The sequence below is a fragment of the Balaenoptera ricei genome, chromosome 13 (assembly GCF_028023285.1).
Source record: "Balaenoptera ricei isolate mBalRic1 chromosome 13, mBalRic1.hap2, whole genome shotgun sequence".
Classification (NCBI taxonomy): domain Eukaryota; kingdom Metazoa; phylum Chordata; class Mammalia; order Artiodactyla; family Balaenopteridae; genus Balaenoptera; species Balaenoptera ricei.
The window spans coordinates 50,026,600-50,304,037 of NC_082651.1; the positions used below are offsets into that span (position 1 = coordinate 50,026,600).

Consider the following 277,438-nt stretch of genomic DNA (forward strand, 5'->3'; position numbering starts at 1 on the left):
CATTCCTTCCTGCAAAGTGCTTGCGGGGCATGAACGTGAATCTCATGGGCTAAGACAAAGGTTGTTTTTTATGTTCTCCTTGCTTTCCCTTCCCTTTCCAGAATCTAGGCCCTGGGGATTCTCTGCAGGAGGCAGGTAAGTGACCCTTGAAAGAACAACAGACTTCACCTTCCTTCTCAATCGAGCCAGAATGGGCCCAGAGTTCCACCAGGGATGCTACAGAAACTGCTTGTGGCCTCACCTCCTCAGGGAGGGAGTAAGCCTTGGGGTTTGTTTAGTTGCACAGTCCTACATCTGTTAGCAGTCACAGATTCTCTGACTCCAGCTATGTTTAGCTTTGTTCGTCTTCCACGGGAACACAACTGCATTAGTCTCCCTTTTCTCAGCTCTCCATTTACGACAACTCATCACCTAGAACCTGAGCCCCAGATTGTGAGCCGGATAAGATTCGGAATTGTAAACGTCCACCAAGAGAAAAGGCAGGCCCCTTCCATGAAGAGGAGTGACCCTACCCATTCCTGGAAACGTGTTCCCTTTCCACCTCCAGATCCAAAAACATACCCCTCTATCTTCACAAGTTCACCTGATTTTAAAAAGCTTTGGCTTACAAACCTTTCCGGATGACTCCAGCCCCCTCTGACCTTTTTCTTTGCTGAAACTCTCATAGCAATTGTGTTTGTACCATTCAATTTAGCACTTAATTGGCCACTGACCTGAAATGCTTGTAAACTGCTTCATGGTTACTGGTTTTAGCTTCCTAAGAAGACAGTTCCTAACAGTAGTAATAATGATAATAAAAATAGCAACAGCAAACATTTATATGTGCCAACTCTGTGCAGATATTATCCCAGGTGCTTTCTACATATTAACTCATTTTATTCTCCCAGTATGCCAACTGAGGTAGGTATTATTGTATTATCATCCTATTTTTACAAATGAAGAAACTGAGGCAAAGAGATGTTAAATAAGTTGCCCTAGTTTGCACAACTTGTAAATAAAAGAGCCAGGATTTGACCCTGGCAAAGAGCCCTTAGGTCTCTAAAAGATGTCTTTTCGACTATCTCCTAAATCTTATTTATCCTATAGTATCTAATCCTGTGAATTCGATTTATCATCCGTTAAAAAAAAAAAAATCAGCCCTATTTTTCAGATGAACTAAACTCACCTGAGGTCCCACAGTCAGGCCTATGCAGAGCTGTGATTGAAACCTACATCTCTCTGACTCCAATGCTTTCTTTTTCCCTACTAAATGGAACCACTGGATTTGATTAATACTCAACTCAATTATCACACCTCTGATGCTCATTCATCTCATGCACAATTGTGGAGACTTTTGTAGGCAGGGGGAAGGGGAAGCATACAAAGATGATGAGATAAGGTCCCTCTCCTTAAGGAGCTCACAGCCATGGGGTGGGTAGGGGTGGGGGGAGACAGATATGCAGACAAAGAGATGTACTAAAATGCTTAGGCGCTGTGATGGCAGTTGTGAAAGTTCAGCAGGCACAAAGGGATGAGAATGGAGTATTGAGGGATGCTTGTCTGTCACAGAGGGGAGTGAACTGAGACTTTTTATAACGTTTTTAATTCAAAGTTTTGTAATTAAAAAAAATTTTGTGATAAACTCTGTTGACCAGAAAATTCAACTAAGAGCACCCTTGAGTATACGGATTCATTAGGTTTCTACTGTAAATAATAATCCTCTCCAAATCCACTACAAATTGTTGCTATTTTCTTGGTTGCCCCTGGCTCCATAAACCTTAGGGGATTGGTAGAGGTGGTGGCAGATTGCTTTCTGGGAATTCATGAAACTCCTGACACTGAATGAAAAATTCAGTGAATATGTGCATGTCTTTTTTCTGGGAAAGAGAAACCATAGCTTTCATTGGATTCTTTAAGACATAAAGTATCATCTAAAAGTTAAGAACCACTAAAATGATGCTTTGAAGGTATACTTGAACATATAACTATATCAACATATATATGGATATATAGTGTATGTGTGTGTATGTATGTATGTATATACCCCCTGACTTTGATGTGCCTAGAAAGTGTCTGGAAGGAAACACACCTTCCAGACTGTTAACAGCAACTACTTCAGGGGAGAGAGACTTTTTTTTTAAAAGCAAAAGGCAAGGAAGACTGATTCTATACAATTCTATACTGATTTAAAAATTAAATAATCTTTAATAATTTTTAATGAGCACGTGTTTTACTTTTTTTTTGGCTGCACCATGAGGCTTATGGGATCTTAGTTTCCTGACCAGGGATTGAACCTGTGCCCCTTGCAGTGGAAGCGTGGAGTCCTAACCACAGGACAGCCAGGGAATTCCCAACATGTGTTACTTTTATAATTAAAATGTAAAAAAAAAAAAAATCTGACTTCTGTTCTACTGCACTGTGGGTAGACCATGTTGAGAAAACCGTAACAGTGAGGAAGTGACTGCTACAGAATTCACTATAGACATTGTTATAATGAATTAATGAACAAGAGTTATGCTGTATTTAGTAAGCTTGGGTCATGGTTGTCCAGCAAGGATAAGGATAATCTGCTGCCTGTCTGGGTACTGTGGACAGCCAGGAAGCCCCATGTGACAGCAGACTCATCTTGCACATTGTCCTAGAGATGGGTGGCACTGAGTGAGGCCAAGGTAATAAGAAACAGCATCAGGCTCTACAAAGGACATTAGCAGCCTCAGCACAGAGACAGGTCTAATGTGGATGCAGGTTGCAAGTGACACAGGACCTCACAGCCCTCAAGGTCATATCTCCATACAAAAATCATCACTGGAAAAATTATCATCATCTAAACACAATGAGCTAGGACATAGGTATTTTTTACAAGCACATTTTATTCTTTTGGTGAGTCTGGCAGGTAGAACATAGAGATGGAAGACAGTACCCTAAGGTCTCTTCCTGATGACGGCCTTGTACAAGTCCTCTGCCCTGTCTGTCCAGATGTTTCCCCATTTTGACAAGATGATAAAATAGCTTCTACAAAAGCCTCCAAATCAGTCATTCTGAGATCAGTGCCAAATTTTAGCCATGGTTCTAAAAATAGCCAGAATATGAATCATATAAAATTCCCAAATTTATTTTTATTTCTTTAATGTAAAAACAGTATAATAGCAGCATTAAGGATTTTAACTATTTTCATTATTCAGCCTAAATTCCTTTTAAACTAGTAGTTTAATCTCTTATTCCACTTGTGCAATCAAACCCATATTTCCCCCCTTCCCATTTCTCCCCCACCTCCATCCTGTAAATCAACAGAACTTGAAACCCTAACACTAGCAGGAAACAGAAAACTAGCCAAGAGCAGGTAAGAGAGAAACAAAAGGCCTACTTACAGTGCTTGGTGAGTAAAAGATGTAAATACCCATATTTTACTATCTTCTCATGTACAGGCTTAGTATTTTATTCTGAAAATATATGTACTAAACTTGTAAGTTATGTCAGTTGGCACCATTTATCTGACAGGAAGCAGGCCGAGGCAGGTTCCTCTGCAACAAAAGCTAGTGAGCACGGCATGTAGTTGTGATGTGGTAAGAGACGTTTATGGCTGTCCCCAGATAAGGGAGAACTGACTGCACTTAGATAAAAATTGCTATTTCTCAATTTTGAGGTAAAAAACTGTACACTTTGCAACTAGAGTTAAATGCAAACTAATTATGTTCTATTTACGTTTTCCCTTCTGCTGGCTAAATTACCATCTAAAATATTTGAAAACCGTGGCTGGGAAGTTGGACAGTTAAGAATTATAAGGTGGCAACTGTCTCACAAAGGCCCATCTTTTCCAGCATCCTGTTCTTTTTAGAAAAATATCAAATCATTTCTGAGCTGACTCCAGAAGGCCTCCTTCTATATCCTTGTCCCTTCACTGGTCTGGATATTTATTGTGTACTTCAGAAAACAATATTTTCTAACATCTGTTTAACATTTATTTTCCTTTAATTTCTATTATATTCTGTTTTCCACATTTTCACTCAGGTCTAAAAAAAGAACTTCAGTAACTACTAGCTTGACATAATGTCAGCTATTTAAGATTTCAGATACTCAATGTGATCGTTTGCTTTTCACCACCTGCTTGCATTTGGGAAAGACTAAGTTAAACTAAACTTTAAAATGCTGTAATTCCTTTTGAATCATGGTTAAAGTAAGACTGGGGGAAGAGAGGTTATACAAAGGAAAGAGGAGGCTATAATAGTCGAATTTAAGCCTCCACTGATGAAGCTGATAGGAACCAGAGCTTCCAAGAAAAGGCAGTCCTGAGAATAAGGCCAAATCCTTTGCTCCCTATCAGCATGAAACTGCTAAAGTCTGGAGATTCTTTCTGACTTTATTTTGAAAGCAACGTTTGGCTTGTCTGTCCTGTTTCTAAACAGACTGAAGTTACAGTGCTTATGGTTGAAGCAGGGATAATTTCTACAAGGCCCAATTCAGGCTGAGGATTATTTTTATTTTGCTCCACATTTCCTGAACTCAAAATAATGTGGTTTCAACCTAGGATTATAGAGGTAGGAAACCTAGTGGGGTCTGCTGGGACCCTTATGCCAGTTTTCTCCTTTCCTGGTCCTTTCTCCATGCTTGCACTATCCCCAGGAAGATGTCCTAGTAGTAAGTCCCCCTTGCAAAAATTTACAAAAACAGGTCAGTACAAGAAAATACAAAAACCAGATAATATCCAATAGGCACGAAAGGGAATGATTTAGTCACATACTTTCTTAGAGGTAATACAAACTGATATTAACCTTTTTGGAGAGCAATTTGTAATGTTTATCAAAGTCTTAAAAACTGTGTGCTCTGTACATCAACTATACCTCAATAAAAAAAAAAAATAAAACCCCAAAAAACCCATGTGCTCTACTTCCAGGAATTTATGCAGGGAAAGTCAACTCTTCTTCTAGTCCTAGCCTTCTTTTTGTTATCTCTGTATATTAGGTTGATGGGTCATTTAACTCTTCTTAGTGAGTGCTATATTTTCACAATAGACTATAATAAACATAATACTCCTTTGGCAATCAGAAAGTAAAAAATCACCAGTAAACATAAAACACACGCAAACATACCTTGTCTGAAACCACTTGCATTCAAAAGTGTTTAGTGTTAAATGTGGGGCCCACCTTCAGCAACCATTTCATTATTATTATTATTATTCTGAAAAATTCAGTATACATTAACAGTTTTACTAATGACCTAGGGTTTGGGGATATAATAAAAAAGCCCATGTCCACTTTTGTGGCTATTACTTTCACAGAATGATCTAAATAAAGCTTCAAACCACAACGATGGCCTCGCCCTGTGGGCCCATGGACTGTTCCTTAAGGCTTCCATAGACTTTCATTGGAAATGTGACTCAATACTAACATGGTAGCTACAGTTCTTACTTTCAGTGACATCTGGAATCCCATTATCTGATGAGATATTCTTTTCCTCCATTTTACAGCAGGAGACATTATCTAAATTCTCCTGGATCACGTGACAGTAGCCCTGAGAACAGAAAGCAAGTTTTAATAGTTCTTTCGCCAAACCACGCGCCTTTTCTGAATCTATTTACCATACTGTTTCAAGATGTTTTCTGAAGGGTCCACAGGGGCTACATTTAAAACTTTCTGGTCATTGTCTGCTAACTGCTGGGATGGTTTTAATCAGGGAGGAAGCCAAATTTTCTGCTTGGGTTTTGGAAAAACTCCTAAAATGTCTTTAAACTGATTTAGGAGAAAATGCTTAACAGAAGAGGAATTATTACTGCCCTGAATAAACTCATTAGAACTGACATATGCTGTAACCACAGACCAAGAGCACTACATTTTTGGGACACATTACATCCCAAAGGCAACTGAAGTTTCTAAATGTTATCAGTGTCAGATGACAAAACCTGTTCAACAAGGACCATAGCCTCAATGTACTTAGTTGACAGTTCCTCCTCTTAGAATATTCTTGGTGTTTGGTATAACTTCTCTACCAGGACCTAGTTTGTTTGTTTGTTTGTCTGTTTATTTATTTATTGGCTATGTTGGGTCTTCGTTGCTGCACGCGGGCTTTCTCTAGTTACGGCAAGCGGGGGCTACTCTTTGTTCCGGTGCGCAGGCTGCTCATTGCGGTGGCTTCTCTTTGTTGCAGAACAAGGGCTCTAGGGGCGCGGGCTTCAGTAGTTGTGGCTCGAGGGCTCTAGAGCACAGGCTCAGTAGTTGTGGCGCACAGGCTTAGTTGCTCTGCGGCATGTGGGATCTTCCTGGACCAGGGCTTGTACCCGTGTTCCCTGCGTTGGCAGGTGGATCCTTAACCACCGCGCCACCAGGGAAGTCCCAGGACCTAGTTTTTATGTTAGTTTTCTTGAAGAAATTGTCTTGAAGAAGGTTTATTTGATGACTTCAGTAAAATTTTCTGAGGTAAAGAACTCCCATCACTTCAAGAGACATTTTCCCTTCCCACAATCCTGACTTGAGATAAGTGAAGGGAGACCCTTTATGATGAGGCCAATTTAGTTCTAGGTTCCAGAAAAGCCCAAGTTTCTCAGTAGCTCAGATCAAACCAGCCCCCCCCCCCGCCCAGATTTAGGCAGAACTAATACAAATACCTCAATCAGTTCTAGAAGCATCTCATATCTTACTAAGGTCAGTAAACCTCTTCTAGGTTAGGCAGGCTCCTCTAGGCCTCAGCTCAGGCCATATTTGGTCAGCCTTGTATTTGCATGAGTAAAATGTTTTCTCCCCCTTTTCTAATTCTTGCATGATTTATCATGTATAAAGTCCTATAATCCTACCCAGGAATAAGCCACCATAGCAAGGGTTTCTAAAGCTGATCCCACCCCAGTCCTACTGAATCCAAGTCTCTGCGGATAGGGTCCTTAAGGTCTTTTTTTAAAAAAAATGCTTTTATGAGTGCCTTTGTAAGCTGAAGTATAAGAACGTCTGCAGTAGATCAACTATAAGAGTAAATGAAAGGAAGAGAGAAAGAAATCGCCGCAAGCTGAGGCAGGCAAGATTTGAACTTGAGGATTTAATACTATTGGGGGAATAAGATTTTTTTTAAAAAAAGCAGATCCCTGGGGAGGGATCATGAACACCTTTGTCTCAACAGCTCCATCTTCAGCTAGGCTGGCTGCATCAGTGTGCTGATACTTTCTTCTACCTCCGAGAGCTTCTTCAGGACTTGGGTGACCTTGACCTCATCAAACTCCAAACACAGAAATTCAGATTCCTGGAAAATATAAAAGGATATTTTAGACAAGACCCTCAAGATAGCCAAGGCTCTGGATCTGGTGTGATCTAGCTCCAAAGCCCAGGGCCCCTACCCAGCAAGCCTGACTCAGGCCTCAATACCTAAATGATATTTTTACCCACACAACGCCCTAAATGAAACTACTTCTATGAGGTGTTTCATAAATGCTAAAGAGGTATACAAATGTCTGCTGTTCTCTTTAAGAGGCACATGAGAAGCTTTTCTTGTCTGTCATCACATTTAATCCCATAATAATTTTTAAGGTAAGTACTTAAGTATTGCTGTTTTATAGATGATGACTCTGAGACACAGGGAGGTTAACCTGTATCACAAAATCAGAAAAAGGCAGAGTCAGATTGTGAACTGCCAGCTCTGGCTGACTCCAAAGTCCATGCTGTCTCCATAGCACCCTGTAATAAAAACAATGGAAGGAGGATTTAGATTGGCTCTGTGTTTGCCTGGGAATTGGGCTACCTTGGATTTAGTGGTTATACTAGAAACTGTGACAAGCTGTGAACAAGTTGCTTGGGAAACATCAACCAGATAATTGAAAGATAACCAGATCTTGAAACAGCCTTAAACATTTCTGAGGCCCTTCCACTTGCTACAAGCCAACTCTCCCAAGATTTCCCTCAAATACATTCCTCTCAATAACTGTTAGGATCAATCAACCCCAAATTAGGTAGAAATCAAAGAAAAAGGCCTTTGAAGTGTGGTGACAGAAATTTCATGTACACTGGACAAATCCTAGGTCCACACTGTCTTGAGACAAGGGAAAAGTATACGATTTTAAGAGTGACCATATTCAAGATCCCAAAGAACAATAACCATGTAATTTTAGAGCAGTATGAATTCTTAGAGACCATATAACCCAACTACCTTGTTTTTCAGGTTATGAAATTGAGGTCCCAGGCATGTTAAATGACATGCCTATTATCCCTGTTTGTCGATGGCACAGCCACCAGATCAATGTTCTTTTCTCTATATTTTCCTTTCTAAATACATGGCATTTCCCACCCCCATTCAAAGTGGCAGGCAAAGGAAGACCAATAAGCCTCTTCAGAGGGAGGGAGTCACTCTGTCATCAGCTAGAAGAACCTTCAGGATCTGATTTTGTAAAAGTACCTTTGCTGTTGGTGAGCTGCTGTGCTGTGTCTGAACATCACCCAGGAGAAACAAGTACAGAGGGGAAGAAGGGGCCTCTCAGATGAGAGTCTTTCAAAGGGAGGAAAGGCAGCTTTCCCTGGCTACAAGGAACTTTTTCCTCAAACATGTATTTAAATAGGAAAATAGGAATAAATAGGAAATAGGAAATAGTCTCATATGTGAGCTTAGAAACTGCCAGGTTTTCATTTAGTCGAAAGCAAGAACCAATTTAAAAAAAAGAAAGCTGCTCCTGTGTTTGAGCTACAGGCAGGGTTATCTCCTTTTGGAAATAAGAGCAAATGTATGGCAAATTAGGTACTTCACTTGGCTAAATTAAGAACAGGTCTCAGATTTGAAAGCCTCTTATTCTTCATTCAGTTTTATTGAGCTCTTTAGCCTGACTTTAAAACATTTAAAAATATTTGGCCTTTGGAACAATGGTCTAGAAACTAAGAATTACCAGAGTCTAACATATATATTTAGGAAACTGGCAGAAAAGATGATGTAATCCATGTTTCACCTCAGTGAGATAAAGTCAGTTACAATAATAAATCACCTCATTTTCCATTTATATGGGAAGAGCCTATTAAGGACAATGTTCATAGAGATAGGAAAATCTGAGCAAAGTTTATTAATAAATAGCCAGGATCTTTTTTGACTGAAAGTCATTAATTTGTTATAAGTTTCAGTATTCAAATTATCTTTGATTGGACCTCTAAGTATTAATGAAGCTTGGTTTACTTTTAAGGGTAATCGAATACTAGAGAGAAAAAGCAGGCTAAACAGAGTCCAAAGTTAAACAAATATTTTCCACACACTCCCAACCTTCAACTCCCTCCCCTGGAAACAATGCACACTAACAGCCTTAGAAAGACACATGTAACCATACATGACTCTTGAAGAAACAGTTTACCTCAAACTGTATTATCAAGGCCTAGCTTCATCTAGTTATGTCATCAAAATATTTTATCAGGAATTCAGGGGCCTTTAAACTGGGGTTTAACACATGGAGCTTTGTTCAAATTTTGCATTTGGTTGGGGCACCCTACAGAAAATACATCTAAAACACTTGAAAATATCTTTAGAAATGCAGGTGATGCTTTTCAAGCCAGATGCAGAAGGTACAAGAGCAATCTGAAACACTTGATTTTTTTCTCAAAGTCATCCATCTTGATCTGGTCATAATGAGCGACGATAAGACTAAATTTCTGTATTTAAATATCTGAGTCAAGAGTTAGAACCTGCTTCTTAGCAGAGTGTAGATACATCATGGGATAGAGCCAGAAAATGGTTAGCAGGTGAATAAGCAGGTGCATCATTATTAAGAATATGTACTTTGTGATCACAGTGAGTATGGCAGTGTACTAAATTCAAGAGTTTAAGTAACTATTCCAAATTAGAAAAGAAAGCAAAGGTAAAATATTCAAATATTCTTTCCAAGTACAAAAGCTAAAAATTCATAAAATACTAAGAAGAGATCTTTGAGAGGCCACCCTCTCCAAACTAACAACAAAAAAACCAAGCTAGCTTTTAATGACTTCTAGAGAAGGACATCTTACATGTTTCTAAGGAACTCCTTTCCCAGGTAACCACTCTGACATTCTTCAGGAAACTCTTACTTGTCAAACCTAAATCTTTAATGTTTTAGCTTAAACTCGTTTCCCAACAGGGTCAGAGAGTATAACTGATTATTTTATATAAAAATTGAAGGCAGTTATTAAGCAAGTGTTTGGTTTCTCCATCTACATACTATTAAATAACCTCTCTGTGTGTACTGTCCATTTAAATGACTTCCTTATCTAGGTCCAGAAGCATACCCTGACCAATTCTTTGGCAAAACAATACTACAGTGACAAAATGCTAAAAATAGAAAATAAAAAGGACTATGACTTAATAAATACCTAAATAGAACCATTTAGAATAACTTGAACATAAGAAAAAATAGAAATCTTATAGCCTATCTTCTGTATTATTTCCCATGCAAAGTTTCCACAAAGCTTTATCCCCAAATTATTGGTCATATTTAGCATTAGAATACAACTTTGGCAAATTCTAACATGTTGTGGTCTCTTAAAAATTCTAAAGTTGTGGGATGGAGGATGAGAGTGGGAAAGGATGCCTTAGGATCCTGCTAACCAATACTGATTCAGAAGGCCACATACAGGTGACCAGCTTTCATAAGGCTATTCCAATTTTTCTTTTGGCTTCATTTATTGACACAAAGGGACTCTTGGCTGAGCACAAACTTTTAGCCACGAAGCCTATCCCTCTGTTTGGGCTGTCCTTTCCTAAACTTAAATTAACCCTCTGAGCTGCAGCTCTGCCACTTTGTGTCTTCTGGAGAGAGAAAGAGAACATATGGCAAAGGTCAAAATTGGCAATAGTGTCCTGAAGAGCAATTACATAATAAATAAGATACCCAAAGGCTTTGAATATTGCCCACCAGAAAAGTTTAAAACAGCTTCATAAGTAAATCTATGTTCGCCACTCAATCCCATACTTTCTGCAGCTTTCTCAGAATTATACCAATACTGCTCCCTACCTCTTTCAGGAGACCTCAAAATAGCTTCTCTGTGGCAAAGAATCCTCCAAGTTACTTCATAAGGGACCACTTATCCAAAATTAAAATTTTATAGTTCCCTGAAAACTGTGCTGATTATTCTCCACTTGTCTTTTCATAGCCATTCTCCACCTTTCTCTGCCTTGTTCCAGGTCCTATAAGATTGTGTCATTCCTTTGTTCTCTGGCTTACAGTTGGGTTCTGACAAGAGAAGAGAGAGGTCAGGATATTTATTCTCTTACCCCCAACTCCTTCTCCTCTGCCATTTCCAGTATTTTCTATGTGAGGGTATCATTTCTTTATTTCCTACTTTACTTCTGGCCTCAATCACTACTTCAGTATAAACATGAGTTTCTTCAGACTGTGAAAGTACATAATCACCAAATACAAACTCCAAAGATGAGCACAGCAAGAATTTTTATCATGCCTAAGTTGGCAGAAAGGCTGCCCTCTAAGTGATAAACATGATAGTATGAACCAGAACCAGTATTTAATTTTTTCTATTATCATTTGACATTAAAATTATAACAGCATTTTGATATTAAAAAAGAAGAAAAAGAACAACAGTAACAACAACCGTGCGAGATGACATTTCATAAAGAATTTGCATCAAGGGTCTTGATACCAGACACATGGCCTCATCTCTACAACCTGTTCTTATACCCTATATCTAAAGCAATGGATAGCTTATGCTGTAGCTTAAAACAATACTTTCCAAAAGAAAACTTGTGATTTATAATGTTTTTTTTAATCTTTCGACAAACATTTTTAGCAATACATAATTACAACCAATGGTCCTTACTCAGGCCATTTTTGATCCTGAGGAAATCCTCATTTCAAATATAATAGCTGACAAGTCCTACATCTACTGTGTAAAAAGCATGATAAAGCAATTTTCCAAAAGGAAAAAAAAATTATACTGTAAATCACAAAGCAAATTATGCTACTGAAGATCAGAAAATACTAAAATCAGACTCTTTTGGAAGCTATGACTGAAACTTAATGACCAAGCAACTAAATTAAAATGATTCACCCCAAAACTCAACAGATGTCCATAATGTACTAAGACCATATGTGGGACTAAGACATGGTACTTCCAGAGCTGCAGCAACTTCTAGAGGAAGTATTTATCCATATTCCTGCAATCTCCTAGAAGAAGAGAGAGTATTACCAGTGTAGTATAAAAGCATTAACCATAACTGGATAACAAATACTGAGTTTTCTGGTGATGTCATTCAGGCATTTCAAAACACTTTTGTGAGGACAACCTGACAATAGGAGTTTAAAGTGCTTAAAAAAATTAAAAAGTCCCCACTCTCACAAATTCTTATTACATTAAAAGATAAACTTTATGAGAAAACATGAATTTTTAATCAGTTAACTAGAAACTCAAGGGAGAAAACAGACATTAGGTATCCAGGGAATTTCAGATCTACCACAGATATAAGTTACTGCTAAACAAATCTAAGGCACCTAACTTCAACTTTCCAAGTGGCACACACAGGGTTTATATAAAGTGGCAAAATTTTTAAATAAAATAACATCAGATCTTCATTATTCAGAAACCTATTATCTGGGTCTCTGCTGCTTGACTTCCTCCTCCCTTTTGGTCCATCTTTTAAGTATTTCTACAAGATGGGAAAAGGAAGTGAAATTTAAACTGGTTAGTATGACTAAATCACAGCAGCTCTGCAAAAAGTTTTATAGAAAAGGAACTTAGAGGAACTTTAACTGTGACTTCACATAACTACTTTCGGAAATCATACCCATATGGTGGCAATTTAAGCCAGAAAGGTCTTCTTATTCCAAATATTTCCCTTCCTCTAGTAACCAGGACTACTGTTCTCAGCCTAGATAATGTCTTTAAAACAGAAATACTCCCAGGAGAGGTAATACAAAAAAGTCATTAACAGCTTTCTACAACTTAAATCAAGAGATTTATTTTCCTCCAGAAAGGATGAACCCAAGTAGCCTGCCCTAAAACATAGGGTACCTACTATTAAGAGGGACTGGGGGAAGTGGGATGAATAGGTAGGGCACAAAACATAAAAGCAGGAAAGTACCAAAGGCAATCCTTCTCCTTATCACATAAACCATATCAGATGCACAGATCCACAGATGAAGTATCTGAAGCTAGTCAGATCCCAGATCCATACTCACCCGTACCTTTCTAATCACCTGATCACCAAGGTCACTAGGCACCAGGAAAACCTAGTGAACCTTATAAAGGGGCATTGGCAAGATAATCTCAATGAAATCCAAAGGCTGAATTTACACACACACAAACACACACACATCCTTCTGCTGGGGTGCTTTCATTTTCATCTGCAGGCTCAGGGCCTGTGACCCAACAAGGCAATGAGATCCTAAGAACACTGTCCACTCAAAGCTGTTTGAATTTCTAAGAAGAGAGAAAGTGGGAATAGGCCAAGAACAGGACCCTGAGATTCTTTTGGTTGAATATTTCTTAGCTGGAAAAAATCTAGAGCTATGACCTAGAAGAAAACTGGACATGCCTGTCCTGCCAATGTGTGATCAAAAGGAAAACGTATTTTGGCCCAGGCAACCTGACTTGTTTCTGAAAGGCAGAAAATAGTTTTGACCTTGCAAGAAGGAGTGGTTCTTTCATTGGCCAAATTCTGTACTGCTAAACCAAGACTATCACTATTCTTCTTCCCCCAAAGATTTCAAAGCAGCCTGACACATATCTGCTCCTCCTCAGTGTAGAGTGAAAGGTAAAGGTACTATCAATCTTCATTTTACCACTCAAACCAAAAGAAACCCAGAGACTAGCCCCACTTACATGAAGCCCAGAATTCCCAGCTCTTTGATTCAATCCATTGCCCACTAACACCTACATCCGACCCTCAGTATGGACACTTTCAAACCTGATTAGTGTAGATTTAACAGAGTAGAATGGGAACTAATTAGAAATACCCGATTTTGTACTGATTTACATAAGCATCAAGACTTAGACGCATTTAGTATTTTAGAAATACCCAAAAAGGAAGATAAAATGGAGCCAAGTTATGTAAACACTAAAAGCTCAATACAATTAGATCATTGGCTGATTCCTACAAAATATTGTGCTCTACTTCATTTTACAACTTTTCATTTTCAGCAGGATTTAATATTTAGCTGTTAAGATTTTCTGTATTTTGAAAAACTGTGGCTGAAAAATATTTGGGTAAAAAACTAGTTTTAGGTGCTCTGGTTTGATCTTTAGGAAATAATACAGAATTTTGGCTAAGTAGAACTAGTTTCCATGTGACAACGGACAAAGAACCAGAGCAACAACTGCTAAACAGCTGAAAAGGCAAATCACGCTGAAGGAAGGAGAAATTTTCACTTAAATTTTAGAGAAACCAAATGACAAAACTCTTTAGCACATGAGAAAGAGAGTGTTGCTAATTTTAGTTTGAAGTTCACATTGGGGCCCTTCATCATTCCTGATGAGGTGCATTCCAGAGCAAACTCATTTGCAAACAACTCTGACAAACAAACTAAAATATATTTACATGAAAGGAATAGAGAAGATTAAAAAACAAAAACAAACAAAAAACCCCACCTCATCCAGAGTAGTTCATTTAGGCAATACCATTAGTTAGGCAGGAACAAAGTATGCAATGGCACTTGCTTTCTAAGGGGTTCTTGATAACCTAGAGATTAAGATGGGGGAAACACCTTAATACGTCCAATAAAAAGACAAGAGTGTGGCAATGAATGACAAACTCCTTGGCAGGGGAAGAAGACAACTAGAGGACAACTAGAGGACGTCTAATTAGAGGCCAATGCCATTGCTCTGCCAATAGCACCATCTATCTATTCCCAGCTTTCTCAATGTGGTTTCTTTTAAGTCATTCATGATAGCACAATTAAGCAGCAATAGGCATAGTTATAAAGCAGCATTTCCCTTGGCCCTTCTTTATGTAAGGAGGGCAAAGGCTGAAATGACTAAGGATAAGAAGACTTTTGAATTCAGAAAACGCTGATTTGGGGAGAAGAAGTTTTGGATGAATATATATATATATATATATATATATATATATATATATATATATATATATATTTGGCAATGTTGTGGAGAATGGGGATTAATTTTGTCAGATTTCCAACTAACTCCAAATACAGTAACACTCTGAGGCACTGGAGGTTGGAACCTTCATTTTAACATTTGAATTTGTGGGGGACACAATTCAGTCCATAATAATGCCCAGTGCTTGTAGTGTACTGTGTTATCAGGCATCCCCTAAGTGCTGTTATGATGATCTCACACGAGTCTAGGCTTGCTGTTCATATTGTACAGAAAAGAATTTCTAATAGTCCAGAAACAAGAAACACACACACACACACACAAAAGCTATCTGCTGACTGCTCAGATCTGCCAGCCCAGTTTGGCAGAAGCCATATCTGGCCTCATCCTTACTGAACTCGACTTTGAAATGTCATTTAATCAATAGGGGCTGCCAGGAAGGGGGCTGGAAAACGGCACAAAAGAAATCTTTCCTAATCCTCACTCCCAGATCCTATTAAGTACCTTGCTTGCCACGCTGTATCCCAAAGTCCAGCTCTGAAGACTGACTCAGAATCTGGCATAACATTCTGTAAGAGAATATGGGGATGAGGGAAGAAGAAAGGATTTGTAGTCACTGCATGAAGTTAGTCACTAGCCTCTCTAGCTCAAATAGTTTACTGCAAACTTCTGAAGGTGGCAGAAAGAGAGGAGATTGCATCTTTATTGTCCAGGGTTGAATTCTGGCATCACTTAGGTTGCTGGGGCCTTTGTTTATACACAATAATCATCCCTCATATTAACATGGTGTTTTACAGTTTAAGAAAGCCCTTTCACATGCATGACCTACCTCATCTGATCCTTAGAACAACCCTGTAACTAAGTAGAGACCAAGCCAGAGGTAAGGTACTTTGAACAACTGTAGAAGTGACAGACCTTGTCCATCTGACACCAAATCACATCTTTTTAGCTATATTCAGCAGGAAGACTTCATCAGATAATGCAATGGATTTTATGGGTTTTGATATACTTCTGATCCAATTTATGGAGGAAAAGAAAGTAAGGCCTCATTTGCTTAATATTGCCCACAGTTCTAGAAACTAGGATTAAAAGTTCAGCCCTTTGCAAAAGACAGAACAGGTAGTCAGGTCCTAACTGGCGAAGAAAGAGAATTTTCTTACTTTGTCACCATTCATTCAGCAGGCTTTGGAAGCAGTGGAGGGAATAGAAGAGATTGAGGGGGATACAAGGATCATCTCTGAACCCTGGGGGAAAATGAAACGCCTAAAAAATGAAACGCCTCAATTAACAGGAAGTCAGCCTGGAAGGCAGGAGTAGGAGAGATTATGGGAAAAGTGTGATAAATCTGAAGACATCAGCAAATGTAAGCAGATACTGATATTACACTAATGATAATAATATTGATAGCAATGATAACTAACAATGGCTAACATTTATCAAAGATATAAAAATGCCAGGCATAACACTAAGTGCTTTACATGTATTATTTCACATTGGTGAGGAGAATTTTATCCCATTTTACAGATAAGGAAAGATGAGCAACTTGTTTAAGGCCACACAGGTAATAAGTGACAGAGCCAGTTTTAAACCCAGGTCTGTCTGGCTTCAGAGTCCAAGCACTTACCCATTTCACAATCCTGACTCACATTCATATATAATAACATAAACACCATTATTTATAGTCACTAAGTACCCACATGTGAAAGTTAGTCTATGATTAAGTTAACTTTAACAGACTCAAAGGAAAGCTGAGTGTTGATAGTACGATAACCCAAAGTTACTATGTAGAGACATATTATAAAGAGACTGAGTTCTTATTCTGAAGCAAGATGGCCTTTTAGTCCCTCTCTCTTTCTGCGTGCGTGTGGCGGCAGGGGGAGGGAGGGAGGATTCAACAGTATATACAGCTACTTGTCCCCATCACCAGCAGTGGGAGGTGACATTTGCTTTTGTTGTTCTATTGACTAACGTGTGGACCTCCTTGACTGAGACTCCTTCTCCCAGATCACAGTCAGTAGAACCAAAATACCTGCTTAACCCTGGGGTTCTTTCCATCTATAATCAGAAGGAATTCCCAGTTCTGCCTTGTTATCTAATCCAGGAACACCAAATTATTCATCTTGAAAAAAATCACATCAGCATTTAAAAGCACTTTCGGAATACAAAAAGATAAATATGATCATTTTGCAACATATACAAATAACAAATCATTATGTTGTACATCTGAAACTGATATAATGTTATATGTCATATCTCAATTTTTTTAAAAAGGAAAGAGAATGAAAAGGTATTGGGAAAAAGAGAAAAATATATTGAATTATGAGCTTAAACCTTTAACATCCTTCATATTTGGCCCACATCTGTTCTCTGGCCAAGGCACGGGTAAACAGGGCTCGGTGGACTGAAGGAAAAGAGTGCCCTTGATAATGCCCGAAAAAGCACAGTTCATTCATATGTAATCAAGGCTGACTGAAAACCACCTAAAACTGAGAGAATGTAGGCGGCATATACACTGTTAAAAATAAAAATAAACAAACATAAATAATTAGTAAAAATAGTGTTTACTCTACTTTATAGTTTATTCTTTTGTTAAAAAGAACATATTTAGCACTCTATCCAAGATTATGTCAGTAAGTCAGAAATATGAACTATCTAAGAGGGGCCAAAGAAATGGGACAAAAATATCAGCGAAAACAATGAACTATTTTGAAGAAAAGAGAGGTATGTCCCCAAAGGAGATATAAGAAAAACATCTTGACAGTATGACTTATGTTTCCTCTTCAGAATAACAGTCTATGTTTACCTCCTCAACTTGGTCTGGCAAGTTCTTTGCCAATGGAGGAAGCATGAATAGAATATGGTCCTCATCTCCTGGCCCCAGTTGTGTTTTGAAGGTTTCTGAAGAATTTTAGCCATATTTATAGAATATAAGGCATTTAAAAATTTTCATTACATCATTTCAAGTATACAAAAAAATGACAAAAGTATGACTCTCCTATACTCTTTCCCCAGATTCACCATTTATTCAATTATTTATACTTTGCCACATTTGCTTTGTCATTCTCTCTCTCTCACAACCACGTGAGAGTAAATAGGGAATGTCATGCTCTTTATCCTAAAAATTTTAGTGTATATTTCCTAAAGACAAGAAATTTTCGTATATAGTCACGGTTATATAATATTGATAAACACTACTATCTAACCCAGTCTACATTCAAATTTTATCAAATACCTCAGTGATGTCCTTTATGAAGTTTTTTTTTTCCTGCTTCCAAATCAAACCCACAATCAATCACACATTGATTGCATTTAGATGTCATGCATCTTTAGTCTCCTTTAATCTAGAATAGTTTCTCAGTCAACCTGTCTTGTGTTTCTTGATCTTCACATTTTTGAAGAATATGTTAGTTATTTTATAGAATGTTAGTTTGGGTTTGTCTGCTGTTTCCTCATAATGAGATTCTACGTACGTGCAAATGCCTATCTATTCCCTCGTTCCTACCCCCAGTGATTAGTGAACATGGGTTCTGAAGTCATACAAGCCTAAATCCAAACCTAAATTAAAACCTCACTACTTTCTAGCTGTGTGGCTGGCTAAGTTTTAAACTCCTAATCTGTAAAATGATGATTGGATAGGGTTGCTGTGAAGAATTAATGAGATAATGCATCCAAGGCAACTTAACACAGATGGGGTGGGGTAAACTGTATCTTACATTCTCTGATTTTACCACAGTATCTCATACCCCAGCAACATTAAAATAATATTGGTTGATTAAGCAGCATCTCTACTGACTCCAGGTTAGAGCTGCCAAGAACATGAACTTGTTTAGGGGAGTGCTGATGAATACCATGACTAAAAGCAGGGTCAGGAGCTCAGGTGCAAAGCCTATCTCTTCCTGTCAACTCATCACTGTCAGTTCTAAGAAAAAAGAGAACAGCCAAATCAAGCAATTTTCTTACAGTCAAATTTTAATCTTCAACAATAACACTGAAAAATCAGGAAGCCCACAGTTAAGATGCCATCCTTACTTCATTTCCATAATTCCCTTGCCCATAGCAAGAGGGCAAGGGAGCTTGTGTGCAGAGCATTTCCAATCTATTGTTTTAGTACGATAATCTCATTCTCCCCACCTTCTCTTAGAAGACACCAATAAAACTATTCTATTTATGTTAAATCACCCTATGTCAGAGATTAAAACAAAACAACAAAAAAAGGATTATAGTAGCTGAACCAATTCTTCAAAGTACAGAAATACAAATCCACTTTTGAGATTTGGAATCGAATTTAATTGGTATTTTTCTATGTTACTATCTCAAATATTTCATCATTTTTCTGTTTTTTCCCCCTCTGTCAATTAGAACTTCAAATGAAAGTCAAATGATCCCTAGGGGGAAGAAAAATAAAATGAAACAAACAAGTAAATTTCTGTGTCCCACATTTCAACCTGTGAGGAGGGGCCTCTAGCAAAGCAAACGGAAAATTAGGTTCTCATCACTGTGCCAAAATTAGGGTTTACATCTGTAGTCTGAAAAGATAAAAGAAAATTTTATTTTATTTATTTATTTTCTTTTGACGGTACCGCATGGCATGCGGGATCTTAGCTCCCCTACCAGGGATCAAATCCACGGCCCCTGCAGTGGAAGCATGAAGTCTAACCGCTGGACCGCCAGGGAAGTCTCAAAAGAAAATTTTAATGCGAAGTCTTTATTTTCATCAGTGAAGAGTAAAAATATATAGTATGAACATTAAGACAGAACTTCCAGTAATTCTGTCATTTATAGGACAGAGGCCCTAAGTCTGAGTCTGCCTTCAAGAAATACTTAGATTAAAATGAACTGTTTTAGAAATGGGAATTCTCAACCGGAGGTTAAGTCTAAACATATGACAATGATGATGTTATACCCTGAAGGTCACTATTAACCTCTGTTCTTTAGGACATAATGGCTCATAATTGGAAATTTCCAGAAAGTAATATATACTTTTGCAAACATTTTTAAATTTAGGGAGAAAAGTACTTCTCAGCCACTCCACTGCATCACCCATTAAGATCTTACTCAGTATTATGTTTAAAAGTTCAGTATATTTAAAACATTTTGAAAGTTAAGTTTAGAAAGGAGTATGTAAATGCATGTAAACTCCGCCATTTTATACTGTTTCCCTCTCCCTCTATAGGAGGATCAAGAAATGAGACTCCTCCATCATTACACATGGAATCCAAAGCAATATCATGAAGGGAAAAAAATCATTGGTTTGAGAGTTAAGACAATTTAGATTTAGATATGGCTCCACTATTAAAAGCTGTGTAACGTTGGGAAAGTCATCTAATTTTCTTAAGTTTTGGTTTCCAAATCTAGAAAATGGAAAAATTGTATTTATCTTATCGGACTGTTACGAAGATTAAAAAAGATAGCACATATGCAAGTACCCAGCACTGTCTTGTGTGAAACAGACTCTCAATAAATGTTAGTCTCTCTTCCTACCCTGTTACACACATCCTGTCCCCTGACACTTCAAAAGGAGTTCTCCTGAACACTTTAACTACAGCTCTGTTTCCTTCAGAACAGGCACTTGGCTCTTATTAGTGACAAACAGTCACGTGAAAGACTCCTGGGACCTAACATTGTCCTGGTGAAACAAAAAAGAGCTCACATGGGGAAACAGCACCAACTGCTTCAGGCTATGACAAGCCCCAAACAGTAAATCAACTCCTGCATGTTTTTACAGTGTTACTTAACATCCTGAGAGCTCTGTGCTCTTTCAACACACTTTTTTTCTCCCTGCAAGGATCAGGCACACTATTTGCCCTCTCTTCCCTTCTTAATAGAAGTCTTTATTCAACAAGACCACCCAATGGATTCAAATATTAGGAATTAGAAAAGGCTACGCTCAACCATGAAGAAACTGGCAAAGTCTCAGGACTAAACAGTAATCCCTTCTTAACCTTTCAGAATCTGGATTTTTGTGCTTTCTGTTCTTGGAAATAGCAGACTTGCTGATACACTGGTACAAACATGTCTGTTTATTTCCCTCGCCTGCATTATCACAAAACTCTTACCATGTAGAAGACCTCTTGCTGAAGTCCAGAACCTTAGACTCTGCCTGTAATCCAATAAAGCAATGCTTCCCAACCTCTCCCACTTCATGGTATAGACAGACAACACAGGACACTTCTGAACTGAAGGGGCTTGAAAGTATTGATGGCTACAAAGGATCAAATACAAGCAGCATTGAGAGAAAAGGTATACAAAGATAAACCTATTTGCCATGTGACTCAGAGACTTTTATCACATAAACATAATTGTTTCAGCTCCAAGCTGCTCTAGGCCAATGTCCACACTCCTTCACAGGGCTGACCACCCATGTCAGACCTAAAGGAAAAAGTGGATTTCAGAAAAACAATCAACATTTTTTTTTTTCACACACACACACACACACTGTATTTTATTTTTACAAGAGATAAATAGACTGACACCAAGCATTGTACATGGATGACCACAACAAAAGCAACAATGAAACAATCAACATTTGACTGGAGGCAGCAGGTTCTCAATGTAAAGACATTAAAACACTAAGTCAGTGAATTAGGCATGAGATACTTATTGACTGTCTTATATCTGCTAGGTATAGTTCTAAACACTGAGGATTCAGTGGTAAGCAAGATGGAGTCTCTGCCCTTGAGGAGCTAACATTCTAACAGGAAAAAAAGGCAATAAATTAAAACAATTTAAAAGGCAATTTCACTAGATCATGTAGATCAATATTTTTGATCTACAGTAGACATGTAGATCAAGACTTCTGACATTCAGGAATTCCCTGGAGGTCTAGTGGTTAGGACTCTGTGCTTTCACTAACGAGGGCCCGGGTTCAATCCCTGGTCAGGGAACTAAGATCCTATGAGCCGCGCGGTATGGTAAAAAAAAAAAAAAAAAAAAAAAAAAAGACTTTTGACGTTCTGAGAAAACCGTTAGCCACTTTCCAGGTAGTTTACTCAAGGAGGTAAAGAAGACTGAATAAATTATAAGAGGCTGTCTCAGTTCTAAAATTCATTTCTCACATCATTGTCTCCTTGCTATGGACTTAGCGTCATTGCCCCGTCCTTTGGTAACACATACAAAAGCAGGATGAGATCATTCATAGGAAGACAATGAAGACCCAGACAGTATAAAATTACAGAGCACAAGACCAGAAATCTCAAGATCTAGGATCTACTTCCAATTCTATCACTTAATACTCGTGTGAACTTAGGTAATTCAGTTAAACTCCCGGAGCCTGACTTCTTCATCCATTGTATCCCACTTTGTAGGGGTTTTAGGAAATATAAATGAGGCAACATAATAAAAGAACTTATTTAAAACATTGGACAAATACCAACTATTATTGCCTAATCAAAATGTTTATAGGAAGGCAGATGAGAAAAGGGGCAGTAACTACATTTAAGGCCAAAATGAATCCCTACTCCTGTATATTAGCTGTTTTGAAAGCTTTGCTTCCATTCTATTGTCCCAAAGGGCTCACCCTTTGGAGCAAATGGATCCTAAAAGTGATGTCAAGTCTCAGACAGCCTTCTTAGTGATTACTCCCTATTCTGAGCTAAGGTCAGAACATTACTTTCTGAAAGGTATTTCATTTCTTGGTAACTTTCCCATGATTAAATATCCTTACTTTCTGAGTTATTTTCGCTGATTATTGTCAATTAGGAGGTAGGAAGTAAATATGAAGTGACCTTCCTAGCTGTTAAGACAGAGACGATCAAAGACCTTGATAATCTCTCCTTTCTTCTTGGAAGACTATCCTTTCATTTTCCTTGGGTATCTCCATAGCCATCATCTTAAATTCAATTGCCTATGGGGCAGAAGGCCAAGTAGAGACCCAAAGCAGGCTGGGGCAATAAGGCGAGAGAGTGAGGGGTGGTGGGATTAAAGTGGTGAATACAAGTATCATTTAAAGGGATAATAATTTCTCAGCTCCAACCTCTTATTTGTAGAAAAGTGGACCCGGTGTTAACCAATATTTGTTATTTCAAAAAATTCTAGAAACTTCATTTTTGTGTGACACTCCTGAAATTTTTATTTGCAAAATGCTCAGTCACCTAGGATAACTATAAATTCACAGTGCATATGCCTTCTGTCAGTGAAAAGAGGAGTCATTTATTTTTAAAGCATTTATTGATGCTGATATATAATTTACATTATTTTGATTTGAGGAAGTAACTATTATGCTGGGCCTTGCAAGCTAGAGACAGGAGAGAGGATATTTAAGGCTAGGCAAACGTTATGCGCAAAGACATTGAGGGAGAAATATGCCTGGCATGTTGCAGGGAGGAAGGAGAATGGATAGACTTGCTTAGCTAAAAAAGAGAATTCCTTTAGAGAAGGAATGGGATGCAGATGGGAAAAAATTGTGAAAGACCTTGAATTCTAGAGTAAAGGTTAAGATTTTAATAGATAACCTTTAAAAGATAAAGGCCATGATAAGGAGGGGAAATCATTGCATTTCGTATCTTGCCAAGGGTTATATGTTGCTATTCTTCACATCTTTTTCAAAATACAGGATAAGGCTGAATGTTGACCCATAAAACCTGGAGTTCTGAAAAATTCCCAAATGAATGCCAGTTTAACCAACCACACTATAAGTCAATTCTGTTGGCACTGTGGTGGTCAAGGCTTTCAAAGCAAAAATTAAATGATCTCTAAAGGGCTATTTCTTTCTGATCAATAAAAACATTTAGAATTTAAAACTCAAAGAAGGGGTTACTGGACAGTTTGGCAACATTGTCAGGTTAAGCATCAGACAGACTGCCTGTCAGTTGGCAAGAAGCTGGATAGGGAAGGCTGGACTCATAAAATTCTTCCACCAGGGGCATTAGCCCCTGAATGCACCACTATTCACCTACATTCAAAACGTAGAGACACGCCTCTGGCAGCTCATGTTTCAACCCGAGAGCCATTTCTCTTTTCTTCTGCAACAAATGACGATGGGGCTCCCAGTCCAACTGATATTCTCAGTAAAGTTCCTAGAGACAAATGACCAAAAGAATAGAGCTATGGACTTTCACCATGACCTGTTATACTAAAATACCAAACTAAATGGGCTTTGTTCTTTTAGACAAAACATCTTAGAAAGCAGAGTTAAAAAGATCATATATACATTACTAAGGAACTTAAACTTTCTCACAAAGGTAATGCAGAAACCATTAATGATTTTTGGCCCGATAAATATCATTATCAGGAGATTTTAAGGAACACTAACCTGGTAGTACTATTCAAGGTGGCCTTAAGTAGGGAGAAAGACCAAAAATAGGGAGACTAACTCAGGCAAATGCACAGAGTTGGGAATGAGCATGGTAGGTCTGTCGGACAGTGAGGAGGCCAGGTTGGGCCTTTCAGGGCTTATGAAACCATCAGGAACTGTTATTATTCTCGCTCACATACATGCAAACTCACACACAGACACATGTGCACCCCCCCAACCCCCCCCCACCAACACCTTAGTTCTAGTCTCTTCTTCCCAGAAAACCAATTCTGCAATATACACGATACACATAATTACTACTCTAATGCAAGCTCTATGTGACCTCTCAGCTACAATGCTCATCACCATCTGGCAGCTTCCCTACATCAATAAGTTGAAAATCCTGAAAAGAATCTATCTCAACCCTAAACCATAGGCTCTGCCTGAGCAGAGCCTGTTACACCAAACCATGTCACAAATACCTGTTTAGCCTATGGATGGGCAATCATTGTTCAGGGTTCCCTCTGATCTAATTAACTGGGGATCAGTGGGTAGGGATAAAAAGCTGGCATGGTTTACTACTCACGTAGCAAGGACTATAGGGAAAGGAGTTTCTCTTAGGTCAGTTGGCAGGGTAGCACAGGCAATGATAGACATTTTTTGCTATAGCTTGGGAAGAGCAGAAAATAAGCTACTCTAGGGAGAGCACAGAGAACTTTTAAAGCCAAGTGGATGTGATAGTCATTTAAGATTAGCAAACATGTAAGATTAATTGGTACCCGATGGAAACAAATCATTCATTTGACTAAATATGATGCCTGTGTATGTGTGCACCCTGATTTAAGCAAACTACCATATATGTAAAAAAAACCTTAGTTTCACACAAGTGAAAAATGATGGTTCATTTTCTAAAGTTTTTTAAATTAGCATTTAAATATAATCCCCTAATGCTGAAAAATTATTAAAATTTAAAAAATTTGATGTTTATGATTTCCTAAGAACTTATATATTATTTAGCATGAGTAACATTTACTTCAAAAATTATATCTAAGTTTAATAAGTTCTATTTAGGTTTAATATTTATATATTACTATGTAATTTGGAACCTAATATGTTCAATACAAACCCTAAACAAAATTAGCATAGGCAAGGAATGTGATAGACAAGCAAGGATTTAAATAGATATTTAAACTCAAAGCAAGCAATTTAGCCCAGACTCCAACAATCATATAGAATAGATTTTCTGTATTTCTTAGTATTTTGTACAATTCTTAATCTGCTATACTGTATATATTTGCTTTCTTAACATGACTGTTTCCTGAAACTAGAAAACAAACTACGTTTGTTTACAGTTGTATCTCTAGCACCTAGAATTGTGCCTGACACAGAGCAGGCACTTTTAAATTACGAAGAGCAGCTGGTGGGAAGGCTAGAAGAATGGAACAAACTAAGGGAAGTTTTGAATTCTGTCAGCCTTTATTAATGTCCTACAACAGTTTCATAGGAAATAATACAGGTAGAACACATACTTTAAAATTTTAAATGTTTAGAATAGTTTACTATGGACAATAGAAGAATCCATTTCTAACTACATTGCTGATGTCAGGAAACACGTCCAAAGATAGCAACTTTTTCCTGAGTTTTTACCACCTGTGAAACAAAATTATTCTTTCTAGTCATTTTTTTAGTTGTAGTAGGAAGATGAATCAATTTATGAAACTGACTTGCTCAATGAATTATAAAATTCCAGTAAAAGTTGAAAGCTAAGACTACTACATGCAAAGTTATTAAGGTGTGACTGTGTTCTATATACAGTCTCCACTGACAACAAGTCATGATCGTATGAAAGAAATGTATATACACAATGAACTACAATTCAAAATAAAATGTCAAGGATGTAAAAGAAAAAGGTTTAGCCCAGGTATCATGAATGTATATACAAGAGGGATATTAAGTCTGACTGGAAGAATTAAAGAGATTCATGAAGAAAATGGCATGTGTATTAGGATTTCTACAGGAAGAAACAGGGATATTTTGAAGTAGAGGGAACAGCAAAAGTACAAAAATAGTGCAGAGTTTCTGTATAAAGTTTTAAAGTCTAGTCTGATGGAAGAAGAGTCAGGATGGGATACAACCATGATGAGATTTCATCGTAAGGCACTAGGAGTTAATGCCTAATTCATTAGGAATGAAAGCCATTCAAGAGGAGTTAAATGGTCAGGTGTATATTTCAGGAAGCAGTGTGAAAGACTAGAGATGCAAAAGATTAGAGATCAGGTGAAGAGGGCCTGATCTCAGGCAGTGCCCATGGGAATAAATGGATAGATGGGTACACAAAAAACTGCAGACATACAGGACTAGGTAACCAAATGGATTGGAGGTAAGGGAGAGAAAAGTAATGAAAATCACTAACACTTCCAGCCTGGTTTGTAAGGAGGATGGTGATGCCATTAACTGAAACAGGAAATGAGTGACAGAAATATGTTTAAAGTAAGAATAACACACATTCATATGTAGAAATTTCTTTATTCAAAAGTTAATAATATTAATAATCACCCCAAATAGGTTTTGGATGCTAGATATACTATCTAGCCCTGGAGAACATTTAAGAACAAAATGTTATTCACACTGAAAACATTTAGGTGATAAATAATAAATGATAGTGTGTCCATTGTTCTTTGTAATGTCTTAAATATTTTTGATAAGAGGGACCATCCTTAACTATTTATTAAGCATCCCAGAAATGTTTGGTTGAGTATGAAGTGCACTAACCAGACCAGACTAAAATTTTCATTTCAGCCTTTTATTTTTTGACTAGAAAAAATTTCAAACTACATTATAATAATCTTTATACCTCTGAAAAGAACAATTGTGGACTCAGAGTGGTCTAGAAAGATTAAGAAACAGTTTTTACAATTCATCCTTACTTTTGCCTTTAGCTCCACGTGGAACAGCTCTCTAACCTTTTAAAGACCACAAACTACATCTGTAAATTAGGGTAATAGTAATTGCCTTCCTACTTCAGAGAACATTTGAGAATTATGAGATAATGTTCTTGTAGTTCTCTGAACTGCACAGATCAAAGGCCTTAATTATCAATGATCAGTGGGATTATTCTGATGTCATTTTTCCTACTTCAGGTTTGCCTAAAGTCTGTGCTTGGATAAGGCTATAAAATTTTAAAAAATACTTTAGATATAAGTCTTGGCTTATCTGATCTATTACAGATTTAGGCCAGTTACAACAATTATAGAGCCTATGTAGAACAATTAAAAGAATACTAGTCAGACAAGATATGCATATAAAAATAATGGCTGCCATCTAAAGAAAAGAAAACCATTTAGAAAACAACTGATAGTGGTATATTTTCAACTAGTTACAAAAAAGATAAAATGAGCCTTTTTGAGATGTCATAAAACTGAATATTTTAATAATGAATTAGGAAGTCACTGCATAAGCTACCTGCTCTCCTGACTTATGACAATGGAAGCTGTGTTTAGATCTGATCCTATAAAGAAAAACAAAACAAAACCAACCCAGAAACCATTCAAAGTTTTAAATTTTCCTTTATTTAGGAAAGAATAAAGAGATATTTAATTAAATTTTAAAAGTCAGAATTTCAGTAGCCAATCAAACTGAATACTTTGAGGGCAATGTGTCCGCTAATGAATGATCAACAGATAGGAATGGCTTCATGAAAACTAAAAACCTCTTTGCCTCCAGTACCTGGGACTATTCTGTCACTCCCTCCTTTCTGGCCGTATCTTTCCCTCCACAACACTCTACACCCTAAAAATCATCTCTCATTCCTCCCTATAAGAAAAATTTCTGTTTAAAAACTCACCTATGAACTTGACAAAAATGTCCAGTCTAAATCTAATCAAATCTCTAGACTTAATTATCATTTTACAGCAACACAGGAACAAAAAGAACAAGGTAAATGACACATGAGGAAGTATCAACAGTAAGATATCTAGAAAGTGAGACATTCTACAAGAGCACTGGCTTAGGAAGGAAAAGGAAAGCGAAGGGAAGGGAAGGGAAGGGAAAGGAAGGGAAGGGAAGGGAAGGGGAGAGGAGAGGAAATAGAAAACAATACTGTATTATAATCATCAAGCTTACTAAGAGACTAAATCTCAATTATTCCAACTACTGAAAAGAAATGATAATTATGTGATGTGATAGAGGTGTTAATTAGCACTACAATGGTAATCATATTACAATATATAAACGTAACAAATCAACATGTTATACCTGTAAATTTACATGTTATATGTCAATTATATGTCAATTTTTAAAATTCACTATTTCTTTTATAATATTAACTCTAACAAGTATACCTAACAAAGTTAAAAAATTTTGTAATTTTATTACAAAATTGGAACAATGGATATTTTTCCCATCTTAAACCAAATTAAATATGTATGGCTAGCTAGTGTTTAAACAACATGAAACTGAACCTGCCTCATAAGAATTATTCTTAGCAAACAGTACACGCAAAATTATTTTTATTCTCCAAAGGTAAAAAAGATCTTAACTCTTCTTCTCACCCAGTAAACAGATGTTTCTCTATTTTCTGGCTTTTGATTTCTTATCTCCTTACTCCCTCTCTGGGTAAATGTGAACCAACTCATCGCCATGACAATCAACTCTCTGCAGATTACTTTCAGATTAATAATTTTGCCCTGAAACATCTCCTGAGCACAGTTCCTATATTTCCAACTACATGCTAGGCATTGCCACAAAGCCTTCGTGCTAGTGCCTTAAATCTAGTATGTGCCCCAAAATGAATTCTGATGTCACAGAATCCTGGTTTGAAATCCTAATTCTACCACTTACTAGCTATGAGACCATGGGTAAATTACTTAAATTCTCCAAGCCTGTTTTCTCCCCTGTAATATGCAGATATGAGTAGTTCCTTCAGCAAAGGCTTGTTACTATGTCTAAATAAGATAATGCATGTAAAGACATAAACACAATGCCTGACACACAGAAATTACTCAAAATACACTAGTCATTTTCTCTCTCAAATTTGCTCTTCACCCTGTTTTCTTTTATTTCTCCAAATAGCATCATTACCCTTCCAGTCCCAACCTCAAATTCCCATGGTCTCCTTTGACAACTTCCTTTTTCTTGTGGCTAACATCCAATTAGTTGTCAAATATTTCAATTCTGCCCAAAAAAATCCAATTGAAATCAACAAACATTTATGGAATGCCCACTATGTTTACAGGCAAATGTGTATGAGGTAAGAGTAAGACATAGAACCTGGGCTTCCCTGGTGGCGCAGTGGTTAAGAATCCGCCTGCCAATGCAGGAGACATGGGTTCGAGTCCTGGTCCGGGAAGATCCCACATGCCACAGAGCAACTAAGCCCGTGTGCCACAGCTACTGAGCCTGCACTCTAGAGCCCGTGAGCCACAACTACTGAGCCCACGTGCCACAACTACTGAAGCCCGTGCACCTAGAGCCCATGCTCCACAACAAGAGAAGCCACCACAATGAAAAGCCTGTGCACTACAAGGAAGAGTAGCCCCCGCTCGCCGCAACTAGAGAAAAGTCTGCATGCAGCAACGAAAACCCAATGCAGCCATAAATAAATAAATAAATTTAAAAAGAAGACATAGAACCTGCCTTTAAGAATGGGCTAGGAGTCACAAGAATGAGGCCAGGTGAGCAGAACTATAACCAATAAAGAATGGGATATGAATTCTAGCTCTTCCATGTATTATGAAGCCTTGGGAAATTTATGTGGAAAATTCATTTAGCCAGTTTCATTTTGTTCAACTACAAAATGGGAGTTACAATGCTTACCTCACCTGATTATATCCAGAATTAACTGAGATGGCATAAACAAAGGGCTCTGGACTTTTTTTTCTTTTTAACTCAGAGATCCCTTAAAGATCAAGTTGCACAATGGAGGTAAGGGGATTGGGGAAGGGGGTAAGGATTGTGTTAAATTGTTGAGATTTCTAAACTGCTTTTTAAAGGGGACTGTAGCCAAATATTGCTATGTAGGAACACAGGCCAGTGATATGTACTTTTTAATTTTAAGGTGAGTCAGAAAGTTCACATTAATGTGAACTCTCCAGTTTTTTTTAAAAAAAACATTGGCATGTAATTAAAAAAAAATTTAAAGGGTGCACCAATATAATATCTGCTAAAAACTGTAAGTCACCAATTTGCAATCTGTGCCTTAATGGCTCAGAGGGAAGGGAGAAGCTGCATATTAGTTCCTTTGCTAGAAGATTCAAAGACTTGGTGAGAGTGGAATGTAATGCTTTTGGTTTCATTACTTGGTTCTTAGTTTTCCCTGTGCTGAGAAAATGATGAGACAAAACAGAGAAGACAAATTAGATACTATTGTTGATAGAAAATACCAGAAATAGACAGCAAAGGCCTTGAATACCATTTAACTCTCTGGATCAAGAGTGTTGTATAATACAGATTTGCCTGGTCTTTGTGCCTGGTTCCTGAGAGAGCATCTAGACCCTTGGGATTTCCCCACTGATAGGAATGTCTTGTTATTCAGGGTGGGCTCTGATAGTTTACACTGAAGAGGTGACTCATTGTGGGCCCCTAGATAGCTTATACTAAAAAGATGACTCAGGATGGGGTCAGACCAAGCAGGAAAGACCAACCATGTGATCAGAGGGTTGACTCTGAGCCACTTAATATCAACCCAACATCTGGTGAGGGCAGGAGGGCTGGAGATTGAGTTCAATTATGTGACCAGTGATACAATCAATCATGGCTCAGTAATGTCACCCCAACAAAAACTCTGGACACAGAAGCTCAGTTGAGATTCTTGGTTGATGAACGTATCAGTGTGCTAGGAGGGAGATGAATTCAGATTCCAAGGGGAGAGGGCATGAAAGTTTTGTGTTTGGAACCCTCTTAGAGTTTATCCTATGTATCTCTTCATTTGGCTGGTCCTGATTTGTATCCTTTATAATTAAATTGAGATCATAACTTTCCTGAGTTCTGTGAGTTGTTCTAGCTAATTATCAAACCTGAGGGGGGGTTGCAGGAAGCTTCTATATTTGCATCCAGTTGGTCAAAAGTGTGGGTGTTCTGGGACACCCAAACTTGCAACCAGAGTCTGAAGTGAGGGCAGTCTGTTGGAGGACTGTGCCTTTAACTCGGAGATCTGCACTAACTTTGGGTGGTTAACATCAGAATTGAATACTTCAGTATTGTAAGAATATATCCTTTAATTGTAAGATTTAACACTATTAACACATTTTGATAGATCTAAATTGTTGGTGCCAGAGAGAATTCTAGTCTCAGGAATAATCAGGAGCCTAAACTCAATTATAGCCTAAATTCAAGAGTTTATATTTCAGCCACAAGTGATAATGTTAGCAAAGCAAGTACCAAATGTTACGTTAAGAAGACAAACTCAAATTGGAAATTATCCCTTTCTTAAAACAAAATAGAAAACTGCCATTTATTCCCCCTTGAAAACTTGTCACAAGTCTGCCAGAAAGAAATACAACCAGTGAGAGTTCGTCTTTCAGGCCCCAGCAATATGTATGATTATTTATTTTCATTCAACTTTAAATCTCTGCCTTTCCCACCTCTCTGACCAGCCTCCTTCCCCTTCACAGGCAGGCCTCCCACCTGAGTTTCTACTCCTAACAAACACAACCTGAGCTCTAATTATTTTCTAAAGCCAAATAAGCTCCTTGGCCTTAATTGATGAAGGCTCACCTTCTATCGTATATCATTTACTATCAGATTGTTAAATTATTTTGCCTGTCTTGCTGAAAACCTTCCAATCTCCCATATCTGCCTCTGTTCTTGTTCTGCAGAGTCCAAAAATACACAGAGTTAATATCATGTTAATACCAGAAAAAGTAAAAATAAAGCCAGAATATAAAATATCTGTCCTGTGTTATGCAAAGCCATTTTTTCCCTAAATCCCAAGTATTACAGCTCTAAACAAAAACTGTTTAATGAAGTGGGACTGACTGATTTTGACAGTGGTTGTCCTATTTTCCAAAAAGGTCTTTAGTATCCTTTCAAAGTTAATTAAATTTCATTTCTTAATGATTTAGTCATGTACTAAAGAATTTATATAACATGTATGTAGGGCTCTAAGAATAATAAAAACACATGGTACCCAATGATGCAGCTGAAAAATTAACACAATGTCAACATCTTTGAAACCGCTGTATCCCCCCTTCCCTATTGCATTCTCTAATCTTCCCCTTGGAGCTAACCACTATACTTGCACTAACTTCTGGGAGTCACTTTTAATTCCAAATGTTTCTTTGCTTCTATTTCTTAAAAAGACTACCCTTTCCCCATTAAATACCTTTGCATTTTTGCTGAAATCAATTGACCATGTATATGGGAGTCTACTTCTGGTCTTTCTAATTGAGGACCACAAACCAAATGACTTCAATTTGATGTCTACATTATGATCAGTGTGTTTCTTCATTAACTGGGACTTGAGACAGTAAGCAGCAAACTATAAATAGAATACGGGACTAAGAATCAATAGAAATTAATTCTAGTACAAGTCCTATCAACAATGAACTGAAGACTCCATGTGGCTTGGGGATAATGATGCCTATTACATGGGATCAGTGAAGGTCAAGTGAGAAAACATACAGAAAAATGCCTTAAGTGGGCCACACAACTAAAATATTTTTTTCTGATTTTTCATTTAGGAGTCTAATTTTAAGTACTCATGAATTTCCATCCTTTTCTCCACAACTGAATATTAAAACTTGAACCTAGGACTTTAGCAATAACAAACAGCCTATCAAAACTGTATAAATTTAGTCTTGATTTGCATCCCTGATCAGTCACTATAGGAGTGAAGCAGCTGTAGTCAGAATTTCCCCTCATTGTCCTCTGGGAATTTAGGCATTTTCATAATCACTTTCATATAGATATTTTGCCCTCTTCTCCTCCCTCAAACTATAGTATAAGTATTGAAACGCTAAACAAAGATCATCTTAAGAGTTTTAGAGCACAACAGTAAAGAAAAAAGAGAGGGTGGGGTGGTGAGTTTTTTTCTACTCGTAGTTTCAGGAAGTAATTGTGAGATTAGAAATAATAATTCAATGAATCCAGTTGTCCTCCCTCCAACTTTATCTTTCAAAAAAAAATAGGGACAAGCCTTAGTAAATTCAAATTAAGTCTGAATAATATCAGTTTCACTGCCTATAACCAGATAAAATTGAGTGGGAAATATCCCTGTTAATTCTTTTTTTTTTTTAATTAATTAATTAATTTATTTTGGCTGTGTTGGGTCTTCGTTTCTGTGCGAGGGCTTTCTCTAGTTGTGGCAAGCGGGGGCCACTCTTCATCGCGGTGCGCGGGCCTCTCACTATCGCGGCCTCTCTTGTTGCGGAGCACAGGCTCCAGACGCGCAGGCTCAGTAGTTGTGGCTCACGGGCCTAGTTGCTCCGCGGCATGTGGGATCTTCCCAGACCAGGGCTCGAACCCGTGTCCCCTGCATTAGCAGGCAGATTCTCAACCACTGTGCCACCAGGGAAGCCCTATCCCTGTTAATTCTGCTGTACTTCTAGAGTGGTAACTGGGAAGACCCAACCTCCACACCACCACAGGGTTTGTCACATACTCCCTCCATGGTGACTAGCTACTTCCCATTCTTACTTCTCTTAGTTTCTTTCACAACTTTTCTAATTCTAATTTAATAATCAAACTGCATTACAGAATTTAAATCATCACAAAGAATTTTCCAGTTAAATAGTTTCTCCTTCTCAATTATACAGAAACATCCAGATTAATTCTTTCCTTGAGCTATAATCTATCAAAAGTTTTACTCAGAGGACTTTTATTAAAAACAAATTAACAGTTATAATAAACATATCCTCATTACCTGAAAAATACTATTCTTTTTTTTTTAATGGTTGGTTGCATTATTTATTTATTTTATATTTATTTTTGGCTTACATGCAAACTCACACACAGACACATGTGCACCCCCCCCAAACCTAATCTCCCAATTCATCCCACTCTGTTTGGTCTTCGTTTCTGTGCGAGGGCTTCCTCTAGTTGCGGCAAGCGGGGGCCACTCTTCATCGCGGTGCACGGGCCTCTTCACTATCGCGGCCTCTCTTGCTGCGGAGCACAGGCTCCAGACGCGCAGGCTCAGTAGTTGTGGCTCACGGGCCTAGTTGCTCCGCGGCATGTGGGATCTTCCCAGACCAGGGCTCGAACCCGAGTCCCCTGCATTAGCAGGCAGATTCTCAACCACTGCGCCACCAGGGAAGCCCCTGAAAAATACTATTCTTGAATACTATTTATTTGAAATAAAAATAACAATTAAATTCCAGGTTCCCCTTAAAGTAAGTGCATACAAAATGTCACTATTGTAAATTTCTGGGTCATGGTAGCCTGGAGTTACATAATCAGTTTTGACTCATATATATATATACATATATATATATTTTTTTAATTTTAAAAAAATTTATTTATTTTATTTTTGGCTGCATTGGGTCTTTGCTGCTGCACGGGGGCTTTCTCTAGTTGCTGTGAGTAGGGGTTACTCTTCGTTGCAGTGTGTGGGCTTCTAATCGCGGTGGTTTCTCTTGTTGCGGAGCACGGGCTCTAGGCCCACGGGCTTCAGTAGTTGTGGCTCGAGGGCTCTAGAGCACAGGCTCAGTAGTTGTGGCGCACGGGTTTAGTTGCTCCGCGGCATGTGGGATCTTCCTGGACCAGGGCTTGAACCCATGTCCCCTGCATTGGCAGGTGGATTCTCAACCACTGCACCACCAGGGAAGCCCCAAAAATGATTTTTAAAGTACTTTGAAACATCTGAAAAGTGCTCCATGAGTAGGGAATGTACCTTTTCGCTTGTGTTAGAATTATTTCTAAAACATCTGCAATTTAATAAAGGACACAAAAATTCTTGGTTTTACAGGCCTCATTTTATTTTATTTTATTTTTTATTTTTTAAAATTACTTAATTTATTTATTTTTGGTTGTGTTGGGTCTTCGTTGCTGCACGCGGGCCTTCTCTAGCTGCAGTGAGTGGGGGCCACTCTTCCCTGTGGTGCGCAGGCCTCTCACTGCGGTGGCCTCTCCTGCCGCAGAGCATGGGCTCTAGGCGCGTGGGCCTCACCAGCCGCGGCCCGTGGGCTCAGTAGTTGTGGCGCACGGGCCCAACTGCTCTGCAGCATGTGGGATCCTCCCGGACCAGGGCTCCAACCTGTGTCCCCTGCACCAGCAGGCGGACTCCCAACCACTGCGCCACCAGGGAAGCCCAGGCCTCATTTTAAATGGACAAATTTAAATATAACAAAAAATATGACAACTACAATACCTCATTCACAAAAAGCTCTTTTCTCTGGGGTAAAGGGTGTGACACCAATGTGATAGCCATGGACATTCTCACTGTTCCTCGGAATTTGGTCAAATGTGTTTCCAGGTGTCCTGCTGGACTACATTATGGCCAAGCCAACCATTTCAGTCATCCCTGAAATCCAATTGCTGAGATCAGTCGAACCCAGGAATTCACTGGGTTCATTCAGACAACTGAAAAGAAGGAACAGGACCTGTTTATTCTTTTCTCTTAGAGTCCCAACGTTAGACTCAGTTCATTAGTCTCAAAAATGCATTTGGGGCTTCCCTGGTGGCACAGTGGTTGAGAATCTGCCTGCCAATGCAGGGGACGCGGGTTCGAGCCCTGGTCTGGGAAGATCCCACATGCCGCGGAGCAACTAGGCCCGTGAGACACAACTACTGAGCCTGCGCATCTGGAGCCTGTGCTCCGCAACAAGAGAGGCTGCGACAGTGAGAGGCCCGCGCACAGCGATGAAGAGTGGCCCCCGCTCGCCACAACTAGAGAAAGCCCTCGCACAGAAACGAAGACCCAACACAGCCAAAATTAAATAAATAAATAAATAAATGGGGGTGGGGGAAGAGATCACTTAAAAAAAAAATGCATTTGTTTTTTTTTTTTTTTATAATACATTTTTTTAAATTGGAGTATAATTGCTTTACAATGTTGTGTTAGTTGCTGCTGTACAATGAAGTGACTCAGGTATATGTATACCTGTATCCCCTCCCTCTTGGATCTCCCTCCCTTCACCCCCCATCCCACCCATCTAGGTCATCACAGAGCACTGAGCTGAGCTCCCTGTGCTATAACTCAGGTTCCCACTAGCTATCTATTTTAAACATGGTAGTGTATTTATGTCAAACCTAATCTCCCAATTCATCCCACTCTCCCCTTCCCTCCCTGTGTCCACATGTCTATTTTTTACATCTGTGTCTCTATTCCTGCCCTGGAAATAGGTTCATCTGTACTATTTTTCTAGATTCCACATATATGCGTTAATATATGATATTTGTTTTCCTCTTTCTGACTTACTTCACTCTGTTCAAAAATGCATTTGAATCATTAAGAATTGAGAATACTGTTTCTCTCATCCACTGGAAAAGCAAGGTGGAAGCATCTCCCATTTCTTTCCATTATATAAAACCCTATTAATAAAAATTTGACACTTAAAAAGCAAGACAAGTACCTCCCCCAATATAGGAACAAATTATTTCCCATTAGCTGATCTTGGCCCTCATTTCTTTTCTAGAGATCCCAACTTCTCAGGGTTCCATGTTCTGTTGCTATGGACAGTATCCTGCCCTAAATGCCCTGCATTACTAGGAAAACTTTTCTATTAACACTGTTTGTGTCATTTTTTCCCTTGTAACGGCTCCCACACTCATCTTCCTCTCATTATTTTGTGACTCATATTTTAATCCTCTGATGCAGTCAGGAGCTCACCTTTATAAGAAGGTGATGTAGGCATCAGAATTATAAAAGATATTGAGAATGATACTTTTTAATCAATCTAGGTTTCATGCTCAGGACTCTTTGAAGACTACATGCTGTCCCTTTGGACCAAATGATAAAGAAACTGCAGTAATTAGTGAGAAAATAAATTGTAACAATATATGGAAATTCAAAAAGAGAAGAGCTGTGTGACTACACTGACGCATGCTCATGACAGTTCTATTTCTCCTCCTCATCTTATTTTTTTTTTAAAGTCCTTATTGAATTTGTTACAAGATTGCTTCTTTTTTTTTTTATGTTTTGGTTTTTTGGCCCCAAGGTATGTGGGATCTTAGCTCCCCAACCAGGGATTGAACCTGCACCCCCTGCATTGGAAGGCTAAGTCTTAACCACTGGACTGCCAGGGAATTCCCTTTCCTTCTCATCTTAGTCTATTAAGTTCTTATCAATAATATCCCAAAGACACTATGCTAAAATTGGGATGAAACCATGTTGAAATTTATTCTATTCAATGACAGTGGAGGAAACAGAAATAATGGTGAGTGTGACAGACTGCCATCTGTTCCTCAATATCTATCGTCCCTTCTTCCACGGTACTAAATTGGACACGTAGCTACCTAGAATAAAAACATGTCTTTCCCTTCCTTGCAGCTAAGTACGACCATGTGACTTAGCTCTAATCAACGGGATATAAATATAAGAACAGTTGTGGCAGCTTCAAGGAATCTTCCTTAAAAGATAGGCGATACGTAACTTTTGCTCCTCTCTTCTTTCACTCTTTCCTGCATCCTGTTGCCTGAGATGTAGATACAGTGGCCTCTTGGGATTCACAGAAATATAGACAAGATGAAAAGGCAGAGGGCTATGTACCACATGAAGGAACAAGATAAAACCCCAGAAAAACAACTAAATGAAGTGGAGATAGGCAACCTTCCAGAAAAAGAATTCGGAATAATAACAGTGAAGATGATACAGGACCCTGGAAAAAGAACAGAGGCAAAGATCAAGAAGATGCAAGAAATGTTTAACAAAGACCTAGAAGAATTAAAGAACAAACACCTAGAAGAATTAAAGAACAAACAAACAGAGATGAACAATACAATAACTGAAATGAAAAAATACACTAGAAGGAATCAATAGCAGAATAACTGAGGCAGAAGAACGGATAAGTGACCTGGAAAACAGAATGGTGGAATTCACTTATGTGGAACAGAATAAAGAAAAAAGAATGAAAAGAAATGAAGTCAGCCTAAGAGACCTCTGGGACAACAGTAAATGCAACAACATTCTCATTATAGGGGTCCCAGAAGGAGAAGAAAGAGAGAAAGGACCCGAAAAAATACTTGAAAAGATTATAGTTGAAAACTTCCCTAACATGGGAAAGGAAATAGCCACCCAAGTCCAGGAAGTGCAGAGAGTACCAGGCAGGATAAACCCAAGGAGAAACACGCTGAGACACATAGTAATCAAATTGACAAAAATTAAAGACAAAGAAAAAATACTGAAAGCAACAAGGGAAAAATGACAACATACAAGGGAACTCCCATAAGGTTAACAGCTGATTTCTCAGCAGAAACTCTACAAGACAGAAGGGAGTGGCATGACATACTTAAAATGATGAAAGGGAAGAACCTACAACCAAGATTACTCTACCCGGCAAGGATCTCATTCAGATTTGACGGAGAAATCAAAAGCTTTACAGACAAGCAAAAGCTAAGAGAATTCAGCACCACCAAACCAGCTCTACAACAAATGCTAAAGGAACTTCTCTAAGTGGGACATACAAGAGAAGTAAAGGACCTGCAAAGACAAACCCATAACAATTAAGAAAATGGTAATAGTAACATACATATTGATAATTACCTTAAACGTGAAAGGATTAAATGCTGCAACCTAAAGACACAGGCTCACTGAATGGATCCAAAAACAAGACACATATATATGCTGTCTACAAGAGACCTGCTACCAAAACCAGAAAACGATATCACAAAAAAAGAAAATTATAGACCAATATCACTGATGAACATAGATGCAAAAATCCTCAACAAAATACTAGCAAACAGAATCCAACAACACATTAAAAGGATCATACACCACGATCAAGTGGGATTTATCCCAGGGCTGCAAGGATTCTTCAATATACACAAATCAATCAATGTGATACACCATATTAACAAATTGAAGAATAAAAACCGTATGATCATCTCAATAGATGCAGAAAAAGCCTTTGACAAAATTCAACACCCATTTATGATAAAAACTCTCCAGAAAGTGGGCATAGAGGGAACCTACCTCAACATAATAAAGGCCATATACAACAAACCCACAGCAAACATCATACTCAATGGTGAAAAGCATTTCCTCTAAGATCAGGAACAAGACAAGGATGTCCACTCTCACCACTATGATTCAACATAGTTTTGGAAGTCCTAGCCATGGCAATCAGAGAAGAAAAAGAAATAAAAGGAATACAAATTGGAAAAGAAGAAGTAAAACTGTCACTGTTTGCAGATGACATGATACTATACATAGAGAATCCTAAAGATGCCACCAGAAAACTACTAGAGCTAATCAATGAATTTGGTAAGGTTGCAGGATACAAAATTAATGCACAGAAATCTCTTGCATTGCTATACACTAATGATGAAAAATCAGAAAGAGAAATTAAGGAAACACTCCCATTTACCACTGCAACAAAAAGAATAAAATACCTAGGAATAAACCTACCTAGGGAGACAAAAGACCTGCATACAGAAAACTATAAGACACTGATGAACGATATTAAAGATGATACAAACAGATGGAGAGATATACCATGTTCTTGGATTGGAAGAATCAATATTGTGAAAATGACTATATTACCCAAAGCAATCTACAGATTCGGTGCCATCCCTATCAAATTACCAGTGGCATTTTTTACAGAACTAGAACAAACAATCTTAAAATTTGTATGGAGACACAAAAGACCCTGAATAGCCAAAGCAGTCTTGAGGGAAAAAAATGGACCAGGAGGAATCAGACTCCCTGACTTCATACTATAATACAAAGCTACAGTAATCAAGACAATAGGGTACTGACACAAAAACAGAAATATAGATCAATGGAACAGAATAGAAAGCCCAGAGATAAACCCACACACCTATGGTCAACTAATCTATGACAAAGGAGGCAAGGATATACAATGGAGAAGAGACAGTCTCTTCAATAAGTGGTGCTGGGAAAACTGGACAGCTACATGTAAAAGAATGAAATTAGAACACACCATAACACCATACACAAAAATAAACTCAAAATAGATTAGAGACCTAAATGTAAGACTGGACACTATAAAACTCTTAGAGGAAAACATAGGAAGAACACTCTTTGACATAAATCACAGCAAGATCTTTTTTGATCCACCTCCTAGAGTAATGGAAATAAAAGCAAAAATAAACAAATGGGACCTAATGAAACTTAAAAGCTTTTGCACAGCAAAGGAAACCACCAACAAGACAAAAAGACAACCTTCAGAATGGGAGAAATATTTGCAAACGAATCAATGGACAAAGGATTAATCTCCAAAATATATAAACAGCTCATGCAGCTCAATATTAAAAAAACAAACAACCCAATCCAAAAATGGGCAGAAGACCTAAATAGACATTTCTCCAAAGGAGACATACAGATGGCCAAGAAGCACATGAAAAGCTGTTCAACATTACTGATTATTAGAGAAATGCAAATCAAAACTACAATGAGGTATCACCTCACACCAGTTAGAATGGGCATCATCAGAAAATCTACAAACAACAAATGCTGGAGAGGGTGTGGAGAAAAGGGACCCCTCTTGCACTGTTGGTGGGAATGTAAATTGATACAGCCACTATGGAGAACAGTATGGAGGTTCCTTAAAAAACTAAAAATAGAATTACCATATGATCCAGCAATCCCACTACTGGGCATATACCCAGAGAAAACCACAATTCAAAAAGACACATGCACCCCAATGTTCATTGCAGCACTATTTACAATAGCCAGGTCATGGAAGCAACCTAAATGCCCATCAACAGATGAATGGATATAGAAGATGTGCTACATATATACAATGGAATATTACTCAGCCATAAAAAGGAACGAAATTGGATCATTTGTAGAGACGGGGATGGATCTAGAAACTGTCATACAGAGTGAAATAAGTCAGAAAGAGAAAAACAAATATCATATATTAACGCATGTATGTGGAATCTAGAAAAATGGTACAGATGAACCGGTTTGCAGGGCAGAAATAGAGACACAGATGTAGAGAACAAACGTATGGACACCAAGGGGGAAAAGTGGTGGTGGGGGGTGGTGGTGGTGGGATGAATTGGAAGATTGGGATTGACATATATATACTAATATGTATAACATGGATAACTAATAAGAACCTGCTGTATAAAAAAATAAATTAAATTAAATTGAAAAAAAAATGGCCTCTTCAGACACAAGGACAAGGATTATGCCCAAGGAACAATAGAGCGATCTGATGGAAAAGTCTGGAACTCTGAAGGCTGTGTGGAACAGAAACAACTCTGGGCTTTCACGTAAAAGAGAAATAAATTCCTATCTTTTTAAAGTCTTTGTTAATTTGGATCTTTGTGACTGACAGCTGAACTTAATCCTAACTAATTCAATAAGTAAAGCAAAATAGGATGGTGAAGAGATTCCTTTTGATTCAGTCGGAGAGTCATCCCTCTAAAGCAGACTGGAAGAGGATGATACATTCTTTGAGAAAGGAGATGAGGAACTTTTAATTACTATTCCTCCAATATAGTGAGGCAGGTCTGAAGGGTTGTTTGTATGGCATAAATAAGAGTCTTTTAAAGAGTGAACTCAGCTGAGTGGATCAGCTAAGTCTTTGGCATATTCACAGGATGCTGATAGTTGCTATGAAGCCTAATCATGTTGATGACTTGACAGAGTACATGAGCTTACTGAACCATTAACATGCTTTACTGAACATACGGCTTTAAAAACCTGTGGACTATTTAAAGCGTTGCTTTCAACCAATTCTGGGAGGCCCAAGTGGAACCAATTATGATATAACTATAGAAGACTGAAAAATCCATTCCTAAAAGAGTCACTCTCAGAAATCTGTTAACTTAAAGTATCGGGAATTCCCAGGCAGTCCAATGGTTGGGACTCATTGCTTTCACTGCCGGGAGCCCAGGTTCAAGCCCTGGTTGGGGAACTAAGATCCCACAGGATCCCACAAATGGCCCACAAATGGCCACAAAAAACAAAACAAAACAAAAAAGTATCAAGAGGCTTGAAAGATCAAAGAGAGCAGAAGAAAGTTTGTTATAAATCACTTAGATTGACAATTATGATGCAATATGAAAAAATGGTAAACTTTTTAGCACAGCAATAAAAGTTCTCAATCAACTATAAAATGACTACAATTTTTTTAAAATTGATGCTTTCTACAAATTATGGGTTGAGTTAGAGAAGTGCACATGGTTCACTAAAACTTCAGAGGCCTCAGGTGGCTTAAAAGTTAAATGGACTTTTAAGATAACCAAAAAGTCCAGAGTATATGTTAATTGCTTGTCAATCTAGAAGCCTTTCATGAGACATACTGAGCCTAACTAAGGTGAGTAGGTGATAAGACAAATAAGCTGCATCAAAAGCATAGAGCAAAGGGTAATTTTCTCTAACAACCTGTAAATTTCATTACAATTTCTCATTAGAGGGCACTAATATAAGTAAAGACGGTCCCAGACTTAACAATGGTTCGACTCATGATTTTTCAGCCTTAAAATGGTGCAAAGAGATCCGCATTCAATAGCAACTGTACTTCGAATTTTGAATTTTGATCTTTTCTTGGACCAGGCAGAGAGCCACAGCTTCCAGTCAGCCACACAATCACAAGGGTAAACAATCAATACATTCACAACCATTCTGTACCCAGACAACCATTGTTTTTCACTTTCAGTATAGTATTCAATAAATTACTGAGATATTCAACACTTACTATAAAACAGGTTTTGTATTAGATGATTTTGCCCAACTGTAGGCTAATGTAAGTGTTCTGAAGCACTTCTAAGGTAGGCTAGGCTAAGCTATGATGTCAGGTAGGTTAGGTGCATTAAATGATTTTTGATTTATGATATTTTCAACTTAACGATGGATGGGTTGTAAGTTACTGGGACATAACCCCATCGTAAGTCGAGGAAGATCTGTAAGTGGAAAATAGGATTCACAATCACAAATATTCAACTCACTCACAGACTTTCAGTACCTGCATATATCAACGTATGCCTGTACTTTAATCTGACATTTATCACTGAGCTTCCAATTATGAGCAATAAATGTTAGTTCCGTAAGAAAAAAAACTGTTCAATTTCAAATAGCAATGACATGTTCCTTGCCTAGGTCAAGTTCCAGAATATCAGTTATGCATTCTCCAAGGAGAAAGAAAATCAAATTTAAAGGAACAGAATTTTCTCAGCTTTGTTTTTCCCAATGATGAGAAATATATTTTCAACTGCCACATGACATAAGTCAGCTTACAAAATGAAGTCTTTACAGCAAGGCATGTGATCCTTTATCCCTCTCAGCAGGCCTCTTCCTAAGTGATAAATTCTTTCCTAAACTAAATTATTCAAAGCTGAACAATAAAATGCAGTAGTAGAGAGGACAAAGAAAATGAGAAAAAAATAAAGGGGAATTTTTTTCTTCTTTTTTTCAACAAAAGCAGATACAGAATTGTATAATGCATATATTGTATTTAAGGATATATATTTTAAAGTCCTTAAGATAAAATAACAGAAAGAAAATATACAAAATACAGTAACTTTATTGGGGTGGTAGAGATTAGTACTAGAGATTTCCCTTTTTTTGTTGTTTTTCAAATGTTCTCCAACATTAATTTTATCACTATTAAAACCAGAAAGTGAAAATTAAAAATAAGTTAAAAGCAGAAAAAGCCTTTTAATCTTCTTCTCTTTGGTTGGAGTATAGTGATACTTCAAGCATACTTATTTTGTGCTATGATCTAATGCTTCACCTAGCCTTCCCACCCAGAAGCTTGACAGAAATGCAGAATCTCAGGCCTCACCTCAGATGTACTGAGGCTACATCTTAGTAAGATTTCTAGGGACACATTAAGCTAGTGAAGCACTGTTCTAGAGTATTCACCTAGAAATAAACACCTATGTTGATTCCTTTCTAAGTCCTTCCTATCTGTTAATCTATAATGATCATGTTCTGGGATTTACCTATTAGATATAGACATGTAATTCAGTAAATACGACAACAAGAGATAATAATAGGAATATATTAATCATACCACTACAGTTTGGGTAATTTTTTAAAAGAAAGCATAGTTCCAAACTTCAAACCCAAGCCACCATCCCCTACTTCTTTAACCATACCCACTGAAATGAACCAAAAGCAGAATATGAGTACATCAAGGAGTCTTTAAATAAAGCCTGAAACTCATTAATGAGGAAACACTAGAACCTTAGGGCGGCATGACATTGCAGTATTGAAATGCCTGAGTAAGTCCTGACTCTACCTTATGAAGGCAATTTCATTCAGTTACTTTGAAACGTCCATCTAGGGCAGGGTTTCTCAATCTTGGCACTGTTGACAGTTTGGGCTGAATAATTCTTTGTTGTGGAGACTGTCCTGTGCATTGTAGGAGATTTAACAGCAACCCTGGCTTCTATGTACTAAATATCAGTAGTATCTCCCCAGCTGGAACAACCAAAAATGTTTCCTGACATTGCCAAACGTACTCTGGGGGCAACCCTTTCCCTGCAAGCCCTGATGAGAACCACTGATCTAGGAAGAGAACAGCCATGAGAAAGGGGTCCTCTCAATATCATTGATCTTATTTGGGATTTTCCCAAAAAGACAAATCTAAGAGTATAACTGAGTTCATAAGTTATAGACACATTTGCGAAATTTGTTTTGAAAGCTCTATAAGAACAAGGGCATGGTCTGTTTTTTTCTGGCTATTGTATTCACAGCAGTTTCTGGCCCATATCGTGTGTAACAATGTCTGTTAAATGAGCTAAAATATATGGATATTCTACCCTTCGTATTGGGCAGTCAATTATTATTCAATTTTCAGAATAAACTATCATGATTTCTACTACGTGTATTGTCATTGCTTAGATGTATTTCTCTCACCCATTTTACCTAAAAAAAAAAAACTTCTACTAGTTAAATCATATCTAAAATTAATTATTAAGACCTATGATGTAACCACTATATCCAAACCAATTACCTGTACACTCTTGGAACATGGGGGATAGCAAAGGGAAGTAGGAAAATTAGCACAAGAAAGAAAGTAAACCTCATCAGGAATCTATGCTGAAGATCTAGCAGCTCAGGGCACTATTTGGAGAAAATAGAAGAAATTTTAGGTGCTGTCACTTTTCTGTTCAGATTGCTCTCTCTTCACTTGGCTTATTGTTCAAAACTCATCTAAGGCCTCACTCTCTAAGTGTTTGCCAAATACTCTAGACAAGTAGTTTTTAAACTTTTTTTTGAAGCCACAGACTCGCTTTCAAAACCTGATGAAATAAATGGCAATTATACATCAATTGAAAAAAAGGGGGAAAAAATCTGATGAAAACTATGAACCCTCTTCCTAGAAAAATGCACTTGCATACAAACTTTACCACAAAATGTGAGGGAGTTTGTGAACTGCCTAAAATCTACTGATGGACAATGGTTTCTCTCATTCCTCCATGACCTTTAGTATTTATTGTCCATACCATACATCTTAGCAGTTCAAGTAAGTGGTGAAATTTAGTTTCTCATCCAAGTAACTTAAATCATATAGCTTCTAGTCTGTCAACTGGGCAGCTGGTATGGTGATTCTGAGCATCTCTTAAAACAGAATATTTGAGAAAAGTGCTTATGAACTGTAAAGTACTAACAATACATAGGCTTAGGTTATGTTCTTCATTTCTGTCTCTCCAACCAGATTATAAAGAACTTGAGAGTAGGGACTGTATATTTTAACCCTCTTGAATACTTTTTGGTGTCCAGTAAAACTGAATGAATGTTTCTTAATGTCTATCTCAAGCAAGAAACTCTGGCTTATTTCCAGAGTTGAGGGTGGTGGTGGCAGTAACTACCTCTAACCTGCATCCAAAGATAATACAGAGAGACCAAACACTTTATTTGCTTCACAAGAATGTCACTTGCCTAGTCCTATCTTTGTAAGTCATGTTATTAGTTCACCTACTCACCTACTCCAGTGCTATAGCTATGGTAGAGAGGTAAACATTTGAAAAAATGAAGGCTTTGTAAATCATGAATTGGAGAGAAAGAGAAAAAAGAAATCAATCAAGTTTCTTTCCTTAAAACTGTCATCTGCTAAATTCTTTGAATCATGTTGTCAAGATTCATTGCAAAGAAAATGAACTGTTTTGAGGATCAAGCCAAGAGGTAGTACGTCTAAGCTCTTCTCTTTGCTTAACTTCTTCAAGGAATGTTTCATGGTGAGTTCTACACTAATTTTAATTTTCAGGCAAAAAGTTATGGCATGTAATGAATACCATAATGGATAACAAACCCCAGCTCTGTTAAAAGCCAAGCGACTCTGGATAAATCCTACCTTTTTTTGGAATCCAACTCGTATCACCTTTTCATGAACTCTTTTCCCTTGACTTTGAGTTGCCTAGCATTTTTGTCCACAGTCCTTCAGATCACATTATCATAAACTTTATTGGTCAGAATTGCATACATAAGTGCCTGTCTTATCGCCTTATCCAGATCAAATTCTGTGTAACATATTTGTGCAGCACAGATTTAGCTATATATTTAGCACTTGCTAAAGGATAGCTGAAATAGAATGAAGTTATATGACTTATCCAGGACTCATTTTCTTCTTCTATAAAAACAATACTAATAATCCCAGTTCCCCAAATGTCTGTATCACTGATCAAATTAACGTGAATGTGGTGACAGAAGGCCCCTAATAGTTTATACAGGGAGAAAATAGGCCATTCTTCTCATGGTCAGAAGCCTGTTCTTTGCAGATTCTACATATAAATGAGCAGAAGCCAATTCTCACCAGACTGTTTCTTTGATAGTTGATAGGAGAAGGAATCGAACCCTGGTCCCTAAAGTCCTGTTCTGTTACTTCTTTTCGCTTTTCCTTGACACTGGCTGTTAGCCCACAGTACTTGGTTCACCCTTTGAGAAAAAGAATATAAAAAAAAAAAAAAACAACAGAATAATTCCAGTCCTTTTAAATCTATTTTGTAAAGATGCCAAGAAGACAAATAAGACACTTATAGAACCAGGGAAGGCACTATGCAAACAAACTATATTAAAGAGCTACTTTCACATTTCTAAATTCTGTGCCTAATTTCCAATTTAAATTGGTAGTTTTAAAAAGAGGCCAACATAGAAATCAGTTAAAAGGATCAAAGTAGGATGAAATCAACAAAAGTAATAGATGAACCAGGAGGTAGATTAGAAGGCTATCAGAAATAAGATAAATACCTCTCCCTTCAAAATGACATCTCTCTTCAACCTAATGTTACAAAGATTAATTGGAGAGAGTGAAAGTTTGTTACATAAGCCACAAATTCAAGTAAATCTACAAATTAAAATCTAGTCTTGGTTAATCACAATGCAGGAAAAGAATAAACAAATGGATTACAAATTTGCTGCCAAAATTTGCAAAAATTTTGGAATTTAATTATTGGTATATTTAATACAAACAAGGGGGAAGCCAAAGAGCAAAAAGAACACCTGCAGGTTAGCAGCAGGAAGGCCATAAAACAGCAAAGAACAAAACTTTACTCCTTAAGGATCATGGTTTTTCTGTGGAAGATGTTTTGATGCCCCCTTCCCCCTAGAGACACAAAAACATTCTACAAATGATAAAACAAATATTCCTAAATGACACAGTGAGTGATACAGAGCTATTATTCCTAAATGACACAGTGAGTGATACAGAACAATAAGGCTTATTATTTAAGACACAGTTTAAAGGGTCATTCAAATAATTATTTTATTCCCCATCTTTCAGGCTCTACCCCCACACAAATGTACCCTCCGGTAGTTACTATGGTAAAAACCTATGTATCTGTAATCCCTTTTATAAATCAAACCAATGAACGCTTGGACAAAAATCATAAGCTGACATGAATATCCAAGTAAAAATTTATATAGAGCCTAACCAGGAAGAAGTAGAAAAATAAAATACACATACCCCAAAAGCCCAGAACAATAAATTTAGAAACAAATGGCTAAGTGCACCTGCGGTTATTAAAAAATAAGTTACTACCCACCTGGTAAAATTATATAGGACCTCCCTTAAAACAACTAACTTACTCCATATTCATCCTTAATGTTCTTCTCTCTATCTCTACTTAGACAAGGTAGTTCAAAGATTTTAGAGGGGAGTTCTTACTTTAGAGAACTAAAACCCTGGGGAGAATGAGTCAGGCAAGTCCTCACCCAGAACTATTAGTCTCTCATAACATTTGAACATTCACTTGCTCATTAATGCAACAAGTTTATATTTGGCATCACTATGCCTCGTATTATCATAAGCACCTGTGACTCAACAAGCAATAAGAATAGCTAATTCCTACTTTCATGGCCTTTACAATCTCGTGAGATGGATAGTTAAACAAGCAACTACAACTGGGATAAGGTATTGTAACAAGGGAAAAGGAAAAGCTATGGAAGGTATGTAATAGGGGGGACTAAGACAGGGAAGTCAAGGAAATCTCCACAATCAAGGAACATTTGAGACATGAAGGATGAAGAGGAATTGGTTAGGTTAAATTTCCCAGGGTAAGCACCTAAGTTTCCTCCTTGCTATTCACATGAAGAAGAATAGTACTCCTTCACCTTCTCTTATACCAGTTTGCCATCTTTGTTTCAGGTTCATCCTGAATAGCTTTGTATACAAGCAGGAAGTAGAACACTACAGAAAAGTCTATTCTGCCACTGTTCCCAATCATGTGGCGGGCAGACTTAGTTGGACCTAACTTCCAGAAGTAAAGTTCAAGTTAACTCAAATTTACACATAAGGACAGAGCAAATAGGGACATACTTTCTGCATATGAGATACCACTAAATGACAACAAAAAAAAATTTTTAAACCTTTCCTTGTGGGATTGAAAACCGATTCTAAAGAGATTTGGTTCTTAAAATATATATATATATATTTTTTTTTTCTATGTATAGATATATACATATATATGTATAGATATATATATGGAAAGAGAGAGAGAGAGGAAACTGAAGAGAAGGCATCTAATAAAGAAATAAGAAATAAGGCAGTGAACTCAAGTCTGAGAATTTAAAGAGATACCTTAGACCACCTAGCCATTATTAAGTAGAGACATCCTTAGTGAACATGACTGCTATTCTTATTTAATCTCCAACCAGCCAAGGGCCAAGGTATAAGCTATTCCCTTTGCCTAAAGCCATACCCAGAATCACCGGCTTAGCTGGTTATTTCCAAAGGCTCTAACTCATTGACAAATCTCAAGATGATGATAGGGCTTAACCTCTTTGAATAAAACAATGTGTGTTTAGTGGGTGAAAGACTGTACACTCAGTGTTCCTTACTCCAAAGTTAGAAGATACTTGACAATCTTCTCAAGTGTCTAAATCTGCACAGAAAAATAGGTTTGAAGTATTGTTTGGCCTTAAAAATAAAACGAGGTATTTCAATTTCTCGTAAACACCTTTGGAAGGTAAAAGCATGAACTAGCCTGATATCTCATCTTCATCAAAGGGTTGTTTTTACCAGTGGCACCATCACCTCAGTGTCAGCATATAAAATATGTAAAAACAGTGCAGTTATTACTCAATTTCTTTTATTAATAAAACAGACAGCAGAAAATACAAATCAACTTTACAAATGTAATTTATCAAGCAAAGAAAACTAGAAGTATTTTTCATTATAAACAAAACAGAGATCCAAAATTGTTGATCCAGAAAGTAGAAATGGATTCATTTAAAATAAACTAAAGCCATGAATGAAAGAAGTTTCAGGCTGAAGCACATGATGTTAGATGATGGCACCTACTGACTAAATGTAATATTGCATCCCTATATTAGTCATGAATATCTGAAGGAAGAACAAAGTTTCTGGTAGTGTGGACCTAAAAGATCCCCACAATCTCTTAGGAGTAGGGAGTACAGCAGTGTGAAGAGGAAAATGGTGATCAATGGTCAAGGAAAAATTCTGTACTAAAGAACATAACACAAACAAAAAGCAAGCTGATAGAGGTGTACTAAAAGCCCCAGCAAGGCAAATCAATGTTGGTAATATATAATCCCAAGGAGTCCAAACTTAACTTTCATTTAGTCTTTTGGATTTTAATTTTTAGGTATATTATATCTAATTTCACCATGAAAAATAAAAGTAAAGTAGGATTCACTTGACATAAATTGTCGTAAAGGGAAAGTATACTCTGAAAACTAAGAGAGAGAGATTTCATGAATGATTCTTCACTGAGAAAGAGCATGGTTAGGGAAAGAGAATGAGTTTTACAGCCAGGGAAAATTGTGCTCAACCCTCTAACCCTCCTACTTGAGTTGTATGACCTTGAGTACATTGTTCAACATCGCTAAACCTTTTTCCTCATTTATGTACCTTAAAATAATATTTTAAGAACTGGCACATAAGAGGCACTCAACAAGTGACTATTATTAGAATTATTATGGAATTGCTATATTTTTCCCAGGAAGACTTTTGATCAATAAAACTGCATGTTACTATGCCAGAAAATACCCGACCAGTTAAAAATTCCTTAATTCCTTTGGAATTCCTGGTTCTAAGGACTTCTTTTTTGTTCAGTAGAAAGAGTTTTAAATAAGGAAAAAGAACATATCTTTTCAGATATTTTATTCTGTTAACTTCCAGAAGATAGGACATACTACCCTTCTGGCATATCTCACATTTAATACCCCATAGGCAGATACATTCCTTTGTCAGATAGGACTGTGCTTTCCCATACATCCATAACAACCAGCAGAAACTGGCCAGCTTGCTCAAAATTGTAACCTGGGCTATCCCATTCTGGTGGTATGATGCAACGAACAGGTTAATCCCTCCGATATTTAAAATGCATATGCTGTGCAAGAGCTAGAAAATCAGTCAGCACCACCTAACCCTACAATGTTATTCTCACTTCTTTCTGAATCAAATTAGCTAATCAACTCCTTTAACAAGAGGCCATTTTAATACTCCATCAGGTAAAAGAGAAGAGCATAGACTTGTAATCTCTTTAAGGCTGCAACACAACTACTGAGCCTTTTCTGAATAAGATCTGTTCTTTATGCATGTCCCTGTGATTTCACAAGCTGTGGCATTTAAATAAATTTACAGGCTTGGGATGGTTTCCTAAAGAAAACATGAAGCTTGTATTTGCTGCTTCAAGGAAAGAAGAAAGGAAATGGCACCCAACCCAACTAAGCAGAGTAACGTAACAGTAGTTTCAGAAATGTGCTAACCCAATTTCAGGCACAGTTTTCTGGCCCTTCAAAGACTGGAAATTAATGCAAGCATCCCAGACTTGATTTCTCTTGGGAATGCAGAGACAGTTAAAATTTTCTCCAAGCTAAGCTTCATTTATCTACTTATGTTGTTAGAAACAGTGGAATAAAATTAATATAAAAATTTAAAAATAAATATACATACCTTTGTTTGTGTTTATAGTCACTGGCTTCCGTGAGAAATCAAGTTTTAAGGAAGGCTATCAACAAAACTTATTTTTAAAAGAAGAAGAAGAAATAACAATGCCCTAGATCACAGAAAATTAGGGGGAAAAAACCATAGCTATTATTATGATAAATTCTACAGCAAAATTCAAAACCATTTTGGATTTCTCAGTTATTGGGAATTACACCTATTAATAACAATATCTTTATTATACTTTTTGATTCATCAGTTTTAAAAACCACTATCTGAAAACAACTCTATCAGTTAGACAGAATTAGTTCTATTTTACATATGAAAAACTGAGAAAGATATGTTAAGTGACTTTCCTAACACTACAAAACTAGTTAATGGATAGCCAGAACTGGTACCTAGGTTTCCTAACTCCTAGGTCTTTCTACTAATCTGGTAGTTTCAAAGTTTAGCCCCAGAATCCTCTTTCAAACTAAATATTTTGTGGAACCCCATTAATTCAATAGGTAAAATTGCACCTGCTCTGACTGAAGTGGATACTGGGGCCAGAGCCCGGTACACCTATGCTCCACCTTTCCTCCCCCATGATGGACTTTGAGGCACTTCTGGGGATCATCATGACTCAAAAAAAACAACAACAACAAAACACAGCATAAAACACCACCATCAAAGTTCATATTTCTGACTCATTCCCTATGGGAAATCTATAAAGTAAATCTAATCTGAATATGAACAAGACTAATAAAATAACACTTTTCACAGTTACCACAAACATATATTGATGGGAGTAAAAGTAAAAGTTACATCTGATATGTACCATTCCAAAGATAATGAATACATAGAGTTTACTAATTACTGAACTACTCCCATGATATTGTGTGATATAACAGGAAGGAAGGAGGAGCATTTCATTCTTTGGCAATACTGTCACCTCATTTACAATGCTGACATAAAGACACTAGTTAAGTCATTTGTTTCCAACGTTAAGTATAGCCACCTTTCTTCAAATAAAATTTAACTGAAATCTTAAATGGAAATTATAAGCTATTCTAGTTAAATGGGGTGGAACGGGGTGGGGCAGTGCCAAAAAGTCAGCCAAGGCTCTCCAAAACTGCTGCAGGCTCTAGGAACACTAAAATGGAAGAACAGCTGGCCAAAGTAAAGGATTATTTCAAGATTTCCGAGCAGTTTCTGAAATATAAATGGTGAACAGCGTACACTGTTGATGGACTGACACCTGAAGTAGAAGCAGAGGCAACAGGGCTTGATTTTTCGGCATAAATAAATGGACTTGAGTGCAAAGTACGGCATAAACTTCTAGTCCACACTCACGTGAGTAACCATTATATAATAACTCTGTATGCTCTGCAAAAGGACTATTGCCAGAGGCACACACAAGGCTCATAAATCAAAGAAGTATTATTTCTTAAAATACCAGCACAAACTTTCCAGGGTTAGAGCAGTTATCAACTAGCAGGCCAAGTTTATTAATCCCAAGTGCCAAAGAGAGAGCAAATCTCAAACTTAACTTACCTTTGAAAATAAACCTTAAATTTGGAAGAGAACCAGGATGAAGATGATTGATAGAGTAAATACAAAACCATCAAACAATGAGACTGCAGCTACAAAAAGCATCAGGAAAGTCAGAGCTGATCTCAAAGTTTAAATCATACAAGGTCAGAAAAAAAAACAAAAAACCAATAATCCTTGTATCAGCTCCAGAGAAGCCAATATCAGCTCCACTACTTTCTCACCACCGAACACATTATATCAAATAAACTAGCTGTTGTACCTAAAAATATATCCTGAAATTGTAACACATGATAATTTAAAGACTCTGTGGTCTTCTGAAAAGGACAGCATACTGGGAGGTGACTTTGTTTTCTTCTTGCCTGTGCTACAGATTACCCATGTGAGCTAAAGCAAATAATTTTTCTCTCAGCCTTTTCATTTGTTAAAAAGGGATTCTAACAGCTACACTACTTACCTCACAATAGTGTTGTAATTATCTGATAAAATAATATACAGCAAAGCATGATTTAAAGTACTAAATACCATGTAACTAGTACACTATGAGATATATCTATTTACCAATCAGCCATAGTAAATAGAAGGTTAATTTATCTTTGTTAACTAAACTTGAAAAGAATCTATATTAATTTACCACTGTTGACTGAAGAAGAAAAATCCCGAGACCTATATGCTGGAAAACTATCCTATCTTGACAGCCACAGATTATACACAAGCTCTGGTTCTCTCTCAACATTACAGATACAGAACTGAGAATCTTCACCAATCAGAGGTCACAGTCAATAAAAACTTATTTCAATGGCCTGAGCAATTTTTCACTTGAGCTTTGAATTTCATCATAAAAGTTATGTATTAAAATAAGTGTGGAGAGATATTTTGTGTAAACGTTTAGAGAAAGCATTAAGTGAGAGGTGCCAATTTTTTGAAAGAAAATATATCAATATACAAAAATGATACGATTCACTTAAACATGTAGTGAACCCCTACTCTACTCTATCCAAGGCCCTTTGCTGCATAAGTTTGTGCTGTAGAGGCCTGGACCTATAGGCACTTTAACAAAATTTTTATCTAAATCAAATACTGAAATCTTGTTCTAAGCTTGCTGCTTGCTGGAAGAACTGAAAGAATTAAACATGTGAAATAACTCAGTGACAGTTTCTGGCTGTTTCATCATCAAGGATGCTGATGATAAAGCATGTGATTTGGGCCTCATATGCTAACTGTGTCAGGTATCACTTGGTTTTCCTATTTCGTATATAACTAAACTGAAGCTCTAACAGTCTAGCATTCAAACACACAGGCTGAGGCTTCTTCTTCTTTTTTTTTTTTTAAACTATTTCTCAAAGGTCAAAGATACTTCTGATATTATGTACATTGAGAAACTTACCAGTAACCCATTAAACATGTATCTGGTGACTGGCCATTATACTGCAACTGCTGTGTATTTTATACTATAACAACTTCCTGGTCAAGGTAGATATGGCCCAATTATAAAATGATGAGCTGAGCCCTGAACATCTGGAAACATTTAGGAAATATTAAAGAAGAGTTTGTTAGCTACGAATGAAAGGTTAAACTAAAAGGTTGTGAAGGAGAGAAGGGCTAGAAAAGACATGAGAATTACACATACAGCAGCTATGATGAAGCAACCAAAAGCAGCCAGTCCAAAGGGAGAAGAGAATGGATTAAGTATACAGAGAAAGGCTGAAAGTGACCATGCAGAAAGGGGAGTTAAGGAGGGGAAAGAGACAGAGAGAGAAAAAAACAGAGGGTCAGAGAGAGACTGAGTCCTGGAACATGCACCCTTATAATACATCCTCCTTTCTTTGACATAATTTGAGTGTGATAGTTAATGGAAACCAAAAGGACCCAACTAAATCACAGTCTCCTACCTGGCATTTCCACTCCAACAGGCTGAATTTCTAAATTCATGGTCTCTTTCGATACGTTTTCTAACTTCAGCTTTCATCATAAATTGTAGAGGTAGGCCATCACACCCTTTTATGGGTATCCCTCCTATAAGGTGGTATCTACTAGCTGACCATCTATGATTCAAATTTAACAACTAAATGTAGTCACTTGAGAGCAGGGCAATTCAAACAATCAAATATTTGAATTCTTACTATGCAAGGCATTTCTTTTTCCTTTTTTTTCTTTTTTTTCTTGAAGTATAGTTGGTTTACAACATTGTGTTAGTTTCAGGTATAGAGCAAAGTCATTCAGTTATATACATTTTTTTTTCAGATTATTTTCCATTATAGGTTATTTCAAGATACTGAATATAGTTCCCTGTGCTATACAATAAATCCTTGTTGCTTACCTATTTTATGACTAGTAGTTTGTATCTGTTAATCCCATAAAGGCATTTCTTTTTAAGAAGTAACTTTTAAAGAAGATATTTTTCTGATTTTCCCTCCCAAAGCTCTCAATTCAACATTTTCACTCCAAAAAATATGACACACTTGCCTTTGTTCAGTAACTGAGGAGAAAGGTGAGTAGAAGTGTAATTAAAGCAAATCCTATCAGCAGAAATCATCTAAGAACTATAGTTTCTTCACTCAACTCTGGTAAATTACTCCTTATACCAGATATTCTTGCTTTCAAAGAATCAGGGAAGTAAATCAGGTCCTGTAATATTCATGTAATTTACTAACTTAAAGTTCATAAAAAATAGTAACTAAATACAGAGTAGTCATAAATGGCCCAGGAATCCAAAAATGAAATTTAAGGTAATATACTTTTATCTCCGCCCTGTTTTAAAGAGGTTAAACCAGTAGAAAAAGAGCAGCAAGGGGAAGTCTATATAAGTGGATTAGGTTCCACTAAAGTAAACAATTCTCAATTTCAAAGAACATAGTTTGGGCTTCGAAAAACAGATATATGGCTTTTAACTCCTATGAGTCAGTGGTTTCTAGCACAATCAAATTTGAAGTAATTCTTCCTAAGAACAATTCACAAAATCTGCACATTCTGGGCAGTTTATAATCATTTGACAATCAATCACAGGCATATTCTGAGTATTTTCTATATGTTCAGTGTAAAATATATATCAGACAGTTCCTGTACTCAAAAAAAATTAAATTCAACTAGAAATATAAGAAACCATATGGTAGAAGAACTTGCAAAGTATAAAGGGACATGTATTGATAATTGTTAGACTGTGTTACACAAACTAAAGTGCCAGAAGACTATAAAGGAAAGGTTGACCATGTAGTAGAAAAGGCCGTTTCACAGAAACAATAATCAACTAAGTGTTGCTGTCAATGTGATAGCAGATGTTCTCAAAAGCAAATTAAAAAAAAAATATATATATATATATATTTATTTATTTGGCTGCGCTGGGTCTTAGTTGCGGCATGCGGGATCTAGTTCCCTGACCAGGGATCAAACCCTGGCCCCGTGCATTGGGAGCGTGGAGTCTTAACCGCTGGACCACCAGAGAAGTCCCTCAAAAGCAAATGTAAAGGAAGCTAAAACAACTCAGTTTCTATCTATTTCAAACACAGAAAATCTAAGTAAAGATCACCAGAATCCCACCATACAAGCCTTTTCTTCATGATTCAATTAGAGATCAAATTCTAACTCTTTCTCAGAATGCAAAACCATTTTTAATTCACCAAGAATCACAGAGTGAAGGTCTTCGAAAATAAAATTCAATGCAAGTGTGGCATCACTAAAGTAAGTAACCAAACAAAATTTAGTTTAACATAAATGGCAATAGGTTCCCAGAGAAAAGATGAACCCAGTGAAAGATGATACCCTGGCTCTTCAGTTTGAAGTAAAATGGAAAAACAGATATGTTAATACATTTTAATTACCAACAACTTTCACTGGTGAAGCACATTTAGGGACAAGTAGTATGCTTTGGTTTGTATCCTACCAATGAGAACTATGCTTCTTTATTACCAAGATTTCTTTTTCAATTAATTAATTAATTAATTTTATTTTTGGCTGCGTTCAGTCTTTGCTGCTGTGCGCCGGCTTTCTCTAGTTGCGGCAGCGCGAGGGCTTCTCATTGTGGTGGCTTCTCTTGTTGCGGAGCACGGGCTCTAGGCGTGCGGGCTTCAGTAGTTGTGGCACGTGGGCTCAGTAGTTGTGGCTCACAGGCTCTAGAGCGCAGGCTCAGTAGTTGTGGCGCACAGGCGTAGCTGCTCCGCGGCATGTGGGATCTTCCCAGACAAGGGCTCGAACCCGTGTCCCCTGCACTGGCAGGCGGATTCTAAACCACTGCACCACCAGGGAAGTCCCAAGGATTATGCTTCTTAACATGCTATAAGTCATGCCAATATTGGGATGGAAAAAATATCTATGATCTTCAGTAATAGAGGTGAGTGCTTAAAGGATCAAATATGAAACAGTATCTACTGAATGCATTTGAGTTTCCAGGTAAACTTGATTGAAAAAGAAAAAGTATTCATTAAACACAGTAGCATTTATTTAGGACTTAATTATATTTTGTTTTATATCATATACAGGCCTGGTTCACTAGAATCAGGGATATTATGTCTAATGACTGTGAAGATTTACAGAGGCGGGTAAAGAAAGAAGCCTAAAAGTGAAGGCAACCCAATCTGAGCTGGGGCTGGCAGGTATAAGGTCAGAGTAAGTGGAGCTCCTGAGAGGAAAATAAAGGCAAAAAGAAGGCAGATAAATTAGTGAGGGGATGTGATGCTTTTATACTGGAGCAAGCAAGTTCTCACACTACAAAAGATGAAAAGGAGAAGTCAATTAAGAGGTCAAGAGACCAAGGTCAATTGCCAAGAAAGTGAAAAGAGTAGTGAGGCACTGACCAATGTGGCCAGGAGCTGAAGAATTGAGAAAATGTTTCACAAAACCTCAAAGGTATACTTAGCCTGTGTACATGCTTTTATTAATCATTTGGAAATCTAACTAATGATAGTAAGTATTATCCCTTTTTAAATAACTGGTACTTTGTTAAGATAATATTAAAATAAGGAGAATCAGCTGCATATATAACTGTAAACCTATATTCAAAACCTGGGGACCATAAAAGAAAAAATTTTAAGAGGATACATAGTCACCTTGTATATTGTAACTGTGTATTTTTATCAACTTGTAGAATATATTGGTTCTTTCTAAAGCTCAAAATAAATGGCAAAATAATATATTTTGGATGTCAGCATATAATATGCTCAAATAAATGTTAAAAGTCAAAACTAAGGCTACTAAAGCATCAGGAAATATTTTAAGTATATAGTATGTTAAGAGAATATGTATGTGACAAAGGAGATTAAAAGTGGTGCTCAGAAAAGGGAGAAAACACCACCACCACATATAAAGGATTTTTGCTAAGAATATCATAGATAGTGGTTCTCCACAAGCGGTGATTTTTGCCCCTGGGGCATTTGTCAATGTCCAGAGCCATTTTGGTTGTCACACTGGGGAAGCAAGGGAGGTATAATTGGCATCTAGAGGCTAGAGACCAACAAGGAGGCTAAACAACATGCAATGCACAGGACAACGTCCCACAACAAAAAATTATCCAGCACAAAACAGCAGTAGTGGGAAACTGAGAAACCCTACTCTAGGTCTAATAGGAAATATAGGGGTCAGAGAAACAGGCTAAATTAAGAACTTCATGGTAATACAATCAGCAAAATCCAGAACTTGGGAAACTCTACAGGACAAATGACCTAATTTCATAAACTAGTAAAACTGCAAGGGAGAAAACCATGACGGGGATATACAGAGTAAATGAGACTTAAGAATCATATGGGGGCTTCCCTGGTGGCGCAGTGGTTGAGAGTCTGCCTGCCAATGCAGGGGACACGGGTTCGAGCCCTGGTCTGGGAAGATCCCACATGCCGCGGAGCAACTGGGCCCGTGAGCCACAATTACTGAGCCTGCGCGTCTGGAGCCTGTGCTCCGCAACAAGAGAGGCTGCGATAGTGAGAGGCCCGTGCACCGCGATGAAGAGTGGCTCCCGCTTGCCGCAACTAGAGAAAGCCCTCGCACAGAAACGAAGACCCAACGCAGCCATAAATAAATAAATAAATAAATAAAATTTAAAAAACAAAACAAAAAAAATATTAAAAAAAAAAAAGAATCATATGAATCATAGACAGTGTGTGGACTAGAACAAAAAACTTTTAAAAAGTTATACAGTTGGGGAAGTTTTAACATCAGACCGTTGATGATGTTAAGATACAACTGTTAATTTTTTTCAGATGTGATAATAGTATTGTGGTTATACATGTAAAGAGACATATGGTTTTTACAGATGATTTTTGGAATTTGCTTCAACAATAATCCAATTGAAGATTTTGATGAAAACTAAATAGCTTTATCAGTCAACTGAAAAAAAATCAATCAAAATAATGGTGCTAATAAAACTACTGGATTCTTGAATTTAAAAGATACACATTTACAGTTTACGTAAAGCGTTGAAAGCTAATTTTTTAAATATCTGCTAAATTATTACCAAACATTAAAGTGTGTCAAAATTGGAGGTTAAGCCCCTGTAAATTTCAGAGAAAGCTATCGTCTCTCTTCTTTCTGAAAACGACTTCCCTTCGCTTTCCACTGGAAAAATAAGACCTTAGAGCAGACCGAGGTAGGAGTGATCATACTGGAAACCTCGTCTCTGCAAAGATTCTTATATAAAACCATAAGTGGAGTCATCTGGGCAGCAGAACTCTCCCTGGTGACTATTAGTTCCTACTCCATTCCTTCTGAATACGCTGGCATTGTCACTAGGTCTCTAAAGTATTCTAAGGTGAAGATTTTCCAAACTGCTGTCTGCTTTCATGTCCAAAACAGGCTAACATGAACTATCAAAATTAGGAACCCAAATTAGTTGCTACTACTACTCATTTTTAAATTGCACAGGACTTGAAGACATTACTGTTCTTTTCTGTCACAAAATTATGCTAAAAATTTAAATGCCTCCAAAATATGCACAGCAATGCCCATATTCCAACATGATTCTATAGGAGGTGTCTCCATGTTGCCAGTAACTTTTACCTGACATGACACACATGACAAAAAAAAAAAAAAAGAGTAAAAACAATCCTGTACAGGGTATGTTACTAAGAATAAAACAACCATTCTTAGTAGAATTATTACCTATGCTCTTCTAAAGAATTAGCAATAACATAGTCAATTCACTAGACCAAATTACTATAGAGATGGCAAATATTAGAACCATGGCTTTATAAAATCTTATAGCTCTTCATTTTGTACCAGCCAGAAGAGAAACATGAGCTGGAAATGTAGGATGCTGCACCTATAGTCCACATAATTCAGAATTTATCCATGATATAATTAGACATATTAAGGAAGAAACCACCAGACTACACTCTATCAATGATGGGGATTTAAGGTTTTAGGCTAGTGACTTTTGAGAAAACTACAAATTAATGGCACATGATATCATAATAGTACTAAGATAGTGGTTTATCATTAAAGAAATAAAAAAGGATTAGAGTATACACAAAACCAGGTGGTACCAAAATAAGTAGCAAAAGAGATCATTAGAATCCCCAAAAAAGAATTTTGACTAAAATTAAAGGAATTATAGGTGACAATGATAGTATATAAGTTGTGGAAAGAATTAATCTTTTTCTTTAACCATTTAGTTTTTTTTTTGTTTTTTTGTTTTTTTTTAAATGTAGATTTGTCAGATTCTTCCGGCAGGTCTAACAATTTTTTTTTTTTTAAAGACTTCATTTTATTTTTTTCTTTATTAACCCATTAACTTTAATTAATTAATTAATTTATTTATTTTTTATTTTTGGCTGTGTTGGGTCTTCGTTTTTTCTGTGCGAGGGCTTTCTCTAGTTGTGGCAAGCGGGGGCCACTCTTCATCGCGGTGCGTGGGCCTCTCACTGTCGCGGCCTCTCCCGTTGCGGAGCACAGGCTCCAGACGCGCAGGCTCAGCAATTGTGGCTCACGGGGCCAGTTGCTCCGCGGCATGTGGGATCTTCCCAGACCAGGGCTCGAACCCGTGTCCCCTGCATTAGCAGGCAGATTCTCAACCACTGCGCCACCAGCGAAGCCCTAGTTTTTTTTTTTAATTTATTTTACTTATTTATTTTTGGCTGTGTTGGGTCTTAGTTGCTGCGCGCGGGCTTTCTCTAGCTGCGGCAAGTGGGGGCTACTCTTCATTGCGGTATGCAGGCTCTCACTGCGGTGGTTTCTCTTGTTGCGGAGCATGGGCTCTAGGCGCACAGGCTTCACTAGTTGTGGTACGCGGGCTCAGTAGTTGTGGCTCGCGGGTTCTAGAACACAGGCTCAGTAGTTGTGGCGCACGGGCTTAGTTGCTCCGCGGCATGTGGGATCTTCCCGGACCAGGGCTCGAACCTGTGTCTCCTGCATTGGCAGGCGGATTCTCAACCACTGTGCCACCAGGGAAGCCCCATTTAGTTATTTTTTAAGTGTGACAGGCACCACGAAACATATACATATTATATACCTTATATATTCATACACATAATATACATTATCTTTAACCTTCAAAATAACATTTAAAAGAATATGTTACTGTGCCCATTTTATGAATGAGAAAGCTGAGGACCATAATGGTTAAGTGACTTGGCCAATAAGTATCAGAGGTGGAATTTAAGTCCAGGAATGGTAGGACCCAGAATCTACCATCCTTCCCCTATACCTTTCATGACAACATCACCTCCTTAGGAAACACAGGGGCCTTGGCATCAAAGGGTGAGGTATACCCCCAAGAGAGACTAGCCCTAAGTGGCTAACAGTGAGGGAGAGCACCGATCACACAGCAACAGGTAACTAGATGGGTTGCTGAGTTATGACATAAGGTCTGACTGAACTCAAACAGGCCTGTGTCTGAATTCTAGTTCTATCTTCTACTAGTTAGTTCTGTGATCCTGGGCAAGTTACATCACCTCTCCATACCCAAGTTTTCCTATGTGCAAAGTAGGGATAAGAACAGTACATCGCCACTGGGCTTTTGCTTACCTGTCAGAAAGCAAATGATATCTTTTTTATTATTATTGGCCTAGCACCCTTTTCTACTGTCAACTAAAAAATGTCGCTTGCCATCTGGTTCTTCAAGAATTAAGTCACTAGCCACTGCGGACGCCAACCTTTTACACACCGTGAAAGGAGCTCAAGGTGGAGATGAGGAATGAGGCACTCTGTGCTGTGGGAAAAACTGGCAGAACAGGTCTTCAGATAGATATTTTCAGGAGAAAATTTTATGAATCCAATTTTTTGCATCGTATACCTAGAAAAGCACTAAAATCATTAACAGAGACATCTGCTCCTCGTAACTAGCAGCAAACTTCTATCGAGATGTGTGCTTGATTGCTTGCACCCCCTTCACCAAAATCATATATCTACTGACCTCCCCTGCTACCTCTTCAGAGCAGTTCCTCAGAGCTATATGAGAGGCTGTCTCCCAGGCTACAGTCCTCAGTAAGTTCCCAAATAAAACTGAACTCACAGCTCTCATGTTGTATGTTTTTTTTCAGTCTACACTTGGTTGAGAGGAAAAGAAATTACAGGTCAGAATGGTATTAGATAAGTTTGGGTAGAAAATAATATTATGGTGAATATTCTGAATTTTCAAAATACCATGCTGATAAGGTAACTCACATTAGTTAGATAAGGTAACATCACATTACATACTTACAGGAGCCTATAAACAAAGAACACTCTTAAGAGACTAGACAGGTAGGGAAAGGTCTTGTTTAAATTTGAATTTATATAAGTCCTGAAAAAGCAAGATTCTCTGAGATATTCATAGATAACTTTAAAGTTCTTCCCGACAGGTTCAATACAAAATTCCTATTTAACCTCCCCGGAATGTAACCATCAACAGAAAAGATACAGGTATAATTTACTTATCTATAGAGCACAATCACATATACTATAAAGAAATTCACTAGGCTTATAATTAACACCAAAAATCTTTTACATATTTCCTTTAGTTGAAAAAGATCCTACCTAGGTCTAGCTTCTTCTTGTGCAGACTGCAAGTAAAATAAAATACTGTCTCTAGCAGATTTAAATCCAAACACAGTGCAAAGATTTCTTCTACAACTTCATTACCCAAATACTGCTAATAATGGTTTAAAATATATATGGAGAGCATTTTTGACCAGAAAATATTAACACAAATATTTATTAATAAATTTTAAATCCTCAATGAAATGATGATCTTAATTTTCTAGAATGGTGTCCAATAATAAGAAAGAACCTAAAACGTTATCAAAGAGTTTAATTTTAAACCTCATTCAATTTCTTAATTAACCTTTTTCCTTATTATTAACCTGATGCAGTATAGCATTTTCTTGGACATATGCCAAAAATGAATCATTCAAGCCCTTCAGCCTTTTGTATGACATTTCAAAGTAAACAAAGAGAAAATAAACATTTTATTTAAGTGAGTAAAAATAAAAGAAATAAACATTACTACTTTCAAGCTTAGAATGACTCTTTAGGAATAGGAAAACAAACAAACAAAGCATGTGAAAATGTGGAAAATACTAAAACCGATGAAGAATAAGAAATACAGATATCTCCAACACATAAAAATAATCTCTGTGAACACTTCTTGCATATTTTGGTGGGGGGGGTATTTTTTCCTATGCGAGTAAATATATATTTCTAAAATTTGGATTATGATGGTTGCACACTGTGAATGTATTAAATGTCATTAAAAGTGGATTTTATGGACTTCCCTGGTGGCACTGTGGTTAAGAATCCACCTGCCAATGCAGGGGACACGGGTTTAAGCCCTGGTCTGGGAAGATCCCACATGCCATGGAGCAACTAACCCTGTGTGCCACAATTACTGAGCCCACATGTTGCAACTACTGAAGCCCGCACACCTAGAGCCCGTGCTCCGCAACAAGAGAAGCCACTGCAATGAGAAGCCCACGCACCGCAATGAAGAGTAGCCCCCACTCGCCACAACTAGAGAAAGCCCACTTGCAGCAATGAAGACCCAACATAGCGAAAAAAAAATTTTTTTAATAAAATAAAATAAATAAATTTTTTAAAAAGTGGATTTTATGTTATATATATTTTATAAGAATAAAAAAATTTTTTAAATTTGGATTATACTACATATACTATCTATATATACAGTTCTGTATTTTGCTTTTTTCCCCCCACACTGAACATTATCTCATTTTCTAATATCATTAAATAATCTGTAAAAACATTGATTTTTTAAAAAATAGTGATTGTAGAGTATTTCATAGAGTGGATCTAAACATTTGTATGGTTATTCACTTATTCTCCCTCACTGGCCCCCATTCATTCACCTATTATTGGACATTCAGTTGTTTCTAATTTTCCATCACATAAATACCATAATAAATATTTACATAAATAAATATTTGTAGAATCTCAGGTTGTTTCCTTAGGCTAAATTCTTATGAGTACCCCTTCTTCCCCACAACACACACACACTCAAATTTTCTTTTTGTTTTTGGATATTTTTTAAGTAATTAAGTTTACGCTGTGCCACTGTTTTCTTCCCTTATCTCATTTTCCTCTCTGCACTCCTCAGAGGTGCCTACTATTTACCACCCCATGCATATCTTTTAAGTGATCTGGATATTTTTTAAAACTTTTTATAAATGGTATATGTGAAATGCATTTCCTTCTTTTGACTGCACAGGAATCAAACTCAGCTACTAACACTTACTGTGGAGACCGAAGACCCACGGTTTTAAACTCATTCATCACTTTGCTCTTTGATTCCATTTCAGGTTCACAGACAAGTTTATCATTTATTAATGTGGCTAAGCCTTCTGAGTTTCTATTTTTTATTACTATTATCATTTCCACTAGAGCAGAGAGGGTGCAAAGTATGAATTCACAAGAATCATGTTATTCAGAAGTACCCACATACTCAATTGTTAAAAGCAAATAAAAATGTGAAACTAGAATTAAAACACATTCTAAAAAAATATTTAAACAGACTGCTAAAAATACTTTACCCTCATAATTTGTTCACCAAGTAACTCAACTTACACTGGTCCCCACTTCATGTAAAGGAAAAGGAAGCACTTGGTATAAATAACATTAGAAGACTGATCTTAGAATATCTAACTTACAGTTTCTACAGCTATCCTCCTTCATTATCAATATTCAAAAGGTTAAAAAAAGAAAAGCAAAAAAAATTTCAAAAACTATGAGTTAGCAACTTGCTTAGAGTCTCATAGAAGAATTAAAAACTACATTATAGGATGGGGTTCTTTCACTCTAAAATATAATGTCTAAAAGAAAAATTCATTCAACCCCTACCTCACTCCATATATAAAAATTAACTCAAGATGGATCAATGACCTAAATACTTACACTGACCTATTTCTCTTAAGCTAAATAGGGTAAATCTTTATGACTCAGATTTGGCAATGGATTCTTAGACTTCACATTAAAAGCATGAACAACAAAAGAAAAAACAGATAAATTGGACTTCATAAAAATTTAAAACTTCTGTGCATCAAAGGACATTACCAAGTACATGAAAAGACATCATATAGAAAAAGAGAAAATATTTGAATCATATATCTGATAAGAGTTTAATATCAAGAATATATAGGGACTTCCCTGGTGGCACAGTGGTTAAGAATCCGCCTGCCAATGCAGGGGACATGGGTTTCAGCCCTGGTCTGGGAAGATCCCACATGCCGCAGAGCAACTAAGCCCGTGTGCCACAACTACTGAGCCTGCGCTCTAGAGCCTGCAAGCCACAACTACTGAGCCTGTGTGCTGCAACTACTGAAGCCCACGCACCTAGAGCCCATGCTCTGCGACAAGAGAAGCCACCGCAATAAGAAGCCTGTGCACCGCAACAAAGCGTAGCCCCTGCTCACTGCAACTAGAGAAAGCCTGCGTGCAGCAACGAAGACCCAATGCAGCCAAAAATAAATAAATTAAACAAATTAAAAAAAAAAAGAATATATAAGAACTCTTAAAACTCAACAACAAAAAAGACAACCTATAGTTTTTTAAAGTATGAATGACTTGAAGCATATAGCATTCTTTTCTTTTCTTTTTTTCTTTTTTTGCTGCACTGGGTCTTTGGTGCGGCATGCAAGCTCTTCACTGCAGGCTTCTCCCTAGTTGCAGAGCATGGGCTTCTCTAGTTGTGGCATGTGTGCTCCAGAGCACACAGGCTCTGTAGTTGCAGTGTGCGGGCTTAGTTGCCCCACAGCATGTGGAATCTTAGTTCCCCGACCAGGTTTTGAACCTGCATCCCCTGCATTGGAAGGCAGATTCTTAACAACTGGACCACCAGGGAAGTCCCTAGCATTCTTTTCTACAGGAGTTATTTCTACACTCACACTTTATGGCCACAGAAGGCAAGCTATATAGATATGTTCTTCAACTTTGCTTCCATGGTGGTGTTTTCATCCTTCAGCTTAATAGAAGGGCTAATGTCATAAACTTTATGATATAAAGGTACTGACCTCCTTGACTCAAAGAGTTTATATGAAGAGGAAACTGGAAACTTTCCACTGAATTCAGCATGTAAGGTAAGTGAGGCAGTGCTATCGTCAATACTTCTCCAATCTTGTACTCTTCATTTCTCCAATCTATCGCTGACTCCCTCCCAGCCTGCCTCCCTCACACTCTTTATTCACTTGCCCACTAAAGGTCCACAATTCTCAAAGTTCTACTCTTGGCCTTCATTCTGCTCCTCAATAACTTCTTAAATTCAATGGCTGCTGAATAAATGCTCATGACTCCTAGACCTTTCTTTTTGCCAAGCCTACACCACTGAAACCCAGACCCAAATTTCCAAATTCCTAATAAACATCGCAAGAATGGTTTAACAAAAGGAGCCAGAACTTGTTGGTTTTGAAGATTCTCAGTCTTTCCAGATGCAAACAATATTAAAGTAAGAAATGGCTTCCAAGAAAAGTTCAAATCCAAGGCATTGCCAAGAATACATGGTCTAAAAGACAAGGTTGAGAGCATAGCTATACAATTCTTTGTTACAGCCTCAGAAAGCTCTAAGATGGTGACTCTGAGTACTATTCAGTCAGACAAAAGATCTAAAGATTTAAAAAGTATGACTCACAGAGTCTTTTAATCAAACACTAGAGTTTCTAATATGTTAAAAGCCATTGTCCCTTAGCAGAATCCTAAAACAGAAAATGGCTTATCTCACATAGAGAGTTTTAGGTGTGGCTTTTACCTAATGGAGTGAGCTCAAATAAGATTTACAGGAGTGCCATAAAGTTGTTAAGAGAATTATACAGGCAGAAAAATCACCCATTTGGACTGAAAGGAGCAGAAACAGTACAAAATGAAGAGTCCTTTAGGTGTCCAAACATCTACAAGCAGGAAATAGGTAGAAGAAACTACACAGCTGCAAATGCAGGTTACCTTTCATAGAAAAGGAAAGAGGATGCAGAGTGTAGAAGTAAAAGCCTAAGAGATGGAGCTAAGAGCCATGGAGAGTTACTCCCAGACTTTAAATTCTGATCAAGGAATTACCAGCCTATGCCCTATGAATTTCAGAAGTGGTATGAAGTAATGACACCTTTGTGCCAACATTTTCCCTCTCCTTGAACAAGAGTACCTATAGTGGTTACCTTCTTCTTACTCAACCATTGCATTTTGGGTGTTTGCAGAGCAGATAATTTGCCTCCTTAGTTTCACAGGTTTTCAGACAGAGGCAATGGACCCAAAGGGCTAATATTAAGGAACTACATCTAAGAAGCCTCATCCAAACCTAGACTTGATTTAGATGACAACATCCTGGACTATAAGCTGATGCTATAAAGGAGAGACTTTTGCAGGATACTGGGAGAGGGTGAGTGTATTTTACAGGTGAGAGGAGTGTCAATAATTTTGGCTAGAGAGTGAACTGTGGTGGTTTGAAATATGTTCACAAATTCTTTGACACCTCCCTCAAAAGGTAGAGCCTAATTCCCCTCCCCTGGAGTGTGACTCACTTCTAACAACAACAACAAAAAAAGTAACTTCCAAAGAGGGAAAGGGAAAAATATTAACTTTACAATGGAGAAACCTGGTAAATGCTACTACCTTAACGTGTGATAAAGGTTAACATCAACAGTGATGCCATGTGTACTGCATTTATCCCCTAATATGGTGTGACACGAAAGGCACTTCACTTCTGTTGAATTCTTTCCCAAAACCCACAACCCCAGTCTAACCATGAGAAAAACAACAAACAAGCCCAGATTGAGGGAAATTATACAGGATATCTGGTCAGTACTCTTCAAGACTGTTATGGTCATGAAAAAGAAGGAAAGATGAGAGACTGTCACAGATCAGAGGAAACTGAGGAGATATGACAACTAAATGCAATTTAGTTTATTTAGCAATTCAGTGGTACTCTGGATTGGATCCTAGAACAGAGAGGAAAAATAAATGGAAAAACTAGTGAAATACAAATAAAATCTGTAGTTTAGTTAGTAACAGTATATCAGTGTTAGTTTCTTATCTTTACACATGTACCATGATAATGTAAAATGCTAACAGGGAAAACTGGATGAGTATAAGGGAACTCATTGTACTATCTTTGCAACTTCTGTGTAAATCTAAAATTATTCAAAAATAAAGTTAACCTAAAGCCAGAAAAAAAAAATCATACCTATTTCAGAGAGTTGGTAAGAGAACTGAATGAGTCAACGCATAAAATATGTTTAGAACAGTACCTGGAACACGGTGAGGATATAATAAATAATAGCTATAGTTACTCTGATATTAAACACTCAGCAGGTGTTTGCTAAACAGATGAAAACTAAAACATACAATAACAAGCCAACAAGAGCTAACTTCATTAATTTCATACTTGATATACTGCTCTATCCCTCATTATTTCCCAGCAAAAATAAACTGTGATATGTATTTACTTTTTTTTTTTTCTTTTTAAAGCAGAAGTAATGGTGTTTAAGTCAGAGACTAGGTCATACAAGGCACTGTGGCTTCCTTCTTACTTTTTCTCTCTTGGATCACCCACTGTGGAAAAAACCAGTTGCTATGTTACTTAGTGGCCAACAATAAGAAAGGAATTCAGGCCTCTTCCAACAGCCATGAGTAAGCCTGGAGGCAGATCCTCCAGTCCCAGTCAAGCCATGGGATGGCTACACCTTGGCCAACACCTAGTGTAACTCACAGGGGACCCTAAGCTAGAATCACTTACCTAAGCTGCTCCCAAATTCCTATCCCAATTACTATGTGAGATAATAAATGTTTGTTGTTTTTTAAGCCCCTAATGTCGGGGGTAATTTGTTATGCAGTAGCAGATAACTAACACATGGATTCTCTCCCTTATCAATTCATCCAAAAATGTATCAAACACCTACTTTAATATTTTGAGGCTATAAGGGATACATATATTAATGATAAATTGTAGGCTTCTTGGGAATCCCCTGGTGGTCCAGTGGTTAGGACTCCCACGCTTCCACTTCAGGGGGCATGCGTTTGATCCCTGGTCGGGGAACTAACATGCTGCACAGTGCAGCCAAAAAAAAAAAAATATATATATATATATACACACACACACACACACACACACACACACATATAAATATATCGGCTTCTTGAAGGCATAAACTAACAAGGCACTGTAGTGGACATACACTGGTTTTGTTTGTCCAATATGCCTAATTCCTTTGGGAAACTACTCCTCACCTATTCCCTGTGGTATCAGCTGTCAATCTGTACCTTACCTTACCCCTGGTTAAAGAGCTGGGCAAATACTGCAAGTTTCAATTACCCTAATTCCTGTAAACAGTGACTTCTCCATGGGTAGCTATGTGACCTAAGCAGGGTAAATAAGAATTTCAGCCTTTAGTCAATATATATACGTTGGGAAGAGAGAAGTACCTCTTTCCACTGGTATTGCAGAGCTGAAAAGATAAGTCTGGGCTTGACAGCCATCATTTTACCTCCACAGGGAGTAAGTTTGTTTACAGAATGACATGAACAGAGCCAGAGAGAGCCAAGAGGTATCTGAAGCCAAGAACCACTTTTGGGTTTCCTAAGTACATAACCTGCTAACCTCCTTTTTTTTTGCTTAAGTTAGACACTAATATAGGTGCTTTGTTTTTCATTTTAAATCTAAGTTGTATGAAATGCCAAAAAAAGGTTCAAATATCCTGAGAATTCAGATTATCTGATCCAGCTGAGATAACAAGGGAGGAATTCATGGCAGAGATAATCAGTAATATGAACTCTAAAGAGAGAGGATTTAACCAAGTGAAAATGGGGATGGATAAAGAACATTCCAAGTAGCAACAGAAAAGGATATGCATGTATGGAAAATACAGTCCCTCTTGGTAGGACTGTACAATATAAATAGGTGATAGAGCATGGAAACCTTAAATTCTATTCCTAGAGGGCTAGGCTGTTGTTTTCTAGACTAAGGGAATGTGTGAGGGGGAGTTACCTATCATAGGATAACTGGTCAAACTCACTTTGTTTTTTTGTTTAATTTATTTATTTTTATTTTTTTAAATTTTTGGCTACGTTGTGTCTTTGTTGCTGCGCACGGGCTTTCTCTAGCTGCAGGGAGCAGGGGCTACTCTTCGTTGCAGTGTGCAGGCTTCTTGTTGCAGTGGCTTCTCTTGTCGCAGAGCATGGGCTCTAGGCACACGGGCTTCAGTAGTTGTGGCACGCGGGCTTCAGTAGTTGTGGCACGCGGGCTCAGTACTTGTGGCTCGCGGGCTCTAGAGTGCAGGCTCAGTAGTTCTGGCGCACGGGCTTAGTTGCTCCGCAGCCCGTGGGATCTTCCTGGACCAGGGCTCGAACCCGTGTCCCCTGCATTGGCAGGTGGATTCTTAACCACTGCACCACCAGGGAAGTCCCAAACTCACTTTGTGATCAATATTGTTTGGATGTCACCACTCAATTAGCTATGCACTCATGAGCTTTATCATCATAATTCAGTTCTTGTTTCTCTACTGTAACCACAGACTATTAAATGACTTATTAAAATTCAGATATACTTCCTCTATTATTGACTTCCTCTAATCTACTTAAGTTAATAACCCTGACAATGAAAAGGATGTTGAACTTATTTGGCAGTTAATCTGAGCTCATTCCTAGTGACTACCACTCATTATTAAGTGCCACCTGTAACTTGGGTGATACTACTGAGCTCTCTTTGATTAATTACAGACAGAGCTATCTAGAAAGTTCAGAAACATGATAAAACTGAAACTTAGCTTCTAAATTCAAATGTCCCACTTTCTGTTCCCTCAATTGAGAAATCATTTTTTAAAAATCCATTCAGAAGTGTTAAGAAAGGCCTTACACCATATATAAAAATTAAATCAAAATGGATCAAAGACCTAAACATAAGAGCTAAAACTATAAAACTCTTAGAAGAAAACAGGGGAAAAGTTTCATGACACTGGATTTGGCAATTATTTCTTGGTCATGACACTAAAAGCACAGGAAACTAAAGAAAAAATAGATATATTGGACTACATCAAAATTAAAATTTTTTGTGCATCCAAGGATATTATCTAGAGAGTGAAAAGACAACCCACAGAATGCAAGAGAATATTTGTAAATCATATATCTGGTAAGTGATTGATATCCAGAATACATAAAGAACTCCTATAACTCAACAACAACAACAAACAACCAGGTTAAAAAGTGGGCAAACGACTTGAGTAGACATTTCTCCAAAGAAGATACATAAATTACCAATAAGCACATGAAAAGATGCTCAACATCACTAATCATTAGGGAATGTTCACATCCATTAGGATGGCAATTAAAAAAAAAAAAAGGAAGGAAGGAAGGAGATAGCAGATGTTGATGAGGATGTGCAGAAATTAGAACCCTCACACATTGCTCGAAAGGATATAAAGTGGTTGCAGCCACTGTGGAAAACAGTTTTGCAGTTCCTCAAAAACATAAACATAAAATTACCATATGCTCTCACAATTCTACTCCTAGGTATACACTCTATGCAGGGACTCAAACTGATATTTGTACACCATGTCCACAGTAACATTATTCACAAAAACCAAAAGATGGAAACAACTCAAATGTCCATCAACAGATTAATGGATAAATAAAATGTGGTATATACATACAGTGAAATATTATTCAGCCTTAAAAAGCATTGAAATTCTGAGACAATGCTACAAAACGGATGACTCAAGACACTATGCAAAGCGAAATAAGCCAGACACAAAAGGGCAATTATTGTGTGATTCCACTTACATGAGGTACCTAGTAGAACAGGTAAATTCAAAGACACCGAAGGTAGATGAGAATGAGAGAGGCCAGAGAGAGGTGAGAATGGGGAGTTATTGTTTAATGGGTGCAGAGTTCCTGTTTGGGATAATAAAAAAGTTCTAGACATAGAGAGTGGTGATGGTTACACAACATTGTGAATATACTTAATACCACTGAACTAGACACTTAAAAATGGTTAAATGGTAAATTTTATGTATGTATAGTTTACATAATAAAAAAAAGTGCTAAGAATGGGCTTGGGTCAGAGGTCTTCATCTTGGCAGTAGAGCAGTAGCATACATGGAATGAAGCCCACAGCCCACTAGCCAGTACACAAATACTAGACAAACACAAGCAATTTCAACATTTCTGGGCAGGATACACTGTCACCCTGAGTTTAGCACAAAAATTGTTTCCAAATCCTTTTAAGGCTTGGTTTCCTGGCTTCCTCTCAAGCACCCCAACTGTCCACAAGAATAGAACCAAAGAGCCTGAATGGTAACAATCTGAAAGAACTCCAACACCAGGGGCTGCCTGTTGGCAGGATATTAGTCAGAAGCCAAGGACTTCAGCTGTGCTAAAGCCCTGTTCTCACAGGTGCAACGAGTTTGCAAAGACAAACACTCATATCTCTACCTCTTTAAATCTTTATATTGAAGCATAATATACATACAGAAAAGGGTACATCATAAGAAACAATGACTTTTTTTTAAAGCCTGTTAGGTAAAATTTAAGCTCAATAATCTCAAACGCATCTCTTCATAAACTGGGGGTTTTTAAATAAAATTACTTCAGCACAAAAGCATTTTCTTAACTGCCAAATGTTAATTTCTTTTGATTTACTTTTTTCCCCAGTGGAAGGGCTGGGGAAAAACTCAAGCTGTGTATTAGATGGCTAATTTATCAATAAGACTGTTAAACAAAGACTAGAGTTACCAATTTACACTAACATATTCATGCAAAAAAAGAGTTATCCCCAATTCCTCACTTTCTTTCATTTTCTACATTCCTTCCAACCCATCCCAAAGCAACTCATCTACAATACATTAAAATGTTTCTTCTATCTGCTCACTTCTCTCCACATTGACTGTTAAAATTATCTCCATCTTCTTGGCTAATATTATATTACCTGGACCAGTACCATAGCGCCCTCTAAGTGTTCTCTTGGCTTCACTTTTTTCCCTTTTGGCACAATAATGGTTTGTATTATCTCTGGGCTTGCCACATTTTTTTTTAAATTTATTGTATTTATTTATTTTTGGCTGCATTGCTGTGCGTGGGCTTTCTCTAGTTGCGGCGAGTGGGGGCTACTCTTCCTTGCGGTGCGTGGGCTTCTCTCATTGCAGTGGTTTCTCTTGTTGCGGAGCACGGGCTCTAGGCGCGCGGGCTTCAGTAGTTGTGGCACACGAGCTCCAGAGAGCAGGCTCAGTAGTTGTGGCGCACGGGCTTAGCTGCTCCGTGGCATGTGGGATCTTCCCAGACCAGGGATTGAACCCCGTGTCCCCTGCATTGGCAGGCAGATTCTTAACCACTGCGCCACTAGGGAAGCCCCTGGGCTTGCCAAATTTTGAAACATGCTACAATAAAATTTAAAAAGGAAGGAGATTGTCAAAATTGTGGAAAAGAGGTAAAAATGTGGAATGAAGATTGTCAGAAGTCCACGTAACCCCATTTTGAAGTGGAGTATTAATTTTGGCTCTGTTCATTCTATATACCTAATCTTGCTAACAGAATGAAGGATTTCTGTTTTTGGGGTTTTTCTGTTTTTACCTTGAGACCACATTTTACCTAACTACTACCACACAGAGATTTGTAAGCAAAAGAGAATAGATTTTAACGTGCAAAAAAACAGTTCCAACCATAGTGATTTTTTTTAATGAGTTCTCGGTATCATGGCTTCACTCTTGATTATATTATTCATCCTTCACACATGAATCAGGGATCCTATGAGGACATAAATCACATTGCATCAGTCCCTTATTTGAAGCCCTCCAATGGTCTCCTATTATACTTAGAATAAAATTCAGATTTCCTACCAAGGCCAACTTCTTGCCTTTGCTGTTCCCTCTGCATGTATTTTGTGCTCTCAGATCAGCTTGCCTCCTTAGAGAAGACTTCCCTCTCTCAAACGAAAGCAAAAGCCCTTTTCTAAAGGCTTTTAAATAATTTTTAAAATCTCCTCCAGTGAGTCTGATACCCAGTGATGCTGAGAACCACTGTAGTAAATGAGTCTTGCTTTTGCTTACAATGATTTTTCTGCCAATTTACTTCTTGATACCTGTTACCACCTGCGGTTTAAGAAACTGGAAAACTAACATGTAGGAAGTGGAGGAAGGAAAGAAGGGAGGGAGGGAGGGAGGAGAAAGAGAGAGAGAGGAAGAGAGGAAGGGGAGGGAGAGGGAGGGAAGGAGAGCGGGAGAGGGAGGGAGGGAGGGAGGAAGAAAGAGAGAGAAGGAGAGAAAGAAAGGAAAGAAAGAGAGAGGGAGAGAGGGAGGAGGAAGGGAGGAAAGAAGGGAAGAAGAAAGGAAGGAAGGAAGGGAGGAAGGGAAGGACAACCTGTACTAATCCAGTGCCAAAGGTCACACCTATGTGCTAAACACAAGGGTTATGTTCATAAACTCTAGAGAAGTCATACTACCTGTACCAACTTATTTTGTTTTTCTTAGTTCATGACATTTAACTCTGAATCAGAGTTGAAATCAGAGAAACCAAATGCAAATGAACCTCCTTAGAGCTGGCTTCCTCAGCTTCCTGGGTAAAGAGAGCCATTTCCTCTTCTGAGCTTTGATAAGGCTCTTCTGTCTCTGATACACTTTCTTACACTAATTACTACTATTTTTTGTTTACTGTCAGCTCCTTAGGATAAGAGACTTGGCCGTACTGTTCACTGATACATCCTCAACACCTACACAGTGCATGATACATGGTAGATGCTTAGTAAAATAGTGAATTATATGATTCATTTATTCATTCAACAACTATTTCCTGAATATCATGTGCCAAGCAGCATCCTAGACTTTGAGAATACAGCTGTGAACAAAACAGCAATAATCCTCACCCCATTACATGCTAATGTGGAGCACACACAAGATTAATAATTACAATAAAATATACAGCATGGCAGATAGTAATAAGTGCCAAGAAGAAAAAACAATGCAGAAAAAACTAATCTATGATGATAAAAGGTAGATCAGTGGTTGTCTAGGAACTGTGCTGGAGAGAGAGAGACGGATTGTACAGGGGAAGAAGGAGACTTTTAAGGGATGATGAACACATTCTGTCACTTGACTGCCATGGTGGTTCCACAAGTGTATATACCAGCCAAAATTAATCAAATTGGACACTTCAAATGGATACAGTTTATTGTATGGAAATTATAGCTCAATAAAGTTTTCAAAAATTAAAGCAGAGGGCTTCCCTGGTGGCGCAGTGGTTGAGAATCTGCCTGCCAATGCAGGGCACATGGGTTCGAGCCCTGGTCTGGGAAGATCCCACATGCCGCGGAGCAACTAGGCCCGTGAGCCACAACTACTGAGCCTGCACGTCTGGAGCCTGTGCTCCGCAACAAGAGAGGCCGCGATAGTGAGAGGCCCGCGCACCGCGATGAAGAGTGGCCCCCGCTTGCCACAACTAGAGGAAGCCCTCGCACAGAAACGAAGACCCACCACAGCCATAAATAAATAAATTAATTAATTAAAAAAAAAAAATTAAAGCAGAAAGTAGAGGACTAAACTTTTAGAGAGGTGGTCAGTGAAAGCGTTATTGAGAAGATGAATTTTTTAAAAAAGACCTCAGGAAAGTGAAAAGGCTAACTCTATAAATATCTGAGTGAAGACCAATCCAGAGAGAGGGAACAGCAAATGCACAGACCCTAAAGAGGTAGCACGCTTAGCATGATCCATGAATCAGCAATCAGCATGGGTCTAGCTAGAGCAGACTGAGCAAGGGAGAAAGCTATTAATCTGATTGTGAAAGGAAGCCCCTAGAGTGAGATGAGAGCCATGAATACATTAACTGACTTAGGCTTTAACAGAGTCACTCTGTTGACACACTGCTGTGTGTTGAGAATAGGCTAAAGAGCAGATGCAGAGAGGTCAGTTAGGAGGATGTTATTATAATCTAGGAGAGAAGTAATGGTGATCTGAACAGAGTAGAGGGGAGTAGTGAAAAGTAATCAAATTAAACCCAACAAGATTTGATGATGGACTAGATGCGGGCATGAGAAAAAGAGGATATGAACCGGAAGAATGGAGGTACCACTGACTGAGATGATAAAAAAATATAGAAGGAACAAATATGGGAGGCAAAGAAGGAACTTAGTCTGGGGCATATTCAATTTTTTGATACCTTTTTCACATTTAAATAGAGTTCTCGAGTATGTCATAAGTATATACCTGGAATTTAAGGGAGAAATCCAGTTTGGAGATATAAATTTGGGAGTTGTTAGGCTATAGATAGTATTTAAATCCATAGAACTGGGACTTCCCTGGTGGCGCAGTGGTTAAGAATCCGCCTTCCGATGCAGGGGATACAGGTTCGAGCCCTGGTCTGGGAAGATCCCACATGCCGCAGAGCACTTAAGCCCGTGTGCCACAACTACTGAGCCTGCGCTCTAGAACCTGAGAGCCACAACTACTGAAGCCCACGCACCTAGAGCCCGTGCTCCACTACAAGAGAAGCCACCACAATGAGAAGCCCACGCACCGCAACAAAGAGTAGCCCCCACTTGCCGCAACTAGAGAAAGCTCGCGCGCAGCAATGAAGACCCAATGTAGCCAAAAATATATAAATAAAATAAATTAAAACAAACAAACAAACAAAAAACTAAATGAGATCACCTAGGAAGTGTGTTGTAGATAGGGAAGAAAACAGGACCAAAGACTTAAGCCCAGGGACACTCCAACATTGAGAAGTGGGGTAAATGAGAAAGAACCAGCAAAAAAAAAAGATATGAAAAGGGAAAAAAAAGGAACGGACTAGAAAATTAGGGGGAAAATTAGGCAAATGTGGTGTCCTGGAAGACAAGTGTTTCAAAGAAAAGAGAAGTCAAGTATGTCAAATGTTGCTCATGGATCAAGTCTCAAAAGGCTGTCATTTAAGACCAAAATAAATGCAAAATCATTACATAAATTTTTGAACAGAGGCTTGGTTAAGAAAACCAAGCATATTAATAGTAGAGCATTCTAATCTTAATACATCAAAAATATTAAGTACCACTTATTATTACACAATTCTTACATAAAACATACCCCCAAATGTCTTTTTAATGGGTAAATTATCAACTACTGAAAAGTTCTGATTTTAATGGTTTCAAAACTAGATGACCACTTACATTTTTTCCCCACTAGCTATTACCTATTCTCTGTTATGTAAATAATCATTCTAATTAGTAACGTTAAAAGTTTTTTAGCATCTTTTTCTCTTTTGTAAAACATTTCCTTCTGTACAAGGTGTTTTTTGTAAATAGCTAATTCAGAGTTAGTCAGAATTTAAATATTAAGTTGTGGATCCCCATGTTTGTTTTTTAGCAAAAATGAACACAATGAAAATCACAATGGCTTTCGAGGAGGACCAAATTTTTTATTCTATTTATTTTCTGTGTTGTTATAGACTTTAGGCACTGTCCTACAAATTATATCTTGGAACTGTAAGTTTAGGACCACAACTTTAGAAAACAAACTATTATGAAACACATCTTCGAGCTACAAAAAAGGGTTGACCCATTCAGAATTAAAGTTTAAATAAACTCAATGTTCAAAACCTGATATAAAATATAAAATGGAAAATTCCTTTATTTAAAAAAAAAGTGGGACTTCCCTGGTGGTGCAGAGGCTAGGACTCCGTGCTCCCAATGCAGGGGGCCTGAGTTCGATCCCTGGTCAGGGAACTAGATCCCACACGCATGCCGCAACTAAGAGTTTGCATGCCGCAGCTTAGGAGTCCGCCTGTAGCAACTAAGAACTGGTGCAACCGAAGAAATAAATAAATTAAAAAAAAAAAAAGTATTCTAAACTGATTTAAGCATCCTCAAGCTGTTAAATTTCATCAATCGTACTGACAAAGGGTGGTTTGTTTATTAGATTAGCTTGACTAATTTCTCTGGAGGCTTTCCTTTATTACATTGTTAAAAGTGAAAATCCAACCTTAAAAACAAGAATTATCAGAAATAGACCAAGCATTACAGCGTGTATAACCAAATAAGATTATCTAAACTTTCCTCCATAACTACTGAGAATAAAGCAACATGATCTCAAAATGGTGAATAAGTGTTAATAAAATAAAATGGCATTTTATTTACTCTCTATATCCCATCTTTACAAATTTTCCCATATATTGGTACACATATAGATGTATGTATGTATGTAAGAGAGAAAGGGCATGAGAAAGAGAATGTGCTTTAAACTTTGCTTCTTCTATGACACAAAGCAGGGAGTTGTGGTGGCTCTGCTCCGGCTTATGAAGCTACAATGCTACGTAAGAGAGCTCAGTATAAACTGATTATTAATCACAGGTTTTAGCAGGTTCTTATTCCTTACCACCAGAATTATACAAGGAGATCAGTGTACCTTGTTGTAGAAGGAATTGTGGAAATTAAAAATAAGTGATTACTTTCTTTTGAGATTAGATGTTTACCTATGTTTTGGACAAAATGCTGGACTTTTAATCCAGAGCCTAACCTGTCTTGATCCTAGAAATCAGAGTGTGTTTACCATTGCATATACTCTTTTTTTTTTTTTAACCATTGTATATAGTCTCTTGATATGTGATATTCTCTTATCTAACTGCTTGAAAATGACAGAATTGAGCATATGATGAGTTGGCCAGAAAAAAATTATATCAGTAAAGGTAAATTCTATCTTCTTCCCTGTGTCTGCTGAAAACACAACCCAAAACTAGAGGAGTTTTGGTACACTAAAACTTAAGTCTAGAAAGGGCAATAACATTATTCATTGTTTTAAAAAGACAATATGGACTTCCCTGGTGGTCCAGTGGGTAAGACTCTGCACTCCCAATGCAGGGGGCCTGGGTTCGATCCCTGGTTGGGGAACTAGATCCCATATGCATGCCGCAACTAAGAGTTCACATGCCACAATTAAAGATCCTGCGTGCCGCAACTATGACCAGTGCAGCCAAAATAAATAAATATTTTTTAAAAATAAAAATAAAAAGACAATAAAGAAACGGAGATTTATATTTCAGGATCTCTACAGGCAGGGAATCTCTAAATGCTCATTTAAGAACAATTCAGCAGAAGAAAGAAGAAATAATTTACTACTAAATGGTTTAACACAGAAGCTGTGGCTAAATGTTTCCTCACAAAACATCTTATTGGTTTTGAAAAACAAGAAGTCACAAAAGAAAAACCAACATGTCTTTATAAAATGCCAAAATTCAGTCTCAAAAAAAGAGAAATAACCATGTATGAGACTCTACTAAGCATATAAATTATTTCCCCAAAAGTTACCGTTTAAAAAAAGAAAACACTCTATGAGAATTTCTATTTAAGTTCCAGGAATGGAAAACACAACAGTGGTATTAATGAAGTAAGCAGAACAATAAAACCTTCCTAAAGACACATGCCAGATTCCAACAGTCCTCAAGGCTTAGGTCCCTCAGTGATTTATGATCAAATATGAAAGGATCGCAATTATATGAGTAAAACACTGATGTTCTTCCCTTTGGACATGAAATGTTCACCGCAGAGTTTTCTGTGTACTTTTATAACTGAATTCATGTTTTACTCTTGCAAAAATTTTATTTCTGTTGAAGAAAAACATTCACTACAAGAAAGGTATTTAGCTCACTAGTGCATAGTCATTTTCTCTAGCTTTACATATTTCCATAAATATATACTGCCTTAGTTACTTCTCTATTACTTTGGCTTCCTCATATCCCAAAGGCATTATATATTGTGGTTAATAAGGAAAAAAAGTTAATGCGTGCACTTGGCTGCCAATTGTCAAATGCACTTTTTGGACCAAAGAAAGAAGTAATGCAGACAAACTGAGCAGGAGAGAGAAATTTAAAAAGAGAGGGAAAGACAGAAAAAACCTACCACATCTAGTGTCTGAATAAATAGTCCCCAAGCACTTCACAAATTATGGCAAGTAGAAGTAATATGCCAACATATACTGAATTCTCACTGTAAAAATTTAATACCAAGCTATATTAACATTTCAAATCAGAGTAGTTGGCACCTTTAACACAGTGGTTCTCAACCTTGGATGAATACTGAAATCACCAGTTTTTAGTTGTTGTAGTGTTCTTTTTTTTTTGGCCATGCCGCGTGGCATGTGGGATCTTAGTTCCCCGACCAGGGATCGAACCCGTGCCCCCTGCAGTAGAAGCGTGGAGTCTTAACCACTGGACCACCAGGTAAGTCCCCCCACCCTTGTTTTTTTTTTTAAATCACCAGTTTTAAAGAATACTGATGCCCAGGTCCCATCCCCACAGATTCTTACTTAATTGGTCTGAAGTATGTCCAGAGCATGAAAATTTTTAAAGCTCCAAAAGTGATTCTTATGTGCAGCCATGATTGAGAACCACTGATTTAAAATGACATAAATTGAAGACAGTAATTTAGTTGTTGGGGTACATGGACACACACACCCCAGAGTTCAAAAAACTTGGTCATTCTTCTTAGAAGCAACCTCTTAATATCCTAGAATCATTAATTCTCTCACAAGCTCATCCAATGACAGCAGTGTAAAAATAACTTTGCCTTTGTTGCCTATATGTGTTCTAAAAACTGGTAAGTTGATTTAGTAGAGTATTTCATAAATAACATTCACCTAGAAGCTGACAGAAGTACTAACCAAGGATCCAGGCCTCACAAAAACATTTCCGGTAGGATCTGGGTTGTATATTTTACTGCCAGCCTAGGTTCTATTACAGTTTACTTCTTTCTTTACAACTTTTCTTGATTTAAGAATATATTTGCGTTCAAAGGATTTTGTGGGTTAAAGTGCATTTTCAATCCTTTTCACAGTGACCATTTTCTTTACAAACTTTGAAGTATAAGTAATGTACAATAAACTGCATATCTAAAGCATGCAATTTCATAAGTTTTGACATACATATATTTACATCCATAAAACAGCTGCCACAATGAACATAAACAGTTTTTTCCCACTTAAAAATTTTCATGCACCCCTCTGTAATCTAATCTATCCCTCCCTCTATCTACTCTTATGCCCAGGCATCCGCTTTCTGTCACTATAGATTACATTGCATTTTCTAGGATTTTATATGAGTAGAATCATACATTATGTTAAAAAAAGTTTTTATCTGGCTTATTTCACTCAGCAAATGATTTTGAGATTCAACCATTTTGTTGCATATATAAAAAGTTCTTTCCTTCTTATTACTGAGTGATATTCCTATCAACGCTCATGATTACCACATTGTATAACCAACATGTTTTATAACCAACATGTTTTCTTGGCACAGACTATTGTGAGAAGCTAACAAAAGCTCCTAGATGTTGGTGTCAATGGTTTTTGGAAAAACTAAGTCTGGTTATCCCCATTTTATTTTTTTTATTTTTATTTAATTTTATTTATTTATTTATTTATTTATGGCTGCACTGCGTCTTTGTTGCTGCGCTTGGGCTTTGTCTAGTTGCAGAGAGCGGGGGCTACTCTTCGTTGCGGTGGATGGGCCTCTCACTGTGGTGGCTTCTCTTGTTGCAGAGCACAGACTCTAGGCATGTGGGCTTCAGTAGTTGTGGCTCGCAGGCTCTAAAGCACAGACTCAGTAGCTGTGGCGCATGGGCTTAGTTACTCTGCGGCATGTGGGATCTTCCCGGACCAGGGCTCGAACCTGTGTCCCCTGCATTGGCAGGCAGATTCCCAACCACTGAGCCACCAGGGAAGCCCTGATCCCCATTTTAGTTCTCACTTTACCACTTATCAGCTATGTTTGAAGCAAGTCACTTATCTGTCTCATACACCTTCTCTGGAAAATGAGGATATACCACCTCACCTATGTAATTCACCTTAGATGAGTACTTAAGGACTCTCTGACTTCTAAGACCTACTGATTCTATTGAAATAGGTAAACCTTCTAGAAAGATAGGAGTGCCCATTTGTTTATATATTGTCTGTGGCTGCTTTTGAGCTGCACCAAGAATGATGAGTACTTGTGACAGAAACTGTATAGCTGTCAAGCATAAAATATCTGTCCTCTCAAAAAAAAGTTTACCAACTTGTTCTAAGTAATCATGAAATGTTCCTCAAGCTAGCTAAAAAATCATGTGTAGTGATATTTAGATTTACTGATTGACAAAAACACATTCTACTGTTCTAAAAAAAAAATGTTTTTTCTTGTTACTTTAGCTAACAAAATGAAAGAAAAACCATAGGAACTTAAAAATAGATTTTTAGGGCTTCCCTGGTGGCGCAGTGGTTGAGAATCTGCCTGCCGATGCAGGGGACATGGGTTCGAGCCTTGATCTGGGAAGATCCCACATGCCGCGGAGCAACTGGGCCCGTGAGCCACAACTACTGAGCCTGCGCGTCTGGAGCCTGTGCTCCTCAACAAGAGAGGCCGCGATAGTGAGAGGCCCGCGCACAGCAATGAAGAATGACCCCCGCTTGCCGCAACTAGAGAAAGCCCTCACACAGAAACGAAGACCCAACACAGCCAAAAATAAATAAATAAATTTATTTAAAAAAAAAAAAAATAGATTTTTAAAATCCCTGGGTCAGTACCCAATAAATTCAGATGGTATATAAGTTACTAAAATCAAAAGGCACATTCAAGAAATATTAGGAAAATATCGAGTTAAAGAAATACTATAATAGTTTTCTAGGAAAGTCAAAGTAGATATGTATGTTTTCATATTCCTGCCCAAATGATAAATACTTGACAAAATGAAATAATCACTACTGCCAGAATGAAAAATGAACAGCCTATAAAAATGGCTGGTGAAACTTAGATATCCAAGAATACTTTCTGCACCTTTCTGTCAGATTTCTGGTCTAGGAATAATAGGAGGAAGGCTGTATAACACAGTGGTTAAGAAAATGGACTTTAGGATCAGAGAAACCAAAGTCAGTAAAGGCAATTAGCACTACTGCAAAATAACTGAATAAAAGGTCCTCAAATTATATTTTGAAAAAGAACAATTTTTTAAAAGGCATTATCTTTTAAATTAAAATTAAAGTCATTAGGGAACTACAAATACTGGAAAAACACTAAGAAACTCAAGAAGGGATTATGTGAGGAAACCTGCCAGCTAAACAAATGCTCTCATCATTAGAAGAAAAGATATAAATTTCTATTATAGGATGTAATAGAACCACTTATTTGATTATTTATCTGAAAATAAATCTGGTTAACTAATTCGGTGATCTGGATTTTCTCTTCCTAATTACAAGTTGCTGCTTTTTTTTTTTCCCAAAAGACATATACCAGGTCATTAAAAGTCTGATCTGGCAGTCATCTGGAGTACAAACTGAAGACTTCAAAGAAAAACCATGTAGATGTCTGCTATAAGGACATTGGAAACTGCAAGGAAAGCAGTACTGTTTTGTAAATAATCAAGATCAATTAAAAACAATTTGTAGGCTCAAGGACAGAAATAGTATACTTTAGGGTCTTTAGGAACAACACAATGTTGTAATTAAAATACATTGCTGGGACTTCCCTGGTGGTGCAGTGGTTAAGAATCCACCTGCCAGTGCAGGGGACACGGGTTTGAGCCCTGGTCCAGGAAGATCCCACATGCCGCAGAGCAACTGAGCCTGCGAGCCACAGCTACTGAAGCCCACATGCCTAGACCCTGTGCTCCACAACAAGAGAAGCCACCACAATGAGAAGCCCGCTCACTGCAACTAGAAAAAGCCCGCACGCAGCAATGAAGAGCCAATGCAGCCAAAAATAAATAAATAAATAAAAATAAATTTATTAAAAAAAAACACATTGCCTCCTATACCTGAATGCCTATAAAGATGAGTTTTGTGAGATAGGTTTGTTCTATGTTGTTTAATCTCAATTCCTGGTCTTTACTTAGCATCTTTATCATTGCCTTGGAGATTCTGACCAAACGCCATGAACTCAGATCTAACCAAAAGGGAACAGTGGCCAACTTCTGTGCAATCACCTTATTGACCCATTTTGTTCTTTTGAGATAGCTGCCGGAGGCTGGTTTTCAGACTCTATCCACAGTTGGGAATATCCAGACTTTCAGATGATTCTATCTTTGAAAAGGGATTCTGAAAACCAGAATCTTTTCCTGTTATCATTATCTCTGCAAACAAAGACTGTTACATAACATCATTCTGAATGTATGGCTAATATGTAATGGAAAATACAGTTTACAAAGGGAAATTGAAATTGAACTCACCTGTCCACTTTTCCCTATTTCCAGCTCCATTATGGCAACAGGAGTGTGCATTTGAGCTGAGTGTCTTGACTGCGATTTGCCATCAACTCTCCAGCTCAAGCCCCGAAGCCCACTGTCCCAGCGGCTCTGGTTCATGAGGCTCTCTCGGATTTTTGTCTTATGGCTCTTCCAGAATTTGGAAATGACAGCAGCTTGGTCAGATGTGATCCCGCCTTGCTTTTTGGTTTGAGCAGTCAAGAATGCCTCCAGCTGGTTGAAATCCATGTCTGCAGATGCAATAGACTATAATGACAGAAAAAATAACAAATATGAATTTGGTAGATAATTAGAAAAAGATGCATCTTAACTACAGATCACATTTTGAGTGATTCTTAATCACTGAATAAGCTTTCAAAAAGGGTCATCAAAAGACAGTAATGAGAATAAGTGCTTCATAAATACAAAAATATTCCCTTTGAAAATACTGAATATCAGAAAAGCTATTTTGAAAAATTCCATGTTGGGAATTCCCTGGCGGTCCAGTGGACAAGACTCCACGCTCTCACTGCCGAGGGCCCAGGTTCAATCCACAGTAGGGGAACTAAGATCCCACAAGCCACACGGCGTGGCCAAAAAAAAAAAAAAATCTGTGTCACTCAAATTCTCTGTCAATAACTAGAATCTATAAATATCCAGTTCCATGATGAGGAAATAATAAAATATAAATAAAATTAAAATGTAAAAATAATAAAACAAGAGAATAAAATGAATTAGTACTCTGATGAAATCTTACATAATTTCACAGTGCCTTGTAGCCAGGCTTGGTTTGATATACTATAACTGGGTAATGCCTTGTCCATACGAAGTACTAAGTAAATTTTGTTAAGTGAATGAATTAGTTTAGTTTTATAGCCCATCTTCAACCAAATAGCTCATATCCAATAATACTACTCTGAAACTGTATACTACTTTATTCTTTTCCATAAATTTTCAAATCTTAATTGCCATTGCTGTTCTGAGAACAGTAAGCAGCTAAACTGAAGCGGGAAATCATCAAAGGGCTGGGGCAATGGAGGCCTGAATAGGTCAGTGATGGTTAATGATTTGGTCTCAGAACAAGCTTCCCCCTGCCTGGCCATGAGGATTGGTATGAGCTCCAAACCAAAATATCATAGTACCTCCTTTCTCTGGGCACAATGATTGATCCAAATTAATCTCCCAATTTAGGAGGAGAAGTGGTCTTGCCTCCTGGGGTCATGGTACCAGAAGAACATGAGACTGGAGGGTTGCAGACAGACATCTTTGATCTTTTGGCAAAAGCCTGATTGCAATAAAATAGAATGAAGCCAAGCAGAGATGAGAGTGGGTTCTAATGGAGTGATATCCTGTTCTGTAACCCCCAAGGCCTTGGTTCCTGCAGACCTTTCTTCAACTCTGTATGTTATCTCGGCATCTTTTCCACCTGTAGGCACCAAAAACTCCCATTTACTATTCAAGATAGTTTAAGCTGTATTCCTATCATTTGGAACCAAGAGTCCTGCCTACACTTGAGCAGTAGCAGTGAGAACAGAGGAATGTAAAGGTAGACAGTGTACAGGTGGAGTATAGGTAGAATAGGTGGAACGGAGGCTGAAAGACAAACATGCTGTCTTTCATTCCTCCATTAATATGAAAAAGTTGTACGATAAATATTACAACATAGATTAAAGATATTTCACATTACAATTCAACAAATGTTTACTGAATATCTGCCTATTTACCGGGTAGGAGGACCCAAAATCTCTGGCTATGCCACTCAATAGAAACATTAATTTGTATAATATACTATAATTAAATAAAATTATTTCCACTAGCACTTTGCTTCACACTATCACATCACAACACAGGTGATGTGTATCATTCTTTTCCTCAAAGCATATTAAGAAATCTATTCTGATTTAACTTCACTTGTGACAGAAGTTATTTTGGTTGGGTTCCAGTCAATAATATCCTGAACTGGGGTCAATTCATCCAAAAACGGTATTACCGTCTCTGTAACATATTCTTGTTTTTACTTGCCCAACTCTTTAAAAATGTAAAAACCATTCTTAGCTAATGGGCTATACAAAAATAGTGTGTCCTGCAGGATGTAATTTGCCAACCCCTGCTCAAGAACATCCTACAAAACAAACTGACACATGTCCTACATGACTTGGCAATGTCCCATCTAATATTATGTGGAACCTGTTTGTAACTACCTGGGCTTAGAAATTAATCTTTTTCTTTTTACATAAAAAATTATTTTTTGGCACAGTTTTATTAATAAGCTCTAAATTTTCCAGGAATGCAACTAACACAGGTTGTATCAATACTTTGGTTTGGTCAGAACTTTACAAATAGGTTGCTGAGCATTTTGGAAAATCTCATTACCAGTGGCAATACCATTCATATTTTGATATCTGAACTACCAAAACAACACATCTATATATGTCTGCATTTACTGCTGCACATTCACAGTGATTCTACATATAGATGCAAGTATTTGATTAATTCATTACATGTTCTAATGCAGTAATGCTTCAACATTTACATTGTTAAATATATATTTTAAATTACTGTATTATTTTATTTTCCTTATAACTTTCCTTTATATTACATGTATGCCATCATATTATTAGAAATTATACATGTTAATTTTACTATATGTGAACTATAATTATACATGCATTTCATTTAAGGTTAATAAAGGAACTGTATGGTCAGACCACTCAAGATGGCTGTTCTCTTGCTCTCTGTACATCCCCTGCCTGACCAGTGCCTGCTTCACCTATACCCTACACTATGACTGACCTTCCTACAAACTTGCCCCAGACCCCAGCTAGTGACTGTTCTTATCAAAAGGGCGGTGAGGGGTGTGCCCCTCTGCTGGTTTCCCTGCTAACTAATGAGCCAACCTGATGTAACTCCCCCTATAATTGGCAATCTCCCCTTCCACCCAGGAGCGAAGCCTGCCACCATGTCCTGCCTGCTGTCTGTCACACGTGGTGGGGTGTTGCCCCAGGACCTTGCTGCAGATGTGTAAGCCCCCCCATCCATTAAACCACTGATGTCTCTGTCGCTGACTCTGAGCTCTTTCTTCGGTCTTGAAGCTGGGCAAGTGCAGGCCTTCTAGGCCTGCAGGGTGCAGCCCAACAGGGACACTGGAAAATATTTACTATAAAAAGGAAACCCTGGGTCTGATAGGTTTGAGAGCTACTGAGGATCAAGTCCAAACCCAACACAACAGGCCCTTCAAAATGTGAGCTGACTTATTATAAGCAGATAGGCTAGAGGGTCCTTGGAGAAAGAGAACCAAGAATGGCTCTCTTGACATAAGAGAACCCATTTAGGCCTAAGCCATTTTGTGATCTAAGCCTGGCTGCCATGCTTGCCCTTGAACAGATCTCAGTAATTAATGATCTTAAGGGAGGGAATGCAGAAACTAGGGAGGAGCAGTCAAGAAACAACAGTGCAGCCTTGGGGCAGGGTCCTCGTTCCTCAAGGGATATACATAATATATCTTTGAGTTCTGCAGGAACTAAGGCCCCCACCAGGTGGAGGATGGAATGAAGATGTTGATAGTCTAGACTTTAATCAACTAAAGCCTGGACTCTGCCAACCTTTGTCCCAATTCTATGCTGAATTCTCCTCTGCTCAAGCCCCTTCATGAATATACATGTACCCTTAGTTTAAAACTTCCCCAATTTTGCTGTTCAGGAAGACACTGCTTTGAGAAAGATCTCCAGTGTTCTCCTTACTTGCTGCAAGTAATAAATCCTTCCTTCTCTCAATCTCTGGCTTGGTTGTGGCTATTGGCTCAATTCTCACCACTCTTGGGCAAACCCAGTTTTCTGGTAACATTATCCTCCTATCTTATTTTACTCCCTGCCTCCCACACTTGCCACTCAAACAGCACTAACTTGTTCATAATGCCCCTGCTACCAATCCCAATATGCTAGCTGCTTCTTTCTGTGTGCCTCTGTTCATGCTATTCTAACTGCCTGAAATGTCCTTTCATCACCACCTTCACCGGATTAACTTCTATTCACCATTCAAGACTCAGTTCAAGCATGACTCCCCCAATATTCCTCCTCCCCTAGTAAGGTAAGAGTGCCTCTCTATTCCAAAAATGCCCTAATATCTCTATCATAGCACTTACCTCAATGTAATGAAGCTTTCTGTTTACAAGTCTATTTCACCCAACAGACTTTAATCTTTGACAGAGTCTAATTTATGTATCTCTGCAAATATAGGATCTAACACAACTTTTTGAATTTATGTTCTAAGAAGCACAACTGTATCAACAACTTTTTAAACCAAAAGTAATAAATGTTGCAGATTACGTCTAGAAGTATCTACAGTTACCAACTCCTTGCTCTACAAAATCTTACCATATATATCACAAACTATAAACTCCTAGATAAAGTAGAAAATAATCCCATGGTGTTGATATCTGTTTGCCTAATCTAGCCTTGCAAATTAGCAAGGGGCTCAGAGCTAAAGGATATTTAGGCTAGGAAATCAGGAGAAAGGAAGAATCTGATTGAAAGATAAAAATGCAAACCATCATATTAATGTTATTGACAATGTTGTGCTGCTAGAATATAATCATAGAACAACCCCACATGATGTGGCTGCTGGTGGGCAGCTTGCAGAAACCACTGGTCACCTAGTCTACACAGATCAGCAATATGCTAAAAATGTATTTGACTGAAATATGATGATCCAATTACAACTTTTAAATGTTAAAAATTAATAATTATCAGTTTGAAACTTAAATTTCAAATGAACAAAAAAAGTGAGGTAGTAGGAGACAGGAAAACAGAAGAGACGTAAAAACATGCCAAGTTGTTCTATTTCAGAGAAAAGAAACAGACTGATATGTATGCAGTTCCGATCAAAATCCTAGCAAGAGGGCTTCCCGGGCTTCCCTGGTGGCGCAGTGGTTGAGAATCTGCCTGCTAAGGCAAGGGACACGGGTTCGAGCCCTGGTCTCGCAAAATCCCACATGCCGCGGGGCAACTGAGCCCGTGAGCCACAACTACTGAGCCTGCGCGTCTGGAGCCTGTGCCCGGCAATGGGAGGGGCCGCGATAGTGAAAGGCCCGCGCATCGCGATGAAGAGTGGCCCCCGCTTGCCGCAACTAGAGGAAGCCCTCGCACGAAACAAAGACCCAACACAGCCAAAAATAAATAAATAAATAAAAGTAGCTATTAATAAAAAAATTTAAAAAAAAAAACCTAGCAAGATTTTTTGTAGGTATAGACAAAATTATTGTAAAATTTAAATGGAAAGGCAAAGGAAGTGGAGTAGATAAAACAATTTTGAATAAGAACAATAAAGTGGGAGGAATTGGTCTTCTGCATTTCAAGATTTAATTCACCGCTACAGTAATCAAGATTCTGTGATATCTGCAGACAGACAGATACATAGACCAATGGAATACACAGACCAATAAAAAACACAGAAACAGACCCCCACAAAATGGGCAACTCATCTTTGACAAAGGTGCAAAAGCAATTCAATGAAGGAAAGAAAGATAGCATTTTCAGCAAAAGGTGCTCAAGCAAGTAGATATCCATAGGTTAAAAAAGAGAACCTCAACCTTAGTCTCATAACATATAAAAGTAAATTTTAAGTGGTTCACGGGCTTAGATATAATGAAAAACTGTAAATCTCAGAAAGAAAAAGAAAGACAATCTTTGGGATCTAGGACTAATCAAAGCATTCTTAGACTTGACACCAAAAGCATGATCCATAAAAGCAAAAACTGTTAAATTCGACCTCATTAAAATTAACCTTCACCATGTGCAAAAAACCCTGTGAAGGGGATAAAGACATACTTCAAATTGGGAGAAAATATTTCAAGCCGCATATCTAACCAAGGACTAGTATCTAGAATATATAAAGAACTTTCAGGGACTTCCCTGGAGGTCCAGCGGTTAAGACTGCACACTTCCACTGCAGCGGGAGCGAGTTCCATCCCTGGTCGGGGAACTCTTTAAGATCCCGCATGCCACACGGTGCGGCCAAAAGAAAAAACAAAAAAGAACTTTCAAAGTGTGATATTAAAAAATAAACAATCCCATTAGAAACTGGATAAAACATATGAGAGACATTTCACCAGAGCAGATATTCAGATGGTAAATAAGTACAATGAAAAATGCTAAACATCATTAGCCACCAGAGAAATGCAAATTAAAACCACAATGAGATGTCACTATACACTTATCAGAATGGCTAAAATGTAAAAATAGTGACAAGACAGGATACAGAGACTCTGGATCACTCATACATTGTTGGTGGGAATGTAAAATGGCACACCCACACTGCAAAACATTTTGGCAATTTATTATAAAACTAAACATGCAACTTCCATATGACCCAGCAATAGCATTCCTGGGCATTTATCCCAGAGAAAGGAGAACTTACACCCATACAAAAAGCTATACACAAATGTTTATGGCAGCTTTATTTGTAATAGCCAAAAATTAGAAACAAACCAGACATCCTTCAACTGGTGAATGGTTAAATGAACTGTGGTATATCCATACCATGGACTATTTCTCTACAATAAAAAGGAAATGGGCCATTGATACTACAACTTGCATAAATTCTCAGAGAATTATGCTGAGTGAAAAAACCCAATCAGGAAAAGTTACACATTGTACTATTCCATTTATATCATATACTTGAAATGGCAAAATTACAGAAATGGAAGACAGATCAGTAGTTGCTAGCGACTAAGGAAGGGGTGGGGGCCCTTTGAGGAATATGTGGCTGCAGCTGCAGCTGACCTCGGGTCCACCCGCTCCTGCTCTTGACTCGCCACTGTTTGCTCTCACCCAGGAACGAGTCAGTCAGGGAGGTACATCACAACCATGGCTTTGAAAGATACCAGAAAGATACCCGTGGAACCAGAGGTGGCAATTTCACCAAATTAGAATCACCCTATCCAGTCACAACGTAGAACCTCTGGAGAAGGTTTGTGCAGACTTGATGAGAGGTGCAAAGGAAAAGAATCTTAAAATGAGAAGACCAGTTTGGAGGCCTACCAGGACTCTGAGAATCACTACAAGAAAAACTCCTTCTGCTGAAAGATTTGGTCTCTTTTTCAGATGAGGATATACAAGAAACTCATTGACTTGAACAGTCCTTCTGAGATTGTTAAGCAGATTACTTCCATCAGTATTTAGCCAGGAGTCGAGGCTGAATCACTACTGCAGATGCTTAAATCAACTATTTTAATTAATTGATTATCAGTTGTTTAAAGGGGGAAAAAAAAAAAGGAAGGAGCAAGGGTGGGTGGGAGGAAAGTAGATGTGGCTATAAAACTGCAACATGAGGGATTTTAGTGGTGATGGAAAGTTCTGTATCTTGACTGTACCAATGTTAATATAATGGTTGTGATATTATACTACAGTTTTGCAGTACGTTATCGTTAAGGGGAATCGATAAAAACTACAATGGTATCTCTTTGTATTATTTCTTATAGCTGCATGTGAATCTACAATTATCTCTAAATAAAAATCTTAATTAAAAAAAGAAACCTACATCAGGCCTATTTCTTGCTCTAAATATAAGTTCTTTAAGAGGGCAGAGACCTTGCCTCTCTTGTTTAATATTTAACCCCTGGAGCCTCGCACAGTGACTGGCATATAGTAGGTGATCAGCAAATATATACTGAATGAGTGAATAGTTGGATGAGCATGAAATCTGGAATCCCAAAAAAAAAAAAAACTAGTCCTGTACTCACTTGATTTTGGGAAAGTCTTTTAGTCTTGTTGTACCTCAACTTCCCCATTTATAATATGTAGATATAATATAGAATATGGTTATTTTAAAACTTGGCTCCAAAATTCTTTGACCCTTCTCCCACGAAGAGTTAAGGGTCTATGTCCCATTCCCTAGAATATGGGCTGTGTGAGTGTTTGATCATGGCAATTCCAACTATATGACATTCTGGAAAAGTCAAAACTATGGAGACAGTAAAAAGATCAGTGGTTGCCAGGAGTTCAGAGGGAGGAAGGGAGAGATGAATAGGTGGAACACAAGGGATTTTTCAGGCAGTGAAACAATTCTGTATAGTGTACAAAATCTGATACTAAATGGTGGACACACATAACTAAACATTTGTGTAGAAAGAATATACAAACAGAATGTACAAGACAAAGAGTGAATTCTAATGTAAACCGTGGATTTTAGTTAATAATGTAATCAACACAGGCTCCTCAACTGTAACAAATGTACCACACTAATGCAAGATGTTCATAATAGGGGAAATTGCTTGGGAGCAGAGAGCAAGGGAGTATATGTTAACTCTCTGCACTTTCCATTCAATTCTTCTGTAAACCAAAAACCGTTCTTAAAATAAAGTCTATATATAAAAAAAAAAACTAGTGATAGATACAAAAACATGCATAAATTTCAGATATTATGCTGAATTTTAAAAGTTAGATACATCGAGTATATACTGTATGATTCCATTTATGTTAGGTTCTAGAACAAGCAAAACTAATCTTTGATAACAGAAACTAGAAAAGTGGTTACCTGAGGCAGAGGTGGGGCTGACTGGGAAGAGGAATGAGGGAACTTTCTGTGGTGATGATAGGATGATAAGATGATGATAGAAGTGTGGATTACACAGGTATATATATTTCTCAAAAACTCAAACTGAATACTTAAGTACTATCATATAAATTATACTCAATTTTTTAAAAAGCAAAAAATAACTTCTTACAAAAAAGATACCATTTTTTAAAGTTACAAATTCAAATGAAATACTGAGATTTTGTAAAGTATATAACTGACAGAAGAGTAGTATGCAGAATAAAGAACTCCTTGAAATCAAAAAGACCTACCAGCTAAAAACTTGACCAAAAATATGAGCAGACTATTCATAGAAAGCGAAACTTAATAATAAATCAATCAATAAAAATATGCTCAACATTAATAATAAAGAAAATGTAAACTAATACCATTTCCCTTCCATTAAACTGGCAAAAAGTAAAATGCCGCACAATATTAAAAACTGTTTCTTCACTTCCTCACCAACAATTCTCATATACTGTTGTGGGAACAGAACATTTTTGAAGAGCAATTTTGCATTATCTGTCAAAATTTAAGATGTACGTATTCTAGAACTCAGCAACTCTTCTGCAATGGAAAAAACTTAGAGGAACTCTTAAACCTATGCACTGGGAGTCCTATGCAGGAATGGTTATTGCAACAACGTTGGTAATAGTAACAAATTAGAATCAACCCCAATGTCCGGAACAACAACAACAAAAATGGTTAGTGACATTCAAACCATGGACTAATACATAGTAAATGAATTAGAATTATATCTATCAACATGGATAAAGCACAAACACATAATGCCGAACAACAATAACAAAAAAGGCAACTGCACACAAATACATAAAGTATGATACTATTTATATGAAATTTTATAAGATAAAAAAATACTATAAATTTAAAATATGTATGTAGTAAAAATGTAAAATTATGCATGAGATTGATAAACACCTAATGCAGGCCAGAGCTTACTTCAAAGGACAAGGAGAATGAAATCTGAGAGGCATATAGGGGGCTCTAGTAGTATCTACAATTTTTTTTTAATGTTTTTAATAAAACTAACTTTAGAACAGATGTACAGAAAACTTGTGAAGATAGTACAGATTCAATATACCACACACTCAATTTCCTAGGCTATTAACATCTTACATAAGTAAAGTCACACTTGTGACAATTAGTGAATCAATACTGATAACATTATTATTAACCATAGTCTATATGCTATTCATATTTCCTTAGTTTTTACCTAATGTGCTTTTTATGTTCCAGGATCCCATCCAAGTTACACTACATTTAGTCAACATGTCTCCTTAAGCTTCCCTCGGCTATGACAGTTTCTCAAACTTTCCTTGTTTTTGATAACCTTGACAGTTTTGAGGAGTACTGGTCAGGTACTTTGTAGAATGTCCCTCAGTTTGAATATGCCTCATGTTTTTCTCATGGTTAGACTGGGGTTATAGGTTTTGGGAGAAAGACCAGAGGTGAATTGCCATTCTCATCATACCACATCAAGGGTACATGCTATCAACATGGCTTACCACTGTTAATGGAACCTAGCTGAGGTAGTGTTTTTCAGGTTTCTCCACTGTAAAATAACTCTTTTCTCCCCTTTTTCTATAATCTACTCTTTGGTGGGAAGTCACCATGAGCAGCCCACACTTAAAGAATAGGAAATTATGCTCCACCTCCTTGGAGGCAAAGTATCTATATAAATTATTTGGAATTCTTCTGTGTAGCTCAATAATGTTTTAAAATACCCAAAAAAGAAAGAAATAATAAAGATCAGAGCAGAAATAAATGAAATAGAGACTAAAACAAAACAAAACAAAAACAAAAAGATCAGTGAAACTAGGAGCTGGTTCTTTGAAAAGATATACAAAATTGATAAACCTTTAGCCAGACTCATCAGGAAAAAAAGAGGGCCTAAATAAATAAAATCAGAAATGAACAAGGAGAAGTTACAAAGGATGGTAAGAGATTACAACAAACAAGTATATACCAATAAAATGAACAACTTAGAAGAAATGGATAAAGTCCTAGAAATGTATAATCTCCCAAGACTGAATTAGGAAAAAATATAAAATATGTACAGACCAATTACCAGTAATGAAATTGAATCATTAATTAAAAAACAAAAACAAAACAAGCAAAAAAACTCCCAATAAACAAAAGTCTAGGACCAGAAGCCTTCATAGGTGAAATCTACTAAACATTTAAAGAAGAGTTAATGCCTATCCTCAAACTATTCCAAAATAGATTGAAGAGGAAGGAATGCTTCTGAACTCATTCTCTGAGGCCAGCATTATCCTGATACAAAACCAGACAAAGACACTGCAAAAAAAAGAAAATTACAGGCCAGTAACACTGATAAACATAGATGCAAAAATTCTCAACAAATCAAATTCAACAATACATTTAAAGGATCATACGTCATGATCAAGTGGGATTTATCCCAGGAATGCAAGTACGGTTCAAATCCGAAAATCAATTCATGTGATACACCACATTAACAAACTGGAGAATAAAAATTCTATGATCATCTCAATAGATGCATAAAAAGCTTTTGACAAAATTCAACATCCATTTATGATAAAAACTCTCAACAAAGTGGGTACAGAGGGAACATACCTCAACATAATAAAAGTCACATGTGACAAACCTGCAGCCAACATCATACTCAACGGTGAAAAGCTGAAAGCATTTCCTCTAAGATCAGCAACAAGACAAGGATGCCCACTCTCGTCACTGTTATTCAACATAGTATTGGAAGTCCCAGCCACAGAAGTCAAACAAGAAAAAAAAATAAAAGGAATCCAAATTAGAAGGTAAGAAGTAAAACTGTCACTGTTTGCAGATGATATACCATATATAGAAAATCCTAAAGATACCACCAAAAAACTATTAGAACTAATAACTTAATTCAGTAAGTTGCAGGATACAAAATTAGCATACAGAAATCTGTTGCATTTCTATACACTAACAGAGAACTATCAGAAGAGAAATTTTTAAAATAATATCATTTACAGAAGAATAAGACACCTAGGAACAAATCTAACTAAGGAAGTAAAAGACCTGTACTCGAAAAACTATGACACTAATGAAAGAAACCAAAGACGACACAGACAAGTGGAAAGATATACAGTGCTCACAAGTTGGAAGAATTAACATTGCTAAAATGACCATATTACCCAAGGCAATTTAAGATGCAATGCAATACCTACCAAAATACCAACAGCAGGGACTTCCCTGGTGGCGCAGTGGTTAAGAATCTGCCTGACAATGCAAGGGACACGGGTTCGAGCCCTGGTCTGGGAAGATCCCACATGCCGTGGCGCAGCTAAGCCCATGCGCCACAACTACTGAGCCTGCGCTCTAGAGCCCGTGTGCCACAACTACTGAGCCCACGCACCACAACTACTGAAGTCCGCACGCTCTAGAGCCCATGCTCCGCAGCAAGAGAAGCCACCGCAATAAGCCCGCGCACCACAATGAAGAGTAGCCCCCGCTCGCCGCAACTAGAGAAAGCCTGTGAGCAGCAACAAAGACCCAACATAGCCCAAAAAAAAAAAAAAAATACCAACAGTATTTTTCACAGAACTAGAACAAATAATTCTAAAATTTGTTCTAAAAGGCCACCTACTGAGTGGGAGAAGGTGTTTTCAAACAATATATCTGGTAAGCAGTTAATATCCAAAATATACAAAGAATTCATACAACTCAATATCAAAAAAAAAATTTTTTTAAATGGGCAGAAGACCTAAACAGACATTTTTCCAAAGATATACAGATGGCCAACAGACACATGAAAAGATGCTCAACATCACTAATCATCAGGGAAATGCAAATCAAAGCCACAATAAGATATCACCTCACAGCTGTCAGAATGGCTATTATCAAAAGTCAACGAATAATAAACGTTGGCAAGGACATGGAGAAAAGGGAACCCTCATGCACTGTTGGTGGGAATATAAATGAGTGCAGCCGCTATGGAAAACAGTATGGAGATTCCTCAAAAAATTAAAAATAGAACTACCATACAAGAATCAATAATCTCTCTAATTTTATTCCATATCAAAAGAGGAAAGCAAACTTGCTAGTCTAATATAATAAATATAAATTAATGTGAAAAATCTTGGTTCTTATGACCAAGAAGAATAAATACTGGGGACATAATTTCAACAACCCAAAAGTACTATTTCTTAAAAGTGTATCAAATATAAGTGATAACTCAATGCAATCTAATAACTTGTAGCTCTTTTTAATCAACTCGATAAAATATTGTCAAAGATAAATAATAAACTTCTAGGATAAGTATCTTATTGACTCAAATATAAGATGACCTTGAATTTAGGTAATTCTATTTTTCCAAGAAAGAAACAAAGTTTAATTGTAAGAAATATTCTTTATCATGGTCAGTATTGCTAGTAACTCATATATATAATTTTAAAAAAAAAAGCAGAAAATTCTCATTCACAAATAATATACTTACCATCAATCTCATCCTGCTTGGAAATAACTGTCTTTTTCTAGTTATATTATATGTGGGGTGTTTAATATTGTAAGAAAAAGATATTGCTGGAATATTCCAAGGCAGTTGTTTGAATGGATAGCTATTTCTTTAGTGAGTAAGTTATATCCAAGAAGAAAGAATGATTAGGAATTAAGCAAGATAATGCATGAGATATAAATATTTGCTTCTCCAACTCCTTAATGGGAACAGTAACTAAGAATTTCAGAAAGTTATTCACTCCCCTAATTTCCATTAAGTAAGTGAACTGGAACACATCATGCAGATTTAAATTCGTCATTTCTGAAAAAAACAGACTGACAAGCATAGGAGGCTAACCAAGAACTAACAATAGTTCAACCCCCATAGAAACTACTCATGGTAACCAAAAACAAATCTTTACTTGTCAACAGTTCTGTGAAGGTTCCAAGAATATGTTATGCCATAATGTGCACACATTCCCTTAGTTAAGCCTATAAACTACAGAATGCTACCAGCTGTCAACACAAAGAAATTAAGACCTTGAGAAAGCAAAAGCAATTTGCCTCTAGTGACTATTAATATTAGCTTGTTAGTAAAGGGTAATAAAGAGAATGTTTTTTCTTCTTATTTCACCAGAATATTTTCTGACAAAAATATATATTTACACAATTAAAGATCAAATACCAGGTCAAAAGATCTTAGTTGCATTTCTATAGCCTCTTGGAATAAAAAAAATCATATGATGAGCTAAAGCAAGTGAAACTGTCCAAAAAATGGTTTAGGTAAACTAGTGTTTTCTAATGCTCTTAAAAGTTTTCTTTTTCTTTTTTTTTAAATTTGTATTTATTTATTTTATTTATTTGGTTGCACCAGGTCTTAGTTGTGGCAGGCGGGCTCCTTAGTTGTGGCATGCGAACTCTCAGTTGCAGCATGCATGTGGGATCTAGTTCCCTGGCCAGGGATAAAACCCGGGCCCCCTGCACTGGGAGCGTGGAGTCTTATCCATTGCCCCACCAAGGAAGTCCTCAGTTTTCTTGTTTTAAAAAAACTAAATATTTCCCTTGAAATTGCTTATGATATTATTTTAAGTAGAACATAGTCCAAAACATAAGCAGAAATAGTCCAAAAGAAAAGCAACTCAGTTTTTGTGTTTTTGTTGTTGTTGTTGTTGTTGTTGTTTTAATTTATTTGGCTGCGCCGGGTCTTACTTGCCGCACACGGGATCTTCGTTGCAGCGTGTGTGCAGGATCTTCGTTGCGGCATGCATGTGGGATCTAGTTCCCTAACCAGGGATCGAATCCAGTCCCCCTGCATTGGAAGCACAGAGTCCTAACCACTGGACCACCTGGGAAGTCCCACAACTCAGTTTTGTCTTTTATTTACCTTCAGTAAATTCGTAAAATCTGGTTTACTGTACTTACAGTTAGAAAATGGTTGTGCTGTTTGAAACATTTCTCTGGGCTTTAGTTTCCCTGAAATTAAATGAAGGGAATTTGCTAAATGGTGTCTATGTACTCTGCCCCCAGTATTAACATTCCATGTTGCCGTATCTATACATTGAGCTACACAAAATTGCTAGTATGCAACTGTTTTTGACTTACAAAAATGGTAATTTGAAGTGGTTCAACCTTGCTAAATTTCCAAAGCTTTATTCCCTCCTATAAACTATCTTTGGCATAACTCAGCTTTTGTATTCTTTTTTTTTTTTTTTGAAGTATAGTTGATTTACAATATTGCTTTAGTTTCAGGTTACAGCAAAGCGATTTGGTTATACATATATATGTATATATCTGCATTTTTTTCACTTCTCATTATAGGTTATTACAAGATATTGAATATAGTTCCCTGTGCTATACAGTAAATCCTTGTTGTTTATCTATTTTATATAATAGGTAGTGTGAGCTTTTGTATTCTTAGAGTAGACCAAAATGATGAAAGCTGGCTCTCAATTGCCTTTCAGGATTGAATGTACTTTATTAGAAAATTTTTGTAAGGCCTATTTTATCCCTGAAGAAAAAGTAGATAATCTGATATGGAAACCCTCCTATGTTACTACTTCACAATTCAGTTTTGAATATTTGCAGAATTTGTTCTGGCCCACTCAGTTTTGACTCCACTTGTTATCACCATATAATCTTCATCACCGAGTTTCAACCACCTTCCTATCAGGCCCTGTCCTAAGCTCTCAAAAAAGATGAATAACATGAACATGACTTTGAAGGGCATACAATCTGGTGTGTAACCAAAAGCACAATGCAGCATCCTTGGCTTTCCTCATTTGCCAGGAAATCTAGAGCAGTACTACCCAAAGTACAGTCTGCAGACCAATGCCAGTCTACAAGTCCACTATGAGGTGGCTGTAGAGACTGAGAGTAAACCTTCAGAAACTTTTGTGGCAATGTGACAGTATTTTTGTGTTGATTATTCTAACAAAATAATTGAACCTTATATTTTTTTGTATTTTTGGTGAGAGACTGAAAATTCTAAAAACACAACACACACACACATACACTACAAATCTGGTCCTCAACAGACATCATTTAAGAAGCACTGGTGTTGAGGAGTCTATTGTTTTTGCAATTTAGGTCAGCTGTATTTTAAAGTAAAAACACTCACTCATCTCATATCAGACTGCAACAACTAATAGCTAATTGGTCCCATTTCCACTATAATAAAAATCCTGGCTACATTTAAACAGGGGGAAAAAAGGTTACCAAGAAGAAAATAAGGTGCTGGCTATGGACAACTTGGAAAGATTAAAGTCAAAGCTAAAAATAAGAAAAGAGAAAAATGCTATTACTTTTCACTGGGGAGAAAGGAAAATATTTCAAGTTGACAGCAAATTTTATAAATCACTGTTGTCTATGCCTGGTCCTTCTTACAGGAAAAAAAAAAAAGCTATAATCATTTGAACTTCTCAACTTACACAATTCAGAATTGAAAATTACCAATAGAAGGAAACTTCAGCAAAAAGAAGAGCTACGGAGTGGATAGGAGAATTCATGCCTCTCATATCTGTGTAATTAGTCCTGTTTCTTGCCACCTGTGATAAAATAATAAAGTCTCTGTTTATCTGATGTCTCCATGCCTGGGAAGTTACTGGAGCCTTTGTAAACAAAATACAACCATGTTTCATTTGGCACAGGTAAACACAGAAGTGCAATCAAATCATATTTCAAAGGCAAATTCACATTTCCCATTACTAGATTTAATACACAACTGACTAGCGTGTCTGTTGAGTACTACTGCCATATTCTGCATGCTAATTTAACAAATTTACACATTAAAAAAGAAACTAATTTGGTTTTATAAGACAAAAATTTGGCCAATGACGGACTCGCCTAGAGTACCTCTGGACACATTCCAAAGTTCAGTGACTTACATAACTGCTATGTAACAGTCACTATGTCAGGAACTTTCCAGTTTCCTGGCTGCTTTAACATCCAATTAAGGGCAGACAGGTGAAAAGTTAACCAAGCCCAAAATCTGGTGATAGAAAGCTAGGTGGGAGTGAGAAAAAATAAAAGTATACACTCTAACAGAGTGATGAATCTGGTTAAATATATTCATATCAGGTAGCAGCACACCAGTGAAAACTGAAGCTTGAACATCAACAATTTAAAAACAGCCTCTAAAAAAAATAATAAATAAATAAATAAATAAATAAAAACAGCCTCAAGCAATTGGGAAGTCTTTGGTATACAGCAATTAGTCATTGTGCTCTAACAAATTTTTTTTTTTTAAGTGTAAAGGTTTTTTTTTTTTAATTATGTGTTAACACAAAGTTATTTAAGTCAATAAATTTTTAAGGAATTTCACATGTTCTGATTCTTTCCACTGCCAATCACCTTAGTTCCTCCAAACTCATAATCTTCAAGATAAAATAGCCCTTTCAAAAAGTAGTTATCATATAAGTCAGCCCACAATTCTTTTAGTTAGGCTTCTTTGATCTCCAATGAAATATGGACACACTTCAAAATTCCCCACCTGTAATCTTTGGGATCCAATTTCCTCAAGCGATTTACTTTAGGACCATGTTTAGGGTCAGGAGATGGATCTGCCTGGTTCTGAATTTGACACCCTCTAAAAATGTATTAGGTTCAAATCATATTCACTCCTAAGCCATCACACCCTAGAACAGCACAGATCATTGGGATATGCCAATACCTAAGATAAAAAGTTTGTTAGGTTTTTCATAGTTTACTTGACATGTGCTCTAACAAATTTTAATCATGTGTTCTAGGAGGTATGCTTAGCTAGTAAGCATACCTACCCAACTTCCCAGAATTTTCAGGGCAGCTTCATGGAACTTGTTTCCTTAAGGATATCAAACCTTGATACTTCAATAAAGGTAAATACTTATTTACCCTTTTGTATGTTTGAAAATTCTTAGAAAAGTTTTTTTTAAGGCAAAAAAAATAAAATACTGAGGGAAAGAAAGGCAAAGGAGTCTCATGTGAGAAGGGTAGCTGAACTTTGAAGCTCCAACTCCTGTCCTTGAGATTTATCGTGGCCTTAAAGATAACTCAACCCCTTGCAGCAGCCATTTTTTTCACATTTAGTAACTACTCCGGTGGATTTTTAAACATCTATCCCTAACTCAGATTACACTTGTTTTTTCAAGATCTTTCTTAGTCATTTATAAGATTTCACATACTTTAGTCAGCATTGGTCAGTTGATCACCAAATATTTATTAAGTGTTCACAAAGCTCAACACCATGTTGAAATACCTGCTCACACTATGTTTACAGTTTAGTAGGGAGACTACTGATCATATCTATAATTTTCTCTATTGAAGTAGTTTCGGCTCTGGTTTTTGAAATAGTCCACTTGGTAGCTAGGCCTAGAAGATAAATCACACTGCTAATCCAGACAGTCTTCTCCATTAAATAAGATATGTAATTTATCAGAAATTGTCATCTTGAAATTATAGAAATTAAACATAGTTCAGCACATTTTACATGAAATTTTATTTCCATGTTTATGCTTCCATATTAATAAAAACCTGACCACAGTAATTTTAGAATTTTTAATTATATTCATCTACAGCAAAATAAATACACCTGCTATTCTAAATATTCACAAAACATTTATTTATATTTCAAACACTCTAAAGTCAACTAGCTAAAAAAAATAAAATTCAGGTAATAATAGGTACAGAAAAACCACTCAATCTCTCAATTGTTTATCACAAACACAAAACTGAAAAATATAACAAAGAAAATGGCAGAAATAATAGAAAATAGTAAGAAACGAGTGTTTGGACTTCTGGGTATATAGATTTCTCTGGTACAGCTAAGAAGCAATTCCCACTGTAGAACTCCAGAAAGACAAAGATATGGAAAGCACTAGGTACTTCTGAGTCAAAGAGAAGTTGGAAACCAAAGAACTGGTTGAAAATCTGCTTACTTAACCCAACTACCACCCCATCACTTCCCCTGGTGAAAGACTGTGGGTTTCCATTCTACAGAGTAAACTAGAGGGCTCTGGACTCAAGGACTCGAGGCACAGCTCAAGGTATGGGATTCATTCTGAAAACTGGAAGATAACTCATTCTGAAAACTGGGAGATAAAGTGTAGGTCTACTTACTGAATGATGGGCTACCTAGTCCCCTTCCACCATCGACCCTGCAATGCAACTGGGACATGAATGACCCAGAGTTGAGCCAGTCTTCATAAGTTAGGGCAAAATCCTTCACAAAGAGGATACCACCTCAGAAACCAGCCATGGAGCTGAGGGATTCCAAGCCACCCATACTTATGACCAAGTGGCTATAAATTTGGGGTTCCAACTACCCCCTTAAGCTCAATAATTTAGCAGAACAAGCTGCAAAACTCAGAAAAACACTATACTTACAATTACAGTATTATTATAGCAAAAAAGTACATAAATCAGGATCAGCCAAAATAAGATATGCATAGGGCAAAGTCTGAGAGGGTCCTGAATGCAAAGTTTCCATGTCCCTTCCCCAGAGAGTCAGGATGCATCACCCTCCTGGCACATCAATGCATAACAATACACAGAGTATTGTTTGCCAGAAAAACACACCCAGGGTAAAAATTCCAGTTTTTATTGGGGTTTCATTACATAGGCATGACTTTTTTTGTTTGTTTGTTTGTTTTGCTACTGAGTTGTATAAATGCTTTGTATATTTTGGATATTAGCCCCTTATCAGAAATATGATTTGCAATTATTTCCTCCCATTCAGTAGGTTGCATTTTCATTTTGTTGATGGTTTCCTTTGCTGTGCAGAAGTATTTTACTTTAATGTAGTCCCACTTACTTATTTTTGCTTTTGTTGCTTTTGCTTTTGGTGTCAGATTCAAAATATTATGGCCAAGACCTATGTCAAGGGGCTTACCGCTTATGTTTTCTTCTAGGACTTTTATGGTTTCAGGTCTTATGTTCAAGTCTTTAATCCATTTTGAGTTAATTTTTGTGTATGGTGTAAGATAGTGATCCAGTTTCCTTCTTTTGCATCTGGCTGTCCAATTTTCCCAATACCATTTATGGAAGAAACTGTACTTTCCCCATTGTATATTCTAGCCTCCTTTGTGGTAAATTAATTGATCATATATGTTTGGGTTTATTTCTGGACTCTCTATTCTGTTCCATTAATCTATGTGTCTGTTTTTATGCCAAAACCATACTGTTTTAATTACTATAGCTTTGTAATATAGTTTAAATTAATCAGGGAGTGTGATGCCTCCAGCTTTGTTGTTCTTTCTCAAGACTGCTTTGGCTACTCAGGGTCTTTTGTGGTTCCATACAAATTTTAGGATTGTTGACTCTATTTCTGTGAAAAATACCATTGGAATTTTGATAGGGATTGCATTGAATATGTAGATGTAGGTAGTATGGACATTTTAACCATATTAATTCTTCCAATCAATAGTATAGGTTATCTTTCCACTTAATTGTCTTCTTCTATTGCTTTCATTAATGTCTTGTAGTTTTTCAATACACAGGTCTTTCATCTCTGTCAGATGGATGATAAGCCTTTTAGATTATATGTGTGGGGACATATGTTACTAATACAGGTATTCCAGAAATTGTTTGAAGATCATAGAATTTGTCAATATCCTTGCTGTCTAATTATTATCTTAAAAAATAAATTTTTCTTTTTTTGGCTGCATCGGGTCTTAGTTGTGGCATGCGGGGTCTTTGTTGAGGCATGCAGGATCTTTTGCTGCAGCATGAGCTCTTTGTTGTGGCACACGGGCTTCTCTCTAGTTGTGGCATGTGGGTTTTCTCTCTCTAGTTGTGGCATGTGGGCACCAGGGCACATGGGCTCTGTAGTTGTGGTGGGCAAGGTCCAGAGCGCAGGGGCCCTGGAGTTTGCGGCACGCAGGCTATCTCGTTGAGCCGCGAGAGCTCAGTAATTGTGGCACACGGGCTTAACTGCCCCGTGGCATGTGGGATCTTAGTTCCCTGATCAGGGATCGAACCTGCATCCCCTGCATTGGAAGGCAATTCTTCCCACTGGACCACCAGGGAAGTCCCTATCTTAAATTGTTGTGTCACAGAAATAACTAAGTTTTCTTATTAAAAGTGCATCAGATCTTTAACCATGGCCATTTTTAAAAGTCTTTTGTCGTTTTTAGACACTTACTATTTAACTCTGATACATTTGCAAAAGTACTTCATCTTCAGAAAGATTCATGGAAAGGACTGACAAGTACTCTAGAATACAGGTTTTGATAACTTTAAAATCATACCACTGAAATGGATAAGAACTTCCAGAACTCTAATGGAAAAACAGGACTCATGCAGAATAAGAATTAGTAACATGGGATTTAGTGAACTGATGAGAATGATTATATTTTATGACTTTTTGTTTGAAACACTGCTGGTTCTTTAATGTTTTGAGTTAAACAAACAGGTGCTTGGAAGAAATCTAAATAATTTCATTCTTAAAGAAAAATCAAATAGTTCCCTGACCTTGCAAAATATATTTGAACTAAAATTTTTGAAAGCCATCTTTTCCCATCCATTTCACTATGAAATAAAAATTTCAGATGCAAATTTTTACTTGGGGAAAGATATAAACATGCATCTTCCCTCAACGAAAAACTATGCATTTCTTTCACATAAAAATTATAAGGAAATAATCTTGACGTGCTAATTTTTTTTTAAATTAATTAATTAATTAATTTATTTTTAGCTGTGTTGGGTCTTCGTTTCTGTGCGAGGGCTTTCTCTAGTTGCGGCAAGCGGGAGCCACTCTTCATCGCGGTGTGCGGGCCTCTCACTATCGCGGCCTCTCTTTTTTTTTTTTTTTTTTTTTTTTTATCGCGGCCTCTCTTGTTGCAGAGCACAGGCTCCAGACGCGCAGGCTCAGTAGTTGTGGCACACGGGCTTAGCTGTTCCGCGGCATGTGGGATTTTCCCAGACCAGGGCTCGAACCCGTGTCCCCTGCATTGGCAGGCAGATTCTCAACCACTGCGCCACCAGGGAAGCCCTGAGGTGCTAAGTTTTAAAGCACCTGAAAAATTATTCTACCTATTATATGTGACCTTAAAACCAAGTTATCTGACACAGATCAGTGGAACAAAATTGAGAGTTCAAAAATAAACTGTTATATTCATGGTCAATTGATTTTCAACAAAGGTGAAAAGGCAATTCAATGCAAAAAGGATAGTCTTTTCAACAAATGGGGCTGGGATAACTGTGCACCCACATGCATAAAGTTTAATTTAGACTGTGCTCCTTAAGCTTTCATTATCACATTCCTAAGAAGTGCCTCTAGACATTTTAAACTCAATTGTGCCCTACCCTCAAAAAATTTTAATGCCACAAATATCCTGTTTATCTGTTTATGTACTATAGATCTCTGCTTTATACGTAAAAAATTGGTTCATTCTTAAAGAACCAATTCTCTCCTCCATTGAGAATGTATGAGAACATTAACTCACAAATACACAAAAATTAACTCACAACGGATCATATACAAAAATGTAAAACCTAAAATTATAAAACTTCTCAGAAAAAAACAGAAGAGAACATCTTTGAGAACTTTTGATTATGCAAACAGCTCTTTAATACAACAGCAAAAGTATAACCCATAAAGAAACAAATTCATAAGCTGGTCTTTATCCAAATCAAATACTTTTGTAGTTCAAAAGACAATTAAATAACAAGCCACAGACTGGGAGAAAATACTTGCCAATCATATTTCTTATAACAAACTTGTATCCAGAATATATTTTTTTAAAGTTCTTATAACTCACTAATAACACAAAATGACTGAATTTTAAAATGGGCAAAAGATTTAAATAGACATGTCACTTCTGCAGCTTTTGGGGTGGATATCTCTTGGATCCATGCCTAAGCCATAAAAAGGCGTATGGTTTGAGTCACATTTTGAATTAGCATATTCTCTGAAGCTGGGTTAGGGTCCCAGGCTTATTTTTTTAAGGTACACCTTGGGCTGGAAGTTATTCCTGGCTTTGGTTTCAAGGCCTCTCTGTTCTTTGCTTCGAAGCCTCTGTTTTCTCAGGCTGCAAGTTCTTCTTGGATTTTTTTTTCAAGGCCTCTCTGTTCTCCCTACTTGATCCTGCTCCTGTCATGGGAACTTAGTCAACTGAAATCCTCCTTCTCAAACTCCTGCTGACTATATGCTCTGCCACTATGGCACTAACTCTACTTTCTCCCTTGTTGACATGATTTTACTAAGAATAATTTAGAACTTTCAAGGCTCCTTTGGAAAAACTTAACGATTTCCCAAGCTGGCTCCTCTAAGGCTTCCCCACTGCACTCCAGCCTCTCAACTTCTTACAGTCACTGGAATTCCAGACCCCTGCCGACTCCCTCTAAGGACTCAAGGAACACACAAAAGCAACCACTTAGATAAAAAGGTCCAATCACATAAGTTAGTTCGCATGTCTGGAGTACACTGTCACGTGCGTGCATCCTCTACAAGTGGTTGTGTTTTTGTGTACTTTACTGTACAGTACTGTATAGAGTACAGTAGTAGAGTAAAGACAGTAGTACCTTTATTTCAAGCCCAGGGTGTCCGGAAGCAAGTGTAAAAGCAGCAGTGATGTAGCTGGTACTGCTAAGTAGCGCCAAGCAATAATGAGGGAAACAAAAGTGAAAATAATTGAGAGAGTGGAGCGACAAGAAGAAGAAGAAGTAACTAAAGAACTGAAGAGATTCACGACGCAGGATATAGCATGGGGATTTGCTTTATTTGAGGAGGCACTGTTAGTTTTTGAGGCACAGGACCCGAACGTAGAATGGTACACGAAGGTTGCACCAGCAGTTCAGAATGCAATCCACTGCTATCATGTCATCTATGATGAGAAAAAAAGAGCTACTACCCAGACATCACTGGATCATTTTTTCAAGAGGGTAGATAGAATTGAATCCAGCAAGGAACCAGAACCTGTGCCATCAACGTCAGGCATGAGTGAAACTGCAGCTTGCCCTCCGTCTCTTATTGTTGACGATCCTTCAGCTCTACCATCTCCCAACTCCTCTCCCTCCTCCAGTCAGTAACTCTTCTTCCCTGTTCACTCAATGCCAGCCCTTGTATGCCAGCTGTTGTACTGTACTACTGTACTTTTCAAGGTACTGTACTATAAGATAAAAAATGTTTATTTTTTGTTTGTTCTTTACGTATTATTTGTGCAAAAAGTATTATACACCTCTTACATTACAGTACTATATAGCCGATTGTGTCAGTCGGGTACCTAGGCTAACTTTGTTGGACTTAACGAACAAATTGGACTTACGAACGTGCTCTCGGAACGGAACTTGTTCATATGTAGGGGACTTACTGTAAATATTCCTAAAATTCTCAGAAATATAGGAACTAACCAAAATATTTTTCAAGTTCACGTGATTTGAAAATAATGTGATTTGGTAAATAACAAAACTTTAGTATTGTTGGTTTAATGAAACAGGAAGGTCCTCAAACTTGTCAGCATTAAGTTTAATGCAGACATACATTTTATTCTACTTGGACTTACTAGTCAAATAAGCTAATATTATATTTACTAGATGCTTAAGATTATAAAACTTGCAGGTTTGATTTTAATCAAATCGAATCATTATTCTGACAAACTTAATTTCAACAATAATTGTGTTTTAAAATGTGACTGTTTTGAAGTACTTTCCAAAATCTTTTTGGTAACTTGAACCTTCAAGTTATACTATGTTAAATAATAGATATTTATTGAATATGTGGGTCATTCCTAAATAAAACACTGAAACATTATTACTGAATATAAGTTTAAGTGCATATAGTTTTGTTTTCTTATTCTTATAAAGAGACTAAAGATATTTAGGTCTGTTAATAAACATGTTTTTGTCACACTGAGAAGGTATACTATGAAGAAGCATATATGTCTAGAAGTTATGAGATAATATATTCATCAAATGTGCTAATCTGCTACAAAATGCTAGTACATGACAGGCAATTCTGTTGTCTACTAACTAGTTTTCTCTATAAAGGTTACTAATGGTTAAAAATTATCATCATTTTGGAGAATGAAAACCATATGATTATCTCAGTAGATGCAGAAAACGCTTTTGACAAAATTCAATACCCATTTATGATAAAAACTCTCCAGAAAGTGGGCATAGAGGGAACCTACTTCAACATAATAAAGGCAATATATGACAAACTCACAGCAAACATCATTCTCATTGGTGACGAAACTGAAAGCATTTCCTCTAAGATCAGGAACAAGACAAGGATGTCCACTCTCACCACTATGATTCAACATAGCTTTGGAAGTCCTAGCCACGGCAATCAGAGAAAAAAAAGAAAGAAAAGGAATACAAATTGGAAAATAAGAAGTAAAATATCACTGTTTGCAGATGACATGATACTATACATAGAGAATCCTAAAGATGCCACCAGAAAACTACTAGAGCTAATTACTGAATTTGGTAAAGTTGCAGGATACAAAATTAGTGCACAGAAATCTCTTGCATTCTTATACACTAATGACGAAAAATCTGAAAGAGAAATTAAGGAAACACTCCCATTTACCATTGCAACAAAAAGAATAAAATACCTAGGAATAAACCTACCTAGGGAGACAAAAGACATGTATGCAGAAAACTATAAGACACTGATGAAAGAAATTAAAGATGCTACAAACAGATGGAGAGATATACCATGTTCTCGGATTGGAAGAATCAATATTGTGAAAATGACTATACTACCCACAGCAATCTACAGATTCAATACAATCCCTATCCAATTACCAACGGCATTTTTTACAGAACTAGAACAAAAAATCTTAAAATTTGTATGGAGACACAAAAGACCCCAAATAGCCAAAGCAGTCTTGAGGGAAAAAAATGGACCAGGAGGAATCAGACTCCCTGACTTCATACTATAATACAAAGCTACAGTAATCAAGACAATATGGTACTGGCACAAAAGCAGAAATATAGATCAATGCAACAGGATACAAAGCCCAGAGATAAACCCACGTACCTATGGTCAACTAATCTATGACAAAGGAGGCAAGAATATACAATGGAGAAAAGACAGTCTCTTCAATAAGTGGTGCTGGGAAAACTGGACAGCTACATGTAAAAGAATGAAATTAGAACACATCCTAACACCATACACAAAAATAAACTCAAAATGGCTTAGAGACCTAAATGTAAGACCGGACACTATAAAACTCTTCGAGGAAAACATAGGAAGAACACTCTTTGACATAAATCACAGGAAGATCTTTTTTGATCCACCTCCTAGAGTAATGGAAATAAAAACAAAAATAAACAAATGGGACCTAATGAAACTTAAAAGCTTTTGCACAGCAAAGGAAACCATAAACAAGATGAAAAGACAACCCTCAGAATGGGAGAAAATATTTGCAGATGAATCAATGGACAAAGGATTAATCTCCAAAATATATAAACAGCTCATGCAGCTCAATATTAAAAAAACAAACAACCCAATCCAAAAATGGGCAGAAGACCGAAATAGACATTTCTCCAAAGAAGACATATACAGATGGCCAAGAAGCACATGAAAAGATGCTCAACATCACTAATTATTAGAGAAATGCAAATCAAGACTACAATGAGGTATCACCTCACACCAGTTAGAATGGGCATCATCAGAAAATCTACAAACAACAAATGCTGGAGAGAGTGTGGAGAAGAGGGAACCCTCTTGCACTGTTGGTGGGAATGTAAATTGATACAGCCACTATAGAGAACAGTATGGAGGTTCCTTAAAAAACAAAAAATAGAATTACCATATGACCCAGCAATCCCACTACTGGGCATATAACCAGAGAAAACCATAATTCAAAAAGACACATGCACCCCAATGTTCATTGCAGCACTATTTACAATAGCCAGGTCATGGAAGCAACCTAAATGCCCACAGACAGATGAATGTATAGAGAAGATGTGGTACCTATATACAATGGAATATTACTCAGCCATAAAAAGGAACGAAATTGGGTCATTTGTAGAGACGTGGATGAATCTAGAGACTGTCATACAGAGTGAAGTAAGTCAGAAAGAGAAAAACAGATATTGTATATTAACGCATATACATGGAACCTAGAAAAATGGTACAGATCAACCAGTTGGCAGGGCAGAAATTGAGACACAGATGTAGAAAACAAACGTATGGACACCAAGGGGGGAAAGCAGTGGGGAGGTGGGGGTGGTGCTGTGATGAACTGGGAGATTGGGATTGATATATATACACTAATATTCATAAAATGGATAACTAATAAGAACGTGCTGTGTAAGAAAATAAATAAAATAAAATTCAAAAAAAAAAACTATCATTTTCAGACTTCCCTGGTGGTTCAGGGTCAAGGATCTGCCTTTCAACACAGGGGACATGGGTTCAATCCCTGGTCGGGGAACTAAGATCCCAAATGCCACGGATCAACTAAGCCTGCATGCTCTAGAGCCTGTGTGACACAACTAGAGAGCCCACGTGCTGCAACTATGAGCCCGCGCACACTAGAGCCTGCGCGCCACAACTAGAAAGAAGCCCGCATGCCGCGATGAAGAGCCTGTGCACCACAACTAGAGAGCACACACACTGCAACTACTGAGCCCACGCACTCTAGAGCCCACGCGCCACATCTAGAGAGAAGCCCACATGCCACAACTAAAAATCCTGCATGCCGCAAAGAAGATCCTGCGTGCTGCAACTAAGACCCAACGCAGCCAAATGAATAAATAAATAAAAGTTTTTTAAATTATCATTTTATATGTAACCAAAACTACTAGAAACATATAAGGGTTAAGGGAAACATCTCTGTATGAAAAGTATTCAAGGAAGGTAGGATATGTTTTTATTGAGGGGGAAAAGAAAAAAAAGAGTAATTTTGTCCTAAAGTAGTTGTTTGGAGGTCGTTTAAAGATTGTTCCAGAGAAAGAGGAAAGTGAAAGGACAAAAAGGTGAATTGATATAGAAAGTTGTAAAGGGTCCGTGGGGAAAACAAAGAGTGAGAGAAATTTATCTCATGTGGTGAAGGTAGTTAAGATTGAATGGATTTATTATAAGGTTTTAAAATGAGCTCTATTTATTTATTTAAATTAATTTATTTATTTTTGGCTGTGTTGGGTCTTCGTTGCAGTGCGCAGGCTTCTCATTGCAGTGGCTTCCCTTGTTGCGGCATGCAGGCTCTAGGTGCATGGGCTTCAGTAGCTGCAGCTCGCGGGCTCAGTAGTTGTGGCTCGTGGGCTCTAGAGCACAGGCTCAGTAGTTGTGGCACATGGGCTTAGTTGCTCCGCGGCATGTGGGATCTTCCTGGACCAGGGGTTGAACCCGTGTCCCCTGCATAGGCAGGCAGATTCTTAACCACTGTGCTACCAAGGAAGTCCTAAAATGAGCTTTAATATCAATAGTGTACACATGCAACTAGAACTAGGTTCTTTTCTCTCTTAAAAGAACAAAGATTATTGGACTACTGGTCTGCTCTTAAGAGGCTGTAATAGATTTTTCTTTACCTTTCAAGTAATCCACCTAAGAAAACAAAAATTCTGTGTCCATTGGAATAATTTCTGGTGCTTTACCATGTCTTTATTTAAGAGAACTGAGTCTTCCTTTTTTAAAAAGTGACCTGTGATCTATTTAATCAAGTGTTCAAACCTTTTGACATTTTGACAACTTTTGATATTTTGCCTTCCCCAAATGAAATCCTAAATAAAATCTTGATCTTGAAAATCTCAAAGGATCTGTTCTTTCATCTTTTAAAAAGAGAGATGTTTGAGGTAATTAAGTTTATTTGACACGTTAAACTGCATGGGAAACACTGTCAAATAAGAAGTGATGCTTAACCTTCCCTAGATTATATTTGTATGAGTAAATGTTATTAATATAAGTACTTCAGAAATTATTGGGTTGGCCAGAAGGTTCGTTTGGGTTCTTCCATAATATGTTATGGAAAAACCCGAATGAACTTTTTGGCAACCCAATATACACAGTTCCTAGAAATTTGTCAATGCCCCTGAAGTCTTTGATATATCCTGATACAATGTTATGAATCATAATTCCAGTTATTATCTTAAAATGTGTTATGTCACAGAAACCAAATTTCTCATCAACTGTATTATTTTTATAATGAACTCTCATCAGATCTTTAACCACGGCCATTTTAAGTATTTTGTCATTCACAAATAGTTATTGTCTTATTCTCATGCTTTCTTGAAAGCTCTTACAATCAGCTACAAACCAGAATGCTTCATCTTCAACAAAGGCACTGTTTTAGAGACCCATAGAGAGGACTATGACAAGTAATCTGAGATACAAGCTTCTGATGGCATTGCTTAAATAACTTCAAGGTCATACCACTGGACTGAGCAAGGAGTCCAGAACTCTAGGGAAGAGGCTGATGGATTCATAAAATTGATAACCCAAGATCAAGCAGAAAGAGAATTAACTACATGTGACCAAATCAACTGATGAAGAATAATTATTTTAATAGTTTTTTTCTTTGTTTGGAACATTGCTCATTGCTGGTTCTTTAATGTTCTATTTTCTGGAGATAACGTACCCGCTTTCTCTCTTCTCTTAAGCTATCTATAACTCAAACAACTTCGTAGATTATACCTTTGCAAACAAAAATAAAACATATATCTTTTTCTCCCTGCCTGAACCCTCTAGATTTTGGAAACTCTTATTTCATACTCTTATTTTCATGGCAATACAGTTATTCTCATAAGTTCTCTTTGTATCAGGACACAATTGGAAACATTGGTTATATTATCAAGGCTTGGACTGAAATGCCGCATCTGAGAATGATGTGCATAGAATTAGATACGACCAGACAGTTTTAAGAAACTATGTGGTTGATATAAAGAGCCAGTGTTTACAAAGCCCTCTTGGAAGTTAGCCTGGAACTTAACTTACAGGTTACCAGCCTTACAGGTGACTAAGGAAGGTCACTGGTGGCAAGCTCAGGAACTTTAAGACAGTTAGGGGACCTCAAGAAGAGAGGAATTCACCCAAACTGATAGATTACTGCAGGTGAAGTCTGGTGGTGAGTTCTTGGCTTGGCTTTCTGGCCTCAAGAGAGTTTTAAGTCCAGCAAAGAAAAATTGAAAAGGTCTACGTGGTCAGTTATCATTCTTGCTGCCTTTATGTAAGTAATTAGGCCAAATTTAATTATATTAGATTTATTTTATAAATAAGGATAATCTTACTTTGCTATCATTGATCAAAATGGGGGTGACTGTACAGAGAAATTTTAAGATTGCATAGAGAAATTTTTTTCAATAGAAAACTACAACCCAGGACTTCCCTGGTGGCACAGCGGTTAAGAATCTGCCTGCCAATGCAGAGGACACAGGTTCGATCCCTGGTCTGGGAAGATCCCACATGCCACGGAGCAACTAAGCCCGTGTGCCACAACTACTGAGCCTGTGCTCTAGAGCCCACAAGCCACAACTACTGAGCTCAAGAGCCACAACTACTGAAGCCCGCACGACTAGAGCCCGTGCTCCACCACAAGAGAAGCCACTACAATGAGAAGCCCATGCACCACAACGAAAGAGTAGCCCCCGCTCGCCACAACTAGAGAAAGCCCACGTGCAGCAACGAAGACCCAACACAGCCAAAAATAAATAAACACATAAAATTTATTTTAAAAGCCCATTAGAACATTCCATACCTTCCCACTGAAGCCCTAAACTGACCACCACCACCCTTGTTAAATTTGATATATAAACCTTTTATCACTGACTATTGAGCACTTACTCATGTATACCATGCAAGCCTAAATAAACTTTGTCTTTTCTCCTCTTAATCTGTCTGCTGTCACAATCTATAGGCACCAACCACTGGACCCAAGTTGGAAAAGTTTTCTTTCAACAACATCAAGCAATGAAACAGGAACAAAATTTAAAAATAAAAGCAATGAAACAGAAAAGATATTCTTAATACAGTCTAGTTAATAAAAATAACCTCAACACTCTGAAGACAACGAACACCCTGGAGAGTAATATGCGGCTCTAGTGGGCTCTTCACTAATTTATAAAGCCTAACTGACAAACCAGTGAATGCTTCACTACCCTAGCCATTTGTCATCCATTTTGTTTACTTCTCAATTTCATATCTTTAGCCTTCTCCTTTAACTGAAAATTTCAATCCACAACATGAACTTGTAAAGCCTTTTAAAAGAGAAAAACAGATTTTATTTACGATCTTATTCTTTCATGCTGATAGCCCAGAAGGGCAGAGCCTGAGGCAAAACTCATTTAGGGTGTGTGGTATGGGCATCCCCCAATACTCTCTTCATAAAGCATCACTCCCATGGTCCCTCCAGGGCAGCTTTCCCAGCTGTCCCACCTAGGGGATAAGCCTACTAATAAATAAAACTTATTTTTCATTCTCTGCTTCCTTCCACGTGCCACACGCACGCACACACACACACACACACACACACACACACACACATCTCAAATCCATTTTGTTTTTACATGTAGTTGCTGATGTTTAAACAGGACTTAGGTATTTTAGCATTATACCGAAAAAGAAAAATGAACATTTGTTCCCTTGTTTTTCTTTGCTCCTTAGACGTAGTGCCAATCTCTGCAAAGTTTATGGTGAACTAAGGACTGAAAAGAGGGAGCAGAGAACATAAAGCCAATAGGTCTTTTATTTGTCTGTCTCACTTGTGCTCCATGCATGGAATATAGCTGCCTGTTTTACTATTAAGGGTCTGTAAAACATGGGTGGTATCTGAATCTCCTGGCCATTCAGACAACTGAAATAACAGCAAGGAAATGCCAGGAATAAGAGTACTGTTTTATAGAAATCCACTTGTGGCCTTCATATACATTTTATCCAAAGACCTTTCCAGATGTAGACATTACTGTCAGAGAAGAATTAAAGATGTCGGCAGAGAAAGAAAGAGAAATTTGTAGCCAATTTGAAAAAGAGGACAAGGCCTCCAAAGTTGGCAGGGTTTGCTGAAAGGGTGGTTTTAATTCCCATCAATGTCAAATTCCCAAAGTTAAATAGTAAGAGAAACACACAGGTTGCCTGGAGTTTCTATATATAATGGATAAAAGAAAATTTTAAATCATCAACAAATGGAGAAAGGTGCTTTCTGTTAAAGGGATGATTTGTTTTATTTATAATCTACTAAACTTGAACTTGAAAATAACAACATAATCAAATGTGATTATTCACACTGAAATCTAGGGCTTTATTCCAGGAAAATGAAGAGGCTAATTTTGGGGATCCAGACATGTAGTCTGCCTCTGGAACTCTACCAGTAGACCCCAAGATATTGACATAGAACAGAAAGAAGACAAAAAGAGGGGTATCTGACAAAACAAAGACCCCAAAGCTATGAGTATTTCACTTATCTACATTACAAATTAAAATGTTTAGTTATTCATTTATCAAGTGCTTGAGTACCCCTGCTGTTCAAGCCAGAGAGCTTGATGATAAAGACCACGGGGTCTTTCAAGGGTCTTAGACACAACTGGGATAGAAATCCTGCAGTGTTCAGCTACATCCCCATATGCCAAGTTCCTTTGGCACATATCTTCCCAAAATTTTAATTTCCCAGGTTGCCTTTCCTAACTTAAGCTAACAATGCTTTTCACCAAGCCTTCTGGAATTTATCCAGTTGTTGATAAAGTCTCCTACACCCTTAGCATACTTGAAACTTCTTTCTTCTCCAAAGAACCCCAAAGACACACACCCCCTCAACTCTCTCTGCCCCAATTAAAGCAACAAACCAATTATTAACTTTGTAGATAACTTAAGTCTCCAGGTAACACCTCTTAGAAAGAAGTGTCTTGAATGATGGATACGAATATTTTGGTCAATGAAGAGGTGAGCTCAACCATAAGGTGACAAAAAAAAAAAAAGCTTTCTCTTAGAAGTCCACTTAGATTGTTCTCTGAGAGACTGACCAGTTCCGAATGCCAGGACAAAAGAGAAACGTCTGTATAGCATCAATGCTGAATCCTAGTCACTCTCCAAATTCTGCCATGTAAAGAGGACTGTCCTGGGAGTTGGCTGGTTTCCTCTATAACTCCTATTTTTCTTGAACTCCAATAGCAGTCACCTGGAATTTCAATAACATGTAGTCACGCTTATATAGATAAGGTGGTATCTGTGAAAAAGCCAATACATGACAAATTCCTTTTCCAAAACTGAAAATTTTAGTTAGCGCTTTAGGATATTGAAAAAAGATATTAAAAAGCTGCATATGACTTAGCTTCTTACAAGACTGTCATCATTGTGTCTAAAAGCTTATTCCACTGCAGATGGACATGGCTCTCAAAGACAAATAACTAAAACCTAACTTCATAAAGAGGAAAGTCTTACTTGTACATTACTTATGCAAATGCTTATGTTTAATTTAAAAAACACTAACTTTGTAACTGGTCTCTTCTTTCAGCTGTGGAGGACCCTTGTAATATATTCTGTATCCACTGGATCTAAATACAAATCCCTGAAGTAAATGACTTTCCTAAAGGAGTGAAGAGAATTAATACTTTACCACATAGCAGGATTTTAATATAATAATAGCTATAATTATTAAATACAAACCATATGCCAAGCACTATTTAGGAGTTTTACAAATAGTATAACATATATTATATTACTAACTCTAGCTGAATTATAAATATTTTTCTTATTCTGTATATGAAGAAACTGAGGCTCAGAAAGATTAAGCAACTCACCCAACTTAACTAGTAAACTGTACTGGGAATTTTAACTAAAGTCTTTCTGCCTCCTAAATCCTATTATTTCCAGAGTAATAAACTGTCTCCTAAAATGCATAAACTCACTAAAATGGTCCAAACCTCATTTTCAGTAACCAACAGAATGATTTCTTCTTTTAAGCAGGAAGATGGGAATTGCTGACATTTCTTTGTACTTATTGTTCCCCAAATATCCCAGGATCTTTTACATCTCAATGTTCTGGCTCAAGGTGCTTCTGGTTGTGATATACTCTACAACCCCTATCTTTTCTCCAACTCTTTTAGAACACAGTGCAGGAAACTAGTGGTTTCCTCCTGTTTATCTACATAGTACCATTTTTATATCTGTTATGGGTGATTAAAACTACAGATTAAGGAGTCAAAATAAACTGTGTTCAGTACTAACTCTTTCCACTTCCCTAAGTAAGATCTTGGGCAAGTTAGTCATCCACTCTAAGCCTCAATTTTGTCATTTCTGTTATAGAGGTAAGATTATCTCCCCTGCTGGATGGTAGTGAGGATTAAATGAGGAACTCGGAACAAAATATCCTATGTATCCTCTATAGCACACTTTTCCAGGTTATCAGATTCTAGTCCAGTTAAATGACTTGGAGCTACTTAGCAACTCTTCATAAGTGGTATACTACTGATAGATATGTAAATCATGTCCTGTCAAATAGTAATTTAATTGACATCCCCCCTCCTGTGGGGAAAAATCTAGTTTTGCCTAGTCTCAATTTACAATTCATACCATGTCTTTACATCACATTAATTTGTGCTGCTTTGATTTTTCCTTTGAATGGGTTGTATCTGCCTGGCTGTCTCACATAATATGAGTAAAATTAATTCTTTAATGTGTGTTCATTTTTGTTTCTGTAGGAGGGTAACAATTTGACTTTTTTGGAAAATTACATTTTAACAGTACTATCATCATCATTATCACAACAACTCCCAATCTTGATCTTTTCTAAACTCCATATTCCTTATATTCAAGCCCACTAGAATATTCACTTGAATGTCCCAATAAATGGTTTTCTTTACTTAGAAAACTTGTTCCTCCTTATAGTAAGTAGCCAGTCTCCAAGATGACCCGCAATGATCCTGTCTCTCCAGACTTTTTTGAAGAGTCTAGGGTGGCTGTTTTGCAAGATTATTCATTAGAGTAGGTTTATGTTTTTTGGGCAGAAATATCATATATGAGGCAGAGATGTCAATTTGTCTATTGACGATGCTGAGTTTGATCATTTGATTAAGGTGGTGTCCATGATTGACTCTCAATGCTTCTGTTGCTGGGCGTTCTCATCCACCAAAGCTACCTAGCATCTATTTCTCCACCTCTAACTATATTTATCCCAAATCTTTTCTAGCCTCTCCAGACTCCAAATCCTCCTTCCTACTCCTCAGTCTCTGCAGGGAATCTATGTCCTACTTCATTACTAAAATCCAAAAATGACTCCCTCAACCTCATCTCTACTTCTGATTTTCCTTACAGATATAACAACCAAATGCAATGTTGTGGTCTATGATCAGATCCTGGTTTGAATAAACCAGCAATAAAAGACATTTCTGGGGGCAATTAGGGGACCATTGAATATTAAGGAATTATTGTTACTTGTGTTGGTCATATAATCATATTGTGTTATGTAGTTTAGAGACACACACTAAAGTTAAAGTGAAATATCATGGCATATACTTTAAAGTACTCCAGAAAAGAAAAAAAAAAGGAAAGAAAATATAAAAAAATATTAACAATTGATAAATTAGGTGAAGGGTTACTATTCTCTACTCTTCTTACGTTTGAACATTTTCATAATAACTCAAAGTTTTGTTTCTATCTTTAAAAAAAACTGAAGCACAGATTAAGTGACTGGCTCAAGATCACAAGCCGTAAATGGGATTTAATCAACTAGGATTCTAACCCAGTCAAGGCTCCAAGTCTGGGCCCTCAGCTTCTTGTGCTACACTGCCTCTTGTTCCATGGATCACAGTTTGTGAGCCACTAGTACTTGGGGTGGAGGAAAAAAGAAGATAGAGGCACAGCAGAGATTAACAAATTAATATATGTAAAGCACTTAAAACAGTGCCTGGCATATAGTAAGAACTATGTAAGTGTTAACTATTATAGACCACCTGTTCCACAGAAAACTATTACGGTTGCTATGGTGTGGGGGGTCGGGGAGAAGAGCTTCCATGGACTGAATAAGTTTGAGAAACCCTAAGTCAAAGAAAGTCAAACATGTTTCTCTGTGCAGAATGTCTTTGTGTCTTTAATATGTTAACACCCATTTCCAAGAAAGAAATCTAGTATGTGGCATTTTCCAATTCTAATTGATCACTAAATGTTTTTTTTTTCTACCAAAAAAATAACCTGAGGGACTGATATTCTGTGGGACAAGCTTTAGGATTCCCTGATTTACATGAAGAAATCAGGTTCTCCATAATAAGGCAACATTTTGTTTCAATGGTTAGAGAAAAAGAATCAAATGATAAATCCATAACATTTTCCTGGACAAACACAATGCTCACTTTCAAATGTTTGTTATCAGTATGCCTAACAAACAGTCTTTCTGAAGTTTGCTAACATGTATGACTACTGGCTCCATCTATGTCCCTCTCCAAGGTTGAGTATCATGAGATCTCATGTCGTCTACCTGAGATTCAAGTCTTCTCTTTTCTACCTGTGCACCATGAGAACTCTCCTCCCTGCTGATAAGTCAGTCCACTCCCCTCCCCACACAAAACAGGTCTCTTATAAAAAAGAAAAATATAATTTTGATGTACTAAGAAAATGAGATGGCAATCCTCACCATCTAACTGGTGAGCACTCCCCTCCTTACTTCCTGCAATGCAGTTCTTATAAAAGCAAAATCTTTATTTTAAATTTTGAATCTTTTTCTCTTACAACATGACTTAGCACATAAGTGATATATAATTTGTTATATATTTTGTTTGCTGTTGATATAATTTGTTTCCAAGTCTTATTTTTGCTTTGTTTGAAGAAAAACATAATCAAGGAGAACATTTGTCAAATTTCAAAGGAACCTAACAGAATACATGTAAGAGTGGAATTTAAGAATTTTAAGGTGAGAAGTCATTTAGCAATCTGAATTACCGACCCATGGGTATGGTATTTTAGGTATTTTAAGAATCATTAATGTTTTAAATATACAAAGTCATTAAAATCCGTGGTAGCCCACATTCTACTTCTTATCAAATTGCCATATTTATGGAATATAATCAAACATACAGAAAAAAATGACCAAGTTTAAGAAAAGATTTTATAAATGTGTACCTAACAAAAACAAATGTCACAAAGACGTAACAAAAGGCCTGGATTATAACTAAAATCAACTCAAATATTAAATATTTAACACACATCCTGGAGCTGTTGGCATGCGGGTGGCCTGGCCGGGGCTCCGATTGTAGCTGTGTCAGCCTGTTATGATGCCGTCTCGTACCAACCTGGATACTGGAACCCCCAGTAGTAAAGTGAAATACTCAAGGCTCTCCAATACAGACGATGGCTACATTGACCTTCAGTTTAAGAAAAGCCCTCCTGGGCTTCCCTGGTGGCGCAGTGGTTAAGACTCCATCTGCCAATGCAGGGGACATGGGTTTGAGCCCTGGTCCGTGAAGATCCCACATGCCTTGGAGCAACTAAGCCCGTGCGCCCCAACTACTGAGCCTGCACTCTAGAGCCTGCGAGCCACAACTACTGAGCCTGAGTGCCACAACTACTGAAGCCCACGTGCCTAGAGCCCATGCTCCACAACAAGAAAAGGCCGGCAACAAAGAGGAGCCCCCGCTAGCCGCAACTAGAGAAAGCCCACGTGCAACAACAGAGACCCAACGCAGCCAAAAATAAAAATAAATAAAATAAATAAATTTATAAAGTTTCCTTCTAGCTCTTCTTTATATGCATATATGATTTGTGATTCTAGTTATAGTCAGAGTATAAATATATATTAAAGCAAAGTAAACATTTAGACACTTAAGACTCTTTGGCAACTGCAATTAGATTCTATTCTGATATATTGTCTGTCATGAAAGATATTTAATAACACTTTCACACAATCAAGCAGTCCCTAGAATTTTCAGAAATAAACCACCAAATCAAAAAGTAACAGCAATACACCCATTACAATGGACAAAATCCAGAACACTGACACACCAAATGCTGGCAAAGACGTGAAGTGATGTAAAATTTCAGTCACTGCTGTTAGAAATGCAAAATACTACAGCCTCTCTGAAAGACAGTTTGACAGTTTCTTACAATACCAAACATACTCCAAAACAAACAAACAAACAAAAGAAAACATACTTTTAACCATACGATCCAGCAACTGCACTCCTTGGTATTTACCCAAATGAGCTGAAAACTTATGTCCACACAGAAAACTGCACAAGGATATTTATAGTAGCTTTATTCATAATTGCCAAAACTTGGAAGCAACGAATATGTCCTTCAGCAGCTGAATGGATAAACTGTGGCACATCCACACAATGCAATATTATTCAATACAAAAAAGAAATGAGCTTTCAAGCCATGAAAAGACATGGAGGAAACTTAAATGAATATTACTAAGTGAAAGAAGCCAATCTGAAAAGGCTATGCACTCTATGATTCCAATTATAAGACATTCTAGAAAAGGCAAAACCATGGAGACAAAAATAAATAAATAAAATTTAAAAACAGTGGTTGCCAAGGAGAAGAGGCAGGGAGAGATGAACAAGTGAGCCCTAATGTAAACTATGGTCTCTGGGTGATAATGATGTGCCAGTGTAGGTTCATCTATTGTAACAAATGTACCGTTCTGGAGGGGATATGGAGAATAGAGGAGGCTGTGCCTATGTGGGAGCAGGAAGTATATGAGAAATCTCTGTACTTTCTGCTGTAAACTTAAAACTGTTCTAAAAAATTAAGTCTATTTACATTTTTTAAAAAGTAACAGTACTGGGGCTTCCCTGGTGGCGCAGTGGTTGAGAATCTGCCTGCCAATGCAGGGGACATGGGTTCGAGCCCTGGTCTGGGAAGATCCCACATGCCGCGGAGCAACTGAGCCCGTGAGCCACAACTACTGAGCCTGAGCGTCTGGAGCCTCTGCTCCGCAACAAGAGAGGCCGTGATAGTGAGAGGCCCGCGCACCGCGATGAAGAGTGGCCCCCACTCGCCGCAACTGGAGAAAGCCCTCACACAGAAACGAAGACCCAACACAGCCAAAAATAAACATAATAAATAAATAATAAATAAAAAATTAAAAAAAAAAAGTAACAGTACTGTGTTTCAGTGATCTTAGCTACTATAAAGAAAATTAAATGCACGTTTTCATATCAGGAGACATACGTGGTCAAAAGAAAAATTTTAGTCTCTTTTTTTTTGGCTGCATTGGGTCTTTGTTGCTGCACATGGGCTTTTTTTTCCTCTAGTTGCAGCGAGCGGGGGCTACTCTTCGTTGTGGTGCGCGGGCTTCTCATTGCAGTGGCTTCTCTTGTCGCGGAGCACAGGCCCTAGGTGCGTGGGCTTCAGTAGTTGTGGCTCTCGGGTTCTAGAGCGCAGGCTCAGTAGTTGTGGCGCATGGGCTTAGTTGCGCCGCAGGATGTGGGAACTTCCCAGACCAGTGCTCGAACCCGTGACCCCTGCATTGGCAGGCGGATTCTTAACCACTGAGCCACCAGGGAAGTCCCTTAGTCTTGTTTTTTAAGGGGAACGGAAGACAGAGTTGTTTCACCAGAGCAGACACTGTTACCTACTTCTTTAGTCAAAAGATAAGAACAAGCCAGTATCGCCACTCAAACAGGCTCCCGTTCTGTTTACTGCTTGCTCTCCCTGTGCAAAAAACAACTTGGATTTGGTAGACTTCAGAATGAGGACATTCCACAGGTTTTGATTATGTGAATCTGAAAATGTCAAATTCATTAGCTAAAAGATTCTGATGGCTATTAATTTCTCAAGAAGCAGTTTATACATAAACTAAACAGTAAGCATGAAGATTAATTTCCTCTTCAAACATGAATAACAATTTATGTCTCCCTTAAATTCATATGTTGAAGCCCTAACCTCCAATGCGATGATCTGCAGATGGGGCCTTTGGGAGGTAATTAAGGTTAGATGAGGTGATGAGGGTAGGGCCCTCACAATGAAATTAGTGCCTTTATAAGACAAGACACCAGAGTTTATCCTCTCTCTCCCTGCATGCATGCACAAAGAACAGGTTATGTGAGCACACAGTTAAATGGCAGTGCCTATAAGCCAAAAGAGGACTCAGAATGAAACCTACCTTGCTGGCACCTTGATCTTAGACTTCCCAGGCTCCAGAACTGTGAGAAATAAATTTCTATTGTTTAAGTCTACCAGTTTATGGTATTTTGTTATGGCAGCCAAAGCAGGCTAAGACATAGTGGAAACTAAAAGCAATTCTAATGGCTTGCCCCAATTAGAGCCTGATCCAAACCAATGACTCAGGCCCAATACTTCTAGATTTATACCCATTAATTTTTTTTTTAATTCTTTAATTTATTTTTGGCTGTGTTGGGTCTTCATTGCTGCGTGTGGACTTTTTTCTCTAGCTGCAGCAAGTGGGGGTTACTCTTCATTGTGGTGCGCGGGCTTCTCATTGTGGTGGCTTCTCTTGTTGTGGAGCACTGGCTCTAGGCATGTGGGCTTCAGTAGTTGTGGTACACGGACTCAGTAGTTGTGGCTCTCGGGCTCTAGGGCACAGGCTCAGTAGTTGTGGCGCACAGGCTTAGTTGCTCCACGGCATGTGGGTTCTTCCCGGACCAGGGCTCAAACCCGTGTCTCCTGCATTGGCAGGCAGATTCTTAACCACTGCGCCACCAGGGAAGTCCCCCCATTAATTTTTTAAGTAAGTTTACTATCAATGAATACAAATTCACAATAGGAGAGAAAATAAAAGCAATAGGTAGTATACTATGGGAATCAAAATTCAGTATTTCATACTGTGGAAAAATCTTTAAAATTCAGGATCCATCTCCCATCTTGTGGATCATACAGCTTACTTTGCTTCCTTCTGCTGCACTCATGTGACCATTTTGTTGTTTAGTGAAAGTCTGAGCTGAGTAAGTAGCAACAGAATGTTGTGAAATTCAAACAGATTAAATTTGATCCTTCTAAACAACTTTAATGATGAAAATGAAGTCTTATCATTTGGTGGGTCGGGTGTTTTAAACTAGTAAACTTCAGGCTCCGTGTGAAATTCACAGTGTCTTACACGATTCATATTCTCCCCAGTACTTAGCAGGATACTTTGCACATAGTTAAATGAATATAGGAATGAACGAAAGAAAAATGTCTACCACCATACTTGTTTCATGACCTGATTAAAATAAACACTTCAATTCTGCATTACCTATCATCCAGTCTACCTACCTAGTCAGAGAAAATTAATGACTATGACTAACCTGATGGAGTGTTAAAAGGGTTTACAATTTAATAATGAAAAAATCTTGACAGATATTCTATGAAAAGTGGTGTTTTCTGTTTTCAAATCCACTAATCAAGCCAGCTTTCAAATCTTAATATTCTAAATGCCTGAAAGAACAGCCTAGTATCTGCTTCTGCAAAGATCTCTTGAGGCTAGATATCTTGGAAGCAGTTTGCTGCTTTCTATATTACCCTAGTCTAATTTCAGAACATTATATTAGGATTATATTAAATTACACTGTTACTCAACAAAAAGATCTACAATTTTAGTGATTCTGGAACAAATTAAGATGGTTACTTCAGAAATCATGCAAAGTCAATAGTGATTCTATGTATTTGATTCTAATCATTTTCCTCCAAACAGATGTTTACCCCCATCTTAACCTTCTCCTACATAGGTAATATACAATCTTTGGCCAGATGTCTATAAGGGATCTTTAAAAGTAATTATACTTAATAGTATCTCTGGAATTGCTCCACATTTGTTTATTTTAATCAAATTCAAGTTGCATAAAACTGCAAAAGGGGAAAAAATTAAATTTCACAAACTTTTGAAAGATAATAAAATAGCCACAAAGCTATAAAAAATAGGAGGGAAACAGAACCAAAAAAACAGACTAAGAATTTAAGATTCTGTCTTCAGGGCAAATCTTTAGAATACTTCCTGCATTGGCCCAGATTCCTCCAAAAAAATAATCCCATGTCATTGTTAAACACCAAAAATTACCAAGTTTTCTAATGTCATAATATGAAACATTATAAGCCAAGACCTGGTCATTTTCTGTATTAAATAAGGCTATAGGGATTTCTCTGGTGGCGCGGAGGATAAGATTCCACACTCCCAATGCAGGGGGCCCAGGTTCGATCCCTGGTCAGGGAACTAGTTACCACATGCATGCCGAAACTAAGAGTTCACATGCCACAGCTAAGGAGCCCGTGAGCTGCAACTAAGGAGCCCACCTGCCACAACAAAGACCTGGCAAAACCAAATAAATAAATAAATAAATAAATAAATAAATATTTTTTTAAAAGGCTATAAACCTAATTATTATCTCCTACATTTCTTCTTGTGCAGTCTGTTATTAAAGTGGTAACAAATATAATTTTCAAGTCCAAAACACTCTACAGAACACATTATAAGAAAAAAATTGTAAAGTTAAATAAGGGTTCAAAAAACACTAATTTTCCAGTTTGTACCTATATAATGAAGAAAACATAGTAAGTTAATACAAGAAACAAAGGAAGCAGTAGCACTGCCAATTTTGACTGCTTCTTAGATACCAAGATGAAAAAAATTCATGCAAAACAGGTAGGTAAACCAATGTTCACAGCAGCATTATTTATAATTGGCAAGGTATGGAAGTAACCTAAGTGCCCACCAACAGATGAATGGATAAAGAAGATGTGGTATATACATATGTGTGTGTGTCTACACACACACACACACACTGCAATACCACTCAGCCATAAAAAAGAATGAAATTTTGCCATTTACAGCAACACAGATGGACTTGGAGGGCATTATGCTAAGTGAAATAAGTCAGACAGAGAAAGTGCAATCTAAAAAATAGAACAAAATAGTGAATAAAACAAAAAAGAAGCAGATTCACAGATACAGAGAATAAACTAGTTGTTACCAGTGGTGTGGGGGAAAAGGGGCAAAATTAGGGTAGTGGGGAAAAAAAGGGGGTATTATGGGATTATATGAAATCGTATGTGAAACTTTTGAAAACTGTAAAGAGCTATAGAATTTAAAGAATCTTTCATTCAATAAAAGAAAAACAAAAAACAACGTGCATGCGCGCACGCGCACACACACACACACACACACACACACACACACACAAAAACCAGGTAGGTAAAGAAAGGTAAAGCAAACTCATCAATCACCCCTCCCCTCAAAATAAGGCTAGGTTGGTTTAATTCTAAGAAACAATGACCAATTGGATATATTTACGTAACATTTTAATGCTTCTATAAATGACTAAACTCAAGAATTTAACACATTTTAAACCATTACAAATGTTTATCTCGAGTATTATAATTAAAGATAGAAAATATATTTCTGAGTAAATCCAGGATTTTCTCTACTAAAAATCTTTTAGGCTTAGGATTCCCTCTATTCACTGGAGAAGCAAAGAGTGATTTGGATCTGTTGTTAAGTGGCTATTTATGCCACAAGGAGAGCACCTAATGTTCAGGGTGCCTCCAAATTACACTCTTTACAACTAGAAGTTCATGGTTACTAACTGGCTTTCATTCTGCCAAGTTACTTTTACCCAATAACTTACTCATCTTTTATGTTTTTCCCGTTTGGGGTAGGACTTCTGTCTCTGTCAGCAAGCGGAAAAAAAAAAATCCATGATGAGGTACAATGAAAGTTTCCTCCTATTAAACACTCCAAGCAAGACATTAGCCTCTAACTTCACGGAGAAAGAATTTTGCCCTTTCAAAAAGAACATTTTGTGGCCAGCTCAGGGATGTAAGTGTGGGAAAATCTCCAGAAGCAATTACAAAATTTAAAAAATACCCCTTCTTCCCTTTCTCTTGACAGACCATAAAGCCTTCTCTTGGGAAAGAGCACATGATTAGTATAGTATCCAACCCAAGTGCCTAAGTTAATATTTTTTTTTAAAAAAGTACTGTACAAGAAACAGAATTGTGGGACTTCCCTGGTGGTGCAGTGATTAAGAATCCACCTGCCAATGCATCAAACACAGGTTCGATCCCTGGTCCGGGAAGATCCCACGTGCCACAGAGTAACTAAGCCTGTGCGCAACAATTACTGAACCTCCACTCTAGAGCCCGTGAGCCACAACTACTGAGCCCGCGTGCCACATCTACTGAAACCCGCATGCTCTAGGGCCCGCGTGCCGCAACTACTGAGCCCACATGCTGCAACTACTGAAGCCTGCGTGCCTAAGCCTGTGCTTGCAACAAGAGAAGCCACCACAATGAGAAGCCTGTGCACCACAACAAAGAGTACCCCTTGCTCACTGCAACTAGAGAAAGCCCGCGCGCAGCAACAAAGACCAAATGCAGCCAAAAAAAAAAAAGAAAGAAAGAAACAGAATTGCTTAGAGGTCATCTTTTATTATAACCAGAGCCCCACTACCAGATGAAGTTCATAGGTCTGCAATAGGAGACAAAGTTCTGACCCTGTGGAAATACAAATGACTTAATAATAAAGGAAAAATAAGAACAAGAGGAAAGAGATTGGTACAGACCAGTGGAGTAGAAGGACGTGCACTCACTCCCTCTTGCGAGAGCACTGGAATCACAACTAACTGCTGAACAATCATCGACAGGAATACACTGGAACTCACCAAAAAAGATACCCCACATCCAAAGACAAAGGAGAAGCCGCAATGAGACGGTAGGAGGGGCGCAATCACAATAAGATCAAATCCCACAACTGATGGGTGGGTGACTCACAAACTGGAGAACACTTATACCACAGAAGTCCACCCACTGGAGTGAAGGTCTTGAGCCCCACATCAGGCTTCCCAACCTGGGGGTCCGGCAACAGGAGAAGGAATTCCTAGAGAGCCAGACTTTGAAGGCTACAGGGATTTGATTGCAGGACTTCGACAGGACTGGGGGAAACAGAGACTCCACTCTTGGAGGACACACACAAAGTAGTGTGTGCATTGGGACCTAGGGGAAGGAGCAGTGACCCCATAGGAGACTGAACCAGACCTACCTGCTAGTGTTGGAGGGTCACCTGCAGAGGCAGGGGGTGGCTGTGGCTCACTGTGGGGACAAGGACACTGGCAGCAGAAGTTCTGGTAAGTACTCCTTGGCATGAGCCCTCCCAGAGTCCGCCATTAGCCCCACCAAAGAGAAGCGTATGCTCCAGGGCTGGGTTGCCTCAGGCCAAACAACCAACAAGGAGCGAACCCAGCCCCACCCATCAGCAGACAAGTGGATAACAGTTTTACTGAGCTCTGCCCACCAGAGCAACACCCAGCTCTACCCACCACGAGTCCCTTCCATCAGGAAGCTTGCACAAGCCTCTTAGATAGCCTCATCCACTAGCGGACAGACAGTAGAAGCAAGAAAAACTACAATTCTGCAGCCTGTGGAAGGAAAACCACATTCACAGAAAGGCAGACAAAATGAAAAGGCAGAGGACTTTGTACCAGATGAAGGAACAAGATAAAACCCCAGAAAAGCAACTAGATGAAGTGGAAATAAGCAACTTTCCAGAAAAAGAATTCAGAAATAATGATAGTGAAGATGATCCAGGACCTCGGAGAAAGAATGGAGGCAAAGATCAAGATGCAAGACATGTTTAACAAAGACCTAGAAGAATTAAAGAACAAACAAACAGAGATGAACAATACAATAACTGAAATGAAAAATACACTAGAAGGAATCAATAGCAGAATGACTGAGGCAGAAGAACAGATAAGTGCCCTGGAAGACAGAATGGTGGAATTCACTGCTGTGGAACAGAATAAAGAAAAAAGAATGAAAAGAAATGAAGACAGCCTAAGAGACCTCTGGGACAACATTAAACACAACATTTGCCTTATAGGGGTCCCAGAAGGAGAAGAGAGAGAGAAAGGACCCGAGAAAATATTTGAAGAGATTATAGTCGAAAACTTCCCTAACATGGGAAAGGAAATAGCCACCCAAGTCCAGGAAGCACAGAGTCCCATACAGGATAAACCCAAGGAGAAACATGCTGAGACACACAATAATCAATTTGGAAAAAATTAAAGACAAAGAAAAATTACAGAAAGCAGCAAGGGAAAAACGACAAATAACATGGGAACTCCCATAAGGTTAACAGCTGATTTCTCAGCAGAAACTCTACAAGCCAGAAGGGAGTGGCAGGACATATTTAAATACCTTTTTTTTTTAAAAAAATATTTATTTATTTATTTATTTTTGGCTGTGTTGGGTCCTCATTTCTGTGTGAGGGCTCTCTCTAGTTGTGGCAAGCGGGGGCCACTCTTCATCGTGGTGCACGGGCCTCTCGTTGCAGAGCACAGGCTCCAGACGCGCAGGCTCAGTAGTTGTGGCTCACGGGCCTAGTTACTCCGCGACGTGTGGGATCTTCCCAGACCAGGGCTCGAACCTGTGTCCCCTGCATTAGCAGGCAGATTCTCAACCACTGCGCCTCCAGGGAAGCCCCAGGACATATTTAAAGTGATGAAAGGAAAGAACCTACAACCAAGATTACTCTACCCGGCAAGGATCTCATTCAGATTCGACGGAGAAATCAAAAGCTTTACAGACAAGAAAAAGCTAAAAGAATTCAGCACCACCAAACCAGCTCTACAACAAATGCTAAAGGAATTTCTCTAAGTAGGAAACACAAGAGAAGAAAAGGACCTACAAAAACAAATCCATAACAATTGAGAAAATGGTAACAGAAACATACATATCGATAATTACCTTACACATGAATGGATTAATTGCTCCAACCAAAAGACACAGGCTTGCTGAATGGATACAAAAACAAGACCCACATATATGCTGCCTACAAGAGACCCAGTTCAGACCTAGGGACACATACAGACTGACAAGTGAGGGGAGAGAAAAAGATATTCCATGCAAATGGAAATCAAAAGATAGCTGAAGTAGCAACACTCATATCAGATAAAATAGACTTTAAAATAAAGAATGTTACAAGAGACAAGGAAAGACACTACATAATGATGAAGGGATCAACCCAAGAAGAAGACATAACAATTATAAATATATAGGCACCCAACACAGGAGCACCTCTATACAAAAGGCAACTGCTAACAGCTATAAAAGAGGAAATCAACAGTAACACAGTAATAGTGGGGGACTTTAACACCTCACTTACACCAATGGCCAGATCATCCAAACAGAAAATTAATAAGGAAACACAAGCTTTAAATGACACAATAGACCAGATAGATTTAATTGATATTTATAGGACATTCCATCCAAAAACAGCAGATTACACTTCCTTCTCAAGTGCACACAGAACATTCTCCAGGACAGATCACATCTTGGGTCACAAATCAAGCCTCAGTAAATTTAAGAAAATTGAAATCATATCAAGCATCTTTTCCGACCAAAACACTATGAGATTAGAAATCAATTACAGGGGAAAAAATGTAAAAAGCACAAACACAAGGAGGCTAAACAATTCATTACTAAAAAACCAAGGGATCACTGAAGAAATCAAAGAGGAAATCAAAAAATACCTAGACAAAAATTACAACGAAAACACGATGATCCAAAAGCTATGAGATGCAGCAAAAGCAATTCTAAGAGGGAAGTTTATAGCAATATAAGCCTACCTCACTAAACAAGAAAAATCTCAAATAAACAGTCTAACCTTACACCTAAGCAACTAGAGAAAGAAAAACAAACAAAACCCAAAGTTAGTAGAAGGAAAGAAATCATAAAGATCAGAGCAGAAATAAAGGAAATAGAAATGAAGAAAACAATAGCATAAATCAATGAAATAAAAGCTGGTTCTTTGAGAAGATAAAATTGATAAACCTTTAACCAGACTCATCAAGAAAAAAAAGGGAGAGGACTCAAATCAATGAAGTTAGAAATGAAAAAGGAGAAATTACAACTGACACTGCAGAAATACAAAGGTTCATAAGAGACTACTATAAGCAACTCTATGCTAATAAAATGGACAACCTGGAAGAAATGGACAAATTCTTACAAAGGTATAACCTTCCAAGACTGAACCAGGAAGAAATAGAAAATATGAACAGACCAATCACAAGTAATGAAACTGAAACTGTGATTAAAAATCTTCCAATAAATAAAAGTCCAGGACCAGATGACTTCACAGGTGAATTCTATTCAAACATTTAGAGAAGACCTAACACCCATCCTTCTCAAACTCTTCCAAAAAACTGCAGAGGAAGGGACACTCCCAAACTCATTCTATGAGGCCACCATCACCCTGATACCAAAACCAGACAGAGATACTACAAAAAAAGAAAATTACAGACCCATATCACTGATGAATATGGATGCAAAAATCCTCAACAAAATACTAGCAAACAGAATCCAACAACACATTAAAAGGATCATACACCATGATCAAATGGGATTTATCCCAGGGATGCAAGGATTCTTCAATATATGCAAATCAATCAATGTGATACACCATATTAACAAATTGAAGAATAAAAACCATATGATCATCTCAATAGATGCAGAAACAACTTTTGACAAAATTCAACACCCATTTATGTTAAAAAGTCTCCAGAAAGTGGGCATAGAGGGAACCTACCTCAACATAATAAAGGCCATATACGACAAACCCACAGGAAACATCATTCTCAATGGTGAAAAACTGAAAGCATTTCCTCTAAGATTAGGAACAAGACAAGGATGTCCACTCTCGCCGCTATTATTCAACATAGTTTTGGAAGTCATAGCCACAGCAATCAGAGAAGAAAAAGAAATAAAAGGAATACAAATTGGAAAAGAGGAAGTAAAACTGTCACTGCAGATGACATGATACTACACATAAAGAATCCTAAAGATGCCACCAGAAAACTACTAGAGCTAATCAATGTATTTGGTAAAGTTGCAGGATACAAAATTAATGCCCAGAAATCTCTTGCATTCGTATACACTAACGACGAAAGATCAGAAAGAGAAATTAAGGAAACAATCCCATTCACCATTGCAACGAAAAGAATACAATACGTAGGAATAAACCTACCTAAGGAGGTAAAAGACCTGTACTCCGAAAACTATAAGACACTGATGAAAGAAATCAAAGGTGACACAAACAGATGGAGAGATATACCATGTTCTTGGATTGGAAGAATCAATATTGTGAAAATGACTATACTACCCACAGCAATCTACAGATTCAATGCTATCCCTATCAAATTACCAGTGGCATTTTTTACAGAACTAGAACAAAAAATCTTAAAATTTGTATGGAGACAAAAAAAATCCCGAATAGCCAAAGCATTCTTGAGGGAAAAAAGTGGAGCTGGAGGAATCAGACTCCCTGACTTCATACTATACTACAAAGCTACAGTAATCAAGACAATATGGTACTGGCACAAAAACAGAAATATAGATCAATAGAACAGGATACAAAGCCCAGAGATAAACCCACACACCTATGGTCAACTAATCTATGACAAAGGAGGCAAGGATATACAATGGAGAAAAGACAGTCTCTTCAATAAGTGGTGCTGGGAAAACTGGACAGCTACATGTAAAAGAATGAAATTAGAACACACCCTAACACCATACACAAAAATAAACTCAAAATGGCTTAGAGACCTAAATGTAAGACTGGACACTATAAAACTCTCAGAGGAAAGCACAGGAAGAACACTCTTTGGCATAAATCACAGCAAGATCTTTTTTGATCCACCTCCTAGAGTAATGGAAATAAAAACAAAAATAAACAAATGGGACCTAATGAAACTTAAAAGCTTTTGCAAAGCAAAGGAAACGACAAACAAGATGAAAAGACAGCCCTCAGAATGGGAGAAAATATTTGCAATGAATCAACGGACAAAGGATTAATCTGCAAAATATATAAACAGCTCATGCAGCTCAATATTAAAAAAACAAACAACCCAATCCAAAAATGGGCAGAAGACCGAAATAGACATTTCTGCAAAGAAGACATACAGATGGCCAAGAGGCACATGAAAAGCTGCTCAACATCACTAATTATCAGAGAAATGCAAATCAAAACTACAATGCGGTATCACCTCACACCAGTTAGAATGGGCATCATCAGAAAATCTACAAACAACAAATGCTGGAGAGGGTGTGGAGAAAAGGGACCCCTCTTGCACTGTTGGTGGGAATGTAAATTGATACAGCCACTATGGAGAACAGCATGGAGGTTCCTTAAGAAAGTAAAAGTCGAATTACCATATAACCCAGCAATCCCACTACTGGGCATATACCCAGAGAAAACCATATTCCAAAAAGATACATGCACCCCAATGTTCATTGCAGCACTATTTACAATAGCCAGGTCATGGAAGCAACCTAAATGCCCATCGACAGATGAATGGATAAAGAAGATGTACTACATATATACAATGGAATATTACTCAGCCATAAAAAGGAACGAAACTGGGTCATTTGTAGAGACGTGGATGGATCTAGAGACTGTCACACAGAGTGAAGTAAGTCAGAAAGAGAAAAACAAATATCATATATTAATGCATATATGTGGAACCTAGAAAAATGGTACAGATGAACCGGTTTGCAGGGCAGAAATAGAGATACAGATGTAGAGAACAAACATATGGACACCAAGGGGGGAGAATGGCGGAAGTGGTGGTGGTGGTGGTGGGATGAATTGGGAGATTGGGATTGACATATATACACTAATATGTATAAAATAGATAACTAATAAGAACCTGCTATATAAAAAAATTAATTAAATACAATTCAAAAATTCAAAAAAAAAAAGAACGAGAGAAAAGATAAATACTGCACTAGCTGTACTAGGTCATAAGACCATTAAAGAACTATTGGAAAGGCTGTAGAATGTACAATGAGAGATAACAGAGTTATAAAAGTTGAGGAAAAGAATATACAAACATATTTAATTATCTGCAGCTTCAAAGCAGAACACATCTCAGTTATATAGGAGTTCAAAAGAAATACAACTCAGGGACTTCCCTGGTGGCGCAGGGGTTAAGAATCCGTTGGCCAATGCATCGAACACGGGTTCGAACTCTGGTCTGGGAAGATCCCACATGCCGCGGAGCAACTAAGCCCGTGTGCCACAACTCTTGAGCCTGGGCTCTAGAGCCAGCAACCACAACTGCTGAGGCCCGTGCGCCTAGAGCCCGTGCTCCGCAACGAGAAGCCACCGCAATGAGAAGCCTGCCCACCGCAAAGGAGAGTGGCCCCCGCTCACCGCAGCTAGAGAAAGCCTGTGTGCAGCAACAAAGACCCAACGCAGCCAAAAATAAAAATAAAATAAATAATTAAATTTATTTTAAAAAAGTAGTATCTTCTATCCATAATAAGGCAAAAACTGGAAACTTCTCAAATCCCCAACAACAGTAGAATGGATAAGCATATTGTGATATATTCAAACACTGGTGTATTCAGCAGGAGTTGGCAAATTTTTCCTATAAAGGGCAGTCAGTAAGTATTTTAGGCTTTGCCAACCATCCCGTCTCTATTGCAACTACTTAACGCTGCCCTTGTAGAGCAAAAGCAACCATACACTTTATTATGGACACTGAAACTTGAATTTCATATAATTTTCATGTGCCACAAAAAATTCTTTTTCTTAAACCATTAAAAAAAGTAGAAACTATTCTTAGCTCACTGGCTGTACAAAAAGAGGCAGGGGACCAGATTTAGCCTATGGGGCATAGTTTACTGACCCCTCCTCTACAGCAATAAGAATGAATGACTCTACAACTATATGCAATAATACTGAATCTCATAAACATGGTGAGTGAAAGAAACCAGACACAAGAGTATGTACTATAAGATTCCATTTATATAAAGTTCACAAACAGGCAAAACTAAACTATGGTATTACAAGTTAGGAAAGTGCTTCCCTTGGAGGTGGGTGCCTAGTGACAGGAAGAGGGCATAAGGAGGGCTCCAGAGTGCTAGTAGTATTTGGTTTCTTGATCAGGGTGCTGGTTATATGGGTATGTTCAGTTTGTGAAAATTCATTAAGCTGCACACATGTGATTTGTGTACCTTTCTTTATGTATGCTATATTCAATTAAGAAGTATCTGAAAATAAAATTTAAGTGTTCTTTCTAGGGAACTAGCTGAAAAGCCAGAAAAGATACAAAGATCCACTGACTTCAGGGACAGATAATTAAAGAGATCTAAAGAAGAGTACATCTCATGTATGATATATGTATAGGAGTGGAATCCTCAATAGAAAAATTAAGTCACTTTATATCTCTATACCAAGAAATTTATTATATACCAAGCAAATCTGGATGGTAAAAAAATAACATACTAGGAGATTTCGTTCTAAACATGAAATTTATATAAAATTAATATGTTAACATCTATCACCTTGATTTTAAGTAAAATCTAGTGGTTTTCTTAAAAGAAAATCAAAGATACTAATGATTTAAGATTCATTATCCCAGGGAAGTGTCTGTCATTGACTTTAATGGATTAAAAAAGGTTATTAGAGGTGAAGGGGAGGAAGTATGTAAAAAATGAATACATTTTCTGCCACCATTCCTTTATGCACATATTGTTGTTTACTGTCAGGAAATCACAGCCCCCCTTCAGTGTAAGGTTCAGGAGGCAGGAAAACTGTCAGTTTGGTTCATTCATATTTCCAGTGCCAGGCACAGGACCTGGCACATAGCAGGTACTCAATAAATGTTTGTTTGAATAAACAAACATATTTTAAATAAATGATAAATGATTTGTAAATGTTTGATTATTTCTTACGTAATATATGCTCAGGAAAAACAAAACAGAAATTTAAGGATTTCATAAATGGTAGCTTCTTTGTACAGAAAGAGGTCTATAGGGACTTCCCTGGTGGTCCAGTGGTAAAGAATCCAACTTCCAATGCAGGGGACGCGGGTTCGATCCCTGGTCAGGGAACTAAGATCCCATATGCCACGGGGAAACTAAGCCCGTGCGCCACAACTACAGAGCCCATGCACTCTGGACCCCGCACGCCACAATTAGAGAGAATCCCGCATGCTGCAATGAAGAGCCCGCACGTGGCAACAAAGATCCCACGTGCCGCAACTAAGACCCGTCACAGCCGAAAGGAAGGAAGAGAGGGAGGGAGGGAGGAAGGAAGGAAGGAAGGGAGGAAGGAGGGAAGAACTCTATAGAAAACTGTGGAAGAAATCAGATGACATGACAGAGAACAGTATCTTTCAGAGATAATCCCATACTGGCATATAAAAACATTAAATTTAATCATATATACAGCACACATAACACAACCCATACCAAAATTTCTACAATTTAGTATCATATGGCTTTTTTTTTTAAAGGAACTAGTTGAAACATAAATTTTTATTAAAGATGAACCATAATGGAAGTTAAAATTTATAAAAATTACATTCTAAGTTAAAACAAAGCCAAAAAAAGTAGGTGTTTTATTATGACCAAAACCCCCTGACTTTTTATATTTCTGTAGTTTATAAGGATTATAAATTAGGATCCATTCTAGCAGAACACATTATTTATGCCTTTCTTAAGGAATTTACCATATAATACAGGATTCTTTAAGACATGGACTATCACATTCACCTTTGTGTACAGAGCAGGGTATAGCACATTAGGGACTCAATAAATACAGTTGTCCCTTGGTGTCCACAGATCACAGATGCTCAAGTCTTTTATATGAAATGGCATAGTACAGTCGTCCTTCTGTATCCTATGATGCAGAAGCCATGAATAAGCAGGACTGACTGTATTTGATAGGTAAATCAAAGATAGAAATTTTCTTTAAAAATATTCCTACCCAGGAACTCCTTCAACCCAAGTCAAGTTTTCAGACCTAGAATAGCTGCTTTGAGCTAGGAGAACCAAAAAAAGGTCTTCAATTAATATGCATTTTACTCTAAACGAAGAAAGAAAGGAAAAAAACTTACAGAACACCTCATTACAGGTCATTTGAGCCTATTCACATAGTCTGCAAATTCTAGCTGGTAATCTGCAGTTGCTGCTTTATCATGTGATGTTCAGTGACATAAAAAACATAACATCAAACAGTTGTTTGCCAATCCTTCAGAGAAGTAGGAATACATCTCATGAGTTATTATCTTAATTCCCAAAAGTGAGGGAGGGGCAAGATAGGGGTTGGGAATTAATAGGTACACACTATTATGTACAAAATAAATAAGTTACAGGATATATTGTACAACACAGGGAACATAGCCAATATTTTATAATAACTATAGAGTATAACCTTTAAAAATTGTGAATCACCATGTTGTACACCTGTAACATATAATACTGTACATCAACTATAACTCAGTTAAAAATATATTATAAAAATAAAATTAAATTTTTAAAAATCATCAATGAAATTAGCAAAATTTACTTACACAAAACCTAAAGAACTATAGCAAAAGGAATCTGTTTACAGAGCTTTAAGTTTTCCAGAAAATGATATTACTAAATTCAAAATATCAAACCAAATATTTAGACTTCTTTTGGATAAGAAATTCTTATTGTTGAATAGCCAACTTTGTTTTCTGAACTAGAACAATTCAAGAGAAAGAACATTTTAAACATTACGTTGCTTCCAACGTATCTTATCAGTGTTACTAGCAAGCCAATATTCTACTGCCATCTAAAGTAGAAAAAGAGAATTACTGCTTATAGTTAAGAGAAGACAAATGAATCCTGAAAATATGACAGAATAAGTCAAATGTTTTCTGTCTCTGCTATTCATGTCTCCTGATCTAAACATGTTAAGACCAGATATTTTGCATCCATTTTTTATACTCAAGTTAATTTCTTATTACTTAATATTTACTGTCCAAAACGTATACGGGTGAAGTTCGTTCTTAAACTGACTTAAGTATCAAAAAGATACTGCTTTACATACTTTTCATTTGTAAAGAAAGGCCAATACCAGATTTTAAAATATCTTACACAGTAAAATCTTTTAACATTATATAATAAATCCAAAAACCCTACTGCAGAGACAAGAAAGTTCAATATTTAAAAGCATTATGGCTTTTTCACAACTGGCTTTTTCACTGCATATATGCCACAAGATAAATTTCAAAAGAGAAGCTAGTAAAACCATTCTTTGACAACAATAACGAAATCACTAATGGGCAGTGACCTCGAGTCATTTTGTAAACTTGATACCAAATTCACTTTTAAGCCTCTGCTTTTACCATAAATACTTTCCACAAAAGTTTCCAGGTTATTGCGGTTTCCCTGGTGGCGCACTGGTTAAGAACCCGCCTGCCAATGCAGGGGACATGGGTTCGAGCCCTGGTCCGGGAAGATCCCAGATGCCGCGGTGCAACTAAGCCCGTGCACCACAACTACTGAGTCTGCACTCTAGAGCCTACGAGCCACAACTACTGAAGCCTGCACCACAACTACTGAAGCCCACACGGCCTAGAGCCCTCGCGCTGCAACTACTGAGCCCACGCACCACAACTACTGAAGCCCAAGCGCTCTAGGGCCCGTGTGCCGCAACTACTGAGCCAGTGTGCTGCAACTACTGAAACCTGCATGCCTAGAGCCTGTGCTCCACAATAAGAGAAGCCACCACATTGAGATGCCCGCTCACCGCAATGAAGAGTAGTAGCCCACGCTCACCACCACTAGAGAAAGCCTGTGCGCAGCAGCGAAGACCCAATGCAGCCAAAAGAAAAAAATACATATTCAAAAAAATAGAGTCAAATTTTTAAAAAGCCAAATGCAGAAAATTATGTACTGTATGCTCTCCCTTGTATTTTAAAAAAGAGAAGAGAGGCTGGTGGTGATGGGGTTCTGGACATTCTACCCCAAATTATGGCACCCTGGCATATTGACTATCTTAAGGTGAAGTAATTTAAGAAAAGGAAGAGGAGGAAAGTCACCCTGACCTCCTCACCAACCCTTCTCCTCAAAACAGGTCATAAAACCCTCATGTGAGAGGTGCCCTCACTATACCCAGAGGAATGGAACGTCCATTCTTATCTCGCAAAACAAAGGAATGCCAAGAAGAAGCCTACAAACAGGCCTTGCTAAATTCCCTCAGTTTACTACAATTACCTCATACTCCTTAACCTATCCTATTTCTCCATGAACTGTCCACTCGTCATCAAACATATCATAAAATACTCAGGTCTGTTTCTTTGGGTTTTCATTTCCTTATGAAGGCTCCCTTGTCACACAAAACTTACATTAAACCAATGTGGACACTTCTCAGGGCTTCCCTGGTGGCGCAGTGGTTAAGAATCTGCCTGCCAATGCAGGGGACACGGGTTCGAGCCCTGGTCCGGGAAGATCTCACATGCCACGGAGCAACAAAGCCCGTGCGCCACAACTACTGAGCCTGTGCTCTAGAGCCCACAAGCCACAACTACTGAAGCCCACGCACCTAGAGCCCGTGCTCTGCAACAAGAGAAGCCACTGCAATGAGAAGCCCATGCACCGCAACGAAGAGTAGCCCCCGCTCGCCGCAACTTGAGAAAGCCCACACGCAGCAACGAAGGCAGCCAAAAATAATAAATAAATAAATTAAATTAATGTATTAAAAAAAAAATCTGTACACTTCTCTCCTGTCAATCTGTCTTTGTCAGTTTAAATTTCAGACCTGGCCAGGAATCCCAAGAGAGTCAAGGAAAAACTTCTTCTTCTCCTACATTGGCTAAATATAGGATATTGTCCATGCCAAAACAAAACTCTTGGAAATTAAAAACATGATCTAATGAAAAATTCAATTAAAAGGCTAGAAAGGGGACTTCCCTGGCGGTCCAGTGGTTAAGACTCCACGCTTCCACTGCAGGGAGCGTGGGTTCAATCCCTGGCTGGGGAACTAAGATCCTGTATAACGTGTGGTGCAGCCAAAAAAGAAAAGGCTAGAAGGCAAAGTTGAGAAATCTATCAAACAGTAGAAGAAAAAACAAATAAATGGAAAATGAGAAAATAAAAGAAAATTTGAGGATTCAATCTAGAAGGTCTAACATTTGAAAAATCAGAGTGCTAGAAGGAGAATAGAGAAAAAAAGAGATGAGAAAATAACCAACCTAAATGTCCACTGACAGATGAATAGATAAAGAAGATTTGGTACATGAAGAAGATATGATACAACGGAATACTACTCAGCCATAAAAAAAGAACGAAATAATGCCATTTGCATCAACATGGATGCAACTAGAGATTGTCATACTAAGTGAAGTAAGTCAGAAAGAGAAAAACAAATATCATATGATATCACTTATATGTAGCATCTAATATGACACAAATGAACCTATCTATGAAGCAGAAACACACTCATAGAGAACAGACTTGTGGTTGGCAAGGGGGAGGGGAGGTGGGGGAGGGATGGACTGGGAGTTTGCGGTTAGTAGATGGCAAACCATTACATATAGAATGGGTGGATAACAAGGTCCTACTGTATAGCACAGGGAGCTATATTCAATGTCCTGGGATAAACCATAATGGAAAAGAATATAAAAGAGAATGTAGGGCTTCCCTGGTGGCGCAGTGGTTAAGAATCCGCCTGCCAATGCAGGGGACACGGGTTCGAGCCCTCGTCCAGGAAGATCCCACATGCTGTGGAGCAACTAAGCCCGTGCGCCACAACTACGAGCCTGCGCTCTAGAGCCCATGAGTCACAACTACTGGGCCCACATGCCACAACTACTGAAGCCTGCGCGCCTAGAGCCTGTGCTCTGCAACAAGAGAAGCCACCACAATGAGAAGCACGCACACCGCAATGAAGTGTAGCCCCAGCTCACCACAACTAGAGAAAGCCCGCGCGCAGCAACGAAAACCCAAAGCAGCCAAAAATAAAATAAATATATTAAAAAAAAGAATGTATATATATATATATATATATATATATATATACACACACACATATATATATATATGTATGTATAACTGAGTCACTTTGCTGTACAGCAGAAATTAACACAACATTGTAAAACAATTAACTTCAATTTTAAAAAAAGAAAGAAAAAAGAAAATAAAGTAGAAATACAACTTTTCCCAGAACTAAAAGGTCATGAGTCTCCAGATTGAAAGGGCACACAGTAGCCCAAAGAATGAAATGAAAGAAAGTCATACATCAATGGCATTCGAGGAAATAAAGGATAAAGAGAAAATCCTAAAAGCTTCCAGAGAGAGAAAAAGACAGGTCACATTCAGTGAAACAATGCCTTCAAAACTGTGACTCAATTATTCACAACCTAGAAATATCTTCCCAGCCAAACTAGCAATTAAGTGTGAGACTAGAATAAATATATCTTTTATGACTTAAAAAGAAAAAAATTACCTCTCATATATCCTTTCTTAAGGAGCTACTTGAGAACATGCTTCAGGATCTGAGAAGAGGCACAGTTAAGTAAGCTGAGCCCCAGTGAGAAGATGGAGCTACTACAGCACACATTTTGGTCTGGTCAAGAGACACTCTGAGAGCCAATACGGTCCCAAAGATCGAGGCAAGAAACTGAAAATGAGGTCCCAGAGCAGCCATATACTCATCCAGGAAAGACATTATCCTGACTTTCATCAGCCATATTCATGAGAAACCTCAACCTTGGGACCAGGGCTAGACAACTAGGGAAGTTAGTTCTGTGCTGTTTCTATCTTTTCTTTTTAGTCCACTATATCTAAAAAGTAAGACTGGGACTTCCCTGGTTTTCCAATGGTTAAGAATCCATCTTGCAAAGAAGGGGATCCCAGTTCGATCCCTGGTCGGGCAACTAAGATCCCACATGCAGCGGGGCAATTAAGCCCACGTGCCACAACTAGAAAGCCCGAGTGCCGCAACTACAGAGCCCATGCACTCTGGACCCCATGTGCCACAACTAGAGAGAAGCCCGCACACCACAACGAAGAGCCCACATGCCGCAACTAACACCCGATGCAGCCAAAAAATTTTTAAAAGTAGGACTTTTCCCCCCTTTTCTCTTTCTTTGTTCACGCTGTCAAGTGGGCTAGGAGCTACTCTAAACTGCCTATAATTTACTTAAGTTGACACAGAGTACTCTGTGACTGCCTTTTCCAAATACCCCTAACCATTAGCTTAATGCCTATATTCTCCAGGAGCTATCTGATCCACTGGGGCAGGGACTATAGCTGTGATGTTTATTGCTGTATCCCAAGCACAGTGCATGGTATATAATTAAGATGCTTAGGAAAGCCAGGTGGTGCCCGGGTTGGGCACCCACCCACCCCCATCTCCCAGAGGCCACTGAATCCCATCAAGTCTAAACTTGTTGAAATTTCTTGTTGGCCAATGACCATCTCTTTCCAAGCTGAGTTTTCTTCACTGTTACACAGGCCTAAGTATCTGTACACTGTCTTTTATTTTACATTTTAGGAGTCAGGTGAAGTAAATATAGAATATCTTCAATTAGTACCTCTAACAGAATTTCAATTATTTTTTAATATTTGCTGCTTAATGAAGATGGATTTACTACTGTCCACCACGGGTCAAGCACTTCGTGAGGTTCTGGAGGATTTGTAAAAAGGACAACCAAGATGTATTGAAAATTTTACTACACTGGAGGAGTAAAATAAACCATTTAGTTAGTGACGTTCCTTTCATGGAGTTGCTTACCAGCTCTAATTTTAAATGAACACATTAAACACAATGGTGAAAACACCAATTAAAAAAGTCTACTCTCCATTAAAAAAATATGTATGCTTAATAAATATTTGTTGGATAAATAAAATGTACAAAAATATTAATAATGGTCATGTCAGCAGATATTGTGTGTTTTTACACATTTCAAATTTCTATACTTTCTTTAATAAATTTAATATTTACAATAAAAATTATTAAGAGAAGCATATAGGTAGCTGAATGTTTGCAAAATTAAAAATTAAATTAAATCCAGCATACGTCACATGACCTATCCCCATTATAAGATATACAAAAACTGTATTACCACAGGTCTTTCCTTTCCAGTCAATCTAATTCTCAAAAAAATTATAAATTTTCATAACTTCAAGAGAAGAGACAAAACCAGGTATTTAAAATACAAATATTTCAGGACTTCCCTGGTGGCGCAGTGGTTAAGAATCCACCTGCCAATGCAGGGGACATGGGTTTGATCCCTGGTCCGGGAAGATCCCACATGCCACGAAGCAACTAAGCCCGTGCACCACAACTACTGAGCCTGCGCTCTAGAGCCCACGAGCCACAACTACTGAGCCCGCATGCCAAAACCACTGAAGCCCATGCGCCTAGAGCCTGTGCTCCACAACAAGAAAAGCCACCGCAATGAGAAGCCTATGCATCACAATGAAGAGTAGCCCATGAACCACAATGAAGAGTAGCTCCCGCTCACCACAACTAGAGAAAGCCCGCACGCAGCAATGAAGACCCAACTCAGCCAAATATAAATAAATAAAATAAATAAATTTTAAAAATAAATAAAATAAAATAAATAAAATACAAATATTTCTTAGTCTTTTACTACTTTAAATCTTAATATGTTACTGATATTATTTTCTCAAATAAACTTAAACCAGTTTTCATATGTTGACAGTAAAAACTTGATTCTCAAGTTTACATTAAATTTTATATTATTTTAAATTATATTAATAAACAAAAATTTTAGAGCTTCCCTGGTGGCGCAGTGGTTGAGAATCTGCCTGCCAATGCAGAAGACACGGGTTCGAGCCCTGGTCCGGGAAGATCCCACATGCCGCGGAGCAACTGGGCTCATGAGCCACAACTACTGAGCCTGCGCATCTGGAGCCTGTGCTCCGCAGCAAGAGAGGCCACCGCAATGAGAAGCCCGTGCACCACAATGAAGAGTAGACCCCGCTCGCCACAACTAGAGAAAGCCCGCACGCAGCAATGAAAACCCAACACAGCCAAAAATAAATAAATAAAATAAATAAATTAAAAAAAAAATTATAACCATGTTTTATTTACCAAGAACACACACTGAGTACTACAGAATTATTAAAGCTTATTTTTTATCTACCACAAACCTCATGAGCATAAAGAACAAACTAGTGAAATTCCTCAAGAGGACATAAGAGCAAATAATCCCTATTTCCTAAATATTCCTATTTTAGATTTGAGTCAAGTAACCAACTTATAATTTATATACAATATTGTTTGCAAATACCAAACATTATGAATTTAAGAACATTCTGAAACAGGGGTCGGCAAACTTTTTGTGTAAAGGTTCAGATAGTAAATATCTTAGGCTTTGAAGGCCACAAGATCTTTGTCACAACCACTCAACTCTGTTATTATAGTGGTGAAAGCTGTCATAGGCAAGATGTAAATGAATGAGCATGTGGCCATGTTCCAATAAAAATGTATTTATAAAAACGGGCTGCAGGCCAGACTCTCCCAGGGGCCATAGTTCGCTGACCCCTGATTATACCTTCCAGAGTATTATACCTTCCAGTTCTCCCCATACAGAAGTAGTGTAGGTTTTCTCTCTGTGCTTACCTTTTCAATGGCAATCTCCACATTTAAGCACTATTCATTCATTCACATTTTCTACAGATTTTTACTAAGTGCATATCACATGCCAGAAAGTTTTAGGTGTTAGTGATAAAAAAGGAAAAAATAATAATAAAGTCCTGCCTTCTTAATGCTTACATTCTAATAGGGGAGTCAACAAATAAACAAGCTAATAAGTACATAATTTCAGTTAGTACTAAGTATGAAGATAAGCAAAGCAGGGCAAAAAGAGTGGAGAGGAAGGGTGAGGCTCTTTGTATAGATCAGGGAAGACCTCATAGGAAATCACTTTTAAGTAGAGAATGAATGAAGTAAATGAACAATCCATATGAATATCTGGGGGAAGAGCACTGCAGGCATATGGACAACTACCTGCAAAGGTCCTAAAGAAATTCAGAAAGCACCTACCAGGTTTAAATAAAGACAAGATTAGTGTGGCTGGAATAAGACAATGAGATCAGAGAAATAGGTAAGGGGGAGATCATAAGGACTTGAAGGCTATGGTAAAAGGACTGGATCTTATTTGAAGTTTGAGGTGAAGCCACGAATATGGAATGGTTGAAAGCAGGAGAGTTAGTAGGTATGATGTATGTTTTAAAAAGATCACTGGTTTATTTGTCAATTATATCTCAATAAAGTTGGGGGGAAAAAGAGGTTCACTGGTAGCTGTGCTGAGAATAGACTAGGAGGCAGAAGTGGAATAGGAAGGCCAATCCATAAGCTGTCGCATGTATTTGTAGACTTCTAAAACAGGATCTAGGGACTTCCCTGGTGGTCCAGTGGGTAAGACACTGCGCTCCCAATACAGGGGCCCAGGTTCGATCCCTGGTCGGGGAACTAGATCCCGCATGCATGTCGCAACTAAAGAGCCTGCATGCCACAACTAAGACCCGGCAGAGCCTAAATAAATATTCAAAAAATTTTTTTTGTTTAACATGAGATTTCAGTGATGAAATATAACATCATCACCAACAGAGGGCAGTAGTGAATACAGAACATAAGTGTACAAACTGTGATCCAGCTTCATAGTTAAAGATCTTTCTCTAGAATTCTAGTAAACTAGAATTAAGGAGCATACCCGCAAGGTTAACAGCAGGAGCAAGAAATAGAGAGTATGCAAACACATATCTATGAGAAGCTGAAATTCCAAATGTGAGCAAAAAAAAAATTAGATAAAAACGGCAGAGTAGGACTTCCCTGGTGGACCAGTGGGTAAGACTCCCAGCTCCCAATGCAGGGGGCCTGGGTTCGATCCCTGGTTGGGGAATTAGATCCCACATGCATGCCGCAACTAAAAAGATCCCACATGCCACAACTAAAGATCTTTCATGCCGCAGCTAAAGATCCCACATGCCGTGATCCCGCAACTAAAGATCACGTGTGCCCCAACTAAAACCTGGCACAGCCTAAATAAATAAATAAATAAATATTAAAAAAAAAAAAGGCAGAGTATTTATATAGGATGTCATTTCCTTAACTAAACACACCACTCTCAATTCACTGATTTCACTGCTTCACAGGAGATACCAAAAAATAAAACTAAATCAAGTGAACAGTCAGCTTCACGTATCTACAAGCAGATGAAGGGTTTGTCCTTTTGTGATCAACAGGCAAAGCTACAGAGGGTCAATGTCCCAGCCAAGTAGGGTAGAAAAGCTCCAGTTCAAGTGGAAAACAGGGACCAGTACAAATGTGAGCAATCAGTACACTACACCCGGGCAAGGAACGTGAAGATTAGAGGGAAAGGCTACAGCTCAGGAAGCACCTGAACTTGAAACACAGGCTATGAATAAATGAATGCAGGCAGCTGACAATAAGGAGATTATTAACGTGTACCCACTGCCCATACCCTGCCGGGAGTTACGCATCCCTCCTTTCCTTTCCTCCTATCCCTGTTGTCCCTTTTCACTTTCACTCTCTTTACAGAACTTGATGTTCTATAGATGATTGAAAGGTATGGCCACCAAATGACAATTGAGGTACTACTCCATTTTTATCCTCAGTTTTTTCCCTCTGCTTAGACTCCTACATTTTTTTCTTTAGTATTTTTCCTCACTGCTTTTATTCTAGCCTGCATGTTGAATTCAAGATTGTTGAGATTCCACAGACAAAAGAAAAAACTGTTTTGACCTGTGCTCTCATCAATATGTAAAAACATATAACCTGCTCACTTCATACTCATTAGTATGACTACTAGCAAAACACACACACACACACACACACACACACACACACACAGAAGATAACTGGTAAGGATGTGAAGAAATTGGAATTCTTGTACACTGTTGGTGGGAATGTAAAATGACACAGCTGCTGTTGAAAACAGAATGGCAGTTCCTCAAAAAATTAAAAACATAATTACCATATGATCCAGCAATCCCACTTCTGAGTATATACCCCAAAGAATTGAAAGCAGGGTTTCAAAGCAGTATTTGTACACCCATGTTCATAGCAACATTATTCACAATAGCTAAAACAAGGAAGCAACCTAAGTGTCCACTGACAGGTGAATGGATAAGCAAAATGTGGTATATACATACAATGGACTATTATTCAGCCTTAAAAAGTAAGGAATTTCTGACATATACCACAACATGGATGAACCTTAAAGACATTATGCTGAACGAAATAAGACAGTCACAATAAAGACAAATACTGTATGATTCCACTTATATGAGATACTTAGAGTAGTCAAAATCATAGAGACAGAAAGTAGAATGGTGGGGGCTGGTGGGGAGTGGGGGAGTGGTTTATAGGGAGTCATTGTTTAATGGTACAGAGTTTCAGTTTTACAAGATGAAAAGAGTTACAGATACAGATGGTTGTGATGGATGCACAACATTATGAATGTATTTAATACCAATGAACTGTATACTTTAAAATGGGTAAGGCGATAAATTTTACGTTTTATGTATTTTACCAAAATTTTTTTAATTGAAGGGAAAAAAAAATACCCTGCTAAAAATGCAGGAGTAAAGGTTAGTAGGAATAAAAAAGTTGTTTCACTTTTTCTTGCCTCCTACACCAATACTCCACATTGGGTATGGCCATGCATTGGTCAAATTAGGCTATTCACCATTTCTTGAAGCTGCTCCACATTTTCCTGCCCCACCTCAGCTACTTTCTTAGCCTAAATGCCCTATGTGGTTGCCCTTTCATTTCACTTCACCGCAACGAAGTGTAGCCCCCGCTCGCCGCAACTAGAGAAAGCCTGCGCGCAGCAACGAAGACCCAACGCAGCCTTAAATAAATAATTAATTATTTGGGGGAAAAAAAAAACAACAAAAACGGCATCTCCAAGAAATCTGCCAGAAGGAACTAATATCGCTTTTCTGTCCACAGTAGTCTACTCAGACCTCTACTTCCAAATACTACAGCATCCTTGCATCATGTTTATTTGTGTATGTTCTCTTTTATTGCAGCTAGACATTCCATCTCTGCTCAAAGCCTTTTTGTTTAAAAATCATGTTTGCTTTTTATGTTTCCATAAGAATTAGAGAGATGTTTTATCCCTCAGTGTTGCTTGTAAAGTAAATAAAGATTGGAACTAGATGTTATCTTGAGCCCATAGTTTCAGCCCTAAGTCAAACAATCGAAGGCTATTTCCCTTGGTACCTCAGACCAATCAGCTGTGCAGAGGCTGTGCTGCCAGGCACAGGCAAATCTTCTATTCTACTCCCAATATCAAAAGAACCATGCTACTCAAAAACCACTCAGAAAACTTAAGTATTCTAGCTTCAGGCAGAGGACTAAAAATAGTGAGAGCAAGACCTAGATATTATTTAGCAATGTATTTTAAAGAAAATAAGAGAGAGAGTTTCTAGACAATCTTTTCTCGCAGTATACTGCAATTTTTATCTCATAACAAAACAAAAGAATCAAAATACGGGCCACCTAGAGAGAAGTAGCCCCCAATATTTAGAAATCCTAAGACATTGCCTACGCAAGTGCTGTTCTTACTTTTTGGCCTGCAGTCCCTTATCCTCATCCCCTGTAGGCCTAGCAAACACTTCAGAAACTCAGGTAAGATGTCAAATTCTCTAGGAAACCTTTTCTGACCACTCAAAGAGGAATATTTGATAGAAATACAAGGTATTCACTAGTGATTTATGATATCAACTAAAATTACTTAGAATGTCTAGAATCACATATGAGATATTACTCCTTACATTTCTATGAGACAATCCATTTACTTTCTGTGAAATAATTGCTTTGCTTTTTCTTTCCAGATTCAAATCCTCTAAGCAAAAGCAGTTTTAAAAAAAGAAACATAGGGGACTTCCCTGGTGGTCCAGTGGTTAAGACTTCACCTTCTAATGCAGGGGGTGAGGGTTCAGTCCCTGGTTGGGGAGCTAAGATCCCACATGCCTCGTGGCCAAAAAACCGAAACATAAAACAGAAGCAATATTGTAACAAATTCATAACCATAATTCAAAAAGAGACATGTACTACAATGTTCATTGCAGCACTATTTACAATAGCCAGGACATGGAAGCAACCTAAGTGTCCACTGATGGATGAATGGATAAAGTAGATGTGGCACATATATACAATGGAATATTACTCAGCCATAAAAAAGAAATGAGTTATTTGTAGTGAGGTGGATAGACCTAGAGTCTGTCATACAGAGTGAAGCAAGTCAGAAAGAGAAAAACAAATACTGTATGCTAACACATATATATGGAATCTTAAAAAAAATGGTTCTGATGAACCTAGGGGCAGGACAGGAATAAAGACGCAGATGTAGAGAACGGACTTGAGGACTAGGGGGTGGCGGGGCTGGGGGGAAGAGGAAGCTGGGACGAAGTGAGAGAGTGGCATGGACATATATACACTACCAAATGTAAAATAGCTAGTGGGAAGCAGCCGCATAGCACAGGGAGATCAGCTTGGTGTTTTGTGACCACCTAGAGGGGTGGAATAGGGAGGGTGGGAGGGAGGTTCAAGAGGGAGGGGATATGGGGGTATATGTATACATATAGCTGATTCACTTTGTTATACAGCAGAAGCTAACACAGCATTGTAAAGCAATTATATTCCAATAAAGATGTAAATATATATATATAGTAACAAATTCAATAAAGACTTTAAAAATGGTCCATAACAACAAAAAAATCTTTAAAAAAAAAAACATAACTGCCTTTTTAAGGTATAATAAGCAGTTTTGAAACACAGTAACTGCAAAAGGATAACAGATGAAATTTCAACACTGACTTTAATCAAAGTGGAACGTTTAGGCTAAATGCTTAGACTCCTTGAGCCTGTTTCCTAATCTTTAAAATGGGTGTACACCACCTAAGGTTTTTGCAAGAAACAAATTAAATAAAATATAACATGTCTAACAGAGTTCCTAACACATAGGAGGCCCACAAAAATAATTTTTACAGATTATCTCTAGAGTACACTTAATTACTAGATTCAGTCCTATCACTAGTTCTTAGTCTAAACCAGTGTTGTCCAATATGGTAGCCATTAGCCACAAGTGACTGTTGAGCACTTGGAATGTGACTAGTCCAAACTGACATGTGCTTTAAGTGTAAAATACTCACCAGGTTTCAAAGACTTAGTGAAAAAAATAATATAAAACATCTCATTAATATTTTGTATGTTGATTACATGTGAAGAGATAATACTTTGGATATACTAGGTTAAACAAAATGTTAAAATTAATTTCACTTTTTTCTTTTTACTTTTTTAATGTGGCTACTAGAAATTGTAAAATTACATGTTTGGCTCTCATTACATTTCTATTGGACAGGCTGAGCTACGCTTTGACTTCCAGCTGGTGAACGTGCTCTCTTAACCATACAGTGGACTGCTTGACAGGGGTTCACTCCGGCTAACCCACCCCTTATCCCGACATACACATGATCACTTTAACATTCTTGAACACTTCCACGGCCAGGGAAAGCTGATAGCTTGATCGCTCTTAATTTATAAAAGTATGGAGCGCACAGATCCGCCGAGGCAACTAGAAATCGTGACCTACACAAGAGAGAAGTGTCTGGAGGCAAAACCCAAGAGTTTTCTCCGGTGGGTGTCGGTCAGCACTGCTGCGGGGAGCCCTAAGAAAGTGAGAAAAGGGACAGAGCGAGTGCAGGGGATCTGAAGGAGCGTAATGTGGAGCCCCTGGAGCGGAGGTCTGAGGAGGGAAGCCTTTCAGCTTCTGGGGGGACGAGTCGGAGGGCGGCGGGGAAGAGATTCGGCTCCGCGGCGGAGGCTGCATGGAGTACCGGTACCTTAAGAATCCCCTTCATCTTCGCCATAAAGGGGCGGAACTCCTCAGGTGGCACCTCCGGATAGAGCTGGCTCCGCAGCAGCTCCTCCGTGATGCCCGGGTGCCCATGGAAAGCGTCCTGAGCCAGGCCGCTCAGCAACCCGCTCAGCGGCTTAGATCCCTCAAGCTCGCCCGCCATAGTTGGCGAAGGCCCCGCCCCCCAACAGTTGAGCGTGGCCGTGCCACGGCAGCCGATATGGGCCTAAACAGCTGGACAAAGGCGCGAGAGGAAAGCGGCGGCGGAGTTCCAGCAGGGGTCGGTGTTGGCCCCTCCCAGCTCAGCAAAACCGAACCCTTAGGTTTGCCACCGCGGAGCTATCAATCCATTAAGTTCCAGACCGCTCACTTTGCTTCCGCTGATTTCCTTCATCACTCCAGGGGCTTGTCGAAGAAAAAATTGCTCAATGGAGATTACTTTAGATGGAGTAGCATCCTATGCGGGTGGCAGTTTAACTTTCGGATGGCTGTATCTCACTGCAAGCTTTGCCAATCCATTAACTGAAAAGGATCTATCACTCAAATCTGATCTCTGCCTAATCCTTACCTGTGCACCTTTGTCCACGAAAAATTTAACTATACCCTGGTAGTATGTTTTCTTGGGTTGTTAATTGCCTTTTTACATACATGTGTCTTGTCTTTCCAGCTAGATTAGTGGCTCTGATCCAATGTTCCTTTCTATAACAAATATTTTGTTAACACTTTCTTTACCATCCTGAAATAAAGTGCATAGATAATATAACTTCTTACCCATATAATTTCCAAAAATCAATATATTATTCACCAATAAAAAGGAATGAGTTACTGATACATGCTGCAACATGGATGAGCCTTAAAAACATGCTAAGTTTAAGAAGACAAACATAAAGGGCCAGATATTGTATGATCCCATTGATATGAAATGTGCAGAACAGGCAAAGCTATAGACACAGAAAGTAGATTAATGGTTGCCAGCAACTGGAGGAGTGGGGAATGGAGAATGACTGTTAATGGGTTTCTTTTGGGGATGATGAAAGTGTTCTAGAATTAGACAGTGGCTATGATTGTACAACTTTGTGAATATACTAAACCCACTGAATTGTACACTTCAAAAGAAAATGAACTTCACAGTATGTGAATTATATCTCAATTTAAAAATCAATATAATGACCTAACTGTAATTTAGGATAAAAGTAAAAGGAAAGAAAGTTATAATATATGCATTTCAATGTATAAATGTTACATTTCAGGCTCAGACAATAATAAACAGGTAGGTTTTTCACCTACACGAATGTCCCCTGCATGGCAAGATGTCTTGTATCCTTGGTGCCTGTCCAGCCTGGGCCATTCCTCCCCCTCCATTATTGTGACAACTGAAATACCCCTTTCGAAGTAGTGCCACCCTACTGAGAATCAATGATCTAGACTACTTTAACTAATATTTATCCAGCATTTGCCTGAAGTCAGGAGGTATTCTTTATACTAGAAAAGATATAAGATATTTCTTTCCCTAAAGGAATTTTCTAAAAAGCAAATTCAGAAATGCTTTCAGAACTCCAAGAAAAACAAACCTAGAGATAAACTATACATCCTGTTAAGTGTGCCTGCAGGAGTTGCAGAGAATGGTCCATGTAAGGGAAAAAGTAATATAAGGGTGGTAAGTGGATAGAAAGCACTATGAAGCACATGACTTCCAAATTACCCACCAGAAAGGCTGTACCCATTTATTTCCATGAAATCTTGCTAACACTGACTGGTATTATTCTTTAGAATCTTTGCTATCTGATACATGAGAAGTACTATCTTATTGTTTTAATATGTATTTCTTAAATTTTGAGAGTGAATTTTTTAAATTTATATAATTGACAATATAAATTATGTTAGCTTCAAGTGTACAGCATAATGATTCCATATTTGTATATATTGCAAAATGATCGCTGCAATAAGTCTAGTTAACATCCATCACCACACAGCTACATTTTTTTTTCCTTGTGATGAGAGCTTTTTTTTTTTTTCCTTAATTTATTTATTTATTTTTATATTTATGGCTGTGTTGGGTCTTCGTTTCTGTGCCAGGGCTTTCTCCATTTGCGGCAAGCGGGGGCCACTCTTCATCGCGGCCTCTCTTGTTGCGGAGCACAGGCTCCAGACGCGCAGGCTCAGCAATTGTAGCTCACGGGCCTAGTCGCTCCGCGGCATGTGGGATCTTCCCAGACCAGGGCTCGAACCCGTGTCCCCTGCATTGGCAGGCGAATTCTCAACCACTGCGCCACCTGGGAAGCCCGTGATGAGAACTTCTAAGATTAACTCTCTTAGCAACTTTCAGGAATTCCCTGGCCGTCCAGTGGTTAGGACTCCTCGCTTTCACTGCGAGGGCCTGGGTTCAATCCCTGTTTGGGGAACTAAGATCCCACAAGCCACACAGCTCGGCCAAACAAAAAAAGACAATGCACTATTATTAACTATAATTAACATGTTGTACATTACATCCCCAGGACTTATGTATTTTAAAAATGGAAGTTTGTACCTTTTGAACTGTTAAAAACACAAAATTCAACTCTGTAAATTTTAAAGGTCTTATTGGCTTTATTCAACAATTCATGAATAGGGAAGCATCCAATCTCAGCTAGAAAGGTGCTCCAAGGAGCTGTACAAAATGAAAGACTTTTACAGGCAGAAGGGAGTGAGAATAAGGAAGTTGTACCTCAAAACAAAAAAGCAGGTTGGTTATTACAAGGTCACCTTCCTTTAGGGGACGTCGGGGATCTATCAGGCAGATTACCTAACTAGTGCTGATTAGGCGGTTCCTGATTGGCTGGTTTAAGATTCCATTTCTGGGAAAGGTGAAACTGTAATTCTCGGTTTGGTGATGTGGGGCTGGTTTAGCATAAGTGACTCCATTTGGGGCCTGCTGTCTTGTTTTAAACAACCACCTTTACGTGAGGACTTTTTTATATATAGTTATTGACTGCTTGTATTTCTTCCCATTTCCTTGTCCACCTTCTATAGAGGTTTGTCACTTCAGTGATTTCTAACAGCTCTTTATACATTAGTAATACTAATGTTTGTCACTTACATTGCAATATGTTCCTTAGGTTTATATAGTTGAATCTATCAACCTGCCTAGAAAAAGTCTGGAAAGTTATTTACCAACATGGTTATGAAGTATATCTCTGAGCAGATGGCTTTTATTTGCTTCTTTCTGCTTACCTGATTTTTCTAAATGTCTACAGTGTACATGTAATATTGTTGTAATAAAAAGTTATTTAATGAAAAGATAAAGTGCCCATCAGGAGTTGCCTGGTGGCCTAGTGGTTAGGATTCTGGGCTTTCACTGACGTGGCCCGGGTTCAATCCCTGGTGGGGGAACTGAGTGAGATCCCATAAGCCGCACTGCGCAGCCAATAAAAATAAATAAATAAAGTGCCCATCAACAGACAATTGGTTTAAGAAGATGTGGTATATATATGTACATATATATGTATACGGACACACATATTGGAATATTACTGGAATATTGGAATAATGGAATATTACTCAGCCATAAAAAATGAAATATTGCCATTTACAGCAACACGGATGGACCTAGAGAATATCATACTAAGTAAAGTAAGCCAGACAGAGAAAGACAAATATCATATGGTATTGCTTATATGTGAATCTAAAAAAAAAAAAATGATACAAATGAACTTATATACAAAACAAAAACAGACCCACAGACATAGAAAACAAACTTATGATTACCAAAGAGGAAAGGAAGGGAGAGATAAATTAGGAATATGGGATTAACAGGTACAAACTACTATACATAAAATAGATAAGCAACAAGAATTTACTGTATAGCACAGGGAACCATATTCAATATCTCATAGTAACCTGTAATGGAAAATAATCTGGAAAAAAATACATATATATCTGAATCACTTTGTTATATACCTGAAACTAACACAATACTGTAAATCAACTATATTTCAGTTTTAAAAAAAGATGTGCGTCCTAAAATCAGAATTCTTTTAATGAAAAGCTTTAAAGAACATGTGTTCTACATTACTGAGAAAAGCCACACACCTTACATAGTGTTTCATAACCATTTTGATAAAATTAGATGCTTTCAGAATCTTATAGAAGCCTCAGATATTTTCTCCCCAAAATGCAAATACACACCAAATGTAGTCTACAATATTTAGGGGTTAATTTACCCCTCTGAAGTTTCTGTAAGCCTGCTAGTTTTCCACTGGTTCTAAGAACTCTCTCTTAGTACTCCCAGTTCTAATTAATCCTTACAATAAATAGATTGCTCTTTTATTAGAAGCAGGGGGAAATTCTGCATATCACTATCATTATTCAACTTTTATTCCAATGTATGTTATACCTGGACATATCACTTGTTAAAAATAAGAAAGGAGGCCCAAAATGGAGTCACTTATGCTAAGCTCCACATCACCAAACTGAGACTTAATTACCAATTGGGAATCTCCTAATCAACACCAGTTAGGTAAACTGATAGATCCCTGCCATCCCCTAAACAAAGGTGACCTTGTAATAACCAACCTTTTTTGTCTAGTGTAATTTCCATGTTCCTGCTCCCTTCTGTCTATAAAAGTCTTTCATTTTGTACAGCTCCTTGGAGCTACTTTCTGCTTGCTAGATTGGATGTTGCCTGATTCATGAATCACTGAATAAAGCCAGTAAAATCTTTAAAATTTACTCAGTTGAATTTGGTTTTTTAACACAGGGCCTGCCTGAGCCTACAAGTTCCAAAACACCAAGGTGACCAATAAAAGAAAATCATCCCTGTGCCACCAGGGGCTGCTATTGCCAATGTAACTGTTCAAGGCTGGTAACAGCCGCATTTTTAGAATGCGTTTCAAACAAAAGGATCAAAGCACAAGCTTTATTTTATTAAATTTCAAAACACAACCTGTTTCGCAGATGATAAACCTGGACGCAGGCCTATTAAAAGAATTGCCTAATTGCTGTGAGACAACAGCAAGGAAAATACCCTGAGCCTTGGCTCAAAGGAAATTATAAGCATCTAACTAGCGGCCCTTCTGCTAAACAGGTTTCCTTTTCATTGTGGTCAAATAGGTTCCCATTATAAGTCTCATTAAGCAACTAGTCGCTTCCCCTATTAAACTGCTCCTATTATGGCTTACAGGCTGTTTGGTCTCAGGCCAGCAATACATGTTTTTATAAGATTTTCCAGCTCTGCAAAATGTTAAAATTTAAAATGTGAACTGAAATAATGTGGAAATACAGGGGCCCCAAAGTTTTGCAATAAACTCTCCTTGCTCCCTGTCTCTCCTCTGCCTTTTCCAGTTCTACTTTAATCTCCATTCACTCAACAGATATTGGTTGAGAGCTTTGTGCCAATCATTCTGCTAGGCTCCAGGGGATACAGAATGAATAAGACACTCTGCTCTAAAATCTTACATTCTGGTAAAGGAAAATAATATGTAAATGAAGGGTAGCAGAATATGCCACCCCAAAATATACCACTTTGGCATAAGGATTCTTCTGAGCTGAAGGCAACTGAGAATAAGCAGATACAAGGAAAGCTCACAGCCCTTCTCCTATTCACCTAAAAGCAGGACATACGTTTTCAAAGGTGTCCCTCCTTCCCTGTCTACCAGAAAGTACAAAAACCAATCCCAGAAGACAACTTTAGACCCTTATCAATGGAGAATGCAACAACTTAAATCTGCGATAACTTACTCTTGTTTACCATGCTTTTCCCTGTCATCTCTCCATAAATGAGCTCCTGGACATGGTCCTTTCTTTTGTCTTTGGCTGAAGATGGTATATAAACAGGAGTTCTAAGCCACTGCTTTGAGTTACTCATTTTTCCCTGGGTATGTCACATGTATACATGAGGTATACACGTTAATAAACCTCTGTTTTTATCATTAATCTGTCTTTTGATACAGGGGTCCCAGCCAGAACAGAAAAGTGGGAGGGAAAATTATTTTTTCCTCCTCTATATCAATAAATTATTAAAATGCAATGAACTAAGGGTTGTTACTACTTAGTACCTAGAAGTAGCTACCAGAATTGGTGGTGAAAGAAAGAAAATAATTATTAACTCAGTTTGAATCAGTCAAAGAAAGGCTTAATGTGAATAGCCAGGTATGTTGCGGGTGAAATAGCACGTCCCTATATATGCAAGCACAAAACACAGTGGTGTATTGAGGTACACTAGGAACCCCATAGTGTAATGATAGGATTCAAGACACACTACCCCAAAATATGGCACCTTGGCATATTGAATATTTGAAGGAACTTGAGAAACGACATGTGCAAGAAGGATTCTCTGACCTCCCCCGTCTCCCCTGAAGCAGGTCATAAGACCCTCATGTGAGAGGTACCCTCCCTATACCCAGAGCATTCTTACCTCCAAAGATAGAGGGAGGACCAGGCTTTACTAAGTTTTCCCAGTTGACTACCCTTAGCTCATATCCTTTTGTCCCATCACATTCTCCCACAACTTTCCACTCTTCATCAAATCACAGCAACACTCAGTTTTAACCACTTCTTCAAGTCTTAATTTCCTTATCAAGGCTCTCCTGCCACATAAAACTTACATTAAATAAATCTGTATGCTTTTCTCTTGTTATCTATCTTTTGTTACAGAGCCCCAGCCAAGCACCTAGACGGGTAGAAAGAAAAATACATAGCTTCCCCCCCTACAGTAGCAAAGTGGAACCAGGATCCTAGGATAATAAACCTGGAAAGATAGACAGGGCCTCGGTCATAGAGATGGAAAGTTTACATGTAATGCTGATTTTTATATCTGGTCCTTGAAGAGTCACTGAAAGGTTTTAAGCAGAAGAGTAATAACAAGATCAGATTTGAGCTTTTAAGATTCCTTTGTGGTAGTGGTGTGGCAATGAACTGAAGGAGCAAGGGAGGCCAAAAGCTAGACTATCACAGTAATCAAACTGATGATGATGTGGGTCTGATCTAAGGGAGCTGCACTTAGGATGGAGAATATAAGATGGATTTTTGACATAAAGGAGGTAAAATTAGAGTTTGGATGAGGGAAGAGGGAAAGGAATGACTCTCAGGTTTCTGGTTTAGGTGACAGAGTAGATGATGGTTCAGAGCATACGGGGGCTCATTTATTTGTGGGCTACCTCTCTATGTATCTTGTGTGTTATTTTATCCTTTAATGAGCTGTGTTAAACAAGATAACTCTCACAGCAAGCATTTGGAATGAAACTGCCACAGAACAAAACTCTCATTCTGCATTTTAAAGTATTTTAATTCAAATTCAGACTCAAAGATTTCAATGGGATTGAATTTGGAAAGATGGAAAATACATGGAGAAATCTAGTCTTGTTTTCTTCTTGAATAGCCAAACATTTTAAAAAAACATTTTCTCATGGAAAATTTCAAACACATAAAAAGTAAAAACAATAGGATAATGAGCTCCCATGTCCCCATCACCAACTTCAATGAATACCAACACACTGCCTATTTTGTTTCCTTTCTACTCCCATCCACTTCACCCTTCTCTTTTATTTGGAAAATCCCAGATACCATAGCAGTTTACCTGTAAATATTTCAGTATGCTTCTCTAAAAGATAAAGGCTCTTTAAAAAAACCATAATACATTTTTCCATATTCTACATTAAAAAAATACTTTCTTTATAATCAATCATTGAGTATCAATCAGTATTCAAATTTCCGATTGTCTTACAAACTTCATTTTTTTTTTTAATTTTTATTTATTTATTTTTGGCTGTGTTGAGTCTTCGTTTCTGTGTGAGGGCTTTCTCTAGTTGCGGCAAGCAGGGGCCACTCTTCATCGCGGTGCGCGGGCCTCTCACTATCGCGGCCTCTCTTGTTGCGGAGCACAGGCTCCAGACACGCAGGCTCAGTAGTTGTGGCTCACGGGCCTAGTTGCTCCGCGGCATGTGGGATCCTCCCAGACCAGGGCTCGAACCCGTGTCCTCTGCATTGGCAGGCAGATTCTCAACCACTGCGCCACCAGGGAAGCCCAAACTTCATATTTTTTAACAGTTTGTCTGAATATTTAAGTAGTTGATTAGCCAGCCAAATGCAATTACCTACAGGTTCCCCTTCCAACTTCATTGTTTTTTGTTTTCATTTTCTTGCAATTCATTTGTAGGTCATTTGTCCTAATGAGTTTCCCATGATTTAGATTTTATTGATTATATCCTCATGGTATCATTTTTTAAAAATATATTGTTCTATCCTTGTATGTCCTACAAATCTGTAAATTTGTAGTTAGATCTAGGAACTTGATTAGACTCAGGTTCAGCTTGTTTCGTGTTCCATCAGGAGGTATCCAGTGTTTGCTGCCTCTCTTTTTGTGCTGTGTCCCTCCACACCCTAGACCTCCAAAATAACAGTCATCTATTTTGTCCACAAATTTGCAACTTCTATGGCTCTGGACAGTACTACAATAATTAAATATTAGTTCATTTCTGTTTTTAGATAGGACATCTGTTTACTTGTTTACTTATAATAGATCACAAAACTTCTAAGTTTTCCAGCACCCCCCTTTGGTTTTTCCTTCTCCCATTTTCAGACAGAAATCTTATAACTGGGAGGGTTAGAAAGTGATAAAAATGTGAACTAGAAACCTTTCAAAGAAAATTAGAAAAATCAAAATGTATTTAAGGAAAACAGGCCCCTGCTTCATGTTAACATATTGCAAGCCAAACTTTAAAAAAGAATGGTGCAAACAATATGGTTTAGGAAAACAGAGCTTAATGGTGGTCTCAACAACATAAACTGATTCAGAAGAGAAGAAATATGGATAATAAAAATAACAATTAAAAAATTGTCTGTGCGGGCTTCCCTGGTGGCGCAGTGGTTGAGAATCTGCCTGCCAATGCAGGGGACACGGGTTCGAGCCCTGGTCTGGGAAGATCCCACATGCCGTGGAGCAACTAAGCCCGTGAGCCACAACTACTGAGGCTGCGCGTCTGGAGCCTGTGCTCCGCAACAAGAGAGGCCGCGATAGTGAGAGGCCCGCGCACCGCGATGAAGAGTGGCCCCCACTTGCCGCAATTAGAGAAAGCCCTCGCACAGAAACGAAGACCCAACACAGCCATAAATAAATAAATATATTTTTTTAAAAAAACTGTCTTTGAGATGGAGTGAAAACCTAAGAGAGAAAAGTTAAACACATTCCTGCCTCCTTTTCCAATCCAAAACGGTGCCTGGCTCGGTCTTATTATTGAGGGCTTAGCACATGGTTCAGCATCCATCCTAGAGAGGAGAACCCTCAATTGGATGGTTGGCCAAATATTATTGTTTTATAAAAACTATTTTACAGATGATTAGAGAAATTCTATAAGGCTACTGTTATTGCCAGCATTCCCACATGTCTTAACTCTGCTTGGATCTGATGCAATAGGAATTTTTCCAACATGTCTATCCTTCACTAGCAACAGTGCTTTGTATCTATAAAGTATCCTACAAAAGTTGTATGTTTTAATACTTATTGAAATCCCATTCTAATGGAGAATTAGTGTACATCAATACTTTTAAGCAATCAAATGTTCAGCATTTATTATTGCTTAATCCTAGGAAGAAAAATAATTCCAATATCAGTTGTCACAGAAAAAGAAAAATATGTATTTATAACTTGAAACCTCTCATAATTAAAGCAATTGTCATACCTATGGAGACTGTCCCCAAAAGCCAATAATGGCATCTTCCAAATTCTGCTTTGTCCTTTCTGGCTGACAGGTCTTCTCCTCACACGGATAAAACTAGTAGTTTAATAAGCCTTTAGAAGCCATCTAATTCAAACTTCTTATTTTATAGATGAGGAAAATGAGACCCAGAGAACTTAAATGACTCGCCCAAGATTACATAGCTAATACGTAGCAGAAGTGGAACTCAAGCCAGAACGTTGAGCCCCCAAATTAATGCTATTTCCATCATCATCACACTTGTTTCCATCATACTACACTAGTTGTTTTAACAAATAATCATAGCATGTTTGTGGGCTGCATAGAAGTAATCTGCTCCTTTGAAGAGAAATCAGCCCTAGACTTATGGATCTCAGAGCACCTAAGAAGCTTCATCTTCTACAGCCAGTATCCTGAGTGAGTGTAAAAGCTCCTAAGGATCACAGGATTAAGTACTATGAACAACTGTCCTTGAACTTATCCCAGGCATCCATCATTTTATGGATGTTAAGTAACTATTTGTGAACGAATATCGAAAGAACCTCACCTGCATTATTTTCATATTAAAATATAGAAGTAAAAAAAGCCCAGCAGTTTAGCTCATGACCTCTGAAGTCGTTGCTCTATTGGAGTACTTCTTCCATTTATTTACAGGTTTACCTTGGGCTTCAGTTCTCTCTGTGCTTCGATCCCTTATCTCCTACCAAAAAAGATAAAGACACCTACTTCATAGGATTGAGAGTATTAAATGAGATGAAACGTGTAAAGGGTTTAGCACTGCAACTAGCACATAACTGAACTAAATGATTGTTATGAAAATGTTCAGGCTCCCTAAGAGTCAGTGGCTATGTTATGCAGGAGAAAATACTGTAAAACTAAGGCACTGTACTAACTGGACAGGCAGTCCTGATTTGGTAGGCAATCACAGGTCCAAAACTTTTAAGATTCTCTGGTATTTAACCAGTGTATATTTAAATTTCTAACTACCACCTAGTATCAATCAATATTCAACAACCAACTCCAACATCTAAATCAAAGAAAAGCAGTCACAAGGAAACAAAAGCAAAAATAAACAAATGGGACCTAATTAAACTTAAAAGCTTTTTTGCACAGCAAAGGAAACCACTGACAAAATGAAAAGACGATCTATTGAGTGGAAGAAAATATTTGCAAATGATATGATATGACCAATATGGGGTTAATATCCAAAATTATAATATAAACGGCTCATACAATTCGGTACCAAAAAAAAAAGGAACCCAATTAAAAAATGGGCAGAAGACCTGAATAGACGACATTCTTCTTGTGAAAAGATGCTCAACATCGCAAATCATCAGAGAAATGCAAATCAAAACCACAATGAGGTTATCACCTCACACCTGTCAGAATGGCTAGCATCAAAAAGAACACAAATATTGGCAAGGATGTTGGTGGGAATGTAAATTGGTGCAGCCACTGTGGAAGACTACATTGAGGTTTCTCAAAAGACTAAATATAGAACTACCACATGACTCAGCAATTCCATTTCTCCGCATGTATCTGAAGAAGATGAAAACACTAATTCCAAAAGATACATGCACCCCAATGTTCATAGCAGCATTATTTACATTAGTCAAGATATTGGGCTTCCCTGGTGGCACAGTGCTTAAGAATCCGCCTGCCAATGCAGGGGACACGGGCTCGAGCCCTGGTCCGGGAAGATCCCACATGCCGCGGAGCAGAGAAGCCGGTGCGCTACAACTACTGAGTCTGCGCTCTAGAGCCCACGAGCCACAGCTACGGAAGCCCCGAAGCCCGCGCACCTAGAGCCCGCGCTCCGCACCAAAAGAAGCCACCGCAATGGAAGCCGGCGCACGCAACAAAGAGTAGCCCCAGCTCCCGCAACTAGAGAAAGCCCGCGTGCAGCAACGAAGACCCAACGTAGCCAAAAATAAATAAATAAATGTTCTTTAAAAAAAAAAAAAAAATATATATATATATGTATATATGGAAGCAACCTAAGTGTCCATCAACAGATGAATGGATTAAGAAGATGTGGTATATACACACAATGGAATACTACCCAGCCATAGGAAGAATGAAATTCTGCCATCTGCAACAACATGCATGGACCTAGAGGATATTATGCTAACGAAATGAGTCAGAGAAAGACAAATACTATATGTTATCACTTATATGTGTAATCTAAAAAATAAAACAAATGAATGAATATAACAAGAAAAACTGACTCAGATACAGAATTGAAAAAAACTAGTGCTTACCTGAGGAGACAGGGAAGGGGGAGAGAGGCAAAACAGGGATAGGGGATTAAGAGGCAGAAGCTAGGACGCATAAGATAAATAAGCTACAAGGATATATGTATTGTACAGCACAGGAAATATAGTCAATATTTTATAACTTTTTTTTTTGCGCCACACGGCTTGCAGGACCTCAGTTCCCAGACTAGGGATGTAACCCGTGCCCCCTCAAGTGGAAGCACTGAGTCCTAACCACTGCAACACCAGAGAATTCCCTATAATAACTTTAAACGGAGTATAATCCATGAAAAATTTTAATCACTGAGTTGTACACCGGAGATTAATACAATGTTGTAAATCAACTATACCTCAATTAAAACAAGAAAGGGGGAAAAAGAAGTCACCCCTGCCAACCTCTCTTCCAACTCGCTTTCAAAATATATAAAACTGAATAAAATACACGTCTACCGCCAGTAAAAACCGACTCAGCCCTGCCCCACCCACCCGGGAGTGACTCCCGGCGGCTACAACACCTAGCGGACAGGTCCAGCTTGAGTTAACAGAAGGGACCTCAGGGCCAAGGAGGGGGTAGTGCGGAGATGAGCTGTCCCAGCACCAGCCTTTACAATCGCAGGCGGTCCTTTCTGCCTCCCAGGAGCCCGCCCACCGCGGCCCCCGTCCCCCCCCCGTGCCCCCCGCCCACTGGGCCGCAGGCCAACAGCTCCCAACAGCCCCAAAATCCACGGCGCGGCCGGCGCGGCCGCCGCACCCGCCGCATCCGCCGCACCCGCCGCACCCGCCGCAACCGGCATGCAGCGGGCAGCCTTCTACGTCACGACGGCGCCGGGCCTCCAGGCAGGCCCCTTTCCCCGCCTCCTCCTCCCGGCGCCGGTGCCGCTTTCTGGAAGCTTCGAGAAGGCGGTGGGCGCTCACTGTTAGTCCCTGGCCAGCCGGAATCCGTGTCCATCCGTCTTTCCAGAGCTCACGCAGACCCGTCCAAGCTTGCCATGCCGGAGAACGTAGCCCCCCGGAGCGGGCCGCCCGCCGGGGTTGCCGGCGGCCGCGGGAAGAGTGCCTATCAGGACCGCGATAAGCCGGCCCAGATCCGCTTCAGCAACATCTCCGCGGCCAAAGGTATCGCTGCCCGGCCTAAGCCGTGGCCCTCCGGGCTTAGCTGTGCATTCTCACTCCCAGTCTTGGATGGGCATGATTCGTTTTCTGTTCCTTCAGATGATCCCCTGTGGGCCTCCCATAGAATAAGCTCAGTGCAGGGATCCTCCTGTCCTCTGCCCATGATTTCCGACCCCGAGTATGGAGGCCTTTGGACTTGCCTCATTCTGCGTCTTAGACGTCCATAATTTTTCATGCCGGGCCGTGCTGCATTCATTCATCCTATTTAAGAAAGGGGCCGAGGCCCGCATGCAGCGGTCCACTGGTAGAATGTTTGAACAATACTTTTCAGTTTTCTTGTTCTTATTAAAAAACTTCTTTCGGTACAGCGATTGAAATGAATTCGGGTAAACTCTCCGCGCCTTAAATTGGGGCGGGGCCCATTGTACTGGGATGTGGGGAACCAACCGACCCATCTTGTTTGAGAATAATTATGAGGCTGCCTTGTGCTTTGATGTCCTCTCTGCACGTGCAACGAGCAAATGGAGAACAGTTTGGCCTTTGGTGGAATTTAAGAAGTCCTGGGTTTCATTCAGTTACGTTACTTCGTGGCTTTGTGACCTTTAACCTAGGTTTCTTATAAAATCGGGGAGGGAAAATTGCCCTTTTTTTAAAAAAAGGAGTTGTGAGGATTAAGAGAAGTCGGGTTGAGATGGAAGAGTCTGGAAGGAAAAGTGAGAACAAATGCTTAGAGATCTTGCCGTTATGTGTATTGGCTACAGTGAGTATTTCATTCTGGTTAGAGCATAAGGTGCATGAAGAAATGAGAGGTGAGATCGGAAAGGTAAAGGGCCGAATCTGGAAGGGCCTGGTGTCTTGGAAAGGGTTTTAAACAACTCGCGCAGCTACAGATTGTTCTTCAGTGTAATGAGATAGTACCTAACTTTGAGGGTTGTTGTGAGGATTAAATGAGAGAGCATATGAAGAGCCAGATGTATATAAAGTACAGCCTTAACAAATATTTGAGGTTATTTGTCTAGGTGACTGAGGGTGTGATGTTGCTGCTGGAAGAAACAGGTGCACTGAAGGGAGGATGGTGGAAGAAGAAAGAATAGGTTCTCATTTGAGCCTAAATGAGTTGAGGAGGTCAGAATGACCAGATGGGTAAATTTAGGAGTCATTTGGAAGTTCAAGAGAGAATATTTACCTGGAAATAAAAGTTGGTGGATAGTTATCTAGGGAGCATAGTTGAAGCTTAGATTTATTACATTAGAAACAAGATGTTAGATCAATTCTGGGGCTGTTGGAGGGGGGGTGGGCAAGAATGCTATATAATATGGTAGATTTTCAACAAACAAGGAGGATACAAGATGGGACGTTTACTTTGGTAGCTTTTGAAACATCAGTGCACAGAGAATTAAAACTGGACGAGGGAGGTATGCATATAGGAAGAAGAGGCCGCCTATTTACCTATAAACATGACCCTTACATCTTAAGTGAGGAGAGCTCGTGGAACAAAGGGGCACTCGTGGTCTGTCCAAGTCAGGCAAAACCCTACAAACTGGTTGAGAAAAGCTTTTGCCGGATGCATCTTTAGCGTAATTCATGGAGCCAGTTTTTTATTTTGCTAATAACCAAAAAGCATATTAAGTACCATTGGTTGGTGATATCAAAACCACACACACAAAAGTAGTAGTGGTCGTTTAGTACTATTCAGCACGAGTCATTTAACATATAATTGTGTACTACACAGTATGTTAAACTTCAAACACTTTCAGAGAGGTAATCAGTCTAGAATTTTTTATTTTTTGCACAATGTGTCTTTCTAGAGTCTTCACATAGATGAATATAAGGGCGCATTCTTAAAATGAATTGGTCTGCTTGTAGAATTGTGGCCATGTGGGTCCGCTAAAATCACCTGAAAGGGTAAGGATGGCTGAATAATTAGGAAATGCAGCCCCAAATTATGAAATAATTAAGTAGAATATAATTCTTAAACTATACCAAATATTTTCTCTTACCCTCTTTAAGATTATGTATTTTTTTTTAATTATTACTATTATTTTTCGTTTTGGATGCGTTGGGTCTTCCTTGCTGCGCGCAGGCTTTTCCGGCTTATCTCTAGTTGCAGCGAGCCAGGGGTACTCTTCATTGCGTTGTGCAGGCTTCTCATCGCGGTGGCTTGTCTTTGTTGCAGAGCACGGGCTCTAGGCACGCGGGCTTCAGTAGTTGCGGTGAGCAGGTTCTAGGGTGTGCGGGCTTCAGTAGTTGTGGCGTACGGGCTTAGTTGCTCCGCGACATGTGGGATCTTCCTGGACCAGGGATAGAACCCGTTTCCCCTGCATTGGCAGGTGGATTCTTTACCACTGCACCACCAGGGAAGTCCAGATTATGTGTTGTTTACACAATGAAGGGGAAGCATTATACTAGTTGTGGAGTATACCAAAATAGGGCACTATCTTAGCCCTTTGTATATGGGGTGAAATGGTATATGAGAAAGGGGAAGGCGGACTTTCCTGGTAGCGCAGTGGTTAAGAATCCACCTGCCAGTGCAGGGGACACAGGTTCGAGCCCTGGTCCGGAAAGATCCCACATGCTGTGGAGCAACTAAGCCCGTGCGCCACAGCTACTGAGCCCGTGCTCCACAACAAAGAGAAGCCACCACAACAAGAAGCCCGTGCACCACAACAGAGTGTGGCCCCCGCTCGCCACAACTAGAGAAAGCCCACACGCAGCGATGAAAACCCAAAGTAGCCAAAAATAAATAAGCCAAAAATAAATAAAATTAAATCTTTTTTTAAAAAAAGGGTGGGGAGATTTAATCGTTTGTCCTGGACCTGTCGCAGTAAAGGGGATCAAGTACATCAATTACAATTTCTCTTAGAAAATAATAAGTGGATCAATAAAATAGAAACATGCTCATGGACAAGTAATAAGAAGAATGGAGTGGTAGACTATATGTCCAGAGATGGTTAATAACATAGTAATGATGACTAAAGACTATGATTTTAGGGACTTCCCTGATGGTCCAGTGGTTAAGATTCCATGCTCCCACTGCAGGGAGCGCAGGTTCGATCCCTGCTCGGAGAACTAAGATCCTGCATGCCACACGGCGTGGCCAAAATTTTTTAAATAAATAAAAATTTTTAAAAATACTGTGATTTTAGATTTGGTTTTTTAGTTAAGGTTTTGAGGTTTTGTTTTTTTGTGGGGTTTTTGTTTGATTTGGTTTTGGGTTCAAAGAGGGTTTTTGTTACTGTTTTTTAAACTGTGGTCCATCCATATACCAGCTTCATATTAGTAAACAAAAGTCTTTGCCCTCAGAAATTACACTATAGTTGGGAGAGACAGGGTAAACAAGCAAATTATATAGTTGTCCTATTATTGCGGCTTGTTTTAAGGAATGGAGAAAATAATATAGTCCTCATTCAGAGCGCATAACTAGGTTATACCATTTTGATACTTAAAGGAAGATTAGGTGAACCCTCAAAATTTATTCTACAACATGCAGAGTACAAGTGCTATGTATAGTGATTTTAACAACAAAAAGTGAAGCGTCGTACAATTAAAGGAGTAAAATAATCACTCTGTTTCCAGTAGATTATTATTAGACATTGAATTTTCTTTAGTGAACATGGTGAATTGTCCACCATATTCTAATAAGAACAAAATGATTATTTGAGGGTAGAAATGCTCTTTAAAGAGTCTTGATTTCTTTTTTTCTTCTGTTTACAGCCGTTGCTGATGCTATTAGAACAAGCCTTGGACCGAAAGGAATGGATAAAATGGTAAAAGGCTCAATCATTCATTACTTACTGAGTGCTGCTGTTCATACTGCAAGCGCTCTATAGAGGGTTAAGATGTGCTCTTTAAAAAGTAAAGTGTTAGAAAGGCTTTGAGAGTTCAGAAAGGGATAGATTACTTTGGGATGAATGGGACCTAACTATAATTCATGTTTTGTTTATGATAATGATTCTTTATAATATCTTTTCTATCCCTTTTTTGGTGTCTCAGTTCCTTCACTTTTAAGTAGGAAAAAACCCAGCTATTTCATTTGCAAAGCTGGACTATTACTGCGTATTCTTAAATCATTATACCAATGTAAGGGAAAACAGTTTGAAATTAAGCAAACATAAGTTGACTTCTGTACAAGAAGTGTTAAAATTAGTAGAGCTTTTAGGATTTCACATCAATACTGGATGAAGAAAACAAAATTTTTGAAATATAACTTTCTTTTAAAAAAAACAAACTTTGTAGATTCAAGATGGAAAAGGTGATGTGACCATTACAAATGATGGTGCCACCATTCTGAAACAAATGCAGGTGTTACATCCAGCAGCCAGAATGGTAAGTATAATTTTTAGGTGGGGTTTTGTGGGTTTTTTTAAGTGTATCGTTTGATATTTGGTAAACAGTTAAATTTTTTTAATTTAATCACATGATATTGCTTAAAACATGGTGAAAATTTTTCCTTTTTTATGCTAAACAGGCATATTTTTAGGATACGTTGTATGCCTAGCATTATGTTCTCCATTGCAAGTTGTAATAAAACATGAATCTCCTTGTCTTTGTTCACAGCAATGTGCCACACATATGAGGAAAGAAGAGAGAAAAACATGAAATTGTACAAATTAGTTCAATGGGTGTTAACTGAAAGAGAGCAAAATAATTTTAATTGTTTGCAAAATAAATCTTGTGTTTAAACTTGTGCTGACATTTATTTTTAAAAGCAGTTTCTAATTCAGCTACAGATCATAATGGTGATTGCAGTGTCAAGTGAGGAGTCACCATATCAGCAAAAACAAATTCCTTAGAAGTTCCTATCTGTTAAAAAGTCTCTTTTAATTAGTTAAAGATGACTGAAAATGAATCAGATTATGCTTCATGCAGGGTCAGTTTAGATAAACTTGGCCAAGGATTTCAAACTGACAGTATTCTCTCATCTGAATGCTGCATTTCATAGCTTCTGAGTCTACAGGGTAACCATAGTTCTTTTAAGTACTGGGAAGAAAAAATTTACAACCCTTAGTCTGAACTGGAAATCATAATATAGCTTGTTATAAAGTATGTAAGTAGAATTTTGCATGCCACAACTATATAGGTCGTCATTTTTAAATGAGACCAAGGTGGACAGCGAATCAGAAGTCAAGTATATTGAATCTTACAGTGTTGATAATAATCAAATTCTATATGTGAACCTCATGGTGAAGGTCATTGATGTTATATTTGAATTAGATGTTACTGGGTTCTCATAGTTCTCATTGAGCAACTTGACATGTTCTGTTCACTTAGCTGGTGGAGCTATCTAAGGCTCAGGATATAGAAGCGGGAGATGGCACGACATCAGTGGTCATTATTGCTGGCTCTCTCTTAGATTCCTGTACCAAGCTTCTTCAGAAAGGTGGGTAGGACATAGGACATGCTTTATTACTGAATAAAGGCAAAAAAATATTAAGTAATACGAGATTTACAATTTAATTTGGAGCAGAATTTTTTAAGCAGGAATTTTTAGATTAAATTTTGCTATATTTACCATATGAATTAGAAATTTTTTTCTTTTTGCTTCTGGGTTTGGTTTTGGGGGGGGTTGGTTGTTCTTGTTTTATTTGTTTTTGTTTTGGCTAGGTTTCCTTTTGAATGAAACTTGGTAAAATTTTGCTTTTCAAAAATGACTGGTTGGTGGTGTACTAAACTTAAGATATAGATGAGAACTGTGATTTAGGAGAGAAAGTATGGGTTCCTGCTTTGGTAAATAGTGCCTAAATGTAGTGACTCCCCAGTCACTTATTCTAATTATTATGTAGATTTGTAGAGTTTTGAAAAGTGAAAAATTGGTTTTAGTCTTAAATATCACAGGAGTATGTAATTGATCTATTCCAAATTAAATGGAAATAAATTATTAGACATATTAGTGGTTAAGGTTATTCAAATCAATATTATTTAAGATTAATTTAAAATTTATGACTACTTTGAAATTTTAATGAACAGAAATTTTAAGTCATGTCAAATATGAAGTTTATCTGTTACAATTAAATAACTAACCTTTCACAAATGGCAGGGATTCATCCCACCATCATTTCTGAGTCATTCCAGAAGGCTTTGGAAAAGGGTACTGAAATCTTGACTGACATGTCTCGACCTGTGGAACTGAGTGACAGAGAAACTTTGTTAAATAGTGCAGCCACTTCATTGAACTCAAAGGTGAGACAAGCACTATGGGATCATTGTAAAATTACAGTTTAAGGTTCATTAAGAAGCACAGCTGTGATTTTTATCTTTATTTATTTATTTATTTATTTTGCATTGGGTTGTCATTGATGCGTGCGGGCTTTCTCTAGTTGTGGCGAGCAGGGGCTGCTCTTCGTTGCGGTGCGCAGGCTTCTCATTACGGTGGTTTCTCTTGTTGAGGAGCGCGGGCTCTAGGTGCGAAGGCTTCAATAGTTGCAGCACGTGGGCTCAGTTAACCACTGCACCACTAGGGAAGTCCCTACACTGTGATTTTTGATGCTATACAGTTCATAAATGTTAACTCTCAAGAGTGACTAGGTAGCTAATTTGTGTAACTGAATTAGTTCAAGTAAAATTTATTCCTTCAAGGCTTTCAGGTAAGTTGTAGTATCATCATTTTACAGATGGGAAAAGAGGTCTAGTGAAGTTGTGTAACTTATCCAAGACCCACTAATAAGAGGTAGAACTGTGATTTGAACCCAAGATAGGGCTGCCCGTCATGGTCCATCTCTTAATAATATCTATGCTGCTTTTCTTATCAAACTTAAAGAAGTGATGTTAGTTTAAATTTCTTGGGAACTCATGTCACCTGATTTCTGTTATGTTGTGTGTCACACCCTCACCCCATTCTTTTTCCTTTTCATCAGCATTATTTGTATATTAAGTGGAAAGCTAGATAGTATTAGTGATATTAAGTAATATTATTGATAAATGTCCCCAGAACTAATATAGACATAATATCATAGTGGTTACAAGCATTGGTCATAGAACCTAGACTGCTTGGGTTTAATGCTGGCTCCACTTAATTAAGCTGTTTCAGATTTTTCGTCTGAAGGTTGAATGAATATATGAATGTACAGTGCTAAAACCACTGCCTGACATATAATACATGCTCAATAAATGTTAACCATTAGCTATTTTTGTCAGCCCCTCAGTAATAGGGGTGCACATATATAACATCTGATCATAAATTCATTTTAGATAGGAAACCTCAGCATAAAATTAATTTGTTCTTTTGGATTTCCTGTAGAATTACTAGTAATCTAGTCAATCCTGACTACTATATTAATAAAAGAGGAACACAAGCATATGTTTTTAAATGGTGACTGGCAAACCTGAGTGGAAAAGACAGTTTATATGGAATGTTTTCTCATATGCTCTCCACCCCAGCCAAAAAAATGATTGAGATTACTTCTTGAATATCTTTATCATTAAAGAACTAGGACTTTTTGTGTTACAACACTGACTTTATTTTCTTTTTTAATAATTCTAGGTTGTCTCTCAATATTCAAGTCTCCTTTCTCCAATGACTGTAAATGCAGTGATGAAAGTGATTGACCCAGCCACAGCTACTAGTGTAGACCTTAGAGATGTTAAAATAGTTAAGAAACTTGGGTAAGCATCTCTAATTATAACTTTAATAAAAATTAATTTTGAAAGTAAACATAAGCTCTTGCCAAAAATAAATAAGTTAAATGAAAAATACATAGGTGAAAGTCACATACATTTGGTTGTTTTGTTTTCATGACAACTTGTGTTAATGTGGGAATTTCAAGAATTTGTTTATATTCCCTAATGGTGGCAGGGCAGTGGTGTGATCGGAGAGGTTCAGGAATGGGGCACTAATAAATGTGAGTGAGGCTGAAGCACATTTTATCAGATTGATGATTTGTAATCTGTTAGCAATCTATTAAACTTGCAGATTTCCGCCCCCTCATAACTATCTCCTCGTTTTCTTTTTTCTTAGTGGGACAATTGATGACTGTGAGTTGGTGGAAGGTCTGGTTCTTACTCAAAAGGTGGCAAATTCTGGCATAACCAGGGTTGAAAAGGCTAAGATTGGGCTTATTCAGTTCTGCTTATCTGCTCCCAAAACAGATGTAAGTAAAACCAAATGAAATGATTCCTTAGGTGTTTGACTTTCTAATAACGAAATTTTTCTTTTTATAAAAATAGAAAATGCTGATACTAGTGATAAAAAGCAAGGATCTAAAAATAGTAAAATTTAGACAAAAGTAGAAAATGTTGGATGCCACACACATGATAAATCTATAATCTCAGTTGGCTATTTATTGAAATTGAGCGTTCACTTCACAAATGAAGACAAATAATGATAGGGATATCTATGAAACGATAAAAATAGGTTATGTGAAAGTGATAGTATAAGTGGACTTTCCAGATTCTTTCTAGCTTTCTGAGAACAGAAACCTTCACCCATCCTTCCCTAGCAAGCAGATCTTTTGTCTTTATGTTTGCACAATGGAACTTTAAAACCAGTTTATTACCCATACTCCGAAAAACACAATTTTTTATTATTCCCATATCTATCAGTCATAAGTACCATCCCCTGAAGGAGTGGTTGATCTTTGTCATCTCATTCAGGTTTGCTCTCATTTTACATTGTGTTGGCATACAAGTTTCCTGTTGAGTCATTTGTTTCCCAAATTTTAACCCACATAAAAACGTTGTTTTGTAGGTCTTTGATATAACAATATTTGTCCTTCATAGTTCCTTTCAGCATACCAGTTTTTTTTAACAATCCATAGAGTAAAAAGGATGCAACTGAAATTATTGATATTTCAGTAATATGTAAATTCATATGAAAAGAATTGACATTCACGAAATAGGATAATCATTCTTATGTTTTATGATCACCAAAAATGTACTTGTAAAAAATAAGACAGCAATTTGTATAGATGAAAGTTAAAAACCTGAGTTAAGTTTTGTGTATATTCCTTTCTCTAAATTTTTTCTGTGCGTGTCTATATAATTTCTTGTTTGGTATGGTTTTGGTTGAATTTATACTATACATAATATTTTCATTAAAAGTCTCACTTTTTTGCTTAAGGACTCTTAAAATGCAAATTATTAATATGTCCTTTTTCTGAACAGATGGACAATCAAATAGTAGTTTCTGACTACGTCCAGATGGACCGAGTGCTACGAGAGGAGAGAGCCTATATTCTAAATTTAGTGAAGCAAATTAAGAAAACAGGATGTAATGTTCTTCTCATACAGAAGTCTATTCTAAGGTGTGGGGCTATTTATTTTGTTCACCTCTTAATGATAATTGATTTTGGATCCCTTCTAGCAATTTTTAAAGAAACATTTGAGGTGGGTAAACCACTAGAAATCTGGAATGAATCTGTATTTTAGGGTATTGTATTCTGGTAAATGATCTAAAGTGAGTTCTCTTCGTGTTATGATCATTTAAATGTGGGATATATTATCCTTCTAAACCAAGATCCTCACTATCAAGTGAAAAGCTAACTTTAGTCTAAAATTAATTAGCTAGCTAAAATTTTAGAGGCATTTATTTAAAGGTCCATGCAATAGCTTGCCTTGAAATTTTAGAAGTTCTTTTGGGGGAAATGCTGGATAGTCCATGGATTGGAAGAATTCTCCAAAGTTTGAACTGATCCCTTTTTTGTTTGTTTTCAGTGTTTTCTTCTAATAGGTAGACACATTCTCATGTACTATATTAATATGTTATACCAGAAAGTATTATGGATGCTCTTGATATAGAAACCTTAATGAAGAGGTGGAATACCTGGTTCTAAATACAAGTTATGTAATAGCTAGTAACCTTGAATAAACTGCTCTCAAAACTCTGTGCTTATTTGTAAAACAAGGATAGTAATATCTGCCCTTCAGTATCAAGGGTTGTCAGGAGGATCATTCCAGGTAATTTGTGTAAAAGTGTATAAATTTGTGGAGTCTTGAATTACATCATACTTAATTTCTAAATTCATAAAGCATCGATTGTTATTATCAGAGTTATACTTATTTAGTATTAAGAAAAACGACATAATTATCTTTTTATTGTGTGTTTTACAAGTCGTGTCGTCGGGGTACGTTTTAAATATTATCCATTAGAAATCTTATTTAAGAATTTTGAGGTCATAAACTTGGTAAGCTGTTTAAAGCATCTTCCTTCACAAATAATTTGTTAAATCATTAGCCATTTAAACAACAGTAAAATTACTAAAACCGTAAAAAAGGAGTTGAACGGCAAAGTTTTTTTTCTAACCTAGTATTGACATAAGCACTGATTTTGTATTTTAGAGATGCTCTTAGTGATCTTGCATTACATTTCCTGAACAAAATGAAGATTATGGTGGTTAAGGATATTGAAAGAGAAGACATTGAATTCATTTGTAAGGTAAAATATTCTTAGTATCTGTATGTGTGAAAATGTTCACTATTCAGACTTCTCAATTTGTGGATTTCACTATTTTCCCAGACTATTGGAACCAAACCAGTTGCTCATGTTGACCAGTTCACTGCTGACATGCTGGGATCCGCTGAGTTAGCTGAGGAGGTCAGCTTAAATGGTTCTGGCAAACTGATCAAGGTAACAGTATTAAAATTAAGCTTCTATTTGCCTGGGTTTTTTTTTTTGTTTTAATCCTTCAAATACCTAATTAAGAGTTTGTTTACTAAAGATTACAGGCTGTGCAAGCCCTGGAAAAACAGTTACAATCGTTGTTCGTGGTTCTAACAAATTGGTGATTGAAGAAGCTGAACGTTCCATTCATGATGCCCTATGTGTTATTCGCTGTTTGGTGAAGAAGAGGTAACATTAAATTACCAAGGAACATTTTGAACATAAAAACTTGTGTATTTTTATTATTAAGGTATAAATACTAAGTTATTGTTTAAAAATAGCTTTCTGTTGGATAAAATAAGCTAAAAATATATTTGTGAATTTCAGGGCTCTTATTGCAGGAGGTGGTGCTCCAGAAATAGAGTTGGCCCTGCGATTAACTGAATACTCAAGAACATTGAGTGGTATGGAATCCTACTGCGTTCGTGCTTTTGCAGATGCTATGGAGGTCATTCCATCTACACTAGCTGAAAATGCTGGCCTGAATCCCATTTCTACAGTAACAGAACTAAGAAACAGGCATGCCCAAGGAGAAAAAACTACAGGCATTAATGTCCGAAAGGTAATAATTTAATCTTTAGTTACTGCAGAAAATGTTGATTATTATAAAATACTAAAAGCTTCATAATTGTCGAATGAAAGGCTTTGTAATTAAAAATAGAGTTAACCTTGGATTTAAGTATAAGACCTGCAGGTTAATTAATGTGTGCCATCTAGTGAGAATGAAGATGATGCCTTAAGTGAGAAGTATTGTTCATTAAGTCTGCCATCTAATGGTTGTACAACTTTTTAGCAAGTTACTTAGTCTGTGCTTCAGTTTTCTTGGTTGTGAAAACAGGGACTATTAATAGTTCCCTCATAGGCCTGTGAGGATTAAATGGATTACTAATTAGAAGGTTCTTACAAAGATGCCTGGTGTGTAGTCAACCATTGCTGCTGTTGTGAGCACCAGCCTAGTGTAGTTGTATAGGGTAAACACATAGAACAATAATAATTTCCCCTTTTGTATTAATGTTTTATGTCTCCTTTTATTGAGAAGACAAATAATATGTAATGGGAAAAAATTGACAATCCAAGATGATATTTTTTGAATGGTTACAGAACTCAAAGGAGGGCACTACCTGGTTAGGGAAAGTTTCATGAAGCTGCAGCCTTGGTTGGTAGGGAATGAAAAAGTTTCAGATGGAGAAGCAGTGGTTTACAGGTAAGAGGGACCAAGAAGTTACTCGTTTTGTCTAGAGCAGAGGTTATATGGTGGTCATAACAGTGGACTTTAAGATTGGAAAGATCAGATAAAAGCTAGAATGAGGAGTCCTTTGAGTTGTTGAGACAGGCATGGGTGTTTGTGTTCTTTTGTGTTTTAATTCCAGTAGTTGGGAGCCACTAAAGTTTTTGTTTGTTTGTTTTGTTTTGTTTTTAATTTTTTTTAAATTTATTTATTTATTTATTTTTTATTTTATGGCTGTGTTGGGCCTTCGTTTCTGTGCGAGGGCTTTCTCTAGTTGCGGCAAGCGGGGACCACTCTTCATCGCGGTACGCGGGCCTCTCACTATCGCGGCCTCTCTTGTTGCGGAGCACAGGCTCCAGATGCGCAGGCTCAGTAATTGTGGCTCACGGGCCCAGTTGCTCCGCGGCATGTGGGATCTTCCCAGACCAGGGCTCGAACCCGTGTCCCCTGCATTGGCAGGCAGATTCTCAACCACTGCGCCACCAGGGAAGCCCCCACTAAAGTTTTTTTAACCAAGAGGCTAAGGTGCTGAAAAGAGTATTTTAAGGAGGGAAGAATGGAGACAGGATCACCTGTTAGGACCATCACCAGTAATCCTAGGATAAAGGTGACTAGGATAGTGGCAGTAGGAATCTAAGAGTGGGAAGTGAGAATGATGTAAAGGCAGGGTAAAGCAGACATGGCCAAATTCAGAATTGGGAATCAGATGATTTAAAATCTTATAACTTTTTTCTTTAATTGCAGTATAGTTGATTTATAATATTGTGTTAGTTTCAGGTGTACAGCAAACAAATCTCATAATTTTTAATAACTCTGATCATCTACGTAATTTTTGCCAGGATACTCTTTATTTTTTTATTTTTTAATAAATTTATTTTTTATTTATTTATTTTTGGCTGCGTTGGGTCTTCATTGCTGCACGTGGGCTTTCTTTAGTTGTGGCGAGCGAAGGCTACTCTTTGTTGCAGTGCGCAGGCTTCTCATTGTGGTGGCTTCTCGTTGCGGAGCACGGGCTCTAGGCGCGCAGGCCTCAGCAGTTGCAGCACGTGGGCTCAGTAGTTGTGGCTCGTGGGCTCTAGAGCACAGGCTCAGTAGTTGTAGCGCACGGGCCGGCATGTGGGATCTTTCTGGACCAGGGATCGAACCCATTTCCCCTGCAATGGCAGGCGGATTCTTAACCACTGTGCCACCAGGGAAGGCCCTTTGCCAGGGTATTTTTAACTAAAAGATGCTTACAAGGAGTTGTTTTGGAGTTAGGCTTGGAATTCAATTTTTCCAAATTTTAGTTGAAGTACAACCTACAGCGTAGAGAAGAGCTTAGTATAGAGTATCTTACTCTTGACTAGACTAAGGGAAAACTAAGTTTGAGAGGCCTTGAGGTTTACTGGTAACTGTAGTTGGTGATATGTATCAGTTACAAACACTAAAAGCAACTTGTACTGGTTTGCAGGGTGGTATTTCCAACATACTGGAGGAACTGGTTGTCCAGCCTCTGTTGGTTTCAGTCAGTGCACTGACTCTAGCAACTGAAACTGTCCGGAGCATTCTGAAAATTGATGATGTGGTAAGTATATATAGGTCGTGAATTTCCCTACAAGGTCAAAAAGGCATATTTTTGAAGAGCTGGGGTGGAGGGCAGTAAATGTTGTTAGTTTGCTAGTCATCAGGGTGAAAACAGTTCATACTTCTAGTCTTTTTTCACCTATAAAAATAGGGAGATTTGGATAACCACCTTAAACATCTTCCATGCTTAAAATTCTGTCCTTACAGGTTTTGAAATCTAAGTTTTTCTCTTTTCAGGTAAACAGTCGGTAACATGGATAACACTGGCTGACTGGCACCATCATGGCCACTAATAGCACAGCTGGAGTGGAAGAGCACCTTGGCATTCCTTGTTGTTTGGAAGGTTGTTTCCTTTACAAATTTCTGGGCCTGGTCTTCCAGCTGGCATTTGCTTGAAATTGTATTGAAACAGTTCGATGAAAACATTAAAAATATGGTTTCAAAGGGCAGATTAATTGATTGGGCTCCTGCATTACCCCCACTGCCCTGCCCTCACAACCTCTGTTACCTCTGATCCTCTTGAGAAATCTGTATAGGAAGGGAAAGAAGAGTTCGCACTTACCTGTTAACTTCCTTACGGGCTTAATCCTGGGTACTTTTAAGTTTTCTGTTAGTTTTTTAACAGAAGTATTGAGAAGGAAAAATGGCCCAATATGCTCATCACCCTGATAAATCCCTGCTTACAATAATATATATGCTGTTTGAAAAGTTAACAATACAGAAGAAAAGTGAAAAATGAGTCTTTCTCATGCTACTCCCTTTCTCCAAGAATAACCACTGTTGTGTTAATTGGGATTCCTTCTGAAAATAAAAACGTAGCAAATCTTACTTGTACAAAAAGGATTCATAACTAGTAAGTCTTTTTCCAGTGGTTTAAAACATCTTTATTGCCTCTACCCTGATCAACAAGCATTGTCTTGCACCATGAATGGTGTAAAATCTAACTAGTGTCCGTCCTTGCTTTAGCCACCTTCCAGTCAATTCTGCATACACTATATATATAGCTAGTGATCTTTTTAAACTTGTCAGGCACTCCTTTATAAAAGCTTTCATGACTTCTGATTGCCTTTGGAGAAAGGCCAGACCCTTAAGGTGGACCACAAATTGGGCCTCTGTAATCTGGTATCACACTCAACCATCTTTCTTTTCTGTATTTCACAAAAGTGTTATGAAAGCAGCTGGGGGGAGCTCCTTCACATCTGGAGAAAGAATTTCAAACGAGCCTGAAGCTTGGTTGTGTCTGACAACTCCAGTAGTTAATTAAAATGACTAATTTGGTAAATGGTAAATTCAGATAAGTCTTTGGATAGTCTGGAATTTAATAATTCAGTGATTATCATTTTAGTGGGTATTAGGAGCTTGCTGTTAAAAAAAATCATAGCTGCCATAAAACAACTGAATTATGTATATCCTAAATTTTTTTTTTTGGCTGCGTTGGGTCTTCGTTGCTGCGTGCAGGCTTTCTCTAGGTGCGGCAAGTGGGGGCTACTCTTCGTCGCGGTGTGCGGGCTTCTCATTGTGGTGGCTTCTTGTTGCAGAGCACGGGCTCTGAGCATGCGGGCTTCAGTAGTTGTGGCTCACAGGCTGTAGAGCGCAGGCTCAGTAGTTGTGGTGCATGGGCTTAGTTGCGCCACAGCATGTGGGATCTTCCCAGACCAGGGCTCGAACCCGTGTCCCCTGCATTGGCAGGCGGATTCTTAACCACTGTGCCACCAGGGAAGCCCTATCCTAAATACTCTTTTTTTTTTAAACTTTGGATTTATTGATTGATTGATTGATTGATTGATTGCTGTGTTGGGTCTTCGTTTCTGTGCGAGGGCTTTCTCTAGTTGCGGCAAGTGGAGGCCACTCTTCATCGTGGTGCACGGGCCTCTCATTATCGCGGCCTCTCTTGTTGCGGAGCACAGGCTCCAGACGCGCAGGCTCAGTAATTGTGGCTCACGGGCCTAGTTGCTCCACGGCATGTGGGATCTTCCCAGACCAGGGCTCGAACCTGTGTCCCCTGCATTGGCAGGCAGATTCTCAACCACTGCGCCACCAGGGAAGCCCCTAAATACTCTTAAGTGAGAATACTTTAACCAAAATTATTTATATTGGAACTTTTAATTAAGAGTTATTCAGCATCCTTATGTGTGTCTGTGTCTTAGGCTATACCTATATATCTAAATATATGAGTAGTTTATATTTAAAACCTTGTAAAGGAAACTCTAACAAGACAAACGTTTCCTAGTCATTTATTCTGTTAAGTTTGATGTAAATTAAGCCACTAACTATTTAGGGTTTGACTTGGGTTTTACAACAGTTTATAAAATAAGTTATGTTTTAGGAAATGGAAGCCCAAATGACAAAACTCAAAATAGTGGTTTGATACAGTTAAATAATTCTATAGTAATGAAAGGGAAATGTATCCTGTTAAATATTTAAAAGGTATGCTTTTAACAATGAGGAAGGATGACTATCCTAATGAGGCAAAGGTTTTGCATACTTTTTTCCTCTTGAGTACTATTTATTCCTCACCCTCAGTTTTTCTTTTCTTTTTTTTGGCCACACGCAGCAAGGCTTGCAGGATGTTAGTTCCCTGACCAGGGATTGAACCCCGGGCCCAGGCAGTGAAAGCACCAAGTTCTAACCACTGGACCACTAGGGAATTCCCACCCTCAGCTTTTCATTAAAATGAAAAAATTTTAATATAGTGAAGTTCAAAGAATAGTATGAACACTGTATACCCTCCACCTAAATTTAACTACTTCGGCATTTTGCCATTAAGTCAGTTCTGTAACATGTATAACTAAAAATCATGGTGTGCAAAATTGTGCAATAGAAATCACAGGGCTTACAGAAGAAATGCGGTTGAGGCACAACCGCAAAACTTAATCAGCAACACAAAAGGAACCTGATAAAACAGTTTTACAGATGCTAAATGGTTAACAACTGCATAGTATATTAAATATGCCACTTGGAAACACCTCAAGTTGTGGAAGTGGCTGTCGGAAGTAGGAGCTAACGTCATTGCAAAGTAATAGAAGGAGGGTTATCTGAAACCTGACAAAGTTGTAATACCTGATGTGATGAGTGTGGCTCATAAAAGTTAATTGATGTCTCTATTTTGAGGTATAAGTGTGTGGTTTTGTGTGTTACTGGGCAGTTTGATTCAGATAGATGCATTTTTCTGTCTTCGCTTTTTTTTTCAATTGTCATTTAATTTTTTTAAAAAATGTTTATTTATTTAGGCTGTGCCGGGTCTTAGTTGCGGCACGTGGGATCTTTAGTTGCAGGATTGCGGCATACAGGCTTCTTAGTTGTGGCATGCATGTGGGATCTAGTTCCCCAACCAGGAATCAAACCCGGGTCCAGTGCATTGGGAGCACAGAGTCTTACCCACTGGACCACCAGGGAAGTAAGTCCCTGTGTTCGCTTTTTTCTTTTGAGGAAATGACACAAATGTGAAACTGGGATTTTGCTCAAATTGTTCACTTGCTACTTAAAGATTCTTCATATTTTGACAGTTTGACTATCGTGTCTTAAGTGTGGGTCCCCTTAAGTTTTCTTGAGCTTTTTAGAGGTACAGATTAATATTTTTTCCATTGGTTTTGTTGAATTGAGATAGGGATCAAAGTTCCAAAAGACTGAGTTGGCTAGAAGTTGTGGGATGAAGTACTAGAAAACAGGAAGCTTTACAGAAATAGTTCCCAGACATGTGTAGAGGTGTAGCCTTGAGTATTTGGCTGAGTATTATTTCTGTGTCTTGGGTAAAACTAGAGTTCAAGGAACAACCAATGAAAAGCAGTAGACTGAAGTTTACAACAGGCTAGGAATAGTTTAAATTCTCATTAGCCAAATTGGAGAAACCTTGCAATATACAGGGACTGAATAGAGCCTTCAGAAGGGTTCTGCCTTAGTAGTGAGGCTAAATTTGCCATAGAGTAAAGATTGCTGTGGACTCTTCATAGCAAAGGATTTCTTTAAAGGATCAAACCAATCCCAAGCAACATACCTATGTATCTGAACAAAGCTTAAAACTCTTAAAGGATACAATAATATAAAATTCACAATGTCTGGTATTCAATCAAAAATATCAGTAATGTGAATGGATAAAGAAGATGTATATATATATACAATGGAATACTAAGCCATTTAAAAAGGATGAAATTTTGCCATTTGCAGCAACATGATAGACTTGGAGGGCATTATACTAAGTGAAATAAGTCAGAGAAAGACAAATACTGTCTGATGTCACTTATATGTGGAATCGACAAAATACAACAAACTAGTGAGTATAACAAAAAAGAAACAATCACAGAACAAACTAGTTACCGGTGGGGAGAGAGAAGAAGCGGGGGCAATATAGGGGTAGGGGAGTAAGAGGTACAAACTATTAGGTATAAAATAAGCTACAAAGGTATATTGTACAACACAGGGAATACAGCCAATAACTATAAATGGAGTATAACCTTTAAAGATTTGTGAATCACTATATTGTACACATGTAACATAATATGGTATAGCAGCTACATCTCAATTTTTAAAAGGGCATCAATTTAAAAAAAAAAATCAGTCATGCAAGTGAAAGCACAGTAGAGAGTAACTCAAAGCCATATGGAGAAATAAAGATCTCAACAAAGGTAATTACATGGGCAATATAAAAGCTAGTGTTTTTGTAACAACAGTTTCTAACTACTTTTTGTCTTCTATATGATTTAAGAGAGTGATATATTTAAAGAAAAAAATTAGTGTAAGTTTTACAAACTTTGGTTTGTAACTTCGAATCTTGTTTTCTACATTTAAGAGAGTAATGCACTTAAGAGAATTATTAGTTTATGTTTTGGGGCACATAGTGTATAAAGATGAAATTTTGTGACCTCAAATGAAAGGTGTATGAACAAAGCTATGAAGGAGCAGTTTTTGTATGCTGTTGAAGTTAGTTAAGCTGCTATAAATTCAAATTGGAGGGTTATAACTTTAGGATATTAAATGTTATCCCAGTGGTAACCACACGTACACACAAAGTATAGAATATATACAAAAGGGAATGAGTAAAGAATTTAAACAATTCGCTATAAAAAATTAAACACAAAAGACAGTAAATCATAAAATGAGGGATGAAAAAACCTATAAGCTATATAGAAAAGAAATAGGAAAAAAACAGATGAAAGTTCCTCCTAACCAGTAATTAAATGTAAATAGATTAAACTCATCAAAACAGAGATTGGCAGAATGGATATAAACACATGATCCAACTATATGCTGTCTATAAAGACTCACTTTAGATCCAAAGACAAATATATTGAAAGTGAAATGATGGAAAAAATACATTCCATGCACATAGTAACCAAAAGAAAGGAGTGGCTCTACTGATAACAGACAAAATAGAACCTAAAAAAAGTCACAAGAAACAAAGGACATTGTGGAAATATAACAATTAGAAATGTTCATGCACCCAATGACAGGACATCAAAGTACTGTGAAGCAAAAATCATCAGTCATGCAAGTGAAAGGACAGTAGACAGTAACTTGAGGCTGTATGGAGAAATAAAGATCTCAATAAAGGTAAATACATAAGCAGCATTACTGGCAATTGAAGAGAGATATAATTATAAAATAATAGTTGGAGACTTAAGTACCTCACAATAATGGACAAAACAATCAAGAAAGTAAGGAAATAGAAGACAGCACAGTAAACCAACTAGATATAACACATACAGAACACTGCTCCACAATAAGAGCATACATATTCTTCTCAAGTACACATGGGACATTTTTCAGGATATGCCATATGTTAAGCCACAAATCGTTTCAATAGATTTTAAAAGGTAGATAGCATACAAAGTATCTTCTTTGACCACAACAGGATGAAGTTAGAAATCAATAAGGGAGGGAAGAGTGGAAAATTCAAAAAATTGTGGAAACTAAACACTTTTCAACAACCAATGGGTCAAAGAAGAAATCATAAAAGAAATTAGAAAATACCTAGAGATGAATGCAAATGAAAACACAACATACCAAAACTTATGGGACACAGCAAAAGCGGTGCTAAGAAGGAAATTTATAACTATAAAACGCTTACTTTAAAAAATAAGAACTCAAAACAACCTAACTATACAACTTTAACTAGAACTAGAAAAAGAAGAACAAATTAAATCCAAAGCTAGCAGAAGGAAGGAAATAAAGATTAGAGCAGAGAGAAATGAAATAGAGGATAGAAAACAATAAAGAAAATTGATGTTTGTTGGAAAAGATCAATAAAATTAACAACTCTTTAGATGGATTAAGAAAAAAAGAAAAATTACTAAAATCTACAAGAAATTAGAAAATACTTAGAGATGAATGCAAATGAAAACAACATACCAAAACTATGGGACACAGCAAAAGCAGTGCTAAAAAAGTGAGGACATTACTACCGATTTTACAGATGTGAAAAGGATTATAAGAAAATATAATGAACAATTTGCATGCCCACAAGTTAGATAACCTGGATCGAATGGACAAATCCTAGAAACACAAAACCTACCAAGTCTAAATCATGAAGAAACAAAATCTGAATATACCTATAGCCAGTAAGGACATTGAATCAATAATCAAAATCTCCCAATAAAGAAAAGCCCTGGACCTGACCCAGTGGCTTTACTGGTGAATTCCACCAAACATTTAAAGAACTAATACCAGGCCTCCTCAAACTTTTCCAAAAATTGAAGAGGAAGGAACACTTTCTAATTCACTCTATAAGGCCAGCATTACCCTGATACCAAAGCCAGACAAAGACACTACAAGAAAACTACACACCAATATTCCTTACAAACAATGATACAAAAATTCTCACTAGTAGCAAACCAAATTTAGCAGCATAGTAAAAGTATTATACTTTTTGAAATTTTATTCCTAGAATGCAAGGATGTTTCAACATGTGAAAATTAATCAATGCAATATATCATTAAATTGATCAATGCAAAAAAAATTAAGTGAAAAACACCTACATGGGACTTCCCTGGTGGCGCAGTGGTTAAGAATCTGCCTGCCAATGCAGGGGACATGGGTTCGAGCCCTGGTCTGGGAAGATCCCACATGCTACGGAGCAACTAAGCCCATGTGCCACAACTACTGAGCCTGTGCTCTAGGGCCTGTGAGCCACAACTACTGAGCCCTCATGCCACAACTACTGAAGCCCATGCGCCTAGAGCCCGTGCCCTGCAACAAGAGAAACCACCACAATGAGAAGCCCACGCACAGCAACAAAGGCACAATGCAGCCAAAAATAAATAAATTTACTTTTAAAAAACCAAAAAAACAAAAGAACACCTATAGGATCGTGTTAATTTATACAGAAAAAGCATTTGACAAATTGCAACAATTTCATGATTAAAAAAAAAAAAAGAATAGAAGGAAACTACCTCAACACAATGAAAAGCCATATATGAAAAACCCAAAACAAACATCAGACTCAATGGTGAAAGACTGAAAGCTTTTTCTTTAAAAAAGCCAAGGATGCCCACTTTTACCACTTCTATTCAACATAGTATGGACGTTCCAGCCAGAGCAATTAGGCAAGGTAAAGAAATTAGAGGCATACAAATTGGAAAGGAAGACGTAAAATTACATCTGCAGATGATATGATCTTACATGTAAAAAGCCCCAAAGATTACACACACACACACACACACAAAAGCTGTTAGAACTAATAAATGATTTCAGCAAAGTAACAGGATACAAAGTCAACACACAAAAATCATTTGCATTTTTATACACTAACAACAATCTGAAAAGGAAATTACAAAAACAATTCATAATAGCATCAAAAATAAATAAAATATTTAGAAATTAACTTAACCAAGGAAATGAAAGATTTGCTCAGTGAAAATTACAAAACGTTGAAAGAAATTAAAGAAGACAAATGGAAAAAGATCCCATGTTCATGGATTCAAAGACTGAATATTGTTAAAATGTCAATATATCCAAAGTGATCTACAGATTCCATGTAATCCCTATCAAAATACCAATGGCATTTTTCACAGAACTGGAACGAATAATCCTAAAATTTGTATGGAACTACAAAAGACCTTGAATGTCCAAAGCAATGTTAAGAAGAACAAAGCTGGGGCTTCCCTGGTGGCGCAGTGGTTGAGAATCTGCCTGCCAATGCAGGGGACACGGGTTCGAGCCCTGGTCTGGGAAGATCCCACATGCTGTGGAGCAACTGGGCCCGTGAGCCACAATTACTGAGCCTGCGCGTCTGGAGCCTGTGCTCCGCAACGAGAGGCCGCGATAGCGAGAGGCCCACGCACCGCGATGAAGAGTGGGCCCCGCTTGCCACAACTAGAGAAAGCCCTCACACAGAAACGAAGACCCAACACAGCCATAAATAAATAAATAATAAATAAATAAATAAATAAATAAATAAATGAAGAACAAAGCTGGAGGTATTATGCACCCTGATTTCAAGCTATACAGCAAGGTACAGTAATCAAAACAGTGTGGCACTGGCATAAAGACCCACATTTAGACCAGTGGAATAGAATAAACAAACACAGAAATAAACACATATATGTTCAAATGAGTTTTGACAAGCAAGCCAAGACCATTCAATGTGGAAAGGTCGATCTTTTCAACAAATAGTGCTGGGAGAAGTGGATGTCCACATGCAAAAGAATGAGGTTAGACCCTTACCTAACACCATATACAAAATTTAACTGAAAGTGGATCAAAGACCTAAGACAATAACACTCTTCGAAGTAAACATAGAACAAAATCTTCACGATATTGGACTTGGCAATGTCACTTCTTAGATATGACATAAAAGACACAGATAACAAAAGAAAAAATAGACAAATTGTACTTTATGAATATTTTAAAGTTTTGTACATCAAAAGACACTATCAACAGAGGAAAAAGCAACCCACAGAAAGGGAAAAAATATCTGCAAATCCTATATCTAATAGGGATTAGTACCTAGAATATATAGAGAGAACTACTAAAACTCAACAACAAAATAACTAACAACCCAATTTAAAAATGGGCAAAGAAAAAAAAAAGGGCAAAGAACTTGAATAGACATTTCTCCAAAGAAGATATACAAAAGGCCAATAAGCACATGAAAAGATGCTCAACATCACTAATCATTAGGGAAATGCAAATCAAAACTACAGGATATCACCTCATACCCTTTAGGATGGCTACTATCAGAAAAACAAAACAACGGGAATGCCCTGGTGGTCCAGCAGTTAGGACTCTGCACTTCCACTGCAGGGGGCATGGGTTTGATCCCTGATTGGGGAACTAAGATCTCGCAAGCCACGTGGCACAGCAAAAAAAAAAAAAGAGGGACTTCCCTGGTGGCGCAGTGGTTAAGAATCTGCCTGCCAATGCAGGGGACACGGATTCGATCCCTGGTCTGGGAAGATCCCACATGCCGCACTGCAACTAAGCCCATGTGCCACAACTACTGAGCCTGTGCTCTAGGACCCGCATGCCGCAACTACTGAGCCCACATGCTGCAACTACTGAAACCTGTGTGCCTAGAGCCCATGCTCTGCAACAAGAGAAGTCACTGCAAATAAGAAGCCCGTGCACCACAATGAAGAGTAGCCCCCACTAGCCGCAATTAGAAAAAGCCTAAGTGCATCAATGAAGACCCAACGCAGCCAACAAAAAAAAAAGAAAAGAAAAACAAAACAAGATACTGGAACCCGTGGGTATTGTTGGTAGGAATGTAAAATGCTACAGCTGCTGTTGAAAACAGGATGACAATTCCTCAAAAATTAAATATAGAATTACCTCATGATCCAGCAATTCCACTTCTGGGTATATACCCAAAAGAATTGAAAGCAGGGTCTCAAATAGGTATTTGTACACCCATGTTCGTAGCAACATTATTCACAATAGGTAAAACGTGGAGGCAACCCAAGTGTCCACTGATGGATGAATGGATCAGCAAAATGTGATATATATATATATATATATATATATATATATATATATATATATATATATATATATATATATATATACACACACACACACACACACACACACACACACACACACACCACAATGGACTATTATTCAGCCTTAAAAAGAAAGGAATTTCTGGCATATGCCACAACATAAACAAACCTTGAGGACATTAGGCTAAGTGAAATAAGTCAGTCACAAGACAAATCCTATATGATTCTACTTATATGAGGCACTTAGAGTAGTCAAAATCATAGAGACAGAAAGTAGAATGGTGGCTAATTAAACTTAAAAGCTTTTGCACAGCAAAGGAAATCACCACCAAAATGAAAAGACAACCTACTGAATGGGAGAAAATATCTGCAAATGATATGATCGTTAAGGGGTTAATGATGGTGGTGTCATGGGCTACGTGAGCTGAGGAGAAGTGAGGTGTGAGAGAAGGAATACCGTGCCTTCTGGTGGGTGGTGGGGAGGGACTTCTCTAAAAGGGAATATCTCTTTCTGGCACTTCTGTGGTGATGGAGAGGCATTCTGAATTGCCACCTGCCTACCTCACCATTTCTCATGTAGGACTTCTGGGTCTATCATCACCATAATCATCTGAGGAGGAGCTGGTTTTGTTGTCTGATTTGGTGTCTCTGCTGCACAGAAAATGCAGCAGCCATTTTGCCACCTTTGTCCTCTGATTCAGAGAACTCTACTTTTCTAGATGAGGGAGCCTCTTTTCTCAGTACTTTCTTTTTCTGTTTTATTTTCTACAATTAAAAAAAATATATTTATTATTTATTTATTTGGCTGCGCCGGGTCTTAGTTGTGGCATGTGGGATCTTTTAGTTGTGGCATGTGAATTCTTATTGTGAACTCTTATTTGCGGCTTGTGGGATCTAGTTCCCTGATCAGGGATCGAACCTGGGCCCCCTGCATTAGGAGCATGGAGTCTTAGCCACTGGCCCACCCGGGAAGTCCCTATTTTATACAATTTTTAAAGGTTACTTTCCATTTACAGTTATTACAAAATATTGGTTATATTCGCTATGTTGTGCAACACATCCTTGAGCCTATCTTACACTCAATGGCTTGTATCTTCTACTCCCCTACCCCTACATTGCCCCTCCTCTCCCCACTGGTAACCACTAGTTTGTTCTCTTTATCTGTGTCTACTTCTTTTTTGTTATATTCATTCCTTTGTTCTTGTTTTTTTTTAAGATTCTTTTTATGGCTGAGTAGTATTCTATTTTATTCTCAGTAGTTTTATCACTTTTTGTCACTTCTATCACTTTTTGTCGCTCTACCTGAAGTTCTCCCTGGAGAAACAGAAATACAACTTTTTCTTGTAGGGCATTGCTCCTGGGTGCTGGGGAATGATGAATTTCTGGTGGTAGAGTTGCTGTAGGTGATGTTTGGTGCTTTTGCCTTGGAGGATTTGCTGAAGGAGATAACCTGCTGAAACCATGCAACTCAGATTGGGACTTGAACCCACGGTCTTTTAACTGAGATCACACACCTGGTCTCAGGACTTAATGAAGCTCAGGTTCTTGATGTCTTGTTGTAGAAAGAATTCTGTGAGAGACAAAGTGATAGGTAAGAAGTGGATTTATTTAGAGAGAAACACATTCCACAGATGGAGCGTGGGCCATCTCAGAAGGCAAGAGTGGCATCAGGGTATGGGGTTGTCAGTTTTTATAGGGGTGGGTAATTTCATAGGCTAATGAGTGGGAGGAGTGGTCCAGCTATTTTGTGGAAGGGGTGGGGATTTCCAGGAATTGGGCCACCTCCCATTCTTTGACCATTATGGTTGGCCTTGGAACTGTCATGGCACCTGTGGGTGTGTCATTTAGCTTGCTGATGTGTTACAATGAGCATATACTGAGGCTCAAGGTCTAGTGGACGTCGACTCATCCACCATCTTGGACCTATTTGGTTCTAATCAGTTTATGTCACATCCTCGGGCTATGCCGTTCTTTTAAAGGTTGTGCCCTGCCTCCTTCCCTCCTGTTTCACTACCAGTTTTTCAAGGGGGCTGAAGGTCCTCTTGGGAGACTTCTTTGTCAGTGACCCGACACAAGACAAAGTGGACAATGAACAACTCCTAGACAAGAATGCTGATGAGCGCCTCTTTCATCTCACTGGAGATCTGCTCCATCTATGCTTTGGTGGAGTTCTTCCTCCAGGTGATGGCTGCCTCCTTGGGCTTAGCTGTCTTCTAGGTGAATATGATCTTGGGATCTGTAGCGCCAGCAAGATAAAGTATGAGAAGAAGCGTGAGATTTTGGTTGATTCTTCTCCTTTTCCTTTTCTTTTATGGAATTTTTTTTTTTTTTTCCAGAGAATGTCCTTTAGCTTTGGTACAGTTTCAGGCTGGGGAAATTTCAGGATATCACTGAGTGTCAGAAGTGGCCACTTGTACTGAAGGTTCCGGGAGTGCTGGAGTGTTCTTTTCTGGAGCAGAGGAAGGACTCTGGCTCTTGGTTCTTTGATGAGAAGGCTGAACATGATTGTGCTTTCTCTCTGTCCTGACTGGGCAGGATTGTCTTTTAGGGTAGGAAATCTGGACTGGAGTCTTCTTGGACTTCAAGATCTCTACCTTTTCTCCCTACTGCTTTATTTTTCTTCTTTATCTCTCTTTTCTTTGTCTTGCTTTTTTCATAGGTGGCAATTTTTCTTCTTCAATCTGTCTGTTTCCTTTCTTCTTTCTTCAGGTCTAGGAAAGTGAAAGGGATTCCAGCGATATTTTCCTGTGGAGGGGCCACAGTTCTCCCATAAACTCTGCAGAATTTTTTTTTTTTCATTCAAAACGCCAGTCTGGTTGATTCGCATCATTTTAGAGCCTGGATTCTCCAAAAACAGCCAAGAGAATTGGGCCAGAGCCACACTGGGTCACTCTGTTGTGACCTAATAAAGTGATGGTACTACACTTCAGATGCAAAGAATAATTTCCATCTTGGTTCAGCCCTTCACTTCCAGTTGGTTGACTAAACTCAGTCATAACATTCTCTTTATTTTTTAAAAAATAAATTTATTTATTTATTTTTGGCTGCGTTGGGTTTTCATTGTTGCGGCAAGTGGGGGCTACTCTTTGTTGCGGTGCGTGGGCTTCTCACTGCGGTGGCTTCTCTTGTTGCAGAGCATGGGTTCTAGGCGTGTGGGCTTCAGTAGTTGCAGCGCATGGACTCAGTAGTGGTGCGCGGGCTCTAGAGCGCAGGCTCAGTAGTTGTGGTGTGTGGGCTTAGCTGCTCCGCAGCATGTGGGATCTTCCCAGACCAGGGCTCGAACCCGTGTCCCCTGCATTGGCAGGCAGATTCTTAACCACTGCACCACCACAGAAGTCCCATAACATTCTCTTTAAACCCAAGGATTTCTGTTACTCGTTTTGTTATCCAAGGCTTTTTAACCTCAAAATTTATTTTTCTCATGTCTGCCTTTTTTTTCTAAGCATTCTGCACATTTCAGCTACTTCAGTAGTTTCTGTTTGTTGCTGAACCAATGATCTTATCCTGCACTTGTTCTGTGGAAGAATCCAGGAGTCATATTGCTCTGAGAACACTCCCTATCCCAAGGTGCATGGGAGATTATATATATATATATATATATACATACATATATATATACACACACACACACATACATATACATATTTATTTAATACATTTTAAGTGGTTTGAAGCCACTTATAGTATTATAACTTATATATTATAAAATTATATGTTAACTTATACATTATTATATAAATATATAATGTTACATATAATATATATTTTATGTAATATTATTTTTTATTTTATTATTTTTAAAAATCTACTAATATTTTATTGGGTCATTCAATCCCAGGACATCAAGAATGTAGAAGAAAGGGAAATGAGACAGCAAAAGATGGAAAACAAATACAAAGGTATGAATTACTAAGCTGGCCATTTCTTTAAAAAAAAAAGATCGGTTTCTTGTCATCAGTGACTTGCCCAGACAGTCTCCATAGAATCATCCTGCCTTAGAAGAGTCTATCAGGTAAAGGAAGGGAAAGAAATGTATTTGCCAGTTTCACATCTCTCATTGGTCAAAGCTTATCCTAGCACGTTGATCCTTGCCCAGTGCCTCCAGTCAGCTGCTGGGGAAGCCCAAAAGCTCAGTGCTTCATCTGAGTCTAGAAGTGGTGTAAGTAGCGAGAGCCTCTGTGGGTGTAGGCAGTGTTGCTTTAGCACAAGAGATGCTACTTTGCTACTACAGCAGCCAGCCAGAGGACCAGAGAGCAAATGGAACTGAGCAAATAATTAGGTAACTTAGAGAAGAATTAGAGCCTTGGTTCTCCAACCGGTAAAAGATTAGAATCATCTGAAGCATTTTGGAAGCTATCTGATAATCCAATGTTCAAATTGTCTATTTCTGCATTTAAAAAATTACTCCAGGGAATTCCCTGGCGGTCCAGTGGTTAGGACTCTGTGCTTTCACTGCGGAGGGCTCCAGTTTGATCCCTGGTTGGGAAACGAAGATCCCACAGCCCATGCGGAGCAGCCCTACCCCCAAAAATTACTCTAACACATGGCTTAAAAACCACTTAAAATATTTTATTAAATACATTAATATACTATCACAAATGAATATAATTATATAATATTACATTTTGTATATTAATATGTAAATTTAAATATAATTAATATATGGTTTCTATTTATTTAATATACCTTTAAGTGGTTTCTAAGGAACATAATATTAATATATTAATAAATATATTTATTTCATATATAATTTAAATATATATACTTACTATATATTTTATAATTTCTGTCATGAATTCTCCTGTAACCCATGAATTGTTTTTTAGAAGTGTTTTAGAGTTTCCAAACTGAAAGCCTTTTCTAGTTTTTAAAAAAAATTAATGTCTAACTTAATTGTATTAAGTGATCAGAGAATGTTAACTGTATAATATTAATCCTTTGAAGTCTGTTGAGGCTAGCTTTATGGCTGAGTGCTATGGTTTCTTTTTATAATGTTCCATATGTTCCTAAGATAATATATATTCTTCAATTGTTACATATATATTTATATAAATTTATTTCTATAATATTATAATATATAAAATATATTTATATACATATAAGAAAAAATATATTTTCTAATAGACATATGTTACCTAATTATAATTGTGCTATTCAAATCTTCTATATCCCTCCATATATACACACATGTATCAAAGACACTTACAGGACTGTTCATAGCTGATTTATTCACAATAGCAAATGTGGCAGTCATCTAGCTCAGCTGCTTAGCTCTCCTTTAAAGACAGGCTCTGCTGTGAGGAGTGCAGTCAATTGACACAGCAGTGTGCAGGGGCCTGTTAGTACTGGCTTGAGAGACCTGACTGTAAAAATTTCAGGATATTTGCAAACTGTTTGTTAAACACAGCCATTATTAAAAATTAAGTTTTGCTAAATTGTAATTAAATAAATTATATTCAAAACAAAGATAATTTCTCAAAACTCTTCACTTCCTCTTCTGTTACTACATTTTACTTATACTTAGGCTCTCAAGATTATTTGCATCTGCTCTATCTGTATGGTGGAAAAACTATATAATGGTGTTCTATTGGGCATCATTCCCCAAGTTCATGTTCGGTGATGTCACACCGGTTACTTGAAATTGGCCTTGGTGAGGGTACTGACATCATGGAAATCAGCGAGTGCTACAGGTTGGCTTTTAAACTTAAAACAATGAGGAAAATGCTAATAATGCAGAAAAAACTCAGTGTGTGGTGTCTGTAGCTGTCACATTGTGAACAGCACAAAAATTTAAGGAAAATTCTTTTAGTATTAGAAAAGTATTTATCTATTCTAGCAAAAAAGTTACTAACAACATTGGCAGACAAGTGAAATTCTGACATACATGTTGGTTGTTTCACTTTCATCTTAGACATTAATATATACAAAAATATCAACCAGCATTCATGTTGGAACTACATTCACCAGTTGCAACCATAGGTTGGCTATAGATACAAGAGTTCAGTAAAAACCAATGAAAGTACTCTGGGAGAATCAATTGTGAGGGATTTACAGTAAAGAGTATGTTTTATTTATAAGTTGTGTGCTACAGTTCTTTATATTACTAAAATTTATAAGCACAATCACACACACACACACTTTCTCCCAGAGAGCCAGTCATCAACCATTTACCAGCATAACACTGGCTAACAGCTGGCAACCACAGAACTTCAGGGTTTTCCCAAAGTGTTCCATCTGAGAACTTGCTCTTCAGAGGGAGTGCTAGCCCCTCCCTGATTCAGAGGCAGGGCTGATTCAGATGGCAGGGCTGGTAGGGTCTGTCCATGTCTGCTCTATGAGCAATCTTTGTGCTGGAGTTCTCTTTTTACCTGGCTGAGACTTTCTCAGACCCTCACTGTAGTTTCAACCTTCTCCTACACAATTATTCTCCTTTCCCTCTCTTTTCTAAGGTGTCAGAATATATCTTGTCCTGAAAACATTCCTACTCCTCTCCCTTTATCTTTCACAGGAACTTACCCCAATAACTCTCTTTCACTTCTAACTCCTTCCTGGTATCATCTTCCTGAAGGACCCAAACTGACAGCTGAAAAAATGGAAACAACAGGTGAGTGAATAAACTTAAGAAAGTGATAAAGACAATGTTAATGGCACGGATTAAATTTAAGAGTATGCCTTGACTGTAACTGTTACATTATGAATAGCACAAAATAAAGAGGAAAATTCTTCCAGTATTGGAAAACTATTATCTCAGCAAAGAATACTATTCAGCAATTAAAAAGGAACAGACTACTCATATATACAACATGGATGAATCCCCAGAAAACAGTATGCTGATCAAAAGAAGTTTAGAGCAAAAGGAGTACATACAGTATGATTCCATTTATATGAAGTTCTAGAACAGTCAAGGGAATGTGGAATGGGGAACAGACTGGGAAGGGGCACAAGGGGTCTTTCCGGGATGACTGAAATGTTCTATATCTTAATATGATTTCATGAGTGTATACATTTGTCAAAACGCATCCAGCTATACATTATTTATACACTTAAAAAATATATATCTGTTTATTTATTTGGCTGTGCTGGGTCTTAGTTGTGGCACATGGGATCTTCCTTGCGGCATGTGGGATCTTCAGTTGCGGCATGTGAACTCTTAGTTGCAGCATGTGGGATCTAGTTCCTTGACCAGGGATCAAACTGGGCCCCCTGCATTGGAAGTGCAGAGTCTTAACCACTGAACGTCCAGGGAGGTCCCCCAACTATACATTTAAGATCTATTCATTGCACTGTATATGTTATATCTCAATACAAAAGTGCAAAAATAATTCTTCCTATGATCATGTAAGATTTGTCATTTTCTTCCTGTAGATCTGTCCATTTCTGCTGTATATATTTTGAGGCTATATTATTAGATATCTGCAAATTTATGTATATATAACTGAATGACTTTGCTGTACATCTGAAACTAACACATTGCAAATCAACTATATTTCAATTAAAACAATTTTGAAAAGATCTGCAAATTTAGAATATTGCTGATGAGTGGAAGCTTTTCTGCTCTTCTATAAACACATACAATGTGTCCTCTACACTCATTCCTTCTATCCTATTCTAGCCTAATCTTCCATTTACAGTGCTTCAGCACGTAGACCTATCTTGCTGGTTTTGGGTCGGACTTAAAACGAATCCCAAAAGCGGCACGTGCAGCTACAGAACTAGCTGCATGCGAATGACTGGAAGTCCCTTCTCTGGTCACTTGGGGCATCCATACCTCATGGGCTTCCAACTCTGGCTTCTGTTCAGAATCCAGCCAGCATCTGTTCCAGTGGTCGAAGCAAATGCTCAGTCAAAACAAAGAGCAGCCTGAAGAAGGTGAGGGAATAGGGGATTTTGCAAGTGTTCACACTCCAGACCAGCGAACAAGGAAGACTTGGTATAAAGGGCTCAGATCACAGAGAAGGGTTCTAGACATCGCGCGCTGCATACTCTACCTTTGTGGTGGCGGTGGCAGGTTGTAGCGCAGGGAGTGGGAGGGGAAGGTTGCTGCAGCCTCAGCCTCAGGAGGTAGGGGCTTAGGTAGCAGGTGGCTGGACTGCACCACGCCGGCTATTTTAAGGCTAGGCCTCTCTTCCAGGCGCGTGGTGTAGAGGGAAGGCGTCATTTGAAGCACCCACATCTCAGGTGGGAGATGTTGATGGGGGTGAGATGGAGATGAGACTTGTCTGTGGCTACTGCTGGGCGCTCTCGCCCTCCGACCCACACCACTATAAAGCTGAGGAACCCAAGCAGCAAACACGCGGTTCATACACTTGCACTGTCACTCACCGGTGGGTGGACCAGGCTCCACCCAACTCTGGGCTTTTATTGGTCAGCCGAGAGGGATGGCTAGCAGCCTCCTCCGGATTGGTCGATTTCTGCTAGCTCTCAAGTCAATCAGAGCAGAATGTACTGGACTCCCATTCTCTGGCTTCCGGGGAAGCCATGTTGGGTAGCGGCATGCAAACCTTCCAGTCCTGAGACCGCAACATAATAACATCCCCAGCTTTCCTCTGCCGCCTCCATCTCCTCCTAACAGGTTATTTCAATGAATAAAAATGCGCTTTTTCACTCACAAAACGTGTCGTTTCATTAGTATAATGTGAGAAGTCTGCGTTTAGGCGGTGAAGCGCGAAGGGAAGAGGTGTCCTATTCTGCCCACCACCCCTCTAAACCAGCAAAGATTCAATACTGATTCCCGCTATCCAGGAGGCCCCCACTTTGGGTCTCCCGCAGCGTGCGCCGGTTTTGAGTGACGTTTGGCCCCTTGCGGCACCTGTAGCGTCCCTAGTTACCGGACCCCTAGTAACCACCTCCCCAAGCAAGGAGCCATCGGGCGCCTACGGCCGCGCCGGCTTCCACGCCCCGGGCCAGCGCGGGCGCTCAGGCCTCGGTGGCGTGGTGATGGCCGCCTCACACCGAGCAGCGAAGGTGGCGGCCAGCAGTCTCCAAACCCCGGTCAATCCCAGCACCGGAGCGCGGGTCACCCATTACGAACGCAAAGACCCCGTAGAGTCCCTGTCGGCGGCGGCGGCGGCGGCCTTGGAGGAGGAGGAAGAGGAGAAGGAAGAGAAGGAGGAGGAGGAGGAGGAAGAGGCAGAGGGGTCGGCGCGGGCGCCGGTAATGCAGGGGCGAGAAGTGGGCTGGGGCTAGGCCCCGGGGGATGCAGCTGGAGGCTGGTCGGCGACCCCGCCTGGTGAGGCGCGGGCTGGGAAACGCGCGCCCTGTCCAGATCCTCCCCACCGGTGAGCCTGGCCCACCACGTTCTCTGCGCTCCCACGGAAAATACTCAAAACCAAGGCGTTGAAAAGTCTTTTAATTTTAACTAAAGAGATTGTTGTAAAAATTTCTTGGAGAGCATTTACGTTAGTCTGTTTCCAGAGAGTGAAAAGTACAGAACTTTACTCCTTATGCCCCAGCATCTGTTGGGAGTAGATATTTGCTTTTCTTTTTTTTCTTTTTCTTTTCAACTTGAGGAAAACTGTTCTATCCATAGAGGATAACCCATAAAACGCAAGTGAATCAGCTGTGATGTCAGGTGTGTTTTGTTGTCATCTTGATGTCTTGGTTATTAGTGCATTTTAATACACTAAATGAGAGTGTATTAAACTCTCAACTCTTGTTGCAGAGCACAGGGTACATGAGAGATGATGTTTAAAACCAGCAAGAGTTCGCTGGGTAAATCAGGCAGATATAGTTAAGCCTCCAGAGAAACAAATTACTGAGGTTCCAGTGTTTCCACACTGCTCTTAAGGGTGGGGTGAGACAGCTTTTTCACTGATCAGTGTCAAATGTGTTGTGACCACCTGTCTACCAGGTAGAGAGTCAAGTCTGCCATCTGCTCTATTCACTTAAAAGATGGGAGCCTTGAATTTTAACTAGCAATCTGCAGACATACACCTCCTTAACCCCAGTTAAAGATTCTTAATACCATTTGTCCAAAGCTTCTCAGATTCAAAACATTGTGGTCTAGGGCTAATAGAAATTACTGGATATTTTGGAATTCTAATCTCTTTAATCTACACTAAAACTGTTAATGAGAAAATCTGTAGCAACACCTTTTATGGGCAGTATTTTACCAACAGATAAACTACTTGAGGTTATCCAGAGTAAGGCAGATGGAGACCCTGAACATGAACCAGGGTCAGTGACCTAGGACCAGATTCATTCATGATAAAGCTTCCCCTCAACACAAATTTCAGGAGCCAATGAAGGAGGCAAACTGATGTTGGAAAAAGATTTGAATGGAGAAAAAGGATTTGGAGTCCCGGGTTAGGATCTGTTCATTTGCTAGTTGATATTCAGAAGTAACTTCCTTCAATCTCAGTTTCGTTATCTGTAAAAGAACTATAATAACTGTCTTTCTTGTCTCACTGGGCTCTTATGAGAACCAAATGAGAGAGTATGTCATAGCTAAAGGACAGTTTGTATAAATTAGTAATAATAATAACAACTGCCAGTGGGACTGTTATTTGAACAACTCTCGCAAAGATTAAGTTCTACTTTGGCTTGCTGTGGTGGAGGAAGCAGTCAGTTCTGTAGTCACAGGTATACTTCCAGAGTGCCCTGGTAAACTGCAGATTTGTATGAGAAACATCACCTTAGGAGAGGTTAGTTTAATGAGCTAATTTCCAAGGGGCATGGTCCTACTGAAAAAAAAAAAAAAGGAAGCTAAGTTTGGAGTTTGACACTGTTTTGAGACCACTGTACTTGAAGGATCCAAAAGCAAATCTGGATAAGCTGCCACTGTGGTAGGCCTGATGGTCAGAGGACATGGGGTTGGCAGACAAAGCACTGAAAAGCCAAGAAAGAGAGTGCAGGAGCCAAGCTTTGCCTTCTTCACAGTTTGGCTTGGTCTCCACCTTGGGTTTTTTATTTTTCTATTTATTTGTTTTATTTATTTATTTATTTAGGCTGCATTGGGTCTTTGCTGTGGTGCACGGGCTTCTCATTGTGGTGGCTTCTCTTGTTGCAGAGCACAGGCTCTAGGTGCGCGGGCTTCAGTAGTTGCAGCACGCGGGCTCAGTAGTTGTGGCACATGGGCTTAGTTGCTCCGCAGCATGTGGGATCTTCCCGGACCAGGGCTCGAACCCGTGTCCCTGCATTGGGAGCGCAGAGTCTTAACCACTGCACCACCAGGGAAGTCCCTCCACCTTGGTTTTTTAAAGGTTAGTTTGTCTCAACTTCGTCATCTATAAGATGGAGTAAACTCAGCTTACCAGAATCACCACACAAAATTGATTAGAGAACCAACTGTCACAGTAGGCCCCTTTAAGTCCTTTGGTTTGCCAAAGCAACCCCCCCCCCCTCCGCCGGCTCCATGCACACCCCTTGCAGGACTCCATGCCCATATAGGGCACTAAGTCATATTTCTTGAATCTAGCCTCAGTTGGAGATATCAGTTCATAGACCTTGCTATGGGGTTGATGATGACATGGGTAAAGCACTATTCTATAATTCACAGTTAAAATTTCACTGACTTTCCTAATGAGATGGCCTTCTCTTTTTCAACAAATATTGAGCATTTATTAAGTGCCAGTCACAGACTATTCAGTAGTGAATGAAGCAGACATAGCTTATGTCGTCACAGTGCTTCCAATTCTGATGGGGAAGTTAGACAATAAAAAATGAACAGTCAAATGATTATAAGACAGGAAATGTTGGGAAAGAAATGAACAGGTTACTATAATTTAAAAAAGAAATAGGAAGGAACCTATTTCAGTGAGTTAACATTTAAGCCAATGCCTGATCGATGAGAAAGAACAGCCATTTGAGGAGTGGGGGTGGGAAAAGCATTCCAGGCAGAGGGAGCGGCACATGCAGAGGCCCAAAGATAGGAAGAGAGAGAGTTTTGTGTGATTAAGGATCTGAAAGAAAGCCAATGGGACTGGAGAAGAGAGAGGGGGAGAGGGGAGGGGATGAGTTTGGAGAGGTAAGGAGGGCCTTGTAGACCAAGGTAAGGAGTTTAGTGTTTAAAGCAGGTGCAGTGAGAGGTCCTTGAAGACTTCTAAGAGATCTGACATGTTCCTATTTACATTTTAAAACGATGACTCTGATGGCTTTGTGGAGAATGATTGGAGGGTTCGACAAAGAAAGGAGACTGGGTAGGAGGCTCTTGCAGTAATTCAGGTACCAGAAGTGGTGGCTTGGACCTAGAGCCCAGGGGAGATGGCAAGAAGTGGACAGATTGCATAGGACTTAGATTAGATTGGATGTGAAAGCCAAGGAAGAAGAAGTCAAGAATGCTCATTCCCACGTTTCTGGTTTGACCAGCTGCATAGAAGATAACGTCATTTACTGAATTGGGGGTAACTTGGGGAGGAATAGATTCAGGGGCTGAGTTTCAAGGTTTCAGTTTTGAACATGGTAAATTTGAGATACCTGTGAAACTACCAAGTGAAAAGATGTAGGAAGCAGTTGGGCCTATGAAACTGTAGTCCTGTTGGGTGTGGGATGGAGAATCTCCATCTGGGAGTTTTCAGCATTTTTGAAACACTGGATTAAGTCACTTAAGGGGAAAGTTCAGAGAAAGAAGAGAAGGGGCCTAGTATAGAACTCTTAAAACCCTTGACATTTAACAGTCAGGTAGAGAAAAAGGGGGCAAAAGAGATTAAGACCAGCTACAGTGGTAGAAGAATTACTGCAGGGATGTGGAAGTTTCCAATTCATTGGTTTCAATGCTAAGGGAAAGGGGCAAATGCTGCTAAGAGAAGGACATTTCATCCCCGAAGCAGGAGGGAAGGAGCAAAGGGGCACAAAGGCAGGCAGTTTTGTAGATGGGAAGATGAGGGAACTTCCCTCTGATGGGTTTTTTTTACTGAAGAAATAAAGGAATTATCATGGGCAGTTGGGATTCGGGGTGGGAGCGGGTAGAAGAGCAAGGGACAGGTAGGCAGGATCTCTGGGGCAGTGTGAGAGCCACTTCCAGAAGGAGCACGGGAGGTGCCAGGCAGACCAAGTAGCCATGAGAAATTGTTCATTTTTTAATTTAGTATTAATATTCACAAAACATTCTTTTTCTTTTTTTTTTTAAGTTACATTTTAATTATAGAAGTAATACATGAACACATTCTCCTTTTAAAATTTCAAATGTTATATCGTGCTTGCTTTGGCAGCACGTATACTAAAATTGGAACGATACAGAGAAGATTAGCACGGCTCCTGTGCAAGGATGACATGCGAATTTGTGAAGTGTTCCATATTTTTATAAAGATGTTAAAAAAAAATGTTATAAATAAGGCTTAGGCCCTTTTAACACTTCTCCCCTCAAAATGAAAATCTGGTTCCCCCCTCCCTCCTCATCAGTAGCCACTGTTTTGAGACTGATATATATTCTGGGCTTTTTCCTGTCTCCTGTGTACATAATATTTTAATATATGTTAGCATTTTATAGATACATATTGTTCTGCCACTTGCTTTTTTTCTCTTATGTACATTTCGATCTGCCTCATTCCTTACAAATCCATTTAATGCAAAAAATTTTTTAAATAAAAATTCCATAATTGTAGATGATAGTAGATCGACTATAACACAAATAATTATGAGTGCTGATTACTAATGAAGCAATATGTGTTGGAAGGAGACGTCATCTAAATGGGTCAAGCCAATCTAGGGAAGATTATCCTCTAATCTAGTGGCTGCATGTACAACAACATTCCACAGAAAGCTCAACAATTAAAGGGAAAGGGTGCTATTTTAGGCTCTTGGAAAATAATGTCCTTGGCCTAGATTATTTGAACTACTAAATGTTTCCTTCTGTGTGGAGACAATTTAAGATGAAATTAGAGTTGGAAGTTGCTTATTAACCATTTATCTGTTTTGGGTAAAACACTGTGAGATCAGTTTATCCAAAAAGTTCAGGCTAGTGTTACCAGTATTAAGCTGAAATGGAATGGATACTGTGCAAAAGTCAGTGCATAAGTATAATTATCGTTTGCCGCATCTCTTCAGAAGCTACTCATCCTTCTGTATCTTTTTCAAACAGTTTTTCCAGGTTCAAATAAACTTCATCCTTTCTGTGAAAATGATTGTTATAAGGCCTTCTTTTAAGGAATGTTCTAAAAGAATGAATGGAGGGCACGGGGATGCTTTTGCCTAAAAGCGAGTCTTTGGAATATCCACTCTGTTTCAATGGTAGTTTTTGGAAAATAAGCCCTTTCCTTAATACTCAGTAGGATATCACTCTTGAGCAGCCAATATTTCTTTGATTCAGTCTTTATGAGGGAATACCTGTCCTCTTCCCTTGGGAGAAACTTAATATTGTTTTAGCTGGACATCCGCTCATCCAACAAATACTTATTGAGCATCTGCCATTGGCCAGGCACTTTTCTAGGCACTGGGGACACAACTGAACGAAGCACACAAACGCTTGCTTCTGTGATGCTCAGTTTTTGGTGGGGGCAGGCATCCAATACACAAATCAGCAGAGATCAGTTGGTGGTGAGTACTTATGAGAGAAAGCAGCAAAGGGAGGCTGACAGTGAGTCAGGGGAGAGGCTGTAATTTCAAACAGGGTAGTCAATGAAGGCCTTGCTGAGAAGATGACATTTTGAATGAAGGTCTGAAGGAGTGAGCAGGTGGGCTGTTCAGATATCTGGAGGCAGGGAGAGGGAACAGTAAGCCCTTGAGGTGATCTTGCTGATTCTGTGAGCTTCGGAAAAACTGCAAACTGGAATCAGCCGCTGCTGCTGGAATGAGCTCCTGCTGCCCGGACGAGGAACCCTGCTGGGGCGGTACAAGCGGATTAGCAGATGGAGAACTAACAGGAAGGAATAAGTCCCTGCTTCCTCCTCCAGACTTGCAGTTTTCCTGTAGCCCCACTGTTAGCAGAGTCTAGCGGGAAGCAGCTGGCAAAGCGGAAATGTGGTTTGCAGAGTCCCAAGCCCAGCATCACATAGCACGGCTTTGGAGCTGAGACAACGGTTTAACACCTGACTCACATACTTTATGTATCGTAAAGCTGAAGTTCAAAAGGCTAGGGCCCACATCACATGGCTAAGAAGTGCGGAACCTAGGCATGAATGAGAATGCTGACACCACGTCTGTAATCTTTTCCCCACGCCAGGAGAACGCTCCAAACTGAAAAGTTACTTAACTTTCATCCAACCCTTTCAGCTTTGAAGGGTTGTGAAGGGGCTGAAACCAGGTGACCCATGAGTGGTCAGGAGCCAGTGGTAGACAAGAAACAGAAACCACCACCTGCTTGCCCTAACCTCCCTTTCTAGGCTTGCTTCCCAAAATGGCTTTATGCATTTTTACTTTCCTTTTAGCCTGCAGCTGTGTGCACGTTGCTTTCCACCACGCACCACCACCCCCATCCCCGCCACTTTTGGTAACGTCATTTCCTTTGGAGTACCTGTTCCTTCTTTCCCCATATATAATACTTTCTGTGATCCTCCAGATTCTTCCATTCGTTGACTCAGCCCAAATATCACCTTCTCTAGGAAGCCTTCCCTTATCTTCCCAACTCAAACCAAACCAAAGCTCCCTTCTTTTAAATACCCTTATCACTTTGTTGCTGAACTCAAGTTTGTGTGCCCAATGCACAGTGAAGCCAAACAAACCAAAATAGTGGAGTTTAGAGCAGAAAAAGGTTTATTGCAGCCCCAAGCAAGGAGGATAGGCAGCTTGTGCTCAAAAACCCCAAACTCCCCTGATGGGGAAGAGTTTTTATAGGCAGAATTGGTGGGGAGGGCTGCAGGGTGTGTAACCTTCCTCTGATTGGTTGATGGGGAAGTAACAGGGTGGTGTTCCAGGAATCTCAGTCATCAGCCTTCTGGTTCCAGCCAGTCTGGGGTCCACGTACTTAGGCTCAGCCTAAAGTTACCATCCTCCACCTGCGTGGGGGTCTTAGTTCCTGTAGAAGAACTCAGAGATTCGTATCAGGTTGTTATGTATATCCCTTGAGGAGGAACCAGGACCCTCCACTTTCCTCCACTACTGTTTCTTGACTGCTTTTCCTTTGTTTCTGCATTCCCTCACTCCTCGAATTAGTAACTGTTTGAATCTGCCCTTTGAAATGGGGACACAGAAAGACTTCTGTGCTGAGGAGGACCCCACAGTGTTCTGCTCAGTTTCAACTAGATCTTTGTATCTCTCATGACCACTGTCCATTTCATGTTAGTCCTCCTGTCACTGCTTATTTAGATGCTGGTGTTTGCCAACATTTTCATCCTCAGGTTCTTGCCTCTCATTGCCCACAGGCAGCCTTATCCACACCCAAGGCTGCACCTGCACTTCTGTGTGCATTGCTGGCTCCCATATCTCCATCTCCAGCCCAGCCTTCTTACCAGGTCTCCAGACCTATTTCCCCCCCCCTGTTTCCTGTACATTTGGCTGCCCTACTATCCTCTCACACTTCGTGTGTCTAAAACAGAGATTAGTTTCCTTTCCCTAAAATACTCTTCCTCCCTGTATTCCCTATATTAATGAATGGAAGCCCCGTCATCTACCTAGACATACAGCACAGCACTCCAAACAGAAACCTTTTCAATTTCTTGCCCACAGTCCAGGCTATTATCAAGTTGATGATTCAGCTTCTTAAATCTCCCAAGGCAGCCTCCTTTCTTGTGTTGCTGGTACTGTTCCCTAATTCTGCCCTTAATACCTCTAACTCGGACTCTTGCAGTAGCCCATCAACCGCGGCCAACCTTGCTTCCCTTCACTCCACCTCACTTGCTACCAGAGAGTCCTTCTGAGTATTACTGACCATGTTGCTCCTCTGCTCACATCCTTTAAGGCTCCTGTTGCCTGTGGCTTGGCCCCCTGGACTCTTGGTACTCTTGGTTGGGGCTTTTTTTTTTTTTTTAATATTTATTTATTTATTTTTGGCTGTGTCAGGTCTTTGTTGCAGCACGCGGGATCTTTCGTTGCAGTGCACAGGCTCTTCGTTGTGGCGCGTGGGCTTCTCTCTAGTTGTAGTGCGGCACAGGCTCAGTAGTTGCGGCACGTGGGCTCACTAGTTGTGGTGCCCAGGCTTAGTTGCCCCGTGGCATGTGGAATCTTAGTTCGACCAGGGATCGAACCCACGTCCCCTACATTGGAAGGCGGATTCTCAACCACTGGACCACCAAGGAAGTCCCTTGGTTGGGACTCTTGACTTGCCTTTTTCACCTTGTTTCCCACAAGCACAGCATGCCTGTTCCTTCCTCTTGTGGCTAAAAAACCCTCCTGCCCTTGGGAGGAGTGTGGTGTGTCTTTGGAGCCTAACAGACTTGGGATTGGATCCCAGCTCTACTGCTTACTAGCTGTGTGACTGTAGGCAGGTTACCTAACTCCTCTGAGCCTCAGTTTCCTCACCGAGGACAGAGTACCTGCCAGTTGCATCATCATGAAGTAACATGATGAATGTTCTAGCACTGTGCCTCAGTTTCTTTGTTTTTCACTGTTTCCCTGCTCTGGCAAACTTTGTCCTTATGCAGCCTTATGTCTCCAGTCTGGCTCACCTCTGCAAATTTTGTCTTTTCTTTCCCCAGTCAGAATTATGTATTCCTTCTGTGAGTTCTCATGGTGTCTGATAATGTAACATACATGGTCACTCATCTATCTACCTGCTCAGCTGGGAGCAACTCGTGGGCAGGAATCAAGAGTTCTGTCTCATTCAGAGTCTGCTATCAATTATTTATCTACATGTCCTGTCCTAAACTAGCTGGAAGCTTCTCGAAGGTGGAGTTTTCATCTGATTTGTATCTTTCAGCAGCTAGCTGAGTGCTGGGTGTCTCTAAATATTGAATGAATGAGGAAATTAACAAAGTACTTATTCCCACAGCTAAGAAGGTAATGGTGAAGAGCACATACAGGAACAGCAGAAGATATCAGAAAATTCTCTTAATTGAGTTGTATGACTCATAAAGCAATTCTCCAATTTATTTGGTAATAAATTTCTGCACACTTGTTCTACTGAAGGAAACTTGTTTTCCTTCATGTGTTTTCTCTAAGTTATCCCAAGTGGTAAAACACTGGCCTCCTGTACACCGTTTTTAGCCCATTAAAATATTATATCTATAAATATTATATACAACTGACTCTTCTGAATTTTCCTGTTGGGAGACGCTACTCAGATTTATTTTCTAGAGTCTTATCAGATTGGATCTCTAATTTTCCATGGCAAATATGCTTTTTCCATTTTGAGTCTATTTCAGGCAGTAAGCTAAATTTAAAGCCATGGTCAGCAGCCTTTTATGCATAGTATCATAAATAATTTCAGTTGTTTCTCACCTGAGAAAATATAAACTTTTTATATTTCTGGAGAATATGGGGTTTTACCTCTTTAGTTGCCTCAGTTAAAAGAGCTTTGAAAGGTATGCGAAAGGAGTGAGGGGAAAAGATCAGTCATGCCCTTCTAGGCATGTATATAGAATACCCACCCCATGTGTTCTTGTTCTCTTGTCACCCCACAGTCCCCGTCACCATGGGAGCTACTGCTCTTGGTGCCCACGGGAGCGGCTATTCTGGAAGTCCCTCCCACCTCCTCCCAGGCCCTCCTACTCCCTCCTGAGGTACCCGCTCCGCCTCCCGCACCGTCCCCCTGCGGACATCCTGGAGGGCTTTTCCCTGGCTCCTTGATGAGCCCCTGAGAACCTTGTTGCGTCCATTCCCGCATTCACCTGACTTTTCTGTTCCCCGCTCTTCTCTCCATTGGAACACCCACCCTTGGGGCCCACACTGCAGAGCCCAGCTGTGGGCTACGGTTGCTTGGTTTGCAGCCCGAGGAACTATGTTCTTCATCTCAGGTAAACCTACACTCAGAAGGAGGCTTTTTTTTTTTTGGGTGCCAGACTTTTTTTTTTTTAACACCTTTATTGGAGGATAATTGCTTTACAATGGTGTGTTAGTTTCTGCTTTATAACCAAGTGAATCAGTTATACATATACATATGTTCCCATATCTCTTCCCTCTTGCGTCTCCCTCCCTCCCACCCTACCTATACCACCCCTCTAGGTGATCACAAAGCACTGAGCTGATCTCCCTGTGCTATGCGGCTGCTTCCCACTAGCTATCTATTTTATGTTTGGTAGTATATATATGGTTACCCTTCCCCCTCCCCATATCCTCAAGTCCATTCTCTAGTAGGTCTGTGTCTTTATTCTGGTCTTGCCCCTAGGTTCCTCATGACCTTTTTTTTTTTTTTCTTAGATTCCATGTATATGTGTTAGCATACGGTATTTGTTTTTCTATTTCTGACTTACTTCACTATGTGTGACAGACTCTAACTCCATCCACCTCACTACAAATACCTCCATTTCATTTCTTTTTATGGCTGAGTAATATTCCATTGTATATATGTGCCATATCTTCTTTATCCATTCATATGTCGATGGACACTTAGGTTGCTTCCATGTCCTGGCTATTGTAAATAGAGCTGCAATGAATATTTTGGTACATGACTCTTTTTTTTTTTTTAGTTTATTTATCTATTTAATTTTGGCTGTGTTGGGTCTTCGTTTCTGTGCGAGAGCTTTCTCTAGTTGCGGCAAGCGGGGGCCACTCTTCATCGCGGTGCGCGGGCCTCTCATTGTCGCAGCCTCTCTTGTTGCGGAGCACAAGCTCCAGACGCGCAGGCTCAGTAGTTGTGGCTCACGGGCCTAGTTGCTCCGCGGCATGTGGGATCTTCCCAGACCAGGGCTTGAACCCGTGTCCCCTGCATTAGCAGGCAGATTCTCAACCACTGCGCCGCCAGGGAAGCCCACATGACTCTTTTTGAATTATGGTTTTATCAGGGTATATGCCCAGTAGTGGGATTGCTGGGTCGTATGGTAGCTCTATTTTTACTTTTTTAAGGAACCTCCATACTGTTCTCCATAGTGGCTGTATTAATTTACATTTCCACCAACAGTGCAAGAGTGTTCCCTTTTCTCCACACCCTCTCCAGCATTTATTGTTTGTAGATTTTTTGATGATGGCCATTCTGACCGGTGTGAGATGATATCTCATTGTAGTTTTGATTTGCATTTCTCTAATGATTAATGATGTTGAGCATCCTTTCATGTGTTTGTTGGCAATCTGTATATCTTCTTTGGAGAAATGTCTATTTAGGTCTTTTGCCCATTTTTGGATTGGGTTGTTTGTTTTTTTCCATGTTGAGCTGCATGAGCTGCTTGTAAATTTTGGATATTAATCCTTTGTCAGTTGCTTCATTTGCAAATATTTCTCCCATTCTGAGGGTTGTCTTTTGGTCTTGTTTATGGTTTCCTTTGCTGTGCAAAGGCTTTTAAATTTCATTAGGTCCCATTTGTTTATTTGTGTTTTTATTTCCATTTCTCTAGGAGTTGGGTCAAAAAGGATCTTGCTGTGATTTATGTCATAGAGTGTTCTGCCTATGTTTTCCTCTAAGAGTTTTATAGTGTCTGGCCTTACATTTAGGTCTTTAATCCATTTTGAGTTTATTTTTGTGTATGGTGTTAGGGAGTGTTCTAATTTCATACTTTTACATGTAGCTGTCCAGTTTTCCCAGCACCACTTATTGAAGAGGCTGTCTTTTCTCCACTGTATACTCTTGCCTCCTTTATCAAAGATAAGGTGAACATATGTGCATGGGTTTATCTCTGGGCTTTCTATCCTGTTCCATTGATCTATATTTCTGTTTTTGTGCCAGTACCATACTGTCATGATTACTGTAGCTTTGTAATATAGTCTGAAGTCAGGGAGCCTGATTCCTCCAGCTCCATTTTTCTTTCTCAAGATTGCTTTGGCTATTCGGGGTCTTTTGTGTTTCCGTACAAATTGTGAAATTTCTGTTCTAGTTCTGTGAAAAATACCAGTGGTAGTTTGATAGGGATTGCATTGAATCTGTAGATTGCTCTGGGTAGTAGAGTCATTTTCACAATGTTGATTCTTCCAATCCAAGAACATGGTGTATCTCTCCATCTGTTTGTATCATCTTTAATTTCTTTCATCAGTGTCTTATAATTTTCTGCATACAGGCCTTTTGTTTCCTTAGGTAGGTTTATTCCTAGATATTTTATTCTTTTTGTTGCAGTGGTAAATGGGAGTGTTTCCTTAATTTCACTTTCAGATATTTCATCATTAGTGTATAGGAATGCTAGAGATTTCTGTGCATTAATTCTGTATCCTGATACTTTACCAGATACATTGATTAGCTCTAGTAGTTTTCTGGTAGCATCTCTAGGATTCTCTATGTATAGTATCATGTCATCTGCAAACAGTGACAGCTTTACTTCTTCTTTTCTGATTTGGATTCCTTTTATTTCTTTTTCTTCTCTGATTGCTGTGGCTAAAACTTCCAAAACTATGTTGAATAATAGTGGTGAGAGTGGGCAACCGTGTCTTGTTCCTGATCTTAGTGGAAATGGTTTCAGTTTTTCACCATTGAGGACGATGTTGGCTGTGGGTTTGTCATTTATGGCCTTTATTATGTTGAGGAAAGTTCCCTCTATGCCTACTTTCTGGAGGGTTTTTATCATAAATGGGTGTTGAATTTTGTTGAAAGCTTTCTCTGCATCTACTGAGATGATCATATGGTTTTTCTCCTTCAGTTTGTTAATATGGTGTATCACATTGATTGATTTGCATATATTGAAGAATCCTTGCATTCCTGGGATAAACCCCACTTGATCATGGTGTATGATCCTTTTAATGTGCTGTTGGATTCTGCTTGCTAGTATTTTGTTGAGGATTTTTGCATCTATGTTCATCAGTGATATTGGCCTGTAGTTTTCTTTCTTTGTGGCATCTTTGTCTGGTTTTGGTATCAGGGTGATGGTGGCCTCGAAGAATGAGTTTGGGAGTGTTCCTCCCTCTGCTATATTTTGGAAGAGTTTGAGACAGATAGGTGTTAGCTCTTCTCTAAGTGTTTGATAGAATTCGCCTGTGAAGCCATCTGGTCCTGAGCTTTTGTTTGTTGGAAGATTTTTAATCACAGTTTCAATTTCAGTGCTTGTGATTAGACTGTTCGTATACTCTATTTCTTCCTGGTTCAGTCTCGGAAGGTTGTGCATTTCTAAGAATTTGTCCATTTCTTCCAGGTTGTCCATTTTATTGGCATAGAGTTGCTTGTAGTAGTCTCTCATGATCGTTTGTATTTCTGCAGTGTCAGTTGTTACTTCTCCTTTTTCATTTCTAATTCTATTGATTTGAGTCTTCTCCCTTTTTCTCTTGATGAGTCTGGCTAATGGTTTATCAATTTTGTTTATCTTCTCAAAGAACCAGCTTTTAGTTTTATTGATCCTTACTATTGTCTCCTTCATTTCTTTTTCATTTATTTCTGATCTGATCTTTATGATTTCTTTCCTTCTGCTAGCTTTGGGGAGTTTTTGTTCTTCTTTCTCTAATTGCTTTAGGTGCAAGGCTAGGTTGTTTATTTGAGATGTTTCCTGTTTCTTGACGTAGGCTTGTATTGCTATAAACTTCCCTCTTAGAACTGCTTCTGCTGCATCCCATAGGTTTTGGGTCGTCGTGTCTCCATTGTCATTTGTTTCTAGGTATTTTTTGATTTCCCCTTTGATTTCTTCAGTGATCACTTCGCTATTAAGTAGTGTATTGTGTAGCCTCCATGTGTTTGTATTTTTTACAGATCTTTTCCTGTAATTGATATCTAGTCTCATAGCGTTGTGGTCAGAAAAGATACTTGATACGATTTCAGTTTTCTTAAATTTACCAAGGCTTGATTTGTGACCCAAGATATGATCTATCCTGGAGAATGTTCCATGAGCACTTGAGAAAAATGTGTATTCTGTTGTTTTTGGGTGGAATGTCCTATAAATATCAATTAAGTCCATCTTGTTTAATGTACCATTTAAAGCTTGTGTTTCCTTATTTATTTTCATTTTGGATGATCTGTCCATTGGTGAAAGGGGAGTGTTAAAGTCCCCTACTATGATTGTGTTACTATCGATTTCCCCTTTTATGGCTGTTAGTATTTGCCTTATGTATTGAGATGCTCCTATGTTGGGTGCATAAATATTTACAATTGTTACACCTTCTTCTTGGATCAATCCCTTGATAATTATGTAGTGTCTTTCTTTGTCTCTTGTAATAGTCTTTATTTTAAAGTCTATTTTGTCTGATATGAGAATTGCTACTCCAGCTTTCTTTTGATTTCCATTTGCATGGAATATCTTTTTCCATCCCCTCACTTTCAGTCTAAATGTGTCCCTAGGTCTGAAGTGGGTCTCTTGTAGACAGCATATAGATGGGTCTTGTTGTTGTATCCATTCAGCCAGTCTGTGTCTTTTGGTGGGAGCATTTAATCCATTTACATTTAAGGTAATTATCGATATGTATGTTCCTATTCCCATTTTCTTAAATGTTTTGGGTTTGTTATTGTAGCTGTTTTCCTTGTCTTGTGTTTCTTGCCTAGAGAAGTTCCTTTAGCATTTGTTGTAAAGCTGGTTTGGTGGTGCTGAACTCTCTCAGCTTTTGCTTGTCTGTAAAGGTTTTAATTTCTCCATCAAATCTGAATGAGATCCTTGCTGGGTAGAGTAATCTTGGTTATAGGTTTTTCTCCTTCATCACTTTAAATATTTCCTGCCACTCCCTTCTGGCTTGCAGAGTTTCTGCTGAAAGATCAGCTGTTAACCTTATGGGGATTCCCTTGTGTGTTATTTGTTGTTTTTCCCTTGCTGCTTTTAATATGTTTTCTTTATATTTAATTTTTGATAGTTTGATTAATATGTGTCTTGGCATGTTTCTCCTTGGATTTATCCTGTATGGGACTCTCTGTGCTTCCAGGACTTGATTAACTATTTCCTTTCCCATATTAGGGAAGTTTTGAACTATAATCTCTTCAAATATTTTCTCAGTCCCTTTCTTTTTCTCTTCTTCTTCTGGGACCCCTATAATTCGAATGTTGGTGCATTTAATGTTGTCCCAGAGGTCTCTGAGACTGTCCTCAGTTCTTTTCATTCCTTTTTCTTTATTCTGCTCTGCAGTAGTTATTTCCACTATTTTATCTTCCAGGTCACTTACCTGTTCTTCTGCCTCAGTTATTCTGCTATTGATCCCTTCTAGAGTATTTTTAATTTCATTTATTGTGTTTTTCATCGTTGCTTGGTTCCTCTTTAGTTCTTCTATGTCCTTGTTAAATGTTTCTTGCATTTTGTCTATTCTATTTCCAAGATTTTGGATCATCTTTACTATCATTATTCTGAATTCTTTTTCAGGTAGACTGCCTATTTCCTCTTCATTTGTTAGGTCTGGTGTGTTTTGACCCTGCTCCTTCATCTGCTGTGTGTTTTTCTGTCTTCTCATTTTGCTTATCTTACTGTGTTTGGGGTCTCCTTTTCACAGGCTGCAGGTTCGTAGTTCCCGTTGATTTTGGTATCTGTCCCCAGTGGCTAAGGTTGGTTCAGTGGGTTGTGTAGGCTTCCTGGTGGAGGGGACTAGTGCCTGTGTTCTGGTGGATGAGGCTGGATCTTGTCTTTCTGGTGGGCACGTCCACATCTGGTGGTGTGTTTTGGGGTGTCTGTGGCCTTATTATGATTTTAGGCAGCCTGTCTGCTAATGGATGGGGCTGTGTTCCTGTCTTGCTAGTTGTTTGACATAGGGTGTCCAGCACTGTAGCTTGCTGGTTGTTGAGTGAAGCTGGGTCTTGATGTTGAGATGGAGATCTCTGAGAGATTTTCGCCGTTTGGTATTACGTGGAGCTGGGAGGTCTCTTGTGGACCAGTGTCCTGAAGTTGGCTCTCCCACCTCAGAGGCACAGCCCTGATGCCTGGCTGGAGCACCAAGAGCCTTTCATCCACACGGCTCAGAATAAAAGGGAGAAAAAATAGAAAGAGAGAAAGAGGATAAAATAAAATAAAATAACATAAAGCTATTATAATAAAAAATACGAAAAATATTATTAAGAAAAATTTATTTAGAAAAAAAATTTTTTTAACTTAAAAAAATAAATTTATTAATTTTTTATAATAAAAAATAAGAAAAAAATTTTTTAATTTTTTAAAATAAAAATTAAGAAAAAATTATTAAGCAAAATTTTTTTTAATTTTTTAAAATAAAAAATAAGGAAAAAATTATTAAGAAAAAATTTATTAAGAAAAAAAATTTTTTAAGTAAAAAAAAAAAAAAACGGACAGACCGAACCCTAGGACAAATGGTGAAAGCAAAGCTATACAGACAAAAATCTCACCCAGAAGCATACACATATACACTCACAAAAAAAGGAAAAGGGGAAAAATTAATATATCCTGCTCCCAAAGTCCACCTCCTGAATTTGGGATGATTCGTTGTCTATTCAGGTATTCAACAGATGCAGGTACATCAAGTTGTTTGTGGAGCTTTAATACGCTGCTTCTGAGGCTGCTGGGAGAGATTTCCCTTTCTCTTCTTTGTTCGTACAGCTCCCGGGGTTCAGCTTTGGATTTGGACCCGCCTCTGCATGTAGGTCGCCTGAGGGCATCTGTTCTTCGCTCAGACAGGTCGGGGTTAAAAGAGCAGCTGATTCGTGGGCTCTGGCTCACTCAGGCGCAGGGAGGGAGGGGTACGGATGCGGGGCGAGCCTGTGGCAGTAGAGGCCGGCGTGACGTTGCAGCAGCCTGAGGCGCGCCGTGCGTGCTCCTGGGGAAGTTGTCCCTGGATCACGAGACCCTGGCAGTGGCGGGCTGCACAGTCTCTCGGGAGGGGCGGTGTGGAGAGTGACCTGTGCTTGCACACAGGCTTCTTGGTGGTGGCAGCAGCAGCCTTAGCGTCCCATGCCCGTCTCTGGGGTCCGCGCTGATAGCCGCGGCTCGCGCCCATCTCTGGAGCTCCTTTAAGCGGCGCTCTTAGTCCCCTCTCCTCGCGCACCAGGAAACAAAGAGGCAACAAAAAGTCTCTTGCCTCTTCGGCAGCTGCAGACTTTATCCCGGACTCCCTCCCAACTAGCTGTGGCGCACTAGCCCCCTTCAGGCTGTGTTCACGCCGCCAACCCCAGTCCTCTCCCTGGGATCCGACCGAAGCCCGAGGCTCAGCTCCCAGCCCTCGCCCGCCCCAGCAGGGAAGCAGACAAGCCTCTCGGGCTGGTGAGTGCTCCGCTCCTCTGTGCGGGAATCTCTCCGCTTTGCCCTCCGCACCCCTGTGGCTGCGCTCTCCTCTGTGGCTCCGAAGCTTCCCGCCCTCCACCACCCTCAGTCTCCGCCTGCGAAGGGGCTTCCTAGTGTGTGGAAACCTTTCCTCCTTCACAGCTCACTCCCACTGGTGCAGGTCCCGTCCCTATTCTTTTGTCTCTGTTTTTTCTTTTTTTCTTTTGCCCCACCCGGGTACGTGGGGAGTTTCTTGCCTTTTGGGAGGTCTGAGGTCTTCTGCCAGCGTTCAGTAGGTGTTCTGTAGGAGCTGTTCCACATATAGATGTATTTCTGATGTATTTGTGGGGAGGAAGGTGATCTCCGCGTCTTACTCTTCTGCCATCTTGAAGCTCCTCCAGAAGGAAGCTCTTTATAAAGGGTGGTTTGGCTTGATCCTACTATAGTGTATGGGTTCGTACATGATCTGGGACTCTAACCATCCTTTATAAAATGGATTAAATAACATTTATTTTCTGGCAACTTGGTCTCTCTCTCTTGTTCTTAATAAAATGTCATTAGGAGAAAATGTGCATAGCCCACAAGTAACTTATAATCTGTTATATGTACATAGTCCACAAGTAACATATAACCTATTTAAGTGGACTTTTTAAAAAGCAGCATTGGGAACCAGTGTCAACTTAATTTGTCTTTCAATTCCAGACATCATATAACAGGTTTTTTCCTTCTACCAGGCTGATTTTAACACCAACATTTCTGGGGTAAATGAACAAAAACGTATAAGCTGTGAGGATTTTGTGGACTTTTCTGATATTTACCACTCTAATGAAGAGTACTTCAGGAAACTAGAAGAGCTGAAGGCAGCCCACATGGAAACTATGGCAAAGTTAGAGAAAATGTACCAGAATAAATTAAATTTAAAGGAAGTTCAGCCAGCGATCACCATGGAAGAAGCTGCTAGTGTCTCTTCCACGTAAGTTTGTACATAGTGTTATTTGTAGACTGTAAAGTAAAATGTATACTTAAAAGTGCAGAACAAAATTATTTCAGAATATTTTCTCTCAAATATCCCTTTGTGCTTTTAATGATATACAGAGGTGAGATTTTATTCAAATTGCTTGATGGCTTATCAACCTATTAGGTGGCTTCTTGCCTTGAGGGTCATTTGGTGGCCCTTTGTTCTTTTCTCTCTGACCCACCACTCTTAGACATGTATCAGAATATTTAGTCTGGGCCATTTTCAAATGATGAATATTAAAATTTAACTTTAAAAGCCCTTTCTTTATAATATGTGGATTAATATGAGCTCAGTAAAGATATAGTACAAAATGTTCAGAGCTAAGACATAGATCTGATTTAAGTTTTCAAAATGGTCATTTTTGCCATAAACTTGCTTCTTTTGAAACTTGAGTTGGTCAGCTCTGATTGTGCATCTCCTGTGTGCCAGACCTTGTCTGGGCACCGAGGAGTCAAAATCAAGATGCCCTCAAGGAGGTCAAAGACTAGCTGAGATCCAAACACACAACATGGTGTAACAGAGTGTCATGGAGACAGAGGAAGAGCAGTTGATCATATCAGGGTGTCAGTGGAGGGATACAGGCACATCGAGTGTTGTATCTGAGTTCAGTCTTGAAGGAGAAATAGCTGAAGCAGATGTAGGAAGCAAGGAGTGGCCTTCTAGGCAGCAGGAACCATGTGTGCCAAGGCATGGTGCTGTGAGAAATCACCGTGTGTGTGAGGAACTTCCCGTGATTGGATCTTTTTTGTTTTCCCCTTGTGCTGTGTTTCCATTGTGGCACACAGGTTCTTCTTTGTGGCAGGTGTGCGGGCTTCTCTAGGTGTGGCATGAGGGCTCCAGAGCTCACGAGCTCAGTAGTTGCAGTGCACGGGTTCCCTAGTTGCACTGCGTAGGCTTAGTTGCCCCGAGGCGTGTGAGATCTTAGTTCCCCCACCAGGGATCGAACTCACGTCCCCCTGTATTGGAAGGCAGATTCTTAACCACTGGACCACCAGGGAAGTCCCCTGTGATTGGATTTTTTTTTTTTTTAGTTGGCTGCGTTGGGTCTTCGTTGCTGCACGTGGGATTTCTCTAGTTGCGGCGAGCGGGGGCTACTCTTCGTTGTGGTGCACAGGCTTCTCATTGTGGTGGCTTCTCTTGTTTCAGAGCACAGTCTCTAGGCATGCAGGCTTCAGTAGTTGTGGCTCGCGGGCTCTAGAATGCATGCTCAGTAGTTGTGGCGCACAGGCTTAGTTGCTTCGTGGCATGTGGGATCTTCCCAGACCAGGGCTCAAACCCGTGTCTCCTGCATTGGCAGGCAGATTCTTAACCACTGTGCCACCAGGGAAGCCCCCTGTGATTGGATCTCACTTAAGAATGGTGACGGGGTAGGGAGAGGCAAGAGGTGAAACTGGAAAGGAAGGCAGGGGCTAGTCTTGAAGGGCTTTAAAATCTAGACTTTTCTTTTTTCAATTAAAAAAATATTTGGGGTGGGGGCTGCGTTGGGTCTTCGTTGTTGCTCACAGGCTTTCTCTAGTTGCAGCGAGCGGGGACTAGTCTTCGTTGCGGTGCACGGGCTTCTCATTGCAGTGGCTTCTCTTGTGGAGCACGGGCTCTAGGGCGTGTGGGCTTCAGTAGTTGTGGCACATGGGCTCAGTAGTTGTGACTTGTGGGCTCTAGAGCACAGGCTAAGTAGTTGTGGCACACGGGCTTCAGTAATTGTGGCACACGGGCTTCAGTAGTTGTGGTGCACGGGCTTAGTTGCTCCACGGCATATGGTATCTTCCCGGAGCAGGGCTCGAACCCGTGTCCCCTGCATTGGCAGGCGGGATCTTAACCACTGTGCCACCAGGGAAGTCCCTACAATCTAGACTTTGTAACAATGACAAATCATGGGAAAGTTTCAGGAAGGAGAGTGATGTAATCAGATGTATGTTTTAAGATGGTGACTCTGGAAAATGTGTGGAGAATTCAATAGTGATTAGACACAAGGAGCCTCTGCTGTCTTAGGTTCCTGCCCTGTAAAATGAGGGAGTAAAACTAGATCATTTATAGGCATCTCCCAGGCTCTGTTCTAAAAAAAAATTGATAATTTTCACAAGCCCTACCCAGCTCCTATTTTCTAACAGATTTTGCCTTGATCTTAGAAATTATGTAGTTCTTAATTTTTATATTTGGTCACATGCAACTGAAAGAGTAACCTAATTATTCTTCTCATTTACTTAGGTCTGTATCAGAAAAGAGCTCCCATCATCCTGTTTCATTTATGACATCAATTTCAGAGCCTGATTTAGGTCAGTCTTCCTCCTTGATTGTGTCTTCCTCTGAAGATGAGTTGCCCAACGTAGAAAAAGAGTATTCTGAGAGAAGCAGAATGATGACCTTTGCTAAGGAGCTCATCAACAACATGTGGACAAACTTCTCTGTTGAAGATTATATTCAGTTTGAAGATGCTGACTTGCCAGCACTCGAAAAAAAAAAAAAGAAGCCAAAAGAATGGGAGCCAAAGATTACAGTACCTGAGCCTTTTCAAATGATGATTAGAGAGCAGAAGAAAAAAGAAGAGAACATGAAATCTAAATCAGATATTGAAATGGCACATATACTGCTCAAGAAACAAGAAGAAGAATCAGAGTGTAAGAAAAAATTCCGAGCCAACCCAGTTCCTGCGTTCGTCTTTCTCCCCCTTTATCATGATATAGTCAAGCAAAATGAAGAACGGAGGAGGTCTATGAAGGAGAAAAACAAAGAAGCTCTTTTGGCCTCGCAAAAGCCGTTTAAGTTTATTGCAAGGGAGGAACAGAAGCAAATTCGGGAAAAGCAGCTGAAAGACTTTTTTAAGTCTAAAAAGAAAACAAACCAATTTAAAGCCAGACCGATACCTCGATCTACTTATGGTTCAACTATCAATGACAAGTTAACAGAAGAAGAGCTCTATAGAAACATTAGGACGCAGCAGAGAACCCAAGACTTTTTACAGAATTCATTCCCTCTGCCTTGTAGTCCAGCTCGCAGAAGTTATGCTACAAGGAAGCCCAAGTGTCCTGAACAGGCTGAAAAGTCCAAGTGTAAACACAAGGTTAGGTGCCAGACTGCTGATTCTGAAGACCTTCCTGAGAGATATCAGAAACATCACTCAGAACAGAGGTGTCCAAAACCCCTGACAGTCTGTGAACCATCTGACCTTCATGCAGCCTCACATGCATCCACTAAAAGAGAGAAAATCTTGGCAGATATTGAAGCAGATGAAGAAAATTTAAAAGAAACACGTTGGCCTTATCTGTCTCCAAGGCGCAGGTCACCAGTAAGAAGTATAAATGCAAAACCTGTGCCTTGTGGCTGCAACCCTCCCATGCCCACGGTGTCCTCCAGGGGAAGAGAACAAGCCACAAGGTAAATAACTGATACAGCACTGATTGACTCATGGTTGCTCCATTGATTTTGTATTGGGGAATTTGAAAATATGACGTTATTTTATCTGGTAACATATTTTACTACATAATATAGAACATTTTGCCAGAGGGTGTTCTTCTAAGAAATGAATGTATTTTCCATTTTATGAATTTTGGGGGATAGAAAAGGTTACAGTCACCCTATTGATTTTCTAATTATAACTCAGATCCTTCTCAGAAGGTTGCCCCTTTTTTTCAACCGTTGGATTATCCCGTGTTAAGTCTTTGCTAAACAGCATTCTCATTGGCTTAAAGTGAATTAAGCCTTAGTTTGTTGCCCTCAGGAGATCACTTGAGGAAAAGAAAATGTTGGAAGAAGAGAGAAATCGGATCCTAACTAAGCAGAAGCAAAGAATGAAAGAATTGCAGAAACTCTTGACAACCCGGGCTAAGGCTTATGACTCACATCAGAGTTTAGCTCAAATGTCTAAATCCAGAGTAAAATCTCTCAGGTATCATGAGAGAATCCTGACCCTCCAGATCATTGGTTTTCAAACTTTTTTTTTAATCAGTGGACCCCCAATATATGAACAAATTAAGAGTAGTATTAGTATTTCAATTTCTGGATTCAAGTTACTATCAGTTACTTATAGTTAACTTACACTCACGCACACACACACACACACACACACACACACACTCATACTCACTCACTCACTTCGTGGTGAGAACCAACATGTATACTGACTCCAGGACCATGATGCCATGTTGATGAACAGAAACATATTGTGGCTATGGTTCACAGTTGTAATCTTACATCAGCATCTAAACTTTTTCTTTATATCATTTTTTATTGCACAGTGCAATATTGAGAAAAATCTTGATTCACACAGATAAAGCTCTTTTTTAACAGCTTGCTGTGTAATCTCAGAATATTCTTCAATAAACAGATATGTCAGAGAGCTTTGTTCTAAGGTCTGCATGAAATCTGGTAGCACAAATTAACACATTGATGTTAATTAACATCAGTTATGTGGTATGTCAGTTAACATGTGTGTTAAGGTTTAGTAGTATGTATTACACGCTGCAATTCTGCAGTACAAAGTTTGAAAATCAGTGTTCCAGAGGAACATTTTTATGTTGCAACATAAAAATGTTCATGTTTAAGTAGTAAAATATCTCCCTCAAAGCTGGGTAAGTAATATGATTTATTAATTTTTAATCTGATTTATAAGTACCCCCAAATCTATATTTGCTTTTAATTATGAGTGTTCCTTTTTAAATGTATATTATGTATAATAATTATTATATTCCTTTGTAATGGATGTTATATATACATTCCTTATAATGTGTATCAATGTAATTCATTGATAGAAGGAGCTTGATTTGATGAACTTGAGCAAAATATTCTTTAGAAATATACTGGTCATCCTTAGAAAGTAAATGGGATTTTCCATAATGCTAAATTGTGTATAGTTAAACATATTTATCATTTTATGGTATAATTATTTTTTTCTAATCCATGAAGTCTTATGATCTTGGTAGAATTAGTGTATTTTACATAGACAAAGTAGCATAATTTAATTTATTATAGGATCTGGTTCAAATAGTAAGTATACTTACTGTAAATTTATGTATTTTGGTTCCTGTTCCTCTCTATGTGGTATTCCCATACTCCCCATTTCTCCCCTCCCCTGCTCCCATTTAATTAACTGTGCCATCAACCTATAGGAGATATCATTTAGGGGAAAAAAGAAGAGCAAGGTCTTGTTTTCAGAAGAAATTCCTTAAAGAGAAGATACCAAATTTGGACCAAACTTTTTTGGTTTATAAATACTTATAAATGAGATAAGAGGGCATTCATTTATCTCCTCAGGCCAGTTTGAAGCCCCTGAATCCATTATGTTTTGAAGATTTCAGGAACCTCAAAGTACCCAGACTGTTCCCGGGATGTAAAATGTGTGCTCTCAGAACCTAAAATTTTTATCCTGCATTCCGTAAAAATTTACCAGTCTAGAAAAGAAATTGTGGTAAACTGTGCTCATGACTTAATTTCTGATTTGTCGTCTATGCTAAATGTTATATGTGCAAGTTCTTATTTCTTTTAAAAATTCCATTCCTTTTATTTGATTTTAGAAAGAGTGAAAAAGAAAGGATGAGAGAATACCGACGAGAACTAGAAGAAAGAGAAGAAAAATTAAAAAACAGGCCGCTGCTATTTGAAAGAGTTGCTCAGGTTGTGTTTATTGGAATTTGAGAGCTATTGTCAGCTTTTTTTCTTTTTTTTTTAACATCTCTATCTCCTAATTTTTATAGTCCATTTTTCTTATATGTTATATAATTTACTGAGACAGTATTATTTCTGTGACAGCTTCATCACATCAGTCAAGTAAGTAGTTTTGCTTAAATCTGAGCATTGAATCTTGATGAGGCTCGTAAGCTTGATAAAGAACATGCTGCTAATCCAATCATTTTCAAAATAATAGTTTCACAACCTGTTTTTAGTGGCTAGTGTTTTTTCAGTACCAACTTGGCCAAATATTAAGGTGAGTTTTGGAAGTCTTTGAAAAATTAAAAAATGAAACAAAATGGCTAATTGAATCAGATTTATTTCTGCCAGTTTTTTTTTTCAGTTTTCTTGGGATAAAATTGACATATAGCAGGTATAAGTTTAAGGTATACAGCATAATGACATACGTATATTAGGAAATGATTACTACAATACGTTTAGTTAACATCTATCACCTCGTATTGTTACCAAAAAAATTTGTTTTCCTTGTGATGAGAACTTTTAGGACCTACTCTCTTAGCAACTTTCAAATATGCCACACAGCAGTGTTAGCTGTAGTCACCATGCTGTACGTCACACCCCCAGTATTTATTTATCTTTTTTTTTTTTAAAACATTTTCCTTTTTTTTTTAAGGAATTCCTTTATTTTTTATTATTTATTTATTTATTTATTTATTTATTTTTGGCTGTGTTGGGTCTTCGTTTCTGTGCGAGGGCTTTCTCTAGTTGCAGCAAGCGGGGGCCACTCTTCATCGCGGTGCGCGGGCCTCTCACTATCGCGGCCTCTCTTGTTGCAGAGCACAGGCTCCAGACGCGCAGGCTCAGTAGTTGTGGCTCACAGGCCTAGTTGCTCCGCGGCATGTGGGATCTTCCCAGACCAGGGCTCGAACCCGTGTCCCCTGCACTGGCAGGCAGATTCTTAACCACTGCGCCACCAGGGAAGCCCCACTTATTTATCTTATAACTGGAAGTTTGTACCTTTTGACACCTTCATCCAATTCCTCCAGTAACCACAAATCTGATCTCCTTTTCTATGAGTTGTGTGTGTGTGTATTTAGATTCCATGCATAAATCAGATCATATAGTATTTGTCCTTCTCTGTCTGACTTACTTCCCTTAGCATAATGCCCTCAAGATACATCTGTATTGTCACAAATGGCAGGATTTCCTTTTTTTTATGGCCGAATAATATTCCATTGTATATATATATATATATACCACATTTTCTTTATCAATTCATCTTTTGATGGCCATTTGGGTTGTTGCCATGTCTTAACTATTGTCTATAATGCTGCAGTGAATCGACATAGTGATTTCATTTTCTTTAGATAAATACCTGGGAGTGGAATTGCTGGATTGTGTAGTAGTTCTATTTTTAAGTTTTTGAGGAACCTCTATACTATTTTCCATAATGGCTGCACCAATTTACTTTCCCACAAACAGCACACAAGGGTTCCCTTTTCACTACATCCTGACCAGCATTTGTTATGTCTTGTCTTTTTGAGACTAGCCATTGTAACAGGTATGAGGTGATATCTCATTGCGGTTTTGATTTCATTTCCCTAATGATTAGTGATGTTGAGCACCTTTTCATGTGCCTGTTGGTCATTTGAATATCCTCTTTGGAAAAATGTCTATTCAGATCTCTTGCCCATTTTTAAATTTGATTATTTGTTTTTTGCTAATGACTTGTATGAGTTCTGTATATATTTTGGATAGTAACCCCTTATCAGGTAGATGATTTGCAAATATTTTCTCCCATTCAGTAGGTTGCCTTTTCATTTTTTTTTCCTTGCCTTTTCATTTTGTTGATCAGTTTTTTTAAGTGAGTCTATAATTTTTAGTCTTATCTACAATCACTGAAAGGACTTCCTTTTTTAAAAAATTGAAGTATAATTGATTTATAATGTGGTATTAGTTTCTGGTATATAACAAAGTGATTCAGTTATATATGTATATGTGTGTGTATATGTATATTCTTTTTCAGATTCTTTTCTATTATAGGTTATTACAAGATATTGAATATAGTTCCCTGTGCTATACAGTAGGATCTTGTTGTTTATCTGTTTTATATAAAGTAGTGTATATCTGTTAATCCCACCTCCCAGTTTATCCCTCTCCCCCCAATTTGGTAACCATAAGTTTGTTTCCTATGTCTGTGAGAAGGACTTCCTCTTTATCAGAAAAAATAATTTGATCTTATGGACAATGAATTCTGATTTTACTAGATTTATACTCAGTTTTACAGTCTTTCCCTTAAGAGAGATTTGTCAATTTCAAATGATCTTCCCCTTTGTATCCATAAGGGAGGGGCTCCTATGGGCTACATGGTTTAACAATGGACAAAATCACTGGAGGTTACAGGTGCTGTGTTGTGAATTTCAAGCTGCTACATTTGGAGCTTCCTGCCAGCAAGTGTCTGGGACAGATGAGTGTCCTTATAGGACTGCCCGTGTCAGTGACTCACTGAGGACAAAGGACATGTGTTATGGGTAGATCTACATATTACAGCCTCTCAAAGTTATGGGAACCCTTTACTGACTGATTTGGATATAATTTTATGTAATGCTTTTCATTTTAAGGGATGGTTTGGTTTTTTTTTTTTTCGTATCTCAGTTTCAACTTTAGGGGAAAAAAATTATCTTAAGCTGTTCTGTGTTACTCAGCATAAAGTGATTGACTTTTGCCTCAAAGTAGTTATCTCCAGCTCCCAACTGCAGGTTTTATGTCCACTTGTCTGGATGTATCTACCCAGGTTTCCCATAGGCGTTTTACATTCATCTTGCCCCAAACTAGATCTTCCTCTTTGAGTTCATGTTTTTGTTGGGCCGCAATTTAGATGACTGGGAACCTCTTTTTCTCTCCATTCAGTTGTCACTGAGAGACGTGACAAGTTCCTTTCTAAATAACTTGTGCATCTACCTTTCTCCATTTCTAATGTGAAATGCTAGGTGAAATCTCTATTATTTCCTATCCGAGTTATAATGGTTTGACTGGTTTTCCTGCCTTGCATTCTGTCTTCGCTTTGCCATTCCCATTCCCTTGCCACCACGTTCACCCTGAGTAGGTAGTTAATAACCCCGATAATAGTGGCAATCATCCATTTCACTGATGCCATTCGTTCTCATTTTCATTGAATGGTATCAAGGGATCTTGACATTGACTTCTCCAAACAATGCTGCAAGGTGGGTATTCCTGTATTGCAGAGGAAGAAACTGAAGTTGAAAGAAAGTAAGTAACTCATAAGGTTTATAGTTAGTAAATAATGGAACTAGGATTGGAACCCAAGTCAGTCTGCTTCCAAACACTTAACATTAAGCTGTCCTACTCTCTCCTGGAAGAAAGTCCATGAGTCTTAGCCTGGTGTACAGAATCCTCTATTATCTGACCCCTGTTGACCTCTTTAGTTCATCGACCACTGCATGCCCCCAACCCCCACTCTGTACACCCTTTACTTTCAGACCGTCCCAGACTACTAGTTTCAAACTTGAAATCTTTATTTATGCTGTTTGTCAACACCCTTAGAGCTTCTTCCTATCTTTCCTCTTACTCTTTCAAGGCTTAGTGTAAAATCGCTTCTTGCATTGTTTCCCCAGGTTGGGTTGCGTGCCATTTCCTCTATGTTCTTTTTTTTTTTTAAAGTAAGTATTTTAGTCTTTTTATTTATTTATTTTTGGCTGCGTTGGGTCTTCGTTGCTGCGCACAGGCTTTCTCTAGTTGCAGTGGGGGTGCTACTCTTCGTTGCGGTGCGGGGGCTCCTCATTGCGGTGGCTTCTCTTGTTGGGGAGCACGGGCTCTAGGCGTGCGGGCTTCAGTAGTTGTGGCACGTGGGCTCAGTAGTTGTGGCTCGCAGGCTCTAGAGCTCAGGCTCAGTAGTTGTGGCACACGGACTTAGTGGATCCGCAGCATGTGGGATCTTCCCGGACCAGGGATTGAACCCGTGTCCCCTGCATTGGCAGGCAGATTCTTAACCACTGCACCACCAGGGAAGTCCTCCTCTGTGTTCTTTTATTACCCTTTTGTGCATCTCTGTCTTTGCTCCTACGTGTTGTGTGGAAATTATCTGTTCAATGCTCTCTTCTCTTTCAGCTAGTTACTTTTAAAGGTGTTGGTCAAATCTTTGTATTCCTAGCACTTAGCACCTAAGACAATGTATGGCACAAAGGGGATGTTAATAAACATTTGTTGAACCCAAACTGAACTCTCTCTTCCTGGGATTAGTCCTGGCTGAGAGCACTACCCTGACAATACTAGTGATGAGTCTCAGTATTAACAAGCAGTTTTACTATGCTGTGAATTCCCACTCTTTCTAAGCACCAGAGAAAATGTGGTAAAATAAGTGGTGTGTGTGAAATTAAACCCATAAAGAAATGTTAAATATTGAAAACATAGGTTAGTTTCATAGCTGATATTTCTTCCACCACCTTTGGCCCACACATATGCTGTTCTCTCTCCCCATATACCCTCTACCTCCCGTGAAGGTTTGTCACAAAATAAGTATTCAGTTATTATTAAATAAAGGAAAGAATTACTATAAACTAAACTTAGGCTCATAAAAATTAAGTATTTTTTCCCCTTCAAACTAGGGCAGTGATTGTAGACTAACTTTCATCATTACTTATTATTTTGGTTTCCTCAAGAAACAAAGTTAATTTGGTTTTTTTGCAGTCTTAGATAGAAAAACAAAATAACCATGGTTATTTTAACTACTTTTATTTCATAGTCTTTACAATTCTTTTGCATTGTGAAATTCAAGGGGGAAATGTTTGTTTCATTTAGGAACAATTACACACTATTCACCTTGATATAAAATATTAAAAGGTAATAAATTCTATATACAGGGTGACTGACAGTGACTCACCATTGTTTTGGTTTTGTTAACATAAATTGGAACATCTTTTTTTCTTGCAATGACTATTGCTGCTAATTAACAGCTGTTATTTAATAAATTCACTCACAAATTTATGCATTACCCATTTATAAGTGTTAATTGTGGTCTTGCTGCTGTTGAGTTATCCCCTAGCAGAGTAAGCCTGTGATCCAGGACAGAACAAACCATGTTTTCCTGTTTCTTGAAAATCACAGGATTTATTAACTGAATAGATGTTAAATTGGATTTTAAGCTAAATTCAGATGAAGGCTTACAAGCACTAACATTGATTAGTATCATTTAAATCTTTTATATTTCATTTGCTTAAAATTAGAATATATTTTTCTTAACACATTGGGTTACGTTTGGGGTTTCTTTATTCTGCTTTACAGTCTTTGGGGCATAGTCCTCATCTCACTTTGCTATACCTTTCAGTTCCCCAAGTCTTGTCTGTTGGTGTTCATAGCCTCTGGTTGCATTTTTACTTACTTTTCTAAAAATTATTATTATTAATAGTGGGTGCATTTTAGCAGCAGTTTGAGTGCTTCTTTTTTCAGTTTTCTAGCATGTCAGGAAATGCACTGGTGATAGTTTTATCCATTGTAATCAGTCTTTGCCATTTTGGTTTCTCCCATGGAACACTAGACCCATGGTCCTTCCTTATGCCGGAATCCCTGGGTTAGGAAAATATCTGACACTGCATTGCTGAAGTCAGGCTTTAGGCTACCTTCAAACTCCAGGATAACCACTACCACTTAGAAAGCAGCCTGGTGGAGTGGAGAAGACTCAGGAAAGGATTAAGAGACTTGGTTTTCCCTCTCACTATATCCTGTGACCTTAAGCAAACCGCTTAACCTCAGTAAGAGTGGAGGGAGTATCTTACTTATTTGTTAAATTTGGGGTGAGACTGGGTGCTCTTCCACACCCTTTCCAGGATGGGATGCCATTGGTGCATTGGGGCTGGGCCATTCCTCGGGACTTTCCTTTAGTTTGAGATCCAGATGACGATTTTTGGCCCTATACTAGTTCATGTCCACTCATAGGAGATAAAATTGGACTAAAGCCAAGGCACTAATGAGAACCCCAGTCATCTTATGTCTCCGTAAATCCTGTGGTCTCAGGAACTGTGACAACTGACTTGCTTTAGGTATGAGAGTGTCATCACAACTCCCATGGGTCCCAAAGCCAGGAAGTAACATTCTGGAGAGTTGAACCCAGTTCTAAATTCATGTTTTTCTTGCTGTATCCCTTGCTTCCTCTACAGAATAAAGGTAACAACATTGATGATTTTATCATCTTCGGTGGATTAGAGATATGGCTTGTAAAGAGTAAAATTTACAGTAGGCACATAAAGAACTCTCTGACAACTATCACAGGAACTTATTTTCTTACTAATTTTTTTCAGATATCCTTGAACAGTCATGAAACAGTATAGAGTAAAGAATAATTATAGATCAAAACTCATGTGGCCACTACCAAGGTTAAAAGCATTAGAGTATTGCCAGTACTCCAGAAACCCTGTGTGCCCCTCCCAGATCAAAACCCTCTCACCTAGAGGTAACCACCCTTCTAACTTTTGAGATAAGCATTTCCTTGTTTTCCTTTACAGTTTTACCACTGATGTACCTACCCCTAAACAACATAGTTTAGTTTTGCCTGTTTTTGGACTTTATGTAAATGAATCATACTATGTGTACTCTTCTGTGGTATGCTGCTTGTGAGATCCGTCCATGTTGTGGCATATAGCTAGAGTTCATTTTCATTGCTTTATTTTAGTCTGTTATATGAATACACCACAATTTATTTATCCATCCTACTGCTGATAGATATTTAGGTTGTTTCCAGTTTTGGGTTGTTAACAAACAGTACTATTCTGAACATTTTGTTATGTCTCCTTGGGCAGATATGTAGGAATTTCTCTGGGCATATACCTAGGAGTGGAATTGCTGGTCAGAGGGTATGCATATTTTTCAACCAACTGTGATTATTGAATTTAATTTTCACTGGAGCTTTTAACCCGTACATTTGTAATGGAAACTTAAAGTCTTTTGTTCTTATCTAAAAAGGTTTGTCTTTCCTATAGAAAAATGCAAGAATGGCAGCAGAAAAGCATTATACTAACACCTTAAATGCACTAGGAATATCTGATGAGTTTGTTTCAAAGAAAGGCCAAAGTGGAAAAATACTTGAGTACTTCAGCAATCAAGAGATGAAAAGTTTCACTGAAGATAAAGAAAGGTAACATATATAAGATGTCTGAATAGTTTACCTTTGAAAAAATTCTTACTTGCAGGAAAGCATAACATTCTGTTCTATAATATTTTAAAAGGTCTTTTACCTAATGGAATACATGTGAACTATTGTAAAACATAGTGACATTTTAACATGTTTGACGCTTCAAAATATTACACGGTGATTAAGTATTTTGTTCTTAAAGTAAAATAATTTAAATTTCTGACATAAATAATGAAAATAATAACATGCTTTCAAATGAAGTTTGAGTCAATCAAGTTTTGAAATGAATTACTTCTCAGAAGAATATCTACTTTCCCAATTGGTACTTTTATAGACTTCTCTTGATAAATCGGAGCTTATACACTTGAGGAAGACTAACTGCAGGATGGCGTACATTACAGAGGGTTTGTTTACCTTTAAACCAAATCATTTTCCCTTTGAAAGATTGATAAATTTCTTCCTCTAGCTTTAATGAAGAAGAAAAAAGAGAAGAAAGAGAGCATGGGGAAGAAAATTATCTTACTGATACCAACAGCCAAGATTCTTGCAAGGAAACAGGTAAAGCTGATGAAGAGAGTGGAGAAGAGAATTGTGTTGAAGAATAAGACTGAATCAGTCGGCAGGGTCTCCTCTCTGTTCCCCTGCTGTTGGCAGCATTGGGTGTCAGAAGCCGTGCTTGTGGTGTTAAGGACATCCATGGGAACCCGTCTGATACGTGCAGGTCTCTTGAGCAAAGTCCTCGTGTAGCCTGAAAAGGCCGAATCCAGCTGATGGGTCATTTGGTCAGTTAGAGTCAGGCTTTGCCTATTCAGTTTTTAAAATTACTACATATGGTCTGTTTGCAACTTTGATCTTACTTCTATTTTTAAAAAGTGTTTGAGAATCACAGCTGTCACAAACTGATTAGGTATAAAAATATACATAATTTTATCATTTTGGGTGGAAAAAATTGCTTAGCATTGAGAGCAGAGGGGAGTATTGGCCTTTGGTTTGAAAAAAAAGTTCTGGAAAGCATGAATCAATAAATATTTTTAAATTATACTACTTGCTCCTTCTTTTTCTCTGCAGTACATCTCACGAAATGAGTCCTCAAACTTATTTTACTAGGTATTTTAAATTTCTTATCTGAGCCATTTTTAAAAAGTAATAAAAGAGGAGAAAATAGATAACTTGCACATTTACATTCATTTATGCACTGAGAGTTACTGGTTTTTTTTTTTTGAAAAATCCAAGTCTATTGTTTCATATGCCCTTAGGGAGCTGCCATTAAGCTAAATAATGGAGGATGTCAGAATATAGAGGCCAACGAATAAAAGTCAAGCGTTTTCAAATGTAAAAAGAAAAAAGAAAAAGAAGAAAAGTTGTTATTTGGGTAAGTTTAACGTCAAATTGAGTGTGGATAAATATACACCTGAAGGCTTCTAAAGGTTTGATGGGACTGAACTGCTAAAGAAGCTCCAAGCCTGGTCTGGAACCCTTAAAGCAACACCAGACCTGCTGCAGCAGTCAGAAGCCGGTTGTGAAAGGTATGCAGAACCCAGGAAGGGCACATGCTTCAAAGTCTGTTTTATTATTTATTTATTTAGGCCACGCTGTGCAGCATGCAGGATCTTAGTTCCCCGACCAGGGATTGAACTCATGCCCCCTGCATTGGGAGGGTAGAGTCCTAACCATTGGACGGCCAGGGAAGTCCCAAAGCCCATTTTAAAATGGAGAAAAATTAATCTCCAAGTGGCAATTCCAAGGCCAAAGAGAGAGTTACTGTTATATTATCCACACCATCATCACTTTTTCTCTTTTATCCCTACTTTTATTCCAATTTATTTTTGATACATAAATTATTAGAAAAGTTTTTATACTAGTTTTTTTAACCCTGTGTATTAAGACAGGTGGAAATAATTATAGCATCTGAGTTTTAACCTTAATTGGAATTAAATATCACCCCTGTTTTACATATGATGAAATTGTGTATAATAACTTGTTCAAGGCAAGTCTCCAGAGTAATTCAGATTTGACCCTTTAATACGGGACCCAGTTGTGCTCAACTTTTTGCACATTTTTTTAAACAATTATTTATTTATTTATTTATTTATTTATTTATAACTGTGTTGGGTCTTCGTTTCTGTGCGAGGGCTTTCTCTAGTTGCGGCAAGCGGAGGCCTCTCTTCATCGCGGTGCGCCGGCCTCTCTTGTTGCGGAGCACAGGCTCCAGACGCGCAGGCTCAGTAATTGTGGCTCACAGGCCTAGTTGCTCCGCGGCATGTGGGATCTTCCCAGACCAGGGCTCGAACCCGTGTCCCCTGCATTAACAGGCAGATTCTCAACCAGTGCGCCACCAGGGAAGCCCCAACTTTTTACACATTATTGCAGACACACTTTTCTTTCTGTGCATGATGTTAATTTGATTATATGAATCCATCATTTTGCTCTTTGAGCAAATTTTTGTTTTAAAAATTCAAACCAGTCATAAAGATGTGATTGGGTAAGACTTCTTTTTTCCTAAAAACAATAAACCTCCTTTAAAAATGATGAACTAATAAAGGTGTATATGATAGCAGTGTTTTCCAACTGGCAATTTATGCCTTAAATTAAAAAATGTGGTGATTTTTCTCAATTAACAGCAAATGTTCACTCATAAACTCCTTTCCTAAGTTTGTGTTAAACTGTTTGTCACTGTCTTTAGATTGTAAACTCCTTGAGAGTTGGCACCACTTAAAAATTCATCTTTCTATTCCTTAATATTTTGCACAGGATTGTACATACAGTAGGTATTTAATAAAGACTTGGATGAGTTAGTAGATGAATATGGTTTTTAATTTTACTTATAATTACTTCAAAATGTGTACACATGGATTAAAAACATTTCCCTTCCAATTTATTGAGAACCTGTGAAACACAATCCACAAATTGTAATGTTCAAAACGTAACTTGCTTCCTAAGGATTTACTCCCCATTCTGTTTCTTCTTAGTTTCATGGGCAGTGTGTGGGACTTGCTTTCAGGACCAATCTTCAGTTTTCTTTAAAAATGGGAATAGTACCCATCTTGGGTGGCTGTAGGAAGGACTGGTGTAATCGTATATGGAAAGGCTCTTTGTAAACTAGGGTATTCAAGTGATAGTGTCAGAGGACAGGATATTACTCAAGAAACTTTTAACTTTAAACATTCTTTTATTTAAGTGAGATATGAAATGATTTAAATATTATTTTGTTAGAAATAATATTTGAACTACTTATTTACTACTTATATTACTACTAATTTATTACTTTTAAAATTATAGTCGATTTACAATATTATATTCATTTCAGGTATACAATGTAATGATTCAATATTTTTATAGATTATACTCCATTTAAAGTTATTACAAAATAATGGCTATATTTCCCTGTGCTATACAGTATATCCTTGTTGCTTATTTATTTATTTATTTTCTAAATTTATTTATTTATTTATTTTTGGCTGTGTTGGGTCTTCATTGCTGCGCGCGGGCTTTCTCTAGTTGCAGCAAGCGGGGGTCACTCTTCGTTGTGGTGCGCAGGCTTCTCATTGTGGTGGCTTCTCTTGTTGCGGAGCACGGGCTCTAGGCACGCAGGCTTCAGTAGATGTGACGTGCGGGCTCCGTAGTTGTGGCTCGTGGGCTCTAGAGCGCAGGCTCAGTAGTTGTGGTGCATGGGCTTAGTTGCTTTGCGGCATGTGGGATCTTCCGGGACCAGGGCTCTAACCCGTGTCCCCTGCATTGGCAGGCGGATTCTTAACCACTGCGTCACCAGGGAAGTCCCTCCAATTCTTTTTTATTTCTCACATTTTCCTCATTTTAAGACATTATTTGTTGTATTCATTCACTCTAGTCTTCATTTTTGAGATGACTTTTTCTTTCTGATCTTTCCTGGGTGTTTTACTCCTCTTTTAAAATCTTTTTTCAAATCACTTTATTTCAGAGCTTTTCACATTGTAATTTACATTTCCCCTTACAGTTTTTATCATTTTCTTTTAGCTAATTCTGAAGTATTATGATAGCTATAGTTTTCTTTCCTTTTGCGGGTATGTTTTTCTGATATGGTTTCATTGTCCAAACAGATATTATTCTTCTCTGGTTCTCCTATTTAAAAAACAAAACAAAACAAAATGAAACAAACAAGAAAAACACTTTGAATGAGATTCAATTGTGATCCTTTTTCTTTGCTCATATTTTAAGTGGAATGAGTTGTACTGTACTCCTACAAGGGAGAAGCAGCCCAGGACAGATTTTCTAGATTCTGTCAAGAACTGTGCAGGGTCTAGGATTTTACCATATTTGTAAGTTAACAAGTTAGCATGCCACAGTTTCATGGATGTTTACAGAAGACATGAGACTCCTATATCAAAGACAAAGGACTTTGTTACTAATGGTAAAAGCAGTAGTTGAAGTGTCAGCATGCTCTTCATTTGTGCTGGCTCCCTATGTCCCCCAGGTTCCTTGGGGGAGATGCAGAGGAACCCCCATGGATGCCTTCACACCCAGTGGGCTATGCTATAGCAGGGAAACACTGAGTTTGGGGGAGTCCCCACTTTCATAGGATTTGGGAACAAGACTGTAATTTGGGGTGGAGGTGGGGAAGACATTACTTCACCCCTCAAGGTTGCTTGCTGCAAACAAAACCCTGAGAAAATGGCCCAGGTAAAGAGTGGTCAGTACGTTGCATTCTGGCCTACCTAGAAAGAATGTGCATGGACTCGCAGGACCTGGGTCAGATGGCCTCCCCCAATAGCTTTCAACTCTGTTGTTTGTATGATGTGATTTTTTAAAGATATGGGCTTGAACTTTCTGAGATTTTCTACATTGCTCACCCACCACCTTTTATCTGGATCTTCTATTTCCTTTGCCTCTGCTATCCCTATTCATATAAGTTTCTCCTCAATGTGGGACTTTTTTTTTTTTTAATATTTATTTTATTTATTTATTTTTATTTTTTGGCTGTGTCAGGTCTTAGTTGTGGTACATGAGATCTTCATTGCAGCATGCGGGATCTTTCATTGCGGCGCACAGGCTTCTCTCTAGTTGTGGGGTGCGGGTTTTCTCTCTCTAGTTGTGGTGCGCAGGCTCCGGAGTGTGTGGGCTCTGTAGTTTGCTGCACACAGACTCTCTAGTTGAGGCGTGTGGCTCAGTAGTCGTGGCGCGTGGGCTTAGTTGCCCCGTAGCATGTGGGATCTTAGATCCCGGACCAGGGATTGAACCTGCATTCCCCTGCATTGGAAGGCGGATTCTTTACTACTGGACCACCAGGGAAGGTGGGACTTTTTTGGGAGGTGGGTGCTTTGGTCATTTCAGGGCCTCCAGACCACTTCGGCATTATCAGACCTTTCTGTAGTCTCATCATACTCAAATGCATATTGGAGCCTGCAGAGTCTGTCTTGATTTCTGCTGCTGTTCTCACAACAGCCTACTCAATTGTCAATTCCCAGAACACCTGATGGTAGTTTTAGGGTTCTCGGATTCCCAGGACCTTCAAAATTGCCTTTGGCTTCTGTACTTTCTTTCATATTCTTCCTGACACCACGAGGGTCTTGTTTTCTCATTTTGGAATCTGTGGCTCTGTATATCGCCTGATTTTATTACAGATGTTAGCTGAGGGTTTTGAGTTTTGTTCTTGTCATTAAATGGGAGGATACAGGATGATTCAAACATTAGACTGCTACCACTACCATCTTCCCAGAAAACTCTCAAGACTTAGTTTTCCTGTGTACTTTTTGAACTGTTTGAGTTTTTTTTTTTACCATATTACTTAGAAAAATAATTTAAAAGAAAATATTGGACTAGGAGTAAAGATTTTACTCCCTTCTACCACCAAAATGAAATGAAATAAAAAGATGGTGGTGATAAATGCAACTAATACAGAAAATTAAGGGAGATGAGGGAAAGCTTGTGCTGCTAATTTAAAGGACCTTGTTAGAAAAGGTGACCTTCAAAAAAGCCCTGAAAGGGTGAGGGGTGGGCCCTGTGGATATCAAGGGGGAAGGGCTACAGGCAGAGAAGAGCCAGTTCTGAGTTCTCGGGGTCGGGGGTGGGGGGAGTGTGCTCAGATGTTTGAGGAACAGCAAGGAGGCCAGGGTGGCTGGAACAGAGAGAAGAAGAGGAAAAGACGCAGGAATGAGGTCAGAAAGACATGGCGGGGGGAGGTGGGTACCAAGAAGGAGAGGATCTTGGAGGCCATTGTAAGGAGTTTGGCTTCTTTGACTGAGATGGGGAGCCACTGGGGGTTTTGAGAAGGGTGACGTGATCTGACATCACTTAGTGTCTTTCTGCAGCTGGGTGAGAATGGTCTGTAAATGGCAAGGGCAAAAACAGGCAGGTCACTTCAGAGACTTTTTAAATTACCCATATTGCAAATACAGGTGTGTCTAATTTCAAAGCCAGTTCTCCTACCACTATACATTATGCACTGAAGTGGTCATAAGGGTGATTAACTTCTAATGTATGGGTAGTTATTTTTTCCCCAAAACTGCTATATTACAAATGAGCCATGAAAATATACTTTAAAAAAATCGTCTTAAGACCCACTCACTACCGTTTTGCATATGTAGTGTCTTAAGTTCTTTTATTTTTCCATTAGAAGCTATTCCCCCAAGAGAAGAAAAACTGACTAGCTTTAGTAATATAATAGCATTAAGAAATTCAAACCAGCACTTATGACTCAGTCTACTAGGGACTGAAAGCAGCAGTGGGGCAATTTTGTAAAGGTTCTTCTTTATTGATCTTATAATTAAAAAATAACCATTGGGTTGCAGACATGATCTTGAAATAAAGTAATATTTTTCCAAGAAAAGGATGTGATAGAGACTGCCAGTTGTTTGACCAGTAACTATTTTTCCTTTCTTCCTTCCTGCTTTTGCTGGAGGTAGCAATATACCCAGCTGAAAACAAAAACAAAAACCAAAACCTGTATTTTCCTTGCAGCTAGGAGGTCACGTGATACCATCCTGGCCAGAGAGAAGTAAGTGGGGTTTTCAGGAAAGGTCTTTAGAAGGGAAAGATTTGGCTGGCTTGGCCTTTTGGTCTTTGCCTTTTCTCTTTTCCTCCTTCATCCTTCCTGGAACTTGAATGTGATGGTTAGAGTCACAGCATTCATCTTATAGTCATGAGAGAAAGGCCAAGAAAAATCTAAGAAACTTTGGCCCTCACACCTTTGAGCCACAGAAATAATACTAGAAACTGCCAACCTCCAGACTCAGTGTTATCTTGTTTAAGCCTCAGCCATTTGAGTTTTTATTAAATGTAGGAAAACACAGTTTCTAATTCAAGAGATCTATCCAAGCCATCGTTCAACATACTTTGGAAAGAAGTAACATTTCTGAATTTTCACAGACTACATGTGCCTGTTATGCTAAACATGTACACTGAGGTCTATCTTTTACTTCTCTTTGAAGAATGCTCACTTTTTCCAAGAAGAAAAATATTCCTTGTATTTATCTATGAGGAAGGAAATGCAAGATAGGAAATTAACATTCTAAAGGAAAACAACAGTGGAGCTCAAACAAATAATATTGCTGTTCATCTTGAATTATTAATAAAAAGAAGCATGGTACATTTTATTATGAAAATAAGTGATATTGTGGCATCATAATAATGTTCAGATGGATAGGGTGTGGTACAGTATCCTTTTGCCAACCTTAAAAGTTATGTTCCTGAAAACCATGCCAAGAGAACATGTGGCTGACGAACTGAAACACTTCATGAGGAATGTGGAGGCAAGAACAAAAATATGGCAGGAGGAAGCCAAAAAAAGTACATTAAAAAAAAAAATTATTTATTTTATTTATTTTATTTTTGGCTGCATTGGGTTTTCGTTGCGGTGTGCGGGCTTCTCCTTGTGGTGGCTTCTCTTGTTGCTGAGCATGGGCTCTAGAGCGCAGGCTCAGTAGTTGTGGCGCACAGGCTTAGCTGCTCCGTGGCATGTGGGATCTTCCCGGACCAGGGATCGAACCCGTGTCCCCTGCATTGGCAGGCAGATTCTTAACCACTGTGCCACCAGGGAAGCTCAAAAAAGTACATTTTTAAAAATGTTCACTAATATAAAACAGCCTGTAACAGAGAAGAACAAACCTGACTTCGTATTGGACCTATTCCTTTAGTTCTAACCCTGGCGCTCTGTTGCCTGTGCTTAGTCATGCTGGCTCTGCACCTTTGTAAAAGAATGTTGCCTATAGCTGGAAATGATAGCCCATTCTCAAGGCTCTGACCTTTAAAGGTATAACACTTTTTCCATCATTTCAAGATAAAAAGTTGCAGAACAGAGAATAACAGTTGTCTTGTTGGAGGTTTATGGGAACATTGTGACCAGGCCTACATGCACAGCTGCAAGAACAAAGAATTCCCACACCAAGAAGTTTACAACAAACAGCCACACCCCCTCCCCTTCTAGTATAAAAGGTGCATGAATTCTAAGTCAGGTAAGATGGTTCTTTGGGACACTAGTCCACCATCTTCTTGGTCTGCTGTCTTTCCGAATAAGGGCACTATTCCTTGCCCCAGCACCTCATCTCTTGGTTTATTGGCCTGTTGTGGGGTGAGCAGTATGAGCTTGGACTCAGTAACAAGCTCACTAAACAAAGGTCATATCAATGACATTATGGACATACATATACATAATTAATAATGAGTGCCATACAATTCATTTTCTTTGTTATTCCTTACTCACCAAGAAATTTTCAGAACTTGTTTGTCTTTCATTGTTTTAATGAGATCTTGTAAATTTGTTTTACTCTTACGGGAGTGAAGAGAAATTGCATTTTGCCTCAGTTTTTCTTTCTCTCACAAGGAGACTCTGAACCAATATTTCCTTGTTAGTTCTTCTGTGCTCTGCTGTTAGTTCTACCTCTCTCCAACTTCCCCAGTTTCTTATCTCAGACCAGCTGGGTAGCTGGACTAGCTCAGAAGGCTCTCTGACCTGCCATCACTTCTTCTGGAACAATTAGGAAAGTATGAATTTTAAGAAAAGGGGAAAGGAGGAGAGTTTAAAAGCAGCAAATAAAAATAAGAATCTTTCATTTGTATAACTGTAGTTTTCAAAGTATTTCACATTATATCATTGGAATCTCACATCCAACCTGTGAGGCAGGTAGAGTGTCCTTTCCATTTTGCAGAGGAGGAAATTAAATAGCCCAGGCTATATCATGAAAATAGTTAATGACAAAGCCTGGACCAGAGTCCTCTGTTTGTTCAACTGCCCTACCCTACACTCTAAGGAACATTACCTTAGAAATGGAAGATCAATTCAAGCTCTTAAGATGACTCAGAAACAAGCAAAACAATAGGGTTTTTTTTTTTTTCAAGAAAAGCACCATTGGGTTTTGTTTGTTTGTTTGTTGGATGGTTTTAGTTTTTGTTTTTGTTCTTTTCTTTTTTTTTTTTTTTTGGTTCTTAGACTAGATCCCACTAATGGTGTACAGGAACTTTTGTGTTCAAAAGCTTCAGAATCAATAAACTTAAACAATACCCCAAATGTAATGTAAAATATAACTAAGAAACATGTTACGGTCCTGAAATGAAAACTATCAAGAGGAACTAATGAAAAACTTTTTCCTTATTTTAAAAGGATCCTTTCTGTCCATGATAAACACTCTCTATGATGTAAAAGGGTCTAAATTTTTAAAAACAGCTTTGTGTGTATTCTTCCAGAAACGTTATGTTTGTATATAAATATTCTGTAGTACATGTATTACAGATATTCTATAATGTATAAACTCTATGCTACATGTAATCTACATGTCTATATCCTGTAAATGGCATCACAGGTTTCATACATACCTGCTATCATCTGCATCATTCTCAGAGATGTCACCTCTTAGCAGAAAACCTGTCCTTCTCCAGACCTCGTGGACTTTAGATCTTTGCCTTCCTCATCCCCAGGGACCTATTCTCTTCCACCTTATCCAGGCACTTTAAAATCATTCCTTTGAACCCCATACTCTGACTACAACTGCTGCTGCCTTCTACCTTAGTTGCTACTTCTCTTTTCTGTTAACAACTTTCCAGATGTTGTTAAGCTCTAGATTCATCTGCTCTTATTTCTTCTCTTGCTTTCTTTGTTCTTGTGGCTTTATTCTTGTTTTATTCCTTTACTGACATTTTGGTGGAGTTTCAGGAGGGTTCACTCCCTCCTGAAGGGAGGGTCGATTGAGAGTGCACACAAGGGGTCAGAAGCCTCTCTTCTCTGAAGCCAAGTGTTTGCCGTGCCCACCATCTGAAAGGTGTATGTGTACAAAAGTGAGGAGCTGCATCTGCCCAGACATTTGAAGATAACAAGACTTACTGCAGAGGGTAGAAACCAGGTGGTAATAGCTGAACATTATGTAATATATTTTGTATAAAGGAGGCATTTTAGGGGCTTCCCTGGTGGCGCAGTGGTTGAGAATCTGCCTGCCAACGCAGGGGACACGGGTTCGAGCCTTGCTCTGGGAAGATCCCACATGCCGCGGAGCAACTGGGCCCGTGAGCCACAATTACTGAGCCTGCGCATCTGGAGCCTGTGCTCCGCAACAAGAGAGGCCACGATAGTGAGAGGCCCGCGCACTGTGATGAAGAGTGGCCCCCGCTTGCCACAACTAGAGAAAGCCCTCGCACAGAAACGAAGACCCAACATAGCCATAAATAAACAAAAATAAATAAATTAAAAAAAAAAAAGGAGGCATTTTAAAAATTACTTTTAAGATGTTTTATTCTAATCTTGTCCTTTAAAATATCTACTGCTGAATTTCAACTCATGTTACAGCAAGCATTTCAATTACCCAAAAAGTTTTCCTTAAAATAGACAATGGTTTAATTACCATTTGGAAATGACATCACAACTAACTAGGAAAATCCAAGTCTTACTAAGATGAGTGACAGAGATGATAAACGAGAAGAGAAAGGAAGAAAAGAAGACAAGAAATGGAAGTGAATGCATTGATCAAAGCATTCCGTAGAAAGCAGTTGAAATCTAACAGAACTGATAATAAGGGGCAAAAGAGTTCAAGGTGCATACTGTCAGGAACCTAGGAACCCAGAGAAAATGGGGATAAATTCTGTATGAACTCTAGGTGATTTCCAGTTGAAAAACCAATTAGCAGACCTTTAAATCTCAAACACTGGATACCACAATTCAATTACATCCCCAAAAGGAACCAGAAAGGTTCCCAAATAGTTGTGTTACTTCATTATACTCCTGTAACAGAAACTCTTTGCTTAGACTTAAAACCAACAGTTTCAATTCAGTAGTCTCCATCCCAACACATCTCTAAAGCAGTCATTTTCTCACTGGCAGGTGGCCCTCCAGCCATCCTGAGCTACTGCACGGCCTCCACAAACCTTGCACCCCTGTCTCTCCGGCTGCATGCTGCTCCCCCATCCTGGAGCTCCTCTTTCTCCCCCTGCCTGACTCCCCAGGGATCTGTGTATCTTCCCTCCTGTCACTCCTTCCAGGGGTCTTTCTGGCACCTTTGATGTTGCCTTGACAGGTGGCAGCCCTGACTCTCAAGCATCATACACACCTGCTAACTCAGAACCTCCCCTTGTTCTGTTGTCATTGCTCGTGATGTGTCTCCTTGAAGGCAGAACTTTTCTTTCAACTTTTTTTTTTTTAAGCTATTGCATTATTTATTTATTTATTTATTTATGGCTGTGTTGGGTCTTCGTTGCTGCATGCGGACTTCCTCTAGTTGCAATGAGCAGGGGCTACTCTTCATTGCGGTGCGCGGGCTTCTCTTGTTGTGGAGCACGTGCTCTAGGCGCATGGGCTCAGTAGTTGTGGCTCACGGGCTTAGTTGCTCCGTGGCATGTGGGATCTTCCCAGACCAGGCATCGAACCCCTGTTCCCTGCATTGGCAGGCGGATTCTTAACCACTGGGCCACCAGGGAAGTCCCTTCTTTCAACTTTCGATCCCAGGGCTGGCCCAGCACCCACCATACAGGAAAGGCTCAGTCTGTGTTTTTGAATGACTGATTAATGAATAGATCTATAATCATCGAGCACAATATGTTTCAATAAACAATCTCCACAGTATGACTCTAGGAATAACATTTTTCTAATATTGTTACACTAATCTTTATATGAGCATAACTCAAGAGTTTTCACTACCATCTTCTTAAAGTATGGGATTTAAGCATTCTTCTTTAAATATGCGATGTTTTACTGGAAGCTTTTGATTCTTTTATTTTAACCAGAGATCTAGGCTATAAATAATCCATACAAACTAATCAGAATGCCCCATAATACATACTAATTTATTCAGTCAGCCAGAACTTAATCTAGGTACTGAGAACATATCAGCAAACAAAAAAGAGTCCCTGCTCTCCTGGAACTTACATTCTAGTGGGAGGTGATAAGCAGTATAAAAATTATATGTCAACTGATGAATAAAGAAAAATAAAGCAAGGTAAGGCAGTAAAGAGTGACTGGGGAGAATTTGCATAATTAGAGTCAAGGAAGGCCTTTCCAATAAGGGGACACTTGAGCAAAGACATGAAGAAAGTAAGGGCTATAGGTGTGTGGATAACTGGGAAGGGCATCTCAGATATAGGAACAGCAAGTACAGTGGCCCTGATGTGGGAGTGAGCCTGGGGTTTTGAAGAACTACAAGGAAACCAGTGAGGCCAGAGCAATGAGAGACAGGGAGAGTTGTAAGATGTGAGGTTAGGAAAATAGCAGGGGCCAGATTCCTTCTGGGCCATAGTAAGGACTTTGTACTTTATTCTAAATGAGATGGGGAGCTCTGGGAATGCTGAGAACTGAAGAGGGACTTGAGCTTGAAATGGTCACTCTGGCTGCTGCATAGGAGACCAGTGAAGGTGGTTTCAATGACCCAGTAATCCAAGAGAGAGAGGATGGTGGCTTGGACCAGTGTTATAGCAGACGGGATAATGAGAAATACTCAGATTCTGGATATATTTTAAAGGTGACATTAAAAGGATTTTAAGGTGGAGTGTGAAAGAAATTGGTGAGTCCAAGGATGAAGTTTCTAACTTGAGCCACTAGAAGATGGAGTTGCCACTTGCTGAACTGGGGAAGATTTGGGAAGAAATGGGTTTAGGGAGATAGCAGAAGTTATTGATGCCCTGTCCTGCCTCCCCTGGGCATACTTCTGAGCTAACTTACGACCTTGGCCTCCTTGTAAGTAGCAGTGGACAGTTCCCATGCACTCTGACACCTTCCACCCCGTGCTTGTCCTCATCCCTCTACTTCCCTGCCTCCGGAATCTCTCCATTGCTGGGGAACTTGTTCATCCTGGCTGCAGAACAGCCCCAAAGTGCTGGGGACCTATATCCTCCAGGGATCCCTCTACCAGTGAGAAATGGGGGACGGAGTTATTGGGTAAATAACCCGGCTTCTCTCCCTGGGTGGGACAATCCTGAGATGCCTTCTACGAGATTCCTCAGAGGGTATCCAGTACGAAGGAGCTTCAATTCCCACAGTAGTGACCCGCTCCTTAAAACACCCTTTGTTAACTTTTCTCCCTTCTCTTTCTTTCTCCTCATTTCCTCACTTGTACTTCCTGGGGTAATCTCCTGCATAAATTAGCTTTTGCTGCATAACAAATCGCTCCAAAATTTAGTGGCTTAAAACAACTATTATTTTTGCTCATGATTCTGTGGGTGAGCAATCTGGGCTGGATTCAGCTGGGTGACTCTTCTGCTGGTCTTGCCTGGGGTCACTTAGTGGCTACAACCATCTGGCAGCTTGACTGGAGGTGGATGGTTTATGAGAACCTCTGCTGATAGATGGTAGATGCTAGCTGTCAGCTGGTTGATTTAAGAGGCTTCAGATGGGATGGCTCATCTGCTCCCCATGCTCTCTCATCCTCCACTAGGCTAGACTGGGACTCTTCACATGGCAGTCCTCAGGGTAGCGTTCTCAGGGCACAAAGGGAAACACAAAGTCACCAAAGCATCACGAGGCCTGGGGCCAGAAGTCTCACAGTGTCACTTCTATGCACTCTTTTGGTCAAAGCAAGTCACAACCCCAGGCCAGATTCAAAGGGTGAAAGAAATTCCACTTCTTCACAGGAGTGATGTCAAAGTCACACTGCAGGCACACAGGAAGGGAAGAATGTTGAGGACATCTTTGCAAACAATCTCCCCATCTCCCTGACTCCCCAAGGTAACTACTGCTCTAAGTCCTTGTTTCAGTGTCTGCTTTGGGGGAGTCCAAACTAAGATGGGGGTGGCTGGGAATCAAAGCTCTGGTTTGGACATGCAAAGTCTGAGATGCTTATTGGAGAAATCCAAGGAGGGATTTTGAATTAGCAGTGGGATAGGAGGCTGCAATTCAGAACCGAGGTCTGGGCTAGAGATACTCCATTTGGGAGTCAGGGAAATATACCTAGGTATGTAAAGTAGTAAGCGTGGATCCGAGCACATAGGGAATGCATGTGGAGAGAGAAGAGGTCAGAAGCCTGAGCTCTGGCCCACTCTAGTGCTGAGATGTCAAGGAGAGGAAGAGGAGCCAGCAAAGGACACTGACAAGGAGCAGCCAGTGCAGTCCTGGGGTGACCGTGGTGTCCTGGAGACCAAGAGTGATAAACTGACAGGGAAGAGCATTCCCTCCACTCTCCAGGTAAAGTGATGCGGAGATCATTGCTTCATATGTGCCAGCATTTTGTAATCATCTTCATTGTTTTCTCATTTCTCATTCACTTGTAAGAATTATTTTACAACTCAAGGGCAGAGGTAAGTAAAACATTTACTGTTGGGTGGGTCTTTTAACATGGAAGGTGCTGAGAAGGAAGCCAAGGAGAGGCAATGGCCCTCAGATTCAGCACACTAACAAGTTTAACCAGTCTCTGCAGCCCTGGGGAGTTTTCACGATTTTTATACAGCTTACACCTGGATATGGGAGTTACCATGGTTCTTACAAAGGAACTAGAGGATCAGCCATTTATAGATTCATATTTAATGGGACTTCCCTCGTGGTCCAGTGGTTAAGACTCCGCACTCCCACTGAAGGGGGTGCAGGTTCGATCCCTGGTTGGGGAGCTAAGATCCCACATGCAGCACAGCGTGGCCAAAAAAAAAAAAAAAAATCATATTTTAAAGGAAGTCAACGTGATATCGTTTATTTACAATCAGCTTGTGATCAGGCATTATCCACCCTCCCACCCGCCCCATCTATTCTGTTGTGCTCTTCACGCCTTTTTTTTTTTTTTTTGGCAGCACCTCGGGGCTTGCAGGATCTTAGAACCCAGCCTGGCAGTGAAAATGCCGATCCTAACCACTGGACTGCCAGGGAATGCCCTTTCACGCCTCATTTTAGTGGTTTGGTCCCCTCCCCTCCCCCAGGAGTAACAACTTACCTTTCCCCTCCAAGCCTTCCTGAACTTTTTCTTGTCATACATCCCAGGTATAGTAATGCTATAATTTCCTGGATAGTACATCCTATGCCTAAAAGAAAGCAAAAGAGCCTACCTTAAAACCTGGGTTCCACTCATAACTAGAAAATTTTTTCCATTCCCTGTAAACAATTACTAAGAAGCTTTAAATATGTTTACTGTTAATAACTAAAATCTCAAAATACTTCTTTTGAAAAGATAAGGCAATTTTCCTTCTCTCTCCATGCAGTGGTTGCCAGATGGCAACTGCCCCCCTCCTTCAATGAGCATCCTGGGATCACCTCCCAAATAAACACTTGCACCCAAATCCACGTCTCAGGGTCCGCTTTGAGGGGAGCCCAAGGCAAGACAGTGGTCTTCTGAACACCTGGAATGTCTAGCAGCATTGGGCCCAAACTTCACCTGGCAAAAAAGGGTGAAGCCAGAGGCAGCTGACGCTTTCATGGCCACATGTGTCCCGTGCCGCCCCACCCGCAGGTTTGGATAGCCCTCCCTGGGATTGGCCAAGGAGGCATCTCAGTTTGCAGCCCTGCACATGTAAGGTACAGGCATGGGAAGTTCTCCTTTCAAGCAGTGAGAGAAGAGACACAATGAACAGACACTTCGAAACCATAGTACAATCTATGCCATGCATGTAATTGAAAAATTAAATATATAATTAAACAAAAATAACTTCCTTTAATAACTATTCTTTTATTCTCATATTCTGTCTTTTTTTTTTTTTTCTTTTTCTGAATTTTTCTTTTTCTGGTTCTTTATTTTCTCAAGTTGGGATTTCAAGAGTTTCAAGAATTTGCTAATTTGCTTTGCTTAATCTTTTGTCCTTCGGGCTTTGGTTACTTCATTGGCTTGAGTGCTTTCAGGAGGACATTTAATGCTTCAACCCCAATTAGCAAGCTCTCCTGGAAGAAAGAACATGCCACCGTCATTTCTAAATTAATTCTACAACCTCACAAAATTTGATTTCCATAAAAGAATGTGAAAATCATCTTAGATAATTTAGGCAGGAATTTCATCTGACAAATGTGAGATTTGATTCTTTCATATAAAGACGTGGAAAGCAAGATTGCTTTCATGTGAAAGAAACACATGATTTAAGCTTTTTCTTATCAATTACTCATAAAACTTTCTTTCCCTAAATTTACTTCTAAATACAAACTGAGAATTAGTATTAACATTTTAAGACCATTAGTCTTTTATTTGATTTTAAGACATGGTTCATGTTCCCATTCCCCAGGTGTTTAAAGTGAAGGTTTCACAATCACAGTGATAGAATCATAGGGAGAAACTGCAGTCACTGCCACATCTGAAGCCTATTCTTTGTAAGGTAATGCCAAGTTCTTAAGCTGGGGCTAAAAATAATGTGAGTTGTTTTGTTTTTTTTTTTAATTTTTATTTATTTATTTATTTATTTTTGGCTGTGTTGGGTCTTCGTTTCTGTGCGAGGGCTTTCTCTAGTTGCGGCAAGTGGAGGCCACTCTTCATCGCGGTGCGCGGGCCTCTCACTGTCGCGGCCTCTCTTGTTGCGGAGCACAGGCTCCAGACGCGCAGGCTCAGTAGTTGTGGCTCACGGGCCTGAGTTGTGGCTCATGTTGCTCCGCGGCATGTGGGATCTTCCCAGACCAGGGCTCGAACCCGTGTCCCCTGCATCGGCAGGCAGATTCTCAACCACTGCGCCACCAAGGAAGCCCAATAATGTGAGTTTTAAAATAGAACCTCAACGTGCATTTATTTAAGAAGTGATGGCTCCTTCAAAAGAATGGTTCTCAATATATTTTGAATCACCGTGGATCAAACATACTTAGAACCAATTTCATCCTTTTGGGTTGAAATTGATTTCTGAGCTTAGGGTGTATTCTTTTGAGTACCTCAATGGTGCCAAGTATTTCTTCTTTGAGAACAAGTTAATCTTTTAAAAAACTGAGAAAGGTAATTTGGCAACAAGACTAGTGAATAAGATAGGTAGTCAAACTAGTGGGATTGGTTTCGCAAAACAAGCCTAGCAGTAAAATAATGAGACTGCTGTTCTTGCCTTGCTCAGAAATTGCCTCTGAGATGGGTCTATAAGTGTTCGGGTGCTGCAGCAGCATTGCTGGCAGCTGCAGCTCCCTGAGGGCAGGGCCTGTGACCATTTTGCCAATTACTGGACCCCCAGCATCTACTATAGTGGCTGGTGCATTGTGGGTGCTCGATAAATACTGGTTGAAAGACTGAATGAATAAATGGATAAACTGACAATGGTGCTAATTCTATGATACTCGTTGAATGCATATATTTGAAATAGTTTTTTGAAGGAAAATAGCTTCCATAATTTGCAAATTTGACTATAATCTGATGGTTTATAGGAAATGCCCCAAGCTACTCAACTTAATTTTCTTTCTTTTGACATAATACCATCTTAGGATATAGTCCATTTTGCAAAATAAAAAAAGCACTTTTACAGTGAGTATGTTGGGTAGATAGGGCAAACAGAATCACCACCATTTTATAGATTAGAGCACTGGGATGCTGGACAGTTAAGTTATTTGTCCAACATTAGTGCTATTAGTTAGAATATGTTTGGCCAGTAATAATGGAAATCCTAACTTATACTGACTAATGCCCATTTCTGACAAAACCACTGGGAAAGGGCAGGGGATTACCCATGGCACTGGGGATGGAGCTGGCTTCTCCTAAAGTGCTAGGGTGTATGGGGCAGGGTGGATGCCTGAGCAAGATTGGGGTGTTACTGGGAAGGGGGCAGATGGGAGTGGATCCCAGATAGGTACTGTGTCCCCACAGTCACAACTAATAACTAGAAGAAATGGCACTCAAACCTAGCTCTTCTGAAATCAAATGCAGTGCTTTTGTTTTAAGGGAACATGCTGTAACGAACAGTTCATCTTACAGCAAGTTTTTAAGGATTAACAAATTTTATCCAGAGAATATATCAGCAGTTTTATTCTGGATGAAAGTTAAATTTCTGCATCTTATGTGTTTTGATTCAGTTTAATACATTTCACAAATCAAAAGTTGTGGAGAGAATGCAAATCATGCACATTTCTGTTTATTGCTTTGTTTCTTAATTTAAAGTGGTACTACATTCCTAGAGTCCTTCTGGTAGCATTATTCTAAGTCCTTTATTAACAAAATTTAAGAGAGTCTGCAGGATGTATTCCAGTAATTTTTGAAGTGGTGGTCTTTAATATTTCTCCACAGAGAAGAATCAATGTTTCCTATGAGTTTCTACCCTAAATCCTCCTAAGAAATTCCAGAGTTCAAAAAATATCAGATTTATAATTAGCATCCTTAAGGTGCATACTATGGCAGTGTCACAGACCTTGCAGGTGGCCCAATAGCCATTCTCCCTGTTGTCTTTACTCACAGAACTATTCTGGGCACAGAGTGGCTGGTTAAAATATTGAATTCTCAGCGTCTCTTATTCTTGTGGGTACTGTCAACTGAAAAAAAAAAAGCACAACCTAAAAGTTGAGAATGATGTTTTATTTGGCAGACAAAACTGAGGACTTAAGCCCAGGACGCGGTCTCTCAGATGCTCTGAGGGACAGCTCCAAAGAGGTCAGAGAGGAGCCAGGATATAGAGTTTTCACAACAAAGACCAGGGAGTCAGAACTTCAAAAGATTACTGTCAATTAAAGAAAACCAGACATCTCAGGTTAATGAATTTAGCACTTTCCTATATGTGGGAAGCTGCAAGAATCTGGGTTTATTGAAATCATTCCTTTGATAGGCACCTTAGCTGTCTAGGGCCAGTATCCTGTGCTTTCCCATCCTGAGTCCCCTCAGGGTGCACCGTTGGGGGTGGCTGCAGTGGCTTGAGGGCTGCAACATCCTTTATTTCCTGATATGGCAGGCAACATTTTTCATTCACAGTACCATATAGCATAGTTCTGGCCAATTCTCAATTCTCTTAACAGTGGGTTGGTGGGGCTTCTGGGAACATGCCCATTGCCCTTCCCCTCTTCTTCTGGCCTGACTCATGGACATGATGCTTGACGGTGGAGGAGCCATCTTGCGAGCATGAAGATGGAAGAAACATCCTAAGGATGGAGGACTGGGGAGCTAGGAGGAACCTGGGCCCTTGATGACTTCCTTGAGCAGCTGCAGCAGCCTGGACTGCCCAGTTTTCAACTCCTACCATGTGAAAAACAAATCCATATTTGGTAAAGCCATTGTAGTTGGGTTTCTATTTACATGCATCCAGATGCAATGCCTGACTGGCACATTCAGCACTTCCGTTTTTGCATTCTTTAAAGCTCCAAGAAGAAGACTGATAACAGGACCACTGCTACACAAAATCCTCCCCTGCCTAACCTAATGAATACAATTCATTCTTCTATGATGTGTTTCTGCGACAATGGTTAGCTCATATGCAATTGGCACGTAGGATTACGAGGACAGCATAACATGGAAGTTGCATTGGTTTATATGCTATTTTTCACAGCACATTAATATTTTGATATACTATATGAAGATCTTAGAGGAAAAAACTGAAAATCCTGCAAAAATACCTTCCTTTAGTGCATGTAGTGGCTATTTAGTGGCTTCAAGAACTATCAATCTTCCCCCAACATTAAGCTATCTGGTAAAAGGCAACTGAAGGGCAGCTGAAGAAGCTGGGTGTACATATGATTCATTTAATTCCAGAAGACGTTTCTCCTCCAATGAAGGTGATCTGTAATTCTGTCATGTGTCTACATCTCAAAGGAGGTAGTGCGAGCCCTCAGTCTTAGTGCTGCCAAGACCGATGCTCTGAAGGTGGGTGCAGATGCACGTGCATATTGAATGTGCTAATATTTTTATCAAAATTATAATTGTTTTTGTAGTGCTCTGGTTACAACATTGCATAGAATTTAAGCAGTTTGCAGCAGGCGCATTTCCCCCAAGTGCAGTTGATTTTAGAGCACGATTTTGCAAAATTCAATTTTTTAAAAAAGGAATGCATATATCCACTAAAGAAGAAATGTCTGATTCTTAGAAACAGATATTAACCCTTGCCAGGACTGCCATTAAGAGCCTGGGTAGATTAAAAAAACAGAACAAAACAGAATGAAAAAAAACCTGTCTCGAGGGTTCCCTGGTGGCCTAGTGGTTAGGATTCTGGGCTTTCACTACCATGGCCCGGGTTCAATCCCTGGCCAGGGAACTGAGATCCTGCAAGCTGCTCAGCATGGCCAAACAAATGAAACCAAAACAAAAAACAAAAAACAAACCTGTCTCATTAGAACTTTAAAAAACCATATTGAGTAATGAAAATAATACTATGACATGAGTGACCTAGCTATAGAGAAGAGTCTTGTGTACAGTACTGTTTTCTATATAAGGGAAGTCATTTTAACCTTTGCAAGTAATCATATGTTCTATTTGCAATGAATTCTGGAAACAATTTATCCCACAGAGCAAGTCTTTTCTAATTCCTGTCTCACCAAGCAGGGTCTGAGCAGAATCTTTCATGCACCTTTAATGTGTCATGATGAACAACAGTGCTACTCATTCAAAGACAATACCATCAACAACCTGTGTAAATCTGATCTCTAGAAGAGACAATCTAAACTCACCACCCACCCATTAAGCCAAACAACAAACTTAAAAATTAGAGCCTGGAAGAAGAAAAGGGTGAGGAGACAGGTAGATATATGAAACTTTTTCTCTTAACTAAAGTTCAGAAAATTTGTGATCACTTATAAATTCTTTGTAGAGAAGTAGGTATAGCTTTTTTCCCTCCTACTTCAAGTCCTAACCAGCAAGGTCCCTTATGATCTGCCTCCTGCCCTGCCCACCTCTCTGATCTAATTTCCCAGAGTCCCACTGTTACACATTCCACTCCAAAGCCACACTGACTGTTTTGCTGGCCCTCCTGTTCCTCCAATACACCAAGACTCTTCCCATCACAGGACCTTTGCACATGCCTTTCCCTATGCCTAGAACAGTCTTTCCCCAGATTGTCACCAGACTCGTTCTCTCACCTCATTCAGGCCTCTCTTCGAATGTCACCTCAGAGAAGCCTTTTCTAACTCCTGTATCTAAAAAGCCACCACCCACCTTACATTCCCAGTCTCTTTCACTCTGCTTTTCCCACAGAGCATTGATCATTACTAGGCATAAGTAATATATTTATTGTGTATTTATTGTCTCTTCTCCACTAGCACGTAAGCTCCCCAAGTGCAGAGACGTCATCTACGTTGTTCACTGCTGTATCCTAGGGCCTAGAAGAGTGGCAAGCAAATATCATTCCAAAATATTTACTGAGCAGCTGCTATGTGCCAAGCACTGTTCTAGATGCTGAGCATATAGTAGTGAACAAAACAAAAATCTTTGCCCAATGGAGCTTATAGTCTCATGACACATAGTAAGTGTTTGATAAATATTTATTGACTGAATCCTCACGACTGTAATCAAATTCCACTAAAATAAACATTTTGCCCCATAAACTCATTATAATGGATGTTAACATCACCCTAGTTGTATCAGTTTCCTGTGGCTGTGTAACAAATTACTACAAACTGGGTGGCTTAAAAAACCAAAAATTTATTCTCTCACAGTTCTGGAGGCCAGAAGTATGAAATCAGTGTCACTGGGTCAAAATCAAGGTGTCAGCAGGGCCTTCTCACTCTGGTAGCTTTAGGGGAGGATTCATTCCTTGCCTCTTCCAACTTCTGGTGGCTGCTGGCCTTCCTTGCCGTGGCGACATCACTCCAATCTCTGCCTCCGTCTTCACCTGAAGACCTGAAGATTTGACTCCGTCAAATCTCTGTCTGCCTCTCTCTTACAAGAATGTATGTGACGGGGGCTTCCCTGGTGGCGCAGTGGTTAATAATCCACCTGCCAATGCAGGGGACAGGTTCAAGCCCTGGTCCAGGAAGATCCCACATGCCGCAGAGCAACTAAGCCCATGTGCCACAACTACTGAGCCTACACTGTAGAGCCAGTGAGCCACAACTACTGAGCCCACAGGCTACAGCTACTGAAGCCCATGTGCATAGAGCCCATGCTCCGCAACAAGAGAAGCCACTGCACTGAGAAGCCCGCGCACCGCAACAAAGGGTAGCCCCCGTTCGCTGCAACTAGAGAAAGCCAGCGTGCAGCAACGAAGACCCAACGCAGCCAAAATAAATAAACATAAAAAAAATTGTGAATCAGTATGTATAAAAAAAAAAAAAAAGGGCTTCCCTGGTGGTGCAGTGGTTAAGAATTCGCCTGCCAATGCAGGGGACACGGGTTTGAGCCCTGGTCTGGGAAGATCCCACATGCTGCAGGGCAACTAAGCCCGTGTGCCACAACTACTGAGCCCACGTGCCACAACTACTGAAACCTGCGCGCCTAGAGCCCGTGCTCCACAACAAGAGAAGCCACCGCAATGAGAAGCCCGCGCACCGCAACAAAGGGTAGCCCCCGCTCGCTGCAACTAGAGAAAAGCCCACGCGCAGCAACGGAGACCCAACACAGCCAAAAATAAAAATAAATAAAATATATAAATTTTAAAAACAGAATGTATGTGATGGCATTTAGGCCCACTGGATAATTCAGGATAACCTCCCCTTCTGAAAAGAAATCTGAGGAAAAAAACACATCTGCAAAGACCCTTTTTCCAGATAAGGTAACATTTACAGGTTCCAGGAATTATACCTGATATCTCTGGGGCCGTCATGAAGCTACTACACTAACATTCTTGTAGCTGGAGGGAAGTTCCCACCAGGAGAATACCAGGAGGTATTTTTTCTTTCTGCTTTTGTCCTTTGCCCTCCTTAGAAAACATATTTATCTCTGGAAAATGAAGAAAAGCAATGACCATTTTCATATATAACAATAGAATTATATTTTCTAAAGAATTAATGTAATAATATTTGTGACTCATTCATAAAAGTGTTTGTCTTCTATCAAGAAGCTCCCACAAAATTAAGTTAATGAGCAGTGGAGGTGGCAAAGCAATATTTGAGAACAAATTGTTTTATATCTTGTACTATGAGATCCCATCATGATTTGCAGACAGAACATAAAATCCTTACCATTCATCACTTAGAGTATCTCCACATCATGAAACCAGGCTGTGACCTCAGGGTCCTTGCCACGTGCCAGTGCACGGAGTTGTGTCAGTTTCACAGGCAGAGCTGCAGCCCCACAGCCTTTGGGGTGTTCGGGAGCCCCCATGGTAAAGGATGAATAGGAATCACTAACAAGAAGGTCGTTTGGACGCTATTAAGCCTTTCTGAAATTTGGTTTGGAGGCCCAGAATTTAAACTTGTCCTGCTTTTTTGCCTCTTGAAAAGAAACAAGTATTCTACAACTTTATTCAAAGTTATTCAAAAGTTTATTCAAGTATTTTCATAGCTTCTTTAGTGGGAATGAATATTATGGATTATATAAATATGGCCAAATTTAATCAGTGTGTAAATTCACCCTTATTTTTCATAATAGTATTTTGGTCTTGTGAAAAATCTCATTCTTAAGTAATATATTCTGTTGATAAAGTCAGGTCTTGGGAAAGAAAGATTTGAATGAGTCTCATGAATCTTATTTATAATGGATTCATGGTACATTTTTATTTCTTGCATCATTATTTTTTTAAGTAAAATTATGAGAGTAAGTTGTGAATTTCTCTTTTATCAGAAAACTTAGTTTTAAAGAAAGATTTTGATTCTGATTTACTCTGTAAAATTGACAGCATACATGTTTTTTCTTGGGAGTTAAAAGTGCTTCAAATATACTCTTTCATTTATTCATGTAACATTTATTTTTTGAACACCTATTATGTGCCAGGCACAGTACTAGGCATGGGAATACAAAAGTAGACAAGACCCAGTCCCACCCTCAGGAAGCCTGCAGTGTAAAGGGGATGGTGATGAGGGCACGGTTCCTCACAGACAGTGTGATGGTGCTTTCCTGGGGCTGGCCAGGACGTGGAGGGGAGCAGAGCCCCACCAGCCTTCAGGAGGCCAGACACCTCTTGTGAAAGGGATCTGAGGCCTAACAAATGAGTAAAAGTCAGCCAGTTGCTCAAACAAAGAGACTGCAGTGTGTATGTGTGCATGAAGGCCCAGAAATGAGAGAGAGGATACTGCTTGGGAAATGGAAGTGGGTTAACATGGCAAAAACTGAGAATGACAGGAAAGGGTTAAAAGAAGAGACTAGGACAGCCTCTGAGTGGCCCCCAGAGTCTGGACTTCAAAAACCACTGAAGGATTCTAAAGCAGGGCAGTGGTTTATAAAATGGTCTGCATTTTATAATGATCGTTCTAGTTGCAGAGAGAGAGTGGATTGGAGGTTGCTGAGAACAGAGGCAGAGACCTGTCAGATTGGGGTGAGAGACACTCTGGGGTGAGGGCACACACTCTGGTTACCTGAACTGGAGCTCAGTGGGGATGTGGACAGACTGGAAAAATTATTTCCGTTAGTAATATTCTTGAAACAAAAAGTTAGATGTGTTCATAGAGCCATGAAAAATTTTAGTGGTCTGTGGGGAACAAGTTTTCAAATCTCTTGTTTAAGCCTAATCTACCTATAAGAACAGGCTTGAAAATAGTTTTCTCTAATTTTTATTTCTAAGGTCATCTGACATTAGCCTAAATAAGTAAACCTAACCTGTCCACAGAGTATCAAAGCTGCTCTGATCCCAACAGCGTAGGTATGGAAGCAACCAGTATTATCACCACTGGCACTTCTCCTGGCTCTCAGGACCAGTCGGTGAATTCACCTGCTGTTATCCCAGCTCATCAAGTTACTCACTCCCATCCTCTCGGGTGAAGGGGCGACTGCAGGTTGCAGGACACACTCAGGAATGGAAAGGTCAGAGAACCTTCTTCTTCCCGAGTCCATACCACACACATTCCTCTGACTTCCACCTGGGGCAATAAGGGGCGACTCCTTTGAGGACTTGGTATGATTTCCACGACTGAGAAGGGTTAACGGGTCTGTTACAGGAAAGGCAAGTGTTCAACGGCACTTCTTCTCTTCTCCAGCAGGTGGCAATGAGTAAGTGACAAAACCCCAAGGAGAACCATTCAGAGCCAAAGCCAGAAGGGCACTGAATATTTAAAATTCTTAATTAAATGCCAACTTTTAAAATATATAAATTTTGTTTAAATTGGCATAAAACGAAAGGCCTACAAAAGATTCTCAGGATTACAAACAATTGTGGGGAATTCCCTGGCAGTCCAGTGGTTAGGACTCTGAGTTCTCACTACCAAGGGCCTGGGTTCAATCCCTGGTCGGGGAACTAAGATCCCACTGCGCGGCCAAAAAAAATAAAACAATTGTGGCAGAAACAGGCATTTTAAATTTTTAATGAAAACAGAACCCTAAATTCTGTGTCTTTTTTTTTTTTTTTAAATAATTTTATTTATTTATTTATTTTACTTATGGCTGTGTTGGGTCTTCGTTTCTGTGCGAGGGCTTTCTCTAGTTGCGGCAAGTGGGGGCCACTCTTCATCGCGGTGCGCGGGCCTCTCACTATATCGCGGCCTCTCTTGTTGTGGAGCACAGGCTCCAGACGCGCAGGCTCAGCAATTGTGGCTCATGGGCCTAGTTGCTCCGTGGCATGTGGGATCTTCCCAGACCAGGGCTCGAACCCGTGTCCTCTGCATTAGCAGGCAGATTCTCAACCACTGCACCACCAGGGAAGCCCTCTGTGTCTTTTTATGTAAAAAGATGATGTCAGACCAGTACCAGTGGTGAAATAGAATAGTCTGCAGATGACCCCAGGAGATCACTCTGGGTTGCCTGGACAGTGGACCAGCTGTGACCAGCAGCCTCCCTATTTCTTCCAAATTCCCCTTTCTTTGGCACAGGTGGCTTCCTCCCTCCCATCAGGAGGGGTTGCAACTTCCCGTGGACACCCAAGGAGTCCTGATACAGGCAGCTGGCTCTCTCAGATAATTCTTGACAGTTGACATCTAAACAGTCTGATACCAAGTAGTCTGTGTGAACCCCACTGACAAGGATGTTTACAACTTTGGTCTTGAAGAAGAGAGAGCACAGGAGAGAGAATGCCCCTTCACTGGAATGCTCACTTATGACATGTCCAACAGAGAACCCTGCCCCTTGTGTGACCCCTGTGCCATCTCTTGCAGACTCTTGGCTCGTAATGTTCCTAGCTAAGCCCATTCCTTTGTCTATGACGTTGTGAATTTGCCCGAAAACCTATGCTTTAAGTTGCTTTCCAGATGATGAGCACTCCTTATGCCTTCCATGGTCTCACCATTGTGATCTCTCTAGGGGTCAACAAAGTATAGAGTGAGACAGCAATTTTCCTAGTTAGAAGAAGGCAAGTAAAACCATGATCTGTTTTCTAGGGGACTGTCTCTAAAGGGCTTACAAAGCACTGTTAGGATTTGGAATGAGACTTAAGAAATTTATAATTTTCATTTCTCTGTTTTTATTTTTGGCACTGTCAGTTTCATTGATTTGTAAAATTTATCCTGACATTTTCTGCCCCACATGTCTATGGAAACATCCAGTGTACTGAACATCCCTTTTTCTGTGGATTGTTCTGATGGAGGTATTGAGGCTGAGGTCAACTGGAGGAAAGGAAGCCCTCCACTGTTAAATCCACTTTTTACTTTTCCATGCTTCAAAATTAATGCATAAAAGACTTTATCACACATACAACAACAAACTAAGTCTCATGATTTCACAATTCCTTGTGATATGTTTGTATGAGCAAAATCTGCTATCTTTGGCCTACCCAACTAATGACTGAAAAATGAAGAGAGAACAGCTCTCTAAAGCTGAATTATGGAAATCCCTATTACACCAACATGCAAAGATCATTAATCTCTTGAATGTGATTAAGATACTGTGTTTGTGAGGGCTTGAAGGCTCAACTTTTTTTTTGTCACATCATGTGACAAAATTCCATAAGTTGATGCTGAGAATCTTAACATGTAAAATTACACAAAATCTTTACAAGTTATTTTTTTCACTTTCTAAAACCCATCATACTATAAGTTTAATTAATCACTTTTTCAGAACAAGAAATTAGAATTTCAGACAGAGCAATCATGGAAAACAGTTCCAAAGTTGAATAAAGATAATCTTGTACTTAAATAAGAAAAGATCATGCCAATGATACAGAAACTAAGACAATTAAACCTATGCATTTTAGTAATAATTTTAAGTAGTAAAGTAATAGCTATCTATTTGCATATGTCAAGGCAATGGTTTTCTTTTCTTTATTGACATTATTTGACTTACAAATGGAACCATACTGTTTTATAACTTGCTTTTTCCACTTAATATAGCTTGGACATCTTTCCATCTCATTCTTTCAAAAGACTGTGTAATATCCCAATACACGAATACCATTATGCTAACCAATTCCGTATGTATAAATATCTGCATTGTTTTCAATCTTTTGCTATTATGAACAACGCTGCAGTAAATATCCTGTACATATATCCTTTTAACCTTGAGTGATTACTTGTATAGGATCAATTGCTAGAGGAAAATTGCTGAGTCACACAGTATGAATGCTTAAATTTTAAGATAGTGCCAAGTAGTCCCTCCAAAAAATCGAACCACTATATGTTCTTGTATAAACACTGTATCAAGATAGGGCAGTGATTTTCAGACTTTTGTTGCATGGGAACTCTTTCTTTGAAAGAAATCTTTTTCAGAATCCAGAATGTAAATCAGGAAATGAACTTCATTTTGGCAGAAGCTGATACAGAGGTGGGAAGCCTGCAGCTCTGCTTACCTTAGCCTCTGTGGCACCTCCATGTGGCCTCCTGGAACACAAAACAATACAATACAGACAGTTTTTTCTTTGTCCTCAAATATTATTTGGCTGAAAGTAGGACTAATGTGATATAAGACCTAAAAATTATTATAAAATCCCTAATTATACCTCAATTTCACACACAATTTTCAGTAATTTAGTCCCAGCACTCTATATGTGTTCTTTCATTGGTTTCTTTTCCTTTACAATGCACGTCTGATTGTGGCTAAGTTCTGGTCCTTTTAGATAGTCAAATAATTTCCATCTTTGTCTAAATTGTGCTAAGTGTATGAAACCTAAATTTGCTCTCACTGGAATCAGCGCATTCATTTTTGGATTCTCCTCATTTTAATAAAAATAAATATTCAAATATTTGACTTTCAATATTCAATATTTGAATAAAACATTCAAATAATTACATAAACAAACTCATCAATGAAGGTAGTGGCTTCCAAAACTGAACTGAAACTCTTGGCTCTATCACCATATATTTCAAAATGTTAATTCATTAACTGATATAGAAAAACTTGAACTGAGGGAAAGGTGGGTTGAGGTGTGAGTAGAAGGGCAGGTGGTAAAGATCTGAAGAACCACCTAGAATCACTGCAATCAGTGACCCTATTCAGTGGTTTAGAAGCCTATTTGCAATTTTTTCTTAGTAGTTTATCAGACTTTAACAAGCCTACTGTTTCCAGGAAAACAATTGAAAGAAGAGTGCACCAGGTAAAGAATACACAAATGTCCACTACGGCTGGGGAGCCACTTCAGATCTAAGCTTCTGTGAGATTCTTCTTCACAGAGGCCTCTTCTTCCCCTGATTTTCCAGGAGAATGCTGATCTCTCTTTTTTTTACCCCGAAACCTTTTCACTTTTATTTGATTTTTGTCAGATTGAAGAGAAATCATCCAAGCTTTATTTCAAGTTGCTTCACATAGGCATAATTAGGCTTATTATTTTTAGCCAGCCAGGTATTGTCCCCCTTCTTATCACTATATAATGCTTCTTAAAAGCATCCAGAAATCCTGGCTCTTAGAGACAAGGCTGGAACACATTCAACTAAAAGGAGCAGATCTTCAGCCTCAATCAGATGCTTATTGTGAAGGAAGAAGAAACTCAGTAGAGAATACACAGAATACTAGAATGATTTTATTCATTGATTCCGCAAATGTATGAGTCCCTAAGAAGCGATGTGCTAGTTTCTAAGGGGGTACAAAACGCAGAAATTGTGATCACTACTCGGAGTTTATGATATCACCGGGGCAACTAGACTCACACACCAAAGAAGTTACATGATAATTTAAGTAGTTTACAAATAAAATATGAAACGTGTGGTACAGGTTATAGTTGCTACAGAAGACCCACTCTTTCATATTTTCTGTTCATTAACCCCCTTATAGTTTCACGTGCCCTTGTACCTGCTCTAGACTTTATGCCCAGCCATTGTAATTACATCATCATCTTAGAATCCTTTGCCCACTTGATTTTTCATATATGCCTTATCAATCTTCAATCCTAGGTAAACTCTGCTGTCTGCTTTCTCAGTTTACTCTCCCAGAGTGCTACACACAGCTGGAGAGAATTATATTCTTTGCTCTACCTGATTCCGTTTGTGCTACCTCACAGTAGCTCTTCCCATTTTTCCTACTCTCCTGGAGCTCCTGGTCCCAGAGGGACCTGCATCTCAGAGGGTGACATGACCCCCTTTGTTGCAGGAATCAAGGACATCTGGCTTGATTTCACCTTCCATCCTTCCAATCTGAATTCTTTTCTCATCCTCATTCTTCCTTTCCAAAAATAACTTCTCCACCCTTTCCTAAGGATCCTCTCCCCTGCATACATCTTCCAGAATTTGACCTAGCCATGATTTCCCCTCTCCTGTGGAATCTGCAGTCGCTCAGTCTCCATTGGCTACTTCTTCTCAACCTCCAAACATGTTTAAGACTCTCCTGTTTCGACACCTCCTGCATCAGTTATCTATTACTGCATAACAAATTACCTCAAAATTTAGCAGATTAAAACAACAAACATTTATTATCTCACAGTTTCTGTAGGTCAGGAATATAAGATCAGCCGCTTAGCTGGTGGTCATTCTGGCCCTGGGAGTCTCAGGAGACTGCAATCAAGATGTCAACCAGAACTTGGCTGAGGCTGCAGAATCCATTTCCAAGGTTGAGTTCCCTCACAACACACCAGGGGGCTTTCCCCAGAGCAAGTGCTCCCAGAAGGCAAGAGATCTGAGAAGGAAGCCAATGCCTTTTATGACCTAATCTCAGAAGTGGCAGACTATCACTTCTGCCTAATTCTGTTTGCTAGAATCAAGTCACTAAATCTAGCCCACACTCAAAGGAGCAGATTTAGTCTCCACCTCTTTTTTATTTTATTTTTTTGAAGTATAGTTGATTTACAATATTATGTTAGTTTCAGGTGTTCAGCAAAGTGATTTGTTTATACATATATATGTATATACCTATATTCTTTCTTCTATTCTTTTCCATTATTGTTTATTACAAGATATTGAATATAGTTCCCTGTTCTATACAGTAAATCCTTATTGTTTATCTATTTTATATATGGTAGTATACATCTGCTAATCCCAAAGTCCTAATTTATCCCTTCCCCTGCCCCTTTCCCCTCTGGTAACCGTAAGTTTGTTTTCTATGTCTGTGAGTCTGTTTCAGTTTTGTAAATAAGTTCATTTGTACTATTTTTTAGATTCCACATATACGTGATATCATATATTTGTCTTTGTCTGACTTACTTTACTTAGTATGATAATCTCTAGGTCCATCCATGTTGCTGCAAATGGCATTACTTCATTCCCTTTTATGGTTGAGTAATATTCCATTGTGTATATACACCACACCTTCTTTATCCATTCATCTGTCTATAGGCATTAAGGTTGCTTCCATGTCTTGGCTACTGTAAACAGTGTTGCTATGAACATTGGGGTGCATATATCTTTCTGAATTAGTATTCGTCTTTTCTGGATATATGCCCAGGAGTGGGATTGCTAGATCATGTGGTAACTCTATTTTTAGTTTTTTAAGGAACCTCTATACTGTTTTCCACAGTGGCTGCACCAATTTACATTTCCACCAACAGTGTAGGAGGGTTCCCTTTTCTCCACACCCTCTCCAGCATTTATTATTTGTAGACTTTTTGATGATGGCCATTCTGACTGGTGCAAGTTAATATCTCCTTGTAGTTTTGATTTGCATTTCTCTAATAATTAGTGATGTTGAGCATCTTTTCATGTGCCTGTTAGCCACCTGTATGTCTTCTTTGGAGAAATGTATATTTAGGTCTTCTACCCATTTTTTGACTGGGTTTTTTGTTTTTTTGTTATTGAGTCATATGAGCTGTTTGTATATTTTGGAAATGAAGCCCTTGTCAGTTGCATCGTTTGCAAATATTTTCTCCCATTCCATAGGGTGTCTTTTCATTTTGTTCATGGTTTCCTTTGCTGTGCAGGAGCTTATAAGTTTGATTAGGCCCCATCTGTTTACTTTTGCTTTTATTTCTATTGCCGAGTGTCCACCTCGTAAAGAAAGGAATTTCAAAAAAAATTGTGAACATGTTTTAAAGCTACTATATCTCTCAAACCATTTTTTAGCCTGCTAGTTCTTCAGACTGCTTTGCTGTTCTTACTCCATTCAGTGCCGCTCTTCTCAAAATAATGATCTATTCCCTTCCTTACTTTCTCATTACCCAATATTCAACTATTGTTGATAGTCCAGATTATTATCGCCCAAATGAACACTACTGCTATTGAGCATAATATCCAAATTAGCATGGCATTCAAGGCCCTACAAAAGCTAGCTGCTGCCTACCTTTTCATTTTACCTCCCTGTTTCATTTACACTTCAGCCAGTTGGACTTATCATTCCCCAAATATGCCTTCTGCTTTCCCACCTCTGTGCCTTTGCTCAGATGGTTTCCCACATCAGGAAGACCCTCTCCTTACTTTCTCATTGGTCGAGATCCAGTTCAAATGCCATTTCATCTGAGAAGATTTCCTTGATCTTCCTAACTAGAAACATTCCCTTCCTCCTCTGCACACCAAAGCACACTGTCAGCTTTACTGCAGTCACTTAATCTTATACCATAGTGTGTTGTATACATCTTTGTATTTCTTTCAGCACTCCAACAATACCTTGCTCATAATGTCTGTCATCTTTTTCAAATGAATACATTTACCTAAATCATTAAAATCTAATTTTACTCTCATCAAAAGGCAAATTAAAGTCCTTATAATCTCCAACTCTGTTAGACTAATATATTGAGCTAAGGGAAATTGCAGAATGGTCTCTGCTAAAGAAAAAAACCGTCTTCTTTTCTATTATTTGAACAATTTTAATGGAGTGACTCAAATTAAATCACAATTATTCTCCAAAAATGTTTGCTTCTGAGACATGTTTGCATATAGTATTTTTACAATTCCTGGTCAACATGAAATTTCCATGGAAACAGATCACACATACTGGAGAAGAAAGGAATTGAATTGTGTTTGAGCTGCATTTTGTCATCTCCATGGAGCTATTTGTGCTAAACATTTGAGTGCATAGGGAAAGTATAATTTAAAACCACCTAAGTAAAGACATAATATTTAATGTTCTTCAAAATGACAATATCTGCTATGAGTTTTAAAGATTTTTATTAATATGTGAAGATAATATAAATTTTGAATATAGCTTGACTCATACATTAGTATCAGCAAGTAAAATACCCCTTTGCCTCTTTGCTAGTACATAATAGGGAAAGAAATTAAACGCTCAGCATGGAAAGGGTGATGATGCTGTTTTTGTCCTCGGATAAAATGATTTCTTCTGGATATCATTCAACTGTTTGTACAAAAAAGCTTCTAGTCTAGATTCATTGTCTAGCAATGAGCTATCTAACAATTTTGATTTTAAATATGACTAATCAAATAGGAACAGTTTGTTTAACTCAAGGATGAAAATATTTTTTACTCACTAAATAGTGCTATAAATCTTTCTGATTTACGATTTGAGAAATGTATTCTTTTCCTAAGCACTGTAAAAATTTACCCTTACTTAAACTTACTTAAAATCACTAGAAAGACTGTATCTTAAAGATTATCTATTTCTAATCTACCTTTGTAATATTAATCTATTTGTAAATCAAAATTCTTAGACATTTTTTCAAACAACTCAAAATGTTCAAGAGGTATCAGAAGCACTTTAGGATTTTCTTTAAATTCTCATGGACTATGCATCAACTGTTGACTTTTATTTTTACATTTCAATAAATGTAATCAGAACAAACATAACATAGAAAAAAGGAAAAGAATTACAAAAGCTGTATATTGTGTTCATTGAAAATGTGCACATAGGCTATTAATATAAAGAAGTTACATCACACTGGTATTATTTATTCTACAACCATACAATTGTTGGGTTTTAATATTAATGAAAGAAGGCATTGGTAACAGCAATTTAAATGTAGTAGTAACATACTTAGCTTGTTCTTTATAGATCAACTCTCTATACCAAAATTTATCTTGCAAAAAAGGACATCTTTTACTCTCCCAGGGCAAAAAGTGTTAAAAAACAAGAAGGTAAAAGTAAAAACAAAACCAAAACGAAAAAACAAAAAAAACCAGCAGAAAGCTGCCAATGGAGTATCACTTCCATTTGGCCGATTTTAATTATTTTCTGATAGTTACCCTCCAGTGGAAATTTGAATGAAGCTTCTACCTAGTTGGGCAGAATAAGGCGGAGTGATAACAACCCCCTCAGATAGATTTGCCACATGCTCGCTTTCTCCAGTTTGGGGAGGGCTGCCTCCTAGTACTATGCTTCTGTTTCCTCACAGGTCTTTGCAGGGCTGCCTATACCTTCAACTAAAGTACAGGCAACCATGCTTAAAGGAGTTAAGAGCTCCAGTTACAGGCTTTGTCCCACTTACAGGAACAAGCTTTCCTTTTCTGGGGTAGCTGTGGCTATCATCGAAATAAACGGCACCTCAGAGGCTGAGATGATTACACTTTGACCCTTCCACGGGGTATGTGACTTTGATAGACAGAGGGCCCAATGCCCCCCAAAAAGGGAAGCCTAAAATCCAAGATGTGACTGATGACAGAGGCAAAATAAAGGTTGAAAAAGCTGAAATACTCAGGTCTGGAAAGTGATACTTTGATTAAATTTAATGAAAATTTACACATCATAGATAATCTATTTTCCCCTTCAGATTCATTCTTCAGCCTACTTTATGCTCAGAGAGGCTGACCTGTATGGACTGCATCACTGGACCCCATTGCCCTCTGGCTTCCACTTGGTTTCAGCCAATGTGGAAGGGGCTGATACTGGTGGGAAATTGGTAAGAGAGAGAAGAAGAGATATTTTTCCTGGCTTCCTCCCTACCACATAGCCATAGGTTGGCTCTTTCCCTCTGCCAAATTTCCACTCCTGTCAGGTGGCCCTCATAACATAGTTCTCCCTCAAGGGTTTAGAAACCATTCCCTCCCCTAACCCCTTCAAGTAATAGCTCTCTGCTATTCCTGGCACAGGGGTCCACACCATCTCTCCTTATTTTTTCTAAACCTTGCCTTTGTTAAACTCTCCTTAATTACCCAGTCTGTAGTACCATCTGTCTCTTGGATCCTGACAGATACAGATGGTATTGATTTTGAACAAGAAATCTCAGAAACATAATTCTACATTGCAATTCGACTACACAATACCATTCATGTTATGGAGGTATTTCCTTGTTCATGGCATATTTTATAACTAAAACCTTCCCAACACTCAAGCCTATCCTGGAGGTGCACTGTTTTCTCTCTCTGCACTTCCATCCTGTGGATAAACTGAGATGCTGGGCTATTATGAAAAATGAGTCTGGGGACTTCACTGGTGGCACAGTGGTTAAGAATCTGCCTGCCAATGCAGGGGACACAGGTTCGAGCCCTGGTCCAGGAAGATCCCACATGCCGCGGAGCAACCAAGCCCGTGAGCCACAACTACCAAGCCTGCGTGCCGCAACTACTGAAGCCCTCACGCCTAGAGCCCGTGCTCCGCAACAAGAGAAGCCATCGCAATGAGAAGCCCATGCACCACAATGAAGAGTAGAAAGCCCATGGGCAGCAAAGAAGACCCCATGCAGCCAAAAATAAATAAATAAATAAATTTATTAAAAAATAAAATGAGTCTGTAGCTTTCTTTCAAGTTGTAGCCAATCAGTCTGACTAACCTTCAGTCCTGGTTACTGGTTTTCAAATTTGGCTCCCTGCTGACGTTGGAGCCTGACCTTGAACCCCAGACTTGTAAATCTTGCCAATACTTTCTCCAGAGATTTTTTTCCCCATTGTCTTTCAGTGACTTGTTTCTTCCTATGTCACCAGGATAGACTTCCTTGTCACCATATCTCTGGCCTGTTCCTAAACCTGAAAACTATCTGTCTCAAAATCCCTTCTATTAACTACCCTTGTTCCTCGATTGGAATCATATTCACTGAGTCTCCTGGGATTTTCTGTTTGGACTGCTAGCCCCTCCTTGGAGGTTATGCCTATAGGATGACTCATAAGATGATTTATCCCCCAGCTCCCATGCCTCCTACATGAGCTACTGGCATTGGGATTTTGGAATACTTTGTGACCAAGGTTACATCACTCATGATCGATGTAAACAGAAGGGGAATGGAATACAGTGTTTAAAATAAAGAAACAGAAAGCAAGAATCACTTAATGTGCTTTCAGCAAAATACTAAGGATAATGCATTCTAAGCAACCAATACAAGTATTGCTCAATTTATTAATGAATTGGCATAGTGTTTTGGGATTTAAAAGCCTGAAAATCAAGATCCTGAAAAAGGGAGCAATAATAATTCTTGGACTCCAGAGTAAAGACTCTGCCAAGAAATAATCATAAATGTCTAAAATTAGGAGAAAGATTAAAATTATGTTATTAATAATGGCTACTTTGTTGGGCACCTACCATGTATCAGGTATTTTACACATACCACTTTATTAACTCTAACACTCCTGAAAATTTGGCGTTTTACTATGACTGAGGCTGAGAAAAATTACCTACCTCTAGTCACACTGCTAGTATTTGGGGAACTAGAGTTTGAATTCAGGCTTGTTTAAAAAGCTCACATTCTTCTTGCTATATTATGCTGCTGTATCAATATGATAAAATATTGGGCAACCCTTAAAATGATAAATATGATGACTCAATCACTTTAGAAGAAAATGTATATGAAAAATGTAAATGTAATATAATATAAAAACATAAATATTCAATGATCCTAAAATCATTTATGTAATGGAACTGAGAGAAATTAAAATAGTTGCCACTTTAGAGCAATAAGACTATGTATTGATAAATTTATACCTAAATATTTCACTTTTTTGAGCTATTATAAATATTATTTTTAAATTTTTGGTTTTTCAATTCATTATTAATGTATAGAAATACAACTGTTTTTTTGTCTTGACCTTGTAACCTTACTAAACTCACTTACTAGTTCTAGCAGATTTGGTGGGGGGGTAGAGTCCTTGGGGTTTTCTTTGTATACAATCATCTTCAAATTTCTTCCTTTCCAATCTGTATACCTTTTATTTATTTTTCTTGTTTCCACTGGCTAGGATTTCTAGTACGATGTTGAACAGGAGTAGTGAGAGAGACAGCCTTGCCTTGTTCTTGATCTTAGGGGGAAGCAGTCAGCCTTTCTTTATTAAGTATGATGTCAGCTGTACATTTTTTGAAGATGCTCTTTATCATGTTGAGGAAAGTCCCTTTTATCCCTAGTTTGCTGAGAGGTTTTTTTTAAATCATGAATTGACATTTAGTTTTTTCAAAATATTTTTCTGCATCAATTAAAGAGTCATGTTGTTTTTCTTCTTTAGACTAGTAAATTGGTAGATTACATTAATTTTTCAATACTGAACCAGCCCTGCATTCCCAGAATAAACCCTGCTTGGTCATGATGTATTATTCTTTTTTTATATTACTGAAGTCAACTTGTAAATATTTTGTTGAAGATTTTTCTGTCTAAGTTCATGAGGGACATTGATCTGTAGTTTCCGTTTCTTGTAATGCCTTTGGTTTTAGCATCAGGGTAATGATGCCCTCATAAAATGAGTTCAGGCTTGTTCCTTTTTCGTCCCTCTCTATTTTTTCTTGGATGAGTTTTGGTAGTATTTGGTTTTTGAGGAATTGGTACATTCCATCAAAGTTGTTGAGTTTATGTGTATAGAGTTGTTCATATTATTCTCTTATTATCCTTTTAATGTTTATAGAGTCTGTAGAATCTTTCAGTCTGGATCTTGGTAACTTGTGTCATCTCTTTTTTTGTCAGTCTTGCTAAAGTTTTATCAATTTTATTGATTGTTTCAAAGAAACAGCTTTTTGATTATCGATTTTCTCTATTTTTCTGTTTTCAATTTAATTGATTTTTATGCTCCTATCTTTATTTTTTCCTTCTTTCTTTTTGCTTTGGGCTTATTTTGCTTTTCTTTTTCTAAAAGCCATTCCAATTTTCTTCTAATTTTCTTTTGATTAGAGTTTTTAAAATATATCTTTCATTCTCATTAATGAATCTCTAAATCATATTTGAAACGAGTTTCTCATATACAGCATATGTTGGGGCATAACTTTTTTTTTTGGTCCATTTTGACAACTTCTTTTAGTTGGTATATATAGGTCATTTACATGTGATGTAATTACTGATATATTTAAGTTTAGGTCAACCATTTTATTATTTGCTTTCTGTTTGATCCCTTTGTTTTTCATTCCTTTGTTCCCCTTGTCCTGCCTCTTTTGCTCTTTATTTGTACATTTTTTAGTGTTTCATTTTAATGTTTTGAGATTTTTTTTTACTATATTTATTTGTCCAGATTTTTAGTGGTTGCTCTAGGGATTATAATATACATACTTTTCACTGCCTACATAAAATCAATATATTACTACTATAAGTGGACTATAAAAACATTACCATCATATAACCCCAATTGTATGTTGTAGTTGTCTTATGTATAAAACTCCTATACAATGAAAACCCCAACAGATATTGTTATAATTTTTGCTTTCAACCATTAAACATGTTTTAAAGAACACAAGAGGAGAAGAGTAATATTTTTTTTTAATTAATTATTTATTTATTTATTTTAGTTGTGTTGGGTCTTCGTTTCTGTGCAAGGGCTTTCTCTAGTTGTGGCAAGCAGGGGCCACTCTTCATCGCAGTGCGCGGGTCTCTCACCATCGCGGCCTCTCTTGTTGCGGAGCACAGGCTCCAGACGCGCAGGCTCAGCAGTTGTGGCTCACAGGCCCACTTGCTCCGCGTCATGTGGGATCTTCCCAGACCAGGGCTCGAGCCCGCGTCCCCTGCATTGGCAGGCAGACTCTCAACCACTGCGCCACCAGGGAAGCCCCGAGAAGAGTAATTTTATATTTACCATTTCTGTTGCTCTTCCTTCATTCCCAATGTTCTAAGTTACCTTTTAGTATCATTTTCCTTTGCCTGAAAAACTTGCTTTAGCAATTCTTTTAGAGCAAGTCTGCTAGAAACAAATTCTCTTCATTTTCATTTACCTGAGAATTTTTTTTTTTAACCTTAATCCTAATGGATTTTTTTAGCTGGATATAGAATTCTGAGTTGAATTTGTTTTTTCTTTCAGCACGTTAAAAATGTTCTACTTCCTCTGGCTTTTATGTTTTTTAATGAAAAATCCACCATCATTTGAATAATTGTTCCCCTATATAATGCATGTCACCTCCCTCACACACACACACGCTTCTGGATTTCTGGACAAAAATCTCTTTCAAGAGTTTTTCTTTGCCTTTAGTTTCAAGCAGTTTGATTATGATGTGTCTCGGTGTAGGTTTCTTTGGGTTTATCTTTTTTATCCTTTTTTCTCTCTGTTGTTTAGATCATTAATTTTTATTGCTCTACCTTCAAGGTCACTAACTCTTTCTTCTGCCATCTCCATTCTGTCCTTGAAGCCATCTGGTGAGCTTTTAAATTTGGTTATTGTGTTTTTCATATTTTTGGTTATTGTGTTTTTCTCCAGTTTCCACAAGTGGAATTCTTCTATTTCTTTGCTGAGACTTGCTATCTTTCCATTCATTTCAAGACTGTCTTTGGGATATTTTTACAATAGCTACTTTAAAGTCTTTGTCAGATTATTCCAACATCTGTGTCATTTTATCATTGGTGTCTCTTGATTATCTTTTCCCAGTTTAGATTTTCCTAGTATTTTGAAGGCTGGATTTTAGATTGTACCTTGGATATTTTGAATACTAAGCTATGAGACTCTGAGTCCTATAAAAATGTTGATATTTTTATTTTAGTAGGCAATTCATCTGGCTGGGATTAGACTGTATGTTCCAAGCCAAATTTCTAGGTTATGATTTCAATAACAGTTGTCTTTGCAAAGATGTTACAGTATTACTTGCATCTGTCCTGTATGTTTGCCACCCAGTAGCCAGTCAAATTCCTGGGCAGTGGACTATCTTGTAGTTTAGTTCTCAAAGCATTTGATATGATGCTGAGGGTCAGATTCACACATGCACAGCTTGGAGGTTAGCCCAGAAGTCATAAACAACTTCTGCTCTCCTGAGCTCCTCTCTCTACTCAATCTCCTTGGTTCTTTCCGGTTCTATGGGACTCCCTATTACAATACTCTGATCAGAAAGCTAGGGTTTTATATACCTCATTTTGCTCTTTACTTCCTATGACGGTGCCTGTATCTGGGGCTAAGCAGTGGGAGAACAGAGGTTTTTAAAAAGGCAAAGGTTTTGTCCTACTTCAGAGTTTTGGGAGCACATCTCCTCTGACCAGAGAGGAAGGTTCTCTTCCCTGAGTTTGAGACGCCCTTTATTATTATTATTTTTTTGGCTGCACTGTGTCTTCATTGCTGCTCTCAGGCTTTCTCTAGTTGCGGCGAGCAGGGGCTACTCTTCATTGCAGTGCATGGGCTTCTTATTGCAGTGGCTTCTCTTGTTGCAGCAAGAGAAGCACGGACTCTAGGCACGCGGGCTCAGTAGTTGTGGCTCACGGGCTTAGTTGCTTCACGGCATGTGGGATCTTCCTGGACCAGGGCTCGAACCCATGTCCTGTGCATTGGCAGGTGGATTCTTACCCACTGCACCACCAGAGAGATTTCTGGGCACAAGTATTAATATCATAATTTGAACTACTGGATCCATAATTGTCTCATAGTAATTGGAGGGTTTATGCCTCCAACATTCAATGTATTAGAAGAAAAATATATTCATGCTCATCCCTCCATTTTTTTGTGTGTGTTTCTGTTTGCAATGTAACACATTTGCTAGTATTTCTTTTATCCCATCAAAAATGTCACATAAAAATTCAAGTAACTCAGAACTTTGGTGTGGGATTCACTTATGATTCTTAAGTCACATGCAGAATTTGACTTACAAGGGAACACACAGTGAAACATATGTAAGGTTTAGTGTTAGTTAGGATTTGGCTTAGCAATGAATGACAAAACCAAAAATAACAGTAAGCTACATAATATATATCTATTTTGCTCTTGCATAAAGTAGGAAGTAAAAGGTTCAAGGTTGATATGGTGGTTCACAGTGTCAGGAACTCAGGTTCCTTCTTTCGTGATGCTCTGCCATGCATGACTTTGATTACTTCATGATTATCTCATGATTATTAGCTCATTGTGACAGCTCCAGCCATCACAGGAATAAGGGAAGGTAAAGGAGAAGGCACATGGCTCCTCTCTTTTAAGGACACTTCCTGAAAATTGCACACAGCACTTCAGTTTATACCTCTCAGGACAGAATATAGTCACAGGGCCACACTTTGTCACAAGAAAACTTGGGAAATGTAGTTATATTCTGGGCAGCTATACCCACCTAGAAATTGAGAGTTATTATCATTGAAAAGGGAAGAATGAATACTGAGGGCCAACAAGCATTCTTTGACAGGACTGTATCCTTAAGAAAACTTTATGTTGTAAGAAACAGAAACTAAATTCAAATTAGCATAAATAATAAAAGAGATATAGGCTTATGTAACTGGAAAGACCAGAGGTAGAGGGAGCTTTAGAGTTTGATTCAGGAGAATTTTGATGTCATGATGGACTCAACTTCCTTCCCTTTTTCTGCTTAGCTTCCTTCTCTGTTCTGCTTAGCTTCCTTCTCTGTCTTCATTATAAGGTTAGCTTATTTATGGCAAAAAGTCTTCAGAAGTTATAAGCTTCACATCCTCATACCACATTGCTCGGAAGGAAAGACAGCATTGTCCTCTGGTAACTACAGTGACTAACTGTCACAGTTTATTCAGGACTATAGTAAATACTTAACATAAATTTATAAATTTAAAGCAATTTAAATTATCTATTATAACTCCAACAATTTCATTCTATTCTCTATAATACTATTATAAAGTTTGAAATGAAAGCGTAAAAATTTTTTTAACATCTGGTCACTTGAAGAAAGAGAATGTCAACAAATAAACCTCCTTCAATTCTCTTCCAGATGCACAAGGAAAATGATTCTAATGGATCCCATATCACATTATGAGTTTATTTAAAGATTCCTGTGTATCTGCTTAGAGATTCTGATTCAGAAGATATTTAGAAACTACTGTATTACATGACTGTGAGTCACTAGTGTAAATTGAATATATATGTTTCATCCTCAACCTTCAAGCTGTATTTGTCTCTTTCAAGTACTAGTTAGGAAATTTTGAAAGCTTGATGCTATGGGCTGACTATTTGTGTCCCACAAATTTCATATGTTGAAGCTCTAATCCCTGATGCGATGTTATTTGGAGATGGGCCTTTGGGAGGTAATTACGTTTAGATGAGGTTATGAGGGTGGAGCCACCATGGTGGAATTAGTGTTCAGTCTTGTAGAACTGAGTCCTTGACCTCTGGGATCAGATGCTATCTCTGGGTAGTTTCAGAATTGAGTTGAATTGTAGGATACCAGCTGGTATCCAGAAATCGATGGTGGTATGGAAATCCCCCCCAGCAGTTTGGAATTGGGAGCAGAACCATTATTCCCAGCCACCTCCTTAAAATTACTGAATCCAGGGGTGAAGCACAGGAGTATTTTTTTTTTAATTAATAGACTTTATTTTTTAGAACTGTTTTAGAACTATAGAAAAACTGAGCCAATAGTACAGATAGGTCCCATATCCTACCCTTCCCCCTACACAGTTTCCATTATTATTAACATCTTATATTAGTATGGGACATTCATTACAATTAATCAGCCAATATCATTACATTACTATTAACTAAAGTCCACAGTTTATTCAGATTTCCTTAGTTTTTACCAAATGTCCTTTTTATGTTCAAGGATCCCATCTGGAATGCCTTGTTACATTTAGATGGTGTGTCATCTTGGGCTCCTCTTAGCTGTGACATTTTCTCAGACTTGCCTTTTTTTTTGATGACCTTCACAGTATTAAGGAATACTGGTCAGGTAAATTGTATCATTCACCTCTACTGGAATTTGTCTGACTTTTTCTCATGATTAGATTGGGGTTATAAGTTTTTGAGGGAGGTTCACAGAGGTAAAGTGAGAATAAGCATTTTTAACAGGTACCCTGGTGATTTTTATTTATACACTATAGTTAGGCCTTGATGTTAAGATATGTATGTCTAGTAATTGTGACTTTGGGTGCAGCTTTAAGTACTATACTACTATACTGATATTTTCAAGGACAGAAAACATGTGTTACTTATCTTTGAATTCTTAGGGTTCAGCATAGGGCTTATCACATAGTACACATTACAATTCTATTTATATCAGAGAAGGAAACTAATATAAACTAAAAATAATTATTTCTGTGAAAAGGAAAATGAAAGGGAATCACCAAAAATAACTTATATGAACTAAATGTTTGTGTGGTGACGAATGTTTGTGGGGTACCAAATTCATATGTCGAAACCCCAGCCACCAATGTGACTATGTTTGGAGATAGGGCTTTCACAGAGGCAATTAAGGTTCAGTGAGGTCATAAGGATGGGGGCCCTGATCCAGTAGGAGTAGTGTCCTTACAAGAAAAGCAAGAGACACCAGAGAGCTCTCCCTCCCTCTCTCTCCCTCTCCCCACCATGTGAGAACATAGGAAAAAGGCTGCCATCTGCAAACCAGGAAGAGTTCTCACTGGAAACTTACTATGCTGATTCCCTGATCTAGGACTTCCAGCCTGATCTGTTTCCTCCAGTGAGCAAATAAATTTTTGTTAAGCCACCCAGTTTGTAGTATTGTGCTATGGCAGCCCAAGCAAACTAATACAGACTTTTTGTTACAAAGAAGTGGGCTGCTGCTTTTGTACCAAATACCTAAATATGTGGAAGTAGCTTTGGAACTGGGTGATGGGTAGAGGCTGGAAGAGTTTTGAGGTACATATTACAAAAAGCCTGGACCGTCATGAAGGAATTGCTGGTAGAAATAGAGATTAAAGACGATTATAGTGAGAGCTCAGAGAGATAAAAAGAAGAGCTGGAAAGAAAGTCTCCATTTTCTTAGAGAATATATAAATAGTCATGAACAGAATGTTTGTAGAAATATGAACATTAAAGGTCATTCTGGTGAGGTCTCAGAAGGAAATGAGGAACAGTTATTGAAAAATGGAGAAAAGGCAATCCCTGTCATAAAGTGGCAAAGAACTTGGTTGAATTGTGTCCTCATGTTTTGTGGAAGATAGAATTTGTGAACAATGAAATTGGATATTTAGCTGAGGAGATTTCTAGGCAAAATGTTGAAGGTGCAGCCTGGGTCCTCCTGACTACTAATAGTGAAATTCAAGAGGAGACATATGAATTGAGTAAGGAATTGTTAAACAAAAAGGAAGTAGAACTTAAAAATTTGGAAAATTCTCAGCCTATCCATATTGCAAAAGATGAAAAAACTTGTTCTGAATAGAACACTAAGGGTGTGGCCGAACAACCATTTGGTAAAGAGATTAATATGGGTGTGAACCATGAATTTAATCAGCCACCTCAGCAGAAGCCAGGGATAGAGATGGGACTCCACCAGCAGAGACAAGGTCTGTTAGAATGAAAGGGGACAGAGAAAATGAGAGGAAATGAAGGCTGCTGGACTTACTGGATTCTACAGACCTGGGTGAAAGAGCTATGCTGCAGCAAACATGCTTTATCCTTCAAGAAAAGGGAAGAATGACCCTGAAGGTGGTTCAGAGATATCAGGGCTGCCACTCCCATCACAAGCCCAGGGTACAAGCTTGCTTCCTCCTTGATTTCACAGACTGGTGTCCTTGTAGAACACTGGACCCAAGCCTTAAGATCTAATGGAATTCTATATAGTTATATAATAATTATATATAATTATATATAAATGGAATATATATATGTATCATATATAATATGTATTATATGTATTATATATTATATATATAATGTATTATATTATAAATAAGTCCTGGATGTAATGTACAGCATGGTGACTATAGTTAATACTGTATTGTATATTTGAAAGTTGCTAAGAAAGTAGACCTTAAAAGTTCTCATCACAGGAAAAAAAAATTTGTAACTAAGTGTGGTGATGAATGGTAACTAAACTTATTGTGGTTATCATTTCACAATATATACTTATATCAAATCATTATGTTGTACACCTAAAACTAATACAATGTCAATTATATCTCCATTTTTTTTTAATTAAAAAAAAAGATCTAATGAGATTTGCCTTGCTAAGTTTTGGACTTGCTTGAGACCCCTCATTCCCCTTTCTTCTTTTCTATTTCTCCCTTTTGGAATGGGAATGTCTATCTTATAACTGTCCCACTACTGTATTTTGGAAGCACATAACTGCTTGGTTTCTCAAGTTCCCAGCTGGAGAGGAATTTTGCCTCAGGACGAATCATACCTCAAGTCTCATCCATGTCTGAGTTAGATGATATTTAGATGAGACTGTGGAATTTAGATTTTAGAGTTAATGCTGGAACAGGATAAGACTTTTGGGGTTGTTGGGATGGAATGAATGTATTTTGCATGTAAGAAAGACATGAATTTGGGGGACCAGAAGGCAGACTAATACAATGACTATAAATTAGGTTAGGGCAAGAGAAGTTTAAAAGAAGAAAACAATCGTAGAAATTTAGAATTCTACACTCATTGCTCTGTGAGTATCCTTAAGTTCTTCACATGAAAAAAAATTAAAACTTGCAACAATAGGCAATGTGTTACGAGTATGGTTTATAGAGGTTATCTGAGGAACTCCAACCAGGACCCAAATTCAAAAAGTTTTGACCCTACATCAAAGCATTAGAAGATAATTATTCATACATCTTAAGTTAAAATAAAATGTTTAAGTATACATGTGTCAATTAGAATTTGCATTTGACTACTAATATCCAAGATCCACACTTACTGTGTAATAAGTCACACAAGGTCTTATTTTCTCACTGAAAGGAAGGCCTGAGATAGGGGGAGTTTGGCAGCAAAGTTATCAGCAATCAGGCTCCTTTTATGCCATCTCTAGTGGCATATAAGATGGCTGCCAGGGCTCTGACCATCATAAATGAATTCCAGATAGGAAGCAAGAGGAAAGGGAGAAGAATGAAAAAGTTATTTCCCAGAAGTCACACTCAACAGAATCCACTTATATCTCATTGACCAGCTCTAACTGCAGAGGAGGCTGAGAAATGTCTTTTGGTTAGTACACTGCCTACGCAGAATGAAACCTCAGTTTTATTGGTAAGGATGAAGGGAAGAATGAAAATTATTTAGGCAGCTAACAGGCCCTGCCAGTGTATATAATTTTGTAATGATTTCCTGATTTAGTGACTTAAAATTAATTAACCAATTAACCAGCCCTAACGGCATCAGAGAAGAGAGCATCTACTCTACAACCTATTCAAGTGGGATACTGGAAAGCTGTTTGGATTTGGTTTTTTTACTCATGTGGCATATAAAAGGTATAAACTCAGCTAAAACCTGAAAATATGAAACTTGAAGGTTGGTCAGAGTTTAATCGTGTGACATGACAGCCTGTTGGATGAACTCATTGAAGGGTAGAAAGAAAAAGAAAGTCTAGGACATCAGCTCAGATAATCATAGTTAAAGAAGAGTGAAGAATGTTAAAATAAAAAAATTAGAAAGGATAGAATATTATATCATGAAGATGAAGGGTGAAAAAAGTGGGTGATCAGCATCAAATGAGATAAAAAGGTAAATGCGGACTAATTAAGCCTTTGGGTTTAATGGTAGTCACTGGAAATATTCAAAGGAATAGTTTCGGACCTCAGTATTTATCTTGGAGGCTTTCTTTAAATGTCTAGTGATCCTTGGCTTTCCATTCATAATTAAAGGGTAAGTTGATTAGACTATCTGTTTATGTGGACATTTTATTAATTAAAGGACTTTACTGTCAACTTGGGGAGGGTGCTAAGGGACCTGACCATTTTGTTGAGGGTACTCCCAAAATATCACCTTGAGGTTATTTCCTCTGAGACCTCAAGATTTATTTAGAGAAAAATCTATTGCATGGGGTGTACACACATGGCTATCAGTGCTCTGAGAGCAAAGAGTGGAAAGGGGCTGGGGTGGGTCTCACTATTCAGTACAGAGACTTTCATTTAATCTGGTTTTTTGCTTGACATGAGGTCCCTGAATCTGGGTCCCCTCTGGTTAAAACTCTCCACCAACTAATCCCCGTATTTCACAGAAGTGACTAGGGGTGAGCTAGTAACTTGGCTACGTGTCCTAAGGATGGTGACCTAGACCTAGAAGTCTAACTACTTTGTACAGATTTTCAATCAATCCTCTGGTCTTTCCTTCCACACCTTCCCATTGATGAGGTACTTCCAGTTTATGAGCCTGTGGTACAATGAGCCATATATTTGGTCTTTGTCCCCAGTTCCTGACACAGAGCTCCTAAAACCTTTGGAATTTCCTGACTGATAGTATCTTTTGTTACTCAGAAGGTGCCCCTTTTGAGCACACATGATTTTATGCTAATGAGGTGATTTAGGGGAGAGCTCCTAGATGGCCGCAGGATGGGGCTGGTCACCAGAAAGACCAGGTGATTAGAGGGCTGGAACTTTCAGCCCCAACCACAGATTGCCAGGAAAGGGAGAGGGGGACTAGAGATTAAGCTCTATAAAAAATTCTTAAACAGGAGATTTGGTGAGCTTCTGGCTTAGTGAACACGTGGAGGTTCTGGGAGGGTGGTGCACAAAGAGAGGGCATGGAAGCTCTGTGCCCCTTCCCCCTACCTTGCCATATGCATCTCTTCCATGTGGCTGTTACTGAGTGTATCCTTTCATAGTAAATCTACCAACGTAAGTAAATATTTCCCTGAGTTCTGGGAGCCATTCTAGCAAATTCTTGAACCTGAGGAAGGAGTCATGGGAAGCTCAATTTATAGCTGGTTGGTCAGAAGTAGAGGTCGCAACCTGGACTTGTAATTGGCACCTGAAGTGGGGGTAGTCTTGAGTCAGGTTTCTCCAGAGAAACGGAACCAATAGTATATAGATAGATATAAGAGGAGTTTTATGACAGGAATTGGCTCACATGGCTATGGAGGCCAAGAAGTCCCATACACTGCTTGCTGTCTGCAAGCTGGAAAAACAGGAAAGCTGGTGGTATAATTCAGCTTGATTCCAAATACCTGAGAACAAGGAGCACCACTGTGTGAGGGCAGAAGATAGACACCCCAGCTCAAGAAGAGAGAATCTGCCTTTCCTTTGTCTTTTTGTTCCACTGGGGCTCCCAACAGACTGGATGATGACCACCCACATCGGTGAGGGCAGATCTCTTCTCAGTCTGGTGAGTCAAACGCTAATCTCTTCCAGAAACACCCTCACAGACACATCCAGAAATAATGTTTTACCAGCTAACTGGGCATCCTTTAGGCTAGTCAAGTTGACACATAAAATGAGCCATAACATTTTAACCTCTGGGATCTGATGCTATCTCCAGGCGGACAGTGTCAGAATTCAGTTAAATGTGTAGGACATCTAGTCAGCGTCGGCCAAGAATTGGAGAACTGCTTGGTGTGAGATAAACCCCCACATACCTAGTGTCAGGAGTACTGAGAATAGAAGAGAAAAATAAAATTTCCCTTTACAGAGCCTTTCTGGAGTTCTGAAGTATGAATTACAGGTTTCCCTCCCCTATTATCCGAAAGGAGAGCATTCCCATGAAACCTTTCCTAAACTGAAATGGTATAAAGCGAAGACACAATTACCTCGGGGACACATCTTGCTAACAGATGCACAAAATAAATCGAGATGCTCAAAGACACAGTTCAAAGCGATGGCAGCCTGATGCTGAGATGCTCTGTACAGTTCTTACAATAAAACACACTAACACCTCTCATGCTCTATTGTCTCTTCAGCACTCTTTGTCTTTGTGGGTTTTACATTTTCTTATTTCAGTGGGGTTTCACAGGGAAACAAAATAACACGTTTCACCTCTCAAATTAAATCAAAAGTCACTTTGTGGAATATGTTTCCAAAATTATGAATTTTTAAAATCAATGATGCAGTTTTCAATTTCTTTCTTTTTTTCTGATTAGAAAAGTAATGCTTGCTCACTATGATAATCCAAATAATATAGAAATATCTAACAAAGAGAAAGTCTCTAATAGTCCTAACCCTAGATAAAGTCACAGGTTGGTTTCTATCAAATATACTGTTTAGTGATTCTATGCTTATAAAACATATGATAGGAGAAAACAACAGAAAGATATTAAAATATTAACAACAGTTAACTCTGGATAGTGGGATTAATGGATTTTTCCCTTTTTGTTTATCTGTATTTTCTAATGTGCCCAAATAAACATCTAATTTATTTTTTTTGGAACTTTATTTAAAAAAACTTATAATGTTAAACTATAAGTATCTTCCTTAAAATATGTGTAATTATATACAAAGTCTTCTTTTTGCAGTTTTTTGAAATGAAAATTTTCACTTAAAACAATATTCCAGGGGCTTCCCTGGTGGTGCAGTGGTTGAGAATCCGCCTGCCAATGCAGGGGACACGGGTTCGAGCCCTGGTCTGGAAGGATCCCACATGCCGCGGAGCAACTGGGCCCGTGAGCCACAACTGCTGAGCCTGCGCGCCTGGAGCCTGTGCTCCGCAACAAGAGAGGCCGCGACAGTGAGAGGCCCGCGCACCGCGATGAAGAGTGGCCCCCGCTTGCCGCAACTGGAGAAAGCCCTCGCACAGAAATGAAGACCCAACACAGCCATAAATAAATAAATAAATAAATAAATAAATAAATTTATTAAAAAAAAAATTCCAAGAATAAAATAGTAAAAGGCTCTCTGATATCTAAAAATTAAGAGAAATTTAAAATTATAATAAATAGTAGCCAACGAGTCGGTATAACCTACCATAAAGTTTCCATCACTTAGTTTTGTAATTTGTTTTAAGATAAACAGGTGCTTAAGCCTGAAGAGTTTCACAGATGAGCACACCCTCAATTCTTCCTTTGAACATCATTCACCAGATCGTCTGGAAATCTGGAAGCCTTACCCGTCTGACAGGTCTCCCATGGAGGTATTACTCTCTAGAAACATTATGTGATTCTTGCCCACTCTCTGGGGCTCGAAACGACTTTTAGCAAAGCTACTAATTCATCACCAT

At 38.6% G+C, this 277,438-nt stretch overlaps 3 protein-coding genes, 1 non-coding gene and 1 pseudogene across 6 annotated transcripts; 3 read left to right on the top strand and 2 right to left on the bottom strand.

Annotated features, from left to right (window-relative positions):
* Positions 1-6,980: 6,980 nt before the first annotated feature.
* On the bottom strand, positions 6,981-151,891 carry COMMD1 (copper metabolism domain containing 1). Of its 2 annotated transcripts, XR_009506438.1 has the most exons (4): positions 151,676-151,891; positions 84,676-84,957; positions 47,022-47,143; positions 7,118-7,200 (listed from the first exon to the last, which is right to left on the bottom strand). XR_009506438.1 is itself a non-coding variant. In XM_059942694.1 (3 exons), the coding sequence occupies exons 1-3, from the start codon at positions 151,850-151,852 to the stop codon at positions 7,093-7,095; spliced, it is 567 nt and encodes a 188-aa protein (XP_059798677.1). In that variant the 5' UTR covers positions 151,853-151,891; the 3' UTR covers positions 6,981-7,092. The 2 variants fall into 2 exon arrangements, 1 of the variants encoding a protein (XP_059798677.1); XM_059942694.1 differs by lacking the exon at positions 47,022-47,143 and having other exon boundaries at positions 6,981-7,200.
* Positions 151,892-164,453: 12,562 nt separating this feature from the next.
* Positions 164,454-178,559, top strand: CCT4 (chaperonin containing TCP1 subunit 4). The gene is made up of 14 exons (XM_059943251.1): positions 164,454-164,728; positions 168,440-168,492; positions 168,962-169,051; positions 169,997-170,105; positions 170,763-170,905; positions 172,206-172,327; positions 172,680-172,812; positions 173,825-173,964; positions 174,998-175,094; positions 175,176-175,286; positions 175,378-175,508; positions 175,647-175,881; positions 177,998-178,111; positions 178,348-178,559. Exons 1-14 carry the CDS (start codon positions 164,602-164,604, stop codon positions 178,360-178,362), a joined length of 1,620 nt encoding a protein of 539 aa, XP_059799234.1. The 5' UTR covers positions 164,454-164,601; the 3' UTR covers positions 178,363-178,559.
* A 4,593-nt stretch (positions 178,560-183,152) lies between these two features.
* On the bottom strand, positions 183,153-190,816 carry LOC132376743 (serine/arginine repetitive matrix protein 1-like; annotated as a pseudogene).
* A 6,073-nt stretch (positions 190,817-196,889) lies between these two features.
* FAM161A (FAM161 centrosomal protein A) lies at positions 196,890-228,864 on the top strand. Of its 2 annotated transcripts, XM_059942696.1 has the most exons (7): positions 196,890-197,198; positions 214,774-215,012; positions 217,263-218,429; positions 218,773-218,940; positions 220,565-220,664; positions 227,672-227,826; positions 228,290-228,864. In XM_059942696.1, the coding sequence occupies exons 1-7, from the start codon at positions 196,983-196,985 to the stop codon at positions 228,426-228,428; spliced, it is 2,184 nt and encodes a 727-aa protein (XP_059798679.1). In that variant the 5' UTR covers positions 196,890-196,982; the 3' UTR covers positions 228,429-228,864. The 2 variants fall into 2 exon arrangements, with proteins under 2 accessions (XP_059798679.1, XP_059798678.1); XM_059942695.1 differs by lacking the exon at positions 218,773-218,940.
* On the top strand, positions 201,178-201,284 carry LOC132347152 (U6 spliceosomal RNA). Its single transcript, XR_009497109.1, has one exon. It is a non-coding gene; the product is annotated as a U6 spliceosomal RNA (small nuclear RNA).
* Positions 228,865-277,438: the final 48,574 nt, after the last annotated feature.

Excerpts from the sequence above, each read along its gene's own strand:
- COMMD1 (XM_059942694.1), bottom strand. The coding sequence starts at position 151,852 with ATGGCGGGCGAGCTTGAGGGATCTAAGCCGCTGAGCGGGTTGCTGAGC. Across the intron at positions 84,958-151,675 it reads AGATGAAGGGGATTCTTAAG|TCTATTGCATCTGCAGACAT; the intron begins GTACCGGTACTC and ends CTGTCATTATAG. Across the intron at positions 7,201-84,675 it reads AAATAGGGAAAAGTGGACAG|GAATCTGAATTTCTGTGTTT; the intron begins GTGAGTTCAATT and ends TATATTTTCCAG.
- CCT4 (XM_059943251.1), top strand. The coding sequence starts at position 164,602 with ATGCCGGAGAACGTAGCCCCCCGGAGCGGGCCGCCCGCCGGGGTTGCC. Across the intron at positions 164,729-168,439 it reads CAACATCTCCGCGGCCAAAG|CCGTTGCTGATGCTATTAGA; the intron begins GTATCGCTGCCC and ends TTCTGTTTACAG. Across the intron at positions 173,965-174,997 it reads ATACAGAAGTCTATTCTAAG|AGATGCTCTTAGTGATCTTG; the intron begins GTGTGGGGCTAT and ends TTTGTATTTTAG.
- FAM161A (XM_059942696.1), top strand. The coding sequence starts at position 196,983 with ATGGCCGCCTCACACCGAGCAGCGAAGGTGGCGGCCAGCAGTCTCCAA. Across the intron at positions 218,430-218,772 it reads GGAAGAGAACAAGCCACAAG|GAGATCACTTGAGGAAAAGA; the intron begins GTAAATAACTGA and ends TGTTGCCCTCAG. Across the intron at positions 218,941-220,564 it reads TCCAGAGTAAAATCTCTCAG|AAAGAGTGAAAAAGAAAGGA; the intron begins GTATCATGAGAG and ends ATTTGATTTTAG.